This window comes from Triturus cristatus, chromosome 4_1, assembly GCF_964204655.1.
Source record: "Triturus cristatus chromosome 4_1, aTriCri1.1, whole genome shotgun sequence".
NCBI classification, from domain to species: Eukaryota; Metazoa; Chordata; class Amphibia; order Caudata; family Salamandridae; genus Triturus; species Triturus cristatus.
Genome location: NC_140585.1, coordinates 548,056,335 through 548,344,692, shown reverse-complemented (window position 1 = coordinate 548,344,692; position 288,358 = coordinate 548,056,335). Strand labels below are relative to the sequence as shown.

The 288,358-nt window shown below is 46.0% G+C and overlaps 1 protein-coding gene across 2 annotated transcripts; it reads right to left on the bottom strand.

Annotated features, from left to right (window-relative positions):
* Positions 1-67,203: 67,203 nt before the first annotated feature.
* PROSER2 (proline and serine rich 2) lies at positions 67,204-256,048 on the bottom strand. Of its 2 annotated transcripts, XM_085652858.1 has the most exons (4): positions 255,893-256,048; positions 219,428-219,613; positions 89,105-89,384; positions 67,204-70,318 (listed from the first exon to the last, which is right to left on the bottom strand). In XM_085652858.1, the coding sequence occupies exons 2-4, from the start codon at positions 219,536-219,538 to the stop codon at positions 69,288-69,290; spliced, it is 1,422 nt and encodes a 473-aa protein (XP_085508984.1). In that variant the 5' UTR covers positions 219,539-219,613; positions 255,893-256,048; the 3' UTR covers positions 67,204-69,287. The 2 variants fall into 2 exon arrangements, with proteins under 2 accessions (XP_085508984.1, XP_085508985.1); XM_085652859.1 differs by lacking the exons at positions 219,428-219,613; positions 255,893-256,048 and adding an exon at positions 89,469-89,595.
* Between the last annotated feature and the right edge of the window lie 32,310 nt (positions 256,049-288,358).

Below are 288,358 nucleotides of genomic sequence, written 5' to 3'. Positions count from 1 at the left end.
TGCACAACATCGATGAAGAATTTGGGCACCCAGGAACGATGGTACAAATATCCAGACGCGCTGTGTTGAGGCAGCGGCAGAACAGACAGAACAGGCACTGCATCGATTTCACAGCTGCGAAGCAGGTAATGTGTTGATGTCTTCAGCTGCACAGCAAGGCCTGTGCCAGAGTCAGAGTGTGCGCCATGGACGTCGTGACACGGTGCTCGGGTTGCTATGGTCTTTCAGCTGCAAGGCAGGCGCTGTATTGGAAAAACTGGCGCTGAGAGTCGTGTGGACTTCCAAAGGCCCATGAACTGGATTTAGCACCACTTGGCAAGTCAGGGCTCTCAGCAGAAGAGCCCAGGCACTGGTAGGTGAAGTCTTTGATGGCCCTGAGACTTCTTAACAGGAGGCAAACATGCACTAGGCCTTGGAGAACCTTGGAAAGCACCATGTAGAAAGCAAAGTCCAGTCCTTTCACTCTCAGAACAGAAGCAGCAAACAGCAGGCCAGCACAATAAAGCAACAAGCAGAGTGTCAGTCCCTTCTACAGCATCTAGCTCTTCTTCCTGGCAGAATGTCCTCTTAACCCCGAAGTGTTCCAAAGTTATGGTGTCACTGCTCCAGTACTTCTACCAGCTTCTGCCTTTGAAGTAGGCAAACTTAAAAAAAAAAGTCATTGTATTGCACAGGACCTGCCCTTTCCCTGACCTGGCTCCAGACACACTACTGGGAGGTGGAGACAGCTTTGTGCGAGTACAGGCACGGCCCTATCCAGTTGTCAGCGACAACTCCTTCCACCAGTCTAGCTTAGGAAGACCTATTAGCTTGGTGATGGGCCATGAGGATGTGCTTTTCTTCGCTGTGAAAGTATCCAACACCATGCTCTGAGGCATCAGCCTGCTCCACAAACTCCTTGGAGAAACCAGGATGCTTGATCAAGGGCGCTATGCACATGGACTCCTTCAGGGTATCAAAAGCGGTCTGGCATTCATCAGTCCAGTTCATCTGACGTGGCTGCTTCCTTGAAGTCAGCTTAGTCAAGGGGGTAACAATAGTGCCATACCCCTTGACAAGTCTGCAGTAGTACCCAGTGAGACTTAACAAGGCTCTGACCTCTGTCTGGATCTTGGGGGGTGCCCAATCCAGAATGGTGTCAATCTTGGGTTGGAGGGGCACCACCTGGCCACTTCCTACCTGGTGCCCCAAGTAAACCACAGGCCCCAGCCCTATCTGGTACTTACTAGCCTTGTTAGTGAAGCCTGCCTTCAGCAGGGCCTTTAACACTTTGCAGAGGTGGTGCAAGTGGTCCCCTCAAGTGGAGCTGAAAACAGAAATATCATCAAGGTAGGAGGCACTGAAGTTCTCAAGCCCAGCCAGGACCTGATTGACCAAACTCTGAAATGTAGCAGGGGCATTCTTCAACCCAAAAGGCATGACCCAGAACTGGTAGTGCTCTTCTGGTGTGGAGAACGCTGACCTCTCCCGTGCCCCCTCGGTCAAGGCAATCTGTCAGTACCCAGACGTTAGATCAAATGTACTACGGAACTTCACAGCTCCCAGCTGATCAACGAGCTCATCAGCTCTGGGGATGGGGCGGGTGTCAGTCTTAGTGACAGCATTGAGCCCACAGTAGTCCACACAGATCCGCAGTTCTGGGTTGGCACCGGGTGCAGCAGCTTTGGGAACAAAGACTACTGGGCTGGACCAAGGACTGGTGGAGGGCTCAATCAGCACTAAAACTAACATCTTGGACACCACCTCCTTGATGCTGGCCTTCACTCAATCTGTCAACGTGCAAATCTTGTGCTTCACAGGTAGACTGTATCCAGGATCAATATAATAAGTGCACCAATAGGTGACTTCTGGGGTGAGTGAGAATGGAGTGGCAAACTGCTCTAGCAACTGATGACAGTCACTCTGCTCCTCCAGGGTTAGTTTTAGGAGAGAGGATCACACCTTCTACTGACCCATCCTGCTCCTTGGCAGACAGGCAGTCGGGGGAAGGTTCACTCTCCTCTTCCACCCCATCATCAGTAGCCAAGAGCATGGTCGACTCAGACCTCTCGAAGTGTGGTTTGAGGCCGTTCACATGCAGGACCCTCAAGGGGTTCCTAAGAGTCTGCAAGTCCACCAGGTAGACAGTGTCACTCTTGCGCTCCTTCACCTTTTATGGTCCAGACCACTTGTCTTGCAGAGCACGGGGCTCTACTGACTACATCACCCAAACCTTCAGTATAGGCTGAAACTCAATTAGAGTCGTATTCTGGTCGTACCAATGTTTCATGTCCTCCTGGCTTGCTTTCAGGTTCGCCTGAGTGAGTTTCCTTAAGCGGGCTGTCTGGTTTCAGAAGACCAGCATGCAAATGAATACATGCTGGGGTAGCTTCCTAGGAGCTTCCTCCAAGCCCTCCTTTATCAAACTGAGAGGTCCTCTCACAGTTTGCCCATACAACAGCGCAGAGGGGCTAAATCCAACCCCCTTCTGCAGTACCTCCATGTAGGCGAAGAGAAGGCATGGCAAGAGGATGACCCACTTATGGCTCATGGGTTCTGAAAGACCCCCCCAATCATGCCTGTCAGGGTAGGGTTAAACCTCTCAACCAACCCATTACTCTGAAGGTAGTAAGGAGTGGTTAATTTTTAGTTCACCCCACACTCCTGCCACATGGCCTTCATGTACAGCGACATAAAGTTCGTACGCCGGTCAGATGTTTCCTCCTTGGGGAAACCCACAAGGAAAAAGATCTCTATCAGTGCCAAGGCCATGACGGGCGCAGTCACTGTCTTCAGAAGGATTACTTACAGGTACTGGGTAGCATGGTCCATCAAGACCAGGATGAACCTGTTGGCCATGGCCTGTCTTGGGATCCAGAGGCCCCACAATGTCAATACCCACCCGCTCGAAAGGGATGCTCACAACAGGAAACTGTTGCAGGGGAGCCTTACATTTTCCCTCCACTCTTGCTACTTGTCGCGCAAGTCAGACAAGACTTGCAAAATGAATCTGATTGCCTTTGCATTTGCGGCCAGTAAAAGTGGGTGACAAGCCTGTCAAAGGTCTTGCCTTGCCCCAAATGGCCTGTCAAAGGCACATCATGATCCAAACCCACTAGGAAGGTTCTGAAACGCCAGGGTACCAACAGCACACGGGTTGCCACCGCTCAGCAACCTTAGGCTCACTATAAAGGACGCCAGTATCCCAGTAGATCACATGTGATTTGGACTCCTTGCCAGCTGCCTGGCCCTCGTCCTACTGCCCAAGACCCGCAAGAGTAGGGTATGTCTTCTGCTCCGGGCAGAACTCTTCCCTGGTGGGACGCCCTCCTAGTGCCAATGGGTCAGCGCAGGCAAGTCTCCCAGTTCAGCCACTTCTTCCCCTGTAGGTTCTGGGACGTTCCCCTCAGGTCCAGCCTCCTTACTGACCATGGGAATTTCAGGAGCAGTTTTCTCTTGCCCCCACTCTTCTTGGCAGACATCTGGGCCATGATTTCAGGGTCCAGGTTCTTCTGATTACCCTGGGCTGCCATGGACCGTGTGGTCAGGCATGCCCACTCAGGCAATCCCAACATCTCCAAGTGGGACCTGTATTCCACCCCCCTCCAGGCAGTAAGTTCCATGTTGTTTCTCATCAGACAATCCACATGGATGGGCTCATAGCTAGTCGCAAGGAACCTGAGACCCTCCCCCCCCCTCCACCCCAAAGGGAACCTGAGACACTTTACACAAGTGCTCACTATTGTCTACTGTCACAACTTGGTGAAGTACATTAGGGACTACTTGCTCTTCAGATACCAGGTAACACCTTTACAGTAGTCACACTGGCTCCGGTACCTCTCAGAGCCTCTACTGTCTGTCCATTGATGATCACCCACTGCCTGTATTTCTTAGTGTTATCAGGCATCAGGTTTTTCTGTACCATATCACTGTCCCCTAGTGAGAGAAGGGTCATCTCAGCTAGGTCTCTACACCCACCTGGGAATATCTCCTCCCCAAGTGCAATACTGGCCATCCCCGGTGTCTTCCCCAAGGGGGGGGGGGGGGGGGGTAGGGTTGTGCCGGCTTGGGACACGCGGGATCCCCTCTCACGTGACCTCCTGTTCACTAGCAAATCATTTCTGGGATCCCCTCTGCAGGCTTACCTGAAGAGAACCATGGTTTCTTATCTCATGAGAGGTGTGAATCCTTACACTGGGAACTAGATTGGGGCCCTTTAGAGAACTCCTTCTGTTTACCCTTGTCCCTTCCGTTCTGCTGCTGAGAACCCTGCCTACCTTTGGCAGAGTCTCCTCCAAACACCTTCTTGTGGACCCTGGTACTCACCCAGCAGTCCGCCTTCTAAGGAAGCTTCCTGGGGTCAGTAAGCTTGCTGTCCATCAAGTGCTGGCGCAACTCTGGAAAACACAGACCAGACAAGTGCTTCCATACAATCAAATTGTACAGACCCTGGTAATCTGTTAACTCACTGCCCTTCACCCAACCATTCAGCACTCTGCAAAAAGAACCCACACACTCAAGCCATGCCTAGGAGTCAAGCTTCTTACTCTGTCTAAACTGATCCCAGTAATTCTCAGGGGTAAAACCATACTGGGTAAGGAGGGCTGCCTTCATCTCTGGGCAGGTGAGTGCTTGTGCTTCCCCTAAGGCCAGCAATGGATCCCTCCCCTCCACTGTGAAGTGATTCCAAATCCCTGTCCCCCGGTTTCTCTCAGGGACCCCATTCATGTGAAGCACTACCTCATAGCCCTGAAACCAAATTTGGATGTCAACCCCCTTGGTAAACTATTCCCCTGAGTGCTTTGGCCAGTGCACCACTTTCTCAGATTGTTTGGATGAAATGCTGCCACCATCAGTGCCCGACTTGGCCTACAAGTTCAAACTCCTTAAAGCTCACCTCCTGATCTAGCATACTTTTTCTCCACTCTACTGCCAATTTATCCTTCTGGAGCTCTTTTCCTTACTCCACCCTGAGCCTTTCCAACTAAAATTGATGCTTCCTGGTCCCCCGCCTGTCCTCCAGCTCCTCTGGGAATAGAACTCTGAAGGAAACACTGCTGTTTGCCTAGAAGGTGCCTTCCACCTAGGCAGATTCTGATCCACAAAATCCCCCTGCAGGCTCTGCTCCGTCATCTCATTATTCTCATCCTCTGGGCGCCCACCAGCCTCTTTTGCTACCCACTAGGCCCTCAATGCCTTTTGAAGCTCCCCCTTTTTAGTGAGGCCCTTAATAGGACATTTGACCTCCTTGCAGAACTTTGTGAGTTGAGGTACAGTGTAGGATTTTCTGTGTCTAACACTGACTGTGCAGCTTCCACTGCTGGCTCCCCAGTCTGAGACATGATTTGTAGACCAAAAAATTCAGAGGTTGCAAAAGAAGAAAAAAATCAAAATCAGTGTATGGTTGCATAGTGGTTTGCGATATGGAGTAGTGTACACCAATCACTGTGTGCACAGCACACACACAAGTCCTAATCCCACAGCTCCCACTATTGTTATAGACAGGCTCTCTAGTTGGCAGTGATTTGCACCCTGTCCAAGTAGGGTCCCTTACTCTAGTTATGATAATGGTATTACACAGCTAAGATGAGCCTTGCTCACCTCCTTGGTAGCTTGGCACAAGCAGTCAGGCTTATCCCAGAGGCAATGTGTAAAGCATTTGTACAAATACACATAGTAACACAGTGAATTGCAGAAGAAGAAAAAAAAATCAAAATCAGTGTGTGGTTGCTTAGTGATCTGCGATATGGAGTAGTGTACACCAATTATTGTATGCACAGTACACACACAAGTCCTAATCCCACAGCTCCCACTATTGTTATAAACAGGCTCTCTAGTTGGCAGTGGTTTGCACCCTGTCCAAGTAGGGTCCCTCACTCTAGTTATGGTAAGGGCATTACACAGCTAAGATAACCCTTGCTCACCTCCTTGGTAGCTTGGCACAAGCAGTCATGGTTTATCCCAGAGGCAATGTGTAAAGTATTTGTACAAATACACACTGTAACACAGTGAAAACACTACAAGAGGACACCACACCAGTTCAGAAAATAATCAATATTTATCATAATCAAACAAGACCAAAATGCCAAAAAATCCAACATACACAAGTAAAGATATCACTTTAAAAAGGTTCTAAATAGTTCAGTCCATAGGAAACTATGGGTGCATCACTTTTATCACAAAGAACCCTTGATGCGTCAAAATCAAAGACAAACACAGGTGCAGGACAGGTGAGGTGACAGAAAAGGAAACTGATGCGACGGAATTTTACTCCCAAGGGAGGTGATGAGTCGGTTCCTTACTGCCAACGGAGGTGATGCGTCAGTTCCCTAGTGTCAGGGTAGGTGAGGCGCTGATTCCTCACTGCCGGGGGGGTAGGGGTGTGGGGGGGGGGGTGATGCGTTGGTTTTTTACTGCAGCGCAGGGGAGGTGATGCGTTGGTTCCCTACTGTCAGGTGAGGCGTCAGTTCCTTATTGTGAGGGGAGGTGATACGTCAATTTTCGGACACGCAGCCTCGGTTCCTTACTGCTAGGCAGTCGATGAAGACCCTGGCTCCCAGGGATGATGTGTTAAAAATCCAGACGCAGTAGGGGGGGCAGAGCTTGCCACAGCACAAGATGGCCGTGAGAAAGACGAGCTCCGTGAGCCATCCACACTACGCATCAAATATCCTCATAACATTCCATAATGCGATCACCTCATGAACTGAGGAATAATAACAGAGTATGCTGAGGGCTACTCTCCGATGCCACCACTGAGGCCATAGGCTGCACAGAAAGGGTAGGCGCACAACTGCAGTTTTCGCCTCCGGTGATTGCGCTGAACTGCACCCCCAGAGGATTTCCACAGCCGGCCGGAAACTCTGCCTGTCGCGTGCTGCGGGCGCGACCGGTGGCCCCCACGCTGTGACACCACATCGTACTCTGACGATCCTACTGCCGGTGACTGCTGCCCGTGGTGTCCCTCTCGGGCCAGAGCCCGCTTCTAAACATACAGGGTATCGCCTGCGAGCTGAATCTAGCAATCGAGGAACCTCCAATGGCTCGGGTTTCCGGTGTGGCCTGGTGCGCCGCTCCAGCTCCTTCGCCAGGGTGAGGCAGTGAGCGGTTCCTGCTAAGCCCTGCGGGCTGGGAATTCGACTGGGTTGTGCACCGGAGCCGCGGTTGCGGGCGGGGCCCGCACAGAGGGGCGCTTCCCTGTTTGTGGCTCCTGCTGCGGCCTGCCGTGTTGAGCAGTGGACCCAATAGAATCCTGTAGCCTGCCATGGGCTCTGCTTGAGGCGGATTGCTGTCCCAAACGTATCTCCCTATATCACTGCAACTAGCTGCCTTCCTTTGAGGAGTGACCTGTAACCGAGGAGTCCTGTTGTAACCCTGTTGCCGGCAGCTGCCTCCTGCGGTGCGTCCCCCCGACCTGGGCCTCGCATGACTTGCCTGAAGCCAACTGTATCCTGGCCCTAGCAGGCAGATAGCCCACAATAGCGCAGTTTGGCCTGGGGCGGACTGTGAGCTTTGTCGAAGACCCCAGAGCTGCAATAACTCTCTGCCTCTCTGCGAGGGGATTCGCGCATCCGGGGAACCACGCCGTTACCCCGCTGCTCCTCAGGACACGTCCCCCAATGCAAGGCAACACCTGACGGGCCAGGAGTCAGCCGGGAGCCGGAACTAACAGGCAGATAGCCCGCAACAGTGCGAGGCCCTGCTGGCTACTGCCGTGGCAGGAGAGATCAACTGAGCCCTTCTGGACTGGAGGCGAGGGAGTGACCCGCCGCGTGTGTGCAGGTGTATGCAGGCGGCAAGGGCCTGCGGGCATTTCAGAAATGTAGCGTGCTAGGGGTGACCACAGTTCTGCACTGCCTCCCGTACTCCTACTATTGCATTGGAAGAAGAAGAGTTTCCCTTCTATAAGTGAGAGTCGCCTCGAACCCTGCAGGCCCATGAGAGGCTGTCGCTCAGACTGACCACGGGCCACTCTATTGCGGGGCAAGTATCGTGTTGCCAACCTTTTACATCTAGAAGACGCCCAAGGGAAGAGGACAGCTCCCGCCCTTTGCCCTGGCCTATTACATAGCACACCCCTGGGTTGTGAGAGGGGTGCCTTGGACTGAAAACCATACTTGGGGCACTGAAGAACCACCAGGCAAGACCCTGGGCCAAAGATCACTGGGAAGCGGAGTTCCCCCCCGGGGCGACCAGACACACTCCTGAACGCAGGGACCTGGGCCCAGCAACTCGGTGCCCTACATCTCAGCGCTACAGTGCTCCGGCGGGAAGCTGCACCCCAATTGGCTGCACCATGAGCAAAGTTGATAAGACCCAAACAAAGCTACTCTTTGACCCAAAGAAAACCAGAACCAGAGAAGTGGTGGCCTCCCGCTCGTCAGAGAATCAGGCAGATGCCCCGGACGAACAGCCAGGCGATGTAAAACAGATGTTCGTAGCAGTGCAAAAGAGCTTACTAAAGATTGATGGCAAGATTGACTCGCTTGTCTTCCGCATGGATCGAATGTCGGAGCGTCTCGACAAACATGCCGAGCGGATCGATATGACTGAGCGCAGAGGTGGAAGAAGCGTAATCTGAGACAAATGGCTAAGGCGCTCTCGACACTCCAAGACAAAGTGGAAGATTTAGAGGCTAGGCCCTGAAGGAGCAACATCCGCATTACAGGCCTGCTGGAGTCTACCTCGATGGGTAACGCTGAACAGTTCACAGAAAAATTCCTAATCTCCTTGCTGGGCCGGGAAACCTTTTCCAATATTTTTATTGTGGAGCGGGCCCATCAGTCGCTCGGCCCACGCACGCCTCCTGGGGCTCCTTCGCGCCCTATGATAGCAAAATTGCTAAATTACAGGGAACGCGACGCTGCCCTACGGTGAGCTTGCTGGGCGGGCTGCATTATGAGGGCTCTGCTATTTCCCTCTACCCTGACTTTACTATGAAGGTCCAGGAAGCTAAACGACAATTCAACACTCTTGAACTGCAACTCCGTGACCAAAACATAGAATATGTAATGCTCTACCCAGCCAGGCTCAGAGTCACCCTAGATAGCAAGGCCTGTATCTTCTTTGATCCAAAGTGCTACAAAAAGCCGTGAAGGATTTTTCGAAGAAGGCGGACCGAGACGCGGAGAAAGAGCGACAAGGCGGCTGGTGGGGCAGCAGGCTGCGGCCTGGACGAGCAAGAGTGACCCAACTGTGGCGTGCTGGAGTGCACCAGCTCTGGTTCTGTCGTATTCGGCTGGTGAAGTTTTCAGCTATGTGAGCCTTTGCAATGAAGGATTGAGACTGGCCAGGCTCACTCTAAGAATGCATGAAGATTGGCACGGCAGTGCGAAGGAACCCGAACTCTCGCAAGTATTTCTGTTGACCCCTCCACAGGCTTGATTAACACACCACTGTATTTCTTACTATTGCCAATGTTTCTTTTGTCCCCACATTTTTAGGAAAGGCTTGGACTACTGGGACAATGGGGCTACATTCACCCTTACTGTGTATAACTATTAATAATTGTCCAGGCAGTTTCGGATGTGTCATATATGTTCAGATGGCATGGCTTACTGCCAGTAGCCACTAGTAGTGCTCAGGTAACATCTGTCCCTGCGTGTTAAACACTAAATGGCTTGTGGCCTTATTTACCTAAGGGGTAGGGGTGTGGATTGGGGGATTGCATGGCGTGGGTGGGTCCTCTGTTTTGGGGATTGTTTTTGTCTATATATTTTAATTTGGTCATAGTGAAAGATTTGTACATGGAATTTGCATTGAGAGTAGCTTGCGACATTGTGCTGGACATAGGCCATCACACCACAGGGTCCCTAAGAATTCTTTCTGGGTTTTTGTGTCTCCCTTTCTTGATATTATGGGTGACAGGGTAAGAATGCTGACTTGGAACTTTAGAGGGCACAATGACCAGCGTAAAACTAGAAAAGTGATGGCATACCTAGCTAGACATAACATAGGCATTGCGCTAATACAAGAAACTCGCCTCCCAAACTGATAACCTAGCACTCGCCCACAAGAGAATCCGCGGTGCATTTCACGCTGTTGGCTTCAACTCACACGCCTGGGGGATACTCACGTGGGTTAACCCTAAAGCTGGTTTCTCTCTAGAAGAAATGTATACAGATACTGAAGGCAGATATACAAGATCTAAACACAAGGGGAAAGGCATGGAATGTATTCCAATTAATGTTTACGCTCCCAACTATGATTACCCACAGTTCTTTCAAAATCTCCTTGATTTAGCACGCCATTTACCCCCTCTGCCGCAAATCTGGGGAGGGGACTTTAACTGTGTGTTGAATCCAGACATTGACCGCTCGGGGGCCCGTCAGGCAACAGTCATTAGCAGCCAGATCGATCGTAGATGCAATAACCGAACTGGCGTTGATTGATGCTTGGCACTCCCAATCGAGTGATGCGAGGGGTTTACACTACTGGTTCCTGACAGGTTCACTGAGACACGCTATAAGGGGGTGCGAGGTGTTTCCTCGTTCATTTTCCGACCACTCACCAATACTGCTTGATCTTGAATGCCCTTCAAAGCGCCCCCCTCACTTGGAGATTCCCCCCTTATGCATTACTAGACGAAGCCTTTAGAGGGGAAATGTTAAAGGCCATAGATGTTTTCTTCACGACTAACGTTGACTCAGTCCCGCAATTTGCCACTATTTGGGAAACTTTCAAAGTTTACATCCGTGAATTAGCTATTTCTAAACACTCTGGAGTGCTGAGATCTATCAGAGGGCGTCTAGCCCTGTTGGAACGGAAGCTGGCGGACTTGGAGCGGATGCTCTAGAGAGAGGCAATGTTCAGACTATGGATGACCTTAAAACTACGTTAGAGGAATATCACAAAGAAGCCGATCGGGAAGTTAAGCTAATGGGGAAATATGCAATAGCAAAAACATATGGGGAAGAGGAACGCCCCGGCGCTGCGTTGGCGGCTACAATGAGAGGAAGGCGGGAGAGTGTCAGCCCCATAGAGATCAGCCTAGACTATGGCGAGAAGACTAGTGATTCTAGCATGATAGCTGAGCGATTCAGGGATTATTATTCTGCATTATATCGCTCCAAGTCCCACGGCACGAACACTAACATGTGGTCCTATCTGCACTACATAAACTGCCCTGGCTGTCAGACGACCACAGAGAGTACCTGATGAGGCCTCTGGAGGCTTGGGAAATACAGGATGCACTTAAAACAATGCGGTCCAACAGCGAGCCAGGTCAAGACGGGCTCACGGTGGCCTTTTACAAGGAGTTTCGAGAGCAACTAACCTCTCATCTGATTTTTTTATTTGAGAAATGGGCGAATGCGGCTCCATGCCACCCACGATGCGGGAAGCCTTGCTGGTCACCATCCCTAAACCGGGTAAATCGCCGCAAGATTGCACTTCCTACCGGCCCCTTTCCCTTTTGAACGTGGACACTAAATTTTTTGCTAAAATACTGGCGAATCGTCTGGCCCCCCTCATTCCATCTTTAGTCAGCCCCGAACAGGCTGGATTTGACCCTGGGCACACATTAATACTTAATCTACGTACAGTGTTTGGCACTATCCAACACACCAAGCCTGATATTAAAGCAGCCGCGATCTTTTTAGACGCGGAAAAAGCTTTTGATTCTCTGGAATGGAACTTTATGTGCATAGTGCTTGAACGTATGGGGCTAGGGAGCCTTTTTATTCACCTGGTGAAAGTCCTGTATACTGCCCCAACGGCCCGAGTACGAGTGGGCAATATTGTCACCGCCTCCCTGGATATCTCCACTTCTCTATGCAGTGGTCATGGAGCCTCTGGCTTGCGCCCATGGGAGTATCATAGCCACAGGGGGATTTGGTTCCCTGATTGGAACTTGATAATCTCATTTTACGCTGATGATATGCTCCTGTATATCCGAGACCCGAAAGTCAATCTCTCCCCAGTGCTAAGTGAGGTAGTAAAATTTGGGGAATTTTCAGGACTTAAAATTAATTAGGGAAAATCTACTATCTTCCCTCTTACCCCAGCAATGCTCCCAGTGGATCTGGATTTCCCCTTGGCTTGGTCCGCTGACCCGGTGCGTTACCTGGTGATCCAAGTACACATGAACTCAGAAATAGTTTTCAAGGAAAACTATGGCAGAGCAATTGCCAGACTGGAAGACGATGTAAACAGATGGATCTGACTCCCCCTCTCGCTCCTAGGTAGGATATCACTCATGAAGATGGTAGTGCTACCCAGATTGCTCTTTTTGTTTTTAAATATACCAATTGTTCTCCCAGCTCATTTTTTTCAACACCTTAAGTCTCTAAAGGTTAAATTGGCCTGGGCTGGAAAACAATCCAGAGCTCAATGGGACGTCCTCACTCTCCCTTACTCGATGGGGGGATTGGGAGCCCCGGACATAGACCTTTATTATTGTGTGGCTCAATGTTTGCATGCTTATCATTGGCTTCACCAACTCCCCACCTACACATAGAGAGGGTCGCAGTGGCACCATCTCACTTTACCACAGCGTTGCTCCGTGCAGCGACACAACGCACTGAAACCCTGGACTCCATAAATGCTACAACTCACGCCTGGCATAATCTCGTTAATCATCAAATGCTCTCTATACTTTACTCCTCCCTCACTCCCATTGAATGGTGCGCTTGGCTTCCAACTATCAGAGAATGAGAAGTAGTGCGAGCCATGCAACACCTAGACATACAAACAGACTTAGAGGTCCAATTAGATGATGACACATGGAAGTACTGATGTAAGCTACGCAACGCATTTCTCTTAACAGTAGACACCGTCTCATCCAATTTAAATTCCTTAAGAGAATATATCATACCCCAGTCAGGTTACATAGGTTTGGTCTGCGTGACACTGACAAATGTGAAAGATGTGGGGAAGAGGCGGCTGGCTTCTTACATTTAGATTGGTTTTGTCCCTTAATTGCTACCTTTTGGATACAAATATTCTCCAAGCTAGGGGAGATTACAGGTGAACCTATTAGACCAGATCCACTACTAGCTTTACTGGGGTTTTCCAAGAGGGTCCGGAAAGATATTAGGCGCCTAATTGACATGGGCCTCCTGATAACAAAATGAGTGGTAGCAATGCATTAGGCACGCGGGCCCCCACCCAGCCTGACTCAATGGTCTAGAGATATGCTGTTTTGCAATACGCAAACTGAATCCTACAGTGAACTGCTTCCCCCTAGGAGCCGTCCTAAAAACTCCTGGAGCTTATATAAAAGCTACTTAGAAGGCCAGAAATGAGGGAACTTAATGGCAGGTACCCTAGTTTTGAATTGATTTGAAGCTTATGCAGAGGTCTCCTATATTTGATTACCAGTGTTTGATGCAATATCCTCCCAGTAACAAAAACTGATGTACATTCATGATCGCTATCATTCTTTTTCTGTTGTGAGTTTATTCCTTTTTTTCTCTTTATTTGGAGTGAAATGTATGTATGGTATTTCTCTTTCTCGATTATGAAAACCAATAAAGAAAATTTAAAAAAATCAAAAAAATCCAGACGCAGTGTATCCAGGCGGTGGAACAGGCGTTGCGTCGATTTATCAGCCACGAAGCAAGTAAGGCGTCGATGTCTGCAGCTGCACAGCAGGGCCTGCGCCAGAGTCGAAGCATGCGCCAACGACGTCGGTGAAGCGGTGCTCATGTTGCAGTGGTCTTTCAGCTGCACAGCAGGCGCTGCGTCAGAAAAACACATGCGGAGAGTCGATGCATGGATTTTGTTTCTCAGATTTACCAGATTCCACTTCCAAGGGCCCAGGAACTAAATTTGGCACCACTTGGCAAGGCAGGGCTCTCAGCAGAAGAGCCCATGCGTAGGTGAAGTCTTTGATGGCCCTGAGACTTCTTAACAAAGGCAAGCATGCACAAGCCCTTGGGGAAGCTTGGAGAGCAGGATGTAGAGAGCAAAGAAGAGTCCTTTCACTCCCAGGACTGAAGCACAAAGCAGCAGGCCAGCACAACTAAGCAACAAGCAGAGTGTCAATCCCCCTACAGCATTCACCTCTTCTATCTGGCAGCATGTCTTCTTAACCCTGAAGTGTTCCGAAGTTATGGTGTCACAGCTCCAGTACTAATACCAGCATCTGCCTTTGAAGTAAGCAAACTTCAAAGGAAAGTCTTTTTCATGCACAGGACACGGCCTTCCCTGACCTGGCTCCAGACACACTATAAGGGGGTGGAGACAGCTTTGTGCGAGGACAGGCACAGCCCTATTGAGGTGTCAGTGACAACTCCCCCACCACTCGAGATCAGGAAGACACATCAGGCTGGTGATAGGCCATCAGTACATGGAGGGCGCACCTCAACTCCCTTTGTGTAACTGTCTAGAGTGCATACACAAACAGCCCAACTGTCAGCCTTCCTCAGATGTGGATTCCACAGGCAGGCAGAGACACAGCAAGGTAAAGCAAGAAAATGCCAACTTTCAAAAAGTAATATGAAAAAGTTGGTCCTTGACTGTCTTGAAAAGAACAATTAATTTAGGAAAGTTAATGATATTAGGGTTGCCAGAAGGGTCAACCACTGGTAATTAATGCAGTACAGCTGTGAATGTACACCCTGAAAGACAATTCCTCAGACTATACAAAGTATGTATACAAACTACACCCACAAGTCTTTTAGTTGAGAAAATTCATTATTTATATATATTTCTCAAACTTGAGTACATACATGAGTCAACAAGTAAAGATATTACCACACAAAAGTAATGAAAGGTTACTCAAAGGAAAGGGGAAGGTGGTGCTTGTGCTAGAGAAAGAAGGAGTGAAGATCAGAAGGTTTAAAGTTACACACTGTTCCTTATTTCAGAAAGATTCTGGTCTATGAAGAAACCAGTATTATAAAGCCTGTCCACGACATTTATTCAGCAGATATTCGTATTATTAGTGAGTGCATAAATGCAACATCCGATAATGGGGGCAACGGGCGGTACAGGCCCTTGCTGAGGGAGATGCATGGACGTTTCGACCCGTCTTATGCGTAGATGGCGACTTTTAACCTCCGCTTGCGGGTCTTCTTCAGGACAAGGGGGCGGGGGGGCAACCTAGGGATTTCAATGGATAAATTAATGGATGCAACCTCCAATCATGGAGGAGTATGGGAGAAAGGGTCTATGTACTTATCTAATACTGGTGCTAGTAAATGGCGTCCCAAGTAATTAATTCAATGTATTCAGGCGCCAATGAAGGGCGGGCCCAGCAACTATTCCCATTAGTAGAATAAGTCTGAGGAAAGAAATGAACAAGGACTAATTAATCCGCACAAAACCTTAGTGAATCAGGTCAGGGTGTAATGAGCGCCTGAAGAGAGACTTACCCGCAAAATTGAAGTGTGGCACGCTGGGGAGAAACAACCAGAAGTGAAGTCCTCAAGGGTAACGGAGAACCCAACTTAAAGATTTGACTGGAAAGCGATTTAATCCATTCTTAAGAATCAAGGTGAAAACACACTAAGAACTAGATGTGGTTTAATACGGAATGCATAAAAGGTTTCCCCAGGCAGTGATTGCTAAGTCCAGAGTCTCAGGGACTCAATGATTACACTGGCAGACACAAGAGACCAATAGTAGCTGCCAACCATTTTAGATCAATAGTAGCTGCCAAACATTTTACATTGAATAACAGAGTACGAAGTGTGTTTTAAATTGACAGTGACATATCCAAGTGAGCATGTCAGTGAGACCAAGTCCCACATTTAAAATTACGTGCATAACATATATACAGTGACAAAGGTTACATTAAGGCAGGCCTATTTACAGAATGAGAAAATACTTCAAATTACAGACCAATTACAAATGTACATTTGGGTATTACCCATTTCTCAGGGTTGCGGCCTGTCTGGCTATCTCCTTGTATTCATTCAAACCCCTTAACGTGGTGTCAAAAGTATGGATCCATTTACACTTGCGAATATTAAGGGTATGAGAGAAGTTGCCACCCCTGGGATTGGTGCAGACTTTCTCAATAACCCATTACTTAAGGCTCTCAGCCGAGTGACCGAAAGTGTTAAAGTGTTCCACCAGGGGGGCCCCCTGTACTGCACAGCGTATTCTACTACAGTGCTGTAGAATGCGAGCCTTAACCTTTTGTGTCATCTGGCCAATGTATAGAAAGTCACATGGGCATGCAATGGCGTATATAACCCCAGCGGAGTCTCTCATGGTGTGGGTGTGCCCATTATGTGTCAAGCTTTTGACCTCTTTGGTCATGGAGCACGCCTTGCAACCTCCACATTTGAAATGGCCCTTTATCGGTTGAATATTCCATAAAGGCAGTTGGACATTGGTGGGTTTTGAGGGAAGTAGAGATTTAACCAAATGGTCTCTTAGGCTTTTACCTTTCTTGAAGGCATGCATAGGAGGGTCCGGTATACCTAAATCGTCCGCCACTAAATGCCAATGTTTATTGATGTTTTTATAATTTCATGGCTCTTAGTACAAAAGTCGTAACACATGTCAAGCGTTCTTGTGCAGGGGACTCTTTGGATTTGGGCTCTAAGAGGAATTCCTTATGGCAAAACCATTCCCGCTTGCAGGCTTTTTTGAGGAGACTAACCGGGTAGCCACGTTCTTTCAAACGACATACCAGGCGTGCAGATTCCATAAAGTAATAATTTTTCTTGGAACAATTACGTCTAACCCTGAGAAATTGCTCGTAGGGCAAATTATCTCTAAGGCTGCGTGGGTGGTGACTCGAGTACCTTAGAAGATTGTTCCTTTCACGTGATTTGAGACGTTCCTCGCCAGATCATGATGACATTGTCTAAAAATCTATGCCATATTTTAATACTCTCTCCAAAGGGGTTCACATCATTCCATATATAAGAATGTTCATAGTTGTTCCTGTAGATGATGACCAGATTAGGATCAAAACTTGTCCCCATGGCCACTCCTTTAGTCTGGAGATAGTAATCGCCCTGGAAAGAGAAGACGTTTTTGGTAATAGCGATTTCAAGTAGTTTAAGGATAAATTCAGTGGGTACCTGGGTAGGTCTGGTTCTAGTATCTAAAACTGCTCTGATGACATCCAGAGCAGCCCCCTGGGGGATGCTCATGTAGAGTGTCATTATGTCCATTGTAACCAATATTTTTTCACTGATATTGAAGGAAAGGTCATCTACCAATTTTATAGTCTCCATTGTGTCTTTCAGATAGGCAGTTATATTGACGGCAATGGGTTTAAGTGAAATGTCTATGTACTTACATAGGGGCTCCAAAATGGAGCCACAACCCGAAATGATGGGTCTGCCCGGAGGTTTGGGCATACGCTTATAAATTTTTGGTAGAGTATATATGGTGGGCATGCAGGGTTGTGAATTGTTTAAATAGTCATGCTCATGTTTGCTCAAGAAACCTTCTGGAAGGCCAAATCTAGTTATGTTCTTGATGATCCCTGCAATTTCTTTAGTAGGGTCAGCTGATAATCTGGTGTAGTTGTCAGGTACCCCAAGTTGGTCCAGGATCTCTTGTTTGTAGACTAGCGTACTCTGAATGACTATAGCCCCACCCTTGTCCGCCGGCTTGATAACAATGTTAGTGTTCCTCTTAAGTGAGTCAAATGCTGCGTGCTCGGGTTTAGAGAAGTTGAATTTGACATATTCCTTGCTGTTTAGAGTGCATGACGTCTCTCATTACCACTTGTTCAAATGCTAGCACTTTATGTGCCTTAATGTATCATTTGTCACTGTATATATATATGTTATGCACCTCATTTTAAATGTGGGACTTGGTCTCACCGACATCCTCACTTAGGGATATGTCACTTTCAATTTAAAAAACACTTCGTACTCTGTTATTCAATGTAAAATGTTTGGCAGCTACTATTGATCTAAAATGGTTGGCAGCTACTATTGGTCTCTTGTGTCTGCCAGTGTAATCATCAAGTCCCTGAGACTCTGGACTTAGCAATCACTGCCTGGGGAAACCTTTTATGCATTCCGTATTAAACCACATCTATTGGCTCAGGCCGCCCTGTTTATTAACTGTGATACAGGGGTTTGGCATTTTGTCATTTGTCCTCCAGTGTATATATTGTAAATAGACTTGCCTTTCCAGTGAATATATTGTAAATAGACTTGCCTTGTATGTGTATATCGTTGTCTCTACACATGTTGTGTACGCACTGTTAAATTGTTGCACCAGTACCTCGGGATATGGTTCGTGACTACGAGGGCTGTTCCATTTTTACTCATCTAAATTGATTAGCATTCCATCTACTGATAGTACTGCAAGCATCGAACCGGTTTCATCAGGCTGCTCGCATTGCCACATGTAATTCCTAGTCTCACAATAAGGCCACAACGGAGGATTATCCACCAAAAGCGGTACTACTCCTATTATCAAGAATTCACAAAAATTACCGCAATGGAAAGAATTGGAAAATTGTCAAGGAAAGAAAAACCGAGGAAAAATATATCCAAAAATTACAGATTGTACCTGTGAACAGTATAGAGTTTAAAGATGAGAACCCTCACTCACCAAAATGGTGACATGCTTCATCACTGGGTCCCCTCTTGTACACAGTGTCCGCAAGGTACTCTGTGTAAGCTACAACTCTCACGCAGGAGAGGAGCATGAGGTGTTCTATACTCCAATGTGAGTGTGTGAGTAAGGGGCAGAGTGCAAAAATAATATCTAATGTGAATCTAAAACCATCTCAATGTGGAGAAAAATTATTTAATGGCTCTCCCTAATGGATGGATTAAAATAAGTAGCGTGACGATAAGAATACAAAATGTCTTATCTGACTAGGTCGGGTCAACATGTTTCTGCCTGTTGATACAAATTCGTGGCATTCGTCAGGACCATTGTCTTGTCGCTCTGCTTAAAAAATGTGACAAAAAACCATACTTAAATTCTGTAGGTCTCATGAATGACCAGCATCATTGGGTCTTCTTTCTGTAATACATGAATATAACAGCCTTCAAAATCTCACAATTTCTTTCCCAACAACTATCACCAAGTGTATATACATTATTGTGCCAAAAAACACCCAAGTGGCACACACGTGAATATGGAATGAAGAGTATTATCCTCACCATTAAGCAGTGAATTACCTGCCAATACCCTTCAATGGTCTTTGCAAACGGGTGTTTCCTGCCGTCTGTTCCCTAGTCCTGGGGCGGCTTCGTCAATAGTACAATCATTGATTACTCTTGACGGCTCTGTCTGGGCTCCTCCAGTTGCTTTGGTGACGTGCATGCAGGCGTAAACCCTCTGATGTTGCACGCACTACATGTATGCCGGACCAGCTGAGGCCGGCTCCTCTTAAGACAAACCTCCAACGCCTGTCAGTTCCTTCGGAAACTTGACAGAGCAGCTTCCACGAGGCGTGGCACGTCCGCATTCATCCAGTTATGACTAATGCCCACCCTGACTATCCCTCGCTCACCCTTCCCTTAGTATGTTGTAAGTTTGGTTCTTAGAGTGTTTTCATCTTGATTCTTAGGAACGGATTAAATCGTTTTCCAGTCAAATCTTTAGGTTGGGTTCTCCATTACCCTTGAGGACTTCACTTCTGGTTGTTTCTCCCCAGCGCGCCACACCGCAATTTTGCGGGTAAGTCTCTCTTCATGCGCTCATTACACCCTGACCTGATTCACTAAGGTTTTGTGCGGATTAATTAGTCCTTGTTCGTTTCTTTCCTCAGATTTATTCTACTAATGGTAATAGTTGCCGGGCCCACCCTTCATTGGCGCCTGGATACATTGAATTAATTACTTGGGACACCCTTTACTAGCACCAGTATTAGGTCAGTACATAGACCCTTTCTCCCATATTCTTCCATGATTGGAGGTTACATTCACTAATTTATCCATTTAAATCCCTAGGTTGCCTCCCCACCCCCTTGTCCTGAAGGAGACCCGCAAGCAGAGGTTACAAGTCACCCTCTAAGCATAAGACGGGTCGAAACGTCGACGCACCCCCCTCAGCAGGGGCCTGTACCACCCGTTGTCCCCCACAATCGGATATTGCATTTATGCACTCACTAATAATGCGAATATATGCTGAATAAATGTTGTGGACAGGCTTTATAATACTGGTTTCTTCATAGACCAGCATCTTTCTGAAATAAGAAACAGTGTGTTACTTTGAACCTTCTGATCTTCACTCCTTCTTTCTCTAGCATGAGCACCACCTTTCCCTTTCCTTTGAGCAACCTTTCATTACTTTCGTATGGTAATATCTTTGATTGTTGACTCATGCAAGTACTCAAGTTTGAGAAATATATTTAAATAATGAATGTTCTCAACTAAAAGACTTGTGGGTGTAGTTTGTATACATACTTTGTATAGTCTGAGGAATTGTCTTTCAGGGTGTACATTCACAGCTGGACTGTATTAATTACCAGTGGTTGACCCTTCTGGCAACCCTCATATCAATAATGTTCCTAAATTAATTGTTCTTTTTAAGCCAATCAAGGACCAACTTTTTCATATTACATTGTACCCAGGTCCTGTGACGCTTATCGGGTTACCCCATTATTTTGTAATGGGTAACTTTCTAAAAGTGGCATTTTCATACACATAATTTAAAAAACAACTTCACTAAAAGATGTATTTTTAAATCGTGAATTCAGGGACCCCAAACTCCAAATCTCTATCTCTTTGCCAATCTAAAGTTACACTTGTAAGAGTTTACACAGCAGCTCCAATGATAATCTATGGGAAAGGTAGTCCTTGCAATAGCGAACAACAAAATTAGCAAATGATAACCTATGGGAAAGGTAGTCCTTGGAATAGCGAACAACAAAATTAGCAGTATTTCACTATCAGGACATGTAAAACTCACCAGTATATGTCCTACCTTTTAAATACACTGCAGCTTGCCCATGGGGCTACCTTGGGTCTACCTGAGAGGTACCTTGCATGTAGTAAAAGGGCAGGTTTAACCCCATCCATGCTGATGACGGAATGGTTCCGTCATGAGCACAAGTTCTAGTGTGCTCATGACGGAACCATTCCTTCATGACCACATGCTAAGGAAATCCCTCTGCTGAAGACAGCAGAGGGATTTCCCTTTTTTTGCCTGGGGAGGTGGGGAAGAGCTTCCCCAACCTCCCCAGCCCCAGTTTTGTATTTTGTTGTAATGACGATTGCGCACAATCGTCATTACAACAAAATCGAAACTGAAACTTAGTTTCAGTTTCGGTGCTTGTGGGGCTATCTCAGCCCCCCCGAGCACCGAAAAAGATGGTAGAGGTATCGTTGGAAAGAGGCGAATCTCCCCTTTCCAATGGTACCCTTCCCTAGTGGATCCCTGCTTGGGGATCACCCCAGGAGGGCAATCCCCAAGCAGGGAGCCACCCCCTAGCACCAGGAAGGGGGGAGCGGCCCCTTGGGCAAGGGCCTTTGCTCCCCCCATTTTCTTTTGGGCACAACAGTCTTTCTGCAGTTTTTTTTTATTGACTTTGGGGTGGGGGTTGCCTAAAAACGGCATGGCAATGCCCCCACCCCCTCACAGAAATACAGTCTTTCGGGGCAGTAGCACCCAAAAAGCCGACTAAAAACCAGGGATTTTTTTTATTGACGTTGGGGTGGGGGCTGCCCAAAATGGGTATGCCAATGCCCCCTTCACCAGAGAAATGTCAGTCTTTCTGCCCCACCAGGGGGCAGACGGGGACAGTAGCCCCCAATCAGCCCCCTAGGGGGCAGAAAGCCCACTAGAAACGAGGGATTTTTTTTATTGATGTTGGGGAAGAGGCTGCCCAAAAAGGGCATGACATGCCTCCCCCCCCCCAGATAAATGTCAGTCTTTCTGCCCCCTCAGGGGACAGACGGGGGCAGTAGTCCCCAATCTGCCCCCCGGGGACAGAAATCCCACTAGAAACCAGGGATTTTCTTTTAATAATGTAGGGGTGGGGCTGCCCAGAATGGGCATGATAATGCTCCCACCCCAAAAACAATTACCACAGTCTTTCTGCCCCTCCCTGGAGGCATATTGGGGCAATAGCCCCTAATCTGCCCCCCGATTCCCCCCCAGGGCAGCAGAAAGCCCACTAGGCACAAACATGATTTTAACAATGTGCCTACCTGTGGATTTTGGGCCCTAACGCAGCCGGCACAAAGGGAAACCTAGCAAACCTGTACATTTTTTTTAACTAGACACCAAGGGGAATCCAGGATGGGGTGACTTGTGTGTCTCTCACCAGGTTATGTTACCCAGAATCCCTTGCAAACCTCAAGCTTAGTTGAAAAAAAACACTTTTTCCTCACAATTCTGTGATGGAAAGTTCTGGGACCTGCGTGGATCCACAAAATTCCACCCACCCCACGTTCCCCAAAGTCTTCCAAGAAAAATGGTACCTCACTTGTGTGGGTAGGCCTTGTGCCCGCGACAGGAAACGGCCCAAAACGCAATGTGGACACACCACATTTTCATAGCGAAAACTGACCCTTTTTTTGCAAAGTGTCTAGCTGTCGATTTTGAACCCTAGCTCTGTTGGCATCTAGGGAAACCTAGCAAACCTAGACACCCAGGGGAATCCAGGATGGGGTGACTTGTCTGGCTCTCACCAGGTTCTGTTACCCAGAATCCTTTGCAAACCTCAACATTTGTCCAAAAAAACACATTTTCCACACATTTCTGTGGTGGAAAGTTCTGGAACCTGCGAGGATCCACAAAATTCCAGCCACCCCGCATTCCCCAAAGTCTTCTGAAAAAAATGGTACCACACTTGTGTGGGTCAAGTACCCGCGAGAGGCGAGGGTCCAAAACCTATTGAGGCGACTTCAAAATTACCTATCACAAAACAACCTGGTTTTACAAAGGGGGTCGCATGTGTTTTTGGCCCCGGGCTCGGCCGCCATCTAGGGAAACTTACCGAAACCACACATTTCTGAAAAATAGACACCCTGTAGTGTCCAGCAAAGTATGGCTTGCATGGGTCCCACAACATTTCCCTACAGAAAATCCCCTGCAAAACTCAAATTTGGATACAAAAAAATCACTTTTTTCTCAAATTTCTGTGTGGGAAAGTTTTGGAATCTGCGTGGATCCACAAATTTCCTTCTACACAGCATTCCCCTAGGTCTCTCGATAAAAATGGTACCTCACTCGCGTGGGTGGGTCAAGTACCCACGACAGGCAAGTGCCCAAAACCTATTGAGGCGACATTAAAATTTCCCATCACAAAACAACCTGGTTTTGTAAGGGGGGTCCCATGAGTTTTTAGCCCCGGGCTCGGCGGCCACCAAGAGAAACCTACCAAACCCACACATTTCTGAAAACTAGACACCCGGGGGAGTCTAGCAAGGTTTGGCTTGCGTGGGTACCCCAACATTTCCCTACACAGAATCCCCTGCAAACCTCAAATTTTGTTGAAAAAAATCAATTTTTTCTCACATTTCTGTATGGGAAAGTTGTAGGTTCACCGGGTTGACACATAAAAATGATACCTCACATGCGTGGGTGGGTCAAGTACCCGCGACAGGCAAGGGCCCAAAACGTATTGAGGAAACATCAAAATGACCTATCACAAAACAACGTGGTTCTGTAAGGGGAGTCACCTGGTTTTTGGCCCAGGGCTCGGTGGCCTTCTTGGGAAACCTACCAAGCCCACATATTTCTGAAAACTAGACACCCCGGGGAGTCCAGCAAGGTATGGCTTGCGTGGGTCCCCCCCAACGTTTTCCTACCCAGAATGCCCTGCAAACCTCAAATATAGCTGAGAAAATAATTTTTTTCTCAACTTTTTGTGTGGGAAAGTTCTGGAATCTACGTGGATTCACAAATTTCCTACCACCCAGCGTTCCCGAAGTCTCCCGATAAAAATGATACCTCACTCGCGTGGGTGGGTCAAGTACCTGCGACAGGCAAGGGCCCAAAACGTATTTAGGAGCCATCAAAATGAAATATCACAAAATAACCAGGTTTTGCAAGGGGGGTCACCTGGGTTTTTGGCCCCGGGCTCAGCGGCCATCTTGGAAAACTACCAAACCCACACATTTCTGAAAACTAGACACCCGGTGGAGTCAAGCGAGGTATGGCTTGCATAATTCCCCCATCGTTTTCCTACCCAGAATGCCCTGCAAACCTAAAATTTAGCTGAAAAAACCCACATTTTCCACATATTTGTGGGTGTAATCACCATGCTCTCACAAATGTCCTACCCCACAGCGTTCCCTCCAGTCTCCCGAGTAAAATGATACCTCACTTGAGTGGGTGGGGCAACGGCCTGTGACTGGAAAGAGCCCAAAACATAGGGAATAATGGTATAGCACCGAGAATTCTATGCGCTACATTTTTTTTAAAATACGTTTTTAGCCAATTCTGCATTTGACACCCACACAAGTGAGGTGTCATTTTACTTGGGACACTAAGGAGAACGCTGTGGGGTAGGACATTTGTTCTGCCACGGTGATTCCACAGAAAAATATGTGGAAGATTTGTTTTTTTCATCTAAATTTGAGGTTTGCAGAGGATTCTGGGTAGGGAAACGTTGGGGGATCCATGCAAGCCATACCTCATTGGACTCCCCAGGGTGTCTAGTTTTCAGAAATGTATGGGTATGGTAGGTTTCCCTAGATGGCGGTGAGCCCGGGGCCAAAACCCCAGGTGGCACCCCCCCCCAAACCAGGTAGTTTTGTTATAGGTAATTTTGAAGTCTCCACAGTAAGATTTGGGCCATTTCTTGTTGCAGCCACTATACCTACCCACACAAGTGAGGTACCATTTTTATCGGGAGACCTGGGGGAACGCTGAGTGGTAGGAAATTTGTGTCAGCCCAGTGATCCTACAACTTTCCCACACAGAAATGTTAGAGGAAATAGATTTTTTCAACAAAATGTGAGGTTTGCAGGGGATTTTGGATAGCGAAATGTTGGGGGACCCACGCAAGCCATACCTTGCTGGAATCCGCCGGGTGTCTAGTTTTCAGAAATGCGGGGGTTTGGCAGGTTTCCCTATGTGGTCGCCGAGCCCGGGGTCCAAAACTCATGGAACACCCCTTGCAAAACCAGGTTGTTTAGTAATAGATCATTTTGATGTTGCCTCAATAGGTTTTGGGCCCTTGCCTGTCGCGGGTACCTTTTTTTTTTTTTTAACAAACTTTATTAAAATTTTCCAATGAGAAGGAGCAATGAATTACATGTTGCATTGATCACATTAGGTACATACATGGCAGTGGAGACATCGCAAGCATCTTGCGCCAACCTGTAAGTGGAGTAGCACAGTTGACCGTACATTCTTAACATGTAACAGGTCGGCCTGAAAGTCCGCCAATCACGCACATTGCTATGCACTAAGTAACCATCCTTCAAGACACTTTGCCCACGGGGAGCAATGCCCCCCCGATATCTCCCCCAACTCCCCATCCCACCCAGAACCCACCCAAAATAACCAACCCATGCCACAAAAATTCGGACTAGATGAAGGAGAATAAGTGGACCAAGGAGGGGAGGAGTAAACCACCACTCACCGGGAAGTGGCTTCCATCCTTTGGGATACTTCATCTCTCAATACCAGGGGACAGGTTCCATCAAACACCAATGTTATCCACTGCCAGGTACCACGGCGCTTACAGGGGAACTCTGGGGATGGGACCCTGCAGCCTCCTCCCCCATCTCACTTTTAAACAGTTCAGTCAAGTGTGCCCATTCAAGGGAGATAGGACGCTTGCGCAGTCCCCGACTCTCCTCATGGTGCAGGGCCTCACGCTCCGCCACCGACCAATGCAATACCTCCTCTCCCCAGGCCTCTACACGTGGTGGGGCACGTGACTTCCAACGCTGTGTTATCAGGCGCTTTGCTAGCATTAAAGTCAGATTGGCAAAACGACGCAACAGTTTTGCTTTAAGGGGGAGCGGTAAAAGCCCCAACAAACAAGCCTCTGCTGTGTCCCAGGAGGGGCGTTCGGTGATTGTAAGTAAAACTTGCGTTATGCTACCCCAGTATCCCCGCAGCACCGGACAGTGCCACAGCATGTGCAGCAGGTCGGCATCTGGTGCCGGGCAACGAGGACAGGCCGATACCGCCGTGTTGTATATCTTACTTAGTGTATGGGGTGAAGGTAAGCCCTGTGGAGGACAAACAATTGAATAGTCTTCAACCTACAATTGCGGGACACTTTCTTAGGGTATTCCAGTAAATAGGCCCACTCTCTATCACTGAATGCCCGGGACAAGTCTGCCTCTCACCGCAAGCAGAGAGGAGCCAAGGAAATCTGTGTGTGTTCTCGGAGGCCACGGTAAAGCCAACGAACGAGGAAACGTACATTGGCCCATTATATGGAGGGAGCGCAAGAGGTGAAATGTTGAGGGTTCTACAGGTGTCGCCTGCCACTGTGCCCGAATATACCAGGAGATCGCCGCATGTAGAAGAAACTGGGTGTCGGGTACCGCGTTCACCCGCACAAAGTCCACGTGGGGCATCAAACTGCCTTCCTGACAAAAGGCTCCTATTGTCTCTACCCCCTGTTGCGCCCAATTCCGTAATCGGCCGGCATTCAGGATTCCCTGCCTTGTGGGGAGGCCACACAGCGGTATATTGGGGGAATATGGATGTTGGACTTTAGCATACTTACATGCCCTTGTCCAATAATGAAGCGCTATCTTCAGTAGGGCCGGGGGGTCCGACGGCTTAGGGGCACCGGGGCACAACAACGACTGCAAGGGACCACGCGCTAGTTGGATCGGGGTGTAGCCTATTTCAAACAGGTTTTTCCCGGCCAGCCAATAGGCCATCCACTGCAGCTGACCAGCAATACAATAGGACAAGAAGTCGGGCGCTCCCATACCGCCGGCGCCACTCGGGATCCGCAGCTTAGCTAATGCCATCCTATGCCTCCCTGGACCCCAGATCAGCAGAGTATCTAACTCCCGAAAGATCCAAGCGGGATAGACCACCGCGATGTTGAAGAGATGGTAAAGCAGGCGAGGCAGCATCACCATCTTAGATATCGCCAACCGTCCCGCGATGGTAAGAGGCAATGTATTCCAAAATGTAATTTGGAAACGTATGGAAGAGATGGTGCGTACCAGGCTGCCTGCTATGACATCCGGCACGGACCGATAGATATTAATCCCCAAGTACTTAAAAGTGACTGGTGCCACCCTGAAGGACAAAGGCCCAAAATGTAGCTCCGGAGCCGTGAGCGTGCCACTGAAGGAATAGGCTATAGATTTGGAAGCATTGAGGTGCAACCCGGAAACCTCCCCAAAGCGAAGAAAAATATCCGCCACTTCCCTCATGTCGGCCTGGAGATCACGAAAGTACAGCAGCATGTCGTCTGCGTAAAGCGAGACTGAATGCAGGACTCCCTCCATCTGAATGCCATGGGGGACCATGACCCGCCTAAGGTTCTGGGCCAGGGGCTCAAGCGCTAAAACAAACAATATAGGTGATAATGGGCAACCCTGGCGTGTACCCCGAAAGATAGGGTAGGCCGAGGAGATAATCGAACCTGTCTTCGCCCTGGCCGTAGGGGCGGTGTAGAGCAGCTGAATCCAGGCACATAGTTCTGGGGGAACGCCCATTGTAGCCAACACTTCCAGCCTATAAGACCAACTTAGAGTGTCGAAGGCCTGCGATATGTCCAAGGATAGACACCCTGCCCTCGGTGGTCGGAGCCCAGAGGCATGTAAGAGGGCGTGAAAGCGCCGAAGATTCAGCGATGTACTCCGCTGTGGGACAAAGCCGCATTGGTCTGTATGGATCAACCGCGAAAGAAGTGGGAGTAGGCGGTTAGCAAGGAGTTTACTAAGAATTTTATATTCTGTATTAAGGATCGACAGAGGCGATAGGATGACATATCTAGGGGATCGTTATCCGGCTTTAAGAGGGATGTGACGATCGCCTCCCGAGTGGTAGGGGGCAACCTCCCCTCTGCAAGTGATGTCATATAAAGTTGAAGTAGTTTGGGGATTAAGAGAGGTGAGAAAGTGGAATAAAATTCTATGGGTAGCCCGTCGGAGCCAGGGGTCTTCCCACGGGCTAAGGACTTAATAGCTACTCTGATCTCGGCAGGGGTAATCGGCACCTTTAAGTCCTGAATCTCTGCTGCAGACAGCACTGGTAAGTTCGCCTGCGCCAGAAACCCAGTCACATCCTCCGCGCCAGTTGCTGGGCGTGCCCCATAGAGTGTCTCGTAATGGGCCCAAAACGCCAGGTTTATCCCCAATTGAGTCTGAACCTGTCCAGTATTAATTACCAGGATGGGAGTAGGACAAGTCGGGGGGCAAAAAGCTGCGCTAATAACGTGCCCGCTCTGTCAGACTCCGAGTGCGTGCACTGGGTGTACGCCCTATAATCTAATAAACGAAGACGCTCTAGAGTTTCCGCATATTTAATTCTGTCCGTCTGCAAGGATTCCTCGGCCTGCTCATCCCGTTAGGCCGCCACTTCATGATCCTGCAGCGCTGCCTCCAGGTCCGTTAGGTCCCGGATCACTTCCCTACGGGCCCCCACCAAGGAGCTCAGGGACACCCCTCGTATAGAGACCTTGAAGGCTTCCCATTCTAGGGAACGTGTCGAGGCCGTGCCTTCGTTAACAGCAAAGTATGTGGTGATCGCCGTTTGTAAGGTATCACGGAAGACCTGGTCTTCTAATTGAAGGGGTTGCATCCTCCAAGTCGGTATCGGCGCCGGGGACCGGCCCCACTGAAGGCACAATTCGATAGGATTGTGGTCGGATAGGGTTTTTCCCAAATAAGTGCAGTGGGAGATAGCAGAGGACAAAGCCGGCGAACCCAAGAAGTAATCCAGGCGTGTATGCAAGTGATGGGGGTAAGAATAAAATGAGTATTCCCTAGCAGTCGGATGTTGCGATCTCCAAAGATCCAGCAAGTTCCAACCCCGTGCCCACTGACCCAAGGCCACGGCACGGGCCTGCGCAGCAGTTCCAGCCAATGGGGGATGAGAACGATCTAGCTCAAGGTCAAAGACCGCATTCAAATCTCCACCAAGCAACCATGGACAATCACTCCAATCAGACAAGGGTAAAGAGACCCGGGAGAGGAACTGTGCCTGATCTACATTAGGGGCATACAGAGAGCCCAGCACTACGGGCGAGCCATCTAATAGGCCCGCAACAACACATATCTACCCAGATCATCAATCCGGCTCTCTAACAAAGAAAAGGGGACTCCAGCCCGGAGCCATATTGCAGCCCCTCTAGAAAAGGCGGAGTATGCAGTGGCATAGAATTGACCTCTCCAACGTTTTTGCAATTTCAGGGACTCGGAATGGACAAGGTGAGTCTCTTGAAAACATACTATTTGAGCCTTACGGCAATGCAATTGGGCCACTACACGGTGGCGTTTCTGAATGGAGCCCATGCCCCTCACATTCAAGGAGATGAGGACATACGACCTTGGGACAGTCATCGCACCAGCAGAAAATCACCCCTCCCCCCCAGCTCCTCCCACCCCCTGGCCCCACCCCCATCCCCCTTCCTCCCAGACCGTGTGGCAAACTTGTAAACAAAACCTTTGTTACCCAATACAGGGTCCAACGCCCCAACCGCGTCCAACCAAACTGTGAACGAATCATAACTGCAGAACCAGAACTAGTGCTATCGCCTAGTGGGGAAAAAGGTTCAATTCACACTGAGTTATCAGTAGCGTGTACAAATCGTGGAAGTGCCCAAGACAGGGCAGGCCGGGGAACTACACATACATAACCGGATTGTACAATACGGACCAATGGCACACTGGGGAAGCTAAATGCATAGGAGATGCCTCAGACAAGCAGTGAGGGGGTGTTCACTCCGAGAGCCCGCCTCCAGAGATCAACCCCCGCAGTAAAGAGAGGAAGCCAGAATGTCAGTCCCAGAGGCATTCTAGGGGGTCGTTGCTTAGGTGAGTGGAATCCGACGGGAATAGTGCCACGCTTCCATCCGTGTCAGAAGCAGAGGAATTTCCTACGGACGGACTAGTGCTGATCGGTGGCCGGGTGGAGCGAAGGGAGGAGGCCGAGCACAGTGCCTCACGTTCACCCTCTCGGATTTGTTGCTGCGGCGGAACGCTGGAGGTCATGTTCTGCGTTAGCATAGTCTTTTTCTGCCGTCTTGGGGGTCGCTGCGATTGTGGCAGTGAAGAATCCAGCCGCCTAGCCGGGAGGACCTCCGGGAAGTTTCTGTCCAGCCAGTCCCATGCACTGTCCAGCGTGTCGAAGAAGATATACCGCTGTTGATGGACCACCTTCAGTTTGGCCGGGAAGAGTAGTGCAAAGGGGAGGCCCGCAGCTCGGATCCGTGCCTTCACCACCATGAAGGATAAGCGCTTTCGCTGGACTGCCTGCGTATAGTCCGGGAAGATAAGGACGGTGGCGTTGTCCACGAGTAGTGGACCACTGTCTCGGGCAGCCTGTAGCAGGTGATCGCGGTCCCTATAATTGAAGATATGTGCTGGAATAGGGTGGGGGTTGGCTCCCGGAGGAGGTCGCCTCGCAGGTATGCGATGCGCCCTCTCCACAGTAAAGTGGGGGGAGAGACCAGCAGGGGCCACCACCGCTCGCAGCCAGTTTTCGATGTGGGTCGTGGGGTTCGGGCCCTCCACGCCCTCCGGGTATCCCACGATCCGGAGGTTGTTGCGGCGTGCACGCCCTTCCGCATCGTCAGCCCGTGCCTGCAGGGCATCGATCTGCTGGCGCATGAGGGTAAGCTGTTCAGTATGAGTCGCCACCTGGGATATCAATGGCTCCACCGTCTGGTTCATGTGCCGCACCTTGTCTGCCAGCTTCCTGTGGTCATCTTTCAGGAGATTCAGGTCAACGGAGATCACTCCCAGTTGGCCCTCCAACGCCGAGCGAGTGTCTCTGATCTCTTTAAGGCTCACATCCAGTTTGTCCGGGGACGGAGTAGGTGACCCCCCCCTGCTGATGGGCCCAGGCAGCCGCCAGCACGGTCCGGGGAGTGTGACACAGAGCTCTCCCCAGTCGGCCGCACTGGCACCCTGGGCCGGACCCTTCCCATTGCGTCGCCAAGGTGAAGAGGGAAGCACACAATTTGGAAAGGCCGGGCGTACTCTGGAGGATTCCTGCCCTAGGAACTATGCCGAGCGACAGGCAGAGGGAAGAACAACACTCTGGGTTCCGCTGTGGACCTCCGTATACACTCCCGGATCAGGCACAGGACCCCGCAAGGCGATCAGGATAACAAGTAGTTCCAGTATTCAGGCCCTTAAGGAAAGGCAAGGAAAGAGCTGCTCAGAATAACGCCAGTCCAACAAGGGTCCACAAAATCTGACAGGTATTAGGGCTCCACTAAGGCACCACAGTTACGGCCCTCCCGCAGGCAGGACTCCAAGCGCCAGCCACAGACGTCTGCCCCAGCAAATAGTCCACCATTACAGGGCTGCTGGTCCACCACCGGTGCGTGGTGCGAAGAAAGCCGTCGGACCGAGGCCTACCGCCGCCGGTGCCATCGTCACATGTATCCTCCCTCAGCAGCCCCACATAGACCAGCGTTCGCCTCCAAGTGGGTGTCCATTCACGAGTCTCAGGGCCACCACAGTAGCCCCCATCGCAGCTAGTCGCCACCCGGCCAGAAGTCGTCGCTCCGGATACCTTCGCTACCATCCGGGGAGGGGCCCCCCTCCACCATCAACAGATACACAGAAGCTGTACCCGCAGCGGGCCACCTAATCTCAGCAGTTCTCCAGAGGCAGCCCCCAGCCACCACGGGCCCCCACAGGGCTCCGGCCTATCGCCACCGAGCCGTGGCGCGAAAAGGCCCCCAGGACCAGAACACCACCAGGGCCAACACGGGATCCCAGTTCAGTACGTTATGAGGGCACCCAGCGCGCCCGGGGGCTCATCAACCCGGGCGGGCAGGACAGGTCCGACGGTGCACCCAGCCGGCACCCAGGAAACCTCACCGGAGGAGTGGCGGCGAATCAGTAGGCGGGCGCAGAGGAGGCACACCGCAGGGGTCCGAGGCCATCCGGGTCCAATAACCAGCCGCCACTCACCAGGCCACAGTCCGGGAGCTCAAGTGCGGGCCGCCGCCGCACCTCGCCTCACGTCAGGGGGCCTCCGCCGCACTCCAGCCCCGTGGATGCCAATCGCTTCCTCTCAGCCAGGCCCGGAGCGGCGCGCGGCGGTAGACAGAGCCGCAGCCGGCGATCGGTACAGCAGTCACGGGAACACCGGGCCACTCCACAGGCCCCCAGTGGCAGCGTCCAGGATTAAGAGGCTGCCCCTGCCTCCAGAAGATCAGCCGATCACAGGATAATGATGCCCCCGGCCTGGAGCTCATCTACCAGACGTCCGCCATCTCCGGCTGCTAGCCACGCCCCCCGCCTGTCGCGGGTACTTGACCCACCCATGCAAGTGAGGTACCAATTTTTATCGGGAAACCTGGGGGAATGCTGTGTAGAAGGAAATTTGTGGATCCACGCAGATTCCAGAACTTTCCCACACAGAAATTTGAGATAAAAGTGTTTATTTCAGCTAAATTTGAGGTTTGCAGGGGATTCTGGGTAGGGAAATGTTGGGGGGCCCACGCAAGCCATACCTTGCTGGACTCCCCCAGGTGTCTAGTTTTCAGAAATGTGTGAGTTTGGTGGGTTTCCCTAGATGGCCGCCGAGCCCGGGGCCAAAAATTCATGGAGCCCCCCTTACAAAACCAGGTTGTTTTGTGATAGGTAATTTTGAAGTCGCCTCAATAGGTTTTGGGCCCTTGCCTTTCGCGGGTACTTGACCCACCCACACAAGTGAGGTACTAATTTTCTCGGAAGACTTTGGGGAATGCGAGCTGAGTGGAATTTTGTTGATCCACACAGATTCCAGAACTTTCCACCATAGAAATGTGAGGAAAATGTTTTTTTCTTTTTTTACAAATTTTGAGGTTTGCAAGGGATTCTGGGTAACAGAACCAAGTGAGAGTCAGACCAGTCACCCCATCCTAGATTGCCCTGGGTGTCTAGTTTTCAAAAATGTGTAGGTTTGCTATGTTTCCTTCTGTGCCGGCAGAGGTAGAGTTCAAAATCTACAGCTAGGCAGTTTGCAAAATAGTTTGTTTTCACTGTAAAATGTGGTGTGCCCACGTTGCGTTTTGGGCCGTTTCGTGTCACGGGCACTATGCCTACCCACACAAGTGAGGTACTATTTTTCTCGGAAGACTTTGGGGAATGTGGGGTGAGTGGAATTTTGTGGATCCATGCAGATTCCAGAACTTTCCACCACAGAAATGTGAGGAAAATATGTTTTTTTGGACAAATTTGAGGTTTGCAAGGGATTCTGGGTAACAGAACCTGGTGAGAACCAGTCAAGTCACCCCATCCTGGATTTCCCTGGGTGTCTCGTTTTCAAAAATGTATATGTTTGCTAGGATTCCCTAGGTGCCGGCAGAGCTAGGGTTCAAAATCCACAGCTAGGCACTTTGCAAAAAAAAAGGGTCCGTATTCACTGTGAAAATGTGGTGTGTCCACATTGCATTTTGGGCCGTTTCCTGTCGCCAGCAGTAGGCCTACCGACACAAGTGAGGTACCATTTTTCTCAGAAGACTTTGGGGAACATGGGGTGGGTGGAATTTTGTGGAACTATGCAGATTCCAGAACTTTCCACCACAGAAATGTGTGGGAAATGTTTTTTTATTTTATTTTTTACAAATGTTAAGGTTTGCAAGGTATTCTGGGTAACAAAACCTTGTGAGAGCCAGTCAATTCACCCCATCCTGGATTCCCCTTGGTGTTCAGTTTTCAAAAAAGTATATGTTTGCTAGGATTCCCTAGGTGCCGGCAGACCTAGGGTTCAAAATCTACAGCTAGGCACTTTGCAAAAAAAGGGTCTGTTTTCACTATGAAAATGTGGTGTGCCCACGTTGTGTTTTGGGCAGTTTCCTGTCACGGGCACTAGGCCTACTCACACAAGTGAGGTACCATTTTTCTTGGAAGACTTTGGGGAACGCGGGGTGGGTGGAATTTTGTGGATCCACGCAGATTCCAGAACTTTCCACCACAGAAATGTGAGGAAAATGTGTTTTTTTTTTTGGTTACTTTTTAGGTTTGCAAGGAATTCTGGGTAACAGAACCTGGTGAGAGCCAGTCAAATCACCCCATTCTGGATTTCCCTGGATGTCTAGTTTTCAAAAATATATAGGTTTGCTAGGTTTCCCTAGGTGCTGGCAGAGTTAGGGTTCAAAATCTAGAGCTAGGCACTTTGCAAAAAAAGGGTCTGTTTTCACTGTGAAAAAGTGGTGTGTCCACATTGAGTTTTGGGCCGTTTCCTGTGGCGGGCCCTAGGCCTACCCACACAAGTGAGGTACTACTTTTTGCGGCAGACTTTGGGGGACGCGGGGTGGGTGGAATTTTTTGGATCCACGCAGATTCCAGAACTTTCCACCACAGAAGTGTGGAAAAAAGATTTTTTGACAATTGTTTAGGTTTGCAAGGGATTCTGGGTAACAGTACCTGGAGAGAGCCAGTCAAGTCACTCCATTCTGGATTTCCCTGGATGTCTAGTTTTCAAAAATATATAGGTTTGCTAGGTTTCCCTAGGTGCTGGCAGAGTTAGGGTTCAAAATCTAGAGCTAGGCACTTTGCAAAAAAAGGGTCCGTTTTCACTGTGAAAAAGTGGTGTGTCCACATTGAGTTTTGGGCCGTTTCCTGTGGCGGGCCCTAGGCCTACCCACACAAGTGAGGTACCATTTTTCTTGGAAGACTTTGGGGAACGCGGGGTGGGTGGAATTTTGTGGATCCACGCAGATTCCAGAACTTTCCACCACAGAAATGTGAGGAAAATGTGTTTTTTTTTTTGGTTACATTTTTAGGTTTGCAAGGAATTCTGGGTAACAGAACATGGTGAGAGCCAGTCAAATCACCCCATTCTGGATTTCCCTGGATGTCTAGTTTTCAACAATATATAGGTTTGCTAGGTTTCCCTAGGTGCTGGCAGAGTTAGAGTTCAAAATTTAGAGCTAGGCACTTTGCAAAAAAAGGGTCCGTTTTCACTGTGAAAAAGTGGTGTGTCCACATTGAGTTTTGGGCCGTTTCCTGTGGCGGGCCCTAGGCCTACCCACACAAGTGAGGTACTACTTTTTGCGGCAGACTTTGGGGGACGCGGGGTGGGTGGAATTTTTTGGATCCACGCAGATTCCAGAACTTTCCACCACAGAAATGTGGAAAAAAGATTTTTTGACAATTGTTTAGGTTTGCAAGGGATTCAGGGTAACAGTACCTGGAGAGAGCCAGTCAAGTCACCCCATCCTGGATTCCCCTGGGTGTCTAGTTTTCAAAAATGTATAGGTTTGCTAGGTTTCCCTAGGTGCCGGCAGAGCTAGGGTTCAAAAGCTACAGCTAGGCACTGTGCAAAAAAAGGGTCATTTTTAATTGTGAAAATGTGGTGTGTCCTCGTAGCGTTTTGAGCCGTTTCCTGCCGCGGGCACTAGGCCTACCCACACAATTGAGTTACCATTTTTATTGGGGGACTTATGGTAACACAGTATTGTAGAGCAACTGATATCACCTATTGACTTTTGATGCATTTCTGCCTTCCAAATGAAAGGCAATGTGTAAAAAAGAAGTCATTTTGAAAAATGACCTACAATTCTCATGCTAGTATGGGTACTCCCAATTTGGGAAATGTGCAAATATCTACTGTTTCTAAACTCTATATTTTGTTCCCATTTCAGAAATACATAGGTGTCTTTCATACCGATTTTTCCATGTATACATTTTCCAAAAATAATTGCTATATACCTGGTACATCATAAAAAACCATTGCAAGATGCTGCTCAGTTATTGGCTCTGGGTTCGCTGGGTTCTTGGTGAACCTACAAGTCCTATATATCCCCTCAGCCAGAAAGGTCCAGCGGATGTAACGGTATATTGTTTTCAAACAGCTGTCATTATTAGAAGATGTTACAGGTGAAAACGTTGACACAAATGGCTGTTTTTTTTTTTAACTAATTTTCCTTTTTTCCTATATTCAACTGTTAGTTTCTATTAAAAAAAACATTGAAGGAGCTACACAAATGACCCCTTGCTGAATTCAGAATTGTGTCTACTTTTCGAAAATGTATAGCTTTCCAGTATCCATTATTGCTTTCATACCTATTTCTACCAGTAACTGGATTGAGGTTGATAGCATAAAAAATAGCAAAAATAGGCTATGTCCCAGAAAAATGCCAAAACTGTGTACAAATGTTTGGTTTTCTGACAAAAGTCTGCTTGTAACTGAAAGCTGGGAAGATTGTGATTTCAGCACCACAATCCCTTTTTTGATACCATTTGCAGGGAAAAAAAACAGACTTTCATCTGTAGCCCTTTTTTCCCCATTTAAATAAAATAAAATAATCTAGCTGTATTTTGGCTAATTTCTGGGTCCCCTCCAGGGGAATCCACAAACCCTGGGTACCTTTAGAATCCCCATGATGTCAGAAAAAAAGGACGCATATTTGGCATGGGTGCCTTATGTGGTCAAAAAGTTACTGGGGTCTAAGCGCGAACTACCCCAAATAGCAAAAAAAAGGCTTAGCACGGGGGGAAAGACCTAGCAGCGAAGGGGTTAAGCCCAGCAGGTGGTGGCACTTGCCAGGTCGACATGGTGGTTCAGAACTGCACACACAGACACTGCAATGGCAAGTCTGAGACATGGGTGCAGGGCTACAGGTACAATCAGTGCTGCAGGCCCCCACGTGGCATTTGATTTACAGGCCCTGTGCACACACAGTGCACATTACTAGGGACTTTCCTGTAAATCCAATATGCCAATTAAGGATAAGCAATTACAGATACCATTTACACCGGCACCACGTGCACTTTTGCACTGGTCAGCAGTGGTAAAGTGCAGAGAGTCCAAAAACCAACAAAAACTAAATGCAGCACACAGTAAAAAAGAGGCTAGAAGCAAAAAAGACAAGGGAAAACACGCCAAAGATGCCAGGTCTTACACAAGGTCAGAGGTGTTTAGGGTTCAGAGGAGGGTAGAGGTAATGCAAGATAAGGAGTTTTTACAGTTCGGTGAGGGGAAAGGTGTGAGGGGAGTGAGGAGTTAAAAATAAAAATCAGCTAGTAGAGTGACTTGGAAGGTGGCACGGCCCTCTGACACTACCCTACTGGTGTCCCTCCAAGAGTTAAACAGCAAAATGGCCAGACCAGTGCCTCCTAGTCACATGCACTCCTTTGCTCCCTGTTCCCCCGAAAGGGTTTGTGACTGCTGTCTGAGGACAGCTGTGTCAGTGTGGACAGCCTGCCTGCACTGTGAAAGCCTACAGGTGGCAGTAAGCAGGGGCTTGACTAGGTACCGGCGGGCAGCCATCACTACCGATGACTGCATGTATGAGCCAGGCCCTGTACAGGCCCCACCTCTATATCCTATACGGATTTAGGGCTTTAGACTGGTGGTGGAGTTTTTTTGCGACTGGGGGTAGGATGTGTTGGGGGGGGGGTCGGGGGGTCACACAGGAGCCCTGTTTTAGGGTTCAAGGCAGGGGACGGGTATTATTAACAAAGGCTGGGAATCGGGGGTGGGGGTCACACTGGGTTCTAGTTTTAGGGCTCAGGGCAGGGGTCGGTATTTTTAAAAAGGGCGGTCATGGTGGGGTCTAGTTTTAGGGTGAGGGAAGGGGTTGGGTATTTTTTTTAAAGGCTGGGAGCGGGGGGGGTTGCTCTGGGGACCTGTTTGAGTGCTGAGGGCAGGGTCAGGGAAAACCTTTACCATGCATAGGCCTTTTAACATATTAAATTCGTTGTAAAGGCATTCCTGGTAAAGGCATACTTATAAAATAGGCGTGGCAAAGGTTATGCATGGTAATGGCATTCGCGTTGTAACGCATGCATAGTAAAGGCATGCATTGCAATGGAATGCGTTGTTCGGTCATACATCCATCTACAAGCCACTATAGCTTGGCGGCCCGAAGGAATCCTTCCAGAACTGGGGATGTCTGTGCACTAATCCAAATGAGAGGACCAATAAGCAGGGTCGAACTGGCCTACAGGGTAGTCAGGCAGTGCCCAAGAGGCTGGTCCGAGAAGTCAGTGTGTGGGACAGTTTTTTGGTCTGCTGACCCATTTTTCCATGTTGATTTCTCGGATACTGAAACAAACATTGCCTGCAGCGAGCCCTACTCCAAAATCTGGGGCAGGGGATAATCTCCTGTGTCCCTTACACTTCCTACGCCCATAGGAGAGACATTAATGTAGCAATGTGTAATTGGATAAATGCAGCACAAAGACGCATACAGAAGGTTCTTTACCAAAGTACCTGCCAGAAGTACCTTGCCAAGGGATGGACCACCTTTTATTTATTTCTCATGTAATGGGCAATCAAGAGTTGCCTGAGGCCATGGAGACCGGTTTCTCAGTTTGCAGCGTTCACAAACATTATAAGGACTGCGAGTGACATTACCATGAGTTCATTTAACACAGAGGTGGACACATATGCTGCACTTAATTACAGGACAAAACTACTACCCAGTAATTAATTACACTACCCGTTTTTAGAAAAAAAATAATCAGCAGCGTAATTCCCTATTTCAACTCCAACTAAAAAGGTGATCACACAGTCTTATAAAGTCTGCCCCTTACATACACACTACTTGCCTGATCAAGTCTCTGGCAGACACCAGGCCCAGTTCAGAGTCCAGACCCTTTAAGAACCGTTCCCCCACCCGCTTAGTCCACAATCATTCCAGAATTTACCCCTTACTTCCTAGATAGGTTCAACTGGGGTGATTACAACTGCACCACTGCTGGACCTCTTTCAGGTGCTAGTATGTAAAGGGTGAGCCTGAACCCCCGGTATCAGTAATTCCGATATCTCTGCAAACAAATACAGCACCACTTTGCCATGCTCCAACAGATCACTGTCTTTCTAGGAAGCCAAGCATTTCTATTTTGACACCGTCCTGTTGGGAGAACCAACCGTAGACACCAGCTAAATGATACCAAGTGAAGAGAAACAAGAAACACGTCTAAGACCTCGCTACCTACACCACTGTATGACCACTGCAGACCCCTTTTTATGATTTGCACTTTTTTTATTTGGGAGGATCGTGGCCAAGGGCACCAGAACACTTTATATGAGCACCAGATTACATTGCATAAAATCAGATTAATTTTTTTACACACAGGGAGATTAACTGATTTGCCCAGAATCACAGGATGTTGAGATGACACTAACTCGAACCTGATTCCCAAACTCCAAAGTTAGCACCACTGGCTGCTAAGCCACATCTGCTCCTACGAGGGAGCTCCCAGGCGCTGCAGGACCAAGTACTGCTGCGCTGCCATGAATGGGCAAATCAGTAACAAGAGTACAGAGAACTCAGACCTGCACAGTGGTCTCTGTCAGGTATTAAAAATTAAAAAAAATGACCCGGTGTGGGAAACTAAGCCCCCAACATTATACTGCCCTTCGAGAGACCCAGTCCTGTCTAGATGGGCAGGGGAAAAAACAAGGACCAAAACACAGGCATGTACAGAGGATGCGATCCCAAGAACATACACTGACTGGATACAAAGTCCAGTCAACAATACGTTTTAAAGTACCCTGAAAAACAGTCAATAAGAGTAACAGATAATAGACACCTCAAGAACAGGAGCCAAGAATTAACATCACATAACCAAAAAAAACACATGCATAACAATCCATCATTTGACACAAACCATATTCTAAAATACACAACTCATAAAATATCATGAGCACATCAAAAAACCTTGGATTTCAAGAACCTGACTGCCCAATTAATACCCATCATCCCTTTTGCTCAGGAACAGCCAAGCAGTGTCAGGAACTCTACAAAATTGTTAGACCTGGCATTCTTGATGTTCCAGGCTTTTTGTCCCCTCATCTCCTGTTTTGCTGACTTCATTTTGGCTGGTTTTAGGATTCTGGGCACTTTATCACTGCTAACCAGTGCTTAAGAGCATATGCTCTGTACTCAAAGCATGGTAATATTGGCTTATCCACAATTGGCATTATTTAATTTACTTGTAAGTCCCTAGTAAAGTGCACTATATGTGCCCAGTGCCTGTAAATTAAATGTTACTAGTGGACCTGCAGCACTGATTGTGCCACTCACTCAGCAGTCTTTTAAACGTGTCTCAGGCCCCACCATTGCAGAGCCTATGTGTGAAGTACAAACTGTCATTTTGACCTTGCAATTTAACGTATTTGCCAGGTCTAATACCTCCTTTTTAGGTCGAGCCTTGCGTCAGCCCGCATGCGCTGCTCGCTCTGCGAGGCATGCTGTAGTAGAGTATGCTGTGGAAGCCTCGCCCACTTTCCTTCCAAATTTTTAATTTGCTTGTTAGCCCCTCCTTGTCGCCATTTGTTACTGCCCATAACGACTGGACCTTTTACTTGGCACGTTACATGGTCGCCTTTATCTAGGGGGTCAGCACATTTTTGTTTATGGGCACTTATGGGGGATGCTATTTTTTGTATTTGTATCCTGAGTGCGGCGCCTGCTTTAGGGACACCGCGCTAAGTTTATTTATACTTAACTTTCATGTTGAGCACGGCGCCCACTTCTGGGACACCGCGCTCTGTTTATTATTATAATTATTTTTACTTTCATAGTGAGCGCGGTGCCCACTTCAGGGACACCGCGCTCTGTTTGTTTTTGTTTTGCTTTTTTTACTTTAAAACTGAGCGCGGTGCCGCTTCAAGGACACCACGCTCTGTTTCTTTTTTTTACTTTAACACTGAGCGTTGCGCCCGCTTAAGTGTTAAAGTAAAAAAAAAAAGAAACCGAGCGCGGTGTCCTTGAAGCGGCGCCACGCTCAGTTTTAAACTTAAACAAGCATTTGCAATGCAATAGGGCTCGCATTTGCGCGAGTTTAAGCTATTGGCATTGTAAATGACAATGCCTTTTATTTATATTTTAAAAAACAAAAATAATATGCATTGTCATTTACAATGCCAAAAGCTTAAACTCACGTAAATACGAGACCTATCGCATTGTAAATGCTTGTTATTACAAGTAAGTCACCCCTAAAGTGTAGTAATAAGAGAGGAAGATGCTGGTCTAGAGTGACTACTATAATAGTTTTTTTTAACTTACATGTAACAGTTAACCCTGAAGAAGAGAGCAATTTTCTAAATGCTTTGGGTTCAATATAAATAAGGATGAAAGATGTATTGTGTCATCGTTATACAACATGAAGGATCTATTGTGGATCATCACTATTGGAAAAAGTAAATGGTGAATTTTTAGAATGCCCCTAATGTGAGCATAACGTCTAATCCAATATCTGCTTTGCATGTTTTTATTACTACTTCTATGAAGGATTTCACTCATAATCTTATGATCATGGGTGATTTTAACGTGCATCCGTGTGGTGATCCTCTGAAGAAATGTTTAATAGACCTACAGTGTGAGCGCCGGGGTGGTTTACATCTGGAACATACGGCAGATGGGGAACTCTGTAATGATTTATTGAACAACCTAGATCTTGCTTTGGCTATGACACTTGGGGACCCTTTAAAATGCTTTGATATTCCTACTTTTAAAGGGCATGGCAGGGGCACTATTCTTGATCATATGCTATTTTCAGTGCCTATGCAGACCTTCTTGGATTCGTTCAATATAGTCCATAGTGAATTTAGTGATCATAACCCCCTGACAATTCGTCTGAAGGGACCCTGGATTAACAAAGGAAAACAGATCTGTAGTTCAGGCAGGCTGGGTACAATTGACGGGAGGAGGCGACTTAAATGGTCAATGGTTGTGCCAGATCAACTATATAAAAATATTGCAGATAATTGCACTGAGGACATAAAGACCTGTACATATGAGGGGGGAGACCCAAGGCAGGTTCTTACTGCATACCAAAATCTGACGGAGAAGGTGTCAAAGTTGATGTTGGTCCCCGCAAAAAATATGGAGAAAGGTGGGCCAAGGTGGTTTAATCAGGATTGCTCTAAAGCCGCTCGCAATCTTAGGATAGCCCTGGCAGTTAAACCGAGATATCAGGAGGTTGTAAAATTATGCAGGAAAGAATATAAATCTGTTATTGCATCTCATAAGGAGTTTTTAAGAGAGGAGGCTTGGAGCGAGATACTTGACCCCTCTACCTTAAATAATAGTTCTAGATTCTGGGCGCTAGTTAAAAAACCTTTTTTGGTAGAAGATCCGGGTGATGGTCTAGTCTGTTACATAACCAAAGAGGAGTGGGAACTTCATTTTAAACAACTGTATTACTCAGTTCTCCCTGTAAAAACTGATATATTACCGTGTGTTAGGGGAGATACTATTAAGTTCAATAGAAATGAGGTGATGGAGGCCATAGAGGGATTGACAGCTAGGAAAGCTCCTGGACCTGACGGGATTCCTCCAGACCTGTATAAGTCTGATCCGAGTTTTTGGGTTCCGATCTTGGTTGTAGTTTTTAATGCAGCTGCTAAAGCGGGCTGCCCTTTGTCATGGGGATTATCAACAATTGTCCCTGTGTTTAAGAAAGGAGACAAGGGCAGCCCTCTTTGTTATCGACCAATTTCATTGATTGATTCTATGGTCAAGATTATGGGGCGAATCCTGCTGCAGAGATTGTCATGCTGGGCGGCTGACAATAATATCATCTCAATCTCTCAGTACGGTTTCTGCAGTGGTCGTTCCACCATAACACAGTGTCTCAATTTTTTTTGGTTTTGAGTAAATATACGGTTGTGCAGAATGGGACTATCCACCTTGCCTTCATGGATCTGTCATCGGCCTTCGATTGTGTTAACAGGGGAAGGCTGTGGCAGACCATGAGGGAGAAGGGTGTGGACAGGGGGATTGTTGATTTTCTGGTGGACTTGCACAGTAATACAAGCGCAAATGTTAGGTATTCTGCAAATGGGGATACTACAGGTAATTTTGACAGTAAGAAGGGAGTGCGCCAAGGCTGCATTCTCGCCCCATTTCTTTTTAATTTTTATATTAATGATTTAGATGTTGTATTACAGGAGGTACAGGCAGATTGCCCTAGAGTTGGCAGGCGGAGTATTCCGGTTCTTTTATACGCAGATGATGCGGTTTTAATTTCCAGAACGGAGAAGGGTCTCCAGGCTCTCCTAAACGTTTTTAACATTTTTATGACTGACCGAGATTTATTGGTCAATAATTCCAAATCATATATTATGCATGTGGGCCGACAACCAAAAAAGAATTTTGTTTTCAAACTAGATGATGTTTTAATCCCCACTATACAATCATTTTCATATCTTGGAGTCTTATTTGACTCCAAGCTTAGCTGGGGTCCCCACCTGGCTAAAAAAAAAAGGGGAATTGGCAAGGGTAAATGCCTCTATTTTTAACTTTGCAACAAAACTGGGGAAGAAGCCAACTAATGCAATGATTAAACTCTATAATGCTAAATCAGTAGCTACCGCTGTATATGGTAGTGAATTATGGGGCTATGTAACTGGAGAGCAGTTACAGGTTGTAGAAAACAACTTTCTCAAACGTCTTCTTTGTGTCCCCGCCAGCACATCAAATATGGCAGTACATGAAGAATTGGGGACAAAGTATTTATGTGATATATTTGCCTTAAGGCCCCTGACCTGCTGGGTAAACTTGTGGTTAAATAAAGATATACCGCTTACCCATTTGATTGTGAAAGACCTTGTGTCTCAGGAAAATTCAATGTGCGTCCCCTGGCTAAAATACTTGAAATCCTGCTTTCTCAGGCTTGGCCGTCCGAATTTGTTTGAAAATCCATGTGGGATTGTAAAGGGGGATGTGGTAGCAATCAAGCAGGTTTTTTACATGGATAGGGTGGCCCAAAGAGAAGGGGTGGAGCTTATGAAACCCAGTATCAGAAAATATGTGATCCTTAAAACCTGTGACACAATAGAGACGTACTTAACGGGCACTTTTACTTCGCATGAAAAATTCTTGTTGACAAGGTTTAGGCTCAATAGTTTTCATCGTCTTTTAATTAGACCAAAGTCAGATATTTTTAGTAAGACTGCTGCTTCCTGTGGCTGCGACGGAATGTCTCCACAGGATATGCCGCATTTTATATTTTTATGCAAGTTTTATGAATAACCGCGCAGACGTTATCTTGCTGCCCTTTTAAAAAAACTTAATTTTAATCAAATCAGACCAGCACTTGTGTATCTACAGCTCCTGCATAGTGATAGTGTTTTACATGTAATAGAATTTTTAAAATTAACAGTTAAACTGAGAAATTGTTTGGATCAGTGAAGTCGCATCTCTCAAAGTATGATCAGTCTATCCATTGGATGATCTTTTTAGCTTGTACCAAACCCGACATTATTTGCACTTTATATTCTATTCTATTCTGTTTATTTGCCTCATGTACTATGTTTTGTATTGTGTATATGTGTACTTTTATGGTGTGAAACAAAACCGAAATAAAGTCTCTTACTTACTTACTTATGGCTAATAAAATCTTTGAAACGTGAATGTCCGAGTTCAGCCTGTTTGAACTGAAAAAAATGGTACAAGAGTGTTTAGTGAAATGGTAAAAAAAATGTTTAAAAGAAAAGATGATGTGGATTGTATTTTGGATTGCAAGGCCCTAAGGGCCCCCTTTCAGAGGCTGTGCACCTCGGACTGTGGAACCATGTGAGCCACAGTTATGCTTTTATGTCTTTGTCGTGCATGGGCAGCGCACACACAGAGGTTTGCACACTGTAATTTTCGGTCTTTGAGCATTTGTTTGCAGCGTTATTAAAAAGAGAAAAAAAACAGGTGTGCATTCTCCTCCCCAAATGTGTTCAAGTTAACCTAATTGCCGGGTCCAACACTTCCTTTTTATTACATGTAAGTCACCCCTAAGATGGGCTTAGGTAGCCCAATGGGCAGAGTGCAGTGTATTTAAAAGGTAGGACATGGACTTTGAGCTATACATGTCCTGGTAGTGAAAAACTGCTAAATTAATTTTTCACTACTGCAAGGGCTATATCTCCCATAGGTTAACATGGGGATTGCCTTAACACATCTTTTAAGTGTGATATACCATAAGGAGCAGTGAGAAATTTGGAGTTTGGGGTCTCTGGATCTTTTAGTAAGGTTTGTTTTTAAATTGTAGGTTTGAAAATGCCAATTTAAGAAAGATGGAATTTTCTTCACTCAACCATTATGTACCTCTTCCTGTCTCTTAATACACGTCTGGATTAGGGTGACATCTGGGCTTTGTGTATTCCCTCTAGACAGTCACACAAGGGGAGCTGGGGTGTGACATTTGCATCCTAATGGCCCATTACTAGGCTGATGGGCCTTCCTGAGGTAGATTGGGAGGGCGGAGCTGACACTTGCACCTGAACAGAGCTGTCACTACACAGGGAGCTACATATTCCCCTGTAGTGCGCCTGGAGCCAGGGAAGGAAGGGCAGGGACCTTGTGAGGTTTAAATGCTTCTTTGATGTCTCCCCAGATTCAAAGGCACATTTGGGTACAAGTACTGGACCCCTGACACCCCAATTCTGTTTACTTTTGGGTCCCGAGGAGACTCTGCGAAGAAGAGGAGCTGCGCTGCCAGGAGGGATTGCCAATTTGGTAACTGTACTGTTGTGTTGGCCTGCTGATTGCAAGAGAGACTGCTTCTTTGCAACTTGCTCAAATGTCTGGCCTAATGCCTCTTGCAGTGAGAAGGACTGAAACTACTCTATAACGTCTTAGAACTTAAAATAACTGCAAGGGCTTGTCGAATAGCCCCTGTTTATGAAGTCTCAGGGCCAGAAAAGACTTTAATCTCCCCAGAATGGCAAAAGGGGCTTACAAAGGTCTAGGATTCTGCAGTTTGACCCACAAATCTCAACCTAAGAATGATCGTGCCAAGGCACCAATCAAAATCGCTGTCTGTGTGACTTTGTGGATGTCGCAGTGCTGAGGGAAGCATGTGGCCCCCTGCATTGCCTTGGTGACCACGGGCTTCCCCAGTGACGTGATATCGTGCCAGCCTGCCCAAGTCACTTGAAGCTGCGCTGCACAGAGACGTGCGCGTTCACGACAAGCCCACGAAGGGCCGGCTGAAAGAAAAGATCACCACTACTGGTATCCTGTGTGCCGCCGCAGCTGTTTCGACCCACACACGCAAGCCCAGCAGGGTTGTTGCAGGTCTGCCTCCCAGTTCGGGGAGCTCATCTTGTTTTGGGTCCTGGACCAGGACATCAGCACCTCTGCTATTCCAGCCAGAGTCCAGGTACTTTGAGAAGTGAGACAGGACATGCGAGGTCCTAGTTGCCGAACTGCGTGCCCGCGGCCGGCTCATATTTCTTGAGCCCCCGGTTCCAAGGGACCCGCACTAAACATTCCGAGTGCCTCTTAAACACTGTTTTGCCCCGCAAAGGAGCATTTGACGTAACACTAAAAATCTAAGTGCTGCTAGCACTGGGTTTACCGTAATGACTGAAAACGTGCCCAGCTTGAAAAGTAGTGACTGAATTCTTATTGTTTTGATCTTATTTGCTTCAGTAAAAAGTATACATTGGATTTTTTTTCGGTTTGGTCTTGTTTTAACCAGATCAACATTCTCTATTTTTCTAAAATGGTGTCTTTTTGTGGTGTTTTCACTGTGCTACTATAATTAATTTGTTGCCCAAATACTGTAAACATTGCCTCGCTGTTTGCCAAGCTACCAGAGGGTGAGTAAAGATTAATTTAGGGTGTATCTGTCTTACCAAGGCTAGAGCTGTGGGTTCTGCCTGGCTTGAGTGTATGCCTTAGCCAACCAGGAACCCCATTTCTAACAATAATCCACTATCAAAGCTCTCATTGGAAAGTCCACTGTCCAGGAATTAGACTAGGGACATGTCAAAAGGGAATCTCTAAAAGCAGATAGGTGGTGTTCTTATGTTGCAACCAATCTCTGCTACCAAAGCTTTGTGGGAGCGGGGAACCCATAAATTCTCACACCCTAAAATGCCACCTCAACCATATGCCCACAGGTGGATGAATAAGGGGCTATGTTAAACCTCAATTTCATGAGGCAATATGTCCCAAGATAAAGCAAAACACATCAAAAATACAATCAATTAAGCAAGGACAGACTCAATGAGTGAGTTCTAGGGCGAAGTTATACAATTTAGAAAGATTTATCACAAAATACTGAAGGGTTCAAAATAAACATTAGAAAGTGCAGATGCATAAAGTTATTGCCATGAAAGTATTCAACAATAGGCCAATACAGAATTATGGGCAAAATCATAAATGTTTGAAGTCCCAAAGAGCAGCAAAATCTTTAAAAAATCAGGCAGCATCCCTAGTAGCATCTGAAAGATCACATGCCTCACCCCAAAATGTAAGGGTTTATATAGAAAATCTTCTCATAACTATGAAAACTACAAATTAATCGTGGTGTGAGCAAAAGCATACAATTGTCAGCAAATCAGAGCACAATAAATTAAAGCATCATACTGTGGTAAGGCAGTAAGCACTAATTCAATACACGAGTATGGATTCAGCTAGAGATGGCTGAAATCGCCCGGAGATGGCAGAACAAACTACTTACACAACAACAGTAAAAACACAACTGTAGACTATTCTGAATTAATAAAATACAGTAGGCAGGCAGAAAAAAACATTAAGATTTGCAACATTACAGAGCAGATATTAGAAAGATTTATTTTAGAACATGACTTTGCTTGACTGCATGCAGCAGAAATAATTATGGGACATCCATTTTTAACAATATGGCGTTAAGGCCCATTTGAGGCCTATTTAGCATGAGCCAGGTAAAGACACTTGAACAGGTCATAGCAGAATTGTTTCAAAGGCAATAGCATCATATTAATATATATATGTGAATTCAATTGTGGATTCATATTCTGTACGTTGGTAATGAGGCACACTTTAATAAATGCACAATAACTCCAAAAGCGGCATTAGCTGCATAAAGCTCCTCGAAGACCATGATCTTAAGATTCTGCTCCAAATGTCTCAGCCTTCGTATCATTTTAACTTTTGAAATTTAGCCGAGAGTTTTACTTCTTACCAAAGGCTTAGGGACCTACCATATTGTTGAATCTACAGATCCTATATTCACCTTAAGGTATTGTTCAGTCTCTTCCCTCTGATCCTTTAGAAGTTTGGTATTCTTCAATCACCATTTGTTAAGTCACCACAGATAATGCAGCCAGACTTCACCTTCTCCAATCGTCATACTCACTGGGGCGTTGTACGAAAGCAAGTATATTCCTGTTGGTGCGGATGGCATAGGTGCCATATGCCCTGCATGCCGTGTGCAGCTGAAGAACTCTAAGGAGAGATCGGACCGATTTGCTTGTGCTCATAGGGCTTTCTCTATCCAGCATTATATCCGTCACACCACTGAAGTCCCTTCCCACAAATATAAATCCCAGAGGGGCATCCAAATACAAGTCTCAGAGGCACATCCAAAGAAACTGAACCTTCCCCATGCAAAAAGGTGCTAGATAGTTGCTATGGGGGATACATATTCAAATACGTTACCATGGTGTCTTCCACAAACCCAGAGATCAATATGTACTTATCCAGTTTTTCAAACTTTAATTTGCCTATGTGGAATGAGAATTGTCTGAGTGAGTATTGCTGTTCCTCTTGAGACCCTGGTGAACCCTGAATGAAGCACTGACCCAAAGCTAAATGCACCAAAAAGTTCAATAAAAGTGTCTACCGAAGTAGGAGTATATCTAGGCCTTGTCTGGCCGTCCGCAGAACCGCTTCCCTTTATTAGGAGACCATGAATGTTCCAGGTTAGGAATTTGATCCCTTGCTTTCCTCCAACAACCTGTACATCAGCCGTAGTCCGGTTGCTGTGGGAAGGTTGAATTCTTAACACTGCTGTGTTTAGAGCATCTATGGCTGAATATTTGCCAATTACAACTAACAAACCCATAGCCATAGCCCCTTCCTCCACCTCACACATTTGAAGAATATGTCACAAAAACCTTGGTGACCATGCTACTCTATAACAGTAAGAAAAATACAACTATGTTTCGAGAATAGTCCCCAAACGTCCTTGAAACATAACTATAAGGGGTCAAAGTTGTGGACTCAATCACCTTAGCTTGCCTTCTCCCCTTTATGGGAAACAAAACCCTTGCACTATTCATTGTGCATTCCATCTTCTCACCGATAATGGTCTCATTCGACACACAGAGTCAAGTCTCTTCACACAGCCAGTTTCTTACCCTTCAGAGTCCAAGTTCTATGCTTATTTCTGAATATATTAATCTGTTGATGATAACTTGACAGAGCCATTCAGTACCAGATCAGACTCTGGTTGTCTGGGACAGCGTTTTACAGGTTCAGAGCTCCATCTGGGCAATAACACAATGTCGTCTACCAAGTATGTGAATTTATATGGGCTTACAATTGCATGCAACTTTGTCCAGCATTTCATCATCAAGATTGGTATCATATGTGTCTGGGCCACAGCTTTGTTAACACCTCCCAATATGTTGGCAGGCCTTCTGGTCTCAGGTTTGCCATTGCACTGTTTGGTTATATTTCTCCTTTTTTCAACCCAGAAATAGGGTTTCATGTGAAAATAAAATTGAGTTTCACCAGTTATACAAGCATGTATTGTTGCCCTATTTCCTGGATGTTTTGACATTGCTGAAAGATCAATGCTGTTGCTGTACTTGTCTGGTATAACCGGGGAAGATCATTATCCTTCTAGAGTCAAAGACGAAGTGATAAGTCTCCATTACTGCTGTCAAAGTTGCACCCTAATATTTGTAGTTTAGGATTCATTCTATCATTTTTTTTTTTTTTTAAACACACTTTATTGATTTTTGTTTTGTCGAGCTTTGTACAATCCTGAATACAGTTGGTACCTAGTTGGGTCAGAGATGCAGTTTGTCATAAATATTAAATACCAATAAGTTAGAGCTAGTATATGGTTGCTATCTTGCATAATTTAACCAGATATTCAGACTTCATTGTCATTCTTTTAGTGCAGGTTTATTGTATCTGGATATAATTACAAAGTGATAACTGAGTAATCCAACCCCTTCCTTCCCCCATCCTCTGAACTGGCTCACCCAACCGCCCCCCGTTTACGGTATTGACGTGTGTTTCCACTTCGGTTACCTTGTTGCCTCATGTAGGGGCCCGTACTTAGTATGGCATGGTATTGAGCGTCTGTCCCAGACCTAGATAGGTCTGTACCATGTGGTGTCAGGGCAAAGAGACCTCTCTTATGTACATATGTTGTGAGGAAGGGGGTGGGTTTGGTGTCTTTGAATGTCTCAAGCATTAGGTCCCAGTCCATAGAGATCAGATTCTTCTGCAGTCTGCGGCCCTCCTCTCACCCTATGACTGGGCTCTCTACTCCACCCCAGTGGGCCACCTCCCTATGCCAAATGTGGACCACTGGGGGCAGGCCGATTTCCATCTCATTGTTAGGGAACGTTTAGCTATAAGGAAGGCTAGGTTGGTGAAGCGGATCTGCACTTTGTGTTTTTGGACGCCGATGCAGTCCCAGTGTACAGCTTTCCGCTGTGTCCCACACAGTGAGGCCTGTGACATTTCCTATGATGTGTGTGATTTCGGACCAGAACACTCTGAGTTGTGGGAGGGACCATAAAATGTGCAAAATATCTGCCTCTTCTGCATGGCATCTAGGGCAGTGGTGCTGTGTGTTTGAAAACATGCGCTGTAAGCGGTGCAGGTGAGGTAGGCCCCATGGAGTATCATATACTGTATCAATTTAAATTCAGCATTGCGTGATACCTTTTAGGGGTATTCTAAGCGGGCAGCCCACTCCTTATCTGTCAGCTCCTTTTCCAGGTCTCTGGGCCATTTGTCACGTAGTCCATTGAGGGAGGTTCCTGTGTGCGCCCGGGTTCCCTAGTATAGCCATTTTATGAGGTGGCACCCTTCACCCATTAGGTACATAGTATGTACCAGTTCATGTGGCAGGGGTTCTTCCCTCTCTGGAGCACAATGTTACCTCACATAGCGGATTATGACCACGTGTATCATGAACAAATTGCTTGGGACGCCGTTCTCTCGAGCAAAGTTCTCATGGTCCATTAGAACACCATTATTAAAACAGCGCCCCTACTGTGGTGAACCCTTCCTCAGACCAGTTGAGTATGTTTTGTTAACTAATCAAGCGGTACAAAAGAGGGTGGTGATGGACGGAGCATCAGAACCAATCAAACACTCACACCCAGTCAACAGATCTGGGTTTGATCCATCACCGTTCTTTAGCCCACTCTGCCACCCCAGTTCAGACATGGCCATATGCAAATCAATCTGACCCTGTGCCTCATGAGAACAGTCCAGCCCGAACTGCCAAGCCATGCCTTCCCTGGACCGGAAACAAGCTTCCTAGGACCGGTTTCTGGCAGTTCAGCCGTCTTCAGCCAGGCTTGCTTGAATCCAGTGGCAAAGTGAGCAAGGGACTCACGTCTAAGCATACCCTGCCAACTTATGGCGAACAACGCGGTACAAAAGAGGGTGGTGATGGACGGAGCATCAGAACCAATCAAACACTCACACCCAGTCAACAGATCTGGGTTTGATCCATCACCATTCTTTAGCCCACTCTGCCACCTCAGTTCAGACATGGCCATATGCAAATCAGTCTGTCCCTGTGCCTCATGGGAACAGTCCAGCCCGAACTGCCAAGCCATGCCTTCCCTGGACCGGAAACAAGCTTCCTAGGACCGGTTTCTGGCAGTTCAGCCGTCTTCAGCCAGGCTTGCTTGAATCCAGTGGCAAAGTGAGCAAGGGACAGAGGAGGCCAGTGGGTGTGGGGAATCCTAGTAAGGAAGTGTTATTGGTGTACAGGGGCGCAGGTGCGTGTAGTGTAGTGTAGTGTAGTGCTTTTTTCCAGGTGTGAGTGCTATGCGTAGAAGCATCGGGCTCTTTTGGGGATCGTGCTCAGGGGCAGTAGTAGGGTGTGTAGGGCTCCTCGGTTGATGGCTTGTGCAGTATTACCCAACTCCTGCAGGTTGCGCTCGGAGAGCTAGTACGATAGCCATTGAAGTTGGCTTGCCTAACAGTAGGCGCGAAAGTCCGGCACCCCCAACCCACCTCTGTCCGTCTCCACTTGCAGTTTGGTGTGTCCCACCCTTCTGCGGCTGTTCCCCCAGATGAGGTCTGATAATAGTGTATCTAGTGTTTTCAACAGGGAAGTAGGGATCAGTACCTGAGAGTTTATAACGAAATATAACAGACGTGGGAGAACCACCATCTTAGAGATGGCTATACGGCCCATAACAGAGAGCGGTAATGAGGTCTAAAATGTCATCTAGGAGCGCAGCGCCCTCACTGCTCTGGTCAGGTTGCCCTCCAATAGGTCCTGCGTGGTCCTGTAAATTTGGATGCCTAGGTATTTGAATGTGTGCTTGGCTACTGAGAGAGAGAGCTGCCCAAACCGGATCGTGTCCGGGCGCTCGGCAGGGTGAAAGAAGAATGCTTAGGATTTCGTTTAATTTATGGCAAGGCCTGAGATATGTTCAAAGTGTTGAAAAATACTTGGCATCAGCTCTAGGTCACCAGTCAGGAAGTGGGAGTATGCTATTAGGTCGTCTGCATATGCTGACAGCACATGTGCAGTGTTTCCCATTCTAATTCCTATTTGTCCTGCGTCCCTCCGCAACTTGAGAGCTAGAGGTTCAAATGCAATTACGAAGAGTACTGGCGACAAGGGGCATCCGTGGCGAGTGCCCCTGCCCACCTGATATGGGCGCGAAATGCGGCTTACAGTGCGGACTTGCACCATAGGGGACATATACAGGAGCTTTACCCATTGCAGGTATGCAGGTGGTATGTCAAACCTTCCCAATTTGAGGGTGTCGAAGGCCTGTCTCAGGTTCAGGGAAATGCATCCTGCATTTGGGCGTGACTATTGGAGTGGCCTCCATGACATGGTACAGGTAGAAAACCGCATTGGTCCGTATGGATTAGTTTTGGTAGGTAGGGAAGTAACGGGCGTGCCAATACTTTGCTTAATATCTTATATTCTGTGGCAAAGAGCGACAGTGGATGATACCCTGCTATGTCCGTGGGGGCTTGCCGCGGTTTAGGGAGGGACATCACTAAGGCCTGCATAGTAGAGAGTGGGAGGTTTACCACATCTAGGGTGGTTCGATAGTCGCTCCAAATGGGGGACCAGTTTGTCTGAGAATGTGTCGAAAAATTCAATCGGCAGGCCATCTAGACCTGGGGCTTTATTGCATAGCAGCTCCCGGATGGCCTCTAATTTACGCTGTGGTGATCGAACCTGACAAGTCGTGCTGGGCTGCCCGTGTAAGTTGGGGATAGATTAGGTCATCTAGAAAGACGTATTCATTCTATAATTTGTCATGCAGGGCACCAGGGGGAGTCTTTGGTGTCAGTGTCTGGCGAGTGCTCTAAATTACAAAGCACAGTGAGAGTCTCTCGGCTGGGTCCATGTTCTGATGCCAACCTTTCAGGGAATGACTTGGGTCGGTTGCTTTCTGCTCCCTACAGGAGGCCTCCAAACCTAAGGTTATAATGCCATGCCATTACTCTACTATCTTACTCTTTGTTTTTTAGATTATGAGGTGATTGTTAGTAGCAATACTGTTACATTCAGCTCTCTGACCACATCTTCAATTTCAGATATGCAGCCCCCTGTCTTTGTCACACTGGTCACCATATTTCTTCGATCTTGACATACAATGACAATTACTACTTCATCAATCTTGGTTTCTAAACCAAGGATAAGTGTACAGTCTTCTTTTGGGCGGTGTCATGTTGCAACCCAAAAAATATAATGATCTGGTCCCAAAATATCAGGTTGGAAATTTTAGTCTGGTATGTGACTAGGCCAATAAATATAATCTCAGAAGACCGATATATAAATGGAATGACTTTTACTTCTCTCTACTTTCTTCTCAATAGCACTTTCCTGGTACAGCCTGGATGGAAGATACCATGCTTGTTGCTAGGGTAGCATATAGCTGTGACTTTTTCTGGAGACTTAGATGTGACACATTTTGTGTTATTTAATAAAGGTGGACCTTTAAGAGATCTAAAACCAGCCATATGTCTGTATTTTCTTCCTCAAATCTCAATGCTTCCAAAAGCATTTCAAACAGAAGGTTCCTTTACTTACATCCACCTTTCTACATTATTTTGGCAAAACATCTTTGAAACTAAAGCGTAAGAGCGCATGCAGAACCTAGTGAGCTGTATCGGGCATAACAATTAAGGATAAAGGAGGACTGTAGAAAAGGCTGGGCAAGAGGCGTACTCTGCAAAAAGATGTCAAACAGAACAATCGAGATAACAAAGATACATTGATATATTCTATTAGAAACAATTGCAAATGGTATGAGGAAGAAGCTGCACCTAAGAACAAGCATTAGCATAGCCCATCGGTCTCGCCTTTGGGACCTTATAAGTGTTTAGCGAGAGCTATTGCCATTTTTATTACCTTATTTATAATAAGGATGATATTATGTATAATTGAACACCTGTATTAAAAAAGAAATAACTTTAAAAATGCTGCAACGCATGTCTACCATGAAGACGAACCTTGTGGGATGTTTCCGGGTTATGTGCACTTGTGTCTGTGCTGGGGCACCTTGAAAGCAAATGGCAGTGATGATATACTCAAGCTTTAAGTCCCTTGCATGTCAATAACAAACAAGCTCCCATTAGGAGAATACCATACACTTACACGCTCTTGGCAGGAGGGGAGACAGAAATCGGGGACCCTTGTTTAGGGGAGAGGGCATGTTCTAACATTAATTTTTTTTCTGAGTACAACAGAGCCAAACACAAACCTATACTTCCATGCATCCAAATTCTGAAATGTGCCTGAAAAACCGAGGCAAAATACTAACCAAGTTCTGGTAAGAGTAACTGGTGCAGAGGTGGGAGGTCTTTTCTTCTACAGCTCCTAACTGACCCTGCCATAAGATCCATCTCACCCCTAGAGCGGGAACATTCACAGGAAGTGAGGAAGACGCCATCATATGATTGAAAGGAAGTGCAGCAAGTGAGCTAAGGTTGCCCACAACAACTCACCTGAGACATGGGACCATCAAAATAATCAAAAAGGCGAAACAAAGTCACCTAGAAAGAACAAGAATGCGATTTGCACTAATAATATTTGTATACTGTGTCAAACAGTTTTGGACAGGCAGGAAGGGAACAGTTAAGTGATTCTTACACCTCGGAATCAGGGCATAAGCTAATGAACAAGGGAAGTACAGAGTGCAAACATATTAACTGGGCCCTCTACTGTGGGTCACCTTCAACCCGCTGAAATTTGAAGTACTGTTGGTGAAAAAGGCAGAACATGTAGCAACGGGGTGGCTAGTAAGTCCTAAAATGGGACAGAAAAGTTCCACCTCTGCTATGAATAGTGCAAATGGCAAATTGTGAAGCAGAAAACATTAAGCACAGAAGGCATAATACAAAATGTTTAAATACATTAATCATCATCTCTAAGCACCTAGGGCAAAATCTGGAAAATTTGACGCTTGATTTTAATGGACCCACAGCACTGCAAGCATGACCTACAGCACGAGTAATAAATGCCATTTAAAATGCACAGCTCACTGGAACAGGCGAACCGATCCTTTAAGTGCTCGGAAGAGAGAACATGAAAAGGCAGAAATCACTTAGCGGCGTGTTGCGATACGTGGCCCGGCATTCTTTCTTAATGTCTCCCGCTGCAGGACACATTTAGACTTGTTAAACACAGGTTGTGGCGACAACAGCCTTGATATGGACGATAAGCGCTGTGTTTCCAACCAGTACTCGGAGCTGTGGCCGCAGAAGAATGGGATCTGAAGCCAGAGCTTCTCCGGGGCGCAGTCGGAGCCGCCAGCTGCCACGCACTCATCAAAGGTCAAGAAGGAAGACAAAGGCAGTCTGTGAGGTACGGGCCGCGCTTCAGAGCAGCAAACATCTCAATGCCATCAGCTGTTCATGGGCGGGCCCCGGGAGATGCCAAGTTAGGAATACAAGTTGGCACAGAGGCCTGGAGCATATTGGCACCAATTCTTCCGCCATTCACACGTGCCCATATCTCATCACGCCTGCATGTAATCGGGCATATGTTCAACGCACAGCATATACATTTAACCCCGATCGCCTCCTGAAGCTGATAAGCTTTCGAGACCGTCCTATAATACACAAATGGCGGCCTGTTACATTTAGAAGCACATAGCAAAATATAATAACTAGCGCGTCCGCCAACCAAAGTGAAAGCACCAGGATGTCGAGCCGGCAAGGCGACCGCAAGCAGGCTAATGTAAACAAGTGCTCGCGTGTCCGTAATTACAAACAGATAGCCCCTGCACGCCGCTGCTCGCTCCCGCAAGGTGGATGCCACCACATGCACGAGTGTGTGGAAAAGAGCAGACCAATCTCTAAAGGTCATCTCGTAGAGCAGCGCATGCGCGCTGCCAATGCGAGACCTAAAAAGGAGTAAGACTATTTATTACACAATTGGCATGCGAAAGCAGTTTTACAAACTGCTAAACATATGTTGGCTGCTGTCTTCGGTCTAATGGATTACGTCAATTTCTGTGAGGTAGAAAAGGAGCTAACAGATGTCACATTTGGCTCTCACAAATTCAAATGAAGTTTATTTTGAAACTGAACTGAATTTAAATACAATTGTTTTTTAAAAGGAGAATTAAGTTTGTTGGACATTTATGTTTTATGGTCAAATATGAGTTTTAGCATACAATAAAGTTTGTGATCAATAATATAATTTCAGACAAACCCCCAGTCAAAGGAGGGATCATGGCAAGAAATTGGAACAGCATTAACATTAATGCCTTTCGTAGCTCACTGCAAACACAGTTCCCATTAACCCCTTCCCTGCGGGAGTAATTCCCCCATGGTGCGTGGGGGGTAGGGGTCCACGGCGCCGCTGTGCTGGTGACGAGCTCAGTTCGTCATGACTCACAGTGGAGCTGTGCTCATGACGAGCTGAGCTCGTCACGGCCCCGCCCACTGATTCATTCTCCCGGGGAATTTATTGCGTGTGGGCGGGCCGCGGCCGTTATGACGAGCACAGCTCCACTGTGACTCATGACGAGCTGGAGCATGGAAGGAGTTAACCTGCTATCCGTTAACAAAAGCGAGGAAAATATTACAGCTTGGTTAACAGCAGCTAACAACTGACATGCCCCCATCCGGACAATAAAAACAGCCAGGTGTCATGAGGCCCAGAGATGGTTCTCAGAAGACTATAAGACTCAAAAATAGCCCTGCACCAAACTGAAAGGAAATGGTGACAGAACTACTCCCCTGATAAAAAAAAAAGAGATTTACTTAGCTCAATTTAAGGAATATAACAACATCCATTCAATCTACTATAGGCACTTATTTCTCTTCAAAAATCCTGAGCACCAACAATAAATCGAAATAAATATTCACAATTGTCAATGAGCTCTCCAATCCTGATAAGAGTTACAATAAAGCCCATCCCTCCAAGACACTTTGAAACTCCTTGAACACCTTTTTCATCGAAAAAATTACTACGATTACAGCCAGCATTTCTGCTAGCTGTGCTTGAGGCATTACCTACAGTGCTTCCCGGCAATCAGTAAAGAAGCTCTTTTGGAACTCTTGACCAAAGTCAAATCTGGAACCCCTACTGATAGCTGTCCACCTTAAATTTTAAAAGAAGATTTCCAACACATCCTGATCCTGCCCTTTCTCTTCCGATTGAGTCATTAACACAGGGCTGTGTCCCTAAAGCCTTTAAAAGAGCTATCATAACTCCCTTTTTTTAAAAAAATCCTGGGGCAGACTGCCTGATCCCAACTAACTACATCCTATACCCTTGCTTCCCTTTCTGGCCAAGGTATTTGAATCCCATGTGGCAAACTGCCTCTGCTCATTCATTGAAAACTCTCATTACCTTGATCCCCACCAAGCAGGGTTCCGACCCGCTCATTCAATGGAGGCAGTAATACTGATTGTGTTGAACAAACTACGGGAGGATGTCGACAAGGACATCCGTCTGGCTCTGGTGCGATTGGACTGGTCAGCGACATTTGACACGGTTGACCACGGTATCTTGTTGAGCCGTGTCAGGGAAACAGGACTCCAGAGTTCAGCTCTCAGCTGGATTACGACCTTCCTGGAGGATCGTTCTCAGACTGTTCACCTCTTCCACTTTACTGCGCCTATCATGAAGTCAACGTGCGGAGTGCCATAGAGATCTTCATTGTCCCCGCATCTGTTCAACCTGCATTTACTCCCTCTGATCCTGTCCTTAAGGGAAAGAAATGTGAGCACATTCAATTATGCAGATGACCTGCAACTAATATTCACCATCGACAATACGTCTGACTTTAGGTCTGAATTCCAAGCCACCATGCTGCACATCCTCAATTGGATGAACGGCAACCACTTAAAAGTTAAACCCAGACAAAACCGAGCTGGTCCTGATAGGAGGTGCTCGAAATCCTTGGAATTCACATTTCTGGCCAACTGAGCTGGGCTCTCCCCCAACCCCATCCTCCTCAGTTAAGAGCTTCTAGGTCACAATCAACTGCAAACTATCCATGAAGTCACAGATCGGAACTGTAGTCCCAACCTGTTTCTTTCAGTTGCGGAAGATAAGAAAAATTAGCAGACTTCTTACTAGGGAAGCATTGGTGCAGGCAGTTCTAGCCCTGGTCCTCTCTCACACAGACTACGCCAACTCACTGTACTTCAGTCTGAAGCAATATTTAGTCAAAAGACTACAACTTGTGCAGAACCAGGCTGCAAGACTGATTCTTCATCAGCCCAGATGGCAACATGCTTCCCCTCTTATGAGTAAGCTAGATTGGCTCCCCTTATCACAACGCTGTGCCTTCAAAATCTGGTGCCTAATTTTCAAATCCTTATATGGCACCTACCCTAAATTTGTCTCCAATTTTATTCAGAGACACATACCCACCCGCAATTTGTTCTCCACCCACATGTACATTCTGGTCACACCGTCCTACAAATCGAAGCGGTTAGGTGGCAGCAGAATTGCAGTGTTGGCCCCCCGCTTCTGGAACGCCATACCCCTTTATATCAGATCCTGTATAAACCGCCTGAGATTCAGGAGACTCCTTAAGAGATGGCTGTTTGTTCAGGCATATGAATAATTCACCAGGACTCAGGCTTCTCCTATATATAGCGCCAAGAAACCAACCGGTGTACGCGCGCTCTACAAGTAGTTTTAACATAACACAATGGCCTTCACCTACATCCCAATGGCTTATGATGCATTAGAAAAAGGAGAAAAGTTACATAACTAACTAGAGAAGAAATAAAGTGAAAATAACCTAATCAAAACAATCACCAACCACCCCCTATTATGCTGGAACCCCCCCATTTCTTCCCTTCGCGTCTAAAGACAGTCTCAATGTACAGACGTTTTGGTTGATTATATATACAGTTTGTGAGGTGCAATAAAATGATTTTACATTCTTAGAGAGCATATGGGTCGTCCTAGTCATAAATCGTAAACACAACCATCTGATAAGGAGGACACGGTGGCTCTTGACCTTTGCGGAGAGCTAATGTGGGCCAGTGTTTATGCGTCCAGATGTCTGGCCTGGGTAACTTGTGACCACTACGTGTGGTGTGCATGCTGTGTCCTGATTGGCTGAGTGTTCCTAACTATATGTGGTATCTAACTTTGTGGTATTTTGGGAACTTGTGCCTTTGACCAAATGTGTTTTATTAGGGCCAGTTTCCTCAGACCAGTTGGTGGTGTGGCTGTCTATCTGTGGGAACGATCAGGTTTTTCCATGATTGCGCGTTTGTCTTCGGGCTGAGTGTAACCCATCTGTGACCTATCAATCGGTAGGCCTGGGTTTGGGTCGCAGGGCCAGTCTGACTACGCATCTTTGGCTCAGGGTTGATGGGGAGGTCATCTTGGGTGAATTAGACAGCAACAATACGAGTTTATTGCATGTACATAAGAACATGGCAGTCATTGATCGGATATTTACATTCTCATTATTATGCATACAGTTGCTATAGCGTACATCAGCATAGTATTTATTGGTATTGCCGCTGTTGTGCATGCATATATCATGATGGACATTGACATCACAATCACCAATATTAACATCACAATCAACATTTTTTCAGCACAAAGCATCCTAAGGAGAAGTGCCTCACTGGCCTTATTCATGCCCTTCAGTTGATGTGGTCTAATGCCCAGCAGTCAGACATGACACCTCTGGGATCGGAAACTCTCAGAACCTCTTTAATATACATACTCCTGGAACTCCTTCCAAAATGTTTGCATATGTGCACATTCCCACAGTAGATGGACGAAGCAGCCAAATCCTGAGTCACCTCAGTTTCCGTTTAGATTCTGTGTAAGCACTTTGGGGTCATGTACCTGTGGTACATACCTTTATAGGTAGACTCCCTGAATGTGCAAGCAATTGTGTACCATAATTCAGTCCACTCCTTCACCTGTTACTGTCCGGTTAAGGATACACCCATCTCTCCTCGGTTATATGCCCATGTGCAGACAATTTGGCATCATGTATGATTTTGTAAATGTTGGATTCCAGGTCTGAAGGGCCATTGCAATTTCCAAATGTACATTTCAAAGTTGGCCAACTGCCTACTTGTATCTTCTTTAGTGACTGGATGAGGACTGCAGTTGCACAACTGTCGATTTTGCAGTCGATCTAATGCTGTAATTCCAAACTCTTTTTTGCATTTGTTAAATGGTTTAAAAGGTACACAAATGAAATCGTCCTGCATTTCCCCTTTTCCCAAGTTTTACAAAGAGTTGCCTGATGTTGCTGGTGATAAGTGGGGGTTATAATGAATTTGCATGTTTGATGATGGAAATGGATCAGTTTTTGCCCTTAGTCGCTAATCCATCCCATACCTCCAGGCCAGATTTAAGTGGAGGGCTAAAAAAGCACTACGCAGACTGTATTTTGTCAAGCCACCCAGTGTCCAATAGGTATCTGCCCACCACACCCTGATCTATCGGACAGCCGCCTTTTGTCTGATTGCCTTACTACTCATTCTGCCACCACCTGGAGATGTGCAGCATGAAAGTATATATTATATAAATATATATATATATATATATATATATATATATATATATATATGCATACCAAGTCACCCATTTGCGTGGGAGGGGATTTTACTTGGCAACACAAAGTCAACCAATTTTGCCTGAAGGTCTGCCAACTCTGATTGTGGGATAGGTACGCCATAGTTTTCATCTTTCCTTCTGGATGTTCTTCTCCCACGTCGGTCTTTCAGTCCTATTTTCCAAGGACCATCATGGTTACTGTGTTTCATATCAGTGGCTACTATTGAGTCATCAGATTGACTGGATTCTTTCTAGCATATGTCATAGTGTTTGTGATACCATCAAAATGTGAAAATTTCATTAAAAAGTATCTCATAATTGGTGTTTTTTTTATAATGTATTGAGTCGTAACTAATTAACTAATGATGCTGCACCTGAATTGAGTTACCCAAGTCATTTAGAAGGGTAGATAATGAGAGGAATAGTTATTAATGTAAGGCGTCAAAATTTCTAATACAGATTTGGGGGCATATTATCAAGACCGGCGATAAAATTATCGCCGCTTTAGCGGCAGAAAACTGCCGCTAAGACGGCGATAATGGGCTTGATAATATGCTCTATGGAATTCCAATTGAAGCTCAGGTTAGATGTCCTTCTCATCTAACATGGGCTTCAATTGGAATTCCACAGAGCATATTATCAAGCCCATTATCGCTGTTTTAGCGGCAGTTTTCTGCCGCTAAAGCGGCGATAATTTCTGATAGCTTCTGATAGTTTCTGATGTTCTGTTGAACTTGCTCCAGCTTATTCCCCCTCTCAATCAGTGTCCCGCTGCAAAGCAATGTCTTCCTTGGTCTCCCCTAAACAGCAAGTGAATGACTTAGGCTTGATAGTGATGTACAACGTTGTTAGGAAGCCTGTATTGTGAATGAAGTTTCCACCATGTACTTAAAGTATCATTTTCAAGGACTTCCGCTGGAAATGTTGGTGTGGACATGCCGATTCCATTAGCCATTGTAGAGTGATGTTTCAGTTTGTGTTGATTATCTCTGGTGGGTGGAAGCTGATGGAGAAGATGGAAGATTTATCTTACCTTAAGAAGTGGGTTAGTGTTAATGCTTTTAGAATTTACGTGGAAGTTTCTGATTTGCCAATGCGACTCTAACCATGATCATACTATGCTGAATTCACAGAATATATTTTTAGAAAGTGTGATTTGTGCATAAAAGTTCTTGGACTTTAGCTGTTCAAGTTTATTTATGGTTTAGTCGTAGCTCCAGTAGGCTGTTTTCTTTTGGCGTTCTGTTGATTATTACAGCTGTCAATATGGCTGCTGTTACTGGAGACTGTATTTTTCTATGCCCACTTGACTTCGACTCTTTATGGGATGTGTCTATACTCTTTATGAGTCTGATTCTTACATGGATTTTGTTAACCAGGGAAATAATTAATTCTATGATTTTGCATTTATTTTGTAAATCTAAATGTTGAGCCTTTATGACATTTCATGAATATTTTCTCTGAACTGCATTTATCTATTCCTGTATTAAAAATCAACTTTTCCCTCTATTTTTCGCCTTGAACTAAATTTTTTATTCTTCCAATATTTATTTCTGTTTCACTCAGTTAAATTGTGCTATTCTGATAAAGAGTGTAGACTACAACCACTTGATCTAATGGACACCCTGGATCTGAATTGCTTAGGCACTATTTTGGAGTACCCAAATATTGGAGTTCAGATGATGTTTGGGCTTCGGCTCCCACATATTCATGAATGACCGATTTCCCTTCAGACTTGTAATCATGACTTCTCTGCCCTACAATGTGAATTTTGTCAAGGGAGTACAGGAATAGTTGAGTCGATGTCCTAAACTCTCAACTACCCTGAAATGTTACCACAGAGGACTCAAGAAAGGAGGATACTAGGGTACGTTGGTAGTCAAAAATGTTCACGTTCTCGGTGTCCATCATAATCCACTCCTTCAAAAAGGACTGTGCCACTTCACAACTACGTCTCTGGGCCTAGCGTTGGGATCTCTGGTCTGCCTGCCCAATCTGTGTGCCCTTACTATTGCACACATTGCATGAATTTTGTTCTTCAGGATGACCACAAAGAACTTTGCAATGCAACTGTAGATGTCAGAGCCCTCTGTTCCTTCTTTAAGGTCCCTGACTCTGATGTTGTCCCTCCTGATTTTTTATCCTGATATCTATACTTACCCATAAGTGGCTTGGTTTGCGTTTTCAGATGGGACGCAGTTGTTTATAGAGGGTCAGGTTTGATTATACATTTCCTCTGAATTGTTGGTCAGTGATCTTGAGCATATCCACTTTTACTTCTGAAATGTCTCTGTTTAGATCAGCGGCGGCCAGCATGGCTTGCGGGTGGTGTGGTGAATCGTGCAGGGGCGGACGGGGCACGCATATTTAACAAAAAAACCAAAAAAACACAAAAAAATAAAATAAACTTACCTTTGCGCTGGGTGCCGCGTCTCCGCTCCTGCTCTTCTCCGTCTCGAAGGGAAGCACAGCCAGGCCCCACAGACCAATCACAATGCTGCAATGCAGTGTTGCGATTGGTTCTGAGCATCCTGGTTGGACGCTCAACCAGGGAATGGGAGCCTGGGCTTGTTCTCCATGCAGGATGTAATTCAGCCTGCATGGAGAACGGGAAAGTGCACATGACTGGTTTCAGCAGCCCGAGAGGGCCGACAAATTAGTCATTGCGCACTTAGGAGTGGGCAAACCACTCCTCCCCTGCCCTGCTTCGAGAGCAGAGCAGCCCAGCCCACCCGCAAAAGCAGCAGGAAGCATTACATGATAAAAATTTAAAGTTATTATCATGTAATGCTTCTTCTTCGCACGGCTTAAAAGCAGTGGGGGACGCGCCACTTAAATTGTCTTTCTACAGATTATGTTTTATTTCTGCTATGCACATTTGTAGCTCATCTTTTGTGAATGCCTTTGCAGCTTTTGCTGCTGTCATTATGCAAGACTTTTTCCCTCTGGCTGTTTCTTATGTGGCTGTGGCATTCAAGGGTGTGCTAGCGCTCTAGTTAAGGTTGGAGAAACCCCAGTACCGGTGGGCTTGGTGGGTAGAGGCCGCGGCACTGCCCGACCTTCCAGTCTTCTAACCATCACTCAGAACATAATAATCAAGTGTAATCATAGCTTGGTATTTCGTACAAGCTCTTAATGTATGCTTGGGCCAAAATAAAGTGCCGCAGGCACTGCTCGTGGGCTCACTTTCTCTCGAAGTCCAAAGTGTGTGACTCTTGTTCATGTGGTTCTCCTACTCCCTTCTTTCCCTCAGGGTTGCGATCTGTAGTCCTTGGTGTTGAGCCTATGTTCTTGGACGTTGTTCGCCACTCACCACCCCACGATCTGGGCCTCCTTACTCTTGCATGCGTTGCTGGCATTGTGGTCTCTCTATCTTGTTCACTGTGTCTGTGGGACGCAGCAGGGTGGTTTCCCCCACTGCGTGTCACAAATTATTGCTAGTTTGGCATGTACGCTCCAGTTCAACCTTTCCATGTCAGCTGACACATTCAAGGTGCACCTGGCGGCTGGTCTCATTTCTTGATGTGCTGCTGCTGGTTAGGATACTCTTACTTCCCTACTCGGTGGTCTCTACGGCTGGCTCCATCTGTGAGCTTGTGTGATGGAGAGAGCGACCAGGTAAGCACTGCAGTATCTTAGTGCTGCATTTATACGATCCTTGCTTAGCAACAGTAACGAATTCAGGGGGGCACTGAGCAGGCTGCACACAACTCACCAGTCATGCTCTCTATCTCCTCTGTTTGCTCAGACAGCAACATGTCTCAAGTGCCATGCTGCCTCATGCTGCTTTGAAGTAAGCAACGAGAAACTATTTCTCACAGCAGAGGATCAGCATTTTTCACAGGGCAAAATTCACCTTAGAACACACAATTCCTAAACCTAGTATGGTACTACCCAAAAAATGAAGAAAGTACAAAGAAATAAGGAGAGGGAGAAAGGATGAAGAGAGAAGAAGAGGGAGAAAGGATGAAGAGAGAAGAAGAGGGAGAAAGGATAAAGAAAGAAGGTGCGGGAGAAAGAAAGGACAAAGAAAGAAGGCTAGAGATAAAGAAAGGACAAAGAAAAAAAGAAAGATAAGGAAAAAGAGAAGAAAAAGAGGGAAAAGGAGCAGCAAGAAATAAAGGAGGAGACAGAAAAAAGGAGGAGAAAGAAAGAAGGAAAAGAAAGAAAGAAAGCAAGGAGGAGAAAGAAAGAAAGGGAGGAATAAGGGGGAAGGAGAAGGAAAATGAGAAAGGAAGGGGAAGGAGAATGAAAAGGAAAATGAGAATGAGAGAAAACAGAAGAAAAGAGACAAAGAAAAGACAGGAAAAAGGAGAGGAAAAGAGGAAGAAAGAAGAAATGAAGAAAAGAGACGAAAGAGAAGGAGAAAGAAAGAAGAAAAGAGGAGAAAGAAAGAAGAAAAGAGGAGAACGAAAGCAGAAAAGAGAAAGAAGAAGCAAAGAAGACAAGAAAGAAAGGACGGATTCATATGTGTGGAATTCAGTTAAGTAACCCGAGTCGATATTTTGTTACTTTGCATTTTGTCCACAATATTCTGGCAGCACAATATTTTAGAGCTAATATTAATGTGCCCACATAAATATGGCCCAAGACTCCAAATAGAGTTTGAATGCCTGTTTGCCCTTGTATATATCTTCATTTCCTATCGGAAGGATGCTGAAATTTCTTCCTTAATAAACAAATGCTTTGCCTAGAAACCCTTCAGTCTGGTACGGTTGGGCAGGGAATGAGATGTACATTCACTGCAACCTTTCCTTCTTTTCTACAGGCAATTGAAGTGAGCTAGGAGTTGTTAGGGTGGTTGATCTTGGAGGAATACAGATCTAGTGGGAAAACGTTTTCTCTTCAACAGGTGAAGCTGGAAGTGTTAAAGAGTTGGTCAAGATAAGGAGAACATATCCTGACAAACTTTCTTTCTTTTCTACAGACAGAATAAGAACTCAAAGTTAGCCCTTGGGTTATAGAGTATAAACATCCTGTTCACCATCAACTCGAAAAGTAAGGATTGGGGAGGTGCTACACATTTAGCTCAATAAAGTGAATTCAAGGAAATGTACTGATTCCAGAACATTGGAGCGTCACACACCCTCTCCATCTTGTCTTCAGATTTTCGCCATAGCCCATAGAGGCTTTTAGCAGTTATTTATACTCATACTTCTCATACTTTTTTCTCTGACTGCAACCTATCTGCTCTTCAACTGTATTATCCCTGATCGGTTACTTCCCCTTAAAGCTCTAGTTCTGCACATCTAGTTCTCTTTACTAGTTTTTCCAAGCCATCCATATTCACTTGTTCGCATGACCCCCTACCTAAACTACAAAAATGGCCTCACCTTCCCTAGGCACTCTCTCTCCTCCTACTCCAAACAAGAGCAATCTCACCTCCTTTCACTCATTCAGCCCCTCCATTACCCACCATTGTTTAATGATTCTGTGGTCTCACGTTTTCCATGGGTCTATTTGCATTAGCCATCTATTATTTTTCTGTTTCAACATTCATTGAGGCTATATTCCTTGTACTTGTCTCTCCCCAGGTCCATAGTCCATTGCCGACTTCTCACTCTGGCAAATTTCGTTTCTCCAAAACCAACAGGCTCTCTTAAGCTCTTTCACGACCAGCACCCCATCTGGTCCGTCCTTCATGTTTTGTGTAACCAATGATCTCCCCACATCATGCTTTTTTTCCTGGCCAATTCCCTTACCCATTATTTATTTTTTCCTGCCATAAGGCTTTCTTCACTCTACGTGACTTTTCGTTTCCTATAGGATCTTTGAGCAACAAGGTTCTCCCCCTTCTCCCACTGACTATTTCATTCTGCCCAGTTCCACAGCTTTACTACCTCCTAATATTTTCCTGCAACCGTTTTTCAGAATCCATCTTTCTGGTTCAACCGAGAATCTAAAGCTAGGGCACCATCATAATTGGATATCACAGCTGGTGAACCTTCTGTATGCAGTTCAAAAAGCATACATATGTAATGCTTTTTCTAATGAATGCCCTTTTAATTATATTCAAAATGTCTTCATTGGCTCCAGTCTGTTAAGTTTGTATGTAACGCAAAGGAGAGTCTTAACACTGTAAATGGGAAGAGAGTGCGTGAGGAAAGAGGGTGCACATTAGGTTTTGTTTTCATGAGGAGCCCGCCCCCGCCTGAACCCCTCGAATTTACATGGAGCTCAACTTCAGCAGGCAGAGTGCCATCAACCTCAAACTTGATAAACACATCTTAAATCCAAGACTGGTACTAGAATACCAACTGCGTTGACCCAAAGCACTCAGCCCTCCACAACTGAGCTATTACCTATTTTAACTTTTATTAACCACAACATATCACAAAGATGATTTTTTAGTAAGGGGTTCTTTATTAGCAGCTATCATCTTGGCTTCACAGATTACATATAATATGGCTTTTGAGGTTAACATTTTAGTTGCAATGAAGATTTTGACCCATAAAACGTTCAGTAAAATAAATAGTTATATTATGGAGAGAAGGATAAAACAAATACATATTCCAGTAAATAAAGCGTAGGTAAGCCAGGATAATTTTCTTCATTTAACAGACTACTTCATTATGGTATAAATAAACAGGCAACACTCTCCCTTCAATGTGGATTCAACTCCAGGGAATAGTGTGGGAAATTACCATTTGAAAATTTAACTAAAACCTCGTCAATAGTAGTTTCCCTTTTAACTCTGGAGGAAACTTCAATCAATGTTTCTTTTAATTAAAACACGATTTCTGTAGTTACAGTACTAAAATTATATCACATGTCCCAAACAGTTACATCCGTTGTAAAATATTATGTATTCAAATGGGGAAAAGTCCCTTATTAAAACAAATGGTCAGAAATTAAAGTGTCGAGTAGGAAGCAAATTGGGACCAAAATGGCAAAAATAAATAAATCAATATTTTTTTGGGGAGATGTTCCAATCATAACAGGTGGAGTCACTTCCTCCTCTGCCACGTTGAAAGAAAGTAGCGTTAAATAAACACGCTCTGAGAATTATGGCGTCATATGTCCATCTGCACACTCAGGAAATTGTTGTCTATGGTACGCTTGTACCATTAAGGTTCATTGACTTGAATCATCAGATAAGGAATGTAAATATTTAAACCATGACATCCGCTGTGGATTCAGTTATTCATTTGGTGACGTGCATGCCTAAACATGAAAACACATACCAAACATTGAACAATGTATGTGGATTAAAAAATAAGTCTCAAAACGAGACGAAACCCTCACGACACAACCTCTGTGCAAGGGTATAGGTTCATTGTAGAGGGTGTGGAGGGGCAAGCGAGGAGCACGATATTTCTGGCCAGAAACATCCTCCATCCTGACACACTTTGGGGACCATTACAAAGCGTGTGAGGCATCGCTAATGAAACACTGCGCGCCCGGTGCTGGAAATATTTTACAATACGTCTAAACTTTGGCTTCACAATGAGTGTGTTCATATAGCAACAGGTTGTGCCACAATGCCTACATTCACATGCTGTCAGCTGAACTGTCACGTTGTACGCCAAGTGTTTCCAGGGCCTAGTCCAACCCAGGACTGATTGAGCCAGGGAAGGTCCCAAACAGAAACGCAACTGTGGTCACGTGCTTCCGGGGCACGCCTGAGAGACGCAATGCGCCTCCGAGTCATCACGTCACCAGATGTGTTACCAGGAGGAAACGATACACGGAACGGGGCTTTGGTGGAGATGGTGTGAAAGGCTAGTACACAATAACAGAGGGTATGAATACACACATATATATATATATATACACACACACACAAAACTATAAGTGGATATAGTTAAGACAAATCCGACAACTTTTTACCTCATTCCCCTTCTATCAATGTCGGAATTTCACCTGGGCTTCTCCAGGTCTTCACAGCACGTGCTACTAACTAGATTTTATATAAGGCAATAATACAACGTCTTCCTCTCTTGCCAGTGCATTAAGTAGTGTTCAAGACATCTGGCAATATCGATTCGGGTTACTCATGCCCGTTCTCTGAGTCGTAAAGTACTGGGTTATTTAAAGAGCTACTTTCAGCCAAATTAAATCATCGATATGGCTTCTGTTGAAGGTGGCATTTCACCAACCACGCCAGAGTACAGTTTATAAAACACGCAGGTCGAGTTAATAACGTTTGCACCTATTGTGGGAAACTGTCTCTACACAAGGCTTCTCTGAGTGAAAACCATACATGTCCTGTCTATCCTCCCTCGGATATGGCTGTCAGTCACGTTGCTAATGATGAATTTCCAGTGCGTGCTGAAGTCTGACAACTCCCTTTGTGTGCAAGAGCACAACTGTCCTTTGTTGTTGTGATACGCCCGACACTTGAAGAATCCTACTCAACTGGTCTCGCGCGCCCAGAGGCAAGTCACCCGAGAGACCGCGGCACTCCTCCCAGCCACGTTACCATCACGCGCTCTTTTTCAATAGGCCCAGTTGACGTAGCGCTTCCTTCCGCGATTCCTCTGTTGCTCCACGACCAGAAAACTGCACAGATATCCCTTGAGGCCTAAAGCCTGTCGGCCTGGGCAGTGAACAAGTTCTCCTGATGTCATTTTGAGCCCGCGCCTGGCTGGAATCATGAATGCTATGCGAAGGGACTTTGCGAATACATTTCTTTTCTGTAGGAGATGTTGCAGCGGGGATAGTAACCGTTTTGCCAATCGGAATAAACGGGCTGGGTTCACTCGTTAAAACCTTGTTGATATTGTCCGAGCCATTGGCAAGAGGTTTGGTGGGAGGGTAGTGCGGCTTGGGAGGGTAGTGCGGCTTGGGAGGGTGTGTGGCATGGTCCACTTCAACCTCCACGGGAGTCTCCTCCACTTGAACGGGTGTTTCTTTTATCAGCTGCAGTTTAATCAGGGCCTCGTACTTCGCTTGCTGGGATGCTGCGTCTCGGAAGGAGGCGCTCCGCTCGCGACCAATCATTTGGCTGTGACGCATCCGGTCCTCAACCTCCTCCGCCGATAAGCTTTCGGTGTGCAAGTTAGCCAGCACCTGCGCTCTGCGCTGGGATACGTTGACATTCGCCTTGGATATGGTTTTGTTGTACTCCTTTCCCGCTTTGCTGATGACAATATTATTTGGATAGTGGGCGGCTTTGCCCAAGGGTGGCGAGGGATACGAGAAGTAGTCTCTGTGGACGTGCGGCGGCGAAGTTGCTGCATCCCTCCGTCTCTCAACGGGTCTCTCCCCGTTGGGGGAGGTGGGCGAGAGGTTACCACTGTCCGTTTTTTTCAAAATCTGTTCAGCAACGATGACTGGAGTCGGGACCGCTCCAAGGAGTTTTTGGCGCTCTCCTGGGTATTCAGTGCTGTATAAGCCGCTGCTCCTTGTCGGCTCCATCGGAGACTGAGGAGGGGAGGCTGCCGGGGGACTGAATGTCACAAGCGGGGCTTCCTCTTGCACTAGCTCCTTCTCATTGCACCAACTCACGTGATCTAATAAAATATAACAAAAAGTTTTTTAATTTCATGAATAAATCGAAAGTCTTACTTCACTAATGATGCATTTAAAATAGTGAGCATAGAAAATCAGTCACATTCAGCTCCTGTACTTGTTCCGCGCCTTCGGTTGACTCTCTAAGCGTCCATAATTAGCATTTTAAATGACAATGAACTTATTAAATGGTGTGTAAAATCTATGTAACTCCGCTCCCACCTATGAGAGAAAATGTATGTTCAGTGCTTTGAATACCTGAATCGAGTTTAATTCGTATATTTTACTTTAAAGCATCATTAAAACAGAAGCAGCACCTTACATCTCCCCCACCCACCTCCCATTATCATGACACGATATATTATCCTCATTTGCTCAAGATTGAAACTTACTGGATGGTAAGACCTACATCCTCAAACCTACCCCCTATCCCAACTATCCATGACCATTTCCTACTGAGAGGAAAGTAATCTAGGGTAAAACCACGGGGAGTGTTCCAGTGAATTTATGGGTTGGGTAGCATCTTTATTTTAAGTTTATCTTTTTAGGTCTGGCCCTCGAGACAACTTTCTACATACATAGAGGGTCTTTTTGTCACTGTCTTCATTCATTGATCTGTTTATTTGTCAATCAGCGTGCTTCTATCACAACAGCATACAGCATGGGGCAATGATTCCGCCTGCATTACCCATTGGCTTTGTGCACTTTGAGGGACTACACAAGACAAATATACATTGTTCGCATCGACCTAAAAGTAGTTCTGTCAGTGACAAATCTGGTTTATATCAACTTTAAATACCAGCTATTCATTTTGTTTGCATGTCTGGTGTCCAGTTAGATGGGGATTTATTTTCCATCTCCACTTTATAAAGTTGTTGTTCTAAATTTTTTAGTTAGGAGTCTTGCTCTCTATGATTTGCATGCAATTCATTCTGGTCTTCTTCACAAATAATAATAATAATACAAATTATGATAAGATACAGGGCACAACTGAAAGGCTTTCTGTTTAAAAAATAAATAAAAAATCCCTAGTAATGTTTTTTTCATTTTCAACTTTTTATTGAAAGGATACAGGAGGGTGCAGTTTTTCATTTTTTCTATTTATTTTTGTGACCAATGCTTACAATAATAATACAAAAAACTTTAATCACAACATCACCTTTTCCAGGCCAGACCTTCTGGCTTTGCCAATGGAGGTTATAAACATGGTTTCAGAACGCCACTAAAACAGGATGAACATGGGTACAACCACAAACAACCTCCGTGGGCCACTGCCAGCTGATTCCTGAGCGCAGGCAAGGAACGGTGGTGATGATATCCTCAATGCTTTGTAGGTCACCGCTCCTCTCCAGACTGGTCCACCACCCAGGAGAATGGACCCACAATACTCAGTTCAGATCGTAAACCAGAAAGTATTGCAGTTGCCTACCGACTCCGCTTCCTGGGAGACTGTGTTCCCACCAAACAAGTCCACTGCTGCATGGTGAGAAGGGTGCCACTTTGGCCTTGACCATTAGAGGGAGAGCAGCAGCTATTGCTGCTGTAAGAATGTTGCTACGGCCAGGTCTCTGCAATGTTTCTGCAGCTGTATAGATGCCTCTCGAATCCCATGTGGTAAGCAGCATCCACAACTCCCTCCTGGGGTAAGCGTGTACAAGAAACCAAGAGACCTCTCAAGGTGCTCTAGATGGCACGGTCATTCTTGTGCCACCAAGTCAAGTCCCTAGGCAATAACCTTTTAAATACTTCAACGCTCTGTAATTGGTCCCCAAAGTCCACTTTTTGACCGTATTGCCAAATAGGTTCAATTTGGAACCATCTCCAAACAGTGCAAAGTCCATGCAGAGTCGGGAGACCATTAGGTGTCATAGGTGATGGACTGCTTTATTGTGGTAGTTTAACTCAGTTAAAATGCATGTCAATGCTAGGAGGTAAATGGCAGAAAAAATACAATTTCCAAAAGCCATAACAAAATGGATACCCATCTCAGACCACAGAGGCTACGTAGCATTACATATCAACATAAAAGGCTGTGGCTGGTACGGCTGAAAGGGGAGATAACCAATCATTATGGTGGCTGACATGACAGTGATTTTTTTCTTCGGTCTAGCTAGACAGTGCAGCTGTCTGCATTACTTACTTGTTAGAAGGTGATTCTGACCATCTGAGCCGCCCAGATTTTTTCGCTTTTTGAACACCTAATTGTTGAACTTTTACTGTGGGAGAGCCTCATAAGTTGGGACTCACCTACAGTGTACTCATGATAAAAGAGACTGCATGTGGATTTTGTCAGTGTCCCCCTGGTGAGAGTACGCTGCTGCGCTGCAGCCGGAGTAAGGGGCACTGGGCTGGTTACATGCAGACACGTGTGGTTATGCGTGTGCACACGTGTAGGGGCTCCACGGGGGATTCTTGGCGTGCACAGCCCGGAAGCAGGTACAGATAGAATGGTGTGGCAGGAATTATGCAGAGCTCGGTGGTGACATGGAATAGGCTTTATACAATGGGAAGAAACATTTAAGGGAAAGTCAGTGTGCTTTGCTGTTTTCACTGAAGGACCACTCCATTATTCTCCTATAAGGATGGGGATCACATGGGATAGTTTCACTTCCCTAGGGCCTACAAATTCCAGACATGCATCAACGTACGCTGTAACTGGTGGGGAAATAAGTATTCTGCTGAGTCCAAAACCATATATGCATTGCTTATGGGTCATCCAGAAATGTCATATTCCTTTGACTCAGCTCATAACCAGAGCCCGGCTGGGGCTGACCCTGCCAGGCTGGATTATTGACCTTCCTCCCCAAGCTGTAGCATCAGAGACCTGGCACGTCGCGGCAAGAATTCCAAGGGCGAAGGTCTCCTATTCAAGAGGGAGAGGAGGTGGGTGGAGCTACAGGTTATCAATCAGCAGCCATCACCTGGTGCCAGGCACCAAGCTGCTCTGGAGAGAAGGCAGGAAGGAGGGAAGGGGCTTTCCAGAGACCATGTGGCATGAGACCCCTGGACGACGCCCATTTGAACTATCCCAGAGGCCTGGGCAGGAAGGAGAGAGCAGGGGCAGAAAAGTGATGTGTCGCTGCCTGATAGGGCAAGAAGAAACTTCCTGCCAGCCCCCTCCAAATTCTTTGTAAAAGGTCTTGCACAGGAAGAGGAGCTCTCTCTGGGGTGTGGTCTGCTGAAGAAAACTGGTGCTGGAGCCTGGTTCCAGGGGCAGTTGGAAGGAAGAACCCCCTGACTGTCCCAGGATCCTGAATTGCGCCAGGAGGGGATCCAGGACCAGTGTGCAGAAGCCTGGGCCTCTGCGCAAGGAGATGAGAGACACAGGAGGGGAGTCAGGCAAAAGGCTGGCGCAGGGAGCAAGTGAAGACAGCTCCCTGCTGAGTTCACCTTCTTTGATGCCAGGACGGCGAAAGAAAGTGCTCCCAGTGGCTGGGACGCGCCACCAGGAGCATGAAGAGGCCATGATGGTGAAAATCGTCCGCTTGGGGGCTGAGATATGCCACCCAGAAGGTAGGCGACCTCTGTCCACTAATTGGACCAACGACGAAGTGCGTGGGGCTCCGCCACTGGTCTCAAAAATCCCCCGGGGTGGGTCAGGTCCCGGGACTGCCCCCATGAGAAGTAAAGTCGAGGAGCGCCATCGCGCTCCCCATGAAATTGCCCATGATGGGTGCCAGGCCCTTGCCCCCAAAGACAGAGGGAGGAGGAGTGCCGTCGCGCTCCCCGTGAAGGATGTCCTGGGGCCCTGGACTCCAACCCCCGAAGCCAAGCCGAGCGTTGCACTCCCCGTGAAGAATGCCTTGGGGGCCCAACCATGGGCCCCGGCATGGCGGCGGAGGAGGGAGCAGTGCCGTCGCACTCCCCCCATCAGCGGGAAGGCGGCGAGAGTGCCGTCGCACTCCCCCTAGGACCCGTCAGACCGGTGGCTGCCTCGTGTCTGCCCGCAGGAGCGGGCAGACCAGAAAAGAGGTGCTGGCTCCCGCGGCACACCCGAGGGTGCCGGCCAGGCAGGAAGTCGGCGGGGGCATCCGTGGGTGGATTTCCCGGGCTGCCCTCTAACGATCCAGCCATGCGGGGTGCCCGGGTGGAACCGGGCCCCCACAAAGAGGAGAGAGGCCATGGGAGCAGCCGGGGGTGGGCTCCCCAAGCTGCCATAACTCACCTGAGGGTCCAGGTGAGACCTAGGCCCTCCAACGAGGTCTGGAAGCGGCACGGCTCTCCCCAGAGCAGCGGCTCTGCCGCTGCTCTAATATGCACGGGCAGGAAGAGAATCAGCCCATAATGCCTTGCAGGCCCGGACCGGCCTGCAAGGAAAAGCGGATGGTGCTCTGCATGGGGTGGCCCCAGGAGGACGGGGTCACCACTAAGTGCCTACAAAGGTGCAGGGGACGCTGCAGGAGCGACGCAGTCTCCCCCAGCATGAAGATGTTAAGTTCCCCCCAAAGTCTTCAGGGACTCCATATAAATAACCCCTCAAGGACTCAGCCAGAAGTCAACAGCATCATGGGGCTGGAACTTTTGTTCTACAGATGGGGGGGTGTTAGGAATTGCCCCAGGATATGAAGGGGTGAGTTGGGATGTCTGGAGAAGAGCATCTCCTGGAGGGGAAGAGGTGCAATTGCACTAGAAGTGCATTTACCAATGTTATTTCTATTGAGGGACTGAAAGTCACATGTGTAATGAGAAGTCATATGCAAAGTGTGATTATGTTGCCGGACATTCCTGCTAGGGTGTCTGGCTGTATATGCTTAATCCTGTGAATTTAACTGTGATGCCTTTTAGAAGCTTTAACTGCAATGCATTATAACTGTTATCAGCCATGATAAGTACTGTCATTCTAAGTGATGCCCAAACATGCAATCTTGCTACTGGGTTAGGTGAAGAACAACCTAGACTGTTAGCCCCTAAGATGTAGAGGTGTATACTGTATGGTCAGTATGAGAGGCTCAGTGAGGGTTGTGTGTCACCAGCGCAGGTGTGCCCATTTCAAATGCTTGTTGAGATAATGGGGTGGGTCGCCACTGGGATGGTTCCAGTGGACAAGGCACTCGCTCCAGGTTATGTTCAACCCACTGCATTAGGGGGCAAGATGATGTGCATACATGGGAGAGGTGATACTAGACCCCAACCCCCCCCCCCCACCGCGGGAGGGGTGGGAATGTTATGCAGTGTCACAAAGTGATTCCAACAGCTTATGTATATTTGTAAATTGGTGCATAGTATTGATTAGTGTGTGTGCTTAATAAATGTACTACTCCTTTTATAAAGCAAAGTACAGACTGGAAAATCAATTATTGAGTGTTATTTCTGCGTACTGGTAAATGGCGATTACTAGCCTACACCACCTCCCTTGAGTAAGCCTTACCCTCTGAGAGTCAAGCACTACACTGGGGTGTTTGGTTCCCAGTAAAGGACAAATGTATCATGTTATTTTTGCAGATCTCACAAGTACTGCCTCGTTTTCCAACACTACGGTTTCCAGTTCTTTAAAGTATACCCAGAGTGGGCTTTGACAGAGTATTTTGCACGCTAGTGGGTGTTTGATTTACTGTTCCACCACTAATTAAGTGCTTGCATTGAAATGCACAAGGGATTATTGTACTTCTCACATGTACACTGGATCATCACACATTGTATTATTTCTCTTATAAATGCATTGCATATATGCATAGTATACAGAAAGTAATCCAATCCATTTTTTGTTTTCCGGTTCACTGCAGCATGCTTTTTCACCAATTTAGTTAGGGACACGCACATACGAATCCAGCAGCTTAAGATAAAACAAAGTTTGGCTTTATTGTGGTAAATATGGCACTACAGGCATGCCCAAATGCAGTTTGCATTCATTAGTGCAGTGCTTGCTCAGCTTATAATCAATGAGTCATGCTTGCTCTATCCTTAGATGACTGGCACTGGACCCTCTCTTAGCTCCTCTGATTCAGAAACTGATGCAATATGCGAACATTTCATAGGTACTAAATGAGCGTCGATTTGAAATTAGTACCTAGAAGTAGTTTCTCGTTATTATGGGGCATGAGGGCGAACACTCGATATGAGGGATGAAAACAGGCTAACGGAGGAAGTGGTGGGCTGCAAAGAAAAAGAATGTCAACATCATTGCAAAACAGAAGGTGGGGAGAACACATCTTACCAGCTGAGGCATACCGCTACTGAACCCCCTGGCTTTGTATACAAGTATCCTTTCTTCCACTGCTCTGCTCCACAGCCCACCTTCACTTGCCCTGGTTCTGTCCTCTCAGATCTCAAACTACTGGAGAAACCCAGAGTACTAACTAACTAACCAACCAATAGGAAGAGTGATGATTTTTTTTGTTGAACAGGAGTCAGAATACTGGATGGTCGAAAGATAGGAATCAACAGTGCGAGTTGGTGACCAGGTAAGCAGTGCTTAATTTGAGTCAGTTACTCATTTTGGGGGACCAGCTCTTATTTTTCTTCATCAGACATTTACCAGCGGCAAGAGTGGGGAAAAACATACAAAGGGGAAAAAAGGAGGAAGAGAAAGACGGAAAAACAGTCACAAAGTAAGAAAGTAGGAACCTGTAAGAGTGAGATAAAGGGGCAGAGGGAGTGTCGTAGTGGATTAAAGAGCCCTGAGGTAAATTCGAGAATATGCAGCCTTGGTATTCGGAGCGCCGACATTCAATAGCACCGACCGACAGCTTCTTAGCAGAGCTTTGTCCACCAGCTCTCATTCTTATAGGAATTAAGGAGTGCATGTAAGCAATTAAAGCAGAGGGTAACGAGGCTCCCTTTGCTGAAAGCAATCAGGGTCCCAAAGTTTAAAGTAAGAAAATAAACTTGCAGTAGAAATTGCTTGAAACTGCAAGAAAAGAAACAGTAAGAAAATAAACCTGCAGTGGATATTGCTAGAAACTGCAAGAAAATAAACAATACGTGTAGCCAAAAATTAGGATGTAAAATGAATTAAAAGAAAGTTTAATGCAAATAAAATTACCATCAGCAATCAAAAATATATTTAGGTGGTTTATGAGTAAACGAGCATTTTCTGCTCAAAACCTACATACACAATTAAAAGGTTCCTAGGTTCAACTACCAAGCCACTGTCGAGCAGCGTAAGTGTCATCTGCCAAGTACAAGTAGACATGTGTAGATTGTAGGGAGGACTAAGAACCACGCTGCCAACTGTATTTCACAAAATAACTTACTTTATTTAAAAATGCCTCCTACCCACATTGCTGCAAATCACTATACAAGAAGAAAGATTACTGGATTGTCATTAACAGGTATTTTAAGCAGTGTTAAAACATCTGGGCCAGATTTACAAAGAACTAAGGCATATTTTTGGTACCTTTTGCAATTCCAAGAATTACGCATGGGAAGCTGAGCAGGTTCAGGGTTCCAGGCATAATTCTGGAATGGTCATGTAGTCTTCCCAGAGGGAGTCTATTTCTGCTCTGCAGAGTTCTCCAAATCAGATGGGTGCACATAAAGTGGTAATCAGATTCCCAATGCAAAAGCACTTTGTACAAAAAAAAGTTACAGAGAAAATCTGTTTCCCTGCGGAGAAAGCTCTTCCCGTACACTTCTAGCAAATCTGTGGGTGATCCACTTCTCCTCCCAGGCTCGAAGTTTCAGCGCTCCGTCCATCATCTCCTAGTGTTTGCTTCGAAGGCGATTTAGCCTGATCTGTGCTGGATAACATTTCTGACCATTTCCTTGGTAAAAAGGAGAATGACTAGAGTTTGGGAATACCCACAAACGTGAGAACTTGCGGGCGTTCCCAAACTATGCAAGGCTTAGAACCCACTTTCCCACCCCTTAAGTGGAGATTACAGCTGCCAGAGATCTCCACACCCATATTTGGCTTCGCCCCTGCCAGAAATCACTTTGTGCATTCCTTGCAGCCATAAAAATAGTAACTAATTTTTATCATATATAAGTACGTTTGCGAACAAATTTACCTTCATGAATAGAGCCCGCTGTAGCTATACCAGCAGTGTGTGGCCAATACAGTAAAGCGAGGATTCCATTACTCATTAGGGACAAATATGGACTAACTTCTTCAGGCAGTGACTGAAAACCAGACACAGTGGTACATACATTTTAATCTGACCTGACGCAACAACTGATTTATTTCCACAGAAAACTACGTTGATAGGATTCTAAGTTTACTATCAAGTTGTCAGGGCTATTCCAAAGTTCAGGGTGAAACACAGATTTGCCTACAGAAACAGGGTTCAAAACCTTTGAAAGAGCTCTTGCAAGCTTATATCCATAGCAATTTTAGGTGGATGAAAGCAGCAGAAATTTACATTTTTGAGGAGTTCAGGAAACTAAGCAGACATCCAATTTCTGATGCACCACATACCAGAGTTCACTGCTTTTCTCTGAATCCTCACAAATAACTTGGCCTCATGCACATACAGGCAAAAAGAAATCCGAAGAGTTAATCAAGACCTTCGGCAGTACCATTTACAAGATGAGGAAAATGGGGTCAAACATAAGGCCTTGGCGCCAACTAAAAGGACATAAACGTTGAAGCATATCTGTCCTCCTCCCTCTTTTCTGTCATGCTGAAAATGATCTGTCAGAAAGGGAAACGCCAGACTGCCTTCAAAGTGCAACATTTTGCATTAAATAGAAATTAAGATACTGAGGTCACTAGTGTCAAAAGCCACAGTGGCTAGGAAGAATGTAAAAGCAAAGCGACCCCTGAGACAGAATAAATATCAGTGTTTTATTGTGGAGAAAATGCTCATATATCGCCCAGAACCACTGGCACAAAATACAATGCTTCACCTTTTTTTGTATCAAAAAACGGGAACAGTGTAATTCAACAACAATTGTAGGAGTTTTAAACATTGAGACTATCCTTTCTTTTTTAACGCTTAAGCGCGTGTGCTGTCGCTTGCAAGATCTCTTTTTTTGCCTACATTGGGCTTAGAAGCTGCTTACTATTGGTTGGCTTCATTGTCGCTCTCAATGGCTTGCTTCTTATTGCGCAGCTGCCTTAGGCTTCCTTCCTCTTCATGTGTTTGTCCCTCCCCTGGAGCAAGGATGCATTACTTATGTTCTTCCACTGCTCATTTTGTTATGCAATACTTTTTCTTTGTGTTTAAGCACTTTACTAGAGTACACCTTTTTCAGCTGGCTCCCTCACGTACTACTGCCCCCTCATCCCCTTTTCCATGTTGCTTGAACACACCCACCTTCACTCCCTTTGCCTCTTTTATTGATTCTTGCGGCACCATTCCTTCCTCTGTGCGTGTTGTTGATTTTTGCCCCTATTGTCCCTCCCGCTGAGCGTTATTGACATTTGTCCCCACTCACCCTCCCTCTGTTCGTAGTTGCTGCCAGCCCCACTCACCCACACTCCCTCCTTCTGTTGCTGTTTGACCCACTCATTTAAACTCCCTTTGTTGCTGCTTGCCCACATTCACCACCCTCCTTGCTTTGGTACTTGCCCCACTCACGTGCCCTCCCTCTTTCAGTTGCTGTTTGCCCCAACTCACAGCCCTCTCTCCTTCCGTTGGTGGTTGTCCTTATGCACCAGCCATATACAAAATAAAAAAAAAGCACTATGACGCGGTCACTGACGGAATGTGTCACACCGCTTTCTTTTTTGACCCTCACTCTCCTTGTTGCCTGCCCTCTCTCCCTTCGTGATTGCTCCTGTCCTCCCACCAGCAGGAACAAAATCTAGCCTTCCTACTCACACCTTACCCTTCCAATGGTGGAGGCCCTTTACTATTTGCCATAACAAAAAAAGAGGTATAATGGTCCACACTGGCTACATCAGAACACCTTTTTTTTTTAACCCCACACCCTTCATGTCGCATGCCCTACTCTCTCCGTGATGCCTCCCGCCAGCAAAAAAAAAAGTAGACGAGACCTTCTGGCTTTGCCAAAACCTGTTTTAAATTAAGGATGTCCCAAACCTTTGGCCTTTCTCACCTTCTCCATTTTGCTGCGTGACTTCCTGTTGCTAACAGTACCTGCTTTACTCATACCGAGGTAAACAATGCATACTCCTAGGATCCTTGGACTCCACTCCATCTGTGCTATCCGCTCTTAGGAAAGAGGGACAGTCTCCGGAGAGCAGCCCATAACACACAGAAGATTGGGCTGACTAGGGGACCCACAGGTTTATTGCAAGCCTTGGGCATCTATCCTCCATACTAAGATAGTGCATTTTCTCTGGTACAAAGGTCATGGCCATTAACTATGTGGGGGCCTAGGCAGCATTCACAAATATGATGAATTCATCCTTTACAGCTACTTGAAAAGTAACTGACCTTTATACATTTACATTATGCTAAAATCCTAGGATCTGCAATCACATTAAAAACTAATCAGACTAATAAGGCAATGTTGGGTCCACGGTTTCCTGTATAAGCCTACCATTTCAGCAAGGAAGAACCTCTGGACCATCACATCTCAGGCATATGATATATTTTCTCTACTGGAAAAGGTAAAAGCAGCAGATGTTCGTCACCACAGAATTCAGCCACCAGGGAAGAATCCAATCATAAATGTCAAGTGTTGTGCATTGTCTTTCTTCGGGAGCCAGGTGGTATATATCTATATACTCACAAAGAGGTTCAAAGAGAGGGCGGTATAAGAAAGATGACTCATCTATTGGGTGGCACCTAAGAAAGCAGATATGAAGAGAAAGAGTAACTTTGTGTTTTAAATCCTTACATGGAGGAATAGCAGTTTTCTTCATTGGGAAGGACTAAGCCAGCTGTTCAACTCTAAAGTATGATGAGCATCTTCACAAATGCTCTTGAAGTCCGAACCATAGAAAAGGCCACTTGTTCACCCTAGAGCTCCAAAATGGATTCTGAAGGAAAAGAGTTTCTTGGCCACAGAACTAGTGAGGGGAGGCTGTAGTTGGTTCCACAAATTCTTTCCTATTACCCTATTTGTAGAATATTTTTAAAAAATCTTAAATTAAGTCACGCCCAGTTCGTTTTTTGAGTAAATGCCTGCCTCAGAATAATTCACCGGTCTGATTTATTACACTGTTGCAGAAAAGACGAGATGTTTTAGCACTTCAACTGGTTTAAAAATCCCATTTTGTGGGGTAAAGGTCAGCAAGGCTGCAAGATGCTTGTCTATGCAGTTATGGCACTTGTTCATGATTCTAGGGCCATTTTGTGATCAGGAGATGTGCTAGGGAGCTACAGTTGAGTCCGCAGCAGGGAAGAGGTGGTGCCGCCCATGAGCATGTTAAAGCCCCAGATGTTGGATTTTGGCCTTCCACAGTGAGTGGACAATGCTTCCTCCTAGACCTAGGAAGGTCCCAAGATGCTGCTGGACCCAGGTTTCTATCATATCAGAGTTCTGCTGTGTCATGGCAGTAGAGGTGTTGCTCCACTTGTGTAATTTGGGAGAAGTGTTGGTGAGAAGTTGTAACAGTGGCTATGTACCCTCATCATTCTAGACTCCCATATCTGGAGGAGTTTGTGGTGCAGGAACAACTGGAGGACGGTACGGTAATGGTGACTGCCCAGAAGGAAACTGACAGTTGTCATCATTGTCACTGGAGCATTGAACCATTCTTTTTTAAAGGACCTCTTTGCTACGTAGTGACTCTTTTTGGGTTGTGGCCCTTGAGTGCAGGCTGCTGGAAAGGCCTAAGTTGTGGGGAGGCTCAGCTTTTGGCAGCTATGCCTCCCAAGGAGAATAAGGCAAGAGTAGAAAATACAAATATTTTACTCTGAGGCCCTCCAGTCACGTAAGGATCACTGAGGCAGACAGGAGACTAAATGTTGATAAAAGGAAACTTTGTCAAAAGGCATATCCCTCATTATGGCTCCCATTAAGAACTTGCAGGCAACCTCCCCCAATATCAAGGTGTCTTTTGAACGTGAGTTTGGAGACAGTTCGAGGAAGAGTGAGCTTTCAGTGTTCGAGGAGGAGTCAATTAACGACAGACAGCAAGCATGCCAGGAAAGTTCAGGCTATTCATTTAGGTCCAGTATCTAGCTGGAAAGTAAAGTGAAACACTGAAGAATAGTGCCAGAGTCGCCAAAATATGTCATCCAGGCGCGGATGGTCCATTGGGGCGTTGGGGCGTAGCCCCCCCGCCCGCGCCCGCAAGTTCAAAGTTCAGAGACGCCGCGCCCGCAAGTTCAGAGACGCCGAGGCCGAGGGTGGGGGAGAACTAACTGACAATGCATGTCAGTCAGCATGACGTCGGACCGTGGGCGGTCCGGCGTCATGTTGACTGACATGCATTGTCACAAGCTAGGGAAAGGCAGCACAAGTGCGCATGAGTGGGCATGGAGATTAATTTTTTACTCCGTGCCCAGTCATGCGTACTTGTGATTTTACTGCCTTGCGCATGCCCATTAGGAGCCCCTCGGTCTCCTAATGGGCAGGCGGCGGGCGTAGCGTAAGCTGTAAAGTAACAACAAAAGAGGAAGGGCAATAACACGACTGATCCCCTCGAGGGAAATTGTGTAAACCAACGAAGTCAGTGTAAATCTCAAAGAATGCACTTACCATCCGTAGAAGCACCAGTCTCCAAGGTCAGAGCCTACCCAATCAGTTACAGGGAGGAAAACAGACCTGCGGAGGTAATACAAATTTTGTATGAAAAGCCCTCACTCACCAACCTGGTTGGTGACATGCTTCATCATCGGGCCCCACTGGGCATGGCCGAGTGCCATCCCAGTGTGCTACAACGCCAGGTTACTGCGGAGCGGGATTGTGTGTGGTGATAGTGAATTTAAAATTCCCAATTGAGTCAAAAAAGTATTTTATTTGTTTTGCTAATTGGAAAATTAAAACATAATAAAAAGGAGTGATGGTCAAAAAAATAACAGACCGGATTCACTCCGTGGCGGTCAACATGTTTCTGCCTTTATGTGTAGTTTACAGGCTTTCTTCAGGACCAGAGTGGAAGTGTGGGTGCCCCGGTGGTGTGAACGCACTAAGGTTCACCCTCCCGTGGGCTGCTGTGTGAAAAATAATATAAAACACAGGGAAAAATCCGCCAAAAACTATAATGGTGGAGAGAAACGAGTTTATTTGTGAGGCTAGACTGTTCGTCGCCTCAGGGATCCCGGGGGAGAGGTGCGAGCAAATATGGCACACCGCCCTCGCTGCTCGGCACCCGTTAGGAACCTACACCGCCTCAAGCCACACAGCAGCCCACGGGAGGGTGAACCTTAGTGCGTTCACACCACCGGGGCACCCACACTTCCACTCTGGTCCTGAAGAAAGCCTGTAAACTACACATAAAGGCAGAAACATGTTGACCGCCACGGAGTGAATCCGGTCTGTTATTTTTTTGACCATCACTCCTTTTTATTATGTTTTAATTTTCCAATTAGCAAAACAAATAAAATACTTTTTTGACTCAATTGGGAATTTTAAATTCACTATCACCACACACAATCCCGCTCCGCAGTAACCTGGCGTTGTAGCACACTGGGATGGCACTCGGCCATGCCCAGTGGGGCCCGATGATGAAGCATGTCACCAACCAGGTTGGTGAGTGAGGGCTTTTCATACAAAATTTGTATTACCTCCGCAGGTCTGTTTTCCTCCCTGTAACTGATTGGGTAGGCTCTGACCTTGTAGCGTAAGCTGTGCCGTCAGCCAATCGTGGCGCTGCTGGCAGCGCCAGGATTGGCTGAGAGGGGTTGGCAGGCCCCTCCTCCAGTACCGTCACTAGTGAAGGCGCCCAAGGGATCAGAGGTCTGAGAGCGAGGTGGCGTGGACTGGACCGGCTGTGAGGTAAGTTTGTTTTTTTTTTAATTAAAAATATTTCATTTCCCCCCCCGTGCGCGACCCCAACCCCCCCCCCCCCCCCGCGAGCCGAGACTGATGTCATCCCACCTGGAATGCTCCACCTACGATGTGAGCACTGTGATTGCAGAGCTGGCCTCTGGGAAGGAGAAAGGACCACTGTCCTTTGGTCAGTCATTCGAAGGAAAGTCAAGTAGGACAATGAAGCAAGAATTATTATTTTTTCAAATCAGAACAGGGAATCAAGGCGAAAGAACTGAAGGAAAGAAGCAACTGTTGTGTACTAGAAGCCCTGGTCTGGTATTGTGTCAGACTTACCATGGTTCATGAACGAAGGTTCCATATCTATGCTCGTATTAACACTGTCAGGGTCTCTATTGTTGAGGTAAAGAGTGCTGGGGACGGTGGGAGTTTATTTTTGGGCCAGAATCTTCAGAGGAAGCCCATGTACCTGGAGTATTTTGTTTGGGTTCCTCCCTCAGGCACACCAGGGAGCCACTGGGAATATGGGGTTGCAGACTGGGGAGTATTTTTTTATATGTAAAGTGGATGAAGAGCAGTGACATTGTTTGCCTTAAGCTATGGGGCAGAGTTCAATGGGACTTGTTTTGGTGCTTTTGTTGGTGATGTGGCACGTTCCAGGTAAAAATTCAGACTATATACACAACACATTCCCAGACTCTCCGGGGCCTAGCGATCTTCTAACCCCAATGACTAATGACTTTTCTAACATAAATAGGCACATGGACTACACCAAGCACACTTTGGAGGAATTTCCACTCTTGGACATGAACACTCTATCTGACATCTTTGTGCAAATAAAATCAGGCTCTCTTATAGACCCTGCCCCCCCCCCTCACATCTTGCGTAAGGTAAAAGTTAAGGTACTACCGGTCATAAGGGATGTGATAAATCTGTCTGTCATCAATGGACTTGTTCCACCGGCCTAGAAACACGCCATGGTAAAAGCTTTGCTGAAAAAGCCAAGTCTAAATCCAGAAGCTCTGAGCAACTACCGGCCCATATCCCTGCTACCTATGTTTAGTAAGATCTTGGAAAAGCATATTACCTCCACACTGTCATCTTTCCTAGAAACCCATGAGCTCCTAAACCATTACCAGACGGGCTTTCGCCCCCAACATGGAAAGGAATCCGCACTGATTGCCATGGTCGGAGAAGCTAAAAAGATAATCGATCAGGGAAGAGCAGCGGTCACCATCCCCCATGATCTCAGTGCCGCTTTCGACACGGTTAACTTTAACATCCTCATTGAAAGGCTCAGGAGGGCCGGGGTGTCAGGGGGAGCCATTTCTTGGATCCAATCCTTCCTCAATGGCAGAACATTTCAGGTCTTTGCGGGGGAATCTACCTCCAGGCCTTTACCTCTCAGATATGGAGCTCCTCAGGGATCTGCCCTGAGTCCTACACTGTTCAACGTGTATATGAGGCCACTGGCTGAGGTCATTTAGCCGTATGGGATCAAAGTTGTTACTTATGTGGATGACACTCAGCTGGTGGTATCTCTAAATCACCCACGTAATGTTCCATCTGACCTAGAATCCTGCCTGGAGAAGGTAGCTACCTGGATGCAACACTTGTGTCTCAGACTTAATTGAGACAAAACAGAAATGATGTATCTAGGTAATACATATAATAAGGATCTCAAATTGTCATGGCCTACCTGTCTGGGACCCCCCCCCCCCCCCCCCCCCCCCCCCCAGTCCCGAAGTCTAAAATAAAAAGCTTGGGTGTGTGGCTTGATAAGTCACTTAAATTCGACCAGCAAGCAGTGGCATTGTCAGGAAGGAGTCTGTCACGTCATTCTCAGAATGATGCGGAAAGTCCTTCCCATGGGGGCAAGGAGAATTATGGTCAGGCCTTAATCCTCTCGCGCCTAGACTACGGTAACTCTTTATACCTAGGAGCACCTAAATCTACCTTAAGGAAGCTTCAAGTGGTACAGAATTGTGCCACCTGACTATTGTCGGGTGCGTCCAGAGCGCAGTCAGCCATGCCCAGTCTAAAGACCCTACACTGGCTGCCCATAGAAGAGAGGATTATATTCAAAGCCCTATGTACCGCCCACAAGACCCTCAGGGGTTCAAGCCCCCGTATCAACCAGTCCCTCATTACTGCGTATTGTCTAAGGAAACCCCTCCGCTCTGCAAACTTAAATTTAGCCACCATCCCTAAAATTCAAAGGATGCTTAGCGGGGGGTTGCTTCTTTTCATACAATACTATGGAACTCCCTTCCTCTGCATCTGTGCTCAGAGATATCCCACCTCACCTTTCGGAAGGGTCTCAAAACCAGAACATCAACTGGTAGCCACCTCCCTATGCCTGTTTTCTGCCATCAGCGCTGGGATGCCTCAGGGTAGCCATGAGCTTAATAAGTGTTAATTAATAATAATACAAATAACCTAAATGAGCTTTAGGTTGCAGTGTGGTTTTGTAATATTCCAAACAAACAGAAGTTATAAGTTATATTTTAAAAACGTTGTGTTTGCAGTACAATATACTCTTTATCTATTGCCATCTTCAGATAATTACAATTTGAAGTATATAGCCTAAAGGCAAATAATTAAAATGTTTCCCCAACAGCAACTGTTGCAATGGAGGAAACAAAAACACTGTGCTGAAAGAAGCCAACTGAAATAAATATATATATAAATAATTTGAAAGGTTCACATTCCTGCCAGGCGATGTGCTAACATCAGCTCACGGCATGAGACACAATGACGAAGGAATGCAAGGCGATATCGCTACAAGGCGAAGCATTTCAAACAAAATGTTTATGGGACATTAGCACAAGATGAACCAAATGTATCATAAAACTGGAAAGCTAGAAGTCACACTTTTTCTTTAATTAAATTCCTTCTTGTTTATGCTTTTGATACAGAAATATATTTGTTTTAATTTGTACACTGCAACATTTGTGATTCTTATTCTATATGATTAGCCTTCTGAGTATCCAGACAGCTTGAAATGTCACAATATCCACCACAAAACCAGCGATCTCAAGGCTTGGGGTGGCTATTTTGGAGTCGGATAATACTGACCTTTAAGAAGAAAAGCCACCCACTGTATCTTATACACATCTCCCGAGTCCCTCTTTTCCCCCCTACCACTCTCTCTCTCTCCACCGTTTCCCCTATTCCTTTCCCTCAGTCTGCATCTTCCCACTCCTATCCCATACCACTGGCTGTAAATTCACACAACAAATATAAGTCTAATGAGTGAAACCATAGGACACGTCTTCGAAAATGCAGGCACTTATTGCCAGTTTGTTTGTTTTTAAAATGTAAACTATCTCTCAATGAGCAACTATAACAGGAGCTCTGGCCCCATCCACCTGCCACGCATCACTGCATGTGTTTTTAGGATGTCCTGACCCTCCACACTCCAAGAAACAATATGGAGCCAGGCCTAGACCCTGGCTCAGGATATACCACCTCCCTGCTCGGCTGTATCATTGGTGGAAACATTTACCTCATACACCGTGGAAAGGGAGCAATCCGGTTTGGAAGAAATGGTACATGACATTTTTTAACGTGTTTTTCTTCACTTAAACTGAACTCCGCTTCGTTGGATTCATAACGACTTGAGTTGTCTACAACAGGCAAGCCTTGACACCACTGCTGACTCTGTGGCACCAATCGGCAAAAAAATACACAAAGTGCTCGTATATTCTTGATTACAACCTATCTGATAGTTCGTCATGAATATCTTATTCCAAAGTTAAAAGATAATTCAAACATAAAAGTGTTTCCAACACAAGCTTTTTTAAAATACTAGTCCCTAAATTTTAATGGGACATTTATAAGTGGGAAGGGTGATTCAAGCTGGCAATCTAAAACAGTTGTTAAGACCCTATATTGTCAGCACACGGTACACACCAATGGCCATTGAAAATTCTGATCAATAAATGTTGTATTCTGATGCACAATCTCTTTTTGTGATTTGTATTATCTACACCACACAAAATGGGTCAAATCTTAATTAGGCCAAGCCGAAAGTTAAATTATGTAGGCGAAATTTGTGTAATTTTGGGGATTTCAAGCGGCTGTTTGCGGTGTTTTTGATTAAATACGTCCTTGTGCCAAAAATTGGCACGGGGACGCAGTGTAGTGCTAAATTTAGCGCAGCATGACAGATTTTCAGTTTGCATAATTATGTGTTATGTCACTGCATTTCCGCAAAGCTACAAAAAAGAAAAATCCGCAAAATTCAGCCCTCCCAAAATCTTCATAAGGTATTTCACTAAAGAATCAATGCAAACAAAAAAGCTGCGGGTGAGCAAATCTGCATTTGCATGACTTCTGTCTTGGCATACGGGGAACTACCGTCAATTTAGCTACAGGGAGGTCATTTTTTTTTTACTTACATGCCAGTGAATTGTAATTTATTTAACTCGTTATAACATGGATGTTGTTTAGCAAATGCTGCAGGGAATCGTGCATTAAATAAATTACACAGTGCATCTGCCACAGGCACAGGGGATGCGTCAGGGCTGCAAATCGATTCATTGTAATTTACACTGCATCCCACTGTAACTTCTGAAATCACTACTGAGTCTGTCCTTTCGACCAGTCCCACTTTTCACAGGACCGTCGAATGTAAAGCAAGAGTGGGACAGAGACAACTTACTGGACGACAACCTGGGGGCATATTATCAAGCCAGGCGATAAAATTATCGCCGCTTTAGCGGCAGAAAACTGCCGCTAAAACGGCGATAATGGGCTTGATAATACGCTCTATGGAATTCCAATTGAAGCCCATGTTAGATGTCCTTCACATCTAACATGGGCTTCAATTGGAATTCCATAGAGCATATTATCAAGCCCATTATCGCCGTTTTAGCGGCAGTTTTCTGCCGCTAAAGCGGCGATAATTTTATCGCCTGGCTTATTAATATGTCCCATGGTTCTTACGCACATTCGCTACGATTCACCGCATGACAAGGGATCAAAAACATAATAACCATGGCCGAGAGCAGTGATAACCACACTATGCACGTAAAAGGAACCCAGGACTTTACCTTGTAGCGCCTCGTCTTTCAGCTCAACACTCGCGCGCGCCTCTTCCTTCAGTTCACAATTCTCGCGCGCCTCCTCGTTCTGCTCACAACTGTCGCGTGCCGGGGGCACCAGGTCAATAATGTCTTCTGGCTCCGAATCGAACGACGCCTGTTCCTCCAGCAATCTTGGCGCAACGCTCCCATTCAAGGGCAGGTCATCTTGGAAGGATTTTAAGGTTTCCTCAAAAAACAAAAGGACGCTCTGTTCCTCGTGCGACAGGAATTTCAAGCGGTCATCCTCCTAGAGTGGAAAAAACACACATTTAGCTGTGCACGGGAATGAAAAAGGTAAACACTTACTGAACTCGCAGTGACCGACTCGCACCTGCTTCAGATCAAACATTGCTGGGAGCAGTGGCTGGGTGGAAAAGTACTGAAACTAGAGGTCTACGCCTTGTTACGTCGGGATGTGCTCTCCTCACGCACAGAAGGAAAATGTAGCGACGGAGCAGCCAGGCAAGATATTTTTTTATTAAGCGGCAGTGGGTGGAGCATTATTACACAATACCTTCGATATAGCCGCATGCCAGGAGCACTGAGCAGCAGGTAAACTACGCGTGCGGCCTTACATAATGCTGCTCTCGAGTATGAGAATGCTTGGGTGTGTAAGGTATGCGGAGGTACAGCACATTCACGGGGACAGGTTTATTGTACCTTGAAGTATGGCGTGCAGCACACAGTCCTTACATCCAAAACTGGTTCTGTACATTACTCATTTAGTGCACATATACAACTCAGAGGGAATATACCTCACAAGGTCCCTTGGAGTTTCCTTGTACCAACATGGACTATAACATTCACATCTTCGGAAGAACTTGGCCCAGCACGCTCTACACCTGTCTGCCCAGCGGGGAGAATAAGAACGTAATCCATTATGAACAAGCATTGGCATAGCCAATAGGTCTCGCCTTTGGGACCATATAAGTGTTTAGTTATCCAGCACAATATCCTTGGTGCAACAACATCAACTGTTGCATAGCTAAACACTTATAAGGTCCCAAAGGCGAGACCTATTGGCTATGGCAATGCTTGTTTTTGTAGGGTTGAGTTTAGAGACCGAATATCTTCAGGGGATGAGATTTGTAAGTACAATTAAGTGTCATCTACGTGCATGTGATCGTAGATGTTTGATAAATTCAGGAAATGCTTGCATGGAGTTAAAATTTCACGAGGAGCATGCCAGGGGTGTAATGAATCCCCTGCGGTGTATTTGGAGGGGTTGCACCCTTCAGAGTTCCCACGTTCATCCCCAGGCCTATAAATATCAGTGATATCTGAGGTGCTCTGGGACCTCTCACCACGTTCTGCAGGGGGCACCCACGATTTTGTATTATGCCACTGGTCATTGATGGCACAGCCCAATAGGATTTTGATATTTTCTTGCTGCAGGCTAACTCTGCGCGTACCCCTTTTACAGTTAACATGGTATGGATGTCTTTTGATGTATGCAGTACCACTTGAAATATGCAGCAGGGGAAGTTCAAATTATATGGCAGGGATGACAAAAATATGTGACAAAAGGGAAATTATGCAGTGTAATGCAGCACATTATGTGATATTACTTTCTTTTGTCATTTCTTCACATGGTAACACTTTTGTGGTAAATGGTTCACCTTATTAGCACCAGTTTAACACCAAATACAGCAATAAGCAACTGAAAGACAACTAGTCAAACATTGTGAACCGCCTTCTACTGCGTGCATACACTTGTCAACATGTTTTAGTAACTTTTGAACCCATTGAGCTAGGAACCATTTTTTGAGTAAAATCTCCGGATAATGGATTATGTGGCAAATCCATATTTAAGCTGAAAACGTCACAGCCGCAGAATTGCATATTGCTGTGGCAGTGGATATGTCTGTATGGCTCACCAGCTGGTGGCTGAAGCCTGGTCTGGAGATAGGAAGGGAAAGAGAAGGTGGCCGTTGTGTGAAGCAGACCGAGGCAACAACCACCGCAAGAAATCAGCATATTAGAGAGGCGCGTCACCGAAGGCTTACAGCACCTGTTGGTATCACACCAAGGGAAAGAAGGTAAATATGAAATTTATATTTCAATGTAGCAGAATAGCATGGTTTGCTGCAGAACTGGAGGGGCTGACAGAGAATTCGGTAAACATCAAGTAAGAAGGCTAGAGGCAATTGCTGCTAAAAACCAGCACACGGAGACAGGCAAGCAATTACGCAATAGCGCTGAAATAAATGTACTACAAGTCTGGGTTTAGTGTGTTAGTGTTCAGACTGCATTACTGGGGGGGAAAAGCATCGATTTACAGACACAGTGCGTCAGTCTACACGCCCGTAATTCCCAGAGCTCATATATGGTCTTCTCCGCATTCTCAATATGTCCCTCTCTTCGTCAACACTTTATGAGCGCCTTGGCTATGAGAATTTTGCTTCTGAGGCTTCAGCCTTCACTGCGAATGCCCGGGATGGGATTGCTGTATTCATAAAATACAATAAAAACTAATTTACGGGGTGTTCTAAACTGCACCAGTTACAAGTTTTACCCGTCAAATGTGGCCTATCATGCGGATTTTGTACTTTCTGTATCAAAATCTGCTGTCTCAGTAAATACCGGGCATCTTTCCCTAAAGTTAAACTTCAGCTGGTATATCGTGCCAAATGTACCCGGCTGCAGACTCCTTCGCATTTGATAATTACTGGATTCTCTAAACTCTGCACTATGTCTGATGTGTGAGCCCTGCGCAAACAAGCGTTAAGGCGGGGTTTGCATAATATAAACAAGAAAAGGCTGGGCGCAGGCGCGTAGTGGTGCGCGCGCACACACACACACACACACACACAGCGTTTTCCTTGCGGGAGCGAGCAGGGGCACCAGACAATTACAAACATATGTCGCCAAAGCTCGTTCCCGCAAGGGAATCGCCAAACGTGCACACGTTGCCATTGAAAGCAATGCAATGCGTGCACGTTTTTGCCCGAAAAAGCGAATCAATTCCAAGAGGTCTCTTCCTATGCAACGCATGCGCGCTGCGTAGGCAAGACCTAAAAAGCATCATAGCAATATGTAGGAGGGGTGCTCAATTTACAGGGTCCGGAATTGCGATTTCCAGCTGGTAATAATCGCACCCCTGCACCTTGCATTTATGAGCTATCCCGCATGATATGGGGAATGACACGCAGACCTGGTTTTACCTGAACACAAACAGCATGCGGATTCCCGTTTCAGGCCGGGCAGCCGGCCCTTTTCCTCTCTACTTTATTACCTTTCAGCAGGTAGGAAAAGAGAGGGGAAGGAATAGAAACGGGTCCGGGGGCAGGAGGAGAACCACTGGCATGCTAGCAGCAGGCGCGGGGGAGGAGGTGGAAGGGGGAAGGAGGCTTTCATGCGAGGACGGAGCCAGGGATATCGCTTCACCGTCCAGTAATCGTGACTTTAGTGTTATCATCTCACATCTTTTCCGAGCAGCATTCCTCAGGTCATGAAGTATCTAATTTATTGCAGACACCCTGTCTAACCCAAAAAGAAAGCTATTTTCATTCTTCGAAGGCCACACCTCCCCAAAAAGCCCATTTCGATTTTATTTATTTTTTTAAATAAAAATTTTAAGAACTGTGGAAGCGCTGTTCTTTGCTCTCTTCTAACCTTTTTAGGGTTCTTAAATCTTTTTGTATATTGGGCTATTACATTTTTATTGTCTTTTTTTTTTTTAGATGAAGGTTGAAGGGTGAAGTTGTTGGTTGGGTGGTGTGGGACAGGGAACCATTTACTAGGGAGGTGCATTCCATTACTTCCTTCCCTGCGCTCCATATCGCTAGGCCATCTTGAGCTGAGCTCCTTTGCAGTGGGAGTTATGCGGGGCTACTAGCACTTCCAGCACCATTAAATACAAAAAGCATCACGGATGCGCCACTGGTGCGCCAAAGGCAAGCCCATCTGCGCTCATCCACGCTCGGAACGCAGCCAGCAATGCAGCCCATTTTGCCCCAGCCCAGTCACAGAAACTAGTCTATGGTAAAGAAGCTCTATTTTCCCCGACATCTAACGCGTTGCAGTGATACACTGCAATGCTCCAAGGAGGCTAGTTCCAGGACACTATGTTCGAAATGAAAATTTAAATGGCACACCCTGCTTGACATTCCGGGAGTAGTTGTGTGTCCATAAGCTGCCCCAATCCAAGAGCTGTAAGGGGAATCTACTGCACGGTCATAGGGAGTTAAAAGCTGGTTTAATTCATGTCAGATCGTTTCCCAAACATAAAACGTATATCTGGGACTTTCTTAAATGCTAATGACCCGGACATTTTGTTTCTAACTGAAACCTGACTTAATGCCAACCCAGGCCCCTGCCTTTAGCAGAGGGCTACATGATCTCTCATGTAGATCAACCGGTAGGGATTGGCGGTGGAATTGGCATTATTTATCATTTGAAAGTCTGTTGTATCCCCACTAAACTTGATGATCTGGAACTAACTGAGGGATTGGTTTTCTTCTTCAAGATTAAAGCCAATTTCTCCCTTTCGGATGCCTTAGTCTACCATCCTCCCAAAGCCTCTCCTCAGTCTTTCTTTTATTTCATTATTGGCATTTACTAAGAAAACATCATGAGACTTCTTCAGGGCGTGTGATGTAATGGCACCTGTGTTTACTGGTAATTAGTTTGATTATCAGTCAGTTAGCAGATCCTTTTCCCACCTTGTTTCGGAAGACAATTATAGTATCTTTTTTCTCATGAATACTTGGATCCCTTTATGTTCACATCCATGTAGTCATTAATTGCTTATACAGACATTGGATTGTCTTCTGGCTGCACAATGCTGCTCATCAGGATTTGGCGCACACAGTTTTGAATGGATTTGGATGCCAACAGAGTCAAGAACTGTATAAGCAATAAATGACAATAAGGATGAGAACATAAGAGGATACGAGTATTCATGAGGATAAATATACTATAATTGGTCCTCCAAAACAAGGTGGGAAAAGGATCCTTTAACTACTACCAGTCAACACAGGTGCCATTACATCACAAGCCCTGAAGCAGTCTTGTGTTTGAGACGAAACCTGTGTGCAGAGGTCACATTCGATCACTGGGCTCAATGTTAGTCAATGGAGACTGGGGGCACGCAAAGAGGTGCCAACTGCAGGTAGGTAAAATCAGAGGTGGGGCTCTCAATCTCCAGGGGTTAGGACCAGAAATGGGGACTGGGGGGGCACGAGGCAGCACCAAACACACCCACAGCAGCACAGAAGCGGCCGGGTGCAGAGTGCCAACACAGCGTGGGGCACCCGATGCAAGCAATGGAGACTGAATATTTTGAACAAAGGATGCAGGCTCGGACCAGGAGGATGGACGAAGCGAACCGGTGGCTCTAGAGGCAAGTTGGGATGCTGAGGGACACCTGGGCCCCTCATGGCATGGAGGCTGCAGGTGCAGGGGTGTCCTTTGAGGTCAGATGATCCTTACAGGTGATGGTTGTGGTTTGGGGTCCTTCGTGTTAAGGCTGCAGACATCGTCGTGGAGTCCAGGAGAACCGGCGGGCCACTTCAACTTGGGCCACAGTCGTAGGGTGCAGAGGTAGGTCTGGAGGTCTGGCTGTGCTGTTAGCAGAGCACTGGAGCATTTCTTGTTGGTTTCTTTGTAGACAGGGCGGCTGTGCTCGGGAGTTCTTGGTCTTTAGGGAAGGCAGGCAGTCCTTCCATGAATATGGAGGTCGCTGGGCCTGCAGGATGAGTTGCTTTTTGGAGCAGGTTTCTTCAAGGGCAGCAGACAGACCGGTAGGGCTGGGCCTAGTCAGTTGTCGTATGGCGTCTTCACTGCTGCACAGCTCTTCAGACCTTCTTCTTCTTTAGATCATCAGGAATCTGGGGATCAAGGTTCAGGGGTGTCCCTAAATACTCAATTTAGGGGCGTTACATGTACTGGCAGGTAGTAGCCAATGGGCTGCTTACCTTTAGGGTGACTATACCCTTTGAATGTCCACTCCCTTTAGGGAGGGGGCATACCCCTAATCCTATTGGCTGAAAGCCTCACAACCAATGTGGAGAATTTTCAAAGGAGGGGGTCACTTCAGCTCAGGACACCTTAGAGGGGTGGTCCTGGCTCAGAAGGGTCACACCTCTCCTGCTTACTAATTTTCCTGCCGACATTGCCACCAATAGTGGGGTTTGTTTAGGGAGGCAGCCATTTCCACTAGCCGGAGAGGCCCTGGCTGGCATAAGAAAAGGGAAGGAAACCTTTGAGGCTCACCGCCTTTGACTGATGTTCCTTTTTGGGGGTAGGTGTGAAGCACCTCCACCCAGATCAGGCTTTGTTTTTGACCCACAAGAGCACAAGGCTCCCACTTTAGCGGGTCCGAAACATGTCTGAAAGTGGCAGGCTGGTGCAGACCAGTCAGCTACACACTAGCAGTTGGTTAGGTTTTCATTGGGCACCTCTGAGGGGCCCTCGGAGTGTGTTTATTAATGCATCCAACACTGGCATTAGTGTGGGCTCATTAATCTGAGATGTTTGGTAACAAACATCTTGGGATTCAGTGAAGCCCTCGAGGAGCTGTGGAACTCGTATTGACAAGCTCCAAGCCCATGGGCTAGGTATGGCTTCACCCTGCACTTATAATGCCTAAGAGCAGACTTAGAAACTATAGGGAAATAACTGGTCATGCAGTTATGCTCTCACCAAATCACCAGAAGTAGAGTGCACCCTGCCTGAGGGCTGTAAGGCCTGCTGTAGGGGTGACTTACTTATGCCTATGGCAGTGCTGGCAGGCCTGGCACACAGGGATTTGTGCCAGGTCGACTATTCACTTTTAGTTGCACAAAAAAACGCAGGCTGCAGTGGCAGTGTGCATGTGTTTGGTGAGGGGTCTCTTAGGGTGGCACAATACATGCTGCAGCCCTTAGAGACCCTCCCTGGTCAGAATGCCCTTCGTACCACTGGTACCTTTTACTAGAGGCTTATACATGAGCCAGAGGTGTGCCAATTGTGGAAACAAAGATAACATTTTGGAAAAGAACACATGCACTGGGAACCTGATTAGCAGGGACTCAGTGCACATTCAGTCAAAGTTACATTCAGTCAGGCAAAAAGTGAGGGGTAACCCTGCCAAATGGAGCACTTTCATGCAGTGCGGCGATCTCATCGGCAACTGCATGGAGGCCAAGTGACCTGGTGTGGAAGGCACCAGAGCAGATGGGAAGGGATCCTTCTCACCATCCAGTTGAGTCTCCCCCCCCCCGGCTTCCGAAGCAGCAGCATATTACGAGTCTCAGATCAGACAGGAGCAGTCCCCAAATGTCTTTCGGGCGCAAGTGTGGAGGCATAAGGTCCCAATAGTGTGAGAGCTGCTCCTGGCAGTATGCAGCATCCAGCAGCCAGTCTGCAACCTTTGGTGCGGGCCTCCTACCCCAATGTATGCCCACCCGCATCTTAGCCAGGAGTAACAGCATCGCAGTTAGGCATTGAGCTGCAAGGGGTTGTATCCTTGACATACCCCAATAGTCCTACCAGAGGGATCCGAGGCGACGAGTGACACATGATCTGGGACAGGGCACCACAGAGGTCTGTCCAATAGCTGCCCACTTGCGGGCACTCCCAGGCAAGGTGAAGAAATGTGGCCTGAGGGGCGGTGCATCTCAGGCAACGCACCTCTTCGAGCAGGCCAATGCGATTCAGGTACACTGGGGTGCGGTATAGTCTGTTCAGAAACTTGAAGCAGATGATCCAGAGCCTGTAATTTGGCGAGTGTGCCACAGTCTGACTGCAGCAGAAGAGCCACTTTGTGTCGGTGATGGGAGGGGAGGGGGGGGGGGGGGGTCTAAGGTCCAGTACCCATGCCGTGCAGACCACGGGAGCACATACGGGTGCCTTGTCCTGCATTGTGAAGTGTAACCGGGTGACAAATTTCCTGGGAGACAGGTTCGTTAATAGATGTTCTAGGGCATGCAGGGTGGGGTGACGGGCAGGGAATGTTGCTTGAAGCGTGTGGCATATACTGCAAAGTTGGTGATAGAGGAGGGTATCTACCGCAGATGGGGAAGGTATTGGTCATCTGGGTAGAGGTTGCTGAATTTGATTAGAGCGCGCTGCTGTGCTCATCTTCTAGCACCCTCTTGTTGCAGTGGTGAGAGCATGGGATTGCACCCGAGCGGCATAGATAGACCATATAAGCATGACAGCCGGGCATGTCTGGGCAGGACATCCCATGCCCAGTGAATGCATGCTACTGTATCAATCCCCGCACATGTGAGCTTGTAGGCGTGATAAAGCACAATGGCAAGGGGGCAGGGAGCTTCCTGGTCCGCCTCCATCACCGCGTGGGGCTGGAACTGAGTGGGAGAGAGTAAAAAATGTATGCATTGGGCATGTGCACAGTACGCCTACAAGCACATGCTGGGCAGGTTCCAGCCACCCTGACGAAAGGGCCAAGTAATTGTTTCACCATGCAATGCGCAGCTGTTTGCCCACCCAGGCCAAGGAAAGCAGATATGAGCGCAGTCGTTTCATAAATTGAGTAGTGAGTGGGAGCAGGATATTGATGAATATAGGAATTTGGGCAGCACGACCATTTTGGGAATGGTTATCTTACCTGCCATTGAGAAGGGTAGCCTACTTCAAGCTGAGATCCGCTCCTCAAGCCAGGCCATGGCCATACCATAATAAGCTTTCCAGAGTTCATCCAAATCTCGGCTTAGCCAGATGCCCAAGCAGCGGACTGGGCCATCTGCCCATGGCAGAGGATAGTCAGTCTCGGACTGTGGTGTGCCAGACACGAGGGAATAGGGTGGACTTAGCTAAGTTTATATTTATACCAGAGTACCCGCCAAACCTCCCTATCGCGCGTATTATTAGAGACGTATTTGTTTGAAGTCGTCCGTGTACATGGACACTAGGATCCTCCTATCCATAAAGATAAGGCCCCTATGAGCATGATGTTGTCTCAGCCTGGCAGCCAGTGGTTCTACCAGTATTGCAAATAAAACAGGGGACAAGGAGTTGCCGTGCCTAGTTACGCGGGTGATTGTGAATGAGTAAAAGATTGTGCCATTGAGGCGAAGATGCGCCGTTAGGGAGGTGTAGAGGAGGTGTATCAGGAGCAGGAACCGGGAGCTGATCCCAAGTCGCAGAAGGAGGTCAAAAATTCAGCCATTCCAGGGAGTCGAATGCCATAGTGGCATCGAGCAGGGTAGCCACGAGGGTCGATGGCATGCATGAGGGCAAACATCATGCAAAGGTTGTAGGCAATAGAGCAGCCCGGCACAAATCCCGACTGAACGATATCCGGCAGCAAGGGAAGCAGCCTGCTGGACAGGAGTTTAGCAAAAGTTTTGTTGACAATGTTAATTATTGACAACTGGCAGTGCGAGTCACATCGGTTGGGGGGTTTATCAGGTTTCAGTATTTTTATAATGACTGCCTCTTGCAAGCATGGCAGTAGTACTCCGAACCTTAGAGAGTCCTCGTATATAGCAGGAGCGCTGCGTATTCCTTATAGAAGGAGGTAGTGAGTCCATACAACCCTGGCGCTTTGTCCCCAGGGAGGCTTTGGATCACCTGAGTCACCTCCTCCACAGTAAAGGGGGTAAAAGAATCAATGGGCTGGGCCGAGCTATAGCAGCTGTATCATGTCTAGATAACCAGCTAGAGCCGCTGCATCAGGTAGAACTGTGGCGCTGTGTAGGTGGGAGTAGAATGATGTCATAGTCTGTAGCAGAGTGTCAGGTGCCCTGTGGCTATCTGCTGATCATCCGTGATCTCTACCTTGGAAGCGGCAGCCTACGGTTTCCAAAGCATAGCTGCCGGTGTCTTCCCGGATTGATCGCCTTTGCCATAGCGCCGCGCAATCGCTTTCCGGTGGAGGAAGCAGACTTCTCCTCTGGGCCTCATCGTCATAGGTCGATAATTCTCCCAGATAGGAGCTAGAGCCTGTGGATTGCATGTGGCATAGAAATCTAATTCATAGGCATGGATGTCCCTTTACAAGGAAGTTAGTTGCACTCGCAGTGCTTTGAGTATTCCTAATAACTTTGTGATGCAGACTCTGTTGATAAAGGCTTTGAAAGGCCCCCACAGAATCGCCGGGGAGGCAACTGTGCCTTTGTTAGTGGCATAGTTATCAAATCGTTTGGAGTTCATCGCGGAAGACAGGATCAATGAGAGCCCTGAGTGCTAAGCGCCCGGTGAAGGCACGTGGGGCGGCCAGTGGGTGGAGGGGGGCATGGGTTGCTTCTCCAGCAGGACAAGGGTATGGTCTGACAGAGTGCTCAACGCTCGGGGCCCAGGTGGGGGCATCTCGAGTGAACAGTCAATCGTCTATTCTGAACAATATATCCCAAGCAGTCATGATGCAGGGGCCCTCTGTGCTGCAAGTGTGTTTCAGTTGCCAGAGATGAGACAGCCAGTTATCACGCATACGTGTGTGGAGCTGCGCCATGGGCTTGTGGTGAGGCCATCTAGAGGCACTAGAGCGATCTGCGATGTGTTCAAGGATAACATTGAAATCTCCTCCCCAGATAATGGCTGCGGAACCCATAGTGGTTATCCGATGCCAGTCCTCTGCAAAAAAGTCTGGGCTGCCTGTGTTAGGCCCGTAGACCAATGCCAAAATGACAGGGTGTGCATGTAAGGTACCAGCCACAATCCAGTGGCACCCAACTTGTTGCTCATTGCCAGGCGGGTGTGCCAGGGTAACCCTTTGCGAATGAGTATGGCTGTTTCCCGGGCATTAGCGGAATACAGGGACACATGGGTTTCAGGAATCCTCCCAGCAAAGGTGGGGAGCAGTGGCCAGCGTTAAGTGAAGTTCCTGCAAAAAGCTGATTTCGACACAGTTTCTAGTGATGTATGAGTGGACCAACCTAGCTTTCCGCTTGTCATTTAGGCTGCAGAAGTTCAAAGTTAGGGATCTTACGACAGTCATCTCATGTCCAGGAGGGGGGTATCCACAGTCTTTGGAGGTCTTCACAAGCGCTACGTGCATGCCCTCGGTGACAGTGTAGTGTGTCACAGGTTATGAGACAAGGAGAAAGCAAACAGGGGAGAGCAAACAATCCAACGCATTCACTGACCTCCAACTCCCGAACCCAGATGAAGGTCCTTAACCCATCCTCCCCCCAAGCAACCCCAAACAGTAACGAAATACACTGGGAATCATCCCGTGAGGCATCAGAGACCCAGGCAAACTGCCCAGTTGGGACCAAACTGGGTGGGCGATAGGCAGCCGAAGGACCTCTGGTGGAAGTGGGTATGGGCGCAGCACAGCATACTCCTGAGGCTAAGTCATACTGAGTCATAACGTACATTGTTCACAACAGCAGAATCCAAATATGGAAGCCAAAGGTACAAGGGCCTGAAGGGACATGGGTGCTGCCATAGAATCTAAAAAGGCCACTCACTCATCAACACTCAGGTGGCCATCATCGTCTGTGGCGAGTCCTGCTCAGGGCCGACATTGGAGCCAGATTTCTGTCAGGAGAACTTCATCGCCACTTTGGGGACAGTGAAATGGTGCAGATTGCCGTCATGAAGGATCTGCAGCTGGGTACAGAAGCGAGTAAGTTATCTCTGCTTTCAGCAGCAGAAATTTGGCCTCGAGAAATTCACGCCGAGCTGTCTGGACCGTGCGTGTGAAATCAGGGTACAATGAGAGGTTGTTTGCCTGGTATTGAATTGTGCAGCCGTGGTGGCGAGTCACAGGGCTGCATCGCAGTCCCTATAGTTGGGGATTCTTGCGACTATGGGTGGTGGGGGGTGTGGACCACTCTCTACAAAATCTTCCATTGTTGCGTCAGAAGAACGCTTCTAAGTCCTCATTCTTCTGCTTGATGACTTCCAGGATTTTGTCCATCCGTAGGAGGTGCTCGCTCAAAGTAGCCTATGGGTCTGATGGGCAGACTCTAATTGTTCTAGGCGGTCGCATGTGTATGTATCTCTCCGTTATGCAGTCAATGCGACTGGTTAAGAGGTCTATTTTAGTGTCTATAGTGCAGAGACTATTCTTGACATCCATCAGCATATCTCTGATGTTCAAGTCCTGTCTATGGGCATTTTGGGAGGTTAACTGGGAGGGGACATTGTCCCGTTTTAGTCCGCGTGGCGTGTTTGTTGCTTCGGCTCGAATGCCACCTTGGACTGGCGAGCCTCAGGCTTCGCCATGGTGCATAGACAAGGAGGAGGAGAGGCGTGCTGTAAGCAGTCACCCCCTGGACCCAAGCCTCAAGGGCTCAGGGCACACAAGCAGGATCTGCAACTCGAGATGACAGCAGAAAGGTCGACAAGTGGGGGTGAGGAGGAGGCCAAATGTCCTTGCAGTGCCTCAGCGGGCTATCGCTGTGTCGTGGTTGGCAGGCTGCGTGTGGCCAGTAGCGTCGCAGTCCCCAGAGGTCTTCTATGGACCCCACCTAACCCCAACAGTACCTGGAAAAGGTTGGGGGGCACGAGCAGGCCCAAGGCAGGATAAAGGAAGAGGAAGGGAGCTGGTAAATAAGTGGCAGGTCGGGGTGAAGAGCCAAACAGGAGCCCCCAACCCCTTCGTGGCAAGCGAGGCCTACAGATCACCAGGGAACGGGGGCAGCCGTGTTTCCTGGTAAGTGCCCAGTCCTTCTGCCTGCAGCCACCCCCACTGCACCTCACATGCTGCCGCCAGTGTAAACCTAGGGTCGCCAGTCAGGCTTGATGGCCAGGCGTCATCTGCAGTTTCTGCATTCATGTACTATTAGCCCACACTGAGTCAGGAAGGATGGAGGCCAGCAAACCAGTTCAGGGCCAGGACCGAGCCCATGCCACACCAGCCCCCGGAGCGCAGCCAGTTATTGATGGCGGCACGTCTAGTCTTTAAAGCATAGCACTGTCAGCGGTCTTTATGAGCCCCCAGTTGATGGGCCATAGCACATATCTTGGGAAAGCCGCTGACGCGGGCGTAGCGCTGCATCCTCAGGCATTCAGGACCGGATGCGCTTTAGGATCACCCAACTGAGGGCCACAGTGATGCTCAGCGTCACGAGGTAGGTCGCGGCCATGAGGATACCTCAGACCTGAATTTGTTTTTTAATTAACCCTTCTTTACTATTGGCCCACCCCTTCAACTAGTCTGGACCAACCACTTCCTAGTGCTCTTCCACCTTCCAGGCCACAGGACCTTCTAGGACTTGGTATGCCTTCTCGGGTTCAAGTCAAGCCAATAAATATTCCCAGATTATGGTAAATGTGTTAGTAGGAATCCACAGAGCAGTCAGTTGCCCTAATGATGCCTTGCTACTAGGTTTTGATATTCTGGCATCTATAAAAACTTGCACTAGAAAAAGAACCGTGCCCTCGGCAGGCTGGTTCTCAGCCAGTCTACAGGCAGAAAATGTAAATGTAAAGAAATTGAAATGAAATGTAGGTCGAATTACGACATTAGGAAAAAGCAGGCATATAGTATTGCTCTCACACAGTTTAGAAAACATATTAAGAAAACCAAAGTTGACTTCTTTGCTAATTAAATAGCTGCCTCTGCAAACGCACCATGAACAGTCTTTGACATCTTTAAAGAATTTTCACAGCCAGAGGCTCACAAACAAGTCATTCCAACCTCTCAGTAGCTGGCGGAAAACCTATCCCTATTTTTTCCCACTAAAGTGGAAAAAATTTACTACAGCTCCAATAGGCCTATAGAACACCCTTTTCTGGAGTCTAATTCTAACCCTTCTCAGAATAGGGACTGTCTGCTGCATGAGGCACTTGAAGAGATCACGTTAGAAGAATCTGAACATGCAACAAGGAGTTTTTCTATCACCTTTGACCTCTCATTTCAGAGCCATAAGTTGTGGTGTCCCGCAGGGCTCAGTATTAAGCCCTACTCTCTTTCACATCTACATGGCGCCACTAGTCCAGATAGTGCAAAGGGGAGGTCTGAATATAATATCATATCATATGCAGACAACACATAACTTATGTTGGCTTTTCAACAGCTCTATTACACTATTGTTGGCGATTTTCAGGGCTGCCTCATTGTTGTTGGCCTCTAGATGTATAATAGCCGTCTACAACGTAATTATGATAAATTAGACATTTTATTATTTGGTACTCCTTCCCCAGTCGATGCTACGAGCCTTTGGTCTCCTGAGCTGGGGCAAACGCCCACTCCCTAAACTGTTGCCAGAAATCTGAGCGTGCTTTGGATACGGCTCTATCTTTCAAACCCCAGGTTCAGGCCATTTCGGCCACCTGTTTTGGGCTTCTAAAACCATTAAGAAAGTTCTTAAAATACCACCCTCTAGTCACCCAGAAGGATATTTAACATGCAGTAATCACTTCCAGATTAGATTTTGCTAATGTACTCTATCTGGGAGCTCACCAGGACCTGCTCACTTGGCTTTAGTGTGTCCAGGATGCTGCAGCTCGGCTCACACTGAACATTCTAATAAGACACTATCAGGCAAGGCCTGAGGTAACTTCGTTGGTTGCCTGTTAGATCTAGAATCAAATTTAAAACACTTCTGGTTACGCACAGAACATTCTATCAGAACGGTCTGCGGTACATCCAAGACAAGCTAAAAAAAAGAAGAACTCACTCCTAGGGCGCTCTGCTCAGCCAATCATAATCTGCTGGGTGTCCCTAAAGTGCAGAAAGCTGGATCTGGTGGTAGAGCTTTTTCAGCTCCCAGTCTCTGGAATGCTCTACCACTGTACCTTCCTTATATTCCTATTAAATTTTAAGGCCCAGCTATAGACCTTTTTGTTACGTAATTTTGTTCCTACTTTTGTTACCGTCAAAGCGTCAGGATTAATGAAGCAGCAGCTGTGCTATATACATTTTTCATTCATTCATTCTTCATCCCTCTGCCTGCAGCAGGTATCACAAAGGGAGGGCACCCTACTCTATTTGTCTACCCTTGGAGAGATCAGGCCTTTTTTAAGAACAACTTCTATTTTTCTATGGAGACCTCCTTGCCTGGAAACCTGCTGTGAACAAGGATCATCAAGATATTATAAGCCTAATATGTACCACCAGGTCTTATAAAATGAAGCCACACCACCATCCAATGCTGGTGGTATAAGAGTGGATTTGAGTTTACCTTAATATATCAGTAAAGCAGTACTGCCCATGAACAGACAGCTAAGAAGTAGACAGCCAGAATTGGAGAACAAAGCTGAGAGATCCTGGCGTGGCAGTTGGGGATGGACTGTTCCTTGAGCAGGACCAAGACTGATTTGCATATGGTTGGGTCTAATTTGAGGTGGCATGGTGAGCACAACAACGAGTTGGAATGCTACCCAGAGCACTTGGAAGTGGTTAGACCATTTGCAAGCATCCCTCTCATCAACTTGTGGGTGTTTGAAGTAACAAGCCACATCGGAAACACAAGTTGACCAGGTACAGAGGACAGAGGCTGGTGGAGAGTTTTCTATTGCAGAGGTCGAGTAGGTGAGGTAGTGAGAAGAAAGATTACAACTTGTATTGAGCATGGCAGACCGTAGGGCAGCGATAAGCCCATGTCAAAGAGGGAGAGGATTTCTCAAGAGCAGACACCCTGTGTGTGGAAAGGAATGGACATTAACTTGAGGCCACGTAACTGTTAAAAGCAGACAGTATCTCAGGCAGGAGAATCCGTGAAGAGAGCAAAAGCAGGAGGTGATCGGAAAAGAGAAGGAACCTGGTAAGTGTCTTATGGATTCAGGAATAGGGGTGGGTATCTGGAGGCTACTATTATTATGACTGATGGTAAGAACTTGTCAGAATCTTGTAAGATTGTCAATAACTGTGGCAAAGTTTAGTACAGCCTGCAGGTTAACGAGATGTTGTGTAATGAAATGCATTAAACATCTTTGGAATCCACTGCACTGTCAAATAAAGTAAACATACTATCTTTGAAAAAGAGAAGGTAGAAAATTCCAAGTACATACATATATATATTTTAACTATTTTGAGTGATTTAAATAACATAAGTCAATGGTGTGAGGTTCAACAACCAAGGATTATATAATCCTCATGGCCAAGCAGCAGTTGATTAGACAATAAAATATAGCATATGATTGTGTATTCTGGGAAGCGTTTGAGAGGGGCCATAGAGGCACCAAAAAGAACAAGAATCACAGTCACAGAGGGACATTCCAGGGGCAGAAGATGGTGCATCTCAAGTTGGGCAGGAAATCCAAATACACTGTGCAGCTGATATTGGCCATATTATTTCACATTTCAATTAGGCAAATTGTCAAATGGGCACAGTATATCTTTTCCATATGTCTATTAGTTCACTAAGTAATCCTCTAGGCCCTCATTCCTTCTGAACCATTTGCTGATGCATCAGCTCAGAAACCCATGCTCTCCCACATCTTTCAACCACCAGTGTACACTAACATCTCCTGATTAAACCACTCGATGCCTAATCTGCTATTATAAAGTAACACCGTTAGTAGTGCCACAGTTTGTTGCATTTTATTTTTTGTTTTAAACATCTCACTGCTGAAGGATTTGTGGTGTTGCAATGACTGCAGTCAGCTGCCAAATCGAAAATAGTGTGAAGTGTTTCAGATGTGTGTGGAATGAGATCTTTACTGCAGGAATTGGCTGTGACTTACTCCGAAGGAGGTCTGGAAATCAGCAAATGTCATATACTTCTTCAGAACAGGCTGCCCATATAATTGCAGCAGTCTGTCTTCTAATGAGACATGCCAAGATGTGCTTTGTGAAATAGCAGCATCACTGGGGCAGATGTAGTTTTCTTATGTGCCAATTTTGAAATCTTCTTCCTTTACTGAGTGGACAATGTGATTGGGTAGGGTACCCTCAAAGCCCAATTAAATGGGAATAGTGGTATTGTTGCTATCACCCCCGCCCCCAAAAAGTGGTATTGAGCAATAATTCTGTTTCAAAGGCAGACATGGCTATCTGTGCGCTTGTGAAGATCCTGCTGGAAGCAGGGATGTGATCCACAATCAGTACTTGGATCTGTGTTTTGCCCAGCAGTGCTTGGGCTTCTTGCAGATTTTTTCTTTCGCTAGCGAGGTACCTTGACACCCTGTGACCGCAAGAAAGGTTTTTACAATTTATGTTGCTTATGCTGCTTCTTCAGTGTGTAGTTTTACACCTGACAGCTCTCTCTAGTAGGCCCACTGCATCATCTGACCGGTAGATGTCCATCATGTGTCAAGCTGCTCTAATTGCACTACTTATCATAAAAGCTTATCATAAGAAATCAGTAGGAGGCACTGCTCTCTCAGTTCAAGCTGCCAATCTCTGGAATTCACTTCCGAAGGCACTTGAAAACATGGTTATTTCTTTCCTAGAAGTGCAACACTCACAACCTGGCAGCAGAGCCCAGAAAAAGGTTGCCTCCTCAAGATCAATCCTCATCTTACAACCCAGAAACTGCAAACAATTCAATCAGCAAACTACTTTCGATATGCAGGTAAGCTAAGAAGGGCTTACCTATGGTTGTTTTGGCATTATATAGTTATGTACTTGCATGTATTATAGTTATGGCCCTCAATAATATTAAAACCATAATATGCAATGGTAAGAAACAAATTACATCTTATATCTCTTAAATTCACCCAAGATATCTGCATTGAGGGTTGTCCATCATCAGCATTGAAAAGCCAAAGAAAATGGGTATCCCCTAATAACCAGGCTTGGAATAACTGAAGAGATCTTGCATACATTTATGGACAATTCATAGGGCATAATATAGTGCACCACTGCATGTCCCGAATAGCTATACAATCTGACTGCTTGTTTATATCTCACAAAGACACTCCGTTATGGAATGATACTAAACCTGCCCCTCCCAACAGATGTCTTCACTTCTCTCTCCTTCCAACCATGCCAGATCAGGACCACAACTATACAAAAAATCTCAGATTCACAACCCAGTGAAGTAAACAACTAAGCAGACTATATTATTTGAAATTCCATAAAGGGATCTGCAAAGCTGTTCAAAGCCACATCATACCGAAAGCCATAAAATTGGGTGTCTGCTTCTCACACTTCATCATTCAACACACTACTATACTCTGCATCCCAAGACACAATAACCACACCTTAGTGGCCATCACACATGGCAGGGAAACATTTCCCACGGAGGATCAAAACAAAGACAACATCCTTCCAGCCACACTCCCTAGATGATGTAGGGTGCTTCGCATGTAGGCAAGAGCTTCAGGCACATCACATAGGGGTAGTACATGCTACATAAATGCTGCAGTATAATACAATACCAGGTTCATCTAAAAGTTAGCTGACTTCAGATTGTGCACTAAATGGCTCGCTGTTGGTGCACACCCTTATGTGTTAACTTCAATGAGTCTAACATCATTTGACTCCTCTTACTGCATCCACTCCCAAAGAAGGTGGTTCTGGACACTGGCCAATTACCAGAGTGTAGATTTAGAGAACAGAAGCATACAACTGTGAAATAGTTCAGGACAATGGATCGTCATCCACACCTTCATGGTGGTCCTTTTGGAGCATCGTGGGACACTGGCAAGTAGTGGCATTATCCATTTTCTTTTATATTTCGAAGTGCAAGTTTCCCTCTTCCTGTGAGAGGGATGGCTGGGGACTGGAAATTGTAAGATTACTTATTGTACTTTTGCATGATGTTTTATAAATGGACCACACTTCCGGCTCTTCAACTTGGTTTTTCTACCAAAAGCTAGTTCTGCCCTTTCTGGGTTTTGTAATATTTCTATGTAATTATTGTTGCGTCTCATAAATGTGCACAAAGCCTTTTAGGTAAAAGCGCTATAAGATATTTAATAATAAATACCAAGATCATGATAACTTTATTTCGGTCGCAGAACCATAAAAGTACAATAAAATATATACAGGTACAAGAATAAGATCATAAATAGAAAAATGTAAATTTAAAAAACAATTATTAAACAATGAGTTATCATGGTCAGTTAATAAGAAAATAAAAACTGATAGGCCATTACTATGGATTAATAAAACTCATTCGTCTCCTCCACATAGCAAATAGGAAACGGGAAACTGCATAGACAATAAGTGGGTTGGTATCATAGGTTAGAACTCTTCGAGCTTGTACACATTTTCTGAGGCCCAATATTTTGCACAAGGGGAAAAGCCAGCATTTTCGGGCCGTACTATATGCTGGACAAAAGAACAAAATGTGCGCAACATCTTCTTTGCATGTTTTGCATATTGGGCAGTTGGCCTCAATCAATTTCCCCCAGCTTGATGTAAATACCCCGATTGGGAGGCAACCATATCTTAACTGAGTATAAAGTTTTCTCGCCAGTGGAGGCTGTACTACATCCAAAAATACTTCCAATTTAGGTTCAATTTTCATCAGTAGAAACTCGGAGGTCAACCTGCCCAGAGAAGCTGAGCAGTTTAATCTATTGGAATTAAAAAGTCTGACAGCTGCCAGTATCTCAGACCTTTGAGTCCTCATACAGCTAATATCCGGAGTGTCCCAAAGTTGGGGCAGACCGATTTGGTAAAAGGAAGACTTTATATGGAGCAGCATAAATCTATGCCAATGCCACCTGACAGCAGTAGCTTTATCTAGAGCGTAACAGATTTGTGCGAGTTTGCCGTTATCCTCTAGATTTACATAGTATTTTTCCCTCGGAGCATGTGATGTATACTCCTAAATATTCCAATTAATTGGTTTAGAATTCAATATTTCAGATTTTCAGTTAATGTCTTTGCAAGTAATACACTGTTCAAACAACAGCATGCGAATGACGATAACAACTAGGTAAAACACAGACTAAAAACCCCTCCCACACAGTAAGCTTTCCTTTCTTCAAGCACCCCTGTACATTCTTAGCGAAGAACAGTGGCCACAGAGGAAGTGATGCCTTCGGGAACTACACACACACACCCACACACCTACCCACACACACACACCTACACCTACCCACCCACCCACCCACCCACCCACACCTACACCTACCCTCACACACACACACCTACACCTACCCCCACACACCTACACCTACACCTACACCTACACACACACACACACACACACACACACACACACACCTGCTTCAACTTACTAAAAAAGCTACCAAATAATCAACAGGATATAGGATTGACTAATGCATTCCTATTCCTCGCCGAATTGTTATACCTCACTACAGAAACAAACACCTAAGTGTGATTCAAGGAATTAATCCCTACAAGAGAACAATAAAACTCAACATTGCTAAACCGAGCACTTTAGGTGCCTCAATCTTTTTTTACCTATTGGATTGACATGACACCAAAAAAGTAAGTGCGCTATGACTGTAATAACAAGTTACTAAAAAATTACTCTCTCATAGAAGTACCTTAATTTCAGTACTACTAACATATGTACACGGCTTAGACACTGTAGTGTGGTATGAAACAATATATATGGAAATCAAGTTAGCATAGGAAATGGAAGCCATTACCCGCTATAGTACAGACAAGAATGTTAAGATGACAAAGGGAATGGAATTCTGTAACATGAATAGATCTCATTTTATTGACAATTGTGAATGTTTTTAATGATTCATTGAACAGAAAGAAGGCAGTTTTAGGAGCCTGTTCATAAAAAGCACTAAATGATTTATTGCACTAATTTGTAAAGTGCTGACTTGTAATATGTCACCACTTTGTAAAGCTAAATCTTTCACAGACCAATGGGCTTCCTTCTCATGTAAGCGGGCGAGGTGGGTGAGGGGGCTGATGCTTCTTATGTGTGGAAGGCCTGTCCGAACAGACTGCTCTTCAAATTTCTCTTGAAGGACATCAAGTTATGTTTGGTATCTTTGGTGCACAGGGGTGCACCTAGAGTTCTGATTGTGCGTCCTTCATGGCATGTCCAGGTGAACCTGGTTTGAACTACCAAATTTACTCTGCTTGATCTGGGGTCCTGACAGGGTGTAAAAAGCAAAGTTCGATTTTGTAGGTATTTCGTGCGTGTTCAAGCCTATGATCTAAAGGCATCATTGTTTGAATCTGATTCTCTGTGCCACCAAGAACCAGTGGAGATCTTTTAGGTGACCAGATTTCTTTAGATTGAGTCAAAATCGGTCTGCTTAATTTTGCATCCTTTGGAATTTGACAAAGTCCATTTTGTGTGCACTTACATAGCCTATGTTGTAGTAGTCACATCGTAGTAGGGATCACAGCTCTGGTAAATTTAATCTGACATTTACATTGCAGCAATAGAGCGATCCTTTTGATCTTTTTGAGGCAGTGGATGGCGTTTGTGCTGATGTCTAAATTAAAGGTCTTTTGTCAAATCAGATCCCAAGGGGTTTCACCGACTGATCTGGAGTACAGGTGTCTCTTTTCTCTCAGGCACTCGAACACAAGGTTGCTTTTTGTGATGTAGCCATTTTCAGAACTTCAGTTTTTAAATCGTTCAGGTGAAGGTAACTGTCCTGCATCCAGTGTAGAATTGTTTAAGGCATGTTATGTTCATATTTTAATTTGACGGGTCACGTAGTTGGGGGAAGATTTGAATATTGTCTGTATACATCTGGAATTGAAATTGGTAAAGAGATATGATCTGTGCCATTGATCTCATGAAGCTGTTAAACATTAATTAGGAGAGGGGGATTCTTGGAGGAACCAGCTGCTAACGGGTTTCATAATGGAGGAGAATAAACCTATTTTGCTTTGTTGCCATTGATTTGAAAGAAACAAGTTTGACTACTAAAGTGCTATTCTGTTTATCCTGGCCCACTTTTCTAGTGTGCTAAGCAGGATCTTGTGGTCTATGGTGTTGTACACTGCTCATGGCAGACTAACATCAACATTTCTTATTGGTCCGCATCAAGGGACGACAGGAACAGCAGCGAACAATAAGCCTGAAAGTGGTAGGGAAGAAATCCTGCATAAAGGAATGCAAGGAGGCATAGTAAATGGGCATGACACATGTCTGCTCCCAATGGACAGCTCTGTATGAATGGAGGTTTCAGAGGGTGTTGTGGTATGAACGTGAGTGGGCGCTGGAAAGGTTTGTTCACAATAACTTATATTTTACGGAAGAGACACTCTAGAATTATTTCAGAGAATTAGCTTGACCAGCAAGCTCGATCCTCCCCAGTAGTCACAAGAGGTTGGTTGGTATCGTTGGAAGAAGCGAGCCAAGTGATACAAAATCTTCTCAAAAGCATATTTTAACTTAAGTTCCAAAGAATCAACAATGGATCTACTTTGCTGTTTTAGACATCCAGCCTGACAGGAATGCTGGACAAAAATGCTCATTGTGCCAGTGGTACTGCACAAACATGCCAGGGCTGCTCAGTGTTCCTGTACAGTGTTGCATCTTTTGAAGCTAAGCATTTCCATGTTCTTCTTTGCCTTCAAATAGTATATGAAATGGTCACAAAATGTGCATCACATGCAGAGTTTTTGCTTATGCGTTGTTACTGCAGAAGCAGCACTGTGTAGGAACAATATGGTCAGAAGCAACACACTACCCAGGTCAAAATAAAATTATGATGGTGGATACTTGTTGCAAGGACACAAGGTAGGGTTGAACTTGCGGACATGTGCATGGCGCGGTTTACAGCACTGGTGCTCTTGGGGGAGCTGGTACCTCTACAGCATACTAGAAACGTTTAGATGCTCATTACAAGTGGCTTGATTTTAAGTCTCGCTGAGGCAACACTTGCGCTGGTTCTTCGAGACATGCTGTATTCAGGTATGGACTTTAAGCTCCGCCCATCTTTTCAATTGGCTCCTGTTACTGTCCTTTGTAAATGGTGGCTTTTGATTCGTGAATAGGCTTAGTAGTCCCTCCTTAGTACGTCCTTTTCGCCTGTTGTAACATCCCAAGAGGACTGCCTCTGTTACATGTGTTGTTACTTGGGTTGTTTTGACTACAGTCTGTGAGCACTATTTTCTTAAATGACTTTCTCCTGCCTTCTGTTGCTGGCCAAGCTCTGTTTACTTTGCTTGAGCAGCTTAATTTGCCCGCTAACTTAAACTTAATATCCCTGTGCCATCATAACACGGCTTGCCCGCTCCCACCACCACTCTGACATCGCTGCGTTTTGTAAATTATTTTTATATTTTAGCGCAGCCAGGAAGAAGATGAAGTAATTTGACTTTATACACAGGATGTTCAGCTAATGCCGAGGCTCGAACACAGATCCCCAGTTTACGATTTGGCAGCTCTGAACCACCTTCTGTCACTCTGGGTACCATGTTGGAGTCTCCCTTTGTTTGCCTCAAATGTGCTGCTGTTACGTTAGGGGACTTGTTTTTATGCACTTTTTAGGTCTTTTATTTATACTCCTTAAGATGAGTTAGGAGTGGGTTGGTGCATTCCATTTGGCAATATTTGGCCTTTAAAGATAGTCGTTGTTGAAGGCCGCTCTTATTGTGGCATTCATCACTGACAGATGACACGCCCATCATCACTGGCCCTTGCCGTCCTTTGCTCGGAGTTCACGTGCCCTGTGCCCTGATGCGATAAAACCATCTTATGGCTATTCTCATTATATAAATAGAGTGAGTATGTTTAATTAAACTGGCACCTCACTTTATTAGTGTTGTGTTATCTGGAGATTTTGTTACTTCATGATATGTCTGGTTTGTTTATTTTTACTCTTATGATGAGCCAGGAGTAGCCGGGTGCAATGTAATGAATTATTTCTGGCCACCTTTGCTTTTAAAATGGCAGCTGCTGTGAGCCTTTAAAGCGGTTCTATCTATTACTGGTATGTGTTATGTCTAGCTTCGCGGGACCTTTAATTATCAGGCCGGTCCTCACATGCTCTTATAAGGTGGATGGCGTGGCATATCACTCTTATTCGGAGGAGAGCTGCCCACACGATGTTGTGAGTTCCTGAGGTGCGGGTGGCACAGCATTTCCTTTTTCAAACCCGATGACTTAATTTCATCTTCTACACGTGTACGTGTAGGTTTTTTCTCATTTGTCAATTCTCATGCAAGATTTAACTTTTTCTTCATGGCTAGTGTTTGACCGATATCCGCTGCCGTACTGGTAGATTGTCTCAGGGTGGATTCACTTAATTGAGCGATTTTTTTCCGAGTCTGCTCCCTTCTATATGCTTTTTATTTTTAACACATGTAAAGTTATTGTTTATTACAAGTTCTATTATGAGCCATTTTTTTGTTCTTTGGTTTAGCTCCTGATAGTCAATTTTGAAGTGGTGTTTTGCAGCCCACCGAGAAAGAGAGAGAGAGAGAGAGAGAGACACAATTATAAAATGAGTACCATTAAGTTGGGTAACAAACATCTATTGTTTCAGCGCCAAGATACCCGTCAAGGTGAACATATGCTTTACAAATACAAGCTATGTGGAACGTGAATGGAAAATCAAACGAAGCAAATGTTTGACATATTGCACATTTTCTCCCTGTCGAAAGCATTTCACATTGGGTTATTTGTGGCACAGAAATATTTAACAGCTGTTAAAAAAACGCGTATACATCAGCAGGGCACCAAAACACTATTAAAAATGAAACAGTCTGGGGGGGCGTGGTTAACGCCTTACGAAGATGGCGGCTTTTCCCTGACGCTCCCGGGGTCGGGAGGACAACGCCGATTTTTTCTCGCGTAACTGCGAGTGCGAGGATGCCACAAAGTGAGGACAGGCTGTCTGAACATCCGGAGCGCCGAAATTCGCAGTCGCTATGTCAGTAAGCTGCATTTAATCCTCTTTAATTCCCTCGGCGGTCCCGTTTTCGGAACGGCCGCCATTTTGTTTTTTCGTCTGAGGAGAATGTAAGCTAATGGCTTGAAGAAACATGCTGCAAAAGTGGTTTTTTGCCCCCCTTGGTTATTATTGCTGATTATCTCTGGCTTTTTCTTCATTTTTTCACCAACTTTTGATAAACTCAATGATGCATCCCTGGAAAATACGGAAGGTGCGTAGTTTGTGCAGCGTTTTCTCCACCGAATCAGCCGCCATTTTATGCATGCACCTCACAAGAGTGTTTTTCTGTGCTGTTCTCCTCAAATAAGACAGTTCTTCCTCACTCATGGTTATTCTTGACGAGTATTTTCGTTTCAGATATTGAAATAGTTTTCTGGAACTGCCTCATTTTTTCGGATACGTCAATTCAGTGACTATTTCTTCAATTCCGTTTGAGCACGCGCTTCAATGAGGTTTGCTGATACTTGCTGGATCTGACAGTGATGTTAACCATTTAACTAGTGCTACTCTACTTCTGGACCACGTCTCTGCCCCTCTCACTTAGACTGTTGGACTTGCGTCCTATGGGGAGAACGAAAGGCTCTCTTGCTAAACACCCTACGCCTAAGCATACCCTCATCAAAAATTCAAGAGTTTTTACTGCCTTCTCCAAACTAGAGGATTCTTTGTTATTATCACAAGACCCCACGGAGAATATGGATCCCTCTCCCTCGCCAGTGCCTGCTGTGAAGTCTGTCACCAAGCGTTTAAAGCATAACCCGCCTTCTCCTCCTAAATCGACTTCGCCTGTTTCCATGGAGACTCTACTGGAAGAAATTAGGGCCCTTCGTCCCTTTATGGAGGAAACAAATAATAAACTACAAGTTCTCACTGACACTTGGGCTCAACTTGACTCACGAATTACTGCAGTTGAAAGTCATATGTCTTCCTTTACAGACACTAACACCAATGTATCTCACCTTCAATCTCAAGTGTCTGCCCTCCAACGCCAAGTCGAGGATCTTGAAAATCGTAATAGGCGGAACAATCTGCGTATCTATGGTCTGGTGGAGGGATCGGAGGGGTCGGATCCTCCTACCTTCTTTAAAACTTTTCTACCCAAGATTCTCCATATGCCGGAAGGCACTGCTCTCAACATTCAACGAGCCCATAGGTTAGGACGTCTCCCATCGAATGCATCTTCTTCACAGAGGCCGAGAGGTGTCATTTTGTACTTTTTGGAGTACACGGATTTGCTAAAGGTTTTGTCAGCGGCTAAATCCTCTCAACGAGTCACCTGGTCCGGCGCCACTTTGTTTTTCGCTCAAGATTATGCCAAGTCCACAGCCAACAGACGTAAGGCCTTTCTTGATATGAGACCTACTCTTCGTGCCATGGGAGCGCGTTATGGTCTTTTTCACCCCTGCCTCTTTAAGGTCACGTTCAATAACAAGACGACATCCTATGAAGACCCGCAGCAGTTACAGAGTTTCATAAACTTTCACAGGACGGAGACCATGGAAGCTTCGGGACCCTTGTCTTCAAATGTTACTTGATGTTCTGATGATTTTTCTTATGGTTCTTTCATTCACTGCTTCTCTTCATTATCGTTCTTCATGTATTCTTTGGTGTTCTTTCCTAGCTTGGATGGTCTTCTTAATTTGAGTTGGTACCTAATCGTTTTGTTCTGTTTTAACTCTCCTATTTTTCATCACTTATTGTGCTAAATAGTTTTTATGTTTTTGTTTTTTGTTCTCTCTCGCATCCGTAGATATCCTATATTATTGGCGTTCTCCCCCTCGTCCTCCGCCTGGTCAGCCTGGATGGGCTGCCTGTCTCGTGTGGCTTCTCCCCTCCCCCCTTGTTCTCTTGGATCTTCTTCATGTAAGTATGTCTCCTGTTCATATTCTCTTTTTATGCTTTTTTTGCTGTTTTCTGCCATTGTTCCTTTTCTCCTCTTTTTCTTTTTCTTTTTTCCCTTTCTTTTCTTCCCACTTACGCCTCCCTCATTCTATCCTCTTTTTCCTTTCTTTGATCATTCGCAAATTCATACTCCTTGCTTATGTTTCTTCTCCCTTATTGAATTTCTTAATATTATTGTTTTCAATCTTTTCCTCTCTTATCTTCTTCTTCGTACACTCCTGAGTTCTCATTTCTTTACTCTTCTCAATCTCAACTCTATTTATCGCATTGTATGTTCATGGTTTTTGACTTCAATCTCATCCAGTCAAGTTCAGAATTATCACATGGAATGTTAAAGGATTGAACAATCCCATTAAAAGACAACGAGTTTTATCCCACTTAGCAAAATTAAAAACTGATGTTGCTTTTCTTCAGGAATCCCACCTTTCTGAGGCTGAAGCATCTAAATTAAAAAGATGTTGGGTAGGCAATGTGTTTTCTTCTCCAGCTTTAGGTAAGAAAAATGGTGTTCTTATTCTTACTCATAAAAAGTTTAATGTATCGGTGATTTCTCAAGAGACTGATTCTGAAGGTCGTTGGTTAATTGTTAAATTACTTATTGACAAAATACCATTGGTTTTCTTTAACGTTTATGCTCCAGTTTCAGTTGACAATGTTTTTTGGTTACATATTTCTGATAAGTTGCTCTCCCTTGAAGACGATTATATTGTTTTTGGGGGTGACTGTAATCAAGTTTGTGATCCCATTTTAGATAGGAATTCCCCAGTCAGATTTGTAAACAACAAAATGCACTCACAATTTACTTCCACCATTCGTCAAAAATCTTTAGTTGACATCTGGAGACTGTGTCACCCTGATCTTCGAGAATATAGCTTTTTCTCCCCCCCACACAAATCACAATCTCGTATTGACTACCTCTTTTTAAGTAAACCTTTAACGCAACACGTACTTCAATCAGAAATAGGGTCCATTTTAATTTCAGACCATGCCCCGGTTTCTGTTGATTTTGATCTTCTTCCTTATACCCCATTTGCTGGACGTTGGCGTTTTAATAATTCATTGCTCGTAGATCCTAATTTTTCCAGCCAGTTCAGTTCTTTTGCTTCGGAATTCTTCACCATAAACACAACTCATGATTCCTCTCCTGCTATGATTTGGGATTCTTTTAAGGCAGCTGCCAGAGGCTTTATTATTAACTTTGTTTCTCGGAAGAAAAAAGCTTTTGAGAAACATTCGGCTCAATTGCTTGCCAAAATTAAAAAATTAGAATACGCCTATTACCACTCGTACTCTGAAGCTTCTTTGAAAGATCTTATCACTGCTAAAATCACCTTCAACAAAGCATCCACGGAAGCGGCTTCTTCTTATCTTCTGAAGAGTAGTGCTCGTTACTATGGAGGTCAGAATAAAATGGGGAAAGTATTGGCTAATTATCTAAAATCTCGTCGGGATAGAACTAGGATAGAGTCTTTGAAGGATTCCAATGGTGACGTTCTTCTCAAAGATGAAGATATCTTAAATGAGTTTGTCTCCTTTTATAAAACTCTTTATACTCCTGAGGCCCAACCTCTTCAATCTGATCTTTCCTCCTACTTCCAATCCATCTCTTCTCCCCCTCGCAACATATTGATTTTGATTCACTACAGCTAGATATCACATTGACAGAAATTTCTCATGCCGTATCGGTTTTAAGGCGAGGGAAAACCCCTGGCCCTGACGGATTTACCATTGAATTTTATGAACACTTTTCGAAACTCCTTCTTCCACAACTTCTTCTTTTATTTACTTCTTTTATCACAAACGGAGCATCTCAAGGTACCTTTCAGGATGCTATGATTTGCCTAATTCCCAAAGAAGGCAAGGATCCCTCTTTCTGTAAAAATTATCGCCCGATATCTTTAGTGAATACGGATTATAAAATTTTTGCTAAAATTCTTGCCTTACGTATTGACCCAATCTTACCTGAGCTTCTTGGTTCGGAGCAATCGGGCTTTGTAAAAGGTCGTTTATCCTCTGATAATTCTAGAGTCTTTTTTAACATTCTTAGCAAGGCCTCTTCCTTAGATTACCCGCTTGCTGCCATAGCCTTAGACGCCGAGAAGGCTTTTGATAGGATTGGTTGGGACTTTATGTTCCATGCTCTTCAGTGGATAGGGTTTCCCTCTAAGTTAATTTCCTTGATTTCTCTTTTGTATTCTGGTCCCAAGGCATCTATTTTTGCTAATGGTAAGGTTTCCGATTATTTTTCTCTTTCAAGAGGTGTACGGCAGGGTTGCCCCCATCCCCTCTTCTATTTGTAGTGGCGTTAGAGCCTTTCCTCACCAAAATTAGACAGGATTCCCTAATTACAGGATTCCATTTAGGCTCCCGCCAAGTCAAAATGTCTGTTTATGCAGATGATATTCTTTTATACTGCTCCAATCCCGATACTTCTCTTCCTCCTTTCCTTTCCCAAGTAGATGCGTTTTCAAAACTCTCAGGATACCGCCTAAATCGTGATAAATGTGAAGTCTTACCCCTCAATGTTTTGTGTCTTAAACACTATTTTGTCCATACTGGTTTTTCCTGGCAATCCTCTAAATTAAAATATTTAGGATTATGGTTCTCCCCGTCTATTTCCGAAACTCTTAAACACAATTTTGATTACATTGCTAAGAAGCTAAATGATTCTATTACTAAGTGGCACCCTCTTTTTCTCTCTTGGTGGGGTAGATTAGACTCTATTAAGATGATGCTTGCTCCCGTTATTTTATATTCTCTCTCAATGATTCCTGTACATATCCCAGATTATTACTTTAAGAGATTAGATCGCACTTTATTAAAATTCCTCTGGAAAGGTAAGCCCCCTCGGATAGCCTTATCTACTCTCAAAAAAGATAAATCAAATGGTGGGCTTAAGTTTCCTGACTTTAAATCTTATCACCATGCATTTTCCCTAAAACAAGCCTCTTCATGGCTTTCCTTGGACCCTCCTACCTATCCTCCAATTTGGCTTAGCATCGAGAAGTTTTTCACTTCCCCCTTCGCCTTTATGGAATCCCTTGCTTTCTCTGCACACACTTCTTCTTTGCGTCATCCTGTTATTTCTTACACACGAAAGCTCTTAACTCCTCTCCTACCAGCTTCCTACCCCTCGCTTAACTCACTTTCTCAACAACCTATTTGGCATAATAAATTACTACGTATTAAAAATCGTGCTTTCTATTGGAAGGCATGGCACTCCAAGGGTTTGAAGTGGATTTCTCAACTCTTGATGGGTAATACACCTTTATCCTTCTCAGTCCTCAAATCTAACTTTGCCCTTCCTAATTCCTGTAAGAAGCAATATGACCTTCTGCTTCCCTCTCTTCACCAATATCTTTCATTACTCCCACCTTCTCCAAATCTCCCTACAACTTGCTCTACATTGTTTCCATTGTTAAACGCTTCCCCTTCTGCATCTTCCCTTTACAAAGGTCTTTTATCTCTTTCGCCGCGGTGCAAAACAAGGACTGAGCTGGCATGGGAAAAGGACTTATTACAATCCTGGTCTGTCTCTTTGTGGGATAAGTTGTGGTTAAAGATTCATAAAACTTCACGGGCGGCCAATACCACTCAGACTCTTTATTTTGTATATCAGCGTACATTATATTCACCCGCACAATTAGCTTTCTTCTCTTCCACCACTTCATCACACTGCTGGTCCTGCTCGTGTTTAAAGGCTGACTTAAAACACATGCTATTTGATTGTCCTAACATTGCTAAATTTTGGCTTTTAGTTTGGTCTCAAATTAACAAAATATTTAACACTAAAGTTCCTTTTTCCCTCTCAAATATTTTTCTCGGTTCTTTATCCCCCTCATGGCTTCAACCTTCGTCACATTTTCAATTAATTGATTTGTTAATTGCTATAGCCTTACATCTAATCACCTTGAATTGGAAACATGCGGATAAAGTCACTTACAGAGCCTGGTGGAACGCCATCTGTTTTCATCACAGACTTGACACTAATTATGTTACCCCTATATCACTAGCAATTAAAAGGGATTTGTTATGGCTCCCTCTCACTACATATTTATCTGCTTCCCCCCCTTCGAATATTTCAATTACTGCTACTGTGAGAACATCAGATGATGTCCGCAAACCGCCCTGATTTAGTTTCGTTGTCTTTTGTTTGAATAATTTATTATTGTTTTTGCATACTGTACTCCTCCCATTATATCACTATATTCGTTTTAGAGTTTTAAAGTACATGCAATGTAGTGCTTCATTTTACCTCTTTTGTTGTCATTGATTGCTCTGAACTCTTTCCAATGATATTCATATTGCTTCCCCCCCCCCCCTTTTCTTCCTCTTTCTCCTTTTTCTTTTCTAGGTTACCGTGTTTATTGTAACCAATATGCTTAATATCCTTTATTGTTCATATCATAATTATTTATGTTTTCTGATCGGATTTTGATTGTACATTGTATTCTCTTGCTGGTCTCAATAAACTTAAACTTAAAAAAAAAAAAAAATGAAACAGTCTGGCAATGTATAGATCATTGACCAGATGCATGTTAAAGAGGTCAGTGATGAAGGGGAGACAGTCGAGGGCATTAGAAGAGTGTTTTCTCTCTTTTTTTTTTTTACAGAGCGCATAATTAAAGAAACAAAGATAAAGTTAGACTGGGATGGGAGAGACAGGGAGCCTGGAGTGGGAGATACAGGGAGGCAGAGGTGGGTAAGATAAGAGGGTGAAAAAGAGAACAAAAGATACTTTTTATAGCTGTCAGCACTGTAGATTCATCCGCGTTTTAACTTGTACTGTGACACAATAACATACCTAGTGTGTGACATCTAGCGCTGTAGACTGTGTTTTAATGACTCAGGCAGGATGCAGTCGGCAACACTGGTGGCTCACAACCATACAGCTAGCAAACCATCAGTGACGAAGCAAACTTTCTTTGGCAGCAAAATCACGTCATTCACGTGGCATCCATCGTGCAGGTGTGCCGCCTGCTACGCCCAAAGGCTACATTCTCCCAGAGCCACTAACCCACAACATATTAACTTCATCTGCTACGGCACTGAAGGGGTGTATAAAGGTAAGCCATGCGTCAGTACTGTAACATGCACAGTAAACTCCCTGGTTTCCTGATCATGGCTTCAAGGGCGAGCTAGGCTGAACTGAGATATTATTTCAAGACAAAAAGTTAGTGTTCCAATAAAATCTTTCTGGAGGGAGCATCTTGTAAACTGGGTTGGGCAGAGCCCCACAAACCTAATGTAGGAGCTACCACTGGAAAGGAAGTCTTTCCTAATGCATTAGATTGCAGTTTTTGTGTCCTTTCCGAGTCTGAAACCGTACTGCCATGTAAGACACTGTTGGATTCAGTGAAATCTTATAACTGCCTCGTGACTTAACGTTCTAGGATTCTGCTTAAGAAGGGGATATTTTAGATGGGTCTGTAATTTGATAGATAGACAGGTCAGCAGTTTGTTTCTTAAGTAGTGGGGTTGTTATTGCTTGACTTAGTTCAGTGTGCACTCTTCCATGTTGCAAGGAGGCATTTGTGATGCATATAATTTGGGGAACAAATGTGGTCAGATTTTTTTTTGATAGTTGCTCCTAAACATTATTCTACTGGGAGATTTGAGGCCTTTGATTTGATTGATTTTTGAGAACATGGTCAAGGTTTAAGGTTAAGAAGTGTTGGAATGGGTGAATATGATGTCAATGAATACCATGATATATGCAGTCCTGACAACGGCAATACCAAGAAATGAAATATCAACGTATGCCATAACCTGTGCTCACATGACCATGCCAATACCAGTCGATTTGATGTCAATGTATGTCATAACCTGTACTCGCACAACAGCACCGCCACCGGCAATAATGATATCAATGTACGTCATAATCCATGCAGAAATGACGATACTGTTACTAGTAAGAACAATGTCGTGGAATGTTATGACTTAAGCAAACATAACTGTGTCAATTCCAGTAAGAACAATGTCAATGTATGCTATGACAACTCTATGCACAATGTTAAGGATGTTGATAAAATAATGCCAGTGACTGCCATATTATTTTCAGGAGTTCTAATGAACTCACATCATTGCTGTCCGATTCACCCAAGGTGACCTCAGAGATACGTGGTTAGACAAGTCCTACGACCCAAACCGATGCCTATTAAATACAAGGTCACAGTTGGGGTCTCACATAACCTAAAGACAAATGCGCACCCAGGGAAAACACTACTAGATCCCACAGATAGATAGTTGCACCACAAACAGGTCTGAGAAAATTAGCCAAAACAAGTTTGACCAAAGGCTCGTGTTTCTCAAAAATACAAGAAAGCTAGATACCACATGGAGGTAGAAGCACTCGAACAATCAGGACACGACATGCACACCAGACGTAATGATCACACGCTCCTCATGCCAGACATCTGAACACATACAAACAGGCCCACACTAATTCTCCCTGAGGCCGAGAGCCATTTGTGTCCTTATCAGATGCCCACACTTGTTGATTTATGACTGAAATGCTTTTCTGGAATGTAGAAATTGCTTTATTGTACCTCATGAACTGTATATAACAACGGGCAAAACTTTGTACACAGAGGTACTTAGAGCAGACGCACTCATTTGAGACTCTCCCGGCCGCAGCGTTTAATTAAACCAACTTGTTCCTATTTTGCCAAACGCCTCTTGTCTTTTCATTGATTCAAGGTAAATTCATCGCCGAGCAACAGAAGGATGAGAAGTGCGAATTAAAGTTTGGTATCATGGTAGGAGGAAATTTGGAGAGTTCATGATTCTCCTGGTTGCTGGTCTGAATGTTTGAGATTTTATTCTCCAGGGTCATTAGGGTTTTACCGATTCAGTGGGGGACTTCGTCAGTATTTTTGAGACAGAGATTTACCGGAAAAATGTTAACAGTTCTTTTGTTTGGTTTGAGGTTTGGTTGATCAGATTTGCATTGTACAGCTTTCGTTTCTTAATGGTCTTGTGGTAATTTCACATGTATGTTTTTACATGTTTCTTTGTTCACAGGGTTCTACAGTATGTGGAGTTTTTTTTAAGTTAGACAGAAACATTTGTTGTTGGAGTGTTTGTTATCTGGTTTGGGTTGGTGTTAGAGGCTCCACAGCGTGGCGTGTCTTGGAAGAGGAAGATAAGTTTAGACCAGTCCTATTTGGTGAGGAAAGGCAGTTGTCAATAAAGACTTTTAGGAATATGGTCAGTGAAACATTTCTCTGGAATTTACAAAGGAACAGACTGGGTATTCTTTCTGTGTTTGCACTATAGTGTTTGTAACCCATTACTACAATGCAAGTAACAAATAATGCTCTGACCAGGAGTTCGGCTTAACTACTGCCCATGTGAGAAGACAAGATAGAGGGTGTGTTCCATTCTATAAACAAAGTTCTATATCCATGATAGACTTTGAGTTGGCCTAGTGCCAAGGGCTGCTAGCTCATGAGACAATAGATCTCTTATGCAAGTTCCCTGCTCCTGATTGAATGACTTTTCTCCCTTTTACTATGCTCGCCCCACTTAAAGACCATTTCAGTCTCTCTAGGTTTTGACTGGATGAGTTGTATACATTAACTGCTGAAGTAAGGAATTTGCACTGCAGTGCACAAGGGACTATTCCCTTCCCCTTATAATTCCTCTGTATCTCTCTCTCTCTCTCCGTTAGCCCTACTTCTACTCTCTTTGTTTGAAAATTACCCCCTCAGTTTCCTCTTGCCTCTCCAGCACACTCACACCAAACCAACACTGTTTTAGCGGCAAGCACCTTAAAATGGCTTTTACACAATTCCAAGGTGGGCGTCCATGCATGCATATGCACGGTAGCAATCAAGAAAGGATTTATATGGTTTGGGTCGTAACGAGTTTGTCAGCTCAGACTTTACAGCACCACATAAGATTCTGTTTATAAAACAGAGGTACTTAAACTGCATTCTATGTACCACAGCTATTAAGTGCAGATTTCTCTCGACCTCTGACACAGGATCACATTTCTAAAGGTTCACGCTGTTCTGACTGAGAAGCTCTAAACATATTGGAGAAATGACAACAAAATATGGCAGCATGGCCAGATATAGACCATTACATTAGTCAATCCTGATATAAGTCGAGCTGAAACCACTGATGCATACAGGGGTGCGAGGAAAAAGGGAAGTCCTTTTCAGAAGGTGCAAAGGGGCAGAAACAAACGTAGACCACTGATTATACTTGTGCTTTATAGAGGTTCATGGATCTACAACTACATCCAAGTATTTGACTTTAGCAGACAGTACAGGGTAGAACCCTGTTGTCAGGCAAGAAAACACGGTCTCAGTGAATGACAAAATCGCCTAAAACCGGCAGTTCCGTTTCCCCTATGTTAAGTTTCAAGACACTGTAACCTATTCACAAAACAAAATAGTATACAAAAAAAAGTGTAATGGAATGCTCAAATTAATCTCAGTCACCGTAATTACTCAGGCCGCATCTCAATCTATTGTTACTTTGCACACCATGCCACCTCAATATAGATCCAACCACATGCAAATCAGTCTTGACCCTGTTCCAATGGGGACAGTTGAGTCCGAACTGCCAGGCTAAGTCATACAGAACCAGAACAAAAGCAACCCAGGATTGGTTTCACCCTAGTTAGGCCTCATCATTCAATTAAGCTTGGTTCCAGTAAGACAGTGCACGGGACCCACGTCTAGGCATACCCTTCCAACATAGGGAGACACTAAAGTATACAAAAAAGTGATGGAGGGAATGTATTAATCTCAGACACTGATTATTACTCAGTGCCTCATACTTACTTTGCACACACTGCCACCTCAGTTAGGACCCAACCACATGCAGATCAGTCTTGACCCTGTTCACCCAATTAAAAAAACGATGACCTCAAAACAATGCTCTCCCTCAGCACTGAGAACAGAGCTTGCATATCCAGTGTAATAATTGTCAGCGTAGGACGAAGCCCTATAGCCAAATGACCTAATTAAGTTGGACATAGCGCAAACATATAGGTCAAGTAAGACGGGGGTAGGGAGGAGCGCTTAGAGGGGGTAGCTATCACTTAAAGTGAACAGTCAAGGCTTTTTCGCACATATACTTTGGCCTTAACTACATCATAAGGCATACCTGTTTAGATGGAAAACTCAGCAAGATTTGTTCATAATTACAGTAATACTGAAACTCCATTACCAAGATTAAAAAATGAAACTCAGGGAATGACCTTGAGCATGTGTAGCCCTTGTAACTAACCGGTTATGGTCCAATGAGGCACAAAAGTCATTGGGATTTGGAACTCTAGACATTCATTAGAGTTTATCCAACTGTTGAATCGATATGGAATAGTAGCCTTTGAAATCCTAACGTGAAAGGTAAAAGAAGTTTGGATATATGCTGACTAAAGGGATTCCGAGATCCTGGACATTAGTATGAGTATCATCAAAATAAGTGAACCAGTAGGATTGGGATCACACGAAACCCTCAGAAACCCCAAGGATTCAGAGGAATCAAAGTTGATTTTCTTTAACATTAAAGGCTACCAAATGATAACTATTACTCCTCCTATTGGTCTATTAACTAGTGAAGTATTAGATATTTTTATAGCCTAGCAAAATACAAAATCTATTTAGCTCTTGCTACAGACTTGTTCTTTCCTGCCCTTCATGAGTCCAGACGCACCTGTAGACGGCTCGAAAAGAGATGGAGGAGCAGCGGAGCGTGGCCAACCGCTGATGTAGGAGGAAGCGGGCTGCAGCTGAAATAATCCTGAACCCCAGCCTGCAAAACAATTGGCCGGAGTGGTGGTTGGAACTGCACCGGAGCAATTCTCTGCTGATTTGGACATACCTTGGGTCGAGAGCTACGCTCAATGAGCAGATATCGACCACGAAGGGCGAAAGACAAAACGGTGGACGCAGGGTCTAGCAGTCGCTGAAGCGAGGAAAGAAGGCAGTAGAGCGGACTCACCGAGGAAAGACTGCCAGCGACCCGGATCAGGGGGGCGCCGGTTGGTGGTCTGGTGGTAGTATTTGCAACACTAATGAGACCAAAAACAGCGGGAGGGCTTGCAGTGCTGGACTTTGAGTACTACTATATAGCGGCTCCAGCTGCAATGGCTCACGAAATGGGTGGCGGGCCGGGTGAGAGGGACAGCACAACTAGGCGGCACGACGCCCAGCCTGCGCCTCCTATCACAGGTGGTGCTGCAGCTCCCCATTCAGAGGAGAGAGATGACCAACTAGCTAAAAGTAAATCGTAAATGCTGGAACAGGAGTCTACAGAGGTCTAAGACCAAGCGCCCGTATGCCTCTGCGATCCCATTGACTATCTGTGAAGCCCTTCCAAATGGGGGGACTGGCGAGGACTAGAGGGCTGGAGGGAACTGGGAGTATCCAATGTGGGGATGCTGTACGAGGAAGGGACCCCACTCCCCTTCAACAACTTCAGAGAGAGGTACGACATACCTGGGGGAGACTTCCTATTACATACTGCCCTCACAGCAGCGATATGCAAACAGTGGGGAGAGGGATTGTCGGCCACGTCAAGAAGGAAGTCAATATGTAGTAACGGCGGCGGGGAACATTCAAAGTGGTCACATGTTTATATAGACGGATTAGTCATGCAACATTCCCTGCCCTCAGTACATTACGCCACAAATGGGAGGAAGATCTGGGAGAATCAATTGCTGAAAAAACATGGGGAGAATTGATAGAACGAGCAAGCAAGGGTACCAGAAACACTAGATTCCAACTCCAGGGCATACTTCACGCCAGGTCATATTAAAAGATACTTCGATATAAGAACGGCGGTATACCCACAATGTAACACAGAGGGATCGGAATTTCCCCACATGTTTTGGACTAGCCCTGGCTTGGGGAACTTCTGGGATAGAGTGATCACAGTACTAGCAGAGGTGATAGAAAGGTAGGAGACCGCAACCCCGGCGTATTACCTTCTGCCTTGTTTTCCCCACACTGCTAAAAATAAGGTGACAAGCAAGTTCCAGGATCTGGGCCTTATTTTAGCAAAAAGAGACATCACAAGCCACTGGAAAACATGGGAGGGTCCTAGTTCCCACAGGTGGAAGAGGGAATTTATAAAATGGGCAGAGTGTGAGGAGAGCAGTGAGACTACGGGTAGCCAAGAAGGCTGGCAGCGAGAAGTCACTGGAAGCGGCTCGGGCATGGGCAGCACTGGTGGAACTATCAAAAGAATGCAGAGGCTGAGGCAGAAGATGCGCCACAGGAAATAGCCAAGGAGAGAGAAGCAGGAGATCACATCCTATGAATCAGTATGGGTGGGAATGGGTACAGCAAGAACAGAAAGGGAGCCCCCCACACAGATACAGATAGTAGGAATAAGGAGTGACATGCTAAACTGGTAGCTTCAGGCTACATATTGCTTCTCAAGTATGGATCGATTATTGCTACATATGACACGCCTGGCAGGGGCAGGGGGAAGGGAGTTTTTGTATTGATCTCTTGCAAGAGGTGGATAAAAAGATGCAACAGGCCTGAAGCTGTTCCTTAGCAAGGGCCAAAAAGGGTGGCTGGCAATAACAGAGAGATGAAGGACACTGCCAGGGACAAGTACTGCAACAGCGATGGCATCAAGGCAGGTGATTTGGCAATAGAGAGGGCCATTGGGAGAGTGCGGCCATTCATAAGATCTGAATGTAATAGTGCCCGTATTGATAATTGTAAGATGCCAAGGGGAAATGTTTAATATGCCTGCATATCACAATGTCTGCATTGATGCTTGCACAATGGTAAGTGGAAATGTTCAATAAAATTTGTTGAAAAAAAAAAAAAGAAAAGAGATGGACGAGCAGGAAGACCCCAGAAAACCGCTCAGCCTTCAAAACCGCTGTTACGGCACATCACCACTTCATTAGAACAAAAAAAGCAGCTCTACAAGAGAGGATCAACGCCAACGCACATAGTAGCAAATAACTTTTTGCCGTGGTTAAAGAATTCACCAAACCCAGTACAGGGACAGGAGACACCCCACCATCCCAAGATCTCTGGAACAACCTCAGCACCTTCTTCCTCCACAAGATTAAGGAGATCTACAGCAGCTTCAACGGCCTCGATACCCAAGGCCCTCTTTTCCCTCATGCACAACCACCGAACCCAATGACACCAGACACCAGCAGACCCTGCTCAGCTGGACTCCCCTTACCACTGACAACACCCTCAAGATCATGAAGAGCATCCACTCCGGCACACCCTCCGACCCCTGACCGCACAACATCTTCAACAGAGTCGGCACCTTCATCGCCCTGTGGTCTGCTGCACCATCAACTGCTCCATCAACTCCGCCACTTTCCCGGAAGACTGGAAACACGAAGAGATCAACTCCTTGCTGAAGAAACACTCTGCCATCCCAATCAAGCTTCCAAAGCAATCACAGTACAGAGACCGCGCTCCTCACCACCACAGATGACGTCGGCACAATCCTCGACCGAGCTGAACCTGCAGCCCTCATCCTCCTGGACCTCCCAGCCGCCTTTGACACCATCTCCCACTGCACCCACTGCATAAGAATCCACGATGCCGGCATCTGTGAAAAAGCACTGGAATGTATCCGCTCCTTCCTCACCGGCCGAACACAGCCAGGCTACCACCGTTCCACTCTGAATCCACAGAGATCAGCTGCGGAGTGCCTCAGGGCTCCTCCCTGAGCCCAACTCTTGTCAACATCTACATGGACCCGCACACAGCCATCGTCAGGAACCACAGACTCAACATTGTCTCCTATGTCGATGACACACATCCGACCCTCTCCCTTACCAACAAACCCAAAGTTGCGGAGGGGGGTTAGCAGGCTAGTGGCGCTCTGCCACTATATAAGCCGACGCTTGCACTGACACGCAGCTGGCACACCACTGACATGCCTAAGGCAAGCCCGTCTGCTCCTGTATGCACCTGATTCCGGCCCAGGGCCTGTCCCCCTGGTCAGCAAAATAACGAGGATGGGGTACGGAAGACTTACTCCAGAGAGGGGCTCTTCACTCTAAACATTCCAGGTGATAGTATGTTCTGCCTAAAATCCGCCCCACTGCTACCGGAGCCATTAGTGGCAAAATGCAGCACCTGTGGGACTCTTTCTATTCCTATGGATGTCGAGGAGGGGGCACTGGTGTCTGCTCCGCTGCGCCCAGATCAGTTGGTCACTCTTCCTGATTCCTTAATTAATGCAAGACCTGTAACTAAGCACCACTTGGAAGTGGCTGAATTATTAGACACCCACCTGTTGGATATTGTTTTTGTGATAGAAACCTGGGCAATCAGCCCTACGGACCTGATATAAATGCATTAGTCCCGCCCAGCTATCGGATGCATAGGCAGGATATGGAAGATAGGAAAGGAGGGGGCTTGCTGTAATTGATTGTGAACTTTTTCAGCTATTTCTCCTCTGTTCCAATTCACAGTTTGAAGGTTTGGTTTTTAAATTAGAGCTTTCAAAAACCCAGTCATTCAATGGTCTCCTGTTGTACAGACCACAAGGCACAAAAGGCCATTTTCTTAACTCCTCAATTTTAACTTAGAGAATTGCAGCGACCATGACACTGCTGCTCTTTTAGACTTTATGTCAGGTTTCGACTTAGAGCAACTTGTGGTGGGGCCAACCCACTGTGCAGGCCATACACTAGACGGTATGTTCACAATTGTAGCTATCTGGTGAGTTAACAAGATTACCAGTAACATTGTCTGATCACAGCGCAGTCACTTGGGATGTCTTTCTGGGCCAGAGTACAGACTAGGGGAAGGCTCCTAAGAAGTTAATTTATGGGCATGGAACAAGATTAATGTACAAGAACTGAATGTAATCATATTAAACTCACAACTTGCCATTTCCGAAGATCCAGACAAGGTGGTATCCAATTATTCTGCATGGATGACTGGAGTGGTCAATACGCTAGCTTCAGTCAAACAGATAGTTTCCAGGAGAAATAAACCTACATCTCCGTGGTTTGGGTAAACGCTTTGGGCCGCAAAGAAAGAATGCACCAAACAAGAAGGAGAGAAAACTACAATAATAAAGAAAAATATAAATCTCTGCTCGCAGATTATAAATAGCTTATAATGAAGGAAAAATCAAAGTACTTTACGAATTCCATTGAAAAAGCTTGCTGTACCTCTAATGGCCTTTTTCAAACAATCTCCAATCTTTCCTCTTTGGAGGTTAAGAATATGGATAATTTCAATCAGGAATTCTGCGACTCCTTAGCCTCATTTTATTTGAATAAAGTACAGATTATTTTCAATAACCTCTCTTCGAATATAGTAATGCCTCCCATTAGGGGGGACATTTATCCTAGGGACTGCGAGAAAGTCTCCGTCGCAGAGTTTAATTCTATCTCAGTACGTCAAGTTAGACAGCTGGTTTTTTACATCAAATCTGGTTCACTCCATGATTTTTGCCCTCCTAAAATTTTACAGTTTATTTCTGTCCTAATTGCTGCCCAGCTGACCACCATCTTTAATGTCACTATTAGAATCAGTCTCTTTCCTAAAGATTGGAAAGCTGCTTCAGTACTCCTGCTGCTTAAGAAAGCCAATATGAATGCGCTCGACCCCAATAGCTACAGACCAATCTCCAGACAGCCCTTTCCAGCTAAAATACTGGAGAAAGAAATGAACTGTCATTTATCAGCCTTTCTGGATAGCAAACTGTCAATTATCAGCCTTTTTGGATAGCAATCATCTATTGGATGATTACCAATATGGGTTCAGCAAATGGCATTCTCCTGAAACTGCTATGATTACAGCTACAGAGATGGTTAGGGCTACAGTGGATGGTGGGGGCCTTGCTGCCCTCATTCTTCTTGACCTTACTACAGCCTTTTACACGGTCAATCATGACCCTTTGTTCAATAGGCTTGAGGATTTGGGTATAGCAGGAATAACTTTGGCCCTTTTTAGATCCTTTCCAACAGAACGAAAGAAAACTGTGTCCATAGGCGATTTCACATCTAAACCATTTTCCTTTACGTGCGGCGTTCCACAGGGCTCCTCAGTGAGCCCAACTATTTTTAATATCTATGTAACCCCACTGTCTGCTTTGGTAAAAACCATTTGGTTTATCAATCATCTCATATGCGGATGACACACAAACTGTTGCCTTCCTTTCTAGGAAGGGTCGCGACGTAAATGAGTCTTTCCAGAACTGCATGCGGGAGGTCAGTGCTTTGATGGATGCATATTGTTTTAGACTGAACTCTGCAAAAACAGAGGTCATCTTATTTGGTGAAGAATATCTCCTTTTGTAATCCCACATGGTGGCCGGATGAATTGGGTTCGCTCCCGGTTCCAGTGCAAAAGGTGGAAAACTTGGGTATCCTGATTGACGATAAATTGACATAAAAAAAACAAGTAAATAAGGTAATTTCCACAGCGTTTTTTGCGCTTCGGACGATAAGAGAAATTGCACTGTTTCTATCCCCAAACCTGTTGAAAACAGTGGTACTTTGCCTTGTAATGTCCAGCCTGGACCAGCTGCGGTCCATGCAGGTAACAGCGGTGGGGACGGGTGGGGGGAGATTACGATGGACGGTGATAAGGGGAAATTAATTATTTATTTAATTTTCCCTCAGCATCGTCCCTCGAAATCACCCCCACCCGGCCCCACCGCTGTTACCTGCATGGACCATGGCTGGGCTGGACTATTGCAATGGACTATATGCTAATTTACCTAAAGCTCCCTTGAAAAAGCTGCAGACCTTACAAAATACAGCAGTAAGGCTGGTGATGAAAATCCCGAGGTTCCAGTTGGCCTCACATGCCTTGGTGAGCCTTCATTGGTTAACTGTGCGCCAAAGTATTCATTTTAAAATATTTTGAATTGCTTTAAAGTTCTTCTGGGGCAAGGTCCCACCTTCTTCAAAGAAAAGCTCAGATAGTATGTCCCTAACAAGACTCTTGCGTCCTGTTCAGCTAGGAATTTGATGGTGCCACCCTACAAGCTTGCCTCCTGGGAAGGCAGGAGCTTTATGTTTTGCGCAACTAAAAACTGCAATCACCTTCCCTTAGAGATCAAATCTGCTCCCTCTCTTCGAGGCTTCTGCGAGCTACTAAAAACATAGCTCTTTACTTAACCCTAACTGAGATAATTTTGTTCCTTGTTTCTTTAGCGCCAAAACACCTCATGGTAATTGTTTACGTTTTATAAATCTCAAATCAAATCAAAATCAAATCACGGTGGGATGAAGGCTGTCGCCACCTGGATGAAGGACAGCTGCCTCAAGCTAAACTCAGAAAAGACCGAAGTCCTCATCCTGGGCTCCAACCCCCTCTGTCTGGGACGACTCCTGGTGGCTGCAGATATTTGATCCCACCCACACACAAAATCTCTGCATCATCTTGGACTCCTCACTTACCATGAACCGCCAGATCGCAGCCGCAACCACATGACCAGTCACCTGAGAGACCTCCACTGGCTCCCAATCAACAAAATAAGTACCTTAAAGCTCCTCACACACGCCTACAAAGCCCTATATGACGCGGGACCTGAATACCTCAACCACTGCCTCGCATTCTATACACCCACCCGAGACCTCCGCTCCACCCAACTGGCCCTGGCTGCCATCCCACGTATCTGCAGGACCACGGGGGGAGGGGGTGCAAGATCCTTCTCCTACCTCGATGCAAAGACCTGGTACACCCTTCATCTCCATCTAAGTGTCCACCTAAGTCACTCACCGTCACTGCCCCAATTCAGGATCGACCTCAAGACCAGGCTCTTCGACTGCACCACAGTGCCTGCTTCAGATCAGCAGTCCTCTCATTCCATCGTCTTGAGACCCTTACAGGTGAGTAGTCGCGCTTTGCACGTCACTTGACTGATTGATTGACATCTCTAGCTGCCTGGGAGACCTCATGTTACCAATACTTCAAAAAGTACATATAAAAATTAGTACAGAGAGTGGGCTTTGGGTCAGGCCATGTCAACCACTGGCTTTCATGGGTTTTTAGTGGGTGTGCCATTTGCTTGGATAGGCTGGTAATCAAGCCCATGGCATTATGTGGATTGTTTACTGTCCCGTTTATGTTGCCATTGATGCTGAAGTAATTAAGTTTGTGGGTGATCTTTGGTGGTGTTAGTTTACTGTTATAAATCGTAATTGATTACAGATTTATGCATGTTTTCTGTTGGATTTACAGCTTCGTTTATAAAGATATGAACGCACACTCGCTTTCTGATGCACCACAAATACTGGCCTATTATCAAAGATATCTACTATGCAATTTGTTGCTGAATATGTCTTTTACATTCACCAACTAAAGTGGTGTAAACTTCATCTACAGATTCCTTTTTATAACACTTTTAAGAGTACAGCTCAGTCTGTTCAACAAAGTGGCCTTACTCCCTGTTTCCATATTGTATTAGCCAAAGAAGTTGCTTCATTATGGTATTTTATTGTTAAGACAGCCAGGAGCAACACACACAAAGTCACTCAACTATTATCCAGAACTGCCATAACAAAAAGCCATACCCATTAGCCATTTTATATTCAAGAAAAGTGAGATCTACTGGCTTTGTTAAGACTTGTTAATATAGCAGGTCACAGACTTTCAGTGCCTGTTGAGAGAGACAGTGAGCATAAGGTAATTTCTCCTCCGACACTGCTGGCAAACGTGACACTACACTTCCTAATTTGTATTCACAATCAATACTCGAATTCTGTAGGGATTCATTGTATCTACTGGAAAGTCTGTGTCAATGTTATACTTGCTGAGAAAGAGTACCACGTGTAAGACATCCTTTCCATCCAACTAGGGCTTGCATTAGGCATGTCTTCAGCATTCAGACACCCGAGCACACAGGAGGTGTGAATTTTACGGTTCTCGGAAAAAGTGATGTCGCATCCCATGTATGTTTTCTACCCCTCTAACAAACTGGAGTATACGGCTTTCGTTGAACAGAAGCCACCACTGATGGAGGACTGCCAAAGTGAAAGCATCTGCTGTAACAGCGAAACCTAGACCCAGAATATATATATCTATACAAGTGTACAGCCGAAACGCGTACAGTGGTGGCCAGAAAATACAAATCTAAAAGTATCCACAGTATATATATATATATATATATATATATATTACCTACTGGCGGTCGCCAGTAGGTAGTTATAGTTAGGACCACGTTTCCATAGGAAATCCTCAACATTCTATTTTGAATAACTTTGGCGCCGGTCGACGAATCCTCGCGAATTTTTCAAAATAGGTGGGGCGCTACGCTCCGCTCCTACCCTGAAAGTCTCGGGGGGATTCGTCAAGCGGGGGCTGAGATAAAAGGGGGGTCCCAAAACGCGTTTTTCCCATGCATTTTTCCATAGGACCTTTAGACAGGGCTACAGCCCGAACGGCTGAACAGAATTACTAGAAATTTGGCAGCGAGGTAGTCCTCAGGTCAAGGAAGTGCCTTTTGTAGGTTTGGTGTAAATCTGTTCAGTAGATTCTGAGAAAATAGCCTTTAAATCAATATATATATCTGAGCCAGCTTACGGTACGCTTACCGTAAGCTTACCGTACGCGTACGGTGGCGTGCGCGAGCGCGATTCTGATTGGCTCTTAGATCTTAGTAAACATTCGAATCGGCCGAAACCAGGAAGCGGCGGCCGCCATTTTCTCTCTCGCACTGAGAGTTAGGTTGTAAAATAAAGCCAAAAAACATGTAAAGGGGCTGTTTAGACAGCTCCCACACACATAGCCATGTTGAGGGAGTCCCCAAAGACCCCCCAAGGCCAAAAATGCAATTTTTATTTTTTCGCTAATTTTGCCGATTACGCTTACCGTACGCGTACGGTAAAAAATTGAAAAAAAAAACCACTATCCACACTCTCCCCACCCCCTGTGCTTTTGGTGGCCGCCGGCCACCAAATGTGCATGGCTTATTAGAGGTGAAAAAAACCACAATATTTTAAACAAAAATAATAAAAGAAAAAATTATCCACACTCTCTCCACCCCGTGTGCAAATGGTGCCCGAAGGGCACCATTTGTGCATGGCTTATTAAAATTACGAAAAATTAAAATATTACCTTTCAAAACGAAGTGCATCATATGTCCTCCATGTGCGCACGGTGCGCGAAGCGCATCGTGCGTACATGGCCCATCTAGCGTAACGTGGGCACGCGGTGCGCGTAGCGCACCGCGTGCCCACCGTGCGTGCACGGCACTAACTGCGTAAAGTGGGCGCGCGGTGCGCGAAGCGCACCGCATGCTTACTGTGCGCGCACGGTGCGCGAAGCGCACCGTGCACGCACGGAACGAACTGCGTTAAGTGGGCGCGCGCGCCACGAATGGCGTAAAGTAACTTAGCATTTAAAAAACCGTACAAATTCACTGAAAAAACCATAGGTTTCACACACGTTATAGTTAGGAATTAGCATTTAAAAAACCTTGCAAATTCACTGAAAAAACCATAGGTTTCACACATGTTATAGTTAGCGGAAATTTTACTGATAAAAAACCAGTGAAATTCCCCCGTTATAGTTAGTGCAGGCAACTATAACTCACGCGACCGCAATCTTCTGCTGATGACATATGTGTCTTTATGAAAAAAAAATATTTGTAATATATGTATAGCTAAAAATGTATGGAAGAAGACATGGGCAAATAAGTGTCTAAATACAGTATTAGCATCAGCAGAGGATTGCGGTCGCGTGAGTTATAGTTGCCTGCACTAACTATAACGGGGGAATTTCACTGGTTTTTTATCAGTAAAATTTCCGCTAACTATAACATGTGTGAAACCTATGGTTTTTTCAGTGAATATATATATATATATATATTACCTACTGGCAGTCGCCAGTAGGTAGATGTAGTTAGAACCTTGTTTCCATAGGAAAAGCTTTTTTTTGATTTGCCAATAACTTTGGCGGCGTTTGACGAATCTTCACGAAATTTTCAAACTTTTCGGCCCACTCAGTTCAGCTGCTGTCTTGTAAGTTTCGGGGTGATTCGTCAAGCGGGGGCTGAGGAAAAAAAAGGGGGGGGGGGCCAAAACATGTTTTCTCCATGTTCATTTCCAAAGGAAACTTTTGACACTGCTACAGCCTGAACTGCTGAACGGAATTACACCAAATTTGGCTGAGAGAGGTCTTGGTCTGGAAAGCACGCTTTTCTTTAAATGTTGTAAATCCGTTCAGTAGTTTTTGAGATATTTAAAGATTTACAGATATCGATATTTGAGAATTGTGAGATCTGATTGACTGAGCACGAGCTTGCCTATGATTGGCTGCCAACACTTCAAACCAGAATTGTTGGCAGCCATCTTGTGACTCGGTACCGAGGGCCAATGAAAAAGGTGAGAGAAACATTATAAAAGCAGAAAAGGGGGCAGGGTAAAAACAGCCAAAAAGAGTGGGTGCGCAAATCCACTCGAAAATTTCAAAAAAACAAAAAAAAGGACGGTCTCCCATGCTTCCTTTTTTTAAAACCCCTGGGTGGGCCAGGTCCCCGGGGCTTCAATTATTAAGAGAAAGTGTGTGTGTGGGGCGCGGTCCTGCCCCCCCCACTCTGCCCCGCGGACCACCACCAACACTATGTATACGTTGGGAGGGGGGCCGCGCGTCCCCCCTCCAGGAGCCCTTCATATCCCTGGGGACCGCCACCCCCCTGGGCCAACTCCAGTAATGTCCAGGGGTGCCCACCCCCAGGGACATTGCAGTTTGCAATGACAGCTATGAGTGCAGGGCTCCTGCCCTGTCATTGCAAACACTGCTTTGCTTCGTGGAAGCAAGAGCAGGAAACCTGCTCTCGCTTCCACAAAGCAAAGCAGAATTGCTACTGGACAAGGGGAGCTGCATGTCAGCAGCTCCCCTTGTCCAAAAGCAATGCTGGCTCCCACAGGAGGCAGGGAGCCGGCTAGAACCGCGGGGGCATTGGGGCTCCCCCCGCGGTCCCCAACGTTGAGGCCAGGCCCCGGGAAATGGGGTCCCCGGGCCGAAAACGCCCTCAGGAGTGGGGCCACGCAGCCCCCCTCCTTTAAATGTACATTTAAAAAAAAAAGTGGCCATGCCTCGATGGATGGGGTCCCCGGGGCTGAAATCGCGCGGCCCCCTTCCCCTTTTTTAAAATGATTTAAATAAAAAATGGGTCAGGCCCTGGGGGATGGGGTCCCCAGGGCCCAAAAAATATTAAGAAAAGGGGGGCGACACAGTCCTCCTTCTACAAAAGAAGAAAGGAGAAAACGGCATCTCGCCGGCGGCCCCGCCCCCTTCCTGCACCCCTCTGCAAACGCACCTCTTGGTGCGTTCTAGAGTGGGGGATTAAGTTCCCTTGGATCCTAAGGGTTCAACTAGCCCACCAGGTAGCTCCAGTAAGCCCCACACAGCCACCTGCTCGGGGGATGAGGTCCACTTTAGTCCCGAGGGCCTTAGGACACAAGAGGACCTCTTTGCCCCACCTGCAAGGAGCAAAGAGGTGCATTTGGAGAAAGGTGTAAAAAAAGGGGGCGTGGCTTAGGACCACCTCTCAGCAATCCCACTATGTCAGGATTCAAGGGGACTTAATCCCCCAAATTAGAACGCGCCAGGAGGAGCGTTTGCAGAGTGGTGCAGGGAGGGGATGGGGCCTCCGGCGAGATGCTGGAGTTTTTTGGGGTGTTAGAAGGGGGGCTGTGTGGCCCCCCTTCTCTTTATATTTTGTGGGCCCTGGGGACACCATTCCCCAGGGCCTGAGGCATTTTATGTTTTGAAGAAAAAAAAAAACAGGAAGGGGGCCACTCGGCCCCCCTCCCGAGGCCAATTTTGGCCCCGTGGACCACATCCCCCGGGGCATGGCCACATTTAAAAAAGAAATATACATTTACATCCTTTTAAAGGAGGGGGACCCCACTCCTCAGGCCAATTTTGGCCCCGGGGACCCCATCCCCCGAGGCCTGGCCTTATGTTTTTTCTTAATTTTTTTTAAAGGGAGTAGGTTGCGTGGCCCCCCTTCTCTCGGCCACTATTGGCCCCGGGGACCCCATTCCCCAGGGCCTGGTCTCTTGGTTGGGGACTGTGGGAGGAGCCCCGATGCCCCCACGGTCCCTGCCAGCGCCCCACCTCCTCAGGGAGCCAGCATTGCTTTTGGGCAAAGGGAGCTGATAACATGTAGATCTTTTTGCCCAAAAGCAATTCTGCTTTGCTTCGTGGAAGCGAGGGCAGGTTTCCTACTCTTGCTTCCTGAGGCAAAGCAGTGTTTGCTATTACAGGTTGGGAGCTGTGCTCCTGCCCTGTCATAGCAAACTACAATGTCCCGGGAGTAGGCACCCTGGGACATTGCTGGAGCCGGCCCCGGGGGGTGGTGGTCCCCAGGGCCATGAAGGGCTCCTGGAGGGGGTCCCTCCCAACATGTAAGTAGTCCCGGGGAGGTGGTGGTCCCTGGGGCCGGTGGTCTGCAATGGATTCCCGTATTTCAATAATTAGTGCCCCGGGGAGGAGACAGTGTGTTTGGGGGGGAGCTCAAGCCCCTCCACACTTAATAATTGTAATCGCCCCGGGGAGGTAGCCGTCCCCGAGGCTTGGGGGGGGGGGGGGGGTCCCACGAGGCTCCTCGCTCATATTTAACTAAATCCCTGGGGAGTTGGCGGTCCCTGGGGGGCTTGTGAGTCCCCCACAGCCCTAAATAAATAAAAGCCCTGGGGAGGTGGTTGTCCTCGGGCCGGCACCATAATGAAACATTGCCCCCAGGACCTGGCCCACCCGGGGGCTTTAAAAAAGACGAAGTGTGGGAGAACAAGCTTCGTAAATATTTTTGGCCGGATTCGTGCACCCGGCACGAATCAGGCCATATTCTTTTTAAAACAAATGCTTTTTTGGTCCTTGGGGGTCCCTGTGGGATCCCTTGACCAGGTCTAGGGGGACAGGGTGTTTCTACCCTGCCACCTTTTCTTTTTTTATGATCATTTTCTCCCCTTTTTGCTTGTGACTCAGTTTTACCGAGTCAGAAGATGGCTGCCAATACTTCTCGGTTTAAAGTGTTGGCAGCCAATCAGAAACAAGCTCGTGATCGGGAGGGTTCGCGGATCCACCGCGGCAGCCAGTTATATAATTTTTTTTAGTTATTACATTTCTCAGGAACTACTAAACGGATTTACACCATGTTAAGTAAGAGTGCACTCTTGACAAAGAACTACCTCTCTTCCAAATTTGTTGTAATTCTGTTCAGCAGTTCGGGCTGTAGCCACGACAAAGGTTCCTATGGAAATTAACATGGAGAAAACGCATTTTGGGAACTTACAAGACAGGAGCTGACCGGAGCGCCACATTAGTTTTGAAAAGTTTGTGAAGATTCGTCTACTGGCGCCAAAGATATTGGCACAAGAAAAAACACTTTTCCTATGGAATATATATATATATCTATGTATAGGCCTTAAACCTAGTTAGATACTCGGTTTTGTGGTGGATGCTATAACCCAAAAGAATTTTGCTTAATGTGAGAACGGTGTCCAGTGTATAACATTTTGCAGTCTGTACAGTGTCAGAATTAATGCGCGTATGATTAGGACTAACTTTCTCCCATCATTTGGTCTCTTAGAAACACATCTAGCTTTGAAAAAACCCTAGGCTTGTGCATCATTGGATAAGACGAAAAACGTATTGAGTAATATTTAGGATAAATAACCCATAAAAGAAACTCAAGGATCTGCAATGAGTTCTTTTATAGGACTCAAACTTGGTGTCAAACTAGTCCATTAAGTCACTATCTAATACCTGTGATGAGATATAACCAGGAAACTTTATAAGTAGGACACTATTATTGCATTAAGCAGAAAATATATTGAGTACAGCATCCACCACAGAACCCTACACACCTATTGGAACGGCAGTCTTGACTGCAATAACAACCACTCAAAAGGAGACCTAACACATATTTCTCGGTTTAAAAATTATAAATACAGGAGGGCGTGGCCTACTGCTGAGAAGAAAGGCCGTACACTGAGTCGGCTCCTCTGATTGCTTAGTTTTAACCCCGAGCCATCCAACAGAATCTGTTTTAATCTTCACCTCCCCCCTTCAAGGTTGCAGGGGGAAGCAGCCTAGCTACGGAATCGAGCCCGCCACTCCAAATACAACTGCTGTGACGATCAGAGTGACCGGAGTGGGCCATGGCAATCAACAAAATAGCGGCACTCGCCTTTGGCTACCCGGCCGAGACACTAATACCCCGAAAGCAGAGGTAATCGGAAGACTCAGGCCGTCGAGTGGTCCTGCGGGCTCCAGAAACCTGTCTGGTGTGACAAGGTGCGGGTGATCCCGGTTGGCGTTGATCCTAGGAAGGTGATGACAGGGCAGAAGCAACTGGTGCGGCCTGAGACTGCGGCCACCCACAGTCGGTGCAGCACCGGATCTTAGGATTGAGCGGAGCGCTGCGAAACTGGGTCGGAGACATGGAAAGGGCCTCTGCCTACCAGAGATCTGGCGCTGCACTGAACGCTAGCCTGAGCCCCCGGCGGATGGCGAAGAGATAGAGTGGCCAGCTGCGCCATTATGGCCTCTCTGAAACATCGACAAGGCCTTTGAAGGGTAGCATGCTGGGAACAGAAAGGGTTCAGCCTGCATTAAACGGCAGGAGCAAAGCCAAGCTCCCAAGGCTATAAGGAGCTCCGCGCCTGGTGTGCTGAGTGGACTGTGTCTGTCCTGGGAGCACGAAGATGGACCTCCCTCCTCTCTGAGTTACAGCAGATATCATCGCTATACTGGGGTGGGGGGGGGGGGTTTCGACGTCACACCCCGCTATCCTTAATAACCTGATTTGCGACTGCCTGATTTAAGATGGGGACATTGCTTGCGCCTGATGCACCTACACTAAGATCCTTATAACACAGGGGTTTGCCTACATCCTAGAGACCTCCAACAACATATTATAATTAAATATATTAAAAGCAGACCCAGTACGGCCCTAAGAGGGCTAGAGGTTCTGAACAAGAGAGCTGAATCCAAGCGCAGGAAAAGTCACAGGTGCTCTGAGAAGCACCATACTATGGGCCACAAGCTTGAACTTTTGCCCTCGTAAACCATGGTGCGCACAAAAGGCCCCCATTCCGGTCAATCCAACCAGATAGGCAAATATACTGTCTCCATGGGCATGACAGAAGACACAATAGATACCACCAGGCAGTCTGGGCTCCCCGAGGAACGACTTGAGCATCAGACCCCACACCCAGAGACATAATGAAAGCAATTAGAGACCTGAGAAATACGCTTGAACCCAAATTGGATGCAGTAACTGAGGAGGTAAGCCTTCTCCGAGAGGATTTCCGAGGAATGGCGGAGAAAGTAGCCACGGCAGAAACAAATATAGGTAACCTACAATCTAAAACTAAAAGTCTCAAGGATCAAGTAACCAGACTGACTAAACAACAAGGGGAAGTCCTGGCTGGCAAGGCTGGAAGATCAAGAAGGGTGAGCGTACCAAAACAATATCAGAGTTGTGGGGGTCCCAGGAGGGGCGGAAGGTCAGTCTGTTGACCTATTCATAGAAGACCTAATACTCGGCACATTCTGCCCGAAAAGACTATCCAACTTTTTCTCAGTGGAGGAAGCACACCAAGCGCTGGTGTCTCCACCACACCCGGACCTCCCCATGTATGATCATAGCTCTAATCCTTAATTTTAGGGTTTGTGAAGCTATTTTGCAGGTGGCCAGGTCATATGGAGACTTAATATATGAAAATGCGACTGTTAGATTCTTTCCTGATTTTGCTCTCCAGGTACAGTGCCAACGCCAAACTTCTGACACTATAAAGAAGGCCCTCCAAGAGAAAAACATCAAATACATGATGATGTACCAAGCCAAGTTGCGAATAATCGCGGAGGGCAAGTCGCATCTCTTCAGGTCTCCAGAAGAAGCATGGGATTGGTTAGAGGGCTGGAGTAAAGTGGAACACAGGCGAAATAAGAAGAAAAATACCGGATCAGGAGAGACCTCGGACCCGCAGAATTTAGAACACCCATCTAACTCTCTGGAACACAGAGAGGGTCCTGCTCTGAAGTGAACATGAATAATACCCGCTGTAACAAGGGTCTATTCCGGGATGGGAGGAAAAGCAACCGGGAGGCCGGGTGGCCTGTGCTCAAGCCGGCATGGCTAGGAATTGCCTTTGACTCGGCCTCGCCTGGTGAAAGGGTGTAGGAGTGACAGGCCTAAGCAGGAGTAAGGGTAATGGTGATGTTTCAACTCATAGGGGTGCCTATTGTTAAAGAGATATTCGTATATATTGGCAGCGGAGGTAGCGCCTCCATGCACAAGTTTGGGCGAAAGGCACTCTGCAGGTTTGAGAAGTGGGAGATAAATAGCTCAATAAGCAGGAAGGGGGGTATTGTTGAGGATGTTTGAAGTTGTTGCACAATTAAATTGTTATGTTCATCTGAAACAGAGGTCGGGAATAGCAGGGATGGAGAGGTCACTGATAATAAGGTGCTCAGCTGACGCCCAGAAACCGAAACAATGCCGATACTTACAGAAAGACCTAGTCAAATACGCTTATGGTCATGGAATGTGAATGGACTAGGCAACAAGATTAAGCGAACTCTGGTCCTCCAGCATGTTAAACGCCACTTCCCAGATGCACGGTGTGGGTATTCTAGTCCAATCCTTAATACCATTTGTACTTTCCAGGATATGGTGCGACACTCAGGGCTTCTATGCGGCCATCTTGGGTACATCGGAGGGCATCACCCTGAATCTTTGCTTTGTGTATATACCGCCCAGACTGTATACCGAGGTCCTCCCAAAACTAGGGGCTCTTCTTTTGGAACTCCCAACCGACACACTAATGCTGGGTGGCGATATGAATGCAGTGATGTTCCCCCCCAAGACGGATGGGGGGTGACTCAAGGCAAACCCACTGAGGAATGTAATTCATATAAACCAATCTTTCTGCTTAAAGTGGAGGCAAAAGTCCTAGCCAAAGTTTTGCCGACTAGGCTCTCATTGGTCCTATCATCACTCATTCATATAAATCAATCGGGATTTATGCAAGGCAGAAGCACTCGTCATAACTTAAGGAGACTATATGGAGTCCTCCACATGACTATCCAGCCACACGCGTCACAAACAGCGCTGATGGCGCTGGGCACCTCCATTGCATTTGACAGTATAGAGTGGCCATACCCATTTGCCGTCTTGGCCAGACTGGGCTTCAGGCCGAAGTTCTGCACCTGAGTAAAGCTACTATACAATGCCCCATTGGCGAGGGTGAGGGTAAACGGAGCACTGTCTGCGCCCTTTCTGTTCGGGCGGGGTACCAGACAGGGATGCCTGTGGTCGCCTCTTATCTTTGCCCTTGTGCTGGAGCCTTTGGTAGCTTGGATCATGGTCGATTCAATGGTATGGGGGATCCCATCAAAAGGCGGTTGGGAAGAGCGCATTTCCCTATACGCCGACAATAGTCTACTATATGTGTCCCATCCGTACTACTCAATAGACCATATCCTACACATAATTTAACTATTTGGTAGCTAATCAGGATATAGAATTAACTGGGCTAAATCTGTGGTCTTCCCTCTGTCGGGTTCCCCTCCTAAACTGCTGACACATTGTGAGGCCCTGATTGAACTAGTGGGTTTAAAATACCTGGGTATTTTTGTGTCTAGAGATCAATGCTTATTTTTAAAATGTAACCTTACCCCTCAAATAGAACGACTCCGATCAGATTTGGCACAATGGTGTATTCTCCCTCTGTTCCTAATGGGAAAGGCAGCCCTATACAAGATGATGTCCCTTCCAAGATTCCTTTCCATACTATAAAACTCTCCTTATCCTGTCCCTCCGATCTTCTTCAAACAGATCAGGAGCTCTGTACGTTATTGTGGCAAGGAGGTGCCCCTTGAATCGCTCTCAAGAAACTCCAGAGAGGAATCTATGATGGAGGCCTAGTAGTCCCAAATATCAAAATCTACTACTAGGCCTCACAGATGTTGGCGATCAATGATTGGATATACTCTGAATGGGATGAGCCTGCCTATAGGGTCGACAGAGATGCGATGCCAAGCAATATTTACAAAGGCATTTTATATACTCGGAGGAGGAGAGAGGTCCTCCCTATCTATATGGCCACTGTGGTCCGATGCTGAACTGAAGCTTAGGTCCAGGTCGGAGAACAAGACGCGTTGACTGCCATGACCCCTTCTTGCACAGGCTGGCAGAGGTCTCCAAACTGACTGGTTTCTCCAAATGGGTGAAAATAGGCATTGAGCATTTGGGGGATGTGTGGAGAAATGGTGACTTCATTTCCTTTGAGTCCCTGAGACAAGAATTTGATTTAGCAGTCTCCCAGACACTTCATTATTATAGACTAGGGCATGCACTAAGAACGCACATCCAGGAGGGGGCGACTCTCTCCGATTCCTCTCCCCTGGAAGACTGCGTGCTAACAGACCCAATCTTACAAAAGGGCGTCTCAGTGATCTACCAAAAGCTAGTGAATAACTCCCCAGACCCACTAGGGCCCTTGAGGGCATTGTGGATAGATGACCTGGGCAATATTACTGATGAGGAATGGATGGAGGCCCTTCAAGGTCCTCGAGAAATAGCGATTCGGGCACGGTTTAGGCTCAATCAATCAGGGGCTTATAAAGTGCGCTACTCACCAGTGAGGGTCCCAAGGCTGATACAACTTAAAATTCTCTGTAGAGCATATTATCCCTGCACCTTACTTTATAAAATAGGAACAGCGGGAGACCCCCTGTGCATGAGGGTGTGTGGACACATGGGTTCCTTTTACCACATACTCTGGGAGTGCCTACTGATACGCTGATCTTGGGGAGAAGTAACTGCTATCATGTCACAAGTACTTTCAGTAGAGGTCCCACTCGAGGCGAAAAGGCTACTGCTTATGATACAAGGGGTGGAAAACTGGCCCAGACACACCCGGATATGGCTGGGACTGCCGGCGGTGGTTGCCAAGAGTAATATTTCACGGAGAGGGGGGTCACAGGATTGGCTGATTGGAGAAAAGATTTGGACTGGTGTCAAAGTGTGGAAGAAGTGGTGCATAGCAGTAGGGGATGTATCAAAAAAATGGGAACAAATATGGAACGCATGGCAAGCATATCGGGGAGTAAATGTTGGTGGAGGACAGTCCCACGATGTGGGCTAATTCTCACAGTTAAGGTAACAAAGTGTAAATGAGGAGTACACCTTCTGTTTACATATAAATTCTGATTTCAAATGATCAGTCTGTATTGCTTTAAAATGACGAGAGTCAACGTTCTGATGACATTTCACTGCGATTATCTCTGCAACTGCTATGTATTGTTCACCCGGATGTTATGTGATGAGCATATTCAATAAAAAAGAATAAAATATATATATATATATATAAATAAATAAAGAAATGGAAATAGAATGTTTTTGGCGTGATTTTATGTGTAAACATCTGTAACAAGTGAAATCCTGAGAGTCTTAGTTATAAGCAGAATTTACCTAAGCTGTGAGACAGATAACATTGTAGTAGGTGCCACCCAGGGTGTGAAAGCAGGCTCCGCACAACTGAGAAAAACAAATATTTGCTGTTAAGCAAGAATTTTCATTTCCTGGTGCATTTGCAAGTGGTCAATGAAAATGCTTGGTCATCCATCAATAAGAGCACGGAACACACGTATTGTAATATAATAATGGAAAAAAAGCTTCACACATGGAACTAGACACACCAACAAATGTAAACATGTATGTATTTGTCAAATTGGGTAGAAAGACTGAAGTGCCCGCAAAAGGAGGTTGTTCCAACAGAAGCATAAGGGGTTGAAAAGATCCATGCACCTGGCCGCATATTGATTTAGAGGAACTACATGAATCCAAAATAGGAGGAAGGCCGCTTTTAACTGTTCCAGGGTTTTAAGTGGGGTGGAAAAAACGCGGGGTCTCTAAAAGGTGCGTGGACTAGGAAGCACAACTAGGATTCCTTTCCAAGAGGCATGGCCTAAGTAAATAAGGGTGTGGCTTGAAACGGGTAAACAAAAATCCTGTACATCCCAAAGTGTGCCACCTGACCAGTATTTTGGAACCTCTCTGTGAGCGTTATGTTATTGAATCCAGACATATCACACATTAAAGGACATGTACCTAAAGCACGCCAGACCTACTGGCTTTGTCAATGTTTATTCACAGTATCAGAGAAAGGAGTAACAATGATTTTGTTGAGAATAATTAGAACTGAAAATATTTCTATTTTAAAAATATGAGATTGAATTAAATATTACAAAGGTCTGTGCAGGAGTAATGATCTTCAGAGTGTCCCAACCACTCCCATTCTTCCCTTCACACCAACTTCACACCACTTTCTTCTGCAGTCACTCAGTTCGGCCTACAGGCCCTTTTCTCCCTACCTTTCTGAAATACTCCATCTGCATTTCTCACACACACCTGCATGTATTTTCTTGCATCTTTTCCACTTTATCATCCCCACTTCACGCAACACACCCATTTACCTGTAAGCACTGTGTTTTCTTCTCCTTTCACCCTGCCAATATTTCCACAGGTGTGTGCCTCCTTTAAACACTTTTTGACAGAATCACAATTACAATTGTCAGTCATGCCTACTGCTCTGTGTGGTCCGTAGAGAGGCTAAGGGTTATGAGCACCTTCATAATACACTAACAGGCGGCACTGTGAGGAACTTGCAATACTTTCAACCTCAGCTCTACAGATCTTGTTCTTGATCTCAGCCTCAACTCCACAGATCTTGATCCACTGTAAACAGCCACCCACCACAACCTGAACTCACATAGATGCGTAGAGGCAACCCAGTTCACTATGCGCATTATACTAGAGTAATATGCTGCAAGAAAATACAGAAACATCCAGGACTTCTCTCATGGGAACAGTCCAGCCCGAACTGCATAGCCAGGTTTTCCCTGAACCGGAAAAAAGCATTCTGAGACCGGTTTCGGGGTAACACCCCTCATCAGCCAGGCTAGCTAGAATCCAGTGACAAAGTGAGCAAGGGACCCACGTCTGGGCATATCCTGCCAATTTAGGGCGAACAAAGCAAACACAAAGAGATGGACGGACGGAGGGCTGAAACTTTTCACTTAGCCACCTCAGTTCAGACCCAGCTATATGCAAATCAGTCATACACCTCCTCATAAGCTAGTGATTCCATTACCCTGTAAGAGCACTCACAGACAAAGACCCACTATGTTACGAATGGCACAGCAGCTTCTCTGTTTCTGTAGACTTAATTATCATAAAAACAATATAAAAATTAGGATGATTTTAAAAGAGGGCTAAGTGTCTATTCTTTTTGCCTCATGCCCTTATGCTTGATTTTATGACACGTTGCCTAAAGAGTTAAAATGTATCAAAAATGTATCTGCTTGATCATTTTAAGTGAAATTATATACAAGCATTTAATAAAGTTCTGCTTCTTACCTGCAAGCGGGTTCTGTTTAATTAAAAGTCTAGTAGCCCTGCTGACAGGTGCATATACAAGCAAGTTACATACGTTAGTTGATGCCTTTTTTGGTGCATGCTCTATCTAATTTAAATTCCTCACCTTATGGATATTCCCAGGTGCCGGACTGGGGGTAGCAAAACTCCTTCACTACGACAGGTGGTGCCATCGGCCTCTCTCACAGTTCCATCCAGCGGTCAGGTATGACAATGTAGAGCCATGTATGGGATTTCTGGTAGCATCTACCATTTATTCAATTACATTTTTCTCACCCTCAGACAGGGAGCTTAAGTGAAAAACTGAGAATATTAACAGTGTGCATGACTTGGAACTTCACTACTTCCAAAAGTTCCACTCCACAAATTGGGGGAGCAGAACAGGATGTGAAGAGTTCGCATAAGAGTGTTAAAGAAAGGCAAGTGATTTCTTCTTTTGATGGATACTTCTAACCGCAGAGTCTTTAACTTGCAAATCAACACCAAAGCAATGCTCTTTAAGGAGGAGGGTCCGAGTAGTGGAATTTACACCAATAAGTCCTGGATGACCAAGCGGGCAAAATTACCCCCCTCCCTGCAGACCTGAGAATCGACATAGAGGTGCCTGGTTAAAATATGGACAGATTTCCACATGCCTGGCAGATGTCCAGAACAGATGCTCTCTCAGCCAAGGGTGTAGTTGCGGCTTAAGCCATGGTGGAATGAGCCTGTAGGCCCTCAGAAGAATCCTATTTAGACAAGACGTCAACACAGTGTAATGCAAAGGGCACTCCACTGTGCCTGTCCTTTCTTTCACATGCAAATTGGATGAAAAGCTTATCATTCAATCAGCAGTCTTCAGTCCTATTAGTATAGAAACCAAGGTTGTAGCCCTTGGCTGCACTAGGATTTGCAACCAGGAGGAGATCCCAGATGATGAAGCATGCCACTTTGGTGGGTGATGGGATTCCGTCCTTTTAAAAATAGGACTTCTTCAATGTTTTAGTAGGAGCTATTGGCTTGTACTGGTTGTGCTCATGAGCTCTCTTAAGGGAGCCAGATAGACCGGCAGACTTGTTGTTTGATATATAATTGTGTGGGGGATTTCATCCACGCAGGTCTTTACCCGAGACCCTTTATCTGTTATAGTATTTTGTTTGCACCATAGGTGCCTTCTCGGCCACCAACCGGAGGCCGCAAAGGTAAGAGGGCCCAGCTAGGGGCCCCCAAACACGCTTTACGACAGAGTTTCCTTGTCGGAAAAGCCAGAATGGCAACCCTGCCGGAAACCATGCATCATTATTCGGATGGCTAAAACCGCCATCTATTTGAATTACGGGCCGGCTACGACTGACTTATGGGCTCTTTGAGCCCGTTGGAAGCCGGCCGGAATTACCAGCCGGTTAAAGTTCCAACCGGCTGAATGAAAATCAGCTGGTCGGCATTGAAACCGACAAGGTCGGTTGGAGGCCTTACAACCGACATCGTAATAGGCCCCAAATGTTTACTACTATCTGTATTTTTATATATTATATATATATATATATATATATATATATATATATATATTCATATATATATTCTCGCCGAGTTGCTCCTCCTGACAGCCGGGGGACCCAAGGAAGGTGGCGCGCATGCCGGCGGAGCTCGCCAGTGTCGTAAATCAAGTTCAGAAAGTCAATGTAAGCGCGCTCTCAGTCAGCAAACCACAGGACACACAAGGAGGCTCCCAGGGTGTTTATTACGACGCGTTTCGACTTGCTCAGAAGTCTTGCTCACGTAAACTAACAGTGCAATGTAACAAACATGACTAATAAAGTTGCATGGCGCTAAACATCAACATAGGACAGTGCAAATCGAATACTGTTTGCAGACAGCAGACATCTTGGAATGGTCAAAAGTCAACAGTCCCATAGCATGAATGGCTATAAATCCAACAACAGATATGTGCATATCATAGGTCAAGAGGTAGTACACAATAATAAATGCTTCATACATAATAGAATAGAGCACATAATCAATGGGATGTTGACTATCAATTACAAGTGTGAGTAACAATTACGACCACGGAATTTGCAGGAGCGTGTCTACAAAGTAATGAATAGCGCATGTGTCTGCTGGGGGTTGTATTGTAGGTGAATACCTGTGTTGTGTTAGAAAGTGTCTATCAGTGCAAAATGGTCGCGTGCCTGTGCATGTCTAAAATACATAACGCACAGTGCCCGTCAAGTCTAACCAAAAGTAGAGGTCGTCTGCTAGGCGAAACCAGCATGTATATGTGTCCAGAGGTAATTACATCCTCTGCATGTATCAGCTTATGTGTAGTGAAATGTTATAATAAATGCACCTTGACTTGAAGACGCACGGGAGTCTGCATTAAGTACCATCTGGCACTTGCCATTTATTTTCACCTGAACTTGTTTGATGGAATGTGGGTGGTTGGTTATTATCGTGACTGAAGTGTCTTGACATGAAAGGGTCATTCATGCATCATGAATTGTGAGGACACTTGCCCTCGCTTACCTCATTTTTTCCTGCTGGCATAGTTTTCACACTGATGGAACACTGCGCTCACCTTATGGCACATACAGGTCTCTCAACTACTTCATCCGCAGCGGCAACTTATGTGTTATGTGTGATCTTCACAATGTTTGCTATTTTCGCTACCATAGCCCTTTCAGCATTATAACATTTCACTACACATAAGCTGATACATGCAGAGGATGTAATTACCTCTGGGCACATATACATGCTGGTTTCGCCTAGCAGACGACCTCTACTTTTGGTTAGACTTGACGGGCACTGTGTGTTATGTATTTTAGACATGCACAGGCACGCGACGATTTTGCACTGATAGACACTTTCTAACACAACACAGGTATTCACCTACAATACAACCCCCAGCAGACACATGCGCTATTCATTACTTTGTAGACACGCTCCTGCAAATTCCGTGGTCGTAATTGTTACTCACACTTGTAATTGATAGTCAACATCCCATTAATTATGTGCTCTATTCTATTATGTATGAAGCATTTATTATTGTGTACTACCTCTTGACCTATGATATGCACATATCTGTTGTTGGATTTATAGCCATTCATGCTATGGGACTGTTGACTTTTGACCATTCCAAGATGTCTGCTGTCTGCAAACAGTATTCGATTTGCACTGTCCCATGTTGATGTTTAGCGCCATGCAACTTTATTAGTCATGTTTGTTACATTGCACTGTTAGTTTACGTGAGCAAGACTTCTGAGCAAGTCGAAACGCGTCGTAATAAACACCCTGGGAGCCTCCTTGTGTGTCCTGTGGTCTGCTGACTGAGAGCGCGCTTACATTGACTTTCTGAACTTGATTTACGACACCGGCGAGCTCCGCCGGCATGCGCGCCACCTTCCTTGGGTCCCCCGGCTGTCAGGAGGAGCAACTCGGCGAGAAAATTTAAATGGATGACAGCGCTTGGACCGGGCTTGAGCTACGAATCTTTGGGAGCAATTACGAGTGTCACATTGAACGTCGGAGGTAAGCCTGGGGATTACTGCTGCCAAACGCGGGTGTGAGGGCGGATACTTCTCCGGAGGGCAAGTTATTCGTTCCCTTCCCGTAGTTTGTGTTGGCTGACCCAGTGAATTCTGGCACTGACAACAATGGTTATTCTTTGCCTCCGATCGTCCTAAACACGCAAGAGGACCAATTTTTCCATTGAGATCTGTACTCTTTCGTACTCGTATTATACAGACTGCAAATACGAGTGTACTCGGACAAGAGACAAACGCGAGTACTTCTCAGATATTAGTCTGTACTGCAGTAACCAATCTCAAATATCACTACAGCTCAAGGCAGAAGGAACCTGTATTTATACAGGGGTCATACAGACCTGACAGGACACTGAGGGTGATCAAAGGGTGCAGTGCACCATGGATGAGGAGGGTGAAAGAAGGGCAGCTGCCCAAATTCTATTCACACGGAGACAAAAACCTACGAAAGTAGCGGTGGAGACAGTGGCACCATCCCAAACTATTGAGGATAAGATCAAACTATTGGAAAAACTGAAAAAAACAGAAATTTCCAAGTGGTGGGAGGCAATTTCACTGCAGAACTACATAGATCAGGAGATGGTCCCTAGAGGTTTGAGGATCTTTACCACACCCACCTACGAGACGCCGAATCCGGCAATGCTCAAAGAATGGTCAGATAATTCCGCACTTAGCTCCAGAAGAATGTTGGAGATTTTAGTGAAGTTTGCATGGATTGATAGAGATCTCATCCTCAAACAGATCCAAGAAGTGCGGGAGGAACTCAGCAAATTAACTGATGGCAAAACAATTGATGAACTTTGTAATGATATGAAAGAACGTTTGAAAAAATATGAAGAAGACATTAAAGCTCGCAAAGAACGCAAGCTTAACCGAGATTACAATGACTATGAGAGCGGCAGGATTTTGACTTTTAGCCGCAAATATGACCATCTGTACAAGAACAAAGAACTAGCAACCACTGTTTCCCCCATCACAGATGAAGGACAAGAGATCATCATTTCGACAGCCAGTGAAACTGAATCGGATGTCTCAGCTGAGACATCCTCCAACAATGACTTTTCAACACGTCCGGTCAATTTTTTAGAAGAGTATCGTCATCTACGCCGGAGCAGACGGACGAAGCAGGAAGCTCCGGCAATGAGAACACGGGGACAGAGGAGCAGAGGCCGAGGAAGAGGTCGGGGAAGCGCAGAAACCGTCGAAAGAGACTACAGCAGCGATGGCAGAAGAGGCAGGGCAAGGGGCAGAGTGGGAACTGGCAACACACGCCCCAGAAGAGCCCGCTAATGGACAGTGACATGGTAAACAAGACCATCATCAATCTTTCTAAAAGAGTGATGAGCGAAACTGAGAAAAGGACTCTATGTCTAGGACTTTTTTTGTCCCTCTAAACCATTTAATTACACTGATGCCAGAATAGATCTCTTCAAGTTCATTAGGAAATTAAAGCTTAAAAAATGGCACAAATTGAAGAGACTAGGGGAGACTAGAAAATCCGGAAGGCATATATCCAGGGAGTTTGACAATATCAATGTGGGTGATATTGACACCCTCATTGACATGATCCAATTAAATCAGGATGAAACAACAGATCCCACTGAGCAGCATACTCAGATCTGTGAGTCCATAGGCCTTGTTACTGACCACAGTGCTCTGTCAGGCTTCAAACCGAAATCAACGTTTTTCCCAACTTTACCTTTTGATACCATCGACAAGTTCCAAGAGAGTGTAGGAAAGGCTTTGTGTAACTACAGGAACAGAAGCAAGGGCCATATCCCAGCTAAAAACAACCTCACATTTCCCCAAAAACAGGCGCTCAAGTCACTTGCAGATGATACCGAGATTGTCATCCGCCCTGCGGACAAGGGTGGCAATATCGTGATCATGGACAGGGACATGTATCTTGCTGAAGCGCACAAACAACTCAGTGATGACAGATACTATGAGACCATCAATAGGGACGAATATAACAACAGTATCACTACTTTGTGGGACAAACTCACCATCTGGAGAGATAAGGGTATCCTAGAATGGGAGGAGTTCTGTTATTTGAAAAACGATTTTCCCGTATTGCCCACGCTGTATCTACTCCCCAAACTCCACAAGGACCCTACCAATCCCCCAGGACGTCCCATTGTGTCCTCCAGGGGAAGTGTATCTGAACACATATCCAAATATGTGGATCACTTCCTCAGGGATTTTGTAATTCGGCTCCCCAGCTACATCAGGGACACTAAAGACTTCCTCAACAAGATCGATGGGGTTAACTGGGAAGATGACTTTCTGATGATCACTTTGGATGTACAGTCCCTGTACACCATTATTGACCACCAGCAAGGACTTGAAGCTTGTGAGCATTTCCTTAGATCTAGACCTGTCCATCTCAGGGAACACAACAAGATGATACTGGGCATGATTAGCTTCTGCCTTTCCAACAACATCTTTCTTTTCAATGGGGTGCTGTACCGGCAGACCGTCGGTACAGCGATGGGTTCCTGCTTTGCTCCCAGTTTCGCCAACCTTTTCATGGGCACTGGGAGGAAGAGATCTTCTCCAACCCCGAACTGAACAAATATCTTGGCCACATCCGTATCTGGATGCGCTATATCGACGACTTGTTTGTCGTATGGAAAGGGGAACATCAGGAAGCTATTGAGTTTATAGACAGACTCAACACCAATGACAGAAACATTATTCTCACTAGTAGTATTAGCAAAACCCATGCGGAGTACCTTGATGTCAGTTTGGACATCAAGAAGAAGAAAATTAACACCACTCTTTTCAGAAAGAACACAGCTGGCAATAGTGTCTTGCATGCCCTCAGTAGCCATCCTGAGACACTCAAATGGAGCATCCCTTATGGTGAGCTACTCAGGGCCAGGAGAAACTGCAACACAGAAAGAACATATCAACTAGAAAGCAAAGAGATGCTGTCCAGATTCAAAATCAGAGGGTATCCGAACTGGGTTTTGCAGACGGCCAAGAGCAGAGCTGATGCAATACCCAGAGCTCACACCATCAAGGAAAGGGAGACTGAACCTCCTGAAAGTGAAGAGGACAAAACACGTTTGATCCTGACCTACAATTCAGATTCAAGCAGCATTATGAAAATATTGGCCAAAAACTGGGATATTCTTAAATGTGATCACACGATTGGCAAATTGTTGCCTGATAGGCCCACGGTCACATACAGGAAGGGCAAAAGCATCAGGGACATGTTGGTTCACAGTGATGTCACCATTTATTCCAACATACACGAACATGGCCTACAGGGATTTTTTCCCTGTGGACACTGTAAGGCGTGCAAAAACAGTACATTGGTCAAGAACATTTGCTACAATGGTATAACTAAGGAAATTTCACAGTTTCTTACCTGTAGTACCACCTTTGTCGTGTATGTCATAGAGTGCCCATGTAAATTGTGGTACATAGGTAGTACTACCTTGTTGGCAAAAAAGCGGGTTCTTGAACATTATCGTGCTATTGTACACAAAGACGACAAGTACCCTGTGGCCCGGCACTTCAATGATGTACATTTCTCCAACCCTGCCCTTTTGAGATTTTTTGTTTTGGAACAGATTAACATAAATCCCAGGGGCGGCAACAGAGTACTTAAACTCAGACAAAGAGAATCGAAGTACATCATCGATTTTCAGACTAAGACACCGGGTGGGTTGAATCAGGATGAGGAGTTGGCTATTCATCTCAGGGAATAACACATAGTAGCCTCTGTCTTTTCCATATGACATCATTCTGTGTTGTACCCTCATGTGATGAACAGTATATTCATTTTTATTTTATTTTTCTCTCCTTGTGATAGATTCTCTCCCTCCATGTGATAGATCTGTGCCTACTTGAAATTTAATATACTATACATGTTGTATATTTTTAACATTTTTATTTTTTACACTGTCTCACCATTTCATTTCTTCTTTTCACAGGAGGAAAGGAAGGGGCCCATACACTGGCACGTTCACTTCACGGGCAACCTACCCTTTTCCCCTCCGGCACACTGAGCACCTTGACTTGAAGACGCACGGGAGTCTGCATTAAGTACCATCTGGCACTTGCCATTTATTTTCACCTGAACTTGTTTGATGGAATGTGGGTGGTTGGTTATTATCGTGACTGAAGTGTCTTGACATGAAAGGGTCATTCATGCATCATGAATTGTGAGGACACTTGCCCTCGCTTACCTCATTTTTTCCTGCTGGCATAGTTTTCACACTGATGGAACACTGCGCTCACCTTATGGCACATACAGGTCTCTCAACTACTTCATCCGCAGCGGCAACTTATGTGTTATGTGTGATCTTCACAATGTTTGCTATTTTCGCTACCTTAGCCCTTTCAGCATTTATTAGAACATTTCACTACACATAAGCTGATACATGCAGAGGATGTAATTACCTCTGGACACATATACATGCTGGTTTCGCCTAGCAGACGACCTCTACTTTTGGTTAGACTTGACGGGCACTGTGCGTTATGTATTTTAGACATGCACAGGCACGCGACCATTTTGCACTGATAGACACTTTCTAACACAACACAGGTATTCACCTACAATACAACCCCCAGCAGACACATGCGCTATTCATTACTTTGTAGACACGCTCCTGCAAATTCCGTGGTCGTAATTGTTACTCACACTTGTAATTGATAGTCAACATCCCATTGATTATGTGCTCTATTCTATTATGTATGAAGCATTTATTATTGTGTACTACCTCTTGACCTATGATATGCACATATCTGTTGTTGGATTTATAGCTATTCATGCTATGGGACTGTTGACTTTTGACCATTCCAAGATGTCTGCTGTCTGCAAACAGTATTCGATTTGCACTGTCCTATGTTGATGTTTAGCGCCATGCAACTTTATTAGTCATGTTTGTTACATTGCACTGTTAGTTTACGTGAGCAAGACTTCTGAGCAAGTCGAAACGCGTCGTAATAAACACCCTGGGAGCCTCCTTGTGTGTCCTGTGGTCTGCTGACTGAGAGCGCGCTTACATTGACTTTCTGAACTTGATATATATATATATATATATATATATATATATATATATATATATATATATATATATATATATATTTTTTTTTTTTTTTAATTTGTTTTTTTTTATTCAAAATGGGAATACTAAATCTGGACACTTCAAAGTTCCATATGTTCCCTACTATTTTTGTAGCGAAAAAAGTGAAATTGACACCTCCATCGCCTAATTAGTTTTTTACTTGATTCTGTAATTCTTTTTTTTGGGTCACTATTTTTAGATTCACTATAAAAAGTTATTTCAATGTTCATTTTTTTTGTTTTATTGTATCTTGTTTAGTAATTTTAGGTATTTATCAATTGTATTGTACAGGTTTATTAATGTTATTATATCGTGTTTTGTAATTATTCTTTATTAGCAGTATTTTTTATTGTGTCATTCATTTTTAGTGTAATAGCTTTATTTCCATGTATGTTTATTAGTGGTCTACTTTTGTTTTAAAGTACATATTTTTAATATTAATATTTAATTTTTAAGTGATGACGTATTTATTTGTTTTCAATATTATAGGTATAAATTGTGTGACTTTTTTAAAGTTAATATATTTTTTCAAATTGATATAATGTTAAATATTTTAAATTCAATGTACTTACCTATTTAATGAGGATATTTTATCTATCATATCTCTGTGGTCGATAATTTTGTATTTCACATAGAAAAATTGTAAAGTTGATATTTGTGTCCTCAATATTTTTTGGGCGATAGTATTACATTATTTTTAGCGCCAATGTTATGGTATAGAAGGGAAGCATAGTGCAACATGAGACATGCCTTAGCTGGGGTTGGCTCTGGATCTGCCCATGGAGTGGGCACAGAATCCCAGAACCAGCACCTCAGTAGTTGGGGCCTGGTGCTGTAATCAGAACAATTGCCAGAGCCTGCGGCAAGGGGTTGAGGCATGGCCCAACGCCGGTCGTGAAACCGGCTGAGGCCGAATTTGGTCAGTCTATGCTTTGGAAGTCCCAGTGCAGGCCCTGACAGATCCAGGAAGCCTGAAGACACACCACTGCTCTCCTTGCCTCAAACTTCTGTGGAGTTGATGATAACCCAGGAAACTCTGAATCTTAACTCTGAATTGGAGTCGACCGTTTTAGCTCAGATTCTAAAATTTCTTCCAGGAGCAGGAGCATCGGGGAGGCAAACAGCCTCACTTGAACTTTGTTTCTCTTGGACTTTGTCCTTAGACTCTGTCCTTGACTTATCTGGAGATCGTGAACGTGAGCAGGACCGAGGCTAGGAAAGATTGCACAACTTGGAGTGGAACTGATCTTGCTTCATCCGTTTGGTGATAGGTTTGGCTTTGTGTTCAGATGCATCAGGGATCATTTGTCACATAACACTGACTTGTTTTTGGTGCAGAGGCATCAGAGGCAGACATTATGCAGTTCTGTGAACCACATCTGCTTGTGGCATGCAAAGCACAGCTTAAATCCTGTCATTTTTGGGAGGAGGCATTAAAAGTATGCAAATAACTTTGATAAAAGGAACTGGAAATGGTAGGAGCAGAGCACCGAATTCGCTTTGACGAGTGCAAAAAAGGATAAATTGGGCTCACTGTGTAGTGTTGACGCTATAACGATGGCCATGTGGTCATGTACGGAGGTAGGACGTAGTCATGATGGAGGCAGAAAGCGCCACGTACTGGCATACAGCCTTTACCGTAAAGAGTTTTCCGGATCCATTCTGGCACATGGGGACAGTCATAAGGTAAGGAATCTGCAGTTACAAGTATCCATCAGAAAGTCTGATTACAAGCTAAACATACTGGCTTTGAACAGCTTTAGTGTCTCATCAAAAGTAGAGCAACCCTGCTCAGAGATATTGGTACACCATAGTAGCCCCTTCTAATAAAAAACTCTCTCACCAAAAGTAAAGCACCCCTGCCTTCTACATAAATAACAAATACTATTTTGCAGTGCCTGCGCCAGTTAACCCCCTGCCTATATATAGTTGCATAGTCGCTTCTTCTATCCCACAAACTCACAGGTATACCAGCATTTTTTTAATCAGTTGGATTAAAAACAATTTGGCTAAGATGAGCTCGTTCCACCTTATCTAACACTACAGCAACACAAGAATGGAGGAAGCTTGAGAACAGAGGTCCCATAAGGTATGTACTTTTTTGGGGGGAAGATTACACATGACTGTAGCTTGCCTGAGGAAGAACTGAATGGCCTGGCCAGATGAAGCTAGAGAATTATCCGAAATAATCAGGAAGAATAACAGAACACCACAATAACCTCAATATCCTAAAATTATCAATGCAACTCATTAGGGGCAACGAGGCACAAGTTGAAAACTATTGGCTATGGTCTAGAAAGAAACAGAACTAGTGCATAGGAGAGAGAGAGAGGATGTGATTAAAATACAAAATAGAATGGGAATGAGGCTCAAGTACAAGACTGAGTCAGAGTTGAATGAAAGAATTCAAATAAATATAACAAGCACATCAGCACAATTGGTTCCAGACTGGACACAGAGCCTAGGACTCCTAGAGAGATGGAGTAGCACTTTAACATCAGATGGGCCACAGTTCCAGGATACAAATCTGAGACAGACATGGGAAAGATTAGGATGCATAAGTAATGCATTCCAGACACCATGAGAAAACGCATTATGCAAATGTATCCCGCCTCTGAAAAGTAAATGCCAGCACTTTAATATTAAGGAGTTACTGCTCAAGTGAAGGATGGTGGCGAGGGCGCTAGGAATTATTAGACCTCATGTCTTGAAAGCACGCCAACTAGGAGAAGAGGCGTTGGGAAGGGGGATATGCAATTCAGAAGCTATGAAGAAATAACAAATCAGGAGATGAAGTGTTAATTTCAGGAGTCCAAGACAAAGAAATTCACAGGACCAGAGCTTCACTCCGGACTTGTGTGAGCAGAATACAAGGGACATTCTATGCCGATGGAGGAAGTATTTTAATTAATTGAAATTCCTGTAGAGTATCCAGGCAGAGGCTTCAAATGCGCTGATCTTTGCATTATGGATTGTATTATTGCATCCCTGAATTCAACCTATATTCAGAAAGATCAATTAGAGCATTTGACGACCAAAGGGGCCCTGGAATTCAGCTCTAGAGCATACAAGTACATGGTTTTGTTTTTATTTTAAGACTCTATAGTGTGTTTGTTCTACAATGTAATGTATGTAGCCACTATTAACACAGGTATTGGTAAAGTAGTACACAGGAGGTATTGTGCTTCATATTACAGACCAATGTTTGTAGAAGCAGCTTAACGTACTGATTAACTGAGGGTTTTAAAACTACCTCTCCTCTGGTTTATTCCTTTGTTCATGAATTAAAAGTGCCCTAAGCGGAGCGCTAAGCACTTACAGCAGCACTTCAAAAGCAAATAAAAAGCAAGCCTGCAGTTCAACAGGACAAATATATCAAACTTAACCCGGTATTCTTTTTTTTCCACAGTGCATTAGAGGATATTAAATGATTGTTGGGCATTGATTGTGCCATTCATGGGCTTCGAACAATGGATCATTTTTTTCACATCTTCCACTATTAAACACTTCACATTAATATCACTGTTCTTTTCAGGAAATATTGAACCAGGAGCTACAGCCTTGAAATTTTTACTTCAAACCAGTGGTCTCCAACCAGTTGCTCTGTAACTACTTTCCTTCAGCTGGAGAGCTACCAGTAACAGTCATTAAACCTAGCTCAGTACATCATTCAGAGTGTCTGGAGCCACAAGACCCTCATAGTGGCAGCCAGTCAAACCAATAGCAGAGCCCAACGCTTACACAGGGCGGCTGACATGGGAGAGAGAAAGGAGAGAGATAGAAAGAAAGGAAAGAAAAAGAGAGAGAGAGAGAAAGGAGGTGTGTGTGGGTGTGTGTTGCCCCCCCCCCGTGGGTGCAATGGAGAAAACACGGAGGGAAAACAAACTGAGACACTGGTGATGCACTGTTGTAGCAAGGGGGCAGCAGCTCTTGTGGAGCAGAAATTGCACAGGGCTTCCAGCAATTGATACTGTAGAGTAGCAGACCCAAATTTGGCAGGAGTACAGGATGCCTAGGTTACTGTAGAAAAGAGAACCTGCAACACTGACATTATACAACGTGAGAACTCATAGATGGAGAATGACAAGCCTTGCTTAGGACTGCGATTTCACAGGTTTAGTTTTCTGGTAAGAATGACAGTATAGTGGGACCTGCCATGTGGGTTATATGTCTAGAAGACAAGCAATTGTAGAGGATGGGACAAGAAGATACATAGGCTAATGCTCCATGTTATCTCTCGAGAAGATTCCACTGAAACACTGAGTTTACCCTAGGAAGTGAAAATAATGTCCACATTTTTCGCTAGGGAAATGGAAATATTAATATGTCCTAGAAAAGCTATGGACTGACCACTTATGTTTTTCTGAGGTTTATGCTTTGTAACTGGCGGTTTGGATCTTAAAGTGCATGCTAGAGTACGCCTCCCTATACAGCATGACATCTGCTTGAGCCTTGGTAGGCGTCCACATAATGGTTTTAGACTTTGCCTAGAGAGATACTTATGCCAACTACCCTTCCTAAGGGTATAGGCCATCAACCAGGACTCTCCAGCCTTCTCGGTCCTGGCTTTTCTTTCAATCTGTCTCCAGGTGTAAACAATCTTGTAGCAATCAGCCTCGAGGCTTTGATGTCGGGTATCTCTTAGCCGTCCTCTTTTCCTTTTCCCTTGAGGGTTCCAGGTAAGGAACTGTCCGGTGATGTTTGATGCAGGCTTGTAGGGTGTGACCTATCCAGCCCCAGCGTATTTTTAGGATCTCTTCATGAACAGGGAGTTGGACAGTCTGCTGCCATAGGTCACTGTTGCTGATAGTATACGGCCAGCAGATTTTCCTCAGACAGTTGTTGATGAAGGTCTGGACTTTGTTGATGGTGGTCACTGCTTGTCCTCCAAGTTTCCGCTCCATACAGAAGGAACGATTTTACGTTGGTGTTTAAAAGCCTGATCTTCGTTTGCAGCATTAGGTCCATGGAGCTCCAGGTTTTCTTTAGCTGAATAGAGGCAGCCCTTGCTTTGACGATTTTTGCATTGACCTCGAGGTCTGTTCTGCCCTGCTTATCTACGACACTGCCCAGGTAGGTGAAGGCCTCAACCTCTTGTAGAGCATCGCCTGCAAGAGTGACTGCAGTTTTACTGGCCGTGTTAGCCTTCACGATCTTGGTTTTCACCCTGTGAATGTGGAGGTCAAGTTGTGGTGATGAAGCAGCCGCTTTGTCTTTTCTTGCAGCTTCAGATGGGTATGGGAGAGTAGGGCCAGGCTGCCTGCAAAGTCCAGGTCATCGAACTGAGTCCAACGTGTCCACGGGATCCCATTTCTTTTCTTTGTTGTGGAAGTCTTCATAATCCAGTCTAAGGCCAGCAGGAAAAGAAAAGGTTAGAGCAAATAACCCTGGTGGACTACGGTCCTCACTTGGAAGGATTCCGAGAGTTTATCTTCCAGGTTATAGAGAGATACAGCTCAGCGAAAAAACAGAGAAGTCCATCTGAACCCACCACCATTGCACCGTGCTAAATTCCAGCACATGCATCGGTCTTATTTACTTTGAATAGTAACTGATAAATACCTAATGAGCTAACTGCCATGCAGGCACCCCAAATAGCTTCAACAGGTAAGCAAGAGCCTGCAGAAGGCAGGCAAGTACTGGGTAGAACTTTGGGGACTCTAAATATGCTCTGAAGAATCATGAAGCTGGGAGCAGTTTCTATGCATTGTTGGTCTTATAGATGTATCCAAGCACCTGAAGAATCAGGATTTACTAGTACGATGAAAGCTAATGATCTAAGAAAGAATGTTTACCACACTAAGCCTTTAAAAGTAAGTCATTGAATTCTGAAGACGCAGGGCTAGGGTGCTTGTAATCCAAAGCACTGTTTGGTTGTTTTGCTCGCTGTATTGCCAATATAAAAGGCATTAAAAAAGCTTGCACTGAGTGCAAATGGAGTAAAGGGTACAGGTGTGGCTAAAACACAAATTCTTCTGAAATTCCAGCTCTTATCTTTGGCAAAATACACCATGTACTCAAGCTTACTTATGTGGTAAATATTAATCAGGTGAACACAACAGTAGATATCACAGACAAAGGTGCATTTGTTGCAAGAGAACAAGAGAAGAAACACACAGCTGATAGCCTGCAAACTTTGGTTGTCCTATAAAGACAAAATATGCACTCTTTATTACAAATGTCTATGGTTTTCTACATGTTTTATTCACGTACGGTTTATTTTTGTGAAGTCCCTTTCACTTTCCTAAAGTAAACGTTTTTATGATAAAAGTTGAGTGCCTAGTTAAGCATTTAAATTTGAATCAAATCTTCAGATTTCTCTTCATGTCAACAATATGCAGCCACACCAGGATCTTGCTTGTCAGCAACCCACCACAACTTGTGTATGGCCCAGAACCCACCACAACTAGAATATGGCTGACAACTCACCACAACTAGTATATGCCTCTGGGCCACTGACTTGTACCTCCTCGGTGACATTTTAGAGAACCTTACTCTGTCTGCCTGCATTCAGTATATGCCTGTGGTCTGCTCACCAATTGCTCTTTGGGTGACTGGACAAATCATGTGCCATGACTGCCTTTATCCCATGCATGCTGTGGGCTGTTATTTGGTCTCACCCAGGTGGTCGCTATGAGGTCTCCTCACTCAGGTACAACAGTAAATTAAGAGCATACACTTTATCCTTCACCCCATTTATCTCCTCCACATGCTTAGTCACAGCAGCTGAAGACAGGATAAGATAATAATAAGCAACAAGGTTTCATTGAGGATATAATCATTACAAACAATGTTTCTGTTAATTTGGAAGAGACTTGATAGATGGCTGGTTCATTACTTCCCACTGCAGTTAATGATCCATTTTAAACAAAAACAAACATGTAATACGCTTTTTTTTTTTTTTTAAAACGGTTTTTATTGTTTTGGTTTACAGGCAACAGCTTAGCATCCGTATATCAAGTAACAATTATTTTCCGAATCAATCAATCCCCCCCAACAGCCGATCTTTTAGCGCCCTCCCACCCCTGCTCCCCCCCCCTCCCCCTCCAGTGTGCTCCGTTCCGTACCATATACCATGTGTCATACGGACTAGTCCTTGGGGTTTACCGAAAATGTGCCTTCTCTATGGTGTAGCCTCCCTCCCCGGTTGGCCTGGCTCTTTCCCTGTCTAATGCTCTTCGTGGTCTCGCGCGCCCCCCGCAGCTCCCTGTGGTCCATCATCCAAAAGGGGCTCCGGATCGTCTTCCAAGTCTCTGACAGGTCTACGCAGCGCCTCTACTAATGCCTCCCAGGCACGTGCCCCTTCCAGAATTGCCTTTTTCTGCGATCTATGCGCCAGCCGCAATTTAGTCACACTTTCGCTCGCTGCCCACTTAAGAAATGTGTGTTTCCATCTCTGGACTCTAGGTCCCTGACTGTGTTTCCAATGGCTGGTTATCTCCCTTTTAGCTATTATCGGTCCCAAATCAATAAATTTGCTGGTGTGTTTGGTGTGCGGGTACCAATGCAGCAAACTCACCCCCATATCCTTGCTAAGTGTTCGCTCTGTAATCACCTCCAGCTCTGTTAGTACTTCCCTCCAATACACTATCAGGTTCGGGCAGGACCACAACATATGCTGGAAGTCCGCTTCCGCAGTCCCACATCTAGGGCAGGTAGCGTTCTCCACCTTAAAGATCTATCGGATATGCTTTGGGGTCATATATGCCCTATGAAGCAAATAGAATTGTATGAGTTGAAACCTAGCGTTCCGTGTGATTTTCCATGCCCTTTCTACTAATTTAGGCCAGGTAGCTTCTGGGATGTCTCTCTCCAGGTCCCGCTCCCATTTCCCCTTTAGTCGGTCCAGCGGTTGCCTTCCCTCCGGTTCCATCCTCCTATTAAGGCACGTGACGGCCTTGATCGTGCCTGCAGCCATGGCCACATATTGACAAACCAACGACGTCTCTGGTTCCGTCAGCCTCATCTTCCACCTGCGTTGTATCCCCGCTACCAGCGCCGCGTGCAATAAATAGTGCCCCCGCGGCAGGTCATTTCTATCTTGCAGAGTCGAGAATGGCAGTAACACGCCGTCCTCATAGAGGTCGCCCACCATAAATACTCCCCTCTCCTCCCATTCTCCCAGAGCAGATCAATCTCCTCCGTGGGGCAACGCGTTGCACGCTCCGATCGGGAGCTCGGGCGCATAAGGGCTCTCGACTCCAATCTTCTTATGGCACCTGATCCAGCATCGCTGTAACGTTCTCTCCTCGCTAGTAATAGTATCTTTACGCAGTTTCTGCCCTAGCAGGATATAAGAAATTACATGTCGCGGTATCCAGCAGTTATTGCCCAAATAGGGTCCCCTAAACATCGCTGCCGCTGCCTGCGTAAGCCACTGTAGTTGGGCCGCCAAATAGTAACGCTCAAAATCTGGGACTGCCCATCCCCCTGCTGCTCTGGGGCGCATCATTATCTCTATGGCAACCAGTCTCCTACAGTTCCCCCATATAAAGCCTCCTACCATCGCCCTCAACTGCCGAAACACCGCTCCAGGTATCCATATTGGTTGTAATATGCTTTATGTAAAACAAATGATATTGCAATTCAAATAATGAAGATGGACACGATGGCCGTCTGGGCAGACTACTTTCTACAGAGCTCAACTGAACCAAGTGATATAAGCCCCCTAATACTGCAAAAACTCCACTTTAGGAAACCTCTGCTACTGAAATACCCAACCAACACCTGTGTCTATTGTATTGTGCTGGGACCCTCGTGCTTTGAGGCCGGAGTGATCCGGGCCTGGAGGAGGTAATTGACCTTGCAGCACTCTGCTCTAGCAGTTGTGCAGAGTGGACGCTGGTGCCAAGATGCTTTGAATGGGGCTGCCGGGGCATGGTGTATAAACAGTTGTGCTTCTAGCTGCGGATTAGCCGGCTGCCTACCTGGCGGAGAGCCTGTAGCATGATGCTGCCGCCGGGAGCCGATTGGTACACAAAGGTGGGTGAGGACAACAAGTAGCCCGAGGCCCTTCTAGGTCTAGCTATACCAGCTGCTGACCCACCCAACACCAGTGAGTGGCACACACTACACAGATAAAGGTAAATTGCCTGGAAGCAAGATAGAAGCCTTGACTAAGCAGTGCGGTCCCAGAAGAGAAGGGAAGGTGGAGAGAGACGGAGGGGTGCTAGAGAAGAAGACACAATATAAATGAAAGTCATGACAGACATAGCTTGTAGCACTACAATAAAAGACTGAATGAGAATTTCAAGAGAGAATTTAATAGATCTAATAGACTAAAGTAGGTTCCATTAGCTCCTTCTGGTCACAACAGTGCATGGGGGCTAGGGTCCTCTCATTACAACACTGTACCAGGATGACAGCCCTCATCTTCACCGAGGATGTAAACAGCACACTCTGGGCAACAGCCTGCTTCTTTGCCACAGAACTGTACCAGGGTGACTGCCCTTATCTTCACCACATCCCCAACCCAGCAACTAAGGTCATGGGATCAGCATTCGAGCGGAGGGGCCGATTGGTGCTATGGTCCCCAACACGGACCCAGAATTTCACACACTGCTTCAGGGATCCACTCAACAGGATCCCCACTGGACTTCACTCCTGCCAGAAGCTCTCTGCCTGGTCTTGAAAGGCAGGCAGGAAAATGCTGGTGCTCCATGCTGAGCTGTCTTGATTCTCCTGGGTGATGTCCCCTCACCCAGCTGGCACACTGCCAGACCTTAGTCCCCAGTCCTGGTCACAACAGACAGAAGTCATGCTGAGCTTCTCCACTCTGATGCACAGCTCCAGTTTGACTGTTTTGGGAGGCTCAAGCTCCCCTTTCTATAATCAATTTCCAGACACACATGTGATTCAGTGTCGGGGTCTTTGAAGTTTGTCTTGTGGGGGTCGCCCCTTTTGAAGTGTACACTTCTCTGCCGTCATTTGTCCAAGAAACAGTCTGTCATGGCGGCACAGACGCCACACTTGGTAGTCCTCTACAAAGGCTATGGGAGAGACTAGAGGATAACATCTGGATGTCAGCCTCAGAGATATATGCAGCTACAGGAATGCAGGCAATCAACATATCTATCTGAGATAGCTACTTCACCTCCACACGCCTCTCTAAGACCTTGGACATCCAATATGGAAACCACAGGTCTCTATGTACTGTATTACACATGGGCACACATACATTATAACATGCACACAACCACATGCATGCCAAAAAGCACTACATACTAACATGATGTAGGCCAAGGGTGAGTTAGAGCAACAACACTATATATAAGTAGGCCAGGGGGCCCATTCCAGAGACACAGATAAAAAAAAACCTGTTCACTTCCGTTTAGCCCTTGTCATAAGAAGATATGCTGCCACCACAGTGCGCATGCTGCTCGTCTCTGGTCAAGGGCAGTAGCCCTTTCCTACTACCAGGGTAACACTTTGTGGGCCCCTTCAGCTTTCACAAGACCGCAATGTGTGGCAAGAAAGGCCCAAGTCATGGCGCACATGCATGATCCATGTTCACCCATGACGAACAATCGGTACCAAGGATTCAGATATCGCTGCAGTGGGGGCACTCAGGCCAGGGGTGGCAGGTCCATTACTATAGAGGGGACTTTTCTGTCCCATAATCAAGACTGAACATGTATAAGGACTTGCACCTGAATCATGCATGTCCTGCACAAACCAGAACCCTCTGCTGAGACATATTCTCACAAAAAGAGTGAGTCAACAAGTTTTGAAGATCCCAGAGTCTACCTGAGCACTGCCAAACAGGATAACATTGGCCATAGGACCAATGTTACAAAGAATCAAGTACCTCCGAGATTTAGAAACATTTCTATCATAACTCGGTATTAGGAAATTTGCTACTGCTTTTTTAGTTTTCTTTGTAGGGATCAATTGTAATTGTTCCTATTTACCATCCTGTGAAGAAGTCATTTTATTTGCTGGAGATAAAGAATTGAAAAGACTTTAAAATTATTGGGTGTCTAAATGCTCACTTCCTACCAAGCGAAAGTCATGTGCCAAAAGGCAGAAACTAAGAGGGTCATTGCGAGGGAGGTCGGACAGGCGTCCGACTGCTATCGTTGTGGGCTTGGGACCAACCGATAGGTGGTCGGCGGTCCCACCCACCACATTAGGATGCGACCGCCATGTAGGTAGTCGGAAACATCCCTTTTTCAATTGCAAGCCGCAATTGCAAAAGAGAAGTTTACAAACATCCATCCCAGGTGGTGCGTGGCACACGTTGTAGGGATATTTGGGGGGAGTGGGGGGGGCACACATGCTGGCCAAATAGCAGAGGCTGAGGGTGGACAGGTGCCATGCTAGGGGCCCCCAAAGTCCCTTTCCAGTTGCCTGTTTATGGTGGTGGTGGTACCCGCCCCCATTGTAGGGATTAGGAATCCGACCACCGTCCTGATGGGATCTTTGATCCTGTTGGAGGCGGCGATCCTTCCCCCCCCCCCCCTTCTACAGTCCTACCAGCTGCACTGTAATGCAGTTTTTGGACCAATGTCCTAGATGGCCGGCGGACCATCCGCCACCGTAATGAGGGCCTTAGTATTCAAATTATAGTGCATTAGCAGTTTGGCCCCGTGACATTAGTAATAAGTGACAGCAACCACACAACACTCCAAAGTAACCACTGACTGATCTCCTCTAGAATCACAGTCTGTGCAGCGCTCTGCTGTGCTTCAGCGAAGTTTGCTCTAATTAAACACCCCAAACATACACATTGAAATTGATGATTAAAGATTAGAATCTAAAGATTCAATTACTTGAACATTTAATTAGTACACCGAAGAAAAAATATCCTCATGACAAAACTAAGGAAATAATGGCAATGTTTTAAAATAAGGCTGAAGATATGTAAAGACGCTCTCTGTGTAACAAATATGAATAGTAGTTATTTTTAATGACAAGAAGGGTCAAGACACCTAACATTCTCGTAAAAGCTTACTACAAAATATACTAGACAGAGAAATTGCCAGGTAATAAAGCCAGCGCTTAATTTACAGGTAGTCCATTCTCAAAAAGAAGAAATTTTCCCCGGATTTAAAAATAAAAAAAAGTCGTATTTTACATCTCTTTTAAATTTTTTCAATCTATGAAATACAACAAGGCTCAGAGCATTTCATGCTTTCTTGCACCTCGTCAGGTGCAAACATATTCCAATCCAACTAGGACACAACTAACAAGCTATTGGAAGAGTGAAATGTTGGTAGCTTATCAAACACATTAAAGTGGCACACAGCCAATAATGGTTGGTACATACTTTCTGCTCCACATTCCAATACTTCTTTCCATTTCTTCCGGTTTATTTTAGAATAGTCTACCCTAAGTGGGTTGAATGTTCCAATAGATGAATAACCTTTCTGCCTTGGGCAATAACGGTCCCTGTTAGCAGGATATTCTGGTGCACCTATTTCTACCCGTATTAATGCTGGTATCTTTCTATTGTACTTTGCTTCAGAAAACAATTTGAATTTCTGTTGGGTGCAAAGTGATCAATGCCTTCCCTGTAGATCTCTGCATTTGGTCACAAGTTCAGCAAACAGTGGTAAATCCAAAAGATTTCACCTATCTAATGCAAATGCAAATGCTGAGCTGTTGGCTTTGTTGGTTAAAATAAATAAGTAAATAAAACACTTCAATACCGGAGGAAAAGCAAGCATATCTTATAGTATCTCAAAACAGTACATTTAATTCAATGCTTTCAATATTTATAAATGGCATGGTTTATTTTTCAAATACATTTCGGTCGGTAAACTAAACAATTTAGATAGAATAAGGTAGTGTTCGGATGTAAAAGTGCCTAATTTACTTTCCAGAGGATTCAGCAATTTGGTCTTCTGCAGGTGCCGAGGGAACAGATTTCTGTGCCTCCAGGAGGATTGTCATGCTAAGTACGTCTTCTGCATCAGAGTTCAGTGAGTACCACAGCTTCTGCTTTCATGCAATATGTGGAAGACAGTACAGAAAGCAAAACCATTAGCCATACCCCAGCAAACAAGCATTAAAAATGCAATAGGTCTCGCCTTTCATTAAGTTAAAGCCATTTGCTTTGCTATACAATACCATTAGCAAAGAAAATGGCTTTAACTTAATCAAAGGCGAGACCGATTGCATTTTCAATGCTTGTTTCCAGACTGCAGTGACAGCAGGCACATCAATGTGCGCTGCTCACACTGCTCACTTCTCACTAGTGGAGAAACTATGGCATGACGTCATGCTAGGTGAGCGTTGTAGGGGAAGGGAAATCCTTTAACCCCTTGGCTGCGGCAGGAATTCCGCCGCAGCTCTGGAGGGGGGTTTGGGGGCACTAAGGTGGCGCCGTGCTCATGACGGAACCACTCCGTCATGAGTCATGGTTGAGCTGTGCTCATGACGGAGTGGTTCTGTCATGACTCCGCCCACGGCACTAATCGCCCGCACAGGAGGGGAATTAGCGCCGCGTGGGAGGAGCGGCCGCCAACGGCCGCGGCATGACGGAACCACTCCGTCATGAGCACACGGCACCCGTGGCTCATGACGGAGTGGCTCCGTCATGAGCAGGGAAGGGGTTAAAGAGAGTCATTTTCTCTCTGGATTTCCCTTTTCTTTTTGAAACTCAGGAGCAGCAACATTGTCGTGGTGTCACCAGGGCTTTAAGTGGAACCTTTTTCAATATTCTATATTACAAGCCATAGTTGCTGCTTATTTATCTTATGCAACAAACAACCATTGACAAAGCAATAGTCCAGACTTGTAGGTATGATGTTACTTGTTGTATCATATATCGACATGCAATGATAGAAACAGCAAAATACAAGTCGTGAGGCACACTATGCTAAGCACAAATTTTTAGCTCATGTTTTTTAGCCACTCCCTTAATTTCATTGGCCACGCCCCTTTGAGAGACCCCCCTCCAGTTTTTGCAACCCACTTAAAGCCCTGTGAGAGACCCAAAGCCCACTCTAAGTATATGTTACCTATTATAAAGAATCGGTTTGATTAATGCACCTGTGCTCTAAAAAGCTGTATCGGGGGGCGTGGTCTAACTGGCGATGCAGTCGGACGCGCGCTAGAGGAGCTCTGGCGGGCCGCCGCGCACTAACGCTATTATAGCAGAGCTGGGGGACCCCTGACGCTCACATCGGGGGTGCACTGAGTGCGGCTGGTGCGCGACACCCCTTGACAGGTGGAGGACGGCGTAGAAGCAGCGGCGGTCTGGTGCGGGACCTCAGCCCGGCGGTTGGTGCGCCTGCCATTTTGTGCTGTTTGGAAGCCTCCGGATTTGCAGCAGCCCCAAGGTCCTGAAACGACGCCTGGCGCTGTCCGCCTCCAGCGGTGAGGAAGGCATTGTGGGAGCGCTCACCCGGCCAGTGGGGATGCGGACGGCGGACCTGGGCCACAGACGCGGCCGGACGGGCGGCGGGCCTGCAGTCAGCCTGGGGCCGCCATTTCCTGCGATTGGATCGGTGAGGTGCGTCAGGCCCCGAGACTTCGCTGGCTGGCTCTTCCGGTCCGGGGGGCCTTCATATGTCCTGATGGTTGGTGGTGGCCGAGTCTGCTTCATCCCTCCCCTCCCTGTGGAATCCGGGGTGGCATTCCCCAGGAGCGGACGGGCCTTAGTCAGAGGGTGTGGGGCTCCTCTGCGACCGAGCCGGTCGGGACTGCCTCCATCTACCCCGTGCCTATGGCGGTTTCTGTGGAGGCCTGCGTGGAGGGCAGCGGAGACGGCAGTGTCCCGTGAGATGGTTGAGGCGGCGGCCATCGTGGTGCCTGCGTGGGACCCCCGGCACTGTGAGTAAGGCTGTGGGGGGGGGGCGCATCCCTGACCCCTTGCTGTGGGCCCTGTGGGGACATTGGGGGTGGGTGCTCCCCCTGCTCGACGCAGCGCTTCTGCCTTCAGTGGGACCCAGCTCGTATCGTGCCTCTCATGGACGCGTGGCGGGAGATGCCCCTGGCCGCCATCTTTAAGACAGTAAACTGAGTCAGCGGGATAGTCTTGGCCTGCGTGGATCCTCCTTGGGCCGCATCACCGCCATATCTGCCACGCTACGGTGGCGGGGGGGTCTCGTGAGTCGCCCAGCAGCCCAGCGACGACGCCTGTTGCCCGACACTTGATGAAGCGGTGGGGCCCGGACGGCGGCGGTTGGTAGAGCGGACTGGCCGTCGCTGCCGCTCGCCTGCTGCGGGTGGCTGAGGGACCGGGAGTTGCGTGATGATCTCCAGCGCAAGGAGGCTGCAGAAGCAGACGGGGAGCAGCTCTTGAGTTTGGAGGCCACGGAGAGACCTTGCTTTTAGTGCCCCCTTTCTGTGCTGTGGGGGGCCCAGTGCTGGGGGTGCCAGGAACCCGGATTGCCCTGGTGCGAGACTCTGGTAGAGACTTTCTTTGGCGTCGCCCATCCCCCGCTGTGCTGCCCTCACAGGTCACTTGACGCCAGTGTGCTCTGCTTGCCGGGCCTGTTCCTACTGCTGGCTGGCGCCTGGCCTTGCCGCTGGGGGGGCGCTTACTTGCCGGTGGGGTGGGGGTGGTGTAGTCTGATCCTTCTACTGTATATTGTCGTCAGCCGGGTCGACCCCTTTGCTGGACTGCTCCTGCCCATTGCTCCCGGTCCTTTGAGTTACTACATTTTGCAGAGCTGGGGCGCCGAATTGAATGCTAAGACCCCCTAGTCGGCATTGTCTGGGCTTGTCGGGCTAGCGGTGGGACTGAACACCTTTCACGGAGTCTGTGGTGAGGAAGGGGATCTTCTGTGGGCTTGGTGCTTTGGGGTGGTGGCGGAGGGACCTCCGTTATAGGATAGGTCTTACCGCCGGCTGTTCCACTGCGCCGCCACTATGACGCGCACTAATAGAGTCAAAGATGCCCCGGGGCCAAGCCCCTAAGGACAACTCGGTGGCGGCCCTGTGGGGTAAGATGGGCTCGTCTGCACCCGCTGAGGGACAGGCGTCGGCTGGGGGAAACTCGCTCCCGGTGACGCAGGCCTTTATGTCCTCCTTCATGGCTGAACTGAAATCGGAGATTGGCTCCCTGCGTACTGAAGTGCACTCCTGTGTCAGGGAACTCCGGAAAGAGGTTGCGGATCTTGGAGGACGGGTCGATGGGTTGGAGAAGACGATGGATGCCCGGACGGAAGACCAGGAGCAGCTTTGGCAGCGTCTGGCTGTACTGGAAGAGCAACACATTGATTTGCAGCTGAAGCAGGAGGATTTGGAGAATCGAAGTCGCCGGAATAACCTCCGCATCCGGGGGATCCCCTTGGGTGCGGAGGGGAAAGACATCAAGACATATGTGGCGCAGCTGCTACATGAAGTGTGGGGCGATGAGGACGCTTCTCCCCCAGCCCTGGATCGGGCTCACCGGGTCCCTGGGCCTGCGAACAGACCGGGCCTTATTCCTGATATACTAACCAGGGTTCATTTTTATACAGAGAAGGAAGCTATTCTGCGGGCGGCGCGGGCCAAGCAGGACCTCACGTATGAGGGGCATCGGATCCAGATTTTCCAGGATCTGGCCCCAACCACCCTTAGGCGCCGCCGTACCTTCAAACCAGTGACTGATAAGTTGCGAAGCTTGAATATCACCTATCAGTGGGGTCATCCCTTTGCGCTTATATTTACCTGGGAATCTAGACGAAGGGTGCTTCGATCCTACAGAGATGCGGCGCAGCTGCTTCGACTTCATGCCTCACGGCCCACCAGCCCCGCTCGTCCTCCATCCTCTGCAAGTGTTCCTGCTGAGTCAGCCTGGTCGACCGTGTGCCGGCGCAGGCGCTCCCCTCCTCTCAACGAAGAAGACTCCCTGTGGCTAAACAGGACATTATAGAACACATCAAATCTTTAGAGGGCGACAAATCTGACTCTGGTCCAGAGTCTCCCCCACTGCGATGAACGGTCGGAGTGGCTGTGGTGGCTCCTGGAGCTATTCTCGATGATCATTGCTCCTCCTGGCCTAGTGCTTCCTAGATGGGCTTGTTCTATGGGGGCGGGGGGGGGGGGGGGGGGGGGGTGTCTTGCAACTCCCCAGCTCCACTTCTTATTTTCTCCATTAGTGTGCGGGGTGGCTAATGCCGGGGCCTTTTCCTTGGTCGACTTTGTGGCCGGTGGATGGCGTACCCCCCTTTGTTCCTGGGAGAGTGACTTCTCTAGGCTTGTCCAAACCCTAGGGTGTAGGCTGGGGCTGGCGATTGGAACAGAGAAATGTGGCCCGGTTGGCTGATGTTGGAATTATCTCCTCTCACTTTCTGCGCTCTTACTTTTCTGTATCTCTTCTTCTTCTTTTCAGCAGGTGCTAGGTATGGCGGGCGGTTCCTTACGCTGCCGCAACGCGTACTTGCTATTGGAGTCGGCGCGTCTCTGTGATCCCTCCCTACCCCCCAGAAGCGCTCTCTTCAGTGGCATGATGGACTAACTTGGAATTTGATTTCCCCATGACTGTTCCTGGCTCATTAAAGATACTAACCCTTAATGTTAAGGGCCTTAATTTCCCCAACAAGCGGCAGCAGGTGTGGCTCTATTTACGACAGCATAGCCCGGACATTCTTTTTTTGCAAGAAACACACCTGCTGCGTATAGACACTCCCCGTATGGCGCATCCAAGCTATCCCCTCCAGTTATGGGCCTCTGCGGATACCAAAACAGCCAGGGTGGCTATTCTCTGGAGACCTGGAATCAGGCAGGGGCACTCTAAGGCTTATTGCAGTTCGGATGGACGCTTCATAAGGGTGGGGGGGGGGGGGGGGACGCCCACTCAAGCTGTGCAATGTTTATGCACCAAACCAGATGCAAGATTCTTACCTCCGAGCACTGATGCGGGAACATGTGTCACATGGCGAGTCCTCCTTAATTTTGGGGGGAGATTTTAACCTTGTATGGGATGCTGCGATGGACCGTAGCGAGGCCCCCTCCAATGGGACGGGAGCCATGTCTTCCGCGCTACGAAAACAGATAACGGATCTTGGATTGCTGGATGTCTGGCGATATCATTCTCTGGAGGTGCGGGATTACTCGTACTACTCCCATGTTCACCGTTCGTACTTGCGTATTGATTATTTATCCATCTCCCATGATGCCGTGCGGGACACGGTGGGGGCATCTATGTCCGACATATCGATATCCGACCACGCCCATGTGGAGCTTCTGCTGCAGGACCCGGCCACCTCTCCCGTCCGCTCTCGACGGTGGCGACTGCCGTTGCACATCCTGCGCGATCCGGCAGATGTGGAGAACATACGGTCTGCCATTGACTCCTACTTTGTAAGCAATGATCTTCCTGAAACTCCCTTTCCAGTGGTGTGGGATGCGTTTAAGGCTGCCATCCGCGACCACATCACGTCCTTAGCGATTGCACGTGCCCGGGAGGCACGCCGCCTGGAGGACAACCTTTCCAAGGACATAAAGGTGCTAGAACGCCAAGATCAGGGTCATTCCTCGGTCGCAACTCGGCGACGGCTTGCTAACCTCCTGGGCCAACTCCGCGCACTACGCACTAATAAGGCGGAGCAGTCCCTGCTAACCCTAAAGCAACGGTATTTTGAGGGGGGAGATAAAGTGGGTAGGGTACTGGCGCAGCGCCTGGGGGCTCGTGCGGCGAAGGCCCACATAGCGAATATCCAAACACCGGATGGGGTCTGGACTACTACGGAACAAGCTAAATGTGAGGCCTTCAGGGCTTATTACGCTGCCCTCTACGGGGCGGACAACCCCTCGCCCGCCGACATAGATGATTTACTAGCTCAATGCCCCTGGGCGCCACTTCACCCGCAACATGCCCAACAGCTGGAAGACCCTCTCACGACGGAGGAATTGCGGGCGGCGCTGAAGGATCTGCCTCTCGGGAAGACGCCGGGGCCAGACGGCTTGCCATTGGCTTTTTATCGTATGTTTCTGCCGCAGCTCCAGCAGCATCTCTTGCGGCTGTAAAACTCCTTCTCGGATGCGGAGGGGCCGTCGGCCTCTATGGATATGGCGGAGATAGCTCTTATCCCTAAACCGGGCAAGGATCCCACAATGTGTGCGTCTTACCGCCCTATAGCTTTGCTGAATACGGATCTTAAAATATACACCAAAATGCTCGCTAGACGCTTGGACCCCCACATGCCCGGGCTTGTGGAACCGGATCAGGTTGGCTTCATCTGCAGCAGGCAAGGGGCGGATAATGTGCGTCGAATCGCGCACCTGGTGGGGAAAGCTCAGCACTGGAAAATACCAGCCTGTCTTCTCTCGCTGGACGTGGAGAAGGCGTTCGATCGAGTGGATTGGGACTTCCTTCGGGCGGTGCTCCAGAAGATCGGACTGGGTGGGAATATGATCTCTATGATCATGGCACCTTATCTTTCCCCGCAAGCTAGTGTTCGAGTCAATGGGCAGTGTACGGATCCCTTCTTGATCTCTAGGGGTACATGACAGGGCTGTCCCTTGTCACCTCTGCTGTTTGCCCTGGTGGTAGAGCCCCTAGCGGAGATGATTAGACGGCACCCGGACATACATTGGATCTCCCTTGGGGGCCGGCAAAACAAGGTGGCACTCTTCGTGGATGATCTTATCCTTACTTTGTCGCACCCGTACAAGTCTCTTCCAATGCTCCATACCCTACTGCAGTCCTTTGAGCGCGTCTCGGGCCTCAAAATAAACCATGGCAAGTCCTGGGCTCGGAACCTCACGATTCCACCAGAAGTAGTGCCGGTCCTGAAAACGCTTGCTCCCTACCAATGGGCCACGGAGCATGGGTGATTGGTGATCTGTACGAGGGGGGAATACTTAAGACGTTTGCCCGGTGTCGGGAGGACTTTGGTCTACCGGTGACTGCGGGTTTACAGTATGCGCAGCTGCAGCAATGGGTGTCCTCCCCAGAAATGCAGAGGGCCGCTACCGGTCCATTCACCCCGTTTGAACGGCTGATTCGTTCCTTTGACGAGTCAAAGGGCCTGATCTCTCGCACATATCAGATTTTACAACATCCCCCGGTCCTCTCTCAGCATCTTTACCAGCGCCACTGGCAGGCGCTCTCCCCCACGGAGATCACCTCAGCGCAGTGGCGTCGTCTCTGGCGGGATATCTCTGGGGTTTATCGCAGTGTTCCGCAGAAGGAAAACGCTTATAAAATCATTACGCAATGGTATTATACACCTACTCGCCTGCACAAAATGTTCCCCAACGTGTCCTCATTGTGTTGGAGATGCCAGAAGGCTCGTGGAGATTTCATGCACATCTGGTGGGCGTGCCCGCTCCTGACCCTATTTTGGAAGGAAGTACTTAGCCACATCAAGGGAGTGCTGGGATTTCCACTGCCTGACTCCGTCACAGTAGTTCTCTTGGGCCTTAAGCCTGTCAGTCTGAAAGCCCTTACCCGCAGCGATTGGACTATAGCACTCCATATGCTAGGGGCAGCCAGACAGACTATAGCATTATACTGGGAAAAAATGGACACTCCCCCAATAGTGGCTTGGTACACGCGTTTATGGCATGTGCTAACTATGGAATTGCTTACAGCGAGATTACAATCGCGTGACACACGCGTCACCGCTGTCTGGCGGCCCCTAGTCCAGTACCTTTGTAAAACAGAACATGCACGTTACCTACCCTCCAGCTTAGAGCGCTCCACCTTTTTGACGATACCCTCATACCGTCAGATCTCAGTAGACTCCTTGTATGAACAGGTCAGTCATCAGGGACGTCCCCTATGATTAGCCCCAAAGCAAGCACGTATAATGTTATGTGCTGTTGCGTACACATTCCCGTCCGTCTGCCTGGCCACTACGGCTGCTGTCCTGCTCTTCTCTTCTTTCTCATCTTTCTGTCTGACTTTCTTCTATCTAGTTTCCTCTATCAGCTTTTGATGGGCCCCTTGCCCGTGTTTTTGTTGTTTTCGCATTGCAGAGGTCTCCAACGCTACATATAACGCCCCTGCCTCGCCATATGTTTTGATACGCGGCCGGCCTCACATGGGTTGTAGGCAACATGCTGTGTTTAAATTGTTTTATACTACTTCCATAGAATCCTCCTGAGGAGCTTTGACTGAAACGCGGCCGGCCCAAATTGGGTTGTAGGCTTAACGCTGTGTCATTGGGGACCTTGGTTAAGTAAAAGGAAAATAAAAAGACAAGTTCAAAAAGAAAAAAAAGCTGTATCAACCTTTTTGACCATTGGCCTGATCTCTATTATGTTTTTTTTCTCCAGAGGAATCAAGAATCTATCAGTCCTTTGGGGGTGTTCCACCTTTCATGAACAGACAACTGCAGAGCCTAAAAAACAAGGCAATACCCAATATATACCCCCACCCATAGTGGTGGTTGCAGAGTATTTACTAAGAGGTGACATTTAAATACTAGATGTATTCAGACCACATAGGATGAAGTATTTGGGGCGAGAATTCAGCATGACATTAGAGTCGAATTACTACGTTTTGTTTACAGAGCCAAGGGGCATAAAGACTTGTTACTCCCAACCCCCCCAAGAAGTCTATGGCCGATGCTGGACACCATGAGCCGCCCCCTGGCACTCACTGTGCAGTATATAGCGCCCGTACACGTTGAACCATCACGGAAGGAACGGCTGCAGAACATATCGTCCTGTTTCGGCCTTCTGTCCTTCTCGTATTAATACACCTAGCACTGCTGGGGTCGGAGGGGTGAGGGTGCAAGTAGGGACATGCAATTTAAGGGCTGGGGCAGTTCCTGGTAAATGTGCCTCATGCAATAAACCACGTGATGGTCACAGGTTCGAGTCCCAGCAAATGAAGGGCTGATTCCGTCATTCATCCTTAAGACAGTGAGAAAATTACTTTAGGAACGTGAATGTGCATGTTTTATTTACATGTCTTCAAGGCTCAAGTCTGAGCAGATCAAGGGTTGATTCCGTCTTTCACCCTTGTGAGAGTGATAACATGACGTTAGTAACCTGGTCATCTTTTATTTACACAACTTCAAGGTTCCATTCCTGGGCTATTCCCACAGATCAAGGGCTGATTCCGCCTTTCATCCTCCTGAATGATATGCTAATCTGGACATCTTTTTTAGATGTCTTGAAGGCAATGACAGCGGGTCATGTACATAAAATACGACTGACAATAACTGGCGTCAGTGTTTCCGTCTCTATGGCTGCCGCTGGGGGCGCACTAGCCGCTCTGCTGTACATGAATGCACCTGACCCCGTGTGAGCCCCAGTTTTCCGTGTGCTCGAGGTTCTGCACCTAAGGAGGCCGGCGTATGCTTTAGTCATTGCAGCATAAGTCAAGTGAGCCACGGTGTTGGTGCAGAAGCTGCCAGGGACTTAGCTGATGGAACGAGAAGCCTGTCCCGTGGAGACTCACAAGAGGGCTCTGCGAGGGGGTGGGAGCGGGAGCAGACCACTGCACCTACCGCAGTCTGTTGGGGAGCGACCCTGCTTTAAACATTATAGAGAAACCTGACCAATAGGACTTATTCAGCCACAGGAGATCCAGAGTTGGCGTGGAAAGAATAAAACACCGAATGAACAAGCTGTCAGCGTTGAGAATAATATAGTGCATAGCAGATAATGAGTGTGTAACGCCGCAAGTGAGAGATCCAATCCCGGTGAGTGGGGCTAAAAGGAGACAAGGCGGCAACAAGGAGGGACTAAGAAGCCTCCTTTTCAATCGTGAGCCTGCATTTTGCATGCAGGATGACGCCAGCAAATGAGGAAGATGGGCGGGGCTTCAACCCCGCCTCCAAGAGCTTTGGAATCTGTATTGATTCCAAGAAGCTCTCGTATGACGAGAGCAACGCATGCACGCTGCTTTCGCCAGCCGAGACCTAAAAAACAAGAATCCTTTTGCTGTGCTTTGACTGGCAACTTGGGAGGAGCAGGGAGCAACACAGCATGGGGAGGGGGTTGGGAATTTTGGGGGAGGGAAAGCAGCACAAAAGGGAGATAGCTAGCAAATACATGCACTCTCATGAACTGCTGAATGAAAAAGAAAAAAGTAGTTCTCTAAATGTAAGCAATGGTAGGATACACGCCAGCCAACTTCTTTCACAACCCGGACAGCTTGTGCTAAGAGAACGAATAATTGGCAGACTCACTTTTTTTTTTTTACAGAGTTTTATATAGCGCAAACTTGACCCGAATCGGGTATCAGAGCATTTACATAGCACCAGTTGCATTACATGAGGACACATTCATTTTTGTTAGGCACGGGGAGATTAAGTGATTTGCCCAGAATCACAGGATGTTCAGCGTTATTGCCGACACTCGAACCCAGTTCCCCAGATTCGAGGTCGACCGCCCTAGCTGTTAGGCCAACTCCTCACTTAGCCTGAGCCAGCAGGAGTAGAGTAGCAAACATCAGTGATCTGTCTATTGCACCAAGGCACCTCTCAAGATGAAGGCACACTCTACAAACAACATATTCGTATGTTATATTATCATCACCTGATGCAGCAGTACTGGGGCAGAGTCGGTTAGGTACATTAGGATGTCTAGGATGGGTCTAGTTTTTGAGAAATTTTCAAAATATATTTATATACAGAGATACAGTAGTACAGCAGGATCAGCAGATCAAAAGAGAAGATCTGACTGGGTGCCTCATATCAACAAAGATGTCTGACAGCCATTTTAGGACTCAGATAAGTGTCCCTATGTTCCGAAACAATAAATTTAAAAAACGTATAGGGGTAGGGTAGGGGTACCCTAACCCCTAAGCCATGGGGTCAAAAAATTATATATTTCCTTTTAAAAAGGGGGGGTGGGGTTGGCGCAGTTCTTTTTATTAAATATTTGAAGAGAGGGTGTGCATAGCGCCCCCTCCATAATCTTTAAAAGAGCCTTAGGGGGCCTTCTCACATCCCAGCCCCAGGAGCGACATTGATATTCAGGGGTCCTGAGACTCCAAAGTACTTACATGTGGGTTGTGCAGGAAGGGGCCGGCTCCTGTGCCAGCACAGAGTGTGCTGGCCAGGCGGCTGGCTGAGCAGTGTAGAAGCGGGCTTCTAGCTCTGCCTCAAAATAAACAAGGCCTTTGGGGGCCCGGGCTGGACCGTAGAACCCATTATATATATTAAAAAAACCTGTGCGAAGCCAAATTCACAAAGAGGAGCAGGAGAAGCCTGCTACCCTAATATTCAAATTTCCAGTGGGGAATTTCCCCACAATGCCCAGCAAGGACTTCTTGGGCCATTTCTCACTCCTTGTCTTGCCCCAAACAGGGGATGGGGCACCATTAAGGTACTGCTGACGTGTTGAGGGGGCTTCAGAAAGCACAGCAGTCCCCTAGAAATTGAAAAATAATGTAAACTGCCCATTAGTTCCCTGAGGAATTTCGGAGAGAAAAGGTACATCTTTAAAATAAGGGAAATGGGATGCATCACATGAGGACAGAGAAGTACAAACTCATATATAATCACTAGCTCCATTTATAAATAAGCTATTGATTTATATAAGATTGGAAAAAGGCACATTTTTCATATAGGAGGCGAGTGGGCTGCGTCACGGCAGAATAAATTTTCTACGGTCGGTACTTTATAATAGCGAATAGGGGACGAAAGTATAGGAGTGAAGTGTCCTTTATTTTTGTACAATGAGGAAATCCCGCAACAGGAGGCTAACTATTTTACGGGCTGTACCGCTTCCAAAATATGACAAAAGAGAAAAGAAACAGTCGTAGATGACAACTAAATAATATAATAAAATAGAAAAACAACAGTTGTAGAGGCTAACTCTCTAAATAGAAGTCGGTTTTTTATGGAGGAATAATGAGCCCTGGGTAAGTGGCTCGTGTCTAAAGGGATTTTTTTTAAGTAGAGGGATTCATTTGAAAATATTAATAATGCAAGTGACTTTATGTTTTTAGTTTGGGAGAAGTGTCTTCAAAGATAGTAAGAGGATAAGGTGATTTTTGAACTCAGAATCAGCACATTAAATAAAGACGTACCGTCGGGTAAGCAGGTTTCTTTTTATAAGGCTTCAAACAAATCCTACTGAGAGAGGCATCTTAGTGACACGAATATATTTACTTTATTTATTAAGAATAGGTATTTTAGTATCAATAAAAACGAGGGGCAAGTGAGCGAACACAACATAAAGAACGAGAAAAAAAGGATATGCCCTTATCCTTATGTATACAAACTTCTCTTAGGAATGATGGTAGATAATAGGATTTGAGTATGCCTTGCGTATTTTGCATAATCTCTCTCTACATATATGCTTTTTTCTATCTTTACTAGCAGGATGTATGTACTATATGATTTGCTGGAAAGGGGAAATTATTTAGATCCATATTTTTCATGCATGAATTGTAATACCTGTAAATAACATAATAATGGATGCCAACGATAAACCACAATGTGAAAAATATTTTTTGTTGTATTATTTAATGGTTTTTTAAAAATGATTTAATGTTGTGCTCTATTATTTAATGTTTGTCCTGAAGTAGATGGGTAACCCAAGATACCACCGAAAAGCTGCATCAATATTTTGATGATTTTAATAAAGTTCGAAATTATTGATAAGGAATACCCTTTTAAGATATTTATGTACCACCCTATTAAGATAGTTATAATATATTTAAAATGATAAACGTTAAATGTTATACTTTTATGCATGGTTTAAAATAAATGAATTATTGTACATGTATTTTTCGGGTGATATATGATGTACATTAGTGGCAAATAAGATCTGGAATTTATAGGTAATGGGAAGTGAACATGTATGATTGAAAACAGACTTTTACAAAGTAGGGATATTTTGTTGGACCCAGCTTCCTTAGATACATTTAGGCTAAAATGTGTTATAATTGTAATTTGGCTATGTTGCGGTCTACCCCTTCAATTTCAATTTCCAACTCAGTCAGACAATACTTGCATATTACGCCACATTCATGTATGTGTGTGCACACACAATTAGGGTAGGTGTGTCAAAGGACCCCAGTAATACAGAACTGCCTGGATTTTACACAAGAGAATCAGTAGACTGCTTCCTATCATGAGGAGATGTGGCCTAATGGCCAGAGCTGCTGACTTTGAGACTGGGGAGCCAGGTTTGAGGTCTGCTATCAGCTTAATACCCTGCAATTCTGGCAAAACATTTAATATCACCCTACCAGAAAAAAAAAATGAACCTGTCTTTCTGTAATGCAATCTGGTGTTCATTTAAAGGTCTAATGCCCTTGGGCCACGTTTGCATTATATAAAAACTGCAGAAAAGAAAATATTAGTAAAAATAAAGGTAGATCCTGGTGGCTACACTCCAAGTAATCACACACCAGTACAAAGCTGCATTAAGCACCTTCTGCGATGGATTGTGCACATCGACTACCTAATAGAGAGTCTACTTCCCTTATGGTCCTCACAACAGAACACAAGCAGGGCTCATTCAGTAAATATCTACGAGTCCACTGAGTGAAGGACAAAAACCACAGGGCAGGCCAAAAATTCAAGCGCGGTCAGGTGGAACCGCTTTCCCAGATATTGCTCTTTCAAGTGGTTAAGCCACCTTTAACCAAACCGATAAGAAAGCTGCTCATTGAAGACTTTGGGGCATATTATCAAGCATGGAGTTAAAATGATCGCCGCTTTAGCGGCAGAAACCTGCCGCTAAAGCGGCAATAATGGGCTTGAGAATATGCCCTTGAGAATTCCGATAGAAGCCCATATTGTCACCAAAACATGGGCTTCTATGTGAATTCTCAAGGGCATATTATCAAGCCCATTATCGACGCTTTAGCAGCAGTTTTCTGCCGCCAAAGCGGCGATAATTTTAACTCTGTTTCTTGATAATATGCCCCCAAATTCGTGTGTTTAGAACAGGCTAATATGACCGGTTTCGGCTCTTTGTTACTGAAGGAAACCCATACACAAGATGTTTTGCAGGTCTTCCACCTTGACCTAATCCATGGCTTACTTGTAAATAATCCATTATAGCGCATTTAGCCGACACTATAACAAAGGCAACGGACATGATTAAGAACCCTAGCACCATCATGACTGAATAGAAATGCATGCTCAGGGCACATATGTTTATAAAGAGGTGAAGCAGAACATGAACGGTAAAAATAACTTGAAATGCTATGAAGACACTGTAAATAATGAACACCTGCAAGAATGCATACACAATAGAAAATAACAAAGCCAGGTGAAGAACTTCATCACACACAAATGGAAACTGCACATAAAAACTATCGCTGACCTAGCTACTGCTGCCCTCACCACAGGCAATAAACACAGCAAAGGTGGAACGCCTGCAACCGCAGGTGCATGGCATGAATACACAAATACAGCTGGGTTTATATATTTTTGCAGATCAAGAGAATAACGTGGGTACAGAGACGTCCATTCCAACACACAAACCTGAAATGTTTTCAAAAATGATTCAGCTTCACGAGGCTATCATTGCTGATACCACACAGGATCAATAGTGCAGCTAACAAAAAAGAAAAGTGAAATCTTAAGTAGAATTGAAACTCTTTTATTCCAGCACTCGCTTCTCTTTGTCTCTTCTTACTGAATGCCTCAGACCCCCTCGGAACCACACAACCATCCTCTGATTATTGCAATTGAAAAGCATGTGCTGCAGCCACAGATGCAAACTTGTGCTGACAGAGTCCTAGTTCAGTCTGTCATGGATGGCGGGGAGGGCAGAGGATGGCTTAAAGGTGTTGGCCCTTTACGAATTGTATATTTGAAGTGAATGTAGGGTTTAAAATTCCACTAAGCAGGGAGTTTTTTGTGGTTATGAGTGTGTTGCCAAAATAATGGGGTACAACACATTATCAGGGAGTGAGAATATTATCGTCAGAGTTTTTGCATTTTCATCTTTTATATGACATATCTGACGACACACACTATTAGTAATCATACCATTCCAAAGTTTGGAGTAATGCATACATGAATATTCCATAACCAAAAGTTTGAAACGAGTCAGTAAAGGAACGCACTTCTAAGATCAATCTTTTACACCCCTCTCTGGAGGGAACATTCCCTCATAAATGTCCATATCTCTGTTGTGCCTACAGAAAATTGTTTGATATCAAGAACATATTTGTGAAGTCAGACAACTTCACTAAATCAACGTTGGATCCTGGGGGAACGCAGATCAAAATGAAGCATTATGTTCTTGATATAATGAAAGATCCTCTTCCAGAAGGCATGGATTAAAATTCTCAAAAGACCACTTGTCCCTGAACACTGGTTAAACGCACACGGGCATACGGTAACAAGGAGGTGAATGCCACTTTTAAGATAGTTTATACACCACATCTCAAAAGTGCCCATGACATCCCCATATTTTTACTAAAAGGTTAGCTCTTTATTCTCGTGTCCACAGATTGCAGAAACTTGGAAGAACATGGAATGAGGAGTCTTGCTCTAAATTGAGAAGATATTTGAAGCAGAATCCATATCAAATTGTAAGCGTATTAATACTGCAACAGACGTATCACAAAAAATGAATATGCATGAGCTTATGTACAAATTGTATTTGAGTCTAAAGCTACAGTTGGAGTGAGGTTGGACGCACTATGTATGGGTGGATTCATCAATGAGTGAGCAAGATGAGCTGGTGTCTACAACGTTTTAAACGCAAGAGGCAGAGAAAATCTCTATTCTAATGAAAATAATTTCTGAAAAGAATTCGTAAAAACAATTAAAGGGAAATGGAAATCCTAGTGCGGCTTCCACGTGCATGAGAAATGTCACAATCATTAAAATAGGAAGGAGAGGGTATTATTTTGATTCTGGTATGAAAATCTTGAAAATTGAGATGGAACACCTTGACAATTGAGATGGAACACCTGGCTGATCGTATAAAAGAAGCTAGTTTAGGCAAAATATTTAGCTGCAGTGTATAGTTCTGCTGTGGATCAGAAAACAAAAGTGTTGACCCAAGAAAAACCTGCATTAAAATAACTAACAGAGTTTAAGAAATCATCCAACAGCACTATACTGGATAGGTGTAGCAGTAACGCCTTAAAAATAAATCTTAAATAATGGTGGGCCTCCAGTTTACTCTCAAGTCCAGAGACAGCAATACAATCAGGTAAATATGCTGCATCCTGAAACGGTATATTGCTGTCACCCATTTACAAATAAGCATTGGCAATGTCAATAGGTCTGTCTTTAAAATGAAAGCTCCTCCTCAGTCAATTAAGGATTTATATTTGCAGTCTGATACTCACCTTAGCACTCATGCGTCCATTGACCCACCTTCTGAGTCATTCTCATCCACTTACACAGCCACAGTAATCTCACAGAGAAACACAACAGCATGTGCAGGGTAAAACACAAGTAGAACAATAAAACATATGCTGCCCCCTAAGCAGACAGGGGCAAAAAACAACAGGGTTATACCCAATTGACCCTAAATATACCTGGGTATGGAACGTAATTTTATACAGAAAGCAATGGTATACAGGAATTGATACACAATTTATTTTTGAAAAGAGCACATTTTAATTATCCTCTCTCTAGTAAATCAATCTAATAGAAATATATCAAAACATGTTAGCCATCTACATAAAACGTGACGTCTAATCAGGCGAGAAATAACAAAACATCTATACAAACTTATGTACTAATTTACAAAAAGGAAACATAACACACAACACCTATACACATACGTTAACCCCACAAGTATATTCCACTAGTGTCCTCCCACTTAATCAGGGCGAACCACTCGGAGGTAGTCAAGGTAGTATACTGGAAATCTATCCAACATGACGGACGGCGTTGGCGGTGGGTTCTAGCTTTGTGCAGGACCAGTAACGATTTATAAATTCGGGACCAAGACAGACGAGGGAGAGCATTGGCGACACAGGAGCCCGTGATCTGGGCCCAAGGTGCCCTGATTTTGCCGCGAAGGCATTTTGGAATTGAGCGACCTTTAATTTCTGAGTGGCAGGAGGAGCTTACACGGACGTTGTGGGCACAGTTTTGCAGTAACCCTGTCCTGAGGAGGCCAAGGAAAGATTAAGGCCGAAACGCATGTGCGTAGACACATTTTCTTGAAGGAGGAGTCGTAAACATGAAGTTTTGATTGCATACAACGCGACAGTATTCTGAGAGGGTCTACATTGTTGGATAGATTTCCAGTATACTACCTTGACTACCTCCGAGTGGTTCGCCCTGATTAAGTGGGAGGACACTAGTGGAATATACTTGTGGGGTTAACGTATGTGTATAGGTGTTGTGTGTTATGTTTCCTTTTTGTAAATTAGTACATAAGTTTGTATAGATGTTTTGTTATTTCTCGCCTGATTAGACGTCACGTTTTATGTAGATGGCTAAAATGTTTTGATATATTTCTATTAGATTGATTTACTAGAGAGAGGATAATTAAAATGTGCTCTTTTCAAAAATAAATTGTGTATCAATTCCTGTATACCATTGCTTTCTGTATAAAAAAACCCTAAGCAGACAGGGACATGCTTGCAATAACAAATAACATTAAACATAAGCAGCAGGTGGTCGCCTTGCATTGGTATTGTACATGGTGTTTCGTTGTTTTTACATTTGGCATTGAACCAATGTGTTAGCCATCCTGTAATAGTAAAACAGCGAATGTGTGGACAATACTATTCCTTGCTAGTGGTCTGGTCTAGTGGCTTTGGCCTCACGAGATGTGGTGCATTGCACATTAAATGAACAGTAGACAAGCCACCTGAAGCACTGTCTGGGGAGCTGTAGTGTGCTCTAAAAATAATGAAAATAACAAATGGGGAAAAAATTACCCACTTGTCTTGCAACTGAAGTGCATTAATTTTCAGGTGGATTTGCACGCGATTAGAGAAATGCCATTTCTCATAGTGCAATAAAGCCAATGTCTGAAGTGACTGACCAATTGCCCCTTGATGAATGTTATCATGGATACAAGCAGAGTGCTTCATCCATTGACTCTATTGCCACTGAGTGACATCATTTTCTGACAGGATTTATTTACCTCCCCTCTTTTTGCAAATATATAACATGAATACTACATATATATTATGTATTTTTAATCTGTTTTTTACTGCAAGATCCTGGCAGACAAGTGTAGTGTTTCATGTCTCGTTCTGCTTTGTCGCGTGCTGCTTTGGTTTGTTATCATGAGGACAAAGCAGAACGAGAACATGTTTACCTTTAAATGGGGCAGGCTCATGTACTCTGTCACGAGTACACTGCGGTTGGGAACCGGTGTTAGGTTTCAAATGTTATCGTACGTTGAGAGATACTGGAATTGGTGTTAACTCCGACAGGACGCATTTTACATGTCCGGTTGAGTAATACAATAAATTATTCTTTATTAATGCTTCATCTAAGTGTATTCACTACACTTACATTTTGGCGACTTGGGACTCAACAGGAGCGGATCCACGCGGATTTCTTCATATTCATCATCGTCGTGACTCATCTGTGATGAACTAATTGCATCCTGGTTTCCCTCGGTGGTGCCGTCTTTGTGCTCAAATCTGATTGGTTCTTGTTGTATCTTGTATTTGTTGCCATGCATCTTTTCTACTTCCCTGCCTTGCTGCTCAGCCAGAGTGCATGTGTTGTGAGTGGATGTGTTGTGGAATGGTGGTGCATGTGATGTAATGGAATGTTGGGGATGCCTGGTGGATGAGTGTCAGTTGGAAGTATGGGCTGAGCAGCAAGGGAGCTGCTCCTGGTGGGCCTCGCAATTATCTACATACTGATCTTACCATCTACAATCTTCATCAATAAACTATCTTCATTTGTTATACTCACCTCGGCATCAATGGATCTATTTTATATCATAACATTTGGCGACGAGGATGGGATAGCTCTGTTGCTATGTGACTTTTGTCGCACTTTTCCTTGTGCATTTTTTGTCACACCTTGTTTACTGCATCTTATTCTTCCTCATAGTATGTGTTGGCATAGTCTCAGTTTTGGGATTTTTCCAAAGTTTGGTAACATCCTCATTTATTTAAGGTACTTATGATGGGTGTAGTTTTCACCTTTCTTCTTGTAGGTGTGTATTTTTCACTATTAATTTTGCTGTGTGTTTAGGAGGGTCCTTTCTGGTTTCTCTTCGGGAAAGTAGCTTTTACCTTGTTGGATGCTGCACTTTATTTTTCATTTTTGGCGTTCGCCGATTATTCCTTTACTTGCGGGTCTGGTCAATTGGTATGTAATGGTGTATTCTGGACGTTTTGTCTTTTGTTTTTTCACTTGTGTTTAGTTTACTGTGTTGGTGAGAATTTTGCTGCATTTTCAGTCTCCGTTTCTTTTAGTGTTTTCCCCAGTTTTCAATTCTATTATTGTATTCAGTCGTTGAAATCAGGGTTTGCATCCTGTATTTTCTGATTATTTGTTATTCCGTTAAAGGGGAAGATGTGTGTCATGTTGTTATTGATTCATTATTGATTTATCTTTTCATTCTCTTCTCTTCCTTATTGTACAACTTCATTCCATTGCTATAATTGATTTCGTCCATTTACATGCTCTTTGCTGTTCTGCTTATGATATTGTTGAGCAGCATGTTTTCCTTGTTTTGATTTGTAAAGAGGGAAGATGTGTTGTATCTTGTATTTGTTGCCATGCATCTTTTCTACTTCCCTGCCTTGCTGCTCAGCCAGAGTGCATGTGTTGTGAGTGGATGTGTTGTGGAATGGTGGTGCATGTGATGTAATGGAATGTTGGGGATGCCTGGTGGATGAGTGTCAGTTGGAAGTATGGGCTGAGCAGCAAGGGAGCTGCTCCTGGTGGGGCTCGCAATTATCTACATACTGATCTTACCATCTACAATCTTCATCAATAAACTATCTTCATTTGTTATACTCACCTCGGCATCAATGGATCTATTTTATATCATAACAGTTCTGCATTAATTGACCCGCCTTTTCGAAATATTCATTCTCGAGTGTTACAAGTTAATTGGCCAATTCTCTACTTCCTGTTTGTGTGCATCCTGTTAGTTTGCATCTTGTCTGTCACAGAAGTGATGGTAAAGCGTATCCGGATTTATGGAATAATCCGGCATTTGTGCATTCCTCAGACGTTTTCCTCTACCGTTATCACGCATCCTAGGAGGTGATTTCAGCTTCAACATTTCCACGGAGGTAGCGGTAAGAGGGATAATACATTATTTGGAGGGGGAAAGAATCTGACGAACCTGCTAATGGAACTGCTTTCAGCATTCTTCGTAAGCAGCGCTAATTATAACTTGTAAAGCAACGCGCGCATAAGTGAAAGTGCATTTGACTGTGCCACCTTTTGGATCTGCTGTCAGCACCCTTCGTAAGCAGCGTTTTATGTCTTGTAAACGTGCCCATAATTTAATGCGCATTTGACTTTCCCTGAGATATACTGCACAATTTCCTTCAATTACCGAAAAGGTGGAACTTATGTTCTTATATATTATACTACCTTGAATGACTCATTTGTAAGTAATTCAAATTTGGAGCGCTCAAGGAACAATTACAACAGTATTGTGGAAGTGTGGATTTTCCTGATCAGTTATGTCCCCTATCTTGGACCCCAACGGTTCTATGTGCATGTCACAAGTACATGTATGTTCCCTCCAGTTCCAGTTTCCAAAACGCAAACATATGTGCGTCCACCGTCAACATGTTCTCTGTCAGATCCGCCATCAATGGGCTGGATATTCGATTCCGAAGTATGAAAGGCCACCGACTTTATATGGCTAAGTTACTCCATTTTTACAGTTCAGGCAAGTAGGCCCGATCCTGTCCTTAAAGCCTTCCCTGCTCTCTGTCTCTGACAGCTTCAGCTTGAGCTCGCATCTGTATCCATGAACTTTGTCCTACTCCCTGTGCAGCTAACGGTGCCTGCCTCGGCCAGTTTTGCCTGCCTGCCAAGAAGCTGTATTTCACCTTCGAATTATCTACTTTGCTCTTCAGCCGATGCATTCCTGTTCAGTGATTTAGGTAAACATTTCCTCTAAGCTCACAAGCAAAGGACTCGGCCTTTCCGTCCTCCTGCAAGTAATTCATAGCCCTGTTGCCATGGAAAGTTTTCTGCCCCTCGCATCTCATATAGACACTTAGACGCTTGTACACGCACACACAGTCAGTATAGAATAGATTCTGTCCGAGAGTCTTTTCTTGTGGATAACATAGTTCTCTAAACATAGGATGTTAGATATGATTTGGGATTAGGTTGACTTGACCCCCCAGACTTCTCGTCTCCACATGTAGAGCTAAATGTCAAGTCCCCTTCACCCCCTAGTTGCACGTCAATCACACGTCATGCTGTTGCGCGCGCATCTATGTTAAGTATTATCTTATAGATCCACCTATGCATGATAATCAGAGCCAATCATGTTTCTTTCTGCTCCTTATTACGCCTAGTTTCGATTACGTACCACTATGTCATTTCTCTTATCAATTGTTACGCCTTTTGCATTCATTTCATTGTAATGTATGAGCTATAAAAGTTACTTCTTGTCAATAAAGTATTGTACTTCACTTCCTGAACCCTCGTGGTGACGGAACCTGAAGGCCGCCACTCGAGTCGGCCATTTTGGAATAAAGCCCATTCAGAAAATCTCTTATACCACGGATTCTGCCTCTTGTTATTCTGAGCTATTTTACTTTATTTTAGATTCCGTATGAAATTCAGTCAAGGTAAAAAGAATATTTACCACATAATGGCGCCCGAACAGGGACACTTTCTCATCTCACGCGCCGGCGGTGCGTTGCAGGCCCGGTCTCCTGCCACAGCTGGACGGACCATAAACGCGTACCAGCAGGATTTCCTGTAAGCTCCCTCCGGTCAAGCGGGGGCGACTGAGGCTGCGATCAACCCAGACGAGGCGGTGAGAAGTGCGAAGTATCCCGACCAGAGCCTAGCTGAGAGAGCAAGATCCGAGGTATACAGAGGCCCACCAGGTTTTCGAAATCCCGATGTCCAGAGGGTCCGCTGTCCGCAGTCATCGAGTCCCGTTCATTCTCTGAGGCCTTCCGTTTCAAGGAGCTACTCGGTGAGTACCATCGCCGGGGAGGCGTGTTGACAGCACATAGGTTGTGCCGGTCAAGACGGATTTGGGTACACAAATCCGGTCTGCACTGTTTAGCAGTGTATATGTACTGTTTAGCAGTATATCAAGTATTCCGAAGTATTCAGTTATTGTCAAGAATTCAGCTTGGTGATTAGTCATGCAGACTGTCATCATCGTCGGTCATTTTTAAAATGTTTAATGTTTAAATGTTTAAAGTGTTCAAATGTCTTGCATATTGTGGTATGAATGATTGTTCATTGTTCACCGTTCATTATTGTGTTTTCCGTATTAAGTGAATTCAAGAGTAAGTATCAGATCAGTTGTCGAGATGCCGCTCTTCTCGAAGTTAAGACAGATTACTACCAGAAAAGGGGTGCTCGAAGAAGCAGTTCCTATTCCTCCTAGGGACACCCCAGGGCATTTTATGTATCACAAGCATGGCTTAGATGCCATATTGTTTCTTGATCTATGGGTAGATTATACCAAGGGATTGCCGGAAAGTCAAAGGTGGCCCGCAGCGGGAACCTGGGATGCAGAGTGCATCATGAAAGTGGAGGAAGAGTTATGGAAAAGAAAAGTCAGACAGTCACAGAAAGACGCTGTTGAGTTATGGCGTAAAGAATCTCATAGACGTACAGAAAAAGCACGTAGACAGGAAGAGAGGAGTAAAGAGAGTTCAAAGGAAGTTCAAGAAAATATATTAATTGAGGAAGGTATCCGAGTAAAATCAGAACAAGTAGATAGACAAAGAAACGCTCTTATGAGTGGTATGTATCCCCTCCTAGCCGAAGGACTACCTAAGGCTGTTCCAGAGATGCCAAAAGACTTGCCACCCCCATTATTTCCAATTAAGGTACATCCAAAAGGGCATCCCAGAACCGCAGAAGATGTTTTTCTTTCCTCATATCTAGATGACGCAGCTCCCGAGTATGCTAACCCCACACCACATAGACCGTCTGGCGGAGGGGTCCAACGTCAGGATCAGGTATCTGTCCCCGTGCAACAGCAAGTCCCGACGCGAGCTCCGGCAAGCACGTCTGTTTCCGCATCTGTCCCCGCAGTCGATTCTACAGTGGTATCGACACCTATAGTTGCTGTGTCACGTTCGACGAATCCATTCACACCCGACGCCCCTGAAGGGGCCACGGGAGGTGCAAGCAATACTTTTACGCCACCTAGAATAAATAAACTTATTTTTCAAGAATCAGCGCATTCACGTACACCCAAATTCGTAAGTGAACGTACGCTTAAGGAACTCCTTATAGATTGTAGATATGACCCGGTGGTCGGTAAAGAGGACGAAATGGTCCTGGCATCATTACGTATCAGACGAGCCGCAGAGTATTTAGCGAGGTTACCAGGAATGACTACGCATCTAGATAACATATATCATTTTGTCCAAACAGGGCGAGACCCAGAATGTATTAACAGAGCTATGGAATTCCAGAAAGTAGAGATACAGGGGGAACTGTTACGTTTCCTCATAAACTGCGTGATCAGAAATCAAGACCGTCCGGGGGTAGACCCGAATACAATGCTTATTCTTACAAGATGGAGCCAGAATATATCAGAAGGGAGACACGATAAGAAAAACTGTATAATAGCCATGTGCCGAAAAATCCGTAGAGAAATAGAACGCATTCACGAAGAAAGATTGGAAACAGACGAGTTCGAGCAAGATGAAGTCTCCGAATCAGGGAATTCCGCAAGACAGTCAGAAACCATAGCATACGTAGGCAGAGGAAGATCCTGTGATAATACTAGATGCTTTTCTGATCCCATACACTCTGTATGTCCAAATAATAGCAGAACGTATCCGACGCCTGTAATAAATTTAAAGTCTCCTGAACATCTGTTCCAAGCCGCAGATAAACTACTACGAGAACGAAGGGGTTACCACCTCCTCGATTCCATGGATGAGCAAGAATTGGCCAGATCAGCCGTTCACTGGATTGACAGTCCTGAAAAATACGGTGATGAGACCGTAGCACACACGTTTTTTAACCTTAGTGCAGATGAACAACGTTTAGCTGGAATCTATATGATTCAGCAACTCCTTATATTATATAAGAGCCAACATGCTGACCCTGGTCCTTTACCTGATATATTAACGGAACTACTCACGAACAGATGGAGAGGTTCTAGTAACAAGTTGATTAAAGAAATATTAGTGTCACGTAAACAGTATGTCCTTTTTGTAAATCCGGATTCTTTCCCGCTGCCCCGCAGAGAAAGAACGCCGTATTATATGGATAGACAAAATCCCTTACGAGAAGTGCACCCAATAAAAGGCGAAGACAATGAGTTTCACCGTGTATTTGTATACACACCCATATCAAAAATTGAATTGTTAGAAATGAAGAAAGTAGTACCAAGTCATGACAAAGACCCAGCGGGTTTCCACCGAGAAATTAAGGACATGTTGCTGATGGGAGAGTATACCTATCCTGATATTATGACGATATTAAAGGTGCTCTTACCTGCTGGTATTTATGAAAAACTGAAAGAAAAAGAGTGGGAAGTGGGAGACCAAAAGATAGATTGGACAGCATTAGAAACGGAAGAAAAGGCCCGAGCTGCAGGTTCAGGGCTCGGGGATAAAGTCAAAGCATTACCAGGTTTACTAGTACAAGTACTGCCACGTTTGTTAACTACGAAAAAGGAAGATTGGGGTGCAATCACGGCCTGTAAACAAAAGCATGATGAAGACACAAGTGACTATTATGCCCGATTTGAAAAATGTTTTGGAATAAATAGTGGTATAAAAACAAGTAGTGAGTCGTATCCACATTTATTTGTGACAAAATTAGTAGAAAATGCATTACCTCCAGTAAAGAATAGAATATTGAAATTCGAGAGTACCTGGCAAAGTAACACTCCGTCACAAATGCTACAAATGTTACAGTATCATCACAATAGAATTAGAGATGAACAAGAACACGAACAAAGACGTATGAAAGATACAAAAATGAAAATGCTAGTGTCTCAGACAGTACCGGCTGAAGGACATAAAAAGGGTATGACACAGTCCGATTCAGCAGGACCGGTAAAAGGGACATGCAATTATTGCAAAAAGCCAGGTCATTACGTACACGATTGTCCAGTTTTAAAACACAATATCGCCATAGGTAAAACACAAGAAAGATCACGGCCACTCAGACAAGATCAGAATGAACAAGGAGCTATGCCACATTCCCAGGCCATGCCAGCCGCACAACAGCCAATACAGTTTGTGCCAGCTGCACCACCGTTGCCTGTTACTGCCACACAAACCACCACACGACAAATGTATCAGACTGCACAGTATGAATATCCTGAGTATCAGCGTTACGCATGAACCAGCCTAGAGAGGGAAGTTGACTTACCGCTTATCGAGATTCCTGTAGATCAAGAAGGACCTTATGTACATAGTGAATTATTAGGTCAAGATAGAAAATTCTTACTCGATACAGGGGCAAGTCGTACAACTATAAAACGTAGTGAAGTTCCAGGGGCACCCCTCTCAGGCTCTCAAAATGTTTCCCTTGGTTTTTCAGGAAAACCTATTGTTAACGAAGTATCACAGCCTCTTCCACTTACGATAGGACCTTTGACACGAACTACAGATTTATTGCTTACTAAATCATGCCCAGAAAATTTGTTAGGAATTAAAACTCTGAAAGCCCTAGGAGCCATAATATGTTGTTCTCCGGGAGGAATAAGGTTGTTTTTACGTGATTTTAAAGGTCACTATGTGTCTAGAGACATGGATCCCCGACTACAGACTTTACCAGCACATCTATGGGCACAAGGCCCTACTGATGTTGGTTGCATGAACATTACACCATACCGAGTTACACTCAAGGCAGGAGTGGTATTACCACGAATGCGACAATACAAGTTACCGCAAGATGCTGTAGTGGCTTTGCTGAAAATCATTGATGAGTTAATTGCCCAAGGAGTAGTTGTAGAAACAGACTCCAATGTATGTAATTCACCGATAATTCCGATTCTTAAACGAACTGACCCTACTGCTCCGCCAGTATACCGATTGGTTATTGATTTGCGGGAACTAAACAAGTGCATTGTGCCACAATTTCCTGTGGTCCCCGATATATCATCATTATTGACAGCAATTGATTCCGAAGCAACATTCTTTACTGTAATTGATCTCAAGAATGCCTTTTTTAGCGTCCCAATAGATCCGGAAAGCCAATATTTGTTCGGATTCAGTTTAAATGGGCGCAGCTTTAAATTCTCACGCGCTCCCCAAGGATTCACAGAAAGCCCCAGCATCTACAGCCAAGCACTGAAACGAGAACTTGACAGTATCCACATGCCAGTCAATACTGCACTGCTTCAATATGTCGATGATCTGCTGATCACCGCGAGAAGCGAACCTGAATGTGAAAAGGCTTCTCTGACAGTTTTACATTTTCTAGCCGACAAGGGGCACAAAGTGTCTCCCTCTAAGCTGCAATTCTGTGCCCAGCGAGTTATTTATCTTGGTCACTCGCTGTCCAAGGAGGGAAGGCAGCTTACACCAGATCGCATCCAGTTAATTGCTAACATGTCAATACCCCAGACACAAAAGGAGGTGCGGGCTTTCATAGGCCTCACTTCATATTGTAGGCAGTGGATCCCTCAGTACGCATTTCTAGCAAAACCACTCATTCAGTTAACCACACAGGAGGCAGCCACATCGACTGTTCTCCCTTGGACTCAGGAACATACACAAGCTTTTGAAAGCTTAAAGGAAGCTTTATGTCAAGCACCTGTTTTAGCAACACCATGTTAGAACAAACATTTTACACTCTTTGTCACAGAACGCGAAGGTACTGCTTTGTCAGTACTCACACAGGAACAAGCAGGATCACGCAAGCCATGTGCTTATTTTTCCAGTACATTAGATCCCGTAGCTCAGGCTTTGCCCGCATGCCTGAAATCAGTGGCAGCAACAGCTTTAGCAATCAGACAAAGCGATGCCATAGTGTTAGGACATCCATTGACAGTACAAGTACCACATGCAGTAGAAGTTCTTGTGAACCGAACACAAACACAACACTTGACCATAGCAAGACTTACCGGTTATGAACTGACATTGTTTCAGCCACACATAGAGATCCGACGGTGTAATACATTGAATCCTGCTACACTATTACCTGTAATTGGAACAGACCCACTAGCTCATGATTGTGTTGAAATTATTGAAATAAAGACGAAACCTAGACAAGACTTGACAGACGTTCCATTGTTAGATCCAGACCTGACGTTGTATGTAGATGGATCGTGCATGAGAGCAAGTACAGGAGACTTAGTGGCCGCGTATGCAGTCACAACAGACACTGAAGTTATTGAGACAAATTGTATAGATACTTTGTCAGCCCAAACAGCAGAACTTATTGCTCTAACACAAGCCTGTATTCAAGCCACAAATAAGAAAGTTAATGTATACACTGACTCACGTTATGCATTCGGAGTTGTACACGACTTCGGCGTGCTGTGGCGAGAGAGAGGTTATTTAACCTCCCATGGTGCCCACATTCAGCACGGAACCCTCATTCATGCCTTGTTAGACGCAATACATCTACCAACTGCCATATCGATTATGAAATGTAAAGCACACACGAAGGTTACTGATATCATTTCTCAAGGCAATGATTTAGCTGACAGAACAGCTAAACAGACTGCTCAGAATCGCACATTAGACATGACAAAGCCAATAGTTCAGACACCAACACAGTGTATGACAATTAAGGATCCCGCACTTGACGTAATTGACATACAGACACATGCTACTGCAGAGGAATTAAAGAAATGGACTGAACTAGGAGGGATCCAGACAGATCAGGGATGGATGACGAAGGAGAAATCTGTATGGTTTCTTCCTGACTCTATGGTCCAGGCCATTATAGCTACAATTCACAGCCCAGCGCATTTAGGAGAGAAAGCTATGCTAGATAGCATTCAACACATTTGGTTCAACAAACATTTACGAGCAGCAGCTAAACAAAAAGTCCGTACCTGTATGATATGTTGTCAGTTCAACCCAGGAAAAAGTGTTCCCGTAGAACAGGGTGGATTCCAGACTCCTGATCATCCTTTTGAAGTGCTCCAAATGGATTATATCCAGATGGAACGATGTCGAGGATTCAAATATGTTCTGGTAGTTGTCTGCGCTCTCTCCCGATGGACTGAGGCGTACCCAGTATCAGATTACACGGCCCCGACTACTGCCAAACAGTTAGTTCGAGAATTCTTCCCGCGGTACGGTTTACCACGTGTTGTATATTCAGATAACGGCCAGCCTTTCTCATCCGAATTAATGAAACATGTCTCACTTTTGTTGGGATATCAGTGGAAATTCCACTGTGTCCGACACCCCGAGGCAGCAGGTCTCGTGGAACGACATAATCAAATTTTGAAAATCAGATTGTCTAAAATATGTAAGGAGAAAGGTGTTGACTGGATAGTAGCATTACCAGTTGCACTATTTTACATAAGAATGGTAGCACACTCTCGAACAGGGCTATCCCCGTATGAGGTGATCTTCGGAAGACCACCAAATATGTGGGGGACGCCTATACCACGTAAAATAACTGATGTTAATTGTAATATGCTGACAGATTACTTGGCTTCCTTGATGTCTGCACTACAATCTTGTCGTTCACAGGTAACTGCAGCTTTTCCTGACAACACTGAGGTGAAACCCCATGACGTTGCTCCGGGGGATCTGGTGTTTGTGAGAAATTTTGATCGGAAGACCCAGTTGGAGCCCAGGTGGAAAGCACCGAAGCTAGTCCTGCTGACCACAAGAACAGCCGTGAAAGTTGAGGGCCGCAAGGGCTGGATACATTCCAGCCACATTAAGAAATTTAATGGACTATCCTCGGATATAGACACTGTGCCCTGCACTCCCTCACAGACTGATTCAAAACTTCCTTTTGTTGAACAGAATGACTCTCAGTGCTATAAATTAAAGCTTAGGCCCAAATAGTCGAACAATTTGATTGTTTAAGTCCTCTCCAAGGTGAAGCGGTTGAATTGTCTCCGACATGTATCCCTTGGACCTGAGTAGAGAAAATACCCGAGAAATGTTGAAACGACAGGCGTATTGTAAATCACTGCGTAGCTACTGTATGAGGACATTATTAATTTTGTTTTTATTGAGTGTTTTAGTAATTATTACGAGTGTGATTTTGCACATATATCATCCTATTTCTAGACATGTTTATAATGTTGCTGCTGAACATTCTTTTAGTGACCTACCGCCACATGAATTATCTTATAGACTTGCGCTGCGCAATAACACTTTCATTAGTATGTTACATCATTCCCATCAGACTAGTAATGCCACCAATTGTTGGGTGTGTGGCCGACTCCCTCCCTATCAGAATAACAAAGGAGTTCTGCCTTTCTTTCCACATCCGTTCACACACAATGGCTCCTGTGGAGCATGGTTTAGTTTACTAAATTCCATAGACCCAGACACAGCAGTTTATCAACAACATTGGATATGGGGAAATCTGAATCTAGTTTTATTCAAAGTCTGTCATCCTAATAAGGAGGGTCGCCCCAGTAGAACAGGAACTGATCTAGAAAATGAAGTGTATAAATTAGGTAATTTTACACCTAATCTTATGATTCTGAATGTCAAATCCGAAGTTGAACTAATTCTGCCCACTATGTCAGTATTTTCAGTTAAGGGTGAATTATGTGTAAGAAAAGTTGGTTCCATACATATGGGCCATAGCCAATGCGTTACTACCGTAGAATATAGTGATCAAGGTAAATCTTCATTTAGAGCTTCTCGCCATTCTTACTTTATATGTGGTCAGACGGCATATATGCGTCTGCCTCTAGATTGGGATGGTACCTGTTACATAGCATTCCTTCTGCCACCTGTTTTCCTAGCTCCACCTGATTATTATCGGAATGTTCATTTAGTACACAATAGAGAGCGAAGAGATCTCCCAGTTGTCGATTATACTGAGACGGCATGGGACAAGTATGTAGATTTCAATAAAGGTATCTTTCCCTATATAGGTACAATATCAAATAGTAAGCTGATACGTAAACTAACCAAGACTCTCGAAGCTGTAGTAAACGAGACTATAGCCGCCCTAGGCAATCTGACAGAGGAACAATCAGTAATGAGAATTGTTGTTCTCCAGAATCGTCTTGTCCTTGACGTCATCCTGGCCGATAGGGGCGGAGCTTGCAGGGTCATCGGATCCAGCTGCTGCATATTCATACCAGAAAATTCGCCATCTGTATATAAAGCTATAACACGCCTTCATAAGATTGTGAGCCAGATACACGAAAATCCAGGCACTTGGACGTGGTCCGGGTGGTTTTGGAGTGTGATATCAGCCTGGGGATGGAGAGTTCTATCCTTCCTAGGTATTGGCCTTCTTATGCTCTTCAGTTGTTGTTTATGCCTGCAATGTGGACCAGCGATTTGTGGTCTGTGTGCCACATCATGCATTCCATATCAAGGTTCTCGTTCAAAATGCCGGAAGAAGAAGGAAGAAGAAATGATGCTCCATGAGCAAATCGATGGAATGATGAAGATTGATATCTCTTGAAGGGCAAGTAGGGGACAAGGAGGGAATGTGGAAGTGTGGATTTTCCTGATCAGTTATGTCCCCTATCTTGGACCCCAACGGTTCTATGTGCATGTCACAAGTACATGTATGTTCCCTCCAGTTCCAGTTTCCAAAACGCAAACATATGTGCGTCCACCGTCAACATGTTCTCTGTCAGATCCGCCATCAATGGGCTGGATATTCGATTCCGAAGTATGAAAGGCCACCGACTTTATATGGCTAAGTTACTCCATTTTTACAGTTCAGGCAAGTAGGCCCGATCCTGTCCTTAAAGCCTTCCCTGCTCTCTGTCTCTGACAGCTTCAGCTTGAGCTCGCATCTGTATCCATGAACTTTGTCCTACTCCCTGTGCAGCTAACGGTGCCTGCCTCGGCCAGTTTTGCCTGCCTGCCAAGAAGCTGTATTTCACCTTCGAATTATCTACTTTGCTCTTCAGCCGATGCATTCCTGTTCAGTGATTTAGGTAAACATTTCCTCTAAGCTCACAAGCAAAGGACTCGGCCTTTCCGTCCTCCTGCAAGTAATTCATAGCCCTGTTGCCATGGAAAGTTTTCTGCCCCTCGCATCTCATATAGACACTTAGACGCTTGTACACGCACACACAGTCAGTATAGAATAGATTCTGTCCGAGAGTCTTTTCTTGTGGATAACATAGTTCTCTAAACATAGGATGTTAGATATGATTTGGGATTAGGTTGACTTGACCCCCCAGACTTCTCGTCTCCACATGTAGAGCTAAATGTCAAGTCCCCTTCACCCCCTAGTTGCACGTCAATCACACGTCATGCTGTTGCGCGCGCATCTATGTTAAGTATTATCTTATAGATCCACCTATGCATGATAATCAGAGCCAATCATGTTTCTTTCTGCTCCTTATTACGCCTAGTTTCGATTACGTACCACTATGTCATTTCTCTTATCAATTGTTACGCCTTTTGCATTCATTTCATTGTAATGTATGAGCTATAAAAGTTACTTCTTGTCAATAAAGTATTGTACTTCACTTCCTGAACCCTCGTGGTGACGGAACCTGAAGGCCGCCACTCGAGTCGGCCATTTTGGAATAAAGCCCATTCAGAAAATCTCTTATACCACGGATTCTGCCTCTTGTTATTCTGAGCTATTTTACTTTATTTTAGATTCCGTATGAAATTCAGTCAAGGTAAAAAGAATATTTACCACAGTATACTTCGGTTTTCTATATATATAAGTGATAATTTCATAGCCAATCAACATTAAGCTTCGTACCTATCACAATCAGTAGATTGTTGCCAATCCATCGTAAAAGATTGCACTGCAAACCTACATGATATAGCCTGGAAACCCTACCAGCATTCTCACAAGGATTTTACTGTGGAACAATTAGTATCTAGACTTTCATCTCAATAATAGTCTTTGGTTACTCACTTTCAATAATTTGTACATGTCCTAATATTTACACAGTAATTTTATTTTTGTTGGTCTCATCGTAACACTATTTTTCCTACAGGTTCAAAGGTTACATTTTATAGCCTTATAGCTTCATGGCTACTCCCGTCACCAATATTACAGTTAATCCAATGTGCTTTGCACGCGTGGGTTCGTATCCCATCCTCGTCGCCAAAATGTAAGTGTAGTGAATACACTTAGACGAAGCATTAATAAAGAATAATTTATTGTATTACTCAACCGGACATGTAAAATGCGTCCTGTCCGGAGTTAACACCAATTCCAGTATCTCTCAAGCAGAACGAGACATGAAACACTACAACAAGTAAGCCTATCAGACCTTCTGAATACATTTTACCCAGAATGATTACATTGCAAACCTTTTACACGCACAGGGTTGTCTGAGGGGGCAATCAATACCAAAAGTCTGGCCCACAAACGTAATCTGCGAGTTTTCATGGAACCAAATACAGGTTTTGGGCTAATCATGGAACAATAGCAATAAACTGTTAAAGGATTATTAGCTTTATTTCATAATAAATCAATTAGGCCTATTGCCCTTGTTGCAACGTTTACAAAAACAGATTAGAACATTGGTATCTGGCAAAATTTCTCTCAAGGAAACATCGGGCCTATAGACTTCATGAGTGGCTTGTTATCATGACCAACTGATACCTACATAGTAATAAAATTACAAATATGTGCACAATTTCAAAACTATATAAAATTCTTCCTTACAGGGCCTAATAAGGATTATCACATTGTAAATCTCCTATACCCGCCTTTGCTCGAGCAAGTTACCAAAACCCTGACCTACTATGTTAATTTGTGAAACGCCATTTAAGAACGTGCCTTGAGGTTTTGCCTACATTTTTAAAACAATCCAAAGTTAAAAGCCTACTGCTTCTAACACAGTCTTTTCACAATAAGAGAGGCCTACTGGCTTTCTCATAACTTTTCATAATAAACAGATCGAGCCTATGAAATCTGACATAACGTGTCCCAATTAACAAACAAGGGCTGTACATTTTACCATTGCCGGACAACGCTCTAACCAACACCGGCCTAGTTGAAAGTGCATATGCTAGTCACCATCGTGTATACCATTAGAACATTACAAATATGAACACATTTACAGTGGGCAAACAATATACGCCCCAGTCTCAAAAGGTCCTAACAGGGATTATACAATAAAAATCTTTTACCCCCATGGGGAGGATGAACACCTAAACCTCTGCTTTCATCAAATAGCAAACCTTTCTACAGCCTGTGCACGGCATGATAACAACCCACCTTTAAAGGCCTATAAGCTTCAACAAATGCTGGTCACAAAAGGATGGACCTTCTGTGAAATGCATGTGTTTAATAACAAGTGAACTGCATCTAGATCATGCTGCTAAGTTATTAATGAATGTGGATTAAACACATGACATTTGCAAATTTTGTGATGCTTTTTATTCAACATTTTTGTTTTTAGGGGTACTAAACTAGAAATACAAATACACATTTTATCTGGTTTGAGTATACAGAGCGTTAACACATATAAGGGTCCCCCACTTTTCTTTGTTTTTAGGAATTTCTAACTGATGTGGACACTGTAAAATGTAATAGATTAAAGTAACTGCAAGTCTGGAGATTTCTTAAACTGGTAGATTTTAAATTCAGTCTTTTTAGTTAACGCCAACTAGAATCTACTGCTTGAAGAGAAAGCAAAACAAAAATCGAGGTCTTTATCCTGAACTGTGGTAGCAAGCACTTGTTAACAGATGGGAGTTTGCCTCTTATATTAGGCAGCCTGAATCCTTAAGAAAGTCACTGCCTGTAAAGTTATTATTACTTCATTTCACATTCTGCTCAGTGTTTTCACTCCTGTTTCATCAGTATTATCATACTCCTCAACTCAGGATTGGCCACGTTCATTCACCATTAATGAATAACAGTCTGTCTCCTAATATGGATAGTCAATATTCAATTTCATTAAAATCTGCTGACATTCCTTAATTATCCGTGAGAGCTCTCCATAGCCTTCTACAGAGTAAACTACTGGGAGGATACAAATACCCCCTCCATATACCCTATTTCTTACGGTAGCTACCCACTGTTTCGGATTGGTGAAGAATTTAACATATTATTTTTTTTTTAAATTTTTTTTATTAGAAACCGTTAATACACGATAAAGTACAGACAAGGGCCTACAACCACCAAGGCCGTCCGCTATAGAGCCCGAGGGCCCGCAATGAGACGCCACACATTCACACGAGCCAGAAGCAAAGCTCCCGGCAGTTCGTGAGCACATGTAACAGGCCGTGGCCATAGGCCAGGAGCAATCGGAAAAAACAGTTTCATTTTCTATTAAATACAAAACCACTCAAGGCAATGAGAGTCCGAAATAGCAGCGTGCTCTTCCCAGGACGGGGAACAACGTACAGTGTCTAAAGCAGTTCTTGTCTGGTAGTGGGGGGCAGCGGGAAGACAAAGCATGGAACACACCTCAGAATTTAACATATTTTATCACATCTCAAGTAACATGCAATGCAAGTAAGAAAAATATATTGTTTTTAGAATACAGCATCTCAAAGCTCTTCCTGATCCCACATCACGTGGTTGGCAAGGGTGTTCGGAGCAAGGGCCTTCTTCCAAGAATTGCTCAATGCTCAGACCTCCAGGTGAGATGTTAAATTAAAACCACTGTTACATTGGAGCAAAGATTCTTCAGTGAAAACTGCAAATACTACCAAATAGACCTAATTTCAGGGAGGTGTCAGAGAAGCCCTCCTACTAGGTACAATCTGAGAAAACATCACTCCTGTTCTCATTCAAGCCCTGGTCTATATTGTCAAAATTCATACTGGAAAGATTACTTCGCATATGAACGATTAGGGATAATTAATGGAAGACTTGTACACATGTGAATTAATGCTACTTTAGAATCCATCTCTCATCCCTGTCGGTTCTTATGCAGGATGAGACCCACATTAATTCTGGAGATTATGGGTGTCCACTCTGAGCAAAAGAGGTTCAAGCCCAATAGTGGCACACATAACACATGTCTTATTTGGTCATCACCCTCAGACGGCTCCGGTAACAAGCAACTCATCTTTGACTACTTTTTCTCTCAATCTCCCTCTTCCCAATCAGAAGAACCTACGCACTGCACTTGTTCCATCTAGTTCGGTCCAGCTTACACAACATGCAGTTGAATGCAACTGCCAATTATATAACCCAGGTAAATAACTGCTTACTGTCAAGTTGCATTTTAAACATCCAGTCTGTAATACAGCAACCTAGCCTTTGCAAGTCTCAATCAAACATATATTTGGGGAAAAATAGTTTAGTTTTGAGCGGATTAATCTTGGTCAGAAATACTGATTGTTGAACACTGGTAAAACAGGGAAATGTAAGCCAGCATTTGTTCTAAAATCAGCTAACTCCCCCCGCCCCTCTTACGTTAATTTCTTGTAATATCACTCAAATGGTTTAAGCCTAGTGGTGTAAACCATCAATATACCAAAAAGTCAAAATTAACATTCTGCAAAATGAAGTTCACACCTTGTTCAGCTATGTTTCAATGTTATATAGTAATGGTGAAGTTCAAACGTATAAGATTCATGTAGGAAGGCACCTTATCATAGGGTAAATAGCTGTTCCTGTTTGCTGTCTGAATGCCAGGGAGATCACTCAAACAAAAGGGGACTGTGGAATTCATGCTCAGCGGAGGTGTACAAACACTGCCAACAAGGAAGTATAAAAATAGCACGTCAAAAATCCTTCAAGAGAAGCACCATGAAGTGCAAATTTTCTTAGAACACAAATACCAGAAAACGAGCAAAGAGATGCAAACAATGCCAAATTCAGCCATCGTGTTCCGCTGCACTTTTCCTCTAGTATTTTAAACAATATCCTTATTCAGTGGAGCTTGAAGTTTTTAACTTATTTTATTATGTTTGCAAATTGTTGGTCACGTTTCAGCTAGCATCATGTTTTAACTATTTTATCTCGAAAGGCAAAGACCGGCTGCATTTTTGTTCAGGTTTTAATTAACTGAACAATAAACAATTCATTCATTCAATGCCCAAAGGAAAACTGATTTTTTTCTTTTACACTTTAACAAAAATGGTGCACAACTGCTCAAGTCAAAGAATTAGAATCCCTCTGCGAAGAGATAACCACTCCCATTTCGATTGCTTGTGCAGTGATTGAAGGGCAGCAGATCTAGGCAAAGGTTAAAGAACAGAGCATGGGGATTTTGTGAATGATTGCGAAACTCTTTTTCCAGTGTCCAATACATCTATGGACATAAATTAGGACAATACTGCATCCACACATATGTAAAGGAAATAACAGTCAAAAGTGGCAGGGTAGGGGTGTGTGGCTTGACCGCCTAATATGGTGGTTGCATTCTGAGTCAACTCCAGGCGGTCACCCATTAATCCTCCGGTATCCTGTGCCACATGGCAACCCTGCTCATGAGCCACAGCTCCCCGGGTGGTAGTCTCATCTGGAGACCTGTGGGGACATTTCTTTTGGCGGCGGCTCCGTGTGGGGTGTCAGGGTCGCCAGGGACACGGAGTGGGCCGAGAGAGGGTGCGCCAAGCCGACCACCAGGCAGTGGTGGTCAGTGGGGTCCTGATGCTCCCGACAGCACCTGGGTGGTGAGCTGATAGGCAGTTGGTAGCGCTGGGCAAGCAGTGGAGGGTCGCAGAGCGCTCATCGCCTTGGATGCACTGAAAATGGACCAGCCTGGGAGAGCAACAGCCACCATGGGTATGGCCCAATCGGGCCTGGTGATCTTGGTGCACCTGGGCTCCGGAGAGCTGGTGGCTCTAGCCCCGCGTGGGATCTGCACTGCTTGGGCTGCTGCAGGGCCCTCCCTTTGCCCGGGATTAACCCATCTACTCCAAGAGGTGGAATTGCTGGACTGGGCTCCCCAGCAACGTGGAGGCCAGGAGTGGCTCTGATTGAGCAACGGACCGGACAGAGATAGCCTGCGTCTCCTGTGGGAAGATGGCTCTTTATGTGATATGTCAATAACTTGATATACTGTGAAAAGAGTCCAGTGATTCTCATGAAAGTGTACAGGGCCTTGCTATGCAATCCTAAAGTGCTCTGTTAGGGGTAGTGTGGTCGAGCAGCCTTAGTCTTAACACAGAGGAGCGGAAAACATTTGCAAATACACACAATTATAAATAAATAAATAACAACATGACTCAAGAAGGAGATCCACACCAATTTATAAAAATAGCCAGTATCTTTATATAGAAAATTGTTCAGGTAAGTACGGTTTAAAATAGCAGGTTTGAAGTAAACAGCTGTTTGATACTTTCGTGATTGAAGCACTTCGCAGCGATGTTAAGCTATGGAGAAAACATACATTGCATACGGTTACTTAACAACGACTTAAGGGACCCTTCCCCAGGACTTGAGGTGAGTATGGGGCAAGGTCCAAGGCAGCACCAACAGCTCACCTGAGGAGGCACTGGGGCGTCCGTGTAAACGGGTGTGTTTTTAAGCGTCGGGAGATTATGAGTGATTTTAAATCGATATTGAAAGTCTTCCGCATTTTGTTAAGGTAATATGGAAAAACACACACAGCATACATGTACTTAGCAGCGACTTACAGGACCAATTTTTCGGACTTAAGGTGAGTATGGGGCAAGGTCTGAGGCAACACCAACAGCTCACTTCGGGAGGCTCTGGGGTGTCCAGGTGCACTACAGTGTCGGGTGCCCCATTCACTACAATGGAGGATCAGTCCTGTCACAAAGAGGCTATAGGCATGGACTGGGGGACCAGTCAAGCTGATCCAGCAGGGGGGCTAAACCAGTGCTTAATTTGTAAAATATTAAGTGCCAGGGCTCTGACCAGGAGGCCACTGAGGCTTGCACCACCCATCGCCCTTGTCATCGCTGCCAAAACAACTACTGACCATCTCTCTCGCATGTAAATGCGACAGTTAAGATTTTTCCAGGTCCCCAAAGCCAAAGGAATGGCTGCGGAGGCAGGCATTAGTACTATTTTAATGCATATTGTATTCCTAAACAACCATTGTTTTGCTCATCTTTAAATTAGATGAGCAGCGCCACCATGTGGCAGACTGGCAACACCATACTTAGAACAGTTAGGTGCCGGTGCTGAGCACCAGAAACCAATTAAGTGCCGGTGCTGAGCACCGGAAAGCACCGGCTCAAATTAAGCACTGGGCTTAACTCATGCAATGGCCAGGGGCATGGGTGCACCTTGGGTTCTCTTCTACAAGGCCAAGGGCCGACGGGTGCAGAGGTGTCCTTAGGCTTCGGGTTTTTGTCACCTGGAGTGGTCGTGGTTGAGGGGGCCTGCACAGAGAGGCTGCAGACGGTGTCTGGAGGTCCACAGTGAGCAAGTCCAAGGTGGACTTTGTCTCTGCTGGACTGGGGGACCACGCTGACACAGTTGGCACTTCAACTCAGGCTTGGATCGACAGGTTCAGTGGTGCTTTCCGGTGTCAGTTTTTTGGCATTCTAGAGGCCTCGCAGCAGATATTGGATGCCTGCAGGATGCAGAGGAGCAGCTCTGCTACTCCATGGGAGAGCCTTGGTTCTTTTTCAAAGGCAGGCATTCCTCCCAGGCTTTTGGAGTCACAGCTGCAGGACGAGTCGGCTCTGGCACAGTTCTTGATGAGGGATGCAGACAGGCCGGCGGGGTTGGAGTCAAATCAGCTGCTTCCTCTCCTCTTCTCTGCTTTTGCAGCTCTTCGGTTCTTCTTCTTAGGAATCTACTTCTCCCATTCCAGGGGATCCCATAAATACTGAGGGGCATTAGAGGGAGTGCCAGGTAGTAGCCAATGGGCTACTTACCTCAGTGACTACATCGTCATATGACTACTTCTGTTGGGAAGTGGGAATAACCCAATCAATCAAATGCTTGTTAAGCGCAGCTACTCCCCCGTAAGGGTTCTAGAGGTACTGAGGTGCTGCTGATCCATCTAATCACTGTGATTCAGTCGCAGAGACAGGTCTTGAGGTCCTTCCTGAATTGGGGCAGCAACGGTGATTGCTTTAGGTAGAGAGGCATGGTGTTCCAGGTCTTTGTGGCGAGATAAGAGAAGGATCTTCTTACAGCACTGGTCCTACGGATCCGTGGTGATCCGTGGGACAGTAGTGAGGGCCTGTTGGGTGGAGCGGAGCGGAGATGTCTGGTGGGTGCGTGAAATGAGAGGCGGAGGTTGAGGTACGCAGGCCCCGCGCCGTGGAGGTCTTTGTAGGTGTGTGTGAGGAGCTTGAAGGTGACCCTTTTGTTGACTGGGAGCCAGTGGAGTTCTCAGGTGTTTGGTGATGTGGCTGCGGTGGGGGATGTTGAGGATGAGTCTGGCTGTGGCGTTTTGAATGTTCTGCAATTTGAGGAGTTTGTTGGTGACCCCGGCGTAGAGTGAATTGCCGTAGTCGAGTCTGCTGCTGAGGAGCGCGTGGGGATCGTCTTTCTGGACTCTGTGGGGATCCACCTGAAAATCTTTCAAAAGGAGGCAAAGTGTGTGAAAGCAGATGAAGAGACAGCGTTAAACTCATTGTTCATGTTGAGCGAGGAGTCCAGTATGATAGAGAGGTGGGGGGTGTTCCCCGTGCGGTGGGCCACCAGGAGTCGTACCAAGCAGAGGGGTTGGGGCCCAGGATGAAGACTTCGGTTTTGTCTGAGTTGAGCTTGAGGCAGCTGTCTCTCATCCAGGTGGCGACGGCCTTCATCCTGTTGTGGAAGTTGCTCCTGGTGACTGTGGGTTTGTTGGTGAGGGAGAGGATTAGCTGGGTGTCATCGGCATAGGAGACTATATTGAGTCTGGGGTTCCGGACGATGGTTGCTAGCGGGGACATGTAGACGTTGAAGAATGTAGGGCCCAGGAAGGAGCCCTGGAGCACTCCACAGCTGATCTCAGAGGGTTCTGAGACGAAAAGTGGTAGTCTGCATTCGACCGGTGAGGAAGGGGCAGATCCATTTTGTTGTGGAGGCGGAGCAGGATGGGGGGTTAGCATGCTCTCCTAAGCTAGTAACCAGAGTTGCATACAAAAGGCAGAGGGGATGTTCTGAAGCTCCCTTGCCTTGGTAAGCTAATCTGTAGGTCATCTTGTGGGAGGGGGTGAAAGACACCCCCGACAGAGCTGGCCTGGTTTCTGGCCTCCCGAGAGCGAAGGCCCTCACCCTTGGGGGTCAGCAAATTATCTCTGGTGTTAGCCTGGCTATAACCAGTCAGTTAGCTCACCAGCAGTTGGTAAGGTTTCAGAGGGCACCTCTGAGGTGCCCTCTTGGTGCATGTGTTGATAAATCCAATACTGGAATCAGTGTGGGTTCATCAATACAAGATGTGTGGTGTTCAACATCCTTGTTTTCATTGAAGCCATCATGGAGCCAGGGAACTCGTTTTCACCAGTGCCCATCACGTTTTAAAATGCCTTACCTCTTCACTTGCACTGGCTGTAATCGAACTGTCCAGCACAGGGGCATATCTGCTTATGCAGGTATGCCCTCACATATAATATTAAGGACCCTGCCTTAGGGCTGTAGGGGTGGCTTACAAATATATGCAGTGGTAGGGGACATGACACACAGGAAAATGTGACATATTATGTTTTTACTTTTGTATGCACCCCAACACACGCACTGGCAGGCATGCATGCATGTGCTTGTTGAGGGGTCCCTAAGGGGGGGTCACAATTTGTGCTTCAGCCCTTAGGGACCCTCTTTAGCAACGCAGGCCCTAGGTACCAGGGTACAATTTACTAGCCACTTACAGAGGTTGCTAAAGGTTTTACCAATTGGGGAAAACAATTGTATGGTTTTGGGAAAGAACTCTGGCACTCGTGACCCGATTAGCAGGAACCCAGCGCACTTTCAGTCAAAATCACAGCATGTACCAGGCAAATGGTGGGGGTGACCATGTCAAAAAGGGCACCCCCTCCCCCCGGATATCAGTTATTGTGTAGGGGAGTGCCAGCATTGCGTGTGCAGGGCCTTCCGGACCTCGAACTGCAAATACTGACTGTTGCTTTTACAGGAAGCCAAGCAGACCTGGCAGGTGGCGCAAAGTTGACTAAACAAATGGGGGAGACAAATCGAGCAAGATGCTACACAGGTTGTGTCAAGCCACCAAATACCAATCTTCTTTGCCCCTAATCTGGGATGTGCAGGGGTGATGGCTGGAGAGCCCTTGTGAAGTAGATCAGAGCTTTGCCACTTATTTTTGCGAGGTGTACATCTGGGAAGAGATCCTGAGCCTGGATCAAATTGCTACGTTTGTGGATGATTTACCTTCCCAGGGACTTTCGGATACCACCCAAGCTCAGCTAGATCATGAAATTACTGAGGAGGAGCTCTCGCTAGCCCTTGCGGGACTACAGCTGGGAAAGGCTTCAGGCCCTAATGGATTCCCATGTGAATTTTTAAAAGCCTTTCTGCCTTAGCTTAGAATACACTCATTAGGGGCAATCCATTCAGCATGTGAGACGGCGCTGGTTCCACCAGATTGGGGACAAGCAGAAAGGTGGTTCTCCATAAACAGGATACCCTGCCAGAGGAATGCTCCTCATACTGCCCAATCTCCCTCTTGAATTGAAAGGTGAAACTCCTGGCAAAAACCTTGGCCAACTAGTCCGCCCTGACCAGGTAGGCTTCATGCCGAATCGGGCCTCGCAACCTAACATTAGGCGTGTGCATAATGCCCTGGCTCTTGTGGATCAACTGAGGCCGGCGGAGGTGCTCCTCGCTGACATCGACAGGGCTTTCGACTGCCAGCTGGGATTATTTGTTTATTCCGTTTCAGAGGTTGGACCTGAGCCCCCAATTCACCTCCAATGTTCGGCTCTTGTATATGGATCTTTCAGCGACCGCGTAGGTTGCACGTGCCTTGTCTGACCCGTTTCCCAAGAGTCGGAGACAAGACAGGTATGCCCCTTATCACCATTTGTTGTTTGCACTGCCCATGGAGCCATTGGTCTCATGGGTCAGGATGGATGCCCAGGTGAGGGGCTTTGAGTGGATGGCGGGGCTGTCCGATAGGATTGCACTTTACGCAGACGACATCCTGTCTTTTCCTTACCAGCCTGGAAACTTCAGGACTTTAATGCTACAGCTCCTGCACATCTTCAGGGGAACCTCTGGCCTCAATATGAATGCCTCAAAATCCAAGTTATTCCCTGTCAGTGGGCTAAGACTGGTGTGAATATGGCTAGACTGCGTCTAGAGTGGCACAATAAGTGAAAATGTTCAGCGCAATCGCTGGTGTCCAAGATGAATTCAAGCACTGCTTCCATCACTAAGTCGTTTGCTGCAGTAGAGGTTCTAAATGTGACCGGTATGTCCAGATGTGTGTCCAGTGCTCACTGTGCCAGAGGAGTCAAACTATAGACCATTGAAAAGGCCCGAGTAGGACCTAACCTGTCTTGAGCTACTTGTGTTCCCACCTAGAGGGATCTGGTCTAGCAATTGGGTGTGGCCGTTACTGCCAGAAAAGAACTAAAGCTGATTTGTGTATAGCTGGTCTAGAATGCATCCTTGAGCAATCACCAGTGGCTGAGATTAATTCAAGCACGGTGGTCACTACTTTATTTTTATTGGATCTCCCAGAAGCTTTCTTGACGGTGTATGACCATCTAGAGTACTAGTTCAGAAACGGTGATCTTTGCTTTCAACTTCCATTGGTAATAGGTAATTTCAGCTATTTGTTTTGGCCAGAAAGCATTTACCTAAAAGATACCAACTGTTTTTTGAGACCATTGTCTCTTTGGGGGTGCTTTTTTTAAAGTGCTACTATCATGCACTGCTGCCTCACGTTGGCCGTTTTGAAAAATCACAGCCTTTAAAAGATAAATACGGACTTCAGAAAGTCATTATTTTCAACTTTTTCTTTAAAAATAAATTCCTAACTCCTGATAGCCTTTAACTAGTTGTTTTAATCATTACCTTTTTTCTTACTTTTACTGGTGTTCGAATTTTATTGGTTTTTAATTTCTTAACTTTAATGTTTTGGTGATACTAAAATACTTTACAGGTGTTTTCTCTTAAGGAAGCTTGTCAATTTGATCAACAGCTCAGGGTAAGCCCAGAATTCCTCACAGACTCTTTGTCTTTACTTCGTATCTACTGGATACTTAAATAAAGGGGGTGGAGGGTTAATTCACTACCCATAATCAGTCTGTGGTTAACTTTTAGCGGGACCTAGTACCTACCTGTGCCTGCTTGTGACAGTCCTGTCTCCCTCCCGCCGCCGCATCTCTCAACACCGCGGCCACTGTGTGGAGGGGGACTTCAATTCCCAGGCTCCTGAGCGCCGAAGCCAGAAGCCGGCGTTGTATCATACGCGCCTGGAGGCGCTATAAATTTCAGCACAGCCCCGGTGGAGCGGGCGCCATAATCAGTCTGCGGTTAACTTTTAGCGGGACCTAGCACCTACCTGTGCCTGCTTGTGACAGTCCTGTCTCCCTCCCGCCGCCGCATCTCTCAACACTGCGGCCGCTGTGTGGAGGGGAACTTCAATTCTCAGGCTCCTGAGCGCCGAAGCCGGAAGCCGGCGTTGTATCATACGCGCCTGGAGGCGCTATAAATTTCAGCACAGCCCCGCGGGACAGCGCGCGGGCAGCGCCGGGCTAAGCCCGGGCAAAGGGCGGGCCGTCTTTGGTAGTCAGGGGCCGCAGGAGGACGGGACGGGCCACCCCCCTAAACACCGGTATTCCGGGACCTGTACATTGTAATGAGTGTCCATTATCACTCCTGAGACTTTATTGTGTATTTGTGTCTAAGCTAGGGGTCCTTTGTTCAACAAACCCCCAGCAGCGTATTTTGACGTGGCTGCAGTGTGTTCTATTGAAATACATGGCGCGTTAAATAACAATGGCTCCTTCTTTAAGGTCCGGGAGAAAGATCGCTCAGGATAGTATAGGGGGTTCTGTGTATGGGACTTTAGATAATTTCATCACAAGAGCGGCTTGTGTTCTCGAGCATGAAATTACCCTTACCGAGAAGAGATTGTCCCTAGAGCTACTGGCTAAGAGATCCTCCCTTGGTAATATAATGTCTGCTGTTTCTCCCGAGCGCTTGCCAGCGCGTATCGATTTATACCCGGTTTCAAGTACCGAGATCGTGGGGTCGGATATAACTAATTATAGCAGTCTAGATACTACCCCCAAAAGTATTTCCATCCTAGAGAATAGACCATCTGCCGTAAAACCTAATACTATCTCCCTGTTGCCCCCTTAACAGCACCATTGGCTGATAACTTGGAAAAGGGAAGTACGACCCAGCATATTGATGGTAAAAGAAAGAGGAAAAAACGCGGAGGAGGGGCTCAAAAGGGAAGATGCGCTAAATTGTCTAAACCTGACACCACTCCGAATGTAATCCCCCCCTAGCTACTTATACCACATCCTTAGTCGCCCCTAGCCCTAGGTCTAATAAGACAATATCTTGCCAGTCTTGTGTTAATCAGCTCCCAAATGGCATCTTGGAGACCCTTCAACAACTGTTAAAATCGTTATTGCTTCCCTTACTAGAGAGAGTTAAACAACTTAGTATTAATGTTGGGAACCTGGAAAGCACGGTGCTTGCCAATACGGCTATCTTAAATAAATTCATCGAGTCCACTGCTGACCACGGGCCAGCAACATCTCTAGGCATAGTTACTAACGCCCAGAACGTTTTGACTGGCACCTCTCATTCCATCTTGCCTAGTCAACTCCCTCTTGGTTCTACCTCTACTATGTCCAAAGAGCTAGTAAATCCACCTGCTTTGGACTCTACCAGGGAAGAAGGTCAAACACACGTCGGAACGGGTAGGACGAAGATGCCCATTAACAACCCTAGACTACAGCCCAATAATAGAGGGATCACCGTGCCCCTGAGAGAAGGTTTGTTTCCTAAACCTCCGTGTATTAACTTACCCCCCGATTCTTTACCGTATACGGTAATCTTGGCAGGTGTTCCTGGGATATCCTGTGATAAGTCTCAGTCCCACAGAGAGCTTAAAAATAAGGTCATACATTGGCTTAATAGGAATAGGCCTCTCCCACCCAACATGAATACAGAAATTTTGTCTGTTAGAAGAGTGAGCTGGCTAGGTACTAAAACCAAGGATGTGGAGGGTGACTGCATAATCACAAACTTTAGGGATCCAAGAGTGGTTAGGTACAGCTGCAGCCAACCCAACATCCAGGGCACTAGAGGAATTCTTACCTTTGATTTGTGCTATTTCTACCCTACTATCCATCACGGGACATAAAATGCCCAGACCGATGGGTGGGAAAGGGTTTCTAGACGTTCATATGGCCCAATCAGACAGGATTTCCTTTTACCCTTGTACAACCGATTTGGACCACTGAGTAGTATGGAGGGGGTGGATTGACTGGTTGATAACAACATGGGTCTTGATTGTGAAAGAAATAAGGGGTATGGAAGTATTAGCAGGGCAGAGCAAGTATTTTGTAGAGGTAACTCGGGGAGGTTTTCAGGAGCTGGGAGCGAACAACTAAGTATTCCACCTTCTATATCACCTGTGCTACATAGTAAACTAGATTTTCCTTTTTTACCTCCCGCTTCCTCTGAATGCTCCCAACTCAGAAATCTACCCCGCAAAAAGTTAGCCGATTTAGTGTTAGCTCCCCATGTCAGAGAGGCCCAGCATGACATGGCTAATTGCACACGCTTGGAACCTAGCCCCTGTGAGATAGGGTCCCTACTCCCTGGCAAGATTGTCAATTTGATTAACCCTCAGGTCTTGTCTCCGCAACATCTACTTGTTGATAGTGTTCTCCAACAGCTTACTCTGGTTTCCTGGAATATAGCTGGCCTTAGGAGTAAAATCTCTATAGATGAGTGGTCCGCATGGGTGGAAAATTATGACATTCTGGTTTTTCCAGGAGACATGGACAGTGGACCCGGTTTATCTATCGGGCTACCTTAATTTCCATGAAGCAGCTATTGGAGGGACCAAGGGTAGACCCTCAGGTGGTCTCAGTATCTGGGTCAGGCAATCCATTAAGTGTAGACCCACAGAATTGGTCATAGACAGCCCAGATCTTTTAATATTATTGTTGCATCTTCAGGGCAGCCCCGATATCATGATTATTAATGTTTATAATAGAGGTCAGCTAGGAGGGCGTGGTTCCAACACTTTTCTCCATCTTGATGGGTTTCTAGAATCAGTTAACCCAGATACAAATGTAATAATATTGGGGGATCTCAACTGCTGTTTTGAGCCTCTGATTGTTAATGGGGAAACACTTATGACTGATGTGGATATCTTATTGAACATTCCCTTTCTTGACCTTCCTCCCGTCAAGAAGTGGGCTGAGTCCGATATTCAGTGGACGAGTTTGTGTTTGGGGCGTGGTTTCAGGGCGGCAAATGGACGGACTGACTCCGATAAAATGGGGACACATTTGACGATGGTTTTCGTCATAGTAGAATTGATTATGCCCTCATTAAAGTGGAGTTTTGGCCCGCCCCAAGAGATATGGTGATTCTGGACCGCCCTGAGAGTGACCACAACCCCCTAGTTCTATGCCTCTTGCCTTGTATTGCCCACAGAAGTGTTGAGCAAACTGAGATAGCTACCGCTGATGCTTTTCTTACTAATAATCTACGTAGAGTGCGTTGGGATAGGGTAGCAATTGATACTGGTGCACTAGAGGAGATCAGTATAAAAGTTTCTTGTGCCCTGAAAGGTCTGCGCTCCCTTTCATCTCAAGTAGCCGTCAATAGGGAGATCACAAAAATTCACGAGGTCTTATTTTTGGGCCTAAAAACATACTTTTCCAAACCCACTAAAGGAAAAAAACTAATCCAACCAAAGGGCAATCATTGGTACAATAAAATGTGCCGTGAGACCTATGGTAAATTGAAATCTGCCATTAAAACCAAGATCATGGGTGACATCCAAATAGCTAGGCGCAATTACCTTAAAGCCAAAACTCTGGCCAAACAATCCTGGGATAATAACCATTGGATAGAGCTCTTGGCTGCCAGTAAACTTAAAAACCTGACCAAGTTCTGGCATATTGTAAAGTGGGGTAACTCACTGAATGCACAGGTCCCCACAAATTACGTTCTTCCTGAAATATGGGTGGAGCATTTTGAGTCCCAGTTCTCAGGTTTTAATCTGATTGATGAAACTCCTCCCCACAATTTCTGTGATATGACCAACACGCAGAACCTTACATTTGATTGTAGAGAGGTCGAAGCAACATTAAACCAGATACCCTGTGGAAAGGCCCCTGGTATGGATTGTGTCCCGGCGGACCTTTTCAAATATGATCGAAGAAACTGGGTACCATATATTGCCTTCTTGGCTACTGCCATAGCCAATGGGGCTGCTATCCCAGAATCTTGGAAAGGTGCGGAGATACTGCCTATATTTAAGAAGGGTGACCGCTCATGCCCAGGGAACTATCGCCCGATCAGTCTGATTGACTCGATCCAAAAAATCATTGCCAGGATGGTATTAGCTAAAATCCAGATTTGGATCGAGCAGGAGGAGATTTTATCCCCCCTACAGGCTGGGTTTCGATCCTGTATCTGTACCATCGATCAGGTCTTTAGGTTTCAATTGATCGTGTGGAAAACGGTCTACCTGGGCGGTGGCACTCTTATGCCGCTTTTGTTGATCTTAGGTCAACTTTTGACCTAGTCCCTAGGTCCAAACTATGGGGGGTCCTAGGTAGGTTAGGGATGGCCCCTAGATCTCTTGAACATTGTGATTAGGTTGCACGATGCAAACTTTGCTCGGGTAAGGTGGGGGAATCAAGGGCAGGTCACAGATAGATTTGCAGTAACACGGGGTGTCAGGCAAGGGTGCGTCTTAGCGCCTACCCTGTTTTTGTTATTTATTAACAGGGTTGTGCAGTATTTTTCAACTATTTCAACATACGCCCCTTGCCTAGGTGGTATTAAGTTTCCATTGCTCATGTTTGCGGATGACACCCTTTTATTATCGCAGACACAGATGGGTTTACAGGCAGCCTTGAATAAGTTTGATGACTTCTGCCTTGATCATGACTTACAAGTCAATGTCTCAAAAACGAAGCTCATGGTTTTTAACAAGGGAAGACGTATGGCAGGCCATGTTATGATGAATAATGAGAAGCTGGAACAAACTAATATTATGACTTATTTGGGGATCGTCCTTGAAAGTAAATTGAGTTGGAAGCCCCAAATTGATATCTTATCACTAAAGTTTGCCCAGCTAACCGGGTGCTTGGTTAAAGAGTTGAGACTGTCTCAGACCAAAAGGATAGGTCCAGCAATGAAGATTTATAACTCCAGGATTAGTTAGGCGATTCTCTATGGCGCGGACCTCTGGGGGTTTGCGGACCTTTCTTCTTTGGTTAAAGTCCAAAATAAATTTCTGAAGAACCTCACTGGTCTTCGTAGCTCAAGCCCCGTGAAACCATTACTATTGGATCTTGGGTGTCACTCAATAGAAGATATTGCTCGATTTAAACCAGTGGCTCTATGGAGAAGAATCTGGACCACCCCGGAACTAGCCCCATATGCTAAGGCTATCCTGGATGTCCGTTCCATTTTGGGTTCAGGTAACCTAGCATGGTTTAAGCAAGTTAGATTGCTCCTGGAGTCCTTGGGCTTGGGAACCTTGTGGTCTGATCCCGCTGACAATCCCTTCCCCTCCAAAAAACTACTTAAAAACTTATATTGGTCTCATATTCAGCAGAAACACTTTACTCAAATCTCGGCTACCTCACTGACCGGCATGTTCTTGGTGTGTAAAAGTGACCCTTTATTAGAAGAATATTGGGATACTATCTGCAAGTCCAGTGACAGGAAACTTTATCACCAGCTAAGGGTCGGCTCCCTACCCATTAGATCATTTACTAAAAACTGGAAGGGGGAGGAGACCAAATCCTGTCACTGGTGTATTGATCGCAGAGAAACAATTGGTCATATATTCTTTGAATGCCCAGCTTATGCCGCTCCCCGGGCGAAATGGCTTAAATCCATTTGCCATAATAAGGGTATTAGAGTGGGGTCAGTGGCCTTAAGATTATTGAGATATGACACGAGTGAACCCACTGTAATTGCTGTGGCCAAATTTTTAGGCTGGGCTTGGATTATTAGAGCAAGGCTATAATGGTAATTATGTGCCGTGATTTTATCCAGTTTTTTATTATTATTGTATTGATTTTAATCCTATTTATAATCGTGGAGTTTTAATGTTTGATTTTATTAGGATAGTATTTTTATCACTTTTTAAACTTTTGTTCATATGTCTTTCATGATGTATTCAATCGAAATAAAGACTTATTGACTTGACACTACTCACTCTTTAGTTAATCATCTGGTTTCACACCGAATCTAACATCATCTAATCCAAGATCTCTCTATGCATACTTATCATTGACTCTGCAAGCTCCCAGAAGTCCAGTTAAAATGTAAGGTAGGACCCCCAAAGACTATTACTTTTGCATTTTCATGTACTGTAGTCAGTCTGCAAACTCATGAGGAGCATCGATCACCAACTCATTTCAGGCACAACAGGATGGTAGGGCTAGAACCTCCATCCAAACTTTAACCCTGGCCCTAAATTAGGAAAAAGGTGCTATATACCTACCGAATTCTGACTGTACATATTCTCCATTTTTCTTATCAAGTTTTGATGTTTTCTTCTTTACGCACTTTGAAGTAACCAAATGGTTACAAGTAGAACACTATAACCTATAAATCTTTTTACCCGATAAATTGCTACACCAGCAAATCAAACAAAAAAAAAAGGGCCATGAAAAGACACGTGCATTTGCGTCTTGACGGTATTGGCACTCATGTGATTCAGCAGATACATGCATGCGAAAGGACATATGCGCACACCAAAGTCATAATGCATGCGTGCGCCCACTTGCTGACGTGAGTACCATTTTTTTTGCTTTTCCACATGATGGACGCTACTTGGAGCTGTAAATAAAATTCTTTTTTGAAGAAACTAATGTGACCTCCAAGAAATGTGAAAAAACGATAAAACCAAATAATAAAAAGACTGAGAAGTGGGCTAGCAATGGGATTAAGTGGGGGGAAAGCAACAAGGAGTGAGCAGTGTTAAATTAAAAAAAAGCTGGGTGGTGGAAGAAGGGATAACAAAGGAGGGGGGAAAAGCAGCATATGAGAGAGAGCACAAACAACAGCATGGGGGATTTGGCAGAGGGAGAATCACACATGAAGGAGAGAGCTGGAAAACACATGCGCGCCCATGGAATTCCTAACAATGAAAGAAGCAGTTCCCTAAAAGTAAGCAGTGGAAATATACAAATCAGCTAATAATCAAAAGGATGGGCTGAGGGACAAACACAAGATTGGGAAGACAAGCCATTGAATGAGTAGCGACAAGAAAGTCAATGTTAAGCAACAAGCAGCCTCGAAGTCCAGTACAAGCTTTTGGTATGGTTTAATTAGAAAATATGCCATTTCTGTGTGGCCATCCCCAAATGTCCGCCTTTTGCTCGACCCTATTTTATTGCTGGTTTTCAGACTCTGCACACTGAGGCACTGCTGTCCCACACCCATGGAGGAATTGGCTAATTTGTTTGGCATATTTAACTTTTTAAAATAAGGTCATAGTATATGGTGCAGAAATACATTCACTGGTATGAAAAAGCAACTGTCACACTTTTTGTGCCATCTCATTCTAGAGTGGTGGGTCATTCCTCTGGGGTCCAGCCTTAAAGTGCTACTTATATTGCCCTTTACATACTTCACTCTAGCTGTGCTTGTTGATATAGGTCTCAAGTACAATGAGAAGACCCAGTAAGGAGCTTCCACCTTCCACTTCAGGAAGTGAGCATGCACGTTGCCAAATTTCACTTTGATGATTTCAAATTTGATTGAAAAAGTAACTACATCAATCAATATTTTAACACCTTGCCCAATTTGCAAATTTTTTTTTTTTTTTAATGTTAAACTTACCAAATTATAGCCTCTTGATTTTGAAATGGTTTCAAAGTCACCGATTCCGCCATTAAGTGAAATGTCAGGCTCCATTTCTGCAAACTTGTACTTCATCGGATTTCTAGGCATCCCAAAGCATCACTTTTCACAGATGATCCAAAACAGTGAGCTACTCCTGCGATCTTGAAAGAACCACAGACTTTCCTGTAAAATCAAGCATATACGTATCACATTTAATTTCAGAGCTAGAGTCTGTTCTCAGAACATGGTTTAACAGGCATGCATTAATACAATGTTAACAAAATTAGGGTTAAATAAAAACATGTATTGCCATGCAGAGGTTATTTCTAACCAGTTGTGGCAACTGTTTTGCGGCGCACAATTATAAGTGGCCCAGGGTTCCTGCACCAGGGGTGTGGGAATTCTGCACTCAGTTTTAATGGGCGGAAAATCCAGCCTGTAAAATTACATTAGGAAAGAGCCACATCCACATTGGCCACAGGATACATTGAACACCTGCTCCGAGCAGGTGGTAATCAGGGCCGCAATGTTATATTTCCTTGTTTAATACATACAACGTTCTAGTAAAGATTTCCAAATAACAGTCTTCTATTTTTGTATATTTGCACTCAAATCGGATCTTGCTAGATTAGGCTCCATTGGCATCATGTGATGCGAAAACTTTGAAGCAAATAAAAGGGCGATTCACCTTTTAAACATGCCTCTGACAAGGATGTATTCTCGGTCCTGGACCGAGTGGAAAGCCCACAACTACTGGCTTCACACTGTCCTCCAGGGGCAAATCCAGGCCTCCGGGCTTCTTCACCCTTACCTCACCCCCTCATCTGTGGCGTCTGTACATTAAATGCCACACACAGCTGCAGGAAGGGGCTCGGTTCTTCTTTTTCTAAGGGTAGTGCAACTGAAATCAGTTTCAGGAGGCTATGCTTCAGGGTGCAAAACATTTGAAAATGTAACGTTTGACACAGCTTCGCTTAGGCAAAGCTACGCAGATGGTCAAAGGGGCAAGAAACATACACTCACTTCCCAGATCTCAGTTACTAGGCCAAAGGGATCAACAGCATCAAATATGAGCAAAAACTCAATCAGGCCCTTGCTGCCGACATTCTTTATGAAAATACAAAACAACAATCCCTCACCCAGCAAACATATTTGTACAACAATGTAATTATATGAACTTACCTAAAAACGATGAGGTGCAAAGGTGTGCCCAATATGGTAACCACGATGTAATGCGTCCGGATGTACTTACCTGCGATCTAATGACCAACAAGTTCAAAACATGAAGGTCTCACCCCCCTGAGGGGAGCCTCCCGTGAAAACCGACAGGCCGAGTGGGGATTCTCACTGCAGGCGGCGGCGACTAGCGGGGGCGCTTAGACCTCCGACGTGGCCCTCGGAATCTAAACCATGGCATCTGGCAGGACTCACAGGACTGCGACCCAGTCGAAACTGGACAAATTTGCACAGCAGAAACAGCAGACGGAGAACAAACAAGGGTCTGCGCCACCGGGCGACGCCCCGGAGCCTTCGAACAGGGAGCTTCTGGAGGCAATCATGGGGGTCAGGTCCTCCCTGGAGATGAGAATAGACACGGTGGCCACTGAGGTGACCTTGATCCGCGAGAACATGAAGAAACTTACCGAGAAAATGGGGACGGTGGAGAGCACCGCCAAAGATCAAAGTGCTGACACGGTCCAGCTTAAGGAACAGGTTAGGGTACTTAGCTCGGCCCAAGAGGCAATGGCCCTACAGTTGGACGATTACGAAGGACGAATGCGCAGAAATAATATACGAATAATTGGGGTCCCGGAGCAGGCGGAGGGGCAGGCGGTAGACCTGTTCGTTGAAGATATGGTCCTCAATCGTCTGCAACCCAATGGGTTTTCTAAGTGCTTTACCATCGAGAGAGCTCACCGTGTACCCGGGGGCAGGTCGAAGCCAGGGGCCCCGCCAAGGCCGTTGTTGGCAACGGTGTTCAACTTCCGTGATCGGGATGTAATATTGCAGATGGCAAGGGCGGCCCCACCACTCAAGCTGGAGAACAGTCCGATCAGGTTCTTCCTGGACTTCACGCTGAGAGTACAGAAGCAGAGGCGCGGTTTTCTCGAGGTCAAGAGAGCGCTTAGAGAACAGGAAATCAAGTACGCTATGATGTTTCCAGCGAAACTACGCGTGGAGGCAAACGGCAAAACGTGGTTTTTCACCCGTCCGGAGGAGGCTTGGGAATGGTTGGAGGGGTGGCGCAAAGTAGAGAAGAAAAGGCATAAGACACCCTCGGCGGCGGATACAGAGGAGGACTGGCGCCAACACTGGCGCCCCAGGGCGCATTCTGACTCGACTCACCAGGAACTGGAGGAGGGGTGCCAGTCGAGCGCCGGGTGAGACCGATTATGGTACGCCTATCTAACCCTGGGTGCCACAGGGTTGCTGGGAAAAGGGACATTGGCGCGAGAAAGCCCAGTGAAGAGGGACCTTCTTGTTCGGGGTTACATGGGGGTGGCCTGGGGCGGCTCCATGGGGAACATAATCGTCATTGACTTGTTGGTTCGGTCCCCCGGGTCCACTACGTTCTTTGGCGAATAAAAGGGTTGCCCAACGGAAGAGAACTGAACTGCTCCTTGTGGGCCGGAGCCTGTAACGGTTTAAAAGGTGCATGGCACAGTTGGTACAAGTGGACCAGATGGGGGGGTTATTGGGCCTGAATTGGATTGCATTAAAATTGGTTCGGGGCGGGGGGCGGGCAGGGGAGGAGGAGTGCATACCTGACTGCTTACTGCACAGGGAGTGGGGTTATCTGCGTTCCCTAGAGTTGTGTATGGGGGGGCGACAGGCACTCTGCAGGTTGGGGGGGGCGGGCAGTTTCAGGTCCGCGATGCAGGGAAGCAGGGAGGGGGGCTTGTTTTTCTGGTTGGCATCACAGGGGGGTTTGATCAGTTGGGGGGGACGGGGGAGTGGGGGTGGGTTGGAGGAAAGTAACGATGGTATCATCCGACTTGATATAAGTTGTTGTTTTGTTCAGTTGACAGCGGAAACCATTCAACGTCTACGAGACACTAGGGGATGTCCGGTTGGCACGCAGTTCACTTCACCGATAGAGATCAGCCATCACACGCCCCCGGGCGGGCAGACCAGGCGCGGCTAGACATATATGGCAGTAGGGAAAGGACTTAGACTAGTAACCTGGAACGTTAATGGGTTGGGGAATAGGATCAAAAGAGGGGTGGTGTTGCAGTACGTCCATCGCCAGGGACTGGATATGGTGCTCCTACAGGAGACCCATTTGCATGGCAATTCATGTAGGGCCCTGGATAGGAGGGGTTACCGCATGTTGGCACACTCGGGCTTCACTTCTGGCTCTAGAGGGGTAGGCATACTCCTGAGGAAAACCTGTCCCTACATACACCACAGAACCTGGACTGATCACTTAGGGAGATTTGTAGCCTGCACAGGCAGTTGGGAGGGTAGAGTTCTTAACTTAGTTTCAGTTTATGCACCACCTGGCCTGCAGCGCACGACATTGTCAGACGTAGCGAAGCTGCTTCTGGAGCTCCCAAATGGGACACTAGTGGTAGGGGGCGACTTCAACTTGACTATGGACTGCTTAGTGGACAGATCCCCCCCCCCCCCAGACCTGATCCGGCACGTGGTTCCCAGTTGCGTGACTTTGCCGAAGCCCTGGGGTTGGTGGATGTCTGGAGGTGGAAACATGTTAGGGACACACACTTCACATTTCAATCGGGGGTCCACGGGAGTCAGTCGAGATTGGATTACCTATTTACACATGCGCAACACGCCCAGGACTTTTCGGACACAAAGTGTCTGGCGCGGGGCATCTCGGACCACTCCCCGGTGTGTACGGTCCTGGGGTTACGGCACCCGTCGCAACCGGGCCCCATACGGATACCACCTTGGGCATTTAAGGTCCCTAGGATTAGGGAGACTCTACGGGCAGATACGGAATACTATTTCGCAGAAAATACCAGTTCGGTTGCATCAGCTGTTACACTATGGGGAGCGTATGGAGCGGTAATCAAGGGAAGGGCGCTGTCAGTAATGGTTGGCCTCAGGAATGAGCGCCGTAGGAGAGCTCGAGAGTTGGAGGCAGACATCCGACGGCTCGAAGGCAGGAACTCCCTAGAACCAGGGGAGGACATGCACCACCTACTGAACATAAAACGGCAGGAATACAAACAGCTGTTATTCGAGGACGTAAGCAGGAGACTGCTGGCCAGCCGACATAGAATCCATGAGCAAGGGGAGCGCACTGGGAAGATATTGGCCTGGCTGGAGCGGAGGGAACAGGCATCACTTTGGGTGCGTGCACTCAAAGGGGCTGGTGGTACCCAGATTACAGATCCGCGTAAAATTGTGGAAACATTTGCCCGACATTACACATCAGTCTATGCAGCACCAGAGGCCTCCCAGGCGGCCTGGGCGGCTGATCTCCTGGCCACTATCGAGGTCAGGGGCCTGTCCGAACAGGACGGTAGGGCACTAGAGGCTGAGTTGTCCACGGAGGAGGTCCATAAGGCCATACTAGATGTCCGGGAAAGCGGCTGGCCCCAACGGCATCCCGGTGGAATTACTTAAGCCGATGGCCTCATTGCTGGCACCCCACCTGCTCGGCCTCTATAATGAAAGCTGCCAGCTTGCCCTGCTGCCAGAAGATGTCCGAGAGGCCGCTATTGTGGTTATCCACAAACCCGGTAAGCCGGTGGACGAGTGCCAGTCATATAGGCCTATCTCTCTGATAGCCATTGAGGCAAAGATTTTGGCCAAGTTACTGGCAAACCGACTGCTCCCTATTTTGCCAGACTTGATCCATACGGACCAGTCTGGATTCATGCCTGGGCGGAATACAGTGCGTAATCTGCGTCGGGTCAACGGAGTCATTGGGCGGGTACATACCCTTGAGGAACAGGCCATACTGCTGGCGCTTGATGCGAGTATGGCATTTGACACCGTGGCATGGGAATATCTATTTGCTGTCCTCGACCGAATGGGATTCGGACCCAAATTTAAGAGATGGATTCAGCTGTTATATGCGCAACCTAGGACACACGTCGTGGTGAACAACGATCGATCCTCCTCCTTCCCCCTCGGGCGGGGCACCAGGCAGGGCTGCCCACTGTCGCCCCTACAGTTTGCTATGGTTCTCAAGCCATTGGCGGTGTGGATACGGGGGGACCCCGAGATCAGAGGTTTGAGGTGGACGGATGAGCACGAGGATCGTATATCGCTGTATGCTGATGATATCTTGCTATATCTAGCTTCCCCCGCTCGGTCGCTCGGTCGCTCCGTCGGGTACTCTATATCTTCCACATTTTTGGGGCGCACTCAGGGTACCAAATAAACTGGTCTAAATCCCAGATGTATCCCCTCTGGGGTGAACCTCCCCTAAGTCCTAGAGGCTACACCATCCCGATGGCCTGTCAGGGGTTCCTTTACTTTGGGATATTCATCACCACCGACGTTGCGTTGTTCTTGGAGAGGATTCTCCTGGGGGTATTACGGCGATTTCGCACGGATGTGGCACACTGGAAAACCCTTCCTCTCACATTGTTGGGGAGGGCGTCCCTATATAAGATGCTCGCTCTACCCAGTTTTCTATATGCGTTACAGAATTCGCCCAATCCGGTTCCCAACTCCAATTTTGTGCAGATCGAGGCCGCGGTACGTGAATTGCTATGGGACAATAAGCCGCCACGTATTGCGATGGCTAAGCTAACCATGGGATGGTACGATGGTGGAATAGGTCTGCCGGACCTGCGCCGGTATTATCAGGCCTCGCAACTGACGGCCATAAATAGTTGGGTGTTTGGGAGACACGATGATCCGAGTTTCCGCACAGACCACTGGCTGTTGGGAAAAGGGGGATATAACAGAGCCTTATATACCAATCACAAGAAGTTGGGACTGACAGGCCCAACGGCGCGCGCGGTGGAAGTGTGGCATGTGGTTCAGAATCAGATGAGATGGAGGGGCCGCCTGACGAAGGCAACCCCAATATGGGAACCGGACATACTGGGGAGACTCAGTTCCTACGCAGGATTCGATAAATGGGATTTGATCAGAATCTCTAGAGTGGGCGACGTGTGGGTAAAAGGGAGAAAGGCATCTTTCCCGGAGCTTCAGGCCAAGTACCAGTTAGCCCCAACAGAGGGATTTCGCTACCTACAGATTAGCCATGCTATAGACTCGGCGCGACCCAAAGACGCACTCCTTCCAGACTCCTCTCCCCTGGAGGATAGGCTCTTGTTGGACCCTATGAACCGCAAGGCCATATCGCTCACGTACAAGAAGCTGATTAATAGAGGAGACCCTATGACTAGGCTTAGAGCGGCCTGGGAGGCCGACCTCGGGGTCTTACCCGACAAAGACTGGAGGGAGGCATTGTCCTCGCCCAGAGAAGTGGCTATCCCTATGCGTCTTCGGCTGGTGCAACTCAAAGTCCTACACAGGGTATATTTCGACGTCATAGTGTTACACAGACTCAATAGGCGACCAGACTCACAATGCCTCCGGCAATGTGCACTGATTGGCACATTCTTCCGCATCCTATGGGAATGCCCCCGCATACAGGAATACTGGGTCAATGTCACCAGGCAAATGGCTAGGGCTTGCGATAAGACAATACACCCGACACCCACGCTGTGCCTGCTGAACATCTGGGTAGCGACGGACCTCATGCAAATTGAGCAAGTTTGGGCCTCAGGGGGTTGGCGTGTAGCCAAGAGGAACATTGCACAGCGATGGGGGTAGGCACAGCACCAAAAATGGTGGATTGGGCCAAGGATATGGATCATGCCATGCTAGCGGAGAAAACGGTGTTCAAAGAGAGGGGGTGCCCACGGAAATGGGATCACAAATGGGGAAAATGGAATAAGTATAGAGGTAACATCTGTATCTCTTCGACGATTGAACTTAGGAATGAGAGACAAAGGATACTGGGAGGGGCAGCACAGGATCAGCATAACACTGAGTAAAGGGTCCCGAGAGGCCGCTAGACAGGACTCCTGGTTAAATGGATGGTACAACAAACAGGTGCCACAGGGTGCGATCGTTATACATGGAATCGCAGTGATGTTGGTCTGCTGTGTGGTGAAGGGGGCGGAGGAATGGAGGTAATAGTAAAGGTATACATCTTCGTATTGTCATTGTATTGGTTATTCTCGCTGTCTTGGTTATCAATAAAAAGTGTTTAAAAAAAAATAAAAAACGAAGGTCAATCCAGAAAAACAACAATTCACTTATTGGCAGCTTGTTACCTTGAAATTAAGAGGCAGATGTATGAAGTATTTTTGTGGTTACAATCGGGCTGTTTGTAGTCGCAAAAATGCCTTTTCTTGGATTGGTCTGTATGCAAATTTTGAGACCAGTATGGACTTCCTTATATACAGCAGCTGATGCAGTGGCCTGCTCACAAACATGCATCCTCTAAATTTAAAACTCTGCACCCCTATCTATATTCCTCTTTAACCAGTGATTCAGTTATTATGGTCCGTTGATCTTGTTATTTCATTCAAAATATTAATTGGTTCATCTGCAAATTTCTGGAGTCTCTACCCAAAAGTCTTTGGTAAGCGATAAACTGTTTACTAAAATACGACTGGAAAAACCATACACTACAAAAACTAATAAGAGCCAAGAGGGGTACTTTACAGCTATAAAGGCAGAATTTGTTAGAGGTGGATTCTCTTACCCTGGTGAAACCATTGACAGACCCTGGACCAAGTTTATGTCTGAGTTGGCAGACAAGATAAATCTTATTAAAGCCTCAGAAAAGAAACAGCATCACTCCAATTAGCTTGAAGTTAAACAAATACAGTGCAAATGTTTCACTGAACTCTATGATGCCATTGGGGTAACCTTATTGTACCATAGAATAGAGGTTGCTTCAAACTAGCTAAGGTAATTTGTTGAGGTATTAACAATATTGACACCATCCACAGTTGGTAGCTACTGTGCTTGTAAGTCTAAAAACCTGCCAAAGAAACTCTTAGCAGTATTAACACAAACATAATAACTTCCTCAGTTGCTAGCTACTGTGGTGGTTTTTGTAGTTTCACCACAACCAGCATTTTGGTGTAGGAAAGGTATATTTTCAAAAAAGGTTTACCTTCAGTCTAAAAATCCTGTTCTTTGTCTCTAATAGTCTCTGTCTTGCATGAACCACTGTAAAATCAGACCACCTTGAAATTCGCACTGTTCTGGAGATTATGGAGATGAAGTGGAATAACTAAAACAGGGTCGTCTTAAAAGATGGAGACAATTAGCACCACCCGCAGCACACACTGTAAAATCAATTCTGAACAAACATTTTCAAACAGGAGTGGTGTCCAGTGACTCGAAGAATGCTATTATGCCACCTCACCATTCTAACAACTTATTCTGTCCGCAAGATTGCACTAGCTTTAGTCAGTCAGAAATTCAGGTAGTATGTGGAAGGCTGCGGACTGTTACATACTTTCAAGGCTTGAACTTCACCATGAAGAATCAGCGCTCCTTTATGTAATGAATGACTTTAGTCTGGCTACAGATGAAACAGTGGCCCACGTTTTCCAAGAGGAGCTATATTTGATAACATTATTCATCCAGTCTTACTCACCCGCCTTACAGACAATAGATCTGGGTTAACAGTCATCCAGTGTTCTAGAGTTCGTTTTCTTACAGAGATTAACTTAATTCAGTTTCGGGGGGGGCGTGGCCAGACCAGGTACCAAGATGGTGGCTTGATCTCAGAGCTCCGGAGCGACCGCACCCAAAAAACTGCACAGCTCTATCCCATCATGGAGATCTCCACCACCGAGTGCCACCAAGGATATCGGGAGCCGCGCAGCATGACTGGAGAGCGTCGGGTCAGCTGAGAGCAACACGATCGGTTGCGCTGAGCTCCGCGATGGCTGCAACCTGACGCGACCCTCGGATGCCCCACGACGACAGGGGTCATGGGTGAGCCTGAGGGCGAGGCTGCGACCTCGCGGCTCCTCCATAAACCGAGGCCGGAGACTGAAGGCCTTGCATGGAGTGGTGGCGGACCGGACCATCCTGGCCCCCTGCTTTCCCTCAATGCAGTGAGTGGGACTTCTAAATTACCGTGATCAGGATGTAGCACTCCGCAAGGTCAGGGGCGTGGAAGATCTACAGTTTCAAGGGATGTTGTTATCATTTTATCCAGACTTTACACCAGTTGTGCAAGAGGCCGATGCAAATTTCAGGACATTAAACAAACTCTGAAAGGAGCAAACATTGGCTATGCTATGCTGTATCCTGCACGCCTTTGTGTTCAAGTCTTTTTTTTTACAACACTATAATGGGTACAGATGGCGCACAATGCCCGAATTGTAGCCTGTACTTTCTGAATAATCACAGTGTTCAATGTGATGTGTATTGCGATGTACCTCCACATAAAAATCCCAATAAAGTTTGTTTAAAAAAAAAAAAAAAAAAAAAGTTGCATTGAGCTGTTGGTGATTTGCTGGTTTGCCTTGGGTTTATTTTGCGTACAGGAGGAAACTTGCAGTGCATCCTATATTTCGTCTGATGGTTTGATCCTTTGCTGTGGGTCGGACAGCCTGTCCTGAGGTTTGTACCTGAGAATGCGGATAACTCTCTGATTGATCAGAATCCATCATTGTTGGCAAATTGGTAATTAATTGACTGTTTTTTCTAAATTCATGTTTATTTACTAAATGTTTGATTTCTCTTTAACCCCTTCAGCGCGGCACGGATTACCGCGCCGTGCTGAAGGTTCGTTGCGCGGGCTTGGCCGTGACGGAGCGGTTCCGTCATCCGCACAGCGCGACCGATGCGCATGACGGAACCGCTCCGTCATGCGCATCGAAAGGATTAAATAAAACTAAATTTATATTATGAGCTGTAGTGAATAAATGCAAATGTAAAGAAATTTCTAATAATATGAAATGAGTTTGTGGTTCTTTAATTAATTACAGAAAATATCAAATGTTTCCTAGGCTTTAATTGTGTTTTAGCTGGTTCTAATTCACCATCAACCAGTCCAATTAATTGGTCCATCGACCGAGTGATGGAGTGCCTTGATGTTAAGTTCAGGATTCTGAAGATGTATATGTATAATGTGTATATAATGTAAAGCAATTTAATCCCGACAGGTAATAAGGTACCCACATGTCCAGCGCTTTTCTCCTGTGTGCAGATTCAAGTGGGATTTATTGAATGATGAGTATGCGTTGGTGTTATGGGCCCCACCAATGAATGAATGTATGAATGAGCAGTTGTGATTAAGAATCTGCGACATAGGGAGAATATGTAAATGTTGTCCTTTTGCGCTGCATCACAGGTCTTAGCCTATCTAGCAGGCACAAAACACATATAGCCCTGCTACAGGAAACCCATTACACTCCACTCTCCGACAATCGTTTTGCTGCTGTCTGGAGCACCAATAGATTTGTTTCCCAGTTACAGTACCTATTACCGTGGTGTCTGCATCCTGGTCCACAAAACATTGCCCTTCACAACCCACACACTGATTAAGGACCCTGAAGGAAGATATTTATTAGTAGCAGGGAGTTTGGGTGCGAAGCGGATACTCATAATCAATGTCCATGCCACCAACGTAACTGTACCCAGTTTTTTTAGCTGGCATATCCACACACATCTCTGGCGTTCCTATCGACTTCATTATATTCAGGGGCGACTTCAACTTTACCCTGCAACCCACCTCTGACACTACAGGCGCTGGCCACATCACCAAACCACACTCCATAGAGGAGCTGGAGACCCTGCTGCGGAACCACTTGCTGGCTGATGCCTGGCGGCACCAACACCCCACTGACACAGGTTTTTCCTTTTACTCAGCGCCACATGGCACGTGGTCTTGTGTAGACTCTTGGTACTTAACCCCAGATCTTTTGATTCATGCGCAGTCGACAGACTACTTACCCTGCACATTCTCAGATCATTCACCAATACTGTTATCACTGACTTTGCCCATCATTGCGCATTCATACAGATCCTGGGGCTTCCCAACTGATGCTCTGCTTGGCGCTGTCTTCAAAAGTGAGATACGAGACGCGATCATCGAATATTTACAGATCAACTCGGACTCAGTGTCCCAATATGCCACTCTATGCAAAGCTTTCAAAGTATATATTCGGGGTATCTGCATAACTAAACAAGCTGGGGTTTTGCGTACTATATGTAAGGACCTTGACGCCACTGAGAAGGCGCTGCAAGATCTTGATGCTCAGGTACTCTTGGGCAGCTCGCCATCCCCATTGCATCAGCGCCCAAAACTCCTAGAAGAATTCCAGGAACTCGCAACTTGTGAGACCGCTTATCTGGGAAAGTATGAACACCATCAGGTATATGGGGAGGGGAAGAGACCGGGATGGACACTGGCTAGACTACTTAGCCCCCGACAGCAAACAGCATACATCACTCTACTGCAATTAGATGACGGCACCCACCTCACTCAAAGCGCAGACATCCTCACTACCTTTTTGTCTTACTACACCTGCCTATACACAACATGCTCCCCACCAATCGATACCACCCTTTTCGACTACTTAGCAAAGGTGGCAATGGTGTGGATCAAAGGAGGTCAACAACAATTCCTGATCTCGCCTATTAGCGCTGATGAGGTATCTCAAGCCATAGATGACCTAGATGACTCCCGTGCCCCCGGCAATGACGAATTTTCAGGTGTATTTTATAAAACTTATAAGACCATACTAGTCCTGCACCTTTTAGAAGTCTATGCTGAGGCCCTGGGCTCAGGGATACGCCCTCCCACTATGCATGAAGCTATGGTATCTCTGCTGCTCAAACCAGGCAAGCTTCCTGATGGGGCGCCTCTTATAGGCCAAAACCAAAGGAAATGATGGACGGAGTGTTGAACATTGCAAGCACTCACCCCCAGTCAACTGATCTGGGTTTAATCCATCACCGTTCTTTAGCCCACTCTGCCACCCCAGTTCAGACATGGCCATATGCAAATCAGTCTGAAAGAACGGTGATGGATTAAACCCAGATCAGTTGACTGGGGTGAGTGCTTGCAATGTTCAACACTCCGTCCATCATTTCCTTTGGTTTTTGCTTTGTTCGCCATAAGTTGGCAGGGTATGCTCAGACGTTAGTCCCTTGCTCACTTTGCCACTGGATTCAAGCAAGCCTGGCTGAAGACGGCTGAAATGCCAGAAATCGGTCCTAGGAAGTTTGTTTCCAGTCCAGGGAAGACATGGCTTGGCAGTTCGGGCTGGACTGTTCCCATGAGGCACAGGGTCAGACTGATTTGCATATGGCCATGTCTGAACTGGGGTGGCAGAGTGGGTTAAAGAACGGTGATGGATTAAACCCTGATCAGTTGACTGGGGGTGAGTGCTTGCAATGTTCAACACTCCGTCCATCATTTCCTTTGGGTTTTTCCTCTTATAGGCCCCCATCTCTTTTAAATCAAGACTAAAAGGTATTGGCTAAAGTGCTCATCTCTTTTGATCGACCAAATTACCCCACCCCCCGACAGGATTTGTCCAGAATAGCTCGACCTCTGTCAATTTGCGCACAATATTTTCAGTCATTAACCAGATTAAGCCTGATCTTTCCGCCGCGACGATATTGTTGGATGCCGAAAAGACATTTGACTCTCTGGAGTGGCCATTGCTCTATGCAACGCTCAATAAATTGGGTTTCCCTCGTAATTTCTGTGCTCTCATCTGCCTCCTTTATACTAACCCTGCGGCGCAGCTCTGCGTTAATGGAGAACTCATGAACCAAAGCACCAGGCAGTGATGTCCACTCCCACCCCTTCTATTTATCATCGCGATGGACCCGCTGGTGCAACCTCTTCAAGAGCGCCACCTCCAGCGAGGACTTAGATTCCATCAGCGGCCCCTCCTGGCCTCTCTATATGCGGATGACATCCTCTTATTTGTGTGCGAGCCTGGGGTGGCGTGGCAGACACTCACAATGCCCTTTGCGCAAGGTGGTTTTGGAGTACCAGACGTTTACTTATATTACCTAGTAGCACAGATACACTATGCCTATTTTTGGTACCGACTACAGTATCTGAAACCTGAACATGCACAGGCTTGCCCTCGCTCCCTTTCCGCCATTCTTCCGCTTGGCCTAGCAAGGAAACCAACGGAAATTCACACATTGCAGACCGCATGCTGGGCTTGGGAAAGACTTTGTAGATACCTGAAGGCTGACCGCCTATACTTCCCACACTTGCCACTACTCAACAACCTGTGATTACCCCCGACCACCAAAACTCCAACACAGCACGCTTTCTCCCAATATCAAATCCGAGTTTTAGGAGATGTGTTTCGAGAGGGTCAGGTGCGTTCCGTCACTGATATAGTGGAGGCTATGGGACAATAAACCGCCACGTATTGCGATGGCTTAGCTAACCATGGGATGGTACGATGGGGGGAATAGGTCTGCCGGTCCTGCGCCGGTATTATCAGGCCTCGCAACTGACGGCCATAAATAGTTGGGTGTTTGGGAGACACGATGATCCGAGTTTCCGCACAGACCACTGGCTGTTGGGAAAAGGGGGATATAACAGAGCCTTATATACCAATCACAAGAAGTTGGGACTGACAGGCCCAACGGCGCGCGCGGTGGAAGTGTGGCATGTGGTTCAGAATCAGATGGGATGGAGGGGCCGCCTGACGAAGGCAGCCCCAATATGGGAACCGGACATACTGGGGAGACTCAGTTCCTACGCAGGATTCGATAAATGGGATTTGATCAGAATCTCTAGAGTGGGCGACGTGTGGGTAAAAGGGAGAAAGGCATCTTTCCCGGAGCTTCAGGCCAAGTACCAGTTAGCCCCAACAGAGGGATTTCGCTACCTACAGATTAGCCATGCTATAGACTCGGCGCGACCCAAAGACGCACTCCTTCCAGACTCCTCTCCCCTGGAGGATAGGCTCTTGTTGGACCCTATGAACCGCAAGGCCATATCGCTCACGTACAAGAAGCTGATTAATAGAGGAGACCCTATGACTAGGCTTAGAGCGGCCTGGGAGGCCGACCTCGGGGTCTTACCCGACGAAGACTGGAGGGAGGCATTGTCCTCGCCCAGAGAAGTGGCTATCCCTATGCGTCTTCGGCTGGTGCAACTCAAAGTCCTACACAGGGTATATTTCGACGCCATAGTGTTACACAGACTCAATAGGCGACCAGACTCACAATGCCTCCGGCAATGTGCACTGATTGGCACATTCTTCCACATCCTATGGGAATGCCCCAGCATACAGGAATACTGGGTCAATGTCACCAGGCAAATGGCTAGGGCTTGCGATAAGACAATACACCCGACACCCACGCTGTGCCTGCTGAACATCTGGGTAGCGACGGACCTCATGCAAATTGAGCAAGTTTGGGCCTCAGGGGGTTGGCGTGTAGCCAAGAGGAACATTGCACAGCGATGGGGGTAGGCACAGCACCAAAAATGGTGGATTGGGCCAAGGATATGGATCATGCCATGCTAGCGGAGAAAACGGTGTATAAAGAGAGGGGGTGCCCACGGAAATGGGATCACAAATGGGGAAAATGGAATAAGTATACAGGTAACATCTGTATCTCTTCGACGATTGAACTTAGGAATGAGAGACAAAGGATACTGGGAGGGGCAGCACAAGATCAGCATAACACTGAGTAAAGGGTCCCGAGAGGCCGCTAGACAGGAGGACTCCTGGTTAAATGGATGGTACAACAAACAGGTGCCACGGGGGCGATCGTTATACATGGAATCGCAGTGATGTTGGTCTGCTGTGTGGTGAAGGGGGCGGAGGAATGGAGGTAATAGTAAAGGTATACATCTTCGTATTGTCATTGTATTGGTTATTCTCGCTGTCTTGGTTATCAATAAAAAGTGTTTAAACGAAGGTCAATCCAGAAAAACAACAATTCACTTATTGGCAGCTTGTTACCTTGAAATTAAGAGGCAGATGTATGAAGTATTTTTGTGGTTACAATCGGGCTGTTTGTAGTCGCAAAAATGCCTTTTCTTGGATTGGTCTGTATGCAAATTTTGAGACCAGTATGGACTTCCTTATATACAGCAGCTGATGCAGTGGCCTGCTCACAAACATGCATCCTCTAAATTTAAAACTCTGCACCCCTATCTATATTCCTCTTTAACCAGTGATTCAGTTATTATGGTCCGTTGATCTTGTTATTTCATTCAAAATATTAATTGGTTCATCTGCAAATTTCTGGAGTCTCTACCCAAAAGTCTTTGGTAAGCGATAAACTGTTTACTAAAATACGACTGGAAAAACCATACACTACAAAAACTAATAAGAGCCAAGAGGGGTACTTTACAGCTATAAAGGCAGAATTTGTTAGAGGTGGATTATCTTACCCTGGTGAAACCATTGACAGACCCTGGACCAAGTTTATGTCTGAGTTGGCAGACAAGATAAATCTTATTAAAGCCTCAGAAAAGAAACAGCATCACTCCAATTAGCTTGAAGTTAAACAAATACAGTGCAAATGTTTCACTGAACTCTATGATGCCATTGGGGTAACCTTATTGTACCATAGAATAGAGGTTGCTTCAAACTAGCTAAGGTAATTTGTTGAGGTATTAACAATATTGACACCATCCACAGTTGGTAGCTACTGTGCTTGTAAGTCTAAAAACTTGCCAAAGAAACTCTTAGCAGTATTAACACAAACATAATAACTTCCTCAGTTGCTAGCTACTGTGGTGGTCTTTGTAGTTTCACCACAACCAGCATTTTGGTGTAGGAAAGGTATATTTTCAAAAAAGGTTTACCTTCAGTCTAAAAATCCTGTTCTTTTTTCTCTAATAGTCTCTGTCTTGCATGAACCACTGTAAAATCAGACCACCTTGAAATTCGCACTGTTCTGGAGATTATGGAGATGAAGTGGAATAACTAAAACAGGGTCGTCTTAAAAGATGGAGACAATTAGCACCACCCGCAGCACACACTGTAAAATCAATTCTGAACAAACATTTTCAAACAGGAGTGGTGTCCAGTGACTCGAAGAATGCTATTATGCCACCTCACCATTCTAACAACTTATTCTGTCCGCAAGATTGCACTAGCTTTAGTCAGTCAGAAATTCAGGTAGTATGTGGAAGGCTGCGGACTGTTACATACTTTCAAGGCTTGAACTTCACCATGAAGAATCAGCGCTCCTTTATGTAATGAATGACTTTAGTCTGGCTACAGATGAAACAGTGGCCCACGTTTTCCAAGAGGAGCTATATTTGATAACATTATTCATCCAGTCTTACTCACCCGCCTTACAGACAATAGATCTGGGTTAACAGTCATCCAGTGTTCTAGAGTTCGTTTTCTTACAGAGATTAACTTAATTCAGTTTCGGGGGGGGGCGTGGCCAGACCAGGTACCAAGATGGTGGCTTGATCTCAGAGCTCCGGAGCGACCGCACCCAAAAAACTGCACAGCTCTATCCCATCATGGAGATCTCCACCACCGAGCGCCACCAAGGATATCGGGAGCCGCGCAGCATGACTGGAGAGCGTCGGGACAGCTGAGAGCAACACGATCGGTTGCGCGGAGCTCCGCGATGGCTGCAACCTGACGCGACCCTCGGATGCCCCACGACGACAGGGGTCATGGGTGAGCCTGAGGGCGAGGCTGCGACCTCGCGGCTCCTCCATAAACTGAGGCCGGGGACTGAAGGCCTTGCATGGAGTGGTGGCGGACCGGACCATCCTGGCCCCCTGCTTTCCCTCAATGCAGTGAGTGGGACTTCTAAATTACCGTGATCAGGATGTAGCACTCCGCAAGGTCAGGGGCGTGGAAGATCTACAGTTTCAAGGGATGTTGTTATCATTTTATCCAGACTTTACACCAGTTGTGCAAGAGGCCGATGCAAATTTCAGGACATTAATCAAACTCTGAAAGGAGCAAACATTGGCTATGCTATGCTGTATCCTGCACGCCTTTGTGTTCAAGTCTTTTTTTTTACAACACTATAATGGGTACAGATGGCGCACAATGCCCGAATTGTAGCCTGTACTTTCTGAATAATCACAGTGTTCAATGTGATGTGTATTGCGATGTACCTCCACATAAAAATCCCAATAAAGTTAGTTTAAAAAAAAAAAAAGTTGCATTGAGCTGTTGGTGATTTGCTGGTTTGCCTTGGGTTTATTTTGCGTACAGGAGGAAACTTGCAGTGCATCCTATATTTCGTCTGATGGTTTGATCCTTTGCTGTGGGTCGGACAGCCTGTCCTGAGATTTGTACCTGAGAATGCGGATAACTCTCTGATTGATCAGAATCCATCATTGTTGGCAAATTGGTAATTAATTGACTGTTTTTTCTAAATTCATGTTTATTTACTAAATGTTTGATTTCTCTTTAACCCCTTCAGCGCGGCGCGGATTACCGCGCCGTGCTGAAGGTTCGTTGCGCGGGCTTGGCCGTGACGGAGCGGTTCCGTCATCCGCACAGCGCGACCGATGCGCATGACGGAACCGCTCCGTCATGCGCATCGAAAGGGTTAAATAAAACTAAATTTATATTATGAGCTGTAGTGAATAAATGCAAATGTAAAGAAATTTCTAATAATATGAAATGAGTTTGTGGTTCTTTAATTAATTACAGAAAATATCAAATGTTTCCTAGGCTTTAATTGTGTTTTAGCTGGTTCTAATTCACCATCAACCAGTCCAATTAATTGGTCCATCGACCGAGTGATGGAGTGCCTTGATGTTAAGGTCAGGATTCTGAAGATGTATATGTATAATGTGTATATAATGTAAAGCAATTTAATCCCGACAGGTAATAAGGTACCCACATGTCCAGCGCTTTACTCCTGTGTGCAGATTCAAGTGGGATTTATTGAATGATGAGTATGCGTTGGTGTTATGGGACCCACCAATGAATGAATGTATGAATGAGCAGTTGTGATTAAGAATCTGCGACATAGGGAGAATATGTAAATGTTGTCCTTTTGCGCTGCATCACAGGTCTTAGCCTATCTAGCAGGCACAAAACACATATAGCCCTGCTACAGGAAACCCATTACACTCCACTCTCCGACAATCGTTTTGCTGCTGTCTGGAGCACCAATAGATTTGTTTCCCAGTTACAGTACCTATTACCGTGGTGTCTGCATCCTGGTCCACAAAACATTGCCCTTCACAACCCACACACTGATTAAGGACCCTGAAGGAAGATATTTATTAGTAGCAGGGAGTTTGGGTGCGAAGCGGATACTCATAATCAATGTCCATGCCACCAACGTAACTGTACCCAGTTTTTTTAGCTGGCATATCCACACACATCTCTGGCGTTCCTATCGACTTCATTATATTCAGGGGCGACTTCAACTTTACCCTGCAACCCACCTCTGACACTACAGGCGCTGGCCACATCACCAAACCACACTCCATAGAGGAGCTGGAGACCCTGCTGCGGAACCACTTGCTGGCTGATGCCTGGCGGCACCAACACCCCACTGACACAGGTTTTTCCTTTTACTCAGCGCCACATGGCACGTGGTCTTGTATAGACTCTTGGTACTTAACCCCAGATCTTTTGATTCATGCGCAGTTGACAGACTACTTACCCCGCACATTCTCAGATCATTCACCGATACTGTTATCACTGACTTTGCCCATCATTGCGCACCCATACAGATCCTGGGGCTTCCCAACTGATGCTCTGCTTGGCGCTGTCTTGAAAAGTGAGATACGAGACGCAATCATCGAATATTTACAGATCAACTCGGACTCAGTGTCCCAATATGCCACTCTATGCAAAGCTTTCAAAGTATATATTCGGGGTATCTGCATAACTAAACAAGCTGGGGTTTTGCGTACTATATGTAAGGACCTTGACGCCACTGAGAAGGCGCTGCAAGATCTTGATGCTCAGGTACTCTTGGGCAGCTCGCCATCCCCATTGCATCAGCGCCCAAAACTCCTAGAAGAATTCCAGGAACTCGCAACTTGTGAGACCGCTTATCTGGGAAAGTATGAACACCATCAGGTATATGGGGAGGGGAAGAGACCGGGATGGACACTGGCTAGACTACTTAGCCCCCGACAGCAAACAGCATACATCACTCTACTGCAATTAGATGACGGCACCCACCTCACTCAAAGCGCAGGCATCCTCACTACCTTTTTGTCTTACTACACCTGCCTATACACAACATGCTCCCCACCAATCGATACCACCCTTTTCGACTACTTAGCAAAGGTGGCAATGGTGTGGATCAAAGGAGGTCAACAACAATTCCTGATCTCGCCTATTAGCGCTGATGAGGTATCTCAAGCCATAGATGACCTAGATGACTCCCGTGCCCCCGGCAATGACGAATTTTCAGGTGTATTTTATAAAACTTATAAGACCATACTAGTCCTGCACCTTTTAGAAGTCTATGCTGAGGCCCTGGGCTCAGGGATACGCCCTCCCACTATGCATGAAGCTATGGTATCTCTGCTGCTCAAACCAGGCAAGCTGCCTGATGGGGCGCCTCTTATAGGCCAAAACCAAAGGAAATGATGGACGGAGTGTTGAACATTGCAAGCACTCACCCCCAGTCAACTGATCTGGGTTTAATCCATCACCGTTCTTTAGCCCACTCTGCCACCCCAGTTCAGACATGGCCATATGCAAATCAGTCTGAAAGAACGGTGATGGATTAAACCCAGATCAGTTGACTGGGGGTGAGTGCTTGCAATGTTCAACACTCCGTCCATCATTTCCTTTGGTTTTTGCTTTGTTCGCCATAAGTTGGCAGGGTATGCTCAGACGTGAGTCCCTTGCTCACTTTGCCACTGGATTCAAGCAAGCCTGGCTGAAGACGGCTGAAATGCCAGAAATCGGTCCTAGGAAGCTTGTTTCCAGTCCAGGGAAAACATGGCTTGGCAGTTCGGGCTGGACTGTTCCCATGAGGCACAGGGTCAGACTGATTTGCATATGGCCATGTCTGAACTGGGGTGGCAGAGTGGGTTAAAGAACGGTGATGGATTAAACCCTGATCAGTTGACTGGGGGTGAGTGCTTGCAATGTTCAACACTCCGTCCATCATTTCCTTTGGGTTTTTCCTCTTATAGGCCCCCATCTCTTTTAAATCAAGACTAAAAGGTATTGGCTAAAGTGCTCATCTCTTTTGATCGACCAAATTACCCCACCCCCCGACAGGATTTGTCCAGAATAGCTCGACCTCTGTCAATTTGCGCACAATATTTTCAGTCATTAACCAGATTAAGCCTGATCTTTCCGCCGCGACGATATTGTTGGATGCCGAAAAGACATTTGACTCTCTGGAGTGGCCATTGCTCTATGCAACGCTCAATAAATTGGGTTTCCCTCGTAATTTCTGTGCTCTCATCTGCCTCCTTTATACTAACCCTGCGGCGCAGCTCTGCGTTAATGGAGAACTCATGAACCAAAGCACCAGGCAGTGATGTCCACTCCCACCCCTTCTATTTATCATCGCGATGGACCCGCTGGTGCAACCTCTTCAAGAGCGCCACCTCCAGCGAGGACTTAGATTCCATCAGCGGCCCCTCCTGGCCTCTCTATATGCGGATGACATCCTCTTATTTGTGTGCGAGCCTGGGGTGGCGTGGCAGACACTCACAATGCCCTTTGCGCAAGGTGGTTTTGGAGTACCAGACGTTTACTTATATTACCTAGTAGCACAGATACACTATGCCTATTTTTGGTACCGACTACAGTATCTGAAACCTGAACATGCACAGGCTTGCCCTCGCTCCCTTTCCGCCATTCTTCCGCTTGGCCTAGCAAGGAAACCAACGGAAATTCACACATTGCAGACCGCATGCTGGGCTTGGGAAAGACTTTGTAGATACCTGAAGGCTGACCGCCTATAATTCCCACACTTGCCACTACTCAACAACCTGTGATTACCCCCGACCACCAAAACTCCAACACAGCACGCTTTCTCCCAATATCAAATCCGAGTTTTAGGAGATGTGTTTCGAGAGGGTCAGGTGCGTTCCGTCACTGATATAGTGGAGGGCATGAAATAACCCTTTTAGATACATTTCTTGTACACAGAACGCAAGCCTCACTAGTTGCTGCGATACGTCCCTCGATTGTAGAACCAAAGGACTTCCTTCCCCTATCTACAATAATTCTATCACCTGACAGCACACATTTAGCCTCCCAATGATATCACCTTGCGCAGACGCTCCGTCCGGAGGTGGGTGGAGGAACTCCTTCATTTTAAGTATACACACAGGGCCAATGTCACCCCAAACTTCTTGCTAAAATGGACCCAACTAGACCTGACAATTGCCAGAGGTGTGCAGCAGCACATGCTGATTTTATCCATCTGACATGGAACTGCCCCCCCACCCCCCCGTTCTGGCATTCCGGGAGGCGTTTTTGGGCATCTGGCATCGATGGTAAACTCAAAATTGATTTTCTCCCCATTGCTTGCACTGCTGGGATATGTCTGTCCCCTGGGGGCTGGGATTCGGCGCATTGCTGCTATTGCCCTACTGTTAGCTAAGAGGCAAATCTCCTTACACTGGGGCGGACCCGCGCCGACGACGGTGAAGGCCTGGCTGAAGGATCTCATGTCCTGTGACACCACTAGTGATGTATACGCAACGTTGCTGCCCCTTGCTTCCCTACCAAACAACATTTGGCAGCTGCTCAGCTCCTATTTGCTACTCCACCATGAACTTACTGACTGAAGTGCTTTCACAGCTACACTGGGGATGCTGTGTTGTCTAGCCCAGTATGATAAGCAGATCCGCTTGTATTTGTCACACAAACCTGCATTGTTACTTTGGATGTTATTATTTTTATGTTTGCCATTGCTATATCAGATGCTAATATCTAATTGATATACTATACACTGTACTTGTTGTGGCAATTATTTATTTAATTAGGGGGGGGGGGGAATGTAATAAAAACGATTGTTTTTAAATTCTGTTTTAGGGTGGCCTTTTTAGGTCTCGCTTGAGCCAGCGCGCATTGCTGCTCTGCGAGACATTTAGTAGGGGCTTTAAACTTTGGAACACACACTAGTGCTTTTGTTTTCTTCACCCGCTATTGGCCTTTGCATGCGTCTTTCTAAGAAAGACAGCACACAATCGGCCAAAGGCCGGTGCATGCCCCGCCTTCTCTCTGCCCTGGCCTAGGGTCCGCGGGAGCGAGCGCGGCTTTCCTCCCTCATCAAGGCTCATTAAGTACAGCGTGCACTTTCAGCTCCAAACGCGGTCACTTTCACGTACCGCGCTTGTTTTATTTATTTATTTACTAGAGTGCCATAATGCCTTTCTGTACAGAACACCCCTCCTACCTCCCAAACATCAACCAGAGCAATGCCGTGGCTTGTTTCTTTTCTTTGTGAGCCACTCTCACTGCAGGCACGACGTATTTATTTTTTATTATCGGAGCATTCTGCTTTGATGCGCTTTATATTTTAAATGTAGTACTGGGCTGTACAGAGCCCTCATTGCTGTGCGTGCGCTACATGAACGGATATTTGTTTGTTGTGTAGTGTGCAGTACTGGGCTGTACAGAACCCTCATTGCTGTGCATGCGCTACATAAACAGATATAATAGGCTCTTGCTCTACAAGGTCTGCTGGCTGTTTGTATTGCAAATTCATACAGCGCAAACTGAACCCAAGAGTAGTAGAGACCTTTACAAGACACCCAGGTACATTACACAAGAGCACATTCACACAGGAACACATTGCCTTTTGAAGGCACGGGAGATTAACTAATTTGCCCAGAATCACACATTGGTAAGCCAACGCTGTGACTCGAACAACACCAGCATTCGGACGCGATAATCATGCGTGATTAATCAATCTCCCCATGGTCCCCCTGTTTACTAAAAACGGGGTGCTAAGAAACACATGCGCTATAAGAAGGGACCACCCCGTTAAATTTGTTTTGTGTTCTATCTACTCGCCGTTTTTTGTATCTAATATTCGGCCTCTTTCTGCTCTCTCATGTGCCCCCTTCGAGATCCTCCTCTCCATCCGCATTCTGCCAGCACCTACCCAATAGTCGTCCACCACCAAGATGTCCTGCACCACCACCACGTTCACCACCCACGTCCACCACCACATCCACCACCACCACCACCACCACCACGTCCACCACCACACCACGTCCACCACCACCTCCACCATCACGTCCACCACTAAGTCCACCACATCCACCACCATGTTCACCACTAAGTCAACCACGTCCACCACCACCACGTCCACCACCACTTCCACCACCACGTTCACCACTACCACGTCCACCACCACCAACACGTCCACCACCACCAACACGTCCACCACCAAGTCCTCCACCACCACCACCACACACACACCACCACCACGTCCACCACCAAGTCCACTACGTCCACCACCACCATCACGTCCACCACCACCACCACGTCCACCACCACGTCTACCACCACCAGTGACAGGTAAAGTGTCACTGGAGGGCAGGGGTAATAGGAGTGTCAACCCCGGCTGTACATGGGACATAAGGATGCATTGGGTGCGAGAAAACGGGAATAGGGGCTAGAAGTATTACACCAGACCCAAGATACATTTTGAAGAGGCGCAATGTCACAGAGGCTCCTATAAAAGCACTTGCAGCATCTCTACCTCACAGTGGCATACCTGCACAAGCCACTCACTCAAAACAAGCATTGGCATAGCCAATAGGTCTCGCCTTATAAGTGTTTAACCATGCAACACTTGATGTTGTTGCACCAAGGATATTGTGCTGGATAACTAAACACTTATAAGTTCCCAAAGGCGAGACCTATTGGCTATGCCAATGCTTGTTCTTTTTTATGTCTTCTTTCATCTGGAGCACAACATGCCTTGGCACAGTGCGTCATGGCTGCCTTCATCTGAGCATACAAAGGTTTTGCCTACTTTTTAGGCCAATGGCACCAGCTTATTTTGTATGTAGATTGCGAAACCTGGGTATTCCAAGAAGGCAGTTTAAAGGTTGTGGCTCTCATGAAGTTGTCTGGGAAATAGGCCAGTGCTTCCCTACCCTGCTAGTCACTAATAATTGGGGTACCAGTAACTCCAGAGCAAGAGATAACTCCGCCTATTACACACTGGACCCCGAGGATCTTCTAAGAAATGGGTGATCCAATTCCAACGCTAATCCCTCGTTTGGCCCCAGATTTTGGCTGCTTTCAGCAGCTGAGATTTCCTGGTGAGAATTCAACAAATCCCCAGTGTCCCTGCAAAGCTCATAATTATAATGGTGCTGGTAACTGATGTTACTGACTCCATCCAAATTAAGGGCCTGATATAGATTTTGGCCCACGGGTTACTCCATCACATCGGTGACGGATATCACATCCACCAAAATCTAAATCCCATAGGATATAACAGAATTTTCATTTTAGCGTACGGGATATTTGTCACCGTTGTGACAGAGTAACCGGTATGTGGTAATCTAAATCAGGCACTAAGTGGCCACTTGTAATGAGGCTCTCTCGATGAAGGACTTGAATAACTGGACACCAAAAATAAAAGCCTCAATGTGTCCAGGTTCCATGGGATGCTGTTCCTGATCAGGATTTTGGTCTTTTTTCAGCCTGACATAAAAGAGTGGCAGCTCCTTCTTTAGTCACTTGATTTTATTTTAAAAAAAGACCAAACCAGGTGTATGTCATAGGTGCTGGCTAGAATGTTATTTTCTTTTTATTATGTATTTGTACAGCGCACATTGCAGCACCCTGAAAGCTACCAAAGTAGGCAGAACAGTTATCTGATCAATTTTTTGGCTCCCACCAGAACCTTAAAGTCCTGTAGGCTGTACAGCGGCGGCCCGTACCGATAAGAGCGGTGTGGCTGGGTGAGGAAGGATTTCGACGGATGATGACCAGGGAAAATGTATTATTTATTTATTGTTACCTGGTCATTGTACGTCGAAATCCCCCCTTACCCGGCCCCACCGCTCTTATCTGTAAGGGCCGTGGCTGGGGCAGTATCCATGGTCTAGTCATCCTTATAGAAAAAACACTGACCTCCCCTTGGGCTTTGCTTGGGACAAGGCATGTTACCAGGTGCTCTATCATTTCGAATAAACAGAACTGTAGTGGGGTGGGGAAATGCGGGGTGGTGCGCCATTCCAGTGCTCATCCCCCTAGTCTCGAATGGGCATTCCAGGGCTCTCTGTTCACTAAGGAGCCATCTCATATTCAAAGAATCTTTACGAACTGAGTTCCCACCTCTCTAGTCAGTTAAAACTAGTAGTACTGAAACACAGTTATGTAAAAACAAGGCAACAGGTTCTGGAATAGCATCAGGACGACCTGAATCCTCGCCGAGCAAGGAATTGTGAGGTGTTTTCAAATACATCAAAACACCTAAATCTGGCTATTTACATTGATCATGAATGCGTAACTTAAAAGACCGTGCATGCATGGACATTATGCATGCAAGCGTAGAAAGCAGAGGTAAAGAAGAAAACGTCAAAGGGAACACGGGATCTTCCAGTAACAGAAAAGACGCCAAAACTCCTAGAGCATATACAAAAGAAAATGAAACTCTACAGTGTCCCAATATCCTTGGGAACCTGGGTCACACGTATATAAGCAGACAAAACAAGCGGGTCCTTCCGGTAAGTAGCATTAAAGATGGCTAATACAATTATTTTTGCATCTTGTGCTGTATTACTGTCATCACAACTGCACGTTTGTCACATTTGAGCACTGCATCGTCAGTACACGTATTTTTGTTTCTGTAGCACATCTTCTTGCACAACTGTATAAAAACACTATTTATGTAACTAGGACATTGGGGTACTGGCACTTATTGTTCATATATATGTGTGGAAATGAGAACTCCTGTTCCCATCTCAGTGGTGCTGCTGGGTACATACACTTTATCTGTCTCTATAATTTCAGATTAATGCTATAAATAACCCTAAACGAAGCACCGTGGTGTTTGCTTAGCTCAGGAGCACACAGTGGTGATGAAAATAAGAGGGCAGCCTAGAATTACCTCTGCTTGCGTGTGCTGATACTCCAGAACAACAGTGAGAGGAGTTGGGTTCATAGGAGTGACATCGGGGTTTAAATCGCAGATCAAGCTACTGCCCTCAGGCCACAGGAATACAAATAATAAAAACACATTTTAAAAAACTAGACCTCTAACTGGTGGTTAAGAGCGAAACGTACTTAGAAAAACAACATCATAAATAACTGACAAGTCAAATATGCAAAACCCAAAAACAAATCCGAAGACGAAAACAAAGGTTCGCTAGATCCTAACATATGACAAGAAGTAACCTTGTTAGGGCTTACCCCGACAGACCGGTTTTGCAAGATTTTCCAGACAGGTTTCAGATTCCTTACGAGCGTATACACTGAGAAAACAATACACGTTTTTATTAAGCTGCTAAAGTTCAACAGTATTGCTGAAAACAGGACGGGCAGGCCTTTCTCCAAAGAGAAGTCTGCCAAACTACAAACCCACACTGCAGAATATTAAAAGAACCAACCCTTAAGTATGGCCATACCAGTAAGTAGTATTTTATACTAAATTCTATCTGGGTGTCAAGTCATTGTCAACTAATAGCAAGAAACTGTTGATAATTAAAAAATTTCGCACATACCTGCAGGTCAACTAGGTAAAAAAGGCTATACATTCAAGGGACCGGAAAAATATGAAATGTTAGTTTTAGGGTTTAGCCTGACCACTAAACAGTACTCATAGATTTACGCATGGTTTTATTTTCATTCAAAACCCTACTGCAAGTACTATGTTGTCCAAACCTGTGGCTTTTAATACACATTTTTTTTTCTTATTAAGACATTTACTAGGGCTGCTGACGTAAACAACAAGACTTTATTCACCTATTTCACGTGAAATATTAAAGAACAATAGGGAGACACATTGAAGGAGGGGTGAGATGTTCGTCTTACTGCTGTAGCCAGTTTTTGCTGCATGGGAACCAAAATCAGAGCATTCCAACAGAAGTGCTATAAAGAGCAGTCTGATGAGAAACTGGTCTTGGTCTCTGATAACCAGATCCAAGTGCTAAACTGCAAAATGTTCTTACTCGTTCTGGAACTACTGAGACCACTCCTGTTTGACTTTCTCCGAAACTATCAGAAAAGCTCTGCTGTAAAAATTACCTTGAAAAGCAATACAAAGCACTTGCTCTAATACTTGCTCGTGGTTGCATTCCAAAAGTCATCAGGACTAATAGCATAAAACGCTGGTATCCCGGGCAGAAGCCCAAAACGATTAACAAGGAAGATGAGAATCTTGTAAAAGAAAAATCGGAAGGTCCTTCTATGTTTTCTAAGGTTCTCAAAGAACTCCTTGATGTAATGAAATCGGTAACACAAAGCAGTTATCTTCTTTTGGACGGTGTGAAAGGTGAAAAAGGTTGAGTCCCCACATTTGAACTCTTTTATAGGGATATCTCCCAACACCACTACTATTTGAGAGCTCCATCTCATGAATTGAAGGCAAACTTAATATACTGAACAGTAGAGTGGTAGCCTTCAAGAAGAAAATGGTAAATGAAGGAAGCGTGATTACAGAGTAGGATCACAGTGTCAAGATGTAGGATTGCAGTATGGGTGTCATCAATAAAAAAAATATGGATCAGGGAGACTGAAACATTGGCAGCCAGGTTGAAAAATACAGACAGAGCAAGATGGTGCTAGCTGGGAATCCTGGGGTTGCTGAAGGGTAGATGGAGACAACTCCTGATGATTCCTTGCTTTATGGCTCCTAAGCTAACTTAACTGTGATGGAAAAGTAATTAATCTCTATGTGGAAAGATCAAGACAGCCCTGGAGTCGTGGACTCAAACAAAGGGCGGAGCAACTCAGATATCCAATGTGACTTATGACGAAGAAAGATATTGCATCTTAGAAGCAGTTAAAAACAATGGAAAGCTTTCATTCAATGTTCAAAGAAAAAAAAGTTTTCCCCGACTTGGCACATGAAACAATTAAGAAGATTTAGGCTGAACAATGTCAAGAAGCCCTTTCTTTAAAAGGCGCATGAGTGGGATGTCCATTTTAAAACCTGCAGAGGCAACCTTACTGGAGAGGGGCGGTAACGAGTGTGCATAAATGGAAAGAAAATGGGAATATACCAAACTGAATGTTGTTCTTTGATAGCATGGCCTCGACAGCACATAAATCGACAGACTGGTGCTGGTCTGTCCAAGTGCTTACTTCGTTTTTTTCCTGCCAGACAGAAAGAATGAGAACTCGAGAACTATGTTGGATGTGAAGACTTACTCTGATCGTTAAAACGTGTATATGTGGATTGTATTACACTTCCCAGAAGTGGATTGCATTATTCTTAAAACTGCCATAAAAACTTTGTGAGTTTCAAGCTGAATAAAGGATGATTTTCGCAGCACTTTTCTATGGGTGTATTTGCAATCTATTTAAAATGAAGAGCGGCCAATGCTTTGGTTACTCCTCGGGTTATATGACTAAAGGTAAATGGGGTGAGGCAGTAAATTACCAACTCGTTACTGGCAATTTCCACACCGAGGTTTTAACTCTTACTTGTCACGGTCTTTGCGTTCTCCCCCAGTTTGACTATGATCGTCAACCCGGTGAGTACTGCTTGGATCCTGCACAGGCCTTCTGGGCAAATTGAGAGTTTATTAAGCACAAAGAAAGAATATCTGAAGTTTAAACATAGTACGCACATAGTCAACATTGTTGCCCTCGACTGCCTCTACTGTCACTCTCAATTTTGAATGACTGATTACGACAATATGGACTCAATGTCTTACGTAGTTAGCAAATCTGCACAGCTACACGGATACAATGATAGAATGATTAATATATTTAGATAGGTTGAAAGATTTCCTTGTGATGCTGATCAGAGACGAAGAGTAGCAGGCATTCATTCATCAGAGCAAGAAATTGATTCTGGTTAATTAAAGTCGGCTAAGCAGCTCCGCATTCAGGTCCTCAATTTTACAGTTCACATCAATAAAATAAATTTCTATTGATAAAAAAAACATAGCTTTTGACAAGCGAGAACTATGTGACCAAGTTAACAAATGGAAACCGTGAGAATGTTATTAAATAATCAGCTATCTGTAGTGTTGTATTTAATGGGTCAAGCTCAAATGATTTACTGTGTATAGTTAAAGCAATTTAATGTAATTTAAAATCATATCAACAGGTTTGCAAGTGGTAGGAAAACGTCAAATCAACAAACAATTCCTCTTGCACCACAGTATATTAACCATTTACTGACATTCGTACACAACAATTTTCCTGTTGGGTAAAAGCAGACAGTGTTTTTTCATTATTGTTGAATAGGAACGCATTAGTGGCAAAATGTGTACACATCCTGTATACAAGTGTTGTGCAGACGGCTCCAAGCCTATGGCAGGTATGGAATCTGTGTACAGCTGCGCACACACACAAGGAATTCATTAGTTTAATTAAGTTGACCACTCTTGAGAAAAGTCCGTCTGTTTAACCAGGGATCGGTCGCATGTCACATTAGAGCACTAATTACAACGACAACTAAAGTGCATGCAAGCTTCTTAGAGGATTTCTTAGTCTGGCATTCAAGATTGTATGGTGCGACGCTCACACTGGCCTCTCTCAAAATACTTCATCCTCTGCAAGTATGTAATTACGGTTTACTGCAACTTAACTGAAATGTTTAATGGCAGTGGTCCACGCCCCACTTGGAAGGCGAGCGCGAGATGCAGAGGGCAGGAATGGATCTGTGATCGCTTACAGAGCGCCTTTATTTGTAATGACCAAAGCCCAAGGTAAGCACGCACTTCGGGTTTATATTACACTGCAGTCTTTGTGTAAAAATACCCGAGTTCATCTCTCACATGAAAAATGTGAAACAACCGCAACCTCTGTGGTTGGAGTATTTTTCAATCTACAGAAATCCTAAAAGCTCTGAAATCGTGACCTTTTTGCGGTTTGGTGTCGTTATGTTATCCTCAAGAGTGGATTATGGGGCGGTGAGCTTAAATATACTGTATATCGAAGAATTCAGAGTGGAAGGCGCATAAACAAGCAGGATGCATTCCAGCAACAGGTGCGAGGCGTCCAGGGAAGTACTTGGCCACAATCCGTCACATTCCGTAGAACCAAGCAACAGCCAGATGACTCCTCTGACAAAAAATAGGCTAGTAATTGGTGACAACCAAATAGAGTGTGAGACTATTGCCGAATTCGTGACTGCTGGATTTAACCCGAATATCACACATTTAAAACTCTTGTGAATTTTGGGTTCAAATACCTGTAAAAATATTCAGAGGGAACAGTGTCAGAACATATGATTCGACACAATCAACTGCTCAAATTGATACTTGTAGTGAATATTCTGGTTCCCCAGGCTTACCATTTCAACCAACATGTGTATTAAGATTATTAGACATTGCAGGCAGAATAAGACCTACATGCCACACTGCAGTTTTGATTTATCTGAATATATTATGTGCTATGCGCTACAAGTGAAGGGCATACCACGGGACAAGATGGAAGACAGTAACCCCCTGGAAAATAGACTACTCTGGGAGGAAATGCCCATAAGAGCTATCTCACTAATTTACCACACCCTCCTTAATAACAGATCAAATAATCTTGGTCCATTGAGTCGTAAGTGGGAAAGAGACTTTGGCCCAGTGGAGGACATTGACTGGGAAGCAGCCCTGATGCATCCCCGGGAAGTGGCAATAAAGGCTAGGCTGAGGCTTCTACAACTGAAAGTCCTTCATAGGGTGTACTACTGTAGATTGCAACTGCATACTATGGGTTGGGCACAGACCCATAATTACCTGCGGTGTAGGGAGGATGTGGTCACCTTTTTCCAAACTCTGTGGTCATGTTCAAACATACAGACGTACTGGAGAGAAGTGGTGGCCAAGCTCGCACACTTCCTGGAAACTTGCAGTCCTTTAACGCCACAGTTTTTGCTACTGGGAATCCCAGGGGGAAGGTGGACATCCCTGAAAGTCAACTTATTTTCTGTTCTCTGAGATTTTGCGTAACAAATAGGGACATAGCTAGAAAATGGGTGAGCTAAAGCACTGCCACAAATTGACAGTAGGATATTGGCATGGAGGCAGAAAGAGTGGCCTACGGGCCGAGGGGTTGCCCGAGAAAGTTTCAAAAAGTGTGGGGACAATGGAGGGCCTATCACAACCTAGCCTGGGAGGACAATCGCTGGGACAGCCGCAGAGGAGAAGGGACGGGGCAAACTGGCTAGGGAGTGGGGGGAGAAAGGGCCACACAGAGCGGCGGGGCACCGGGAGGAAGACAATAAGGCAAATATCGGGTCTCCGGGACCTGCTATCCCCAATGAAACCACTGTGCTCCGATGATTATACAAGCTTACCTTAAAGACCTGATAACTCAATCTGTGACCGGGTGGTGGGTTTTGCTGTGTTTTGTTTGGGTTTGTTCTGCTGTTTTTGTAAAAAAAACACTAATAAAAAGAATTGTAAAAAAAATAATTTAAAAAAAGGATTATTTGGCAAATCAATGTGGACCTAAATGGATTGCATAAATATTAGACTGAACATTCTCCTATGACCATATTACAAATTTAGGCCTGCATTGTGAGTTGTGCCGAGTTGTAATTCTGCAGGTTTTCAGTGGAGTTGCCACCCCACACAATTACACGTCTTACCATGTGTGGAATTGCACCCAATAATAGAACCTGTGTGTCCGCTGACATTTTGTATCTGTTAATGACCGGTAGAAAATATGTGTCAAAGAGGTAAAGTAATCTAGGAAAATGTGACAAAAGGAAAAGTAATCCGAGACTCGGCGGTAATTCTCTATTGCGGGCTCAATCTTGTGACTGGCTTAAGATAGGGTATTAAATACCATGCATGGGCTTACCACATCATTTTACTTTCTAACTTATAATGCGCCTTTAATAAACTGAAAAAATACGTCAAGTACAATAAACGTGGTGATAAGGCTATTCGCAAATAAGAATCAGATCACCATAAGTCTGTAAAGTCCATTCGAGAAAAAAGTAACAGCATTTTGACTCAGCCAAAAAGCATGAGCAGGGCCCATCAGAAGACACTTAAGAAGCAACTTTTACAGCAGTATATCTGAAGAGGAGGTAACGAACATTCTGTACATTTTCAAAAAGAGCAGCAAACTGGACAGTGTGGTAATAATATAAAGGAAAATACTGAGCAAGACGGGGTATAAAAATGATGACCTATGAATAGCCAACATAAAGCTGAAAAGAAAGGGAAAATCGGGGCAAAAACAAATTCAGTGTAACGGAACAAACCCAATTAAACATGTGCTGCACAATTCTGGAGAAGGTTGCCAAAAGAACATAGGACAAAGCAGCAATTGACAAAAAAAACGAAATGCATGGCTTGTCAGAGGCTAAGGTACCACTGCAATGTAATATTTTATGTGAAGGTAATTTACCTGACTGATCGCATTGTGCTCTCTATGAATGAACTGCTGTAAAGATTCTCGTTGGGTGAGTTCTCTACATGTTTGCGCATGTGAGTACTCCTTGTGTTCAGCCATGCCTTTCTCGGATAATGGACTAGAATGCATGCCGTAACAAAGCCGTTCTTTTGACCTCCACATGTGGATTGCAGTTTCAAGTAAGGCGACTCTGGTTACTTTGGCCTTTCATTGGTGGATGCTGTCAAACTAAAATCAACCAATTTACAATAAATCAACAGGGTAGCAGAGATGATGACAAGTGGCACAATCTCAGCAACGTTGGCCATAGGTGAAACACGGCTTTGAACGGGATGGAATTAGGTCCAGAGGTTATTTGATCTGAAGATTAGAAACAGTAGACTCACCACAAATGGTTATGCTTCAGATGGGTGAATGTCATACAAAAAGCTACTCCCCATAGCATGAAGGTGTGGATAAGGAAGCCAAGGCCCATAAACAAGACATGGAAGTCCTTACTTCTCTCTATGCTCTTCTCACATGTATAGTAAAGAGGTGTAAAAATAAAATATGCACCACTTTCATGGGCTTATGTAATTTGAGCAACTTTCCAGAGCGGTTTAAAAAAAAAAAACGTATCTCACTGGACATAAAGGAACGTAAGGATCGTACTTCCCGAAACACAACTTAAATGAGTGTGAATGGGTCTCCAGTACAAAGAGACGGGTCAATTAGTCCCAGCCAGAGAATACTTCTATCCACTACAAACACTATACAAGTTCCTGCAGATACAAAAGAAACACTGTTTTTAAATCTCTTAGTAACTTGGAGACAGAAGGCACTATGTTAAAATGATGGTAAAACCTTTGAGCTGATCAAACAAAGCTACCATATTTGAAAAGAAGAGATTAGCTCCCTTGCACTGATCATACGTGACAGCAAGTTGGATAGCTTTTGTTTTTGCAATTACAACATGCATCTGAGCATGACTGGAGTCCCTCCCAGGCCACGCCAATGACCCTGACATGGAAGGGTCTCATGGTTTCAGTCCTTATGAGGAAAACATTTTAACACTTGGACGTGATTAGGAACCCTAAACTTACATAAAACATGGCCTCTGAAAGTGCAGGAGGGGCCATTGCACACCTTAAAGGGACAGATTTTGATTGTAGGGAAGCAGACAGGAAGACAACTTTAGACATGAAGAGGTCAGAAAGGTCTGCAAATACAAAGCAGCGATGAGCTGAAAACGAACAGAAAAAGTATTGAAGATGCATGATTTCTCAAAGACGTAGTGTGCTGGGGCTTCAATGAGATACTGAATGTTACTTGTGGGATGGTTTATTAATCTTTAACATCCAGTAGAATATTACACTGTGCTGTGTTCTCGTTGCGGAAAGTGGAATCTTTAACTGAACCTACAATAGAAAGAGGACTCAAAATCGTATGTAGTACTGTAACATCTTTCTTGGCACCTACATTTCTAGGCGCTTTATTATACCTGTTTATTGTTGGTAGCATTTTTAAAGGACAGTGGCTGTTGATGCTTTAACTCCTTAACACATCCCATTCTTGCTATTTGCTTTTGTGCATTGTCTCCATGTCATTGGTACTATACCTTCTTAAGCCAAAGGTTTGACCATGCAGTGAACAACTGTTTGACAGTACAATGGGTGTCCATTACTACCTACAACATACAGATTTTATTTATTTTGACAATATGGCATTAACCACCATTTTAGATGGTGTAAAGCACTACTACCTCTCATGTTAAGCTAGGACAAAAGTGATGTGAAGAATACATTATAACAATGTTTGTGTATAACAGATTATAACATAGTTCATTCAGATAGTGGAAGACCAGGTATCATATTACAAAGAACAGCGATAAGTTGTGATATTTTAATGGAAGGTAAGAATGTGTTCTTTGAATTTGGCCAGTTTCAGAGGGCACAGAGCTTCTTCTCCTGGAAGTGGTCCACCTACAAAATGCCGGTGAAAGCCAAAGGTGGCAACTCAACTTGCATCAGACTCATCTATCAGAAAGTTATCTGGTTAATATTCATGACGAAAACCAAAACATAGTTTAAATTACAATAATGACTATCCTAGGAGACAATCCCCTCAGCTACTTCAGCTCTGTTCCTGTGTACCCCTCTATTGCTCGGTTCTTATTCTCTCGAATTGCTGCTGCTGCGAGGTTTTTCTAGTAGTTTGCACTGCTCCCAGATTTCCCTCCATAGATTTACTGATTTGTTTATGACGCTGCTCTTCTTTGGTCCTGCTACCAAATCTCCCCTTACTAAACTTGCACTTTTCTTAACGTCCTCTAATGATCTGCGTCCAGACATCCAGTAACCACTATATGTTGTCCCTCTTCCCGAGCTTCCCCTATGGTTCTGCTCTTAGGTCTTCCTCTGTGGGCCTGACACAGGCTCTCCAGATGTCCCTGCTCCACAGACTCCGAGATATCTCACTACTGTCTAGAACGGAAGCCCCCTTCTGTGCTGCAACCACGTTTCTCTACAGGCTTGCCCCCTGGTCTCCCCACCAAGGCCCTCATCCCAAAACTACCTCTCCTCCATTGTTGCTTTCTGGACACCCACCTCCGCTATCCAGCCTCCAAGAACCTCAGTGTACTCACTCTTTTCTCAGACATCCGCCCCCAACAACCCCATCTCACTCCCCCTTGCCAGCTAATCCGAGGTCTAACCTTCCCATCGCCCAGAGTCCAGCATCCTTCCCTAAAACTGCCCTGCTCCCATGAGCACCACTCCTATTTACAAATCTCCGTGCCTAGTAGGGTGACCAACCATCAGTAAATTTCACAGACCGTCAGTTATTTTAATATGATGACTGTAAGGCGTCCGTAATTTGGACGCCTTACAGACATCATACTAAAATCAAATTGGAGAATTTCAGGAAGGTATGCTGTTCCCCTGTGAGAGGCCCTACGAGTTTAAAAGTTTCCACCTGGGGCCTCTCACACTTATCTTTTAATCTGTAGACTGAGGCTGCCTGCAGAAGCCTCTCTCGGACCTCCCAAAGACTGTGGTCTGGCCCATTGTCATTCTGATACTGCAGACGATTATCACAGATAAAATGACAATGTATTATAGTGACAGCATGTGGTGTGCCTTCTCCTGCACAAATCGTGATTGCAGAAAGGGCCTGATGTCAATTTGCAAAGCTGCGCGCATACTGAAAAACTGTGAAGTGCACGATTGTCTCAACCTTATATCTTATTTTGACTTGTACTTATTTTGGTTTTCTATTTACTTATATACTATTGTGCGACCTCTTCTGATAGGTCTGTAAAACGTATGTTTTGCCCCTAATTTTTGTCCTGAATTTTGACCCTTTGTCCTGAATTTTTACACTGACCGTCCTGAATTTGCACCCATGCCAGCTGATGACCCTAATCTCTACTCAAATGCCCTTCCCAGACTACTCACTCGCACCCAAAAATAAATTACCAAACTTCACAGTCCAAAAGGAGTCAATAACTCATTGTGACTCCGCGTGAATTGTGCTCGTTAGGCTGGGTTCATTCAATCCAACGCTACACTTTACCAAGGTATGCTTGGTATCTACCACAGGTCTCACCGTATTGCCTTTTTAGTCCATACACTCTAACTAGCAAGTAGACATATAATCAAATCAACTTCTCCCCTGTCTCCCCTATTGCCCTTCTCCAATATTTACCTGTACCTTAATGCCTGGTTAACCTATATCTGCTCTGCTCACAGTCGGTGGGACTGTGAGCAGAGTAGATATAGGTGTACCTACCAGGTGTATGTATAGGTGTACTGCTGCACTTCCAAGTTGCCCCCACTTTACTGCCATATCAACTCCCCCCACCCATAATCCTGCTTCTAGAATCTCCCCTCGAATGCCCACGCTGCTCACTTTCGTTAGGTTTCTACCCCGCTCTCCAATCTCACTCTCGGCCGCCTGTTTCACGGTTGTCCCCGGGATAGCTCTCAGTCGTCCCCACACAAGGCGCTACATTCCGACCTACTTCGCGCGGCACAGATTCTCCCCGCCCGCTCCTCAAATCAGGTAGGTTATACCCGAAGACAGCCCTTACCTCCTGTTGCCGGACAGTATCCCACGTACATCAACTTCTTTCTGCTTAACTTCTGATTCTAAACAATTTACATACGCCAAGGTGAGGGGAGAAATGCTGCAAGGCTAGATTTAAGTTGATTGACAAGCTGCTGGGCGATACTATGACAGTCTTGTGGCTGTACTTTCCAGTGAGTCCTGCGATTGGTCAAAGAAAAGGACCCGCCCGTGAAAAGACAGCCCACCTATCCCAAAAGAAAACGCCCCCGCCGCCACACCGCTGCTCCGGAAGGCGTGTCCCAGCCGCGCTCGAGCCGGGGCGCCCGGCTGAGCTTTTGAGGTCTGTGGCTTGTGGCAAAGGGGCAGTGCGGTCAGGACATCCCGGGGCTTTAAGGGTGCGACAGTGTCGAAATGTGGGGATGGTTTGGGGGCGAGGTGGGCTCATTAGTAACAACTTAGTAACAGCTAGCGAGTGCACCCCTGAGCTTCAACCGCCGGTGGGGGGAATGTTCCGGTGGCCCCGCAGCACAGCGATGGTGGGAAGTGAAGGTGGGATGAGGTCGGTAAAGCATGATCCCGGGGTGTGGTATTTATTTATTTAATGCGTTTTTATATAGCGCGGACTTTACCCGAAGGTGTCAGAGCGCTTCCCAATAGGAGCAGTAATGATACATAAGGAGAAAATTACAAGTGAGCATGTTACAAAATCACACGTTACGTTACATGAGGCAATAGTGACATTTGTGCAAGTATCAGGAGCAAACAAAATACAAGAGGTAGCAAACGATAGTTACAAAAGGAAAAAGTGACGTGTGCAGGTTACAAGAGCATACAAAGTACACAGAGGTAAAAAATTGCAATAAATGGCAGACACTCAAAACACTAAAACAAAAGTTACGTTACATGAGGCAGTGGTGGCCGTTGTGCATGTATCAAAAGCAAACAAAATACAAGAGGTAGCAAACGATACGGTACAAAAGGAAAGGTGACGTGTGCATGTTACACAAGAGTACAAAGTACAAGTAGAGGTAATACTGCACTAAATGGCAGACACTCAAAACACAAAAACACACTGGGAAGGCACTTCTATAGGCATGGAGAACAGAATTTCCTATAATAGAAGGACTTCCTTCAGAAAATAGAGGTCGAAAATTAAATTTGGAAGTGTCTTTGAAGGAGGAGAGCTTTGAGGTCAGTTTTGAAGGCCTGGGTGGTGGTCCGGAGCTGAGGCGGAAGTGAGTTCCAGATTCTCACCGCGTTGCCTGAAAAGGATTGGGCCATTGATCTTTCCTTCTTGAAAGTGGGAGGTTCAAGCAATACATTTTCTGCATTACGTGACGGTCTGGAGCCTCCAGAGAGTTTCAGTTTATTCGCCAGGTAGCGAGGGGAGGAGGAGTGCAAGGCTTTGTGGGTGATACAGGCAGTCTTGTAGATAGATCTTGCCTCTATGGGAAGCCAACGGAGGGTGGATAAAATGAGTGTGATGTGGTTGCTTCTTTTGGCCCCATAAATGAAACGAGCTGCTGAATGGAGAACATACTTCAAGGGGGACAGGTGGGCTTTGGGGAGGCCAGTAAGAAGAGAATTGCAGTAGTCCAATCTGGAGAGAACCAGCGATTGGACCAGGGTTTTAAGGTTGTGCTTCGGGAAGAAGCAACGAATCCCCCAAAGAAGGCGCAGTTGGTATCGAGCAGACTTTGCAATGGAATCGATGTGGGAGAGTAGATTGAGTTTTTTGTCGAGTATGACACCAAAGGATTTTGCGCTCTCGACAATGATGGGTTTATTGTTCAGTAGATTAGTCTGATCCATCTATGATTGCACTGGGGGAGGAGAAAGTGAGGAGGAGAGGAGGAGGAATTCAGTTTTTGAGGGATTCAGGATCAGTTGATGAGTTAACATCCAGTTTTGAATGGAGTCGAGAGTAGAGCTTAGGAAGGACAGATCGTGAGTGGAGGCCACCTTAAGGTAGATTTGAGTGTTGTCCGCATATAGATGATATTGGATCCCGGATTTACTCAGGAGATTTCCCAACGGTTCTAAATAGAGATTGAACAGTGTGGGTGCAACTATAGGGCCTTGAGGGACACCTTGACTGACCGCTAAAGGAGATGAAAGACTGTTCGTTATTTTGATCATTTGGGATCTATCAGAGAGGAAGGAGGCAAACCATTTGAGCACAGTGCCCTCTATGCCCATTCTCTGTTGAAGAGTGTTAAGGAGAGTGTTGTGATTGACAGTGTCAAAGGCTGCAGAAAGGTCAAGAAGAATAAGAAGACAAGACTCCCCGGAATCGAGTATCCGCAGCGCGTCATCAATCACTACCAGCAGGGTTGTTTCAGTGCTGCAGTTTTGAATGAAGCCTGGAAGACTGGAAATTGTCAAGAAGATCATTGTCCTTGATATGGCGAGAGAGTTGTTTCGCTAAACATTGTTCTGTGATTTTCGCAAGAAAGTGTAGGTTAGTGATGGGACAGTAGTTGTTGAGGTCGTTCGCATCAGCGGTGGGTTTTTTAAGCAGAGGGGTGACCTGCCCAGTTTTGAAGGAAACAGGAAGGGAGCCTTGACTGAGGGAGAGGTTGACCAGAGTAGTCCAATAGGAAAGAGAATGGGTATAGAAGTCAATGGCAATGGCACTAGGGATGGGGTCAAGAGAATGGTTAGAGGGCTTTGTATCGAGGATGTATTTAAAGAGGGCATCATCAGAGATGGGGTCAAAGTTTTGCCAAATGGCTAAGGATTTGCGCTCCTCTGTAGGGGTAGGATGAATGACCTGATCTACAAGTGATTTCACCTTTTCGTCAAAGAATATAGCGAATTTCGCTGCTTTCTTTGTGGAATCTCCAATTTGGAGGTTGGGGGAGAGCTGTTTGGGTTCTTGAGGTGGTCGAATAGTTTTTTGGGTCTATTTTTGGCTGAGTCAAGGAGGGATTTGAAGTGCGACGCTTTTCCAAGGAAGATGTGCTTGTGGTACTTGGATCTTGCTGAACGAAGCGTGGCCAAATTTTCGGTGGAGGGCGCTTGTCTCCATTGTTTCTCAAGGACTCTTAGGTACTTCCTTTCTTCATAGAGGGATTTGTTGAACCAAGGTGCTGAGGGAGTGGGCCTTTTCTTTTTGCTTTGGAGAGGAGCGACATTATTGATTTCGACTGCAAGGACTGTAAGGCATTGGGAGGTGAGTTCGTTAACATCTAGGTCCGGGTCTAGCCTTGGAAGTGATAGCAAGGCAGAATCACAGAGGGTACTGAGGTCAATATTTTTAGTGTCACGGAACCAGGAAGTAGCCCTCTTAGGCTGGCCAAGAGTTATAGAGTGTGATAGGTGAAGAGAGAATGGGATGAGGAGGTGGTCAGACCAGTCTACATGAATAGGGGTAGCGATGGTCAGCAAGCCTGCTTTAGAAATAACAAGGTCCAGGGTTGAGCCCTTAGAGTGTGTTGTTTTAGTGCCGTGTTGGATAAGATCGTTTGCAGAGAGGAAGGTGGCCAGCAAATTCGCATAGGTGTCTTGAGGCGAGCCCCAGTGGACATTGAAGTCACCCACGAAGATCTGATTGTCACTTTGCGAGTATTGGTCACTGATGCAGTCCGTGAGTTCCTCCATAAACGAAGGGTTGCTACCAGGCGGGTGGTAGATAACATGGAATCTGAGAGGTGAGCGGTGGTGCAATTGAAGCTCAAGAGATAGGCATTCAAAAGTGTGGAAGGAGCTGTTAGGAAGAGCCTTAAGTTGAAGGGAGTTTCTAAAGATGACTGCAACACCTCCCCCAACTTTGTCAATTCTGTCATTTCTAAGTATAGAATAGCCTGTGGGTACCAGGAGATCAAACACAGAGTGAGAGGTATCGTTGAACCAGGTCTCTGTGAGAAAGAGCATGTCAATATTGTGCAAGTTGATGGTATCGGAGATTTCAAGTTTGTGTTTTATTGCAGATCTGCAGTTGTGGAGCATACAGCGCAGCTCTGTCGCGACTGTTTTGGTGACGGAGGTACTTGGGCTATGAGGGGTGATGGGGATATTGTACTTATATGAGGGCGCTCGGGAGGGTTTAGGTGGATGAGTGGTTCTGACAGAGGAGATGGTCGGAATAGTGTAGATAACAGGGTTACTGGAAAGTGAAAGTGGAAGAAGGGTGACGTTCGAGTGCTTGTGTGAATTTGCAGACGACAGGCTATGCTTAGCTATTATGGGGTGTGGGGGCGAGGTGCATCTCGTGGGAGGGTGAATGTTTTCCAAAGGAATTGAGGTGTATGGAAAAGTCGAGATCTTGGAGCTTAAAAGTGAAATGGTAGCTTCAAGTTGGGAGATGGAGGTGATTATAGAGCCTAGCTTATTTTCCAGAGAGAGTAAGGCAGAGCACGGCATGTTGGGTGGCTCAATGGAAACGGGAGGGGGTGCACTTGGCGGTGGAGGCAGGGAGAGGTGGGGGAACAGTAGGGGAATAGGGTTCAGGGGTGGGGAAAGGTTTTGGATGAGAGCAGGAGTTGGTGCACCGGGGGTGGGAGGAGAGTTGTCGTTGTTGGCGTTGCAAGAAGGATAGGAGTTAAGGACAAAATTAGGGGGCGATAGGAGAGGAGTGAGGCGGTGGGGCGGAAGGAGAGGGGAGGAATGTGTGGGGTCATAGGGATGAAGGAGGTTTGGGAGGAAGAGAGGGGAGGGGTTTGGAGAGGTCCTGGCAGCTAAGTGAGGTGGCTGTGAGGGAGCGGGTATCGGGCAGAGTGGGGGGGATTGGGAGATGGGGTAAGTTGAAGAAAGGAAGTGGTTCTGCTAGGCCCGAGGGAGGGAAAGGGTTGCCGGGGGGGAAAGGGGGTAGCACAGCATTGCTGGAGGAGTGTAGGAAGGAGAGAGATGGAATGTATTTGTGGAGAAATCGGGGTACATAGTGAGGGGAGGAAAAGCAGAGAGGAGGGAATAAGGGGAACGTAAGAAAAGTTAACTAGGGGAGAAGGCTGGAGGAGAGGTGGTCTAAGGAGGGGGGTGACCGGTAGGGTTGGGGAGAGGAGATGAGACTGGAGTGCCGGGACAGTGCAGAATGGACGAGGAGCGTGTTAGCTATAGGTAAGGCAGAAGTGAAGAGGGGGGGGCATACAGTGAGGGGGGAAGAATAGAAGGGGAGGGCAGAGGGGAGAGAAGAGGGTCGACCTGTGCCTCCCAAGGGTGCAGCCTATTGGAGAGTGGGGGGGTCAAGGGAGGAGAAAGGGAGTAATTGGTGGAGCTAGATGAAGTGTCAAGGGATAGCCCGGTCGCAGGGGAGGGGAGTAGGGAAGGGAAGAGGTGGTCATAGAGAGAGAGAGACAGGTGTCTTTGGCTTGGATCATGACAGTACCGTTGTTATAGAGTGAGATAGTGAGGGAGCCGTTGAAACCCGCAGAAGGGGAAATTTTTAGCTGTTTCCCACGAGGGATAGAGGAGTAGGAGGTGGCGTTAAGGGAGTTGTAAAAGCTGGTAGACCAAGAGGGTATGTCGCACGTGAAAAAAATGAGATCGATGGTAGGGCCAATAGGTTTGTTCCCGACATAATGTGATGTTAGAGCACTTTGATTGCCTTTTACAACCATGATACAACCAATACTTTTTTGTCAGAAATTTCTGAAATGGCCGGGAAATCGCTTGTTCCTGTTGCTAGATTGTGCTAAACCACCTGTGTGATACGTTTTGTCCTGTTATCAGCCACTTAAATGGGCAGGTACCGAGTACCCGCGCGTCTTTAATTTGAAAGGCAGAGTAGCTGCACTTCTCAGCACTGCTGTAATACATTGAATTGGAGAGTACGGACACTTGTCAGGGGCAATCAGGCCCTCTTAATAGTGACTACCTGCACTTCTATATTTTTATTTAAAACACTGCCTGTTATTAGAATATGTTCAATAATGTATTCAATTCTCAATGGCAGTGTTGTTTTACAGTATATGGAGGGATGGAATTAGGGAGTGGGGCCACTGTATCAATTGTTGTGCAGAATACTTTAACTGAAATGATCAGTAAATGATTGCTGAAATGTAAATGTATGCATTCATTTTGCTAGTGCATTACTCTATGTAAGTTAGCATTCGCTACACCATCTTGTATTCTGTCTCACTCTGTCTGCCTCAGCAGAAAGCAGCTGCAATATGTTTGTATTTCTCCAAGGTTGAGTTTCACTGTACTAATGAATAGACTATTTTTGCCATCAAATACCTTTCTCTTCAGATAGGCCTGCTCCGACCCTTAGCGCGGCGGGTACGGGCAGAGTAACCTTGACGCTGAGATAGTATGTACCCTGTCCTGGGATTGCAACTCATCTTTGTGTGTCTTCTTTGTTCACTAGCTACTGTAATGTTGGGCCTCAGGCCCACATCATGGCAAGGATGGACACGGACACCAGGATCTGTACAGTAGTAATTGGCTGCGAGCATGTGCACTCTGGCTCTTTTATTGACGGGGCCACGTCACTCGTGGCACCCGTGATGGATGGGTGTGGGGGTGCAGTGTGTCCAGCCCTCAAGGGAGTGGCTGGAAGTACAGCTTCCTGCGGGACACTAGAACGTGTCTCGCAGGACACTACATTCCTCCCCAACTTTATTGAAGGACAAACAAAGGGTTGGTCCAACCTGTGGGGAAGAAACAAACAGTTACCTAAATACCACAGGGTCCATCAGTCTCTTGAGTCAGGTGGCAGGACGACATCAGACATGGGCTGGTGAACTTGGCTGGCAGCAGGACCTTCTCGGCGGACACCCGTAATTTAACCTGAGGGACTCAGGACACGACTGCTGGCTTGGAGACGTCCGCGGTATACCGTCATTTCGCTGACAATGCCATGTCTTGCTGTCTTCCATGGCTTTCTCTTGGCTGACGTCGGTGATGGTATGTGGTGAGTTCTGACAGTTCTTTTTAGCGTGCTGCGTCATGACCGTGGATGGAGTCTCAAGTGAGAGCTCACAGAGGTGTTGCTGGGCCGACTATCCCTGTTGAACCGCTTGGCTGCAACCGGTTCCATGTCGGTGGGGCAATGTCTCTTCTCGCTCTCCCGCCTGGGGAGGCCCGTCGTCGGGGTTGCTGCGGGACTGCAGGAAGGCTGTGCTGGGGCCGCTGCTTGTGTGCCATCCGGGGGCAGCTGCAGGACCGCCAAGGAGCTGTTGCTTGGTTGCACGCACAACCCTCACAGGTGGATGAGTCTTGGTCAAGACTTGCACTCGCTGCCGCGGTTCCGGTGTAGGCCAGGTTCACAGGTGGTTTCTGGTTTCGTTTAGTCGGCTTGTGTGGCAACGGTTTCGGACTCTAGTCCATCGGTACTCGGGGAGTGGTGTTTGATGCATGTGCTGATGGCTGGCGCGGTGATGGTTGCCAGCCATGTGGTGAGTCGGAATGACAGGTGGTGGCGGCTTGCTGAGAGAGTTCGGATGTCAGGATGGACCTGGACAGCCACGTGCCTCCGCCTTGCTGATATTGAGTGTCCGTGGCGGTTTAACACGTAGGGTGTGTTGATCCTCTCTTGCCTGGCTTGGGGCCACTGCCGACTCCCATCTTGAGGCGGTGTGAGGATGGACACTCAGAGCAGATCTTCACCCGTGGCATCTGCGGACAGGAGCAGGGATGCCACTTGATTTGGATTGCAGACACTTGGGGAGTGGCCGTTCACCTGGGGAAGCATTGTGGAGAGACGCGGTTCGCGACTGCTGCGGCTTACATTCGGTTCTCCCGTGAGACTGTGTCCAGGGACGGTGGTCTGCCTTAGTGGCTGTCGGATGTGTCAGGGTGAGCTCTTGGCTTGCTGTGAGTCTTTGGTCTTCTTTTGTTGGTCTATTCCGCCCACCAGCGTTTTATCCGGTTCTCAGGGTGACAGGGCTGTCACTCTTCTTTCATCGAGGGCGTTGCGCTTAGACCTCGAGGCGGCGCTGTCATGGTGCTGGCTTCTGCCTTTGCTCCGGCGCTCCTTGCTTGCTGGGCGACCTGACGTCCAGTCGCATGTCGCTGGTGTTGGAGCGCATGTTGCTGTGGCGGCCTGCCAAATGGTGTGTGCGACTCCTTTCTTGCCTGTCGTGGGTCACCGCCGACTCCATCTTGAGGCAGTGTTGAGGAGGACACTGTGTGGCTTTCAGGCCGCTGTGAGTGCGACTCCTCTCTTGCCTGTCGTGCGTCACCGCCGACTCCATCTTGAAGCAGTGTTGAGGAGGACACTGGGTTGCTTTCGGCCCATTGCGGGGCTTCGCTGTGGCGGTGGAGATGTGGGCGCTCTCCTACATGCGTTCAGCAGTGCTTCTTTGCAGAGAAGTCTCTTTCTCCCGAGCGCCTGCCCGTGCTGTCGGATTCGCTGGTGTGGTCTTCTGCGCGCTTTGAACCACGTGCGCTCCATCTTCGCCTTGGGCGCTCCCTTCCGGCACTGGTGTGCCTGTGGTGGTGGTGGTCTGTGTGTAGCTCCAAGTTACTTGCAGCTCTTGGCAGGGTTTGTCAGTTTCTCCCTATACTTTGCAGAGGTTGCAGGCTGTGCTCTTGCATATGTGATGCTGGTTTGTGCTGGTGCAGCTTGGGGCACCTTGGGGCTCTTGAGTGCGGCAGAGGCCTAGGGGCTTTGCTGTCTTCCCTGGCATCTTGGCTGTCCTTACTTGCAGGGTGCAGAGGTCCACTCCTCGAGCATTCTTCTCCGAGGGCGCGTCTGGCTGTGCCTGGAACGGTCCGTGTCTGCCACTGGGTGTGAGCAGGCCGTCCTCCTGGTGGTGGCGGTGCGCACTCTTGGATCTGTTGGCTACTGTTGTTGGCTAGTTAGCTGGACGCTGTGCTATGATACTGCTGACGTCGGAAGCGGTGAGCAGCCAGTGTGTTGGACCGCTTTTTGGACGCGCTGGTGTGGATCCCCTTGCTGGGATCACCTAGCAAACTCCTGTCGCTGATCTAGCCACTTCCCGCAGGGTAGTAGAGTGTCCGGGCCTCGCCTCCGGCGCAATCTGGGCTGACGGTCGTGGGGCACAGCTGGTTATCCGTTCTGCCCCGGCAACATGTCTGTCCTTCAGCACGTTGCGCCTGGGGACCCACCAGGTGGCGCTGCGGTCTTCTTGGTGGCTTGCTCTGGGTGCTGCAGATTTTGGGTTTCCTCAGAGCCTTTGGTGATGTGCAGCCCTTTTGGGGTGGCGCGCAATGCACTCCGTCTCCATGTGCTTCTTTTGGGGTTTGCCGTTCTGCTGGGTTTTGCGGTTCTTTGCTCTTTGGCACTTTCTTGTGCTGAGGCCGCGGTGTTGAGGCAGTCCTGGGGCCTTGGTATTCTCTTGCTAGGTGCGGGTTTGGAATCTCCCCTCTTCCAACTGTTGGCAGCAACACTTGGGCATGGATTTTGAAGGACGCTCCTGAGCAGTCGTTAGATGGCGCTGCAGCCACCTGTGCTATGGTTCCTTTGCTGCATATGCGGTATCTCTCAGTGGCCCGTAGCAGCTTGAACTGAGGCTCTTGATTGGGGCTGTCTCAGTATTAGGTACGTTCCACCTGGGCTTGACTTGTGTGCGTGTCTGCTTCATTTTGTGTGGAGACCTAGGCTTGGAGCTCCTGTCTGGGCCTGCTCAGCGTAGCTGCAGGAGAGTGTGTTTCCCTTACATTCCCCGGGTGGCCGCACCATGTTCCAGGTGCTGGGTTCTGGTAATCTGCTTCTAGGCTGCAGTTGCTTAGCCAGTTTGCTGCAGGCTACGGAGGGCCGAAAAGGCAGGTACAATGTGTCCCACTGGCCCGTAGGTGGCAGCATATCGCTTTTTTCCAGCGCGGTGATTGTAACGGCCACTAGGTGGCGCTGAAGGCAGTTCCCTGGAAGCTTCTGCACTTCGCCGGTGCTAAGGACAGCTCGGTTGTCCCCGGGTGCTGGAGGTCCCGTGGCTCATGCAGGCATGGTGCAGGTGGGCGCCGAAGAAACAGGATGGCACTGCTGCGGTAGGGTAGGGCTGCGCGCTAGTGTGGAGTCACTTTAGTGGAGCGTCTCTTGGGGTTGGTAAAATTGCCGCTCCCGCTCCTTTTGTTGTTACCGGTGCCTCCCTGCACATGCGGCCACTCGTACCTCTCGCATACAATTTTAGTTTGCCAGGCTGCGCTGGACGTGCGCGTCATGCTGGGGGTGGCCAGGGTCGCTGTGTTGAAGCGTCGCTCCAGGACGGCATGTGTTGGTCTCCTCCTACGCGGGGTGGGCTCCCGCTTCAGAAGGGGGGTCGGTAAGCTGGTGGCGGAGGTATGCCACGGCTCCCTGTTCTTGCTCCGCCGCGGCTCACCAGCTGCTCCCTCCGGGCGTCGCTGACGGGGGCGGCCCTCTTTGCTGCGGTTGAGGTGGCACGGATGTCTTTCTAACCCTACGGAGGTCAGCGCTCTCTCTGGATTCGGGCTCATCTAACCAACTGGTGAACTGGCAGGTAGGGTGACACAGGAAATTGCTTGGGGATCACTGTGCTCTGCAGGCACGCTGGTGAGCGGGGTGGCCGCACTCACCGAAATTGCTAGTCCGTCCTTCATGAATCGGTGGGGAGTGAGGCACGGCTGCACTCTGACGACGCTCCGAGGGCTGTAGGGAGCGGTGTCGCGCCAGGTCACTGCGGCAGGATGTTCGGCGTGAGGTTCTGTAATTCTCGAGACTGACTCCATTTTATTGTGCCACCATTTTGTGTTGCCCTCACGTAGGCCTGTGAAGGTAGCCTGGCGAACAAAGTGGCCTGGCCTTCTTAGTCCATGTATACATTAACTAGGTTTCTTTCTGACTCTGAAATGAACTGTAAGAAACTGACCTCTTCACCTGAAATTGACCTCGCAAAGATCGATCTTTGTCTGAGATTGCCAATCAAGATACTGTACATGTAATCATGCCATGCCCTGCAGTGCCATCTAAATCAGATTAACCTTTGTGAACTATGTAATTATAATGTTTTGCCCATATCCTGCTAAAACCCCAAAGGCTACTCACCTGCTGACCCTCCAGATTTTCCATTTGTTTAGGAATGTAATTGGTACAACTCCCTTACATGCCTGGGGCAGGATAAAGAGTATATAAGACGTGAAGTAAGACCATTCTATGGACTACCTCATTCAGTTGCTACGGCTTCTGTGTGACGTAGTCACACTCATTTGAGTTTAATAAAAATGTTCTTTTATATTTCAGCTTCTGTGCCAAATTCTTTATTATTGGTTTGAATGGACTAAGTATCAGCGAGACCCCTGAGAAGGAGTTTATATTTCTTCAGGCGCTTCGGGGCTGGGCGGTAGGCAGAGCGGGATGGGTCCGGAGGTTTCTCTCTACCGCTGCTCCTTGGGGGGGTCCTGTGAGGCAGCTTCCTCGGTGCGACTGCGGGCACCTCACGGTCGTTGCAGGGCTATCACGTTCTCCCCCGGGCCTTGGGCGGTTGATGAGAACGGCGCCCTTCCTCTTCATTATGAAGGGCCGGCCAGTGTGCACGCGGGGTTATCGACCCGCCACGTCGCCAGTGTAATGTTGGGCCTCAGGCCCACATCATGGCAAGGATGGACACGGACACCAGGATCTGTACAGTAGTAATGGGCCGCGAGCACGTGCACTCTGGCTCTTTTATTGACGGGACCACGTCACTCGTGGCACCCGTGATGGATGGGTGTGGGGGTGCAGTGTGTCCAGCCCTCAAGGGAGTGGCTGGAAGTACAGCTTCCTGCGGGACACTAGAATGTGTCTCGCAGGACACTACAGCTACCAACTGGAAAATTCCAGTCTGGGCGTGTCTTCAGTGATTCTAAAAATGTACATTATACGTTACCTAGGGGGTAGAAGTCAGTCCCTCTGCAACAATCCAAGGAGTCTGGTCAGACCGGACTCCACTCTAGTGTATTACTAATCAGTACTTTGGTTTGTATTCTCTACTGTCTGACCGACTCTTCACTTGTTAGGAAGGCTGAGAGGTGGTCATGAGTGACATGCGTGGCCCTAATCGGGTTACTTCCTTCAATTGGCGCCTGAACAGGGACTCCTTTGGGTGGCCCATCCTTGAGTAAGGAGGTTGGGGCCACGTCGGGTCGGATGGGCGGACCGGGGATCCCTGCATGAGAGAGTCTTGTACTCCGGCTGCCCCGTCTGTCTGATCGTGCGGTGCCTCGTCCAGGAGTCATGCCAACTGGGGTCCTGAACGGCGAAACCCTGGATCTGACCGCTTGGTCCGACGAGTTAGCAGTGGAGAATAACTTCGCTTAACCTGTGTGCACCAGGTGAGTTTTGGATATGGTGCCATTTTGATTTGTATTTGATACGGTCTGAGGATCGTCTTTGGGCAAGCACTTGCATTTGTTTGAGTTCTTTGTGAACATGGTACCACTTTGGTTTGTATTTAAGGTCTGAGGACCGATTTTGGTAAGATATTTGCAAATATCTGCTTGGCATAAATAGTGAATGTGTTTTCTTTTGGAAATGCCGTGTCTTAGTAAGGTGTTGTGTGTGGGCTGTCGTCGTTCCGCTGATGCTTGATTGGAAGAAAGTCAGCCAGCGCCCCCTAAAGACACTTCGAATTTTGACATGCACTTAAAACATGCCCTTGGCCCTATTATGTTTAGTACACTATGGCACAAATATAAGAGGGACAATGCCGAGTTGCAGTGGCCGTTGACTGGCACTTTTTATGAACAGAAAATTACTTTTCTACAGGATAAATTGTTTGCGAAAAGAAGTAGGCAGTCAATGTTTGATTGCCTTAGACCATGGCAAAAGGAGGCTAAACAGAGGAGAATGAAAGCAGAGAAAGAGGACCGGAAGGGGAGAATGCAGACAGTGACTCAGAAAGCTGTAGCGCATGATAGAGAGGAAATTAAAAAAGGAATAGAGTGTGCTGATAGGAAATTTCGGTTACAATGTGAAAAGTCTTATGTTGCCCGAGAAGAAAATGATACATTTGTGGAGGAATTGTTAGATGCTCAATCTCTCCCCCCCCATACGCCCGCAGAAAATATATCTTCTATCCCACAGCCTCAGTCATTTGTTTCCTCTACTATTGATCAACCTGTTTTGGCCACAGCGCCTTCTGCCCTTTCTTTGGCTTCACCTTTTGCGGCTACTATGACTGCCATTCTCCCTGCTATGCCTATTGTTTCTGCATCTCTCTCTCGCCAGCCCTCACACCTACGACACTGTCATTAGCGACATTGGTGCCCTCTCCTGTTGCTACTCCTTCCCTGTTTCTCCATTCCCGGACATTACTGAGTAGCGGAACGCCCATACGCGGAATAGGGGAGCAAGACTGGGCGACTGCCAGGGAGAACTGGGGCGGATATTGATACAATCTGATGTGGGAGATGAAGAGAAAAAGGTGGTAGCTGATCAGGCTGCTCAGTGAGCTTGTCACCCCATTGCCAGTGTGAAGTGTGATGAAAGATTATGAGCAGTTTGTGCAGCAGCATGCCCTTAAGCACATGTTGGCTACTTTAATTGGACTTTGGGAACAGTGTTTCAATGAGGTAGCACCCCAGATTATTTATATTAGGGACAATGAGTATGCTGCCGGTATGGCCCTGGTGAGGTTTTCAGTAATGTTGCAACGCTGGTCGCTTATCGCAGTAGGCTGCTTGAGTAGAGCCCAAAGACTGTATCCCAATTCCCGATGAGGGAAGTCCACCCCATATATCACCCTGAAATGCCAGAGCTACGGGATCAGCATAACGCTGTACTAGACCCCGGGTAGGGGCCTAGTTCCAGGAACAATGGGTTTATACTCCATGGAAAAGGAGTGAGGTTTTGTCCCTTAAGACTCAGCTGCCTGATTCTAGAAAAAATCCTATTGCATATTATAAGGAATTGACTAAGGCAGCTTCCTCGACAGTGATGACACTTGCGGATATTGAAACGTTCCTTGGTTTATTGGTGCCCATTGATTTTTGGAGGTAGGTGAATACACAGGACCACGTTGTGGAATTGGGTGGTACCTTGGATCAGATTAGAGCATGGGACCAGGAGAGGAAGCCTAAGGCTGAGATACTAGCTTTGCCTGGCCAAATTATTACCTATTTGCACTCTCTTATTCCACCTAGAAGGGTAGATTGAGACAAGTTAACGGCATGTAGTCAGAAGAAAAATGAAAGTGTGTCTGTTTTTTTGGTTTTCTTTTTCTTTTCTTTTTTCCACTCGATTTGAAGGTGTGTATTTGTATTTTAGCCGACAGGATTTGTCGGTGGAAGGGGGTGTCCGATTGTTCGTTAACAAATTTGTTGCAAACCTGCTTCCTGAGATCGCGATTCGGTTGCAGGCCTCGAAGAGCATATTGAGTATAGCACATTATTATGAACACCGGGAAAGTGAGGAGAAGGTGGAGAAAAAGCACAAAGAATTGAAGATAAAGGTGTTGTTACAGCAGGCTACCCGAGTGAATGGTAGGGGACGTGGTGGTACAGCCTGCCAGTTACCTCGTACTACACAGAATACTACGCCTGTGGAGCCGAATCAGTGTGCGTATTGTAAGGAGGAGGGACATTGGCGTAGCGAGTATCCGATGTTATTGCTAGAGGACGAAGGTCTCATGGAGGGGATCGTGGGGCTGGTGGACAGGACAGAACTCAGCCTGCGGCTGCCTCACGGGATCATCCGGATGATAACTACTTCGATGACCATAGGGGTGGACAGTATTATCACGATTACTATGATCTGGACAAGGTGACAGGGATGTCCCACAGCTAGGACAGCCAGGGACAGAGTCAGGGACCAGTTCAGATACCTGTAGATCAGCGCAGTCCTTATGTTACTGCAGATTTACATGGCTCAGCCAAGGAAGTTTTGGTGGATACAGGTGCAATGAATAGCTCTATCTCTTGTTCACTGGTCCCCGGGGCAGCTCTGTCTGGCCATAATAATGTTTCGGTAGGATTTTCTGGTGTTCTGGTTGTAAGCCCCTTTTCCAAACCTCTTACACTGACCATGGCTCCTTTTACTGTGGACTTGCCATTTTTGTTGACATCTAATTGTGGAGAAAATCTGATTGGGCTGGAACTATTAAAAAAGTTGCATACTACCATTAAATGTTCCGAGGGAGATGTTTACATGACAATGGGTCCGAATGTGGTCAGCACTAAGTAGTGTATGTCCAAAGATGCACACCCTCCCTGCTAAATTTAAGGACGTTGTGGGCAGCGGGTGAAACGGATGTAGGACTCCAACAGACACCTCCAGTTTCCATTAAAATTAAAGACCATGCCATTTTGCCTCGTATTCCTCAGTAAAAAATACCGCAAGCCGGGGAGAGAGCTTTGTTACGGATTATACAGGATCTGATTAATTCAGGAGTTGTTGAAGAGACAACTGCTAATGTGTGTAATAGCCCTATTCTTCACATCCTGAAGAGAGCACCTTTGGGTTCCTCTGATGATCACCCCAGTGTTTATCGTTTTGTGATTGACTTGTGCGAAGTTAATAAAATTGTAGTTCCTGAGTTCCCAGTGGTCCCTGACATTACTGCCCTTCTGACGATGATTCCTTCCTCTGCTAAATTATTTTCTGTCATTGATCTGAAAAATGCATTCTTTAGTATTCCAATCCATCCAGACAGCAGGCACTTGTTTGGTTTTACACTAGCTGGCAGAAGCTTTAGATTCTGTCGAGCTCCTTAGGGCTACACTATATAGCCAAGCCTTGAAAGCCCAATTGGACTCCCACACGCTTCCTTCAGGTATTGCTTCAATATGCGGACGACCTTCTCATCGCTTATGACACTGAAAAGGGTTGCAAAGACAGTACGGTTAAATTGTTGCTGCATTTGCCACACCACGTACATAAGGTGTCCCTTTCCAAATTTCTATATTGTCAACAGGAGGTCATCTACTGTCAAAGGAGGGTAGGAGATTGTCACCTGAGCGCATCCGTACCATTGTTAAAATGTCTATCCCTCATACTCAAAAGGATGTGCGCACTTTTATTGGCATTACTTCTTATTGTCTGCACTGGATCTCTAACTACTCATTACTAACAAAGCGTATGCTGGCACTAACCACTAAAGATGCGCATGAACCCTTGCCTTGAATGTCCGCAGTCTTGAGCAATTAAAAGTTGCAATTTGCTCTGCGCCTGTGCTTTGTAAGCCTGACTACACAAATCCGTTTGTGCTGTACGTACACGAGACAGCTGGTTGTGCGATTTCTGTCTTAACACAGGCCTTTGGAGGTAAGCAACAGCTGTGTGATCATTTTTCTGCTCTTCTTGACCTTGTCTCAAGAGCCCTCCCGAGCTGTCCAAGAGCGGTTGCGGCAGTGGCCATCTCCATAAGGCAATCGGCTGGGCTCAAACTTGATACTGACCTCACAGTTATGGTACCCCATGCTGTATATACACTTTTGAATAAGACCAAGATGCAGCACCTCACCAGTGCACGTCTGACCGGCTGTGAGTTGACTCTCTTTGCACCACATGTCACGATTAAAATATGTGGCACTCTAAACCCAGCCACGTTGCTACCCCTCTCTTCTGGGAGTGAGGAAATTGATATACATGATTGTGTCTTCCGAACGGAGGAGGAAACGAAGGGACGGGTAGACTTGACTGATGTTCCCTTATCTGACCCTCAAGGGGAACTATATGTCGATGGCTCTTGTTTTAAGTTACCAGATGGCATTACAACTGCTGCGTACGTAATCACAACCAGTTCCATATCAGTCGGCCCAAGCTGCAGAGCTCGTTGCCCTTATTTGAGCCTGTAAGTTGAGTGAGTGAGGGACTGGCTGGTAATATCTATACTGACAGTCAGTACTCCTTTGGAGTCGCCCATAATTTTGGGCGGATCTGGGCAGAGAGGGGATTTCTCACTTACCATGGGATGAAAATACAACATGGCCCTCTTATACACAGGCTTTTGTCTGCTTTGATGCTTCCCAAGAAATTAGCGATAATAAAGTGCAGCACCCACAAGGCAATTACTGACAATGTGGTTATGGGAAATGCATTCGCAGACCAGACAGCTAAGGAGACAGCCGAACGAAAATGAAAAAGATGTTTGTAGCAGGTCCCGCTTGGTGGGTGCCTGAGGTCACCATGTTTGAGGATACGCTGGAAAATGTCAAGGAGATACAAAGTGAGGCAAATATTGAGGAATTAGCGATATGGCAGGAAAGCACAGCACTTTTGGATGAGGATGGGTGTTGGACTGATATGTCAGGGAAGCAGAGATGGATGCTAGCAGATGCATATGTCTTTCCCGTAGTCACCATGGCGCACGGGCTAGCTCACATTAGTGCTAAAGGTATTTGTAAGTTGCTAGACCCTGTATAGCAGACTGCTAACATCCCAAAAACTGCCGCCCATTTGGTCAAATACTGTATGATGCACAATCCTAGAAGGGGTACCCCTAAACCACCTGGTAATTTTGCATCTTCTACTTTCCCTTTTGAGGTCCTACATTTAAACTACATAGAGATGGATCGAGTCAACAACTTTAAATATGTGTTGGTGATTGTTTGTGCGTTCAGTAAATGGGCTGAGGCTTACCCCACGAAAGAAAACACAGCCATAGCGACTGTAAAGGTGCTCCTGAAGGAGTTCTTTCCTCGCTTCGGCTTGCCCCGTTTGATATGGAGTGATAACGGAAGCCACTTCAATGCAAAAGTTTTCAATTAATTTGTGAGGGATTACACATCAGACAGAAATTTCATGCTGCAAATCACCCCCAGTCAGCAGGTTTGGTTGAGAAGTACAATGGTACACTCAAACTGAAATTGGTAAAGATTCAGGAGAGCACATGGTTGCAGTGGCCGAATACTTTACCATTAGCCCTTTTGTCTACAAGAGCTACAGCTCACTCTAGGACAGGATTGTCACCCTAGAAGGTCGTGTTCGGGCGCCCGGCAAATGTATGGGTCGTCCCGCGTCCTTCTGAAATTGAATATCCTCTGTTAGTTGACTATCTGTATGAGCTAACTAAAAGTCTGCATTCTATTCACCAACTGATCCAAGACTCTCCTGCCAGTACCCGAGGGGCCAGGACATGATATTCGGCCTGGTGATTTCGTACTCGTTCGCAACTTTCGGAGAAAAAGGATTTTGGAGCCAAGGTGGAAGGGACCAGTCCAGGTGCTCCTTGCCACCCGCACCGCAGTGAAAGTCACCGGTCGAAAGAACTGGATTCATAGCCAGCATTGCCGCAGAGTGCCTCTGCCCCTCCCTACGATCAATGGGTCAGGGATGACATAGGGGACTCGGAGTGGGAGCAAGTCCCACGGTTCGTCCACTTTTTGGACGGTAAGCTCACTTGGACCCAAACGGAAACCGAGAACAATGAAGTACTAAATGCAGCAGTGCCCCCAGAGATCAAGGCTGTTGGTGACCCTGGTTCCACTGGCCCCTCTGTGTCTGACTCCCTTTTTCTTGACTCCTCTGTGCCTGGAGTAGCTCGGTTTAATTTGCCCCCCAGACAGAGGAACAGTGCACCAAAGGAGAAGTCAGATTAGTAGGAGTGGACAAGTGCAAGATAGGGTGTACCTTGAATATGGTACCAACAGTAGTTTAGGGAGCGGTAAGATTGTTGCATTGTTCAGACATTGGACACCATAGACCGAACGTGCTTCCCTGGAGGGAGGTACGGTATCCTTTGTGACATGGGATTTCTTCAAGAGCTAGGATCGTACAGCTGCACCACCGGTGTTCAATAGCAGCAACGTTGATGACCAATACGAGTCTGCCTACCAGTGAGGCTCTAACGGACACTGGGAACTTTTGCCTTTGCTATCAGTCTCATTGCGTTTCTTTTACCCTCTGATTTCGCAATGTATCAATTTGGTCGGCCCATTGCTGAGGAAGAACAGCCATTTGCACCACTGCACCCATAGCTGGGTTGGTCCTCAAAAAGCAAAATCGTTTTTGCAGTAATAGTTGTATGTGCATTAATGTTTGTATTAGGGATATCTTGGTTTTTAGAGGAAAAGTATCCTGTACGCTCTTTGGTTGGGACAGCACCTGTTTCCCTTGATCACATGTTTGTAACATTGGCTCCTCATAAAGGAGAACACCAAAAACTATACGCAGAAAATGTATTTTTACAAATGTTGCACCAGCCCCATGATACTTCCAATGCCAATAATTGCTGGATCTGTGGGTTGCTCCCCTCAGTTACACATAAGAGTGATATTTTATTATCGATGCCATTATCCTATCTTGGAAGTTGTGAGGGGTAGTTTGAACTGTTTACTATGGTGCATTATCACTTTCGATTCTCTGCTATAAATATGACATCTGTTGACTGTGACAGAATATATACTTTTCCATCAAGAGTTTACTCCCGTGGGGTAGGGAGAACAAGGGACTCCTAGTACATTGTCTCCAACAGCTTGCATGAATGTATATGAGCAGGTACAGAACGAAACATGGCTTCGAAATGAAATGTTAGATTTCCAAGGGTTCAATTCCACTGAATATTTCCGATCTTTCCAAATTCGTAATATTACTAAAGACAAAGCGATGCCAGTGTCAGTAGTCACCACAACAGCTGGTTTCTGTGTTCAGGGCATTGGGAAGGTGAAAGCGGGAGAGAGTAATTGCAATTACACATATACGCTGAGCACGATTAGTAGCACGCCTTTGCTCCCGCCATATAATGTCTATTTTGTTTGTGGATCCCACACTTATGTGTGGCTTCCTAGGTGGTGGTCCGGTATATGTTATCTCTCTTTTCTTCTTCCCCCAGTGTAGATGGCACCGTCCAATTTCCAAAAAAGACCATCGTTTGCAATGTAGGAGTGCATACCTGCCTGAGTTAGAAGGGTTATTAATACAGAAGATATAGATCATACAGATACCTCTTTGCAACAAAGGTATTGTAACCTTTTGGGTTCCCATGTCCAATAGCCTTAATATTCGTCGACTCACAAGAGTTGTTGAAGAGGTCATTAATACGACAGCAGGGATTCTGACAAATATCACAGCTGAGCTTCAGGCTGTGAGGCTTGTTGCTTTACAAAACCTGATGGTATTAGACGTCATCCTTGCTGATCAGGGAGGGGCCTGTTGCGTCATAGGCAGTAGTTGTGTATACACCCCGGACCATGCCCCCAATGTATATGCCGTCAAACAGAAGCTGCATAGGCTTTCATCCGACATACACCAAGAAAACGGTACCTGAACACTTTCTGGGTGGTTCTGGGGTATATTCATGTCCTGGGGTTGGAAAATTCTTGTTTTCCTGGCGGTAGTTGCTGGTATTTTCTTCACATGTTGCCTCTGTATACAATGTCTCCCGCCTGACCTGTTGCTCCTATTGTATCACATTCCTTACCCTAAAGCAGAAGGCGCCCATCCATGATACTAATGCTGTGATTATGACTCAGAAGGCGATAGATGGCTTTATGCAGACAGATGACGGTATATTTGAAGACTCTACTTCCTTTGATGATTAATACATGAAGTGTTCTAAATGCTGAAAATATTTGTTGTATATCTGCTATGCTGCACTATATATTTACTCAACTTCTTATGGTTAGCTTAAGCTAAAAGGAGGGTCTGTTCAAATGTAAATGTAAGTTAGCATTTGCTGCCCCATCTTGTATTCAGCCGCCATTTTGAGTCATGATCAAAGCTAACTTGTGGCTCACTCTGTCTGCCTCAGCAGAAAGCATATGCAATATTTTTATATTTCTCCAAGGTTGAGTTTCACTGTACTAATGAATAGACTGTTTTTGCCATCACATACCTTTCTTACTAGATAGGCCTGTTCCCACCCTTAGAGCGGCGGGTACGGGCAGAGTAACCTTGACACTGAGATAGCATGTACCCGGTCCTGGGATTGCAATTCATCATTGTGTGTCTTCTTTGTTCACCAGCTACCAACTGGAAAATTCCACTCCCGGCGTGTTTTCAGCGATTGTGAAAATGTACATTATACGTTACCCAGGGGGTAGAGGTCAGTCCCTCTGCAGCAATCCAAGGAGGCTGGTCAGACCGGACTCCACTCAAGTGTATTACTAATAAATACTTTGGTTTGTATTCTCTACTGTCTGACCGACTCTTCATTTGTTAGGAAGGCTGAGAGGTGGTCACAGGTGACTCGGGTGGTCCTAATCGGGTCACTTCCTTCATGATGGCTAATGTATATGTAATCAAGCTGGACAATAAGAATATGTCATATTTCTACAAATATGTCTAGTTTATTTGGCTGTGCACATGATGACACAGCTCCAGTAGTTGTGCTATATATTTAGTTTTGGACATTCAAAATAAACTTTAACTAGTAATTCTGTCCCTGCAGCATACTTCAAGTCACTATCAACAATCAAAAGAAATTGAAAAAAGAAACCAAAGGGAAATGCAACATAGAGGAGTTCTCGTCTATACAGTTTAGTCCACACGTTTTCATGTATTTGCTTAGGAGGCTTTAACCTAGACTTCCACCTCCTCTGCTTTAACTCAAGCTGCCTCTCAGTAAATTATACTCTGCAGTGTTGTAGAGGCTACTGTGACGGGATTGTGAGGTTTGCATTAATGGATGGCGTGTTTGGATAACGTGATTTGGTAATTTTGTGCATGGCAACACTAGGGTAGACAGAGTTGGGTTGCTCCATCAGCAGCCGCTGATGTGCTAGTTGAAGCCTTTTCCAGCCCATATGCCATTGAAAAGCATGTACTTTGTGTATTTATCTCTATTTCCTTTTATTGTACACCAGTACTAGACGTGACATTATCAGGTGTGATAATACCCCACTGACATTTTCAATACAGCTGGACCCAGTAAAAATGCTTGATTGGGTGTTCCAGACCCTAAATTACCCTGGCATTGGGCCTATCAGTTGAGGAATTCCAGAAAACTCACAACTTCGGGTATAACATGGAGGGGGTAATTTGGGCAATATACAGATTCACCAATCCGTTTATAATGGTTCTTTTAGTCCTTAATTTTTCTGTGTTGCTGGTGTGTACAAAGCAAACTGATAGGTAGTCTGGAAAAGATGTACTAGAGGACCTGTGTAAATAAAGTCCGTAGTATGTGTAGAATAGTTAGTCGTAATCAAAGCCTTTATCAGTGAGTACAAATCACACACCTTTAGTTCTGGGGCGATATAGTTTGACAAAAAAGACTAATTGGTACACCACCATATGAACAATATCACAAATTACTAAGTCTGTTTCCATAGTTGTTCTTCAAGTCTTTTTTTTTTTTTTTTTAATTGCAGTTTGACTTGAACATATCATACAACGTGTAGAGTAGACCAGCCAACGTGTTTCTTCCAAAAACATTGTACTTCTTTAGGGCATATGCAAAGTCTTCATACCTATGGCGTCGTACCTGTAGCAAATATAGATGATCAGCATATAATCATATAACTGGAAACGGGGCAAATGGATCACTCTGTATATGGTATAAAATAAATGTTAGTAGCTATGTTCTAGTAACAGATGCCGGACTTCCACGGTGCATCCAATTTTAGTGAGCCGCCTGGTCACACACTACTAAGGTGGGCCAAAGCAGATAAAGTCAACAGTTCAGCAGCATGATACCTGCTGAGAATGATTGCAAGGTGGAGTCTCCTTCTGGTATGCGATTGCATGGTGCTGAACTGTTGACTGTTTCCTCATATTAGAAGACATTGTGGTATAAGGCAAAATTTGTAAGTTGTAATACGAATATGTTGTTAGCTGCTGTTTCACCTACTACCAATAGTGCTAATTCTACTGCTTCCATTCCACTGTCGTGGGGTATGATGTTTTCAGACTGCCTAATTCCTTGCATTGCCTTCAAAAAGTTACAAGTATCCTTGACAAATAACTTGCTTTGTTTCACAGTGGTTTGTAGAAAGAAGACAAAGGACTGACCTTGCGTTTGAAAGAGGTATTTATGATAGGTTGAAATGGTGGATATTCAAGATCCTTAGGAATCTTGGGTAACAAATATATTTATAGCCATCTAGGATATTTTTGTATTAAGAAGGACTTTTTTCTGTCTGTAATCCATCCTTGGTCTGTGGCTCCATTCAGTATTCTCTACACACTTATTTTGAATTTTAAGTAGGTTTCATTGTCCATTAGATGTTCCCTTACTTTGATTTTGTAGTATTCAGTGTCTAGAACCACTATTGCTCCCACTTTATATGTCTCCTAGAATATTATTTCTTGGTTGCTGGCTATTTTCTTAAGCAATGGTTTTGCATTTGTTCATCTTTGTAAAATTGCTGTGTGTGTCTGTAATAAACCTTTCTCAAGTCTCTTAGTACTAGGCTATTAAAGGACATATATACATACACTACATCTACAGATAGGAACATTGTTATTGGAAGCTAAACAACGAGTAGCCATGAAATCATGAATTGTTTTATTAAAGAACCAAAAGAAAGCAAACCTAGTTTGAGAAAATGTCCTTTTTTTGTGTGATCATCCCTTTTTTGCTGAATTTAATTAGTCAGTTCTAGACTCTGCACACTGAGGCACTGTTGTCCAATGCCAAGTGTATGTGCTCTGACCCCTAAAACAAGTAGACATTTGCTAATACCTGATTGGTGTATTTTACGCTCCTATAAGGCCATAGTATATGGTGTAGAAACTGCCCCGATGGCATAGAAAGTTAATTGTCACCTGTGGACTGCAGCACCTATTGTGTCATTTACTAGTGGGACAAGGAAAACGTGGCTTCTGGCTTACTATTGTAACCCTAATGCTGCAGTTTAAATATGTAGTGGTACCTGTTAAAAACAACCGTTTTGACCGGTAACAACCCCTCTTTGAAATATTAGAAAGTTACCCCTACACGGGACTTGTAGCCCAAAAGGCAGGGGTGCATGGTATTTAAAAGTGGGACATGTAAAATAATTAATGTTCACATGCCACTGCAACAACAAGGGCCAAAAAGCTATTTTCACTGTGGCAGGCCTATTTGTCTGATGGAGAAAACCAGAGTGCAGATTAAAATAATAATACTGCTAACTCAAGAAAAAGGGCAGATAGAAAAATAAATAAACCACTACTTTTAATAGTTATTAAAAAAAACAGTTCACTGGTGACATTGGACTGTCAATAAATATTAGAGAAAATTAACTTTTAGAATGCTACCTTTACCTGCGTGAGCTTTCAGTGGGCTAATTTGCATGAACTCTCTAGCTTCTCCCAGTCTGTGCTCCGCTCAGGACTAGACTTGAAAGAGGTGTGAAATGCTTCTCAGGAACAAACAATAGGCTAACCTGAATAGGCAGAGAACACTTCTCTGCACTCCACAGAATATTCAGAATGGGGCTGTGGGCATTTTGTGACACCACACTGTCAAATCCTGCTTGACAGGTTTGTTGAGCCACATGGGCGCACTTGAAAGGGAGACAAAAGGATGCCAAGCTAATTGTTGTGTAGCTCCTGTTTGGATGCTGAAGGACTCTGCTTTTGTCCTATCAGACTTCTGTCTCTGGGGTTATTGTGGGTACAGTGTCTGCTTCAAACTGGATATTAATGTTAGATGTGGGAGGACACTAGGATTACTAAAGTACACTCCACACACACACACACACACACACACACACCCAGCCCTCAGAGCCGTAGTTTAGTGTGGCCGAAGACTTTCCTCATCTTGAAAATGCCCTGACATATTGCATTTTGGGCCTGTTTGCACTAAAGCAAGCCAGAACTGCTGTAAAAGTAGGTAGGGCAAGGCTTGAGAAGCTTTACTCAATTTGTCAGAGAAGAACTAGGAGTGTCTTTGTTTGTCCCCCACTCACAGGCTGGTGAACCCTACAATCTGGAGCCTGACCCAGCCTTCCTTAGAAGACTGCTGGACATTTTAAAGGATATAAGTCAGATTGAACATACTGCACTAGGCATCTGTGGACTGTGAGAAGGACCTGTGAAGGTTGGACCTTCTGCCGCCTGAAATCCAAGACAACGGTGGCTCTAGGAACCTAAAAAAAGCAAAAGAAGACATTACTGTGAAGTTTACCAGCTGACCAGTGGCAACTGGAAGTGGACTGGACCTTTGCTGTTGCCCTCTGCCTGACAGTCTCTGAGTGCTATTCCTGAGGTCCTTGAAAGTGTACACCTGTGGTTGTTTGGTCACCAAAAGAAGTTTGGGGACTTTTTCAAAACATTTGCTCCACAGCTTCAAGGAGACCTGCATTAAAAGGCATCTGAATGGCAGCGGTTTGAATTTCAAGTTTGTCCCGCACAGAGAAGCGTTTTTCCTACGAAAAACAAGGGGCTTTTTCTGATAAGGACTTAGAAACTTTTTCAAACTTCCCTAGTGTCTCAGTCCTGGGCTCCATCGTGATCGGCCTCAAACTGCACCACGGTCTACAGCGACCACAGACTAGCACTTTGCTTCTTGGAGCTTTTCCCACTTAAAATCTTTACTTTAAAAATTCCTATCTCTGTTTACCCTCATTGAATTTTTTGCTGTTTTGGTGTCATTTTGCTTATTAATTTGTTCTCTATGTTTATAAATAGAAGAGGGAATCTTATCGTGTTTTGACTTTGTACATGTTTTAGTACTTCTAAATGCTTTACACATTTTCCATAAGCCAAGAAGGTCTGCTCTGTGCCACAGCTTCCAGGGGTTGAGATCAGGTTTAAATGACTGAAACCTATGAATGGACCTAACAAGATAATTACTTTATTACTTGTATTGCACACCAATCTACCTCAACTAATAAACCACTCTCTCACATATAATATGTGTATCTAAATACTCTGTATACAATAGAAACACCAAACAAACAATTAGAACATTGACCAATTCTCCAGAACGACCCAGACTTAAAAAAATATGTTTGAATTACTACCATTGTTTGCTTACCAAAGGAGTAAGAGTTTTAAAGACCTATTTTCCAGAAAAGACAGTGATTACAAGCAACCACAACCCTTGGTTAAATAAAAAAAACGGAACATTCCCATGTTCAAACTGAACAATCATAATAACGTGATAAAAGGAGATGACACAGTACATCGTAAATCAGACAAAATATTCAAACAAAAAAGTTATGTAACATGTGAACCAGACACCTGGATCTACTGTTTAAATGTCCATGTGGTAAATATTTAGAAATCAAAATAAGACCCTGTGAACACTAGAGAAACATTATGACCAAACATTTGAACCCATCAGTTGGGGCACATTTCACTATATTCAGCCATGCAGTGTTTCAACTAAATGTTCCTTCTATATGAAAAACTACCCATGGTCTTTGAAGGAAGTTACATTTGTTGCTAGCTTACAGAGATCACTGTTTTGGATAAACATATTGAAAACTCAAGAACCAGATGGACCCATTGACCACGTAGAGTATGATTGCTTCATTTACACAGAAGAATTTGTCATCCAAGCAAATGCACACAGTGGGTATCCTTGGCAGTTGTAGTCTATCTTCCACTGTGAGAGAATGAACTTTTTCCGCTGTGTTTAAAAGGATGTGATATTAGTCTCTATTTTACTGAAACATCTATTTTGGTTTTTTTCCTCACAACAAAATGTTATTGTTGACAGGCAAGATGAGCCCATAAGCAGCCTGCGCAATACATCATATTCATGGAATGGCATTGATAAAGATGTCAACATTTTACAATAAGTTCGGTGAAGAATAAGAGATCTATGTGTCCGAACTAAACAAAAGAAAACCTCATAAAGCATGAACAACAGTGTCACAGCGTACATCCATGTAATCTGTGGTAGCGACTCCGATCGCAACGTATCAATGTATGGACAAAGAGTCAAAGTGAGGATACTCAGTTGCTGACCATCATGGCAAATCTTCGCCACCTGGGGCTGGAGGGAGAGGTTCAAGATATATACCTCAGTAGTCGGCCCATCGCTTCCATATTTTGGGATGTTTCTAGGGACATCCCCGCGCTTTGAAAATCAGAAATGCCAGCCCCATGGAGAAATCAAGGCCCCTCTTCCAAACCCCGACAGAGGGTGTGAGAGTCGCCTTCCAAGCCCTAGCGATTTCGCGCTTCGCTAATGTAAGCCCTATAAACAACAGATGCCATTTGTACCTATTACCTCCGATCCCAATGGTAATATGTAGCATGGTTAAGCGTGGACACCGCAGGATATCCCACCCCAAGGCCTCAGAGCGACAAGTCAATACCTCATGCCAGAACCTTGATAGGGTGGTGCAGTCTCATATAGTGTGAAGTAAAGTACCTTTCGCCTGCCCACAGCGCAGGCACATGGGGGAATCAATCATGCCTGCCCGCCAAAGTCTATAACGTGTAAAGTAAACCCTGTGGAGGTATTTAAATTGTATAAAGCGTAGGTGCGCCGTGATGGCCGCACCCCACGAGTATTCGAGAGCCTCCATCCAGTCATCTTCATCGAGCGGACCCAGCAGGCCTCTCTAGACTTGTGTTGTGGCTATTAGTGACGAGGGTGCGGTATAGCACTGTGATTTTGTGTGTGCCCATCATGCCCAAAAACACTGGCCTCAATGGGGTTGAAGTCTGGAATGGTGTCTTGTCGCGCAAGATGGGGAGATATCGAGTGGCGAAATTGGAGGTACTTGTAAAATTGGGATCGGGGCATTTGGAAGTCTGATTGTAGTTGTTGAAAGGATTTAAGGGTCTGGCATTGGAGAACAGCCCCAATCGTCGAGATACCGATGGCATTCCAGCCCTCAAACCCAGACATGTCAAGCAATTGTGGTAAGAGGCCATTGCGCCTAGGTGAGGATCTCCTTTGTGAGTCTGCCCCACCACCCGATCCTGCGCAGGGTCTGCCGCCAGGTCACAAAGACGGTCCGGGTCACAGGTGGCAGCGACTTGAGTCGTGCTGGCATACAGAATCGTCTGTAGTGATTTAGGGCCCATCAGCCAACATTTGAACGCATAGGCAGGGTCACCACGATCCCCTTACCACCAATCGTTAAGGATAAGGAGATGTGATGCTGCGTGGTACAACTGAATATCTGGGGTCGCAAGGCCCCCGCAGTACGTGGAATGGTAGCACGTTCATAGCGCGACCCGCACAGCGCCCCCTCCCCCGAGAAAGTGGCTGAGGATTGAGTTTAATTGCAGAAACCAGGCATGTGGTATGTGGTTTGGGGTAGGGATGATTTTGGAGTTGATATAGTAAATAGGGCAATGGAACCATTTAAAGATGGCCGACCTGCCAAGCAGCGGCGACCAGGAGCTCACTTGTTGTTTAATCCGGGGTAGCAGTGGGGCCAAGTTTTTTGTCCAGGGGCTGGATTGAGATGAGGACAGGAACACCCCAAGGTATTTAAAAGCGTCTGGTGCTACCGTGACCTGCTGCAGCCAAGTTCCGAGTTGATCACCACCACATAGAGGCCACAGATAGGACTTGGAGGCATTCATATGCAGACCAGAGCTTTGGCAAAAGATTTCTATTATACGAAGCAGGCACGGACCAGATCTATTCGGTCATGTAAAAAAGAACAGCAGGTCGTCGGCGTTGAGCACTATGCAGTCGGATACCTCACACGACCACTCAGAACCATATATTTGGGCGTCAATTCGCACCCATGCCAAGAGTGGTTCCATAGCGAGTGCGGACAAGTATGGAGAAAGAGGGCATCCCTGCCGAGTACCTCTTCCGATGCGGAACAGTGGTGAAGTTGCATCCGCGATTCTTAGGGAAGCTGTAATGTCAGTGTACAAGAGGCAAATATATCTAAGAAGTTTAGGGCCCATATTCAGGCGGTCCAGGAGTGCAAATAGGTAGGTCCAGCTAAGGAAGTCGAATGCCTTGTCCATTTCCGCGAGAAGGAGCATAGCAGGTTCCTGCAGGCGGTCGACGGCGGCAGTCGCATTATGCGCGCGACCAATATTGTGACGAATGGCACGGTCGGGCATAAAACCGGCCTGGTCAGGATGGACCAGGGTAGTGATATGCGGGACTATACGATTGCCAATTATTTTGGCCAGGAGTTTGGCCTCGATATTGAGTACAGAAATAGGTTTATACAACGTGTGCAGCTCGGGGGAGCCTGCCCGGCTTAGGGAAGACTACAATCTCGGCATGACGCCAGTCTGCAGGTAGACGGCCATCCTCCGCGGCAGCTTGTAGAGCAGCCCAATAGTGCACTGAGAGCTGGGATGAGTGTTTCTTATAAAACTCACATGGAAAGCCGTTGGGACCTGGCGCCTTGCCCGTACGCATATCTGTGAGGGCACTTTGGACCTCCTCTGTGGTGATTGGGGCATCTAAGTCATCACGTACTGAGTCTGGCAGGGACTGCGGGCGCAGGTCAGCCAAGAAACTGTCGACGGTGGCCGCTGAGAGGGTCTCTCTCGGGGCGTAGAGATTCGTATAATATTCAGCAAAGCTGGTCGCGATGTAGGCCCGGTCTGTGAGCATCTCATCCAACAGTCCTCGGATGGCAGGGAGGGTCGCCAGACGATGCAATAGGGCACCAGATTTGTCACCCCACTGGTAAATGTGGCTGCGCGTAGCAAGCCAGTACAGTTTGGCTTCGTCCAGGAGGTCGCTAGCGTTGAGCCGTTGGGCTACGGGGTGTTGGTGGCGAGCCGTCGCGCCATTGGCTTCCCGGCTCCTACGTTCCAGGTCCAGAATATGTGCCTCAATATGGACTAGCCTCACGCGTCTCAGTCTACGCCTCGCGGTGCAGAAGGCGATGCCCACCCCCGCAACGTCTGTTTCATGGCTTCCCAGAGGGTCCCTGGGGAGTCCACTGTAGCAACATTGTATGTAAAGTAGTCAGTAAGGGCTGAAAACATTTGTTGGGGATAGGGGTCGTCCTGTAGCACCCATGTTGAGAGGCGCCAGCGGGGCAGGGAGCGGTTCGGGCCACAACACACCACCAGTGCAAGCGGAGAGTGGTCGGACAAGCCTCTGGGCAAGATCTCTGCCATCTGGAGTTTATGGGCATGATGAGCAGATATGAATATATAATCGAGGTGTGAAAAGGAGTTGTGTGTGGATGAAAAGTACGTGTATGCTTTTCCCGTTGGGTGCATATGTCGCCAGACGTCTACCCATCCCCATCCCAATCCCTGGGTCAGCGCGTGGAGCTTGGACTCGCGAGAGTCAGTCTGCTGCGCCTTCAATCCATGGAGGGATGCATAATGTTGTTCCAGTCGCCCCCAGCCATCAGTAGACCCTGTGGAAACTCAGCCCAAAGGAGGCAATCGTCCCACCAAGGGCAGCGATAAAGGAGGGGGGGCATACACACAGACCAGGGTGAGACCCTCACCATAGAGCGTGCCGGACAGCCTCTTACCTGCCCGGTGAATCAAACCAGGACCAGTCATGAACAAATGGCAGTCTGCGGTGGATCAATATCGCCACCCCTCCCCCCCCCCTCTCCTTGAGAGCCCTTAGGGAATCCAGAGTGGTAGGTCTGAGCGAACCCAAAGCGCGCTAAGCAGGGCGTCTTATTGCCTAAGAGGTGTGTCTCTTGTAGCATTAGGACGTCAACCTCGTGTCGCTTAGCCCAGCAGAGCACCACACCTCGCTTAATCTTATCTAGTAAGCCGCGAACATTCCAACTAATGATGGTCAAGCGCCTAGCCTGGGCGTCCGTCATGTCCGGTCATTGTCATGCAACTAGACGAGCAAGCGGGTATAATGCATGCGGAGCCTAAAAGAGATGTATGACACTGTTACATAAACAGAAAACATGTTTCCCCAAAACCCCAAATCCACTCCCTCCCCCCCCAATACCTCAAGAACGATGAAGCATCTGTCGCGGCATGGCGAGCCTCCGACCCCCAACGGTGGGTAGGGTCAGCTCCCAGCCAAGGGATCCCACTAATACATAATGTGTACATTAGAGAGTCCACAGTCTCACCCCAATGTACAGGAACCTAAGTAACGCACATATGAGTAGTCATCGAGAGAGAAAAGACACAGGTACAGTATGCGAAGGTTTATTCCTCGTGTAGGTGACTGGGAATGCGACCCTCCGTCGTGCGTCTGCGAGAACTATTACGAGGTTGCGATTTCCATCTCAAGAGCGACCTGCGCTGTTGCTTCACGTTGAGCATGGACAGGTCCTGGCTGGAACTAAACGATGAGGCGTCCGAGTCTGTGCCAGGAGAGGTGTTGGTCTTGCGCAGAATAGATTTGTCCATCCAGTGGAAGACTTCTTCAGGAGAGTCAAAAAAGTAGGTTTGCAAGTTGTATGAGACACAGAGACAGGTCGGGAAAAACAAGGAGTACTGAATTTTCAGGCCGCGTAGGCGAGCCTTGGCCTCAGTGAACAACTGCCGCGGCTATTGAACCAGTTTCGTGTAGTCTGGAAAGATCATGATGGGCTGGGAGGCATATGTAAGGACTCCCTTGAGCCGAGCCTATTGGATAATCATATCCCTGTCTCTATAGTTGAGAAAGCGGGCGATCAGCGGACGGGGACGTGCCCCAAGGAGCGGCTTCTGCTGTAACACACGATGCGCCCGTTCGATGATGAAACAAGAAGAAAGGGTGTCGGCCAGCAGCCACTCCGAAAGCCATTTGGTTGGGGAGGCTGCAGCATCGTTGGTCTCACAGCCCTCCGGAAAGCCCACGAAACGGAGTTTGTTTAGTCTAGCCTGGCCCTCCGCGTCCTCAACTCTAGTCGCCAGACCTCGCGTCAACGATTCCAGGTTAGACACCTTCCTTTGAAGGGTAGTCACAGTATCCTCCGTCGCAGAGATTCGTGTTTCTGCTTCTGTAATTCATTGGACTGCATTGCGAAGGTCCTGGCGAAAGAGCATGACATTGGACCCCACTGCACCAATTCTGACCTCCAAGGCATCTCTCGACTGTGTAATAGCAGCCAGGAGTGCGGCATTGTCGGGAACAGGCACTGTGGGCGTCTCGGGACCTGGTAGCTGGGCAGCAGCCCCCGTGTATTTGTCCATGGTTGACTGCTTGGACGTGGCCCCGGTAGGCTTATCCATGGCCTTCCTGAAGCAGGCTGGGGGGAGAGAATTAAGGATTATTAAGGATGTCGGTCCAAAGCAGGTGGTGTGTAGTAGGTCTCCAGACCACAACTTGAAACTCAGGAGAGAGCCCCAGGGCTGCTGGAAGTAGCGACCGGGGGGGACCCCCGACACCCACAAACAGCACCAGGACCTAGCCCGGACGCTTTTGCAGGTGGTGACCCCCCCACCCCTCCTAGCAGGTGTCTCCAGCCCTCCGCTGCGCTGCAGCCTGAAGCCGAAGTCACCACCGTACAAGCAGGTGAGGAATTCTGTGGAGCGCAAAACAGAAAGCCGGGCGGCAGGGTCTTCCAGCCCCGGGATCGGCCACCAAGCAGAAGTTGCTAGGGCGGCACGCCCACCGAGAGATGCCCCGGTCTCCCGGCAGGAAGAGACAGCAGTAAGGGAAGCGCATGGGCCTGGGACACTCACCAGAGCCCCAACAGAGAAGTGCAAGCCGCAGACCGCACACACACTCCACAACGAGCCACCGCTGTGGCAATGCGTCGCAGAGGGCACTGCCAGGACAGTCCAGGGGGAACTGGAGAGGCCACTCCCTGCCATCAAGAAGTCTGCAGTTCCGGTAGGGCCCCACAGAGCGGCACCCAGGCAGCGCAAGGCAGGTGGGCCGGGAGGCGACAGGCCGCACGTTCAGGGCCCTGTTGCAGGCGAAGAGTTGGGAGGCGGGAGGGTGCCTCGCGCACCCAGGCCCAAACCTGCATGCTT

What these genes read in the sequence shown, in the direction of transcription:
- PROSER2 (XM_085652858.1), bottom strand. Translation starts at nt 219,538, where the DNA reads ATGCCTAGAAATCCGATGAAGTACAAGTTTGCAGAAATGGAGCCTGAC. An exon ending in AATCAAGAGGCTATAATTTG is followed by an intron (nt 89,385 to 219,427) that starts GTAAGTTTAACA and finishes TTTCCACTCTAG; the next exon opens with GAGGATGACCGCTTGAAATT. An exon ending in GAAAGACGAGGCGCTACAAG is followed by an intron (nt 70,319 to 89,104) that starts GTAAAGTCCTGG and finishes ATATTTTATTAG; the next exon opens with ATCACGTGAGTTGGTGCAAT.